Consider the following 288,358-nt stretch of genomic DNA (forward strand, 5'->3'; position numbering starts at 1 on the left):
TATAATTTCACCTGCCATCACTGAGTCCCATTAGTCAATGATGGCCAATAATTATCTAAGCCAATGGGTATTTTCTTTTTAAAGATGAATCTTAGGGAGTGAATATAATAAATATCAAATGTCAAATAACAGTAGTTATAGACTACTGAGAAAGTTTCTGATTACTTCAAAGTAAGTCATAAAAACATTTTTATTGTACTGATGTATATAGGTCCACCTTCCTTAATGACATAAGATTAGAGAATGATGGAAACAGACATTTATCAAATCCTCATTCAATTTCCCCGTTTGTGCAGGATGGACAATAGCAGTACATACTTTACAGAGTTGTGAGGAGAAGTGTGTAAAGTGCTTCACAGACAATAAGTCCTCAATGTGTTAGTTGTTTTTTATGAATACCATTCTAGATGACGATGTGCTGTGTGCTCAGTTGTGTCTGACTCTTTTGCGACCCAGGCTTTCTGCCCATAAATTTTCCAGCAAGAATACTGGAGTGAGTTGTCATTCGTCCTCCAGGGGATCTTCCTGATCCAGGGATTGAACCTGGGTCTGCTGTATTGCACAAGGGTTGTTTACCAGTAGCACCACCTGGAAAGCCCTAGATGACGTTGACCTAGATGTAAAATACATGTTCTCTTTTCTTGGGCAATTCACACAAATGTATACAGAGAATGAGTTATCAGTGAATTCATATCATAATGTATTTAATGACTACTTAATTCTAAATAAAGTTCGTTAGATTAAAAAGACTAGTCTGAGGACTTTCAACTGCCTGAACTTGGCATGTTGCCGAAAATAGTTGATAAACAGATTATAGCACTGAATTGAGGCAAAATAAAGATATGGCCTTAACAGGTTTCCCCAAAATTCCCATAGAAAAGAGAATATAGGCAGAAAAGGAGAAAAACAAAGTCTTATAAAAGAAGAAAATGGAGCAAAATGTACTTATAAATGGTCAGTTTTGAGGAGGAGGCTCGAGAATATAATGAAACTATTGAGAATGGGCTTCCCAGGTGGCTCAGTGATAAAGAATCTGATGCACGTTTGGTCCCTGGGTCGAGAAGATTCCCTGGATGAGGAAATGACAATGCTTTTCAGTATTCTTGCCAGGAGAATCCCATGAACAGAGGAGCCTGGCAGGCTACAGTTCGTGGGGTCACACAAGCGTTGGTTACAATTGAGCGACTAAACAACAGTAAAAATAGAGAATGGTACCTAGTTAAACTGAGTAATATAGCTTGGAGATATGGAAAGAACTTGGGCAATTCATGTTAAGTAATTCTGAGGGCCTAACTAGTTCAAATATTTATCTCTTCATCATACGGTATGGGCTTTTGGTCAGTTTGATAAATATGTCTATTTTGGCCTCACTCAAGTTACTGAGTGGTCAGCAATATTATCATAACTTTGCATGGGGACAGAGAGTTACTAGACATATTGACCCCATGCACTGCAGCCCAGCAGGCTCCTATGTTTATGGGATTTCCCAGGCAAGAATACTGGAGTGGGTTGCCATTTTTTTCTCCAGGGAGCCTTCCCAACCCAGGGATTGAACCTGGGTCTCCTACATTGCAGGCAGATTCTTTACCTTCTGAGCCACCAGGAAGCCCAGACTAATTGTGACGATCATTTCATAATGTATGCAAATGTCAAATCATTATGCAGTACACTGTAAACATAATCATAAAGCTAAAGTAATATTGTACATTAAAATTGATATATTTAAAAGAAAAAATAGTGTTTGAGGCTTCATTTTAACTGTTATACTAAAATTTTTAATGAAAAATAAAGGATAGATACTATCAAAAAGACATAAGTTGTCCACAGCAATCAGAGCAGAAAAAGAAATAAAAGGAATCCAAATTGGAAAAGAAGAAGTAAAACTCTCACTGTTTGCAGATGACATGATCCTCTACATAGAAAACCCTAAAGACTCCACCAGAAAATTACTAGAACTAATCAATGACTATAGTAAAGTTGCAGGATATAAAATCAACACATAGAAATCACTTGCATTCCTATACACTAATAATGAGAAAACAGAAAGAGAAATTAAGGAAACAATTCCATTCACCATTGCAATGGAAAGAATAAAATACTTAGGAATATATCTACCTAAAGAAACTATAGACCTATATATAGAAAACTATAAAACACTGGTGAAAGAAATCAAAAAGGACACTAACAGATGGAGAAATATACCATGTTCATGGATTGGAAGAATCAATATAGTGAAAATGAGTATACTACCCAAAGCAATCTATAGATTCAATGCAATCCCTATCAAGCTACCAACAGCATTCTTCACAGAGCTAGAACAAATAATTTCACAATTTGTATGGAAATACAAAAAACCTCGAATAGCCAAAGTGATCTTGAGAAAGAAGAATGGAACTGGAGGGATCAACCTGCCTGACTTCAGGCTCTACTACAAAGCCACAGTTATCAAGACAGTATGGTACTGGCACAAAGACAGAAATATAGATCAATGGAACAAAATAGAAAGCCCAGAGATAAATCCACGCACATATGGACACCTTATCTTTGACAAAGGAGGCAAGAATAGACAAAAGATTAAAGACAATCTCTTTAACAAGTGGTGCTGGGAAATCTGGTCAACCACTTGTAAAAGAATGAAACTAGAACACTTTCTAACACCATACACAAAAATAAACTCAAAATGGATTAAAGATCTAAACGTAAGACCAGAAACTATAAAACTCCTAGAGGAGAACATAGGCAAAACACTCTCTGACATACATCATAGCAGGATCCTCTATGACCCACCTCCCAGAATATTGGAAATAAAAGCAAAAATAAACAAATGGGACCTAATTAACCTTAAAAGCTTCTGCACATCAAAGGAAACTATTAGCAAGGTGAAAAGACAGCCTTCAGAATGGGAGAAGATAATAGCAAATGAAGCAACTGACAAATAACTAATCTCGAGAATATACAAGCAACTCCTACAGCTCAACTCCAGAAAAATAAATGACCCAATCAAAAAATGGGCCAAAGAACTAAATAGACATTTCTCCAAAGAAGACATCCAGATGGCTAACAAACACATGAAAAGATGCTCAACATCACTCATTATCAGAGAAATGCAATTCAAAGCCACTATGAGGTACCATTTCACCACCAGTCAGAATAGCTGCGATCCAAAAGTCTACAAGTAATAAATGCTGGAGAGGGTGTGGAGAAAAGGGAACCCTCTTACACTGTTGGTGGGAATGCAAACTAGTACAGCCACTATGGAGAACAGTGTGGAGATTCCTTAAAAACCTGGAAATAGAACTGCCTTATGATCCAACAATCCCACTGCTGGGCATACACACTGAGGAAACCAGAAGGGAAAGAGACACGTGTACCCCAATGTTCATCGCAGCACTGTTTATAAGAGCCAGGACATGGAAGCAACCTAGATGTCCATCAGCAGATGAATGGATAAGAAAGCTGTGGTACATACACACAAATGGAGTATTACTCAGCCATTAAAAAGAATACATTTGAATCAGTTCTAATGAGGTGGATGAAACTGGAGCCTATTATGCAGAGTGAAGTAAGCCAGAAAGAAAAACACCAATACAGTATACTAATGCATATATATGGAATTTAGAAAGATGGTAACAATAACCCTGTGTACGAGACAGCAAAAGAGACACTGATGTATAGAACAGTCTTATGGACTCTGTGGGAGAGGGAGAGGGTGGGAAGATTTGGGAGAATGGCATTGAAGCATGTAAAATATCATGTATGAAACGAGTTGCCAGTCCAGGTTCGATGCATGATACTGGATGCTTGGGGCTGGTGCCCTGGGATGACCCAGAGGGATGGAATGGGGAGGGAGGAGGGAGGAGGGTTCAGGATGGGGAACACATGTATACCTGTGATGGATTCATTTTGATATTTGGCAAAACTAATACAATTATGTAAAGTTTAAAAATAAAATAAAATTAAAAAAAAAGACATAAGTTGGGTAGCTATCATAGAGTATTTTAAATGAATTAGGTAAAATTTAACATTGCTTGCTTTAGCATATTCAAATTTTGATATATAAAATAATATGATGATAAGGACTTCCTTTGGGCAGTTGTTTTCCCTCAGATAATTAACCTAAAGATATTTATCTTTGAATTTCAAACTACTATATCAAGAAATGGAGGCTATTAAAAAATTGGGCATATGCCAAATAAAAATCACTCATTTATAATTAAGAGAGCAAATAAATATTAGTTCACTTTTCTCTGTTGATGAATTCATTTCTACTCTGTCCCAGATTCTGTACTAGCTAGGACCCAGAATAGAAGATTCTTAGATGCTAAAAAGTTAAGCTAAACTCTGAGGTTCTGCTAAGTAGCTTCAGTCGTGTCTGACTCTGTGCAACCCCAGAGACAGCAGCCCAGCAGGCTCCCCCGTCCCTGGGATTCTCCAGGCAAGAACACTGGAGTGGGTTGCCATTTCCTTCTCCAAAAACTCTGAGGTTCAGAGGAAGCTTAAACAACAACAACAAAAATTTCCTTTGTCCAAAACAATCCTTTGTTTAAATGCTATAAATACTGGATTCTGTATGAGTCTAAAAGTTGAGAAATAAATCTAATATTGTACTTAGAGGCCAATTCATAAACTTCCACAAAATTACTTAAAAAACATGGAAGTATCAAAAGTCAGCTTTGATAGACACTTGTGTTTTCAGTTGCTGAGGGGCTAGACTATTCATCCACATGTGAAGTGCAGATATGATTAATAGAACACCTACAGTAAATTTAGATGGTGAACAAATCATTAGACCAACTGATCATTAATTAACCAGCATTACAAAAATTTGTTTTGGGTGAACCAACTTCCTCCCAACTCAGTATATCTGAAACCAAGACAGATAGTTTTGTTTAAACTCAACTTCAGAATAAGCACAAAAAACTTTTGTAAATGGTGAGCTTTCTTCAACATTGAAATAAAGAGGACTTGGTAACAGTGACCAAAATTTCAAACCAAGTAGGTAATTTAGGTTGTTTTTTTACAGATTCATCCAAATGATGCATTTCTCTGTGAAATGAAATGTTCCACATGGGATATTTCTTCCATGGTGGCTCAAACAGTAAAGAATCTGCCTGCAATGTAGGAGACCTGGATTCAATCCCTGGATAGGGAAGATCCCCTGGAGAAGAGAATGGCAATCCACTCCAGTATTCTTGCCTGAAGAACTCCATGGACAGAGGAGCCTGGCAAGCTACAGTCTGTGGAGTCAGGAAGAGCTGGACATGACTGAGTGACTAACACACACACAAACATACCAAACATAAATATGTTTTTAGCATATTAGTGTCTTTTTTCCATCTAAATGTATCCACAGTTTAGAATCCCAGCAAAAAAAAAAAAAAAAGTGTGAAATATTTAACGGTACACACAGTGCTTAAGAAAAATGAGGTAGTTCTAATTTGTCTTGAGAATTCTCAACCATGCTAAAATAGCTTGTCTCTGTTTATGGGTATTAACACAGTTTGGTGTTAAATTAGTTGTGGCATAATCATAGCTATGTCTTATCTTCCTCTTTGGCCTGAATAAAAATGTCTAATTTTAACAAACCAAAACTAGACTATCTGTACTATAGATTTGGTAACCATTCAATAGTATTGCAATTTAGCATATATGTGTGTGTCTTATGCCTGTGTGTGTATGTGAAAGAGAGAAAGAGAAAAAGTGAGACCTGAATCTCAAAATTACCTACATCTTCCTCCGAAAATTTATGTAGATAATAAAAAAGTGACAGGCCTAGATCATGCTGTTCTCTGTAAGATGCTTTCCCAGACTTAATTCAGGCGATATATATATATATAGTAGGAGATTATATATATATATATATATATATATATATATATATATCTCCTACTTCCAGACGTTTTTACTAAAAGAAATCAAGAATTCAATAATGTGAAGGACATAGACAGTTCCAAACAAGAAAGATACACAATTCAATATAATGCAACGGAGAAGGCAATGGCACCCCACTCCAGTACTCTTGTCTGAAAAATCCCATGGACAGAGGAGCATGGTAGGCTGCAGTCCATGGGGTCGCTAAGAGTCGGACACAACTGAGCGACTGCACTTTCAGTTTTCACTTTCATGCATTGGAGAAGGAAACGGCAAGCCACTCCAGTGTTCTTGCCTGGAGAATCCCAGGGATGGGGGAGCCTGGTGGGCTGCCGTCTCTGGGGTCACACAGAGTCGGACACTACTGAAGCAACTTAGCAGAAGCTTTAAACACAGCCTGCTGCATGATTAGTTCTCATTCCAACACTCTGCCTGGAAGATAAATTGTCTACTTGATCTGTCTACCTCTGATGAGGCTAACATTTATTTTTTAACTGCAGTGTAGTTGATTTACAACACTATGTTATTTTCAGGTATATAACAAAGTGGTTCAGTTATAGAAATATTTTATATATATATATATATATATATACTTTTATATATGTACTTTTTCAATTCTCTTCCATTATAGGTTATTACAAAATACAACCTCAGATATGTAGATGGCACCACCCTAATGGCAGAAAGTGAAGAGAAACTAAAGAGCCTCTGGATGAAGGTGAAAGAGGAGAGTTGAAAAAGCTGGCTTAAAACTCAACATTCAAAAAATTAAGATCATGGCTTCTAGTCTCATCACTTCATGGCAAATATATGGGGGAAAAGATGGAAACAGTACCAGATTTTCTTTTCTTGGGCTCCAAAATCACTGCAGATAGTGACTGCAGCCATAACATTAAAAGACTCTTGCTCCTTGGAAGAAAAGCTATGACAAATCTAGACTGTGTATTAAAAAGCAGAGATATCACTTTGCTGGCAAAGGCCCCTATAGTCCAAGCTATGGTTTCTCTAGTAGTCATGTGTGTATGTAAGAGATAGACTATAAAGAAGGCTGAGCATTTAAGAACTGATGCGTTCAAACTATGGTGCTGGAGGAGACTCTTGAAAGTCCCTTAGACAGCAAGGAGATCAAACCAGTCAATCATAAAGGAAATCAACCCTGAATATTCATTGTAAGGACTGAGGCTGAAGTTGAAGCTCCAATCCTTTTGCCACCTGATGTGAAGAGCTGACTCCCTGGAAAAGACCCTGAAGTTGGAAAAGATTGAAGTCAGGAAGAGAAGAGGGCAACAGAGATGAGATGGTTTGGTGGCATCATTGGCTCAATGGACGTGAGTCTGAGCCAGCTCTAGGAGATAGTGAAGGACAAAGGATCCTGTTGTGCTACAGTCCATTGGGTCACAAAGATTCGGACATGACAGTGACTGAACAACAAGATACTGAATATAGTTCCTTGTGCTTTACAGTAGGTCCTTCTTTTTTATCTATTTTATATGTAATGGTTATGTATCAGTTAATCCCAAGTTCTTAATATATCCCTCCCACCTCCTTCCCCACTTTGGTAATCATAAAATTCTATTTCTGTTCTGTAAATAAATCCTTTTGTTGATGCTAATTTCCTAAGGTCAAAGGTCAGTTAGTGCTTGGAGGTCCATATCTATAATATTATCTAGAGTTATTTTGGAGAAGGCAATGGCAACCCACTCCAGTACTCTTGCCTGGAAAATCCCATGGGCAGAGGAACCTGGTAGGCTGCAGTCCACGGGGTCGCTAAGAGTCAGACACGACTGACCGACTTCACTTTCACTTTTCACTTTCCTGCATTGGAGAAGGAAATGGCAACCCACTCCAGTGTTCTTGCCTGGAGAATCCCAGGGACGGGGGAGCCTGGTGGGCTGCCTTCTATGGGGTCGCACAGAGTCAGACACGACTGAAGTGACTTAGCAGCAGAGTTATTTTATCGAATGATTTTCTAAGGCCAATAGAAATGATTCATTGAAAATACCACAAATTACAATGGAGTCAGAATTGTATATAGTTACCTTGATTAAAGTTATGTATTAAGGAAGCTGGACACAACAACTGCATTTCCTCACTAAGGATCATTGGAGGTCACGGATAGGAAGATAAGTACATATTGTTGTGTTTCTTTTTAGTTATTCTTATTTTAATGTGGTGACCAAGACAGACACTTGTTTGGATGATCTATTTGAGGCTGCAAAGAAAATCCCCATGTGTAAACAAAGGAAATGCTTCCCTGGGGGCTCAGTGGTAAAGAATCCACCTGTCTATATAGGAGACATGGTTCTATCCCTGGGTTGAAAAGATCCCAGGAGAAGGAAATGGCAACCCCCTCCAGTATCCTTGCCTGGAAAATCCCATGGACAGAGGAGCCTGGTGGGCTACAGTCCATGGGGTCACAAAGAGCCGAAAATGAGTTATCAACACAAAGAAACAACAACAAACATTGGAAAAGGGACCATTCATTGGCTTTTCTTTTTTGTTCAACGGCTTTGTAATGAACTATTTCTTTGTGTCAACCCTTCCTGCTTTTCTTAATAATATAAAACTAAGATATAAAACAATACAAATTTAAAGCAATAAAATGTTCACAGATATTAAAATAATGCTTAACATACGGATCAAAGAAAGCTAAAATTGCAGAGGACAATGCAGCAATTTCCAGCCATAAGGCGGCTTGAAGAGTTTAATCTACATCTCCCAAAGGAGACAAAAGGAAATAGACATGGGAAGTAATTAAAAAGGAAAGTCTGATTTTCACATTCAGCTCAATGTTTGCAAGCTGACTTTCTTGAGGAAGGAATCAAGCCATGATTTAACAAGGCCACACCTACACAGCTTCTTCTATGGAGTACCAGCCTAAGGATACTTCCCGTGAAACAACCACCAGTCTTCTTCAAGAATTTGCCACTAAGAACCAGAGATGAATTTACTTCTTTTTTTTTTTTTTTGACAGAATTTCCTTAGAAAATAAACCACATGGACAAATTTATAGAGAAAATTATGACAATTTAATGATGGAAATGTTTAAAAAAGCAGAGAATAATACCTCAGTGCCCACATGATTCAAAGGCATCCAACTCAAGCATACAGTTGTTATTATGTTTTAAACTGATTTAAAATCTCACTTGAATATTTCATTGTTTGTTAAGTAGACTGTGAACTACATGAGATTTTATGTTTATTAATTTCTTAATTAATTTACATTACCTATTACAGTTCCTCACAGAATATTCAGAGCTCAGCAATTAATGTGAAAGAAAGAATGGATTAATATTAAACAGATTCAAGATTTTAAAAAGATACCAATATTAGTAAGATCAATTCAGTTGCAAATGAGTTCAGGGGATGGTGAATTATTCACCCAGTGGTCTTACTAAATTCATCCATCTATCCATCCATGAATTCACTGAGAACAAATTTTGATCATCTTATGTCTTCTAGGTATTACAATAACCAAAAGGTAAGGATAACAGTAAAATTGATAGACAAGGCCTTTGCTCTCACAGAGCCTAAAATTTATCAAAGACAATAATCCAAGTAATTACCAAAAAAAAATGCATAATAAGATGGAGTTAATGAAATGTACTGTGAATAGAAACAGCAGGGAGACTTAAGACAGTTTCAGCTGAAACCTAAGTGATGAGTCAGAATGAGGCACTTGCAAACACAGAGAAAATGTTTACATCAAAGAGAAGAATATGCACCAAGGCTTAAAGGTGAGAAGTGGCAGATGCATCTGAGGAACTGGGAAGTCTAATATAAATGGGATGTGGGGACAGAGTTGGCAAAAGAAAAGTGAAACTGTTAGTTTCCCAGTCGTGTACAATGCTTTGGGACCCCATGGACTGTAGCCTATCAGGTTCCTCTGACTACGTGATTTCCCAGACAAGAATACTGGAGTGGGTATCTATTCCCTTCTCTAAGGGATCTTTCTGGCCCAGGGATTGAACCTGGGTCTCTCACATTACAAGCAGAGAGTTGGCAAAACAAGAGGCAAAAGAAATGGGGGTGAACAGAGAAATAATATTTTAAGATACGCTCAGTGATTTGGCTTTTATTCCAAGACAATAGGTAGGAGTGCATGTATGCTCAGTCCTATCTGACTTTTCTGCGGCCCCATTAACTGTAGCCCGCCAGGCTCCTCTGTCCATGGAATTTTCCAGGCAAGAATATTGGAGGGCATTGGCATTTCCTTCTCCAGGGAATCTTCCTGACACAAGGATAAAACCTTTTTCTCCTGCATCTCCTGCATTGGTAGGCGGATTCTTTACCACTGATCCACCTGGGAAACCCTCCCAAAGGCAACAAGAGCCTTTAGAGTTTCAAGCAGATAAGTGACAAAGCTATGCTGGTATTTTACTGATGGCAGCACAAGGATTGAGTTAGAGACGAAACACTAATTACAGAGCTCCCTTTCTGCTTACTCTCCAACCATGTCTTATGCTAAGATCACCAGGGATATTGCCAACCATGGAGACCACATTCACAGAAAGCAACAGAAGCTCTCCAGCAGGAACAGTGAGGAAACCTAAACTAAATTTTAATAAAATTATTTATTTTTATACATAAGTCAAAACGGGGAATCCCTGGTGGCTCAATCGGTAAAGAATCTGCCTGTTATGCAGAAGACTCAAGTTCAGTCCCTGGGTGGGAAAGATCCCTTGGAGAAGGAAACGGCAACCCATTATTCTTGCCTGGAAAATTCCATGGATAGAGGAACCTGGTGGACTACAGTTGATGGGGTTGCAAAAGAGTTGGATATGACTTAGTGATTGAACAACATGGTCAAAAGAAAAAGAAACTAAAGAGTCAGAAGGAAACGGGAGTTGGCGAGAAGAGACACTTGACTAAATATCATATACAAGTACTGTGGTCTCACCTACAAAAATGCATTTTAGAGGCTGAATGCTACACTAAGCACTTCTGTATGTTTTACAGGTAAAAGGTCATTCATGCTCATCTCCAGTTATGAGACTATTGCCAATGCAGGCACACGGTGATGATCCACATAAACTACATCTGTAATTGTCACCCTTCAGTCATCACAGTAATAAATACACAGACTTTCAGATGGGCAAAATATCAGCATACATATCTCATTACAATGTGGAAATTTTTTGCCCAAAAATGAGCTAAACAAACCAAATTATTTCACAAGGACACTGAACAGCTGTCAAACGAAAACCACTTTGGGTCAAAATCAACAGGGGTCTGATTCAGACTAATAATAATCAGTTAAACGTGCATAATGACTATTTAGGGTCCAGGTCGCCATACTGTGCATGTTTTTAGTCAATACAGGGCCCATGATAATTATTTCTGTATCATTATTAAAACTTTATTGCAATGGTTTGGGTTAATAGACTCTGCTCAATTCCAATGCATGCAAACTTTCTCTTTATTATATTTTACCAGAGTATAGTTTCTATTGTACAACAAAGTGAATCAGCTATATATATATATATATATATATATATATATATATATACACACACACCCACACACACACATATATACCCTCTTTTTATGATTTTCTTCCCATTTAGGTCACCACAGAACACTGAGGAGAGTTCACTGGGCTATACAGTATGTTCTCATTAGCTGTCAATTTTATCCATAGTATCAATAATGTATATGTCTCAATCCCAATCTCCCAATTCTTCCCACCCCCGCACTTTTGCTCCCTTGGTGTCCAATGTTTGCTCGCTATGTGTGTGTCTCTATTTCTGCTTTGCATATAAGATCATCTACACCATTTTTCTAGATCCCACATACATGCACTCATATATAATATTTGTTTTTCTCTATCTGGCTAACAACTCTGTATGACAGTCTCTAGGTCAATGGATGTAAACTTTCTGATGGCTGAGTGGCATAAACACGTGACACCGGCATCCTGTGATCAGCAGGTCCTCTTTGAAGATGATGCTTTTCATAAGCCATGGATAAAAGATATATACATGTGTTGACTTGACTTTAAAAAGAATAATAAATTAAATCCAAAATTCTATGATCATTTTTATCTTATTCATTTTGAAAAAGTTATGAAGTAAACTCATCGGATGTGAAGTGAAAAATAAAAGAAAATAATGGCCAATCAATGAAATACATACATCTAGAATGAGCAACACTTTGGAGGTAAAACAGAAGGAGTTGTATCACTTCCTCTGATAAATTAATACTTGATTCGATAGAAGCAGCTTAAACATGCATTTTGTCATATTGAAATTACTTTTCCATTTGTCCTTCTTCTCTTTGCCTCCTCTTTTTCTTTCTCTTTCCACTCTTTCTCCTCTTTTCCATTCTTTTTCTGCTACTATTACTAGCACAATTACCATTCACTAGATGCTAATGACAGGAGAAGGCAATGGCACCCCACTCCAGTACTCTTGCCTGGAAAATTCCATGGACGGAGGAGCCTGGAAGGCTGCAGTCCATGGGATCGCTGAGGGTCGGACACGACTGAGCGACTTCACTTTCACTTTTCACTTTCATGCATTGGGAAGGAAATGGCAACCCACTCGAGTGTTCTTGCCTGGAGAATCCCAGGGACGGGGGAGCCTGGTGGGCTGCCGTCTGTGGGGTCACACAGAGTCGGACACGACTGAAGTGACTTAGCAGTAGCAGTAGCAGCAGATACTAATGACAGCAATATGACAATGATTCACAGTACTTAGAATTTAAACAGCAGACAGCTAAAATTGGCACCATTAAATTACCTTATTTTATTCTCATAATATACTTGTGAGGTCAGAATTATTGAGTAAATTATTAATTTTTTCATTGAAGTAACAGTCTGACATCATTCAAATGGCTTTTTGAGGGTCACCGTGCTAAATTAGACAGGGTTGGTGCTGACATCCAGTTCTGTCTGATTCCAGAGTCCAGGATCTTATTGCTTTGTCAAGTTGTCTGTACCTGGAAGAAGAGTTTCACCAGGGCCAAAATGAAGCAAAGGAACAGGTGAACTCTGTAGAGGCAGTAGTATAACTAGAAAAAGAAATGAGGTTTTAACAATAATTCATGATCTGTCACTTTTCTATTTTGACTGCTGGTTCACTGGTCTTTTTCTTCTATTACGGGTAACCTGTGCAGGTTAGCCCCTCAGACAGGAGGGGATGTGTTAGAGTGACAGCCTTAACAGAAAGTCCGTGTACCAGGAAAACCCTCCTGGCAGACCAGAGAGGTAGTAGCTAAGGAAGGACGTATAGAGTTGCCATCTAGTTCCCCCCAATGAACCCAGGGCGGCTGCTCCCTTGTGTCACAGCCTAGCCTGTGGAAGGGAGAGGCAACAGAATCTCTCATAGAAAATGCACAATAATTTGCAGGATTCCTAAGAACACCAGAGCTGGTGTTTCACTTCCCCATCATAGCCTATGGGAAGCTCTTATAGTCAGTGACCCAGCCATAGTCAACACAGGGCTCCCCACACCGCCACCCCCACCCATGACAGAGTAGCCAGAACTGGCAAATCTCTAGGGGAGCTCCCTCAAATCCTGCATCCTACACAATGGTGGCTAGACAACAGGCCAGAATGCCCTCAGCTTCCCAGAAACGCTTAGTGACAGGTGGGAAGGAAAGGCCTGGGGTACAGGGGGGACTCTGGAGACCTAAGTTCAGGTGCATTCCCCAGCTCCAGAGAAGGCCAAGAATCACAGTTATCAGATCCACAGAACCCTGAACCACAGACTTACCACTGTGCACCATGGTAGGATGCTCAACAGGCAGATCAGAACAGCCAGGCACACAAGAGATTACGGTTCACACAGGCGAGACCAGAACCACCAAACTCCCACCATTGGGACTGCTTGTTTCTGAAGACAGACAGCACCATGGGAAGGCACAAAGAAGAGACCCTTCACAAAAAGTAGAAACTTTTAAGTAAATTAGCACTAACCCAAATTAATCCCAAAGTGATTATTTTCAATGGGAACCGTGGAGGTATCTTTCAAAAGCCAGCACGAATTTGGTCCCACACCTACCTCTTTCAAACACTACTTCAGTCAGGTTGAGTGTTCTCTCAAAATTTAAAATGACTCACGTCATAAAAGGGAATAAGTAGTCTGTATCTCTGGGCGATATTGCATTTATTCTGACTAATCTGAAAAGAAAATAACCATCTGTAGGGGATTAATTTTCCAAACACAAGAGTAATTCACTTCAATTTTAGCAAACAGTCAATTTAATAATCAAATTCATCAATAAAATTAGAAGAGCAGATATTTTGACTCATCCAGATAAAATGACTAAGATCAGTTTTTATTTCAACCATTAATTTTGAAGTATAAAGTTCTAAAATGGGTCCTTGCCTAGTGATAGAAAATGAAACATCAATCATCAAGAAATAAGATCTCTAATTGCTCTGGACATTTTTTTTTTTCACATCTCCAGTGTTTATTAACCCTTCCATCAGAGAAATGAAAGAAAGGTTATATGAGGCGACATTATAAAATCTATCAAGTGAGTCACTTCTGCAGATTCTATTTTTCAAAAGGTCTCAGAGAAATCAAAGTATTATGCATAATCCAGGAGATGACTCTTTTCTAGTTAGCACTTAGTTCAGTTCAGTTCAGTTCAGTTCAGTTGCTTAGTTGTGTCCTACTCTTTGCGACCCCATGAATCAATGCACACCAGGCCTCCCTGTCCATCACCAACTCCCGGAGTTCACACAGACTCACATCCATCGAGTCAGTGATGCCATCAAGCCATCTCATCCTCTGTCGTCCCCTTTTCCTCCTGCCCCCAAACCCTCCAATCATCAGAGTCTTTTCCAATGAGTTAACTCTTCGCATGAGGTGGCCAAAGTACTGGAGCTTCAGCTTTAGCATCATTCCTTCCAAAGAAATCCCAGGGCTGATCTCCTTCAGAATGGACTGATTGGATCTCCATGCAGTCCAAGGGACTCTCAAGAGTTTTCTCCAACACCACAGTTCAAAAGCATCAATTCTTCGGCGCTCAGCTTTCTTCACAGTCCAACTCTCACATCCATACATGACCACAGGAAAAACCATAGCCTTGACTAAACGGACCTTTGTTGGCAAAGTAATGTCTCTGCTTTTGAATATGCTATCTAGGTTGGTCATAACTTTTCTTCCAAGGAGTAAGCATCTTTTAATTTCATGGCTGCAGTCACCATCTGCAGTGATTTTGGAGCCCCCCAAAAATAAAGTCTGACATTGTTTCCACTGTTTCCCCATCTATTTTCCACGAAGTGATGTACCAGATGCCATGATCTTCGTTTTCTGAATGTTGAGCTTTGAGCCAAATTTTTCACTCTCCTCTTTCACTTTCATCATGAGGCTTTTTAGTTCCTCTTCACTTTCTGCCATAAGGGTGGTGTCGTCTGCATATCTGAGGTTATTGATATTTCTCCCAGCAATCTTGATTCCAGCTTGTGCTTCTTCCAACCCAGTGTTTCTCATGATGTACTCTGCATATAAGTTAAATAAGCAATGTGACAATATACAACCTTGACGGCCTCCTTTTCCTATTTGGAGCCAGTCTGTTGTTCCATGTCCAGTTCTAACTGTTGCTTCATGACCTGCATACAGGTTTCTCAAGAGGCAGGTCAGGTGGTCTGGTAATCCCATCTCTTTGAGAATTTTCCACAGTTTATTGTGATCCACACAGTCAAAGGCTTTGGCATAGTTAAAAAAGCAGAAATAGATGTGTTTCTGGAACTCTCTTGCTTTTTCGATGATCCAGCAGATGTTCGCAATTTGATCTCTGGTTCCTCTGCCTTTTCTAAAACCAGCTTGAACATCTGGAAGTTCACCATCACAGGTTTGGAAAATAGCTTTTTCTTACATTTATTTTTAATCAAAGGATGATTGCTTTACAGTATTGTGTTGATATCTGGCAAACATCAGCATGAGTCAGCCAGAGGAAAGGGACATGTATTCCTATGAAAAATAGTTTTGAATGTCTGTGAGGGGCAAGAGGTGTACAAAGACCACTTATTACTGGACTAACTGCAATAGGGAGAAAGCTTAAAAGTGAATACAAAGAAGAGTTTCCTATTATTCCACTCAAAAAAGTAGATGCAGATGAACACAGGCTCCTGGAAAAAGGAACTTTAAATAGAGTTGATTTCACAAATCAACATGATAGACAATATCTATGTTGTTCATATTTCATGAAATATGCAAATAACAATAACCATAATTCAACATACACCAAGCATAATGTTACATGTTCTTGTGTACTTTATGTCACTTAATCTTCACAATAATTCTCTAAGGTAAGTATTATGCCTCCATTTTATAGGTGAGGAGACTGAGGCTGAGAAAATTTGAATAAGTAAGTGCAGGCATCACAATCTGAAAGTGGCAGTCTTCCAAACACTGAGCTCTTAACTATATAACCCTGTCTACTTAATCAGAAAACTTATGTGCCATAAACCAAATGAATAAATAAACATCTGACCATAACAGAAGCCAAAACTATCCAATAATGAAATTAAGCCTATACTATAAATTTCAATCATGTCTGACTCTGCGACCCCATGGACTGTAGCCAGCCAAGTTTCTCTGTCCACGGGATTTTCCAGGCAAGAATGCCAGAATGAGTTGCCATTTCCTTCTCCTGGAGATCTTTCTCACCCAAGGATCAAACCCATAACTCCTGTGTTTCAAGTGGTTCTCTACCACTGAGCCCCTGGGGAAGCCCATACTATTAATAACAGTAAGCACAAATTTAAAACTTTAAATTAAAAACACAATGCACAACAAAGTGAATCAGTTATGCATATACATATATCCACTCTTTTTTAGATTCTTTTTCCATATAGATCATTACAGAGCACTGAATAGAGTTCCCTGTGCTGTACTGTGGTAGTTATCTGTTTTAAATATAGTAGTGTATATCCCCGGAGAAGGCAATGGCACCCCACTCCAGTACTGTTGCCTGGAAAATCCCATGGATGGAGGAACCTGGAAGGCAGTAGTCCATGGGGTCGCTGAGGGTCGGACATGACTGAGCGACTTCACTTTGACTTTTCACTTTCATGCATTGGAGAAGGAAATGGCAACCCACTCCCGTGTTCTTGCCTGGAGAATCCCAGGGACGGGGGAGCCTGGTGGGCTGCCGTCTATGGGGTTGCACAGAGTCATATACGACTGAGTGACTTATCAGTAGCAGCAGCACCAGCAGTTTGTATATATATATATATACATACATATATATACACATATATATAAATCCAAACCTCCCATTTATCTATCCTGTCTTTCACCCTGTTAAGTATATAATGATTCACTTTGCTGTAAAGCAGAAAGTAATACAACTTTTTAAATCAACTGTACTCCAGTAATTTTTTTAAAATGATACATAATATAATATAAATAACTGATCCTAGTTTATGATTTAAAACAAGTTATGGCACCAGAAAGAAACCAGACCCTTGACATAAAAATGCATGCTACATACTCTTGGGGAAAGCACTGAGATACAACAATTTAATAAAAAGAATAAAATTAATTTCTCTCTGACCTAACTTTACCAGCTCTACAGAAATAAGTTCTACAAATAATTTTCAATCTTCTAAGGCTGAGAAAGATTATTAATTATTTGATTATACTAAACCTACTACTATATAGCTTTTCATTTATCTTCCTTTGGATATAAAGTTTGTTTCTTAAAGAAAATTTCTACAGCCTTTATCTGCTCCTAAATTCACTTCCTTACCTGCTGGTGTTTCAGGCTCATTTCAGTGAATGGCATATTAGCATAAAATTTAACTTCTTGTACTTAATTTAGAAGATATACCATCTTTTCTTGTCTAAATCTTTATGAGTACTAGCTAAAAATAATTAGTTTTCTGTTCAAAAATGGTTTTGTAATATTCTATGCGGTCTTATCTGTTCTGCTGCTCCTAGTGCTTACCTCTAATGCCTGAGTGCTTGCTGTAAAATTATTTGCCGGTTCCCCATTTTGAAAGAAGAATGAGGGATGCTAATTCCAATTATACCATTACAAATGAAAGCTTGATGTGGAGATAAATGAATTATCTCAAAGACTGAGATCATTTCTTGACAATCACAGAAGTGAGTTATTTGACCTACAAAAGCCTTTTTTCTTTTCTGATTTTTTAACTAGCTCATTTGCATCTTTTGGAGGAGTCCATTTTATTTCCTTTTATGGTTTCTGTAACCTTTAAATTTCAGCAGACATTCATTTTTACCTGTAAAAGTTTACATGGCAGTAGGTTATTTTGAGCTCAACTCAGTGGGAGTGAATTCTACACGAGCAATGCAGTAATGGGAGTGCTTTCTGTTTAAGAGGCCAACATCTTATCTATCTAGTCCATTGGAATGTGGAGGGGAAAGAGAGGCTGGCTGTTAAAACCTAGTGTGTACATGACACTAAGCTTGCTACTCAGAGAACTTCATCATCCCTCAGAAAAGCCCTTTGAATGGCAATGATTATTATCTATTAATATTGTTTTCTATATACCAGATAACCAAGGTGTTTCACTTTAAATAAGAAAAAGACTTTCTTTAGACTCATGGATATAGAGAAGAGATTTTTGTATGTTGAGGAGGTAGGAGGTGGAGGAAGAATGGGTTGGGAGTTTGGGTTTGCTGCTGCTGCTGCTGCTGCTAAGTTGCTTCAGTCATGTCTGACTCTGTTCGACCCCATAGACGGCAGCCCACCAGGCTGCCCCATCCGTGGGATTCTCCAAGCAAGAACACTGGAGTGGGTTGCCATTTCCTTTTCCAATGCATGAAAGTGAAAAGTGAAAGTGAAGTCGCTCAGTCGTGTCCGACTCTTAGTGACCCCATGGACTGTAGCCTACCAGGCTCCTCCGTCCATGGGATTTTCCAGGCAAGAGTACTGGAGTGGGGTGCCATGGAGTTTGGGATAAGCAGATGCAAATTATTATATACAGAATGGATAGACAACAAAATCCTACTGTGTAGCACAGGGACAGTATTCAATATCCTGTGACAAACCATAATAGGAAAGAATATGAAAATTACTGTGTACACACACACACATCACTTTGCTATACAACATAAATAGACACAACATAGGAAACTAACTATACTTCACTAAAACAAAAATTTTTAAAAAAAGAAGCAGAGTTTCTTTACAAGTCTTTCTGACTCAAAAGTCTGACTCTATCCATCTGCTATTGTGCTGTTCCTTTGGGAATTTGCCTTGAACGCACAGCCTGGAAAATCAAACGCCCATTTCCACATGGCTTCATCTGGCTGTCTCTCTAGCACACAGGTGTGGGTGGGGGATTTACCTCTCAGAGAAGCAGAAGGGACACGTCTCAGGGTCTCTGTGGCTACCCCTCCTATTATCACCTGCTTCTCACAGCTGAGGTAGCCTTAGTCAAGGAAGAAAGACACACACTTGTCTCTGGCAGTGAGTGGAGCCACCATACTTTTCAATTTCCATATTGACAAACTCAGATGACCTCAGGGAGCTCTCTTCCCTCCATTGTAGACAAGGTAACACGGAGGCTCAGACATGCAATACCATGGTGGTTTTGCACTGCTGGAACTCAGCTAAGTTAAGATGACCTTTTCCATCATCCCCTGCCCTGCCCTGTGTGGTCCTCAGTGGGAAATGAGTGTGAAACATGGGAGGTGAAACTGAAGGCAGAAGCCCCGCCCTCTGGAATCCAGTGCGGGTGCGGCTCACATTCATCTATGGGCTCTGCTGGTCACTAGTGGACATGGGGCCAGACCCACAGCAGCTCAGCTCCTGGAGCAGGAAGTCCTTGTCCAGCTAGGCCAAGTCCTTATCAGCAGGAAGTCCTTGTCCAGCTAGGCCAAGTCCTTATCAGCTCCCCTGACTGTAAGGTCTAATCTCACTGATAAATTTCTTATTCACTGTCACTCTTGATGGCTTTACTTCCTGTTGTTGTTCAGTCATTCAGTTGTATCCGACTCTTTGCAACTGCATGGACTGTAGCATACCAGGCTTCCCTGTCCTTCACTATCTCCCAGAGTTTGCTCAAACTCATGTCCATTGAGCCAGTGATGCCATCCAACCATCTCATCTTCTGTCGTCCCCATCTTCTCTTTGCCCTCAATCTTTCCCAGTGTCAGGGTCTTTTCCAGTGAGTCGGCTCTTTGCTTCAAGTGGCCAAAGTATTGCAGTTTCAGCTTCAATCCTTCTAATGAATATCTGAGGTTGATTTCCCTTAGGATTGACTGATTTGACCTCCTTGCTCTCCAAGGAACTCTCAATAGTCTTCTCTAGCTTACTTCCTGACTGGACTCTAAATGACTTGCCAGTTTCCCTTCAGCTGACACATTGGAAGATCCAGACTTCAATCTAGCTGCTCTCTCCCTCCACCAGCATGAATGTTAACAGTGGGGAGAAGAAGGAAAATGAATTTCCTGTCCATTAATAATCACGTGACTCAGACTTCCCTGGTGGTCCAGTGGTAAGGAAACCACCTGCCAATGTAGGGGACACATGTTTGAATTCTGCTTTAGGAAGATTCCACATGCCTTCGGGCAACTAAGTTTATAAGCCACAGCTACTGAGTCTGTGCTCTAGAGTCCGGGAACCACAACTATTGAAGTCTCTGTGTCCTAGAGCCTGTGCTGTGCAACAAGAGAAGCCACTGCAATGTGAACCCTGTGCACTGCAGCTAGAAATTAGCCCCTATTCACTGCAAACGGAGAAAAGAAGTGCATTAACAAAGACTCAGCCCAACCAAAAATAAAAAAAATAATCTTTAAAGAATAATCACATGACTTTAGCACATCTCCTTTTGCTCTTTTCTGTGCAAATGATTAAATAAGATGCATTGTTACTGCTAAAGTCTCTACTGTACCATCATACAGTCAGTGTTCTAAATTCCTCTCCGTTAGATACTACTTAGTAACAAAGTAAAAAAAAAAAATATATATATATATATATATGTGTGTGTGTGTGTGTGTGTGTATAGTCCAGGGCATTAAGGCTTTTTATACTTTTTCATGCATCATTGTAAAGCTTTTTCATAACAAATTATATAGTCACTCAAAGTGTTAGTCTTTCCTAAATGCACCTTTTGCAGCTATAATCTGTCTGCATCTAGGTGATTTTAGTTTCTCTAACAGTTGAGAAACTTCTTTATTGGGCAGTTAATTAAATTTATGTTCTGAGTGACCAATTTGTGTATTCCATTATCTGCCATAATATCCCCATTGTACATAATATATATTTGATTTAACAGCTCTAATCCCACCAAAATGCTGTTTCTCAGTCAATTGTTTTCATGGTCTCAGTTTCCCAAAGGGAATATGTCTGCAACTTTGCAGCAAATAATTTTCTAAGAGTATCATACTAGATATAAAATTTCCTCAGCTTTGACTGATAGCATCTTCACATTATCAATATCTTTGTATTTTACTTAAAATCCTTGGTTTAGAGCATGAACAAATGAATTTGCCAGTTCCCAGGTCCCAATATCAAGCAGAGAATATTAACCCTTTAACGATAGTATTATTCATGCATGTGTGCGCACATGCTAAGTCGCATCAGTCATGTCCAACTCTTTGTGACCCCACGAACTGTAACTCACCAGGCTCCTCTGTCCATGGGATTCTCCATGCAAGAATATTGGAATGTGTTCCCATGCCCTCCTCCAGAGGATCTTCCTGACTCAGGGATCGAACCTGCTTCTCTCATGTCTCCTGCATTGATACGTGGGTTCTTTACCACTATCTCCATCTGGGCATAATTTGTCTTATAAACAGTTTCAAGAGCATTGTTATCTTTAGCCACAAAAGATTTTTGCCATAGATAAAAGAAATCATTTCCTTTCAGTACTTATAATTGATTTTATGCTGAAATATATCCATTACCTCCAATAGTTAACAAAATGATTTGATTAAGCTTCTACAGGTCCTCTAGAAAACATTTCTTATATTGAAAATCTGCGGTCCATACTTTTGCCAAGACCAGACATTGACTAATTCCTACGTGTTAAATTTGTCAGCCATCTTATTTACTTTATTTTATACCTTTATACAAATAATATGAAGCCTACAAAGTTTTCTCTCTTAGTTGCATGAGTTTATATATAATGGTTTTCTAGCCCACATACAAAATTACTCCTGTAAGTCCCACCTTACCCACACACTAGCCAACTCATTGGAAAAGACCCTGATGCTGGGAAAGATGGCAGGAAAAATGGGCAACAAAGGATGGGATGGTTAGATAGCATCAGTGACTCAATGGACATAAGTTTGAGCTAACTCCAGGAGATGGTGAAGGGCAGGGAAGCCTGGCGTGCTGCAGTCCATGGCGGTCACAAAGAACAGGACATGACTGAGTGACTGAACAACAATAATTCACACAGTAGAGTTGGCAAATAAGAAAGGGTCAACAGATTAAAAATAATTCAAGGGGTAATTCACCTTAGAATAGTTTCTGGGATTCAAGTTCCCTTGACCCAAATTAGAAATGGTATGCAAGTATCTATCTGGGCAATGTACATTTTATATGAAACTTTGAGGATGCTATTTTGAATTTAAGCTTTAAAATTCTGAAGTGCATAACATATGGTGAGTTAAGTGTCTATTCTCCACACTTTGCATTTTCTTAAGTAAAAACTATGTGAAGTTTTCTAGCAACTTCTCACTGTCACTCCATGTTTTTTTTCTCTTTTCTCTATAAGCTGGCCCCATAGCCACTCAGCATGAACTGTTCATTGCACAGGGTCTTTTGAAGATTACTACATCCACATGACTATGTCCTGGCAACAGGGTCTCATGTGGTTTCCTCCTGGAATCTTCCATTGGATGTACTGGCTCAAGCCCTTGGCCCTCTTCCTTGTTCTGCTGTCTATAATCTGGAATCTGGATTGTGGATTTCATGGAATAAAGCCAATGAACCCACTTCAGGCAGGATGCCTATCTCCACACATACTAATTTTATATTATATAATCATTTTTTATTTCAGGATTTATCTAATGTATAGCATAATCTTATTCTAACTGGTACAGAAACTATAAATTTAAGAATTATCAAAGGTGCTTTTGCTATCAATATAACTAAATTTGTGATTAGTATGTATGAGGTAGAGTATCTAATATATTGAATTTTTATTAACTATCTTTCAAACCAAGTCTCTAGGGCCTTGGGGCTTCCCAGGTGGTGCAGTGACAAAGAATCCTGAAAATACAATCCTGGTAAAGCCTGACAATGCAGGAGATGCAAGAGACTTGTGCTCAATCCCTGGGTCGGGAAGATCCCCTGGAGAAGAGAATGGCAACCCATTACAGTATTCTTTCCTGGGAAATCCCATGGACAGAGGAGCCTGGTGGGTTGAAGTCCATGGAGTCGCAAAAAGTTGGACAGAACTGAGCATGTACACACTCTAGTGCCTTAACTGAAACACAGGCAAATATCTAGCTTTTTAGCTGTATATGAAAGCAGTGTGAATTCTTCATACTTGAAAGGAAGGAGACAGTTCTCCCTTTAGCTACTTTAAACTAGATTCAATTTAGGTTTTCTAAAATATATTTTTAGGGTAGATACACAGAAGGCTGTCTGACACAAAGTAGGTAGCCAATGGTCATAACAGCTGAGGTTTAATGCACTATGAGGCAAGTATTGCTTTTAGGAGTTTTACTTGATGAATACATTTAATCCATATAAGACATTTTGAATTTCTAAGTAGCTTTCTTCCTCTGACAAGCTCCCTAGCAGATTCTCAGTGAACTCTTTAATATCCTCTCAAGGGAATGAGGGAATTTCTGGGCTCCCCTCATTCATGGGAACTGGGTCAATTCAGGAGAAAGTGACAGTGTTAGTCGCTCAGTTTTGTCCAACTTTTTGTGACCCCATGGACTTCAACCTACAGGCTTCTCTGTCCGTGGGATTCTCCAGGCAAGAATACTGTAATGGATTGCCATTCTCTTCTCCAGGGGATCTTCCCAGACCAGGGAACAAACCTGGGTCTCCTGCATTGTAGGTGGATTCCTTACCATCTGAGCCACCAGGAAAGTCCAAAGAGACATGCAATACACACAGAGAGATTGTAAGTAAGAAGATGGAAGAATATATATTGTACAAATTCAAACCCAAAGAAAAGCTATAGGAAGGAGAACATGAACTGGCTTGGGATGCCAGGACCAGAAGAACATCATTGCAGCTAGGTGTCAAATATTTCCTAGTTCTACAGAAGAAAGTGACCTGGGCCTGGCATGTCCCCACCCCCAACCTCAGAGCAGAATACAGTCCAAATCTGCTCATTCATCCTCTAGACCAAGTGGGAAACCTCCCAAAAGCACAAGGTGAATTTTGAACCATTGTCAAGAGGGCAGATGGAGAGTTCCACCAACAGAGGAACAAACAACAGAGGAAGCAAATAGAAAGAAATAATAAAATGGCAGACTTAAGTTCTATCCTAGCAATAATTGGCTTAAATGTAAACATCTAAATAAACCAATCAAAGAGGGAGGATTGCAGAGCCAAAGATATGTTATTTGCAAGAAATTCAGTTAATACCTGATGATGTATGTACATTAAATTAAAAGTTTGGAAAAAATAATTCTGTGAAAAGATTTAACTGGAAAATAGAAGTAGCTAAATAATATCTGTTGAAGCAGACTTTCTACTGATTTCTACTGACAAGCTGGAAAATTACAGATGATGAAAAGATAAATTACCAGAAAGAGATAACAATCTTAAGTGTGGACCCCAGAAAAAATAGAGCTTTAGAATACATTAATAAACAAGGGACAGAGCTGAAAGGAGAAACAGACAAATCCATAATCAAAACTGTGAACTATAATATCTTCCTTTCAGTAACTGATAGGTTGCTAAACAAAAAATAGCAAAAACAAGGAAGCGGTAAACACACCATCAACCAACAACACCTAATTGACACTTACAGGGCACTGTACTCCCAAAATACAGCATTTTCTCAAGTTCCAACTGAATATTCACCAAGGAAGACCATATCCTGGACTATAATACACCTGTCAACACATTTATAAGAATGAAAATCATACAGAGTACATTCTGAGCACAGTGTAATCAAACGAAATCAATAAAAGAAAGACAATAGGAAATTCACTAAACATGTGAGTAGATAAAGTAAATAGGTCATGGATCTAAGAGAAAGTCTCAAGGAAGTATAGATCTAAATGACAATAAAAATAAACTGTATCAAAATATACGGGATACAGCTAAAGCAGTACTGAGAGGGAAATGACAGCACTAAGTGCAAACAGTAGAACAAGGAAAGACCTTAAATCTAGTTCCTATCTCAAGAAACTGGGAGAAGGGAGGAAGGTTCAAGAGGGAGGGAACACACGTAAACGCATGGCTGATTCATGTTCATGTATGGCAGAAACATTGTAAAGTAATCATCATCTAGTTAAAACTAAATGCATTTTTTTTTAAAGAAAGAGTAAAACAAATCCAAAGAAAGAAGGTGGAAAGGGGCACTAACAATCAGAGGAGAAAAAAACGAAGTTGAAAACAGAAACTCAGCAGAGAAAAATCAGTGGAATAGAAATCTTGATCTTTGGAAAAATCGATAAAATGGATAAACATCTACCAGAACTGACAAAAACATAAAAAGAAGATACAAATAGTCAATATCAAGACTGAAATAGTTTTCTATATATAGGTCTTTAGTTTCTTTAGGTAGATATATTCCTAAGTATTTTATTCTTTCCGTTGCAATGGTGAATGGAATTGTTTCCTTAATTTCTCTTTCTGTTTTCTCATTATTAGTGTATAGGAATGCAAGGGATTTCTGGGTGTTGATTTTATGTCCTGAAACTTTACTATAGTCATTGATTAGTTCTAGTAATTTTCTGGTGGAGTCTTTAGGGTTTTCTATGTAGAGGATCATGTCATCTGCAAACAGTGAGAGTTTTACTTCTTTTCCAATTTGGATTCCTTTTATTTCTTTTTCTGCTCTGATTGCTGTGGCCAAAACTTCCAAAACTATGTTGAATAGTAATGGTGAAAGTGGACACCCTTGTCTTGTTCCTGACTTTAGAGGAAATGCTTTCAATTTTTCACCATTGAGGATAATGTTTGCTGTGGGTTTGCCATATATAGCTTTTATTATGTTGAGGTATGTTCCTTCTATTCCTGCTTTCTGGAGAATTTTGATCATAAATGGATGTTGAATTTTGTCAAAGGCTTTCTCTGCATCTATTGAGATAATCATATGGTCTTTATTTTTCAATTTGTTAATGTGGTGTATTACATTGATTGATTTGCGGATATTGAAGAATCCTTGCATCCCTGGGATAAAGCCCACTTGGTTATGGTGTATGATCTTTTTAATGTGTTGTTGGATTCTGATTGCTAGAATTTTGTTAAGGATTTTTGCATCTATGTTCATCAGTGATATTGGCCTATAGTTTTCTTTTTTGTGTGTGGGATCTTTGTCAGGTTTTGGTATTAGGGTGATGGTGGCCTCATAGAATGAGTTTGGAAGTTTACCTTCCTCTGCAATTTTCTGAAAGAGTTTGAGCAGGATAGGTGTTAGCTCTTCTCTAAATTTTGGTAGAATTCAGCTGTGAAGCCGTCTGGACCTGGGCTTTTGTTTGCTGGAAGATTTTTGAGTACAGTTTCAATTTCCGTGCTTGTGATGGGTCTGTTAAGATTTTCTATTTCTTCCTGGTCGAGTTTTGGAAAGTTGTGCTTTTCTAAGAATTTGCCCATTTCTTCCTCGTTGTCCATTTTATTGGCATATAATTGTTGATAGTAGTCTCTTATGATCCTTTGTATTTCTGTGTTGTCTGTTGTGATCTCTCCATTTTCATTTCTAATTTTATTGATTTGATTTTTCTCCCTTTGTTTCTTGATGAGTCTGGCTAATGGTTTGTCAATTTTATTTATCCTTTCAAAGAACCAGCTTTTGGTTTTGTTGATTTTTGCTATGGTCTCTTTTGTTTCTTTTGCATTTATTTCTGCTCTAATTTTTAAGATTTCTTTCCTTCTACTAACCCTGGGGTTCTTCATTTCTTCCTTTTCTAGTTGCTTTAGGTGTAGAGTTAGGTTGTTTATTTGACTTTTTTCTTGTTTCTTGAGATGTGCCTGTATTGTTATGAACTTTCCCCTTAGGGCTGCTTTTACCGTGTCCCACATGTTTTGGGTTGTTGTGTTTTCATTTTTATTCGTTTCTATGCAAATTTTGATTTCTTTTTTGATTTCTTCTGTGATTTGTTGGTTATTCAGCAGCGTGTTGTTCAGCCTCCATATGTTGGATTTTTTAATAGTTTTTCTCCTGTAATTGAGATCTAATCTTACTGCATTGTGGTCAGAAAAGATGCTTGGAGTGATTTCTATTTTTTTGAATTTACCAAGGCTAGCTTTATGGCCCAGGATGTGATCTATCCTGGAGAAGGTTCCATGTGCACTTGAGAAAAAGATGAAATTCATTGTTTTGGGATGAAATGTCCTATAGATATCAATTAGGTCTAACTGGTCTATTGTATCGTTTAAAGTTTGTGTTTCCTTGTCAATTTTCTGTTTAGTTGATCTAGCCATAGGTGTGAGTGGGGTATTAAAGTCTCCCACTATTATTGTGTTATTGTTAATTTCTCTTTCATACTTGTTAGCATTTGTCTTACATACTGCAGTGCTCCCGTGTTGGGAGCATATATATTTATAATTGTTATATCTGACACTAATAGATGGAGAAATATACCATGTTCATGGATTGGAAGAATCAATATAGTGAAAATGAATATACTACCCAAAGCAATCTATAGATTCAATGCAATCCCTATCAAGCTAACAACGGTATTCTTCACAGAGCTAGAACAAATAATTTCACAATTTGTATGGAAACACAAAAAACCTTGAATAGCCAAAGCGATCTTGAGAAAGAAGAATGGAACTGGAGGAATCAACCTACCTGACTTCAGGCTCTACTACAAAGCCACAGTTATCAAGACAGTATGGTACTGGCACAAAGACAGAAATATAGATCAATGGAACAAAATAGAAAGCCCAGAGATAAATCCACGCACATATGGACACCTTATCTTTGACAAAGGAGGCAAGAATATACAATGGAGAAAAGACAATCTCTTTAACAAGTGGTGTTGGGAAATCTGGTCAACCACTTGTAAAAGAATGAAACTAGAACACTTTCTAACACCATACACAAAAATAAACTCAAAATGGATTAAAGATCTAAACGTAAGACCAGAAACTATAAAACTCCTCGAGGAGAACATAGGCAAAACACTCTCTGACATACATCACAGCAGGATCCTCTATGACCCACCTCCCAGAATATTGGAAATAAAAGCAAAAATAAACAAATGGGACCTAATTAACCTTAAAATCTTCTGCACATCAAAGGAAACTATTAGCAAGGTGAAAAGACAGCCTTCAAAATGGGAGAAGATAATAGTAAATGAAGCAACTGACAAACAACTAATCTCGAGAATATACAAGCAACTCCTACAGCTCAACTCCAGAAAAATAAATGACCCAATCAAAAAATGGGCCAAAGAACTAAATAGACATTTCTCCAAAGAAGACATACAGATGGCTAACAAACACATGAAAAGATGCTCAACATCATTCATTATCAGAGAAATGCAGTTCAAAACCACTATGAGGTACCGTTTCAGACCAGTCAGAATGGCTGCGATCCAAAAGTCTACAAGTAATAAATGCTGGAGAGGGTGTGGAGAAAAGGGAACCCTCTTACACTGTTTGTGGGAATGCAAACTAGTACAGCCACTATGGAGAACAGTGTGGAGATTCCTTAAGAAACTGGAAATAGAACCGCCTTATGATCCAGCAATCCCACTGCTGGGCATACACACTGAGGAAACCAGAAGGGAAAGAGACACGTGTACTCCAGTGTTCATCGCAGCACTGTTTATAATAGCCAGGACATGGAAGCATCCTAGATGTCCATAAGCAGATGAATGGATAAGAAAGCCATGGTACATATACACAATGGAGTATTACTCAGCCATTAAAAAGAATACATTTGAATCAGTTCTAATGAGGTGGATGAAACTGGAGCCTATTATGCAGAGTGAAGTAAGCCAGAAAGAAAAATACCAATACAGTATACTAACGCATACATATGGAATTTAGAAAGATGGTAACAATAACCCTGAGTATGAGACATAAAAGAGACACTGATGTATAGAACAGTCTTATGGACTCTGTGGGAGAGGGAGAGGGTGGGAAGATTTGGGAGAATGACATTGAAGCATGTAAAATATCATGTATGAAACGAGTTGCCAGTCCAGGTTCGATGCACCGATACTGGATGCTTGGGGCTAGTGCACTGGGACTACCCAGAGGGATGGTATGGGGAGGGAGGAGGGAGGAGGGTTCAGGGTGGGGCACACATGTATACCTGTGGCGGATTCATTTTGATATTTGGCAAAACTAATACAATTATGTAAAGTTTAAAAATAAAATAAAATTTAAAAAGAAAAAAAAAAGACTGAAATAGGATATATTCTTTATAGATCTTGCATCCATTAAGGAAAAATACAATGAACATCTTTATGCTCAAAAATTCATACATCTTTTGGAAACTACAAACTACCAAAACTCAGTCAAGATGAAAGTGATACCCTGCATAGTCTTATATTCTTTACACAAATTGAAATGCAATTAAAATTTTCAGGCCCAAGTAGTTTCATTGAACGATTTAAAGAATTAATGCCAATTTTACATAATCTCTTCAAAAAGATCAATGCATATGTCATACTTCTGTTGATAGGACATTTGTAAATTTGTACCAAATCCAGACAATGATTACAGAAGAAAAGGAATACTAGGGAGTATCGTTCATGAACTTAGACACAAAAATCTTCAACAAAATATTTACAGATCAAACTCAAAATTCATGAAAATAATTATACACCATGATCAAGTGCAATGCATTCTAGATCAAGGGTGGTCCATATCCTAAATCAGTAACTGACATCAATTATATAAATACCTACTATATCATCCTATTTCATTCAAATTAATCTATAAATTTAATGTAATTATTTAAATGCATACCATTTTTTTTTACATAGACAAGCTTATTCTAAAGTGTTCATGGAAAAGCAGAATTTTTACAATAGATAAAATATTTTGAAAAAGGAAAATAAATTGGGAAGTATCACTGTCTGTTTTAATAAGGCTTAGTATATAAGCTACAGTAATGATGATAGTATGTTATTGAAAGAGAAACAGACACAGAAACAATGGGACAGAGTAGAGATTCCAGAAAAAGACTCAAACAATATGCCCAGACTGTTTGTGATGAAAGGGTAAAAGGCTACACAGTGGAGCAAGTGTGGTCATTACAACAGCTGGTACTGAAGCCTTTGAGCATCCATAGGCAGTAAACAAACAGGCAAGGAAACAAATAAATAGATGGTGGATAGATAGATGGACTTCCCTGGTAGCTCAGCGATGAAGACTCTGCTGCAACGTAGGAGATGTGGGTTTGATCCCTGGGTTGGGAAGATTCCCTGCAGAAGGGAATGGCAACCTGCTCTAGTATTCTTATCTGGGAAATCCCATGGACAGAGGAGCCTGTTGGGCTACAGTTCACGGAGTTGCAAAAGAGTCAAACACAACTTAGTGACTAAACAACAACAACAAGGAAGACAGATGAACATCAACCTAAACTTCATATTGTGTATGTCTGAATTCAAAATGGATCATACAGATGCCCAACAAGCATATGAAAAGATGCTCATCACTGCTAATTGTTAGAGAAATGAAAATCAAAATCACAACAATGCATCACCTCACACCAGGCAGAATGGCCGTCATCCAAAAATCTACAAATAACAAATGCTAGAGAGGGTGCTGAGAAAAGGGAATCTCCTACCCTGTTGGTAGGAATGTAAACTGGTGCAGTCACTGTGGAAAACAGAATGCAGGTTCCTCAAAAATCTAAAAATAAACTTACCATATGATCCAGTAAACCCACTTCTTTGTATATATCCAGAAAAGACAAAAAATTGAAAAATACATGCACACTGATGTTCACAGCAGCACGATTTACAATAGCAAAGACATGGAAACAATACAAGTTCCCATTAACAGAAGACTGGCTTAAGAATATGTGATAGTGATAGCTGTAAACAATAGCCCATTGTTTTATATATATATATATATATATATATATATATATATATATATATATATAATTATTCAGCCATAAAAAGAATCAAATAATGCAAATTGCAGCAACATGGTTGGAATATAATTCTGAATGAAGTTAGATGGAAAAAGACAAGTATCATATGTTATCAGTTATATGGGGAATCTAAAAAATAATACAAATTAACTTATTTAAAACAGAAACACAAATAGAAAACAAACTGTGTTACCAAAGGGGAGCAGGGTAAGGGAAGGAGGGACAAATTAGGAGTATGGGATTAACAAATACAAACTAACATACATAAAATAGATAAGCAGCAAGTATTTCCTGTACAGAGAACTACATTCAATATGTTGTAATGACTTATAATGAAACATAATCAGGACAAAATAATAAATGAATCACTGTGCTATACACTTGGAACTAACATATTTTCAATCAACTATAAATCAATGCAAAAGGTAAATCATGGATTTAAATGTACGAGTATAAAATGTTCAGGAAAAATTTCAGCAGAAAATCTTTGAAATCTATGTCAAGGTAAAGAGTTCTTAGACTTGACAGACAAATAGTGATGTAAAATTGGAAAGTTGATAAATTGAACATCATAAAAACAGAAACGTTTTTCTGTACAAAAGACTACTAAGGGGACAAAACGACAAAGTACAGACTAGGAGAAAAATGTTAGAAAATCATATATGTGACACAAAACTAATGTCTAGACCAGACAAAGGGATCCTGTCTTTTGGAATTTTTTCATCTTACTATAGGGGTGGTTACCTGAACCTGCACAGGTAATATAATTGTACTGAAGTTAGTATGTACACACACACATGCGTCAACACATGTAAAATTTGGGAACTCTGAAAAGACTGGATCAGTAGATAGCATCTAGGTCAATGTCAAGGTCCTCCTTGTGATATTACACTACACTTTTGTAAAATATTACTAGGGGGAAACTAGGCAAAGTGTATATGTGTGTATGTTAGTCGCTCACTTGTGTCTGATTCTTTGCAACCCCACAAACAGCAGCCTTCCAGGCTTCTCTGTCCATGGGATTCTCCAGGCAAGAACACTGGAGTGGCTCACCATTCCCTTCTCCAGAAGTGTATATGGGACATCTCTTATAACTACACGTGAATCTGTAATGATATCCATAGAAATTTCAATCAGAAAACAGGATGGTTGTTGACTGTGGATTACCCTACCTCTCCATTTCTCCTCCTATTCAGTTTATATGTGCTAAATTGCACTTACAAAGATTTCACCATGGCAGCAGCAAGATATTTTTTTTAAACAACAGAAATGGAAAAAGATCAGATTTGTGGTTATCAGATATAGTGGGAGAATGAATACTGGAGGAAGGTTGGTCAAAAGGTACAAACTAGGATGGGGGTCACAAATAGACATGACTTAGTGCCTGAACAGCACAACACCTATGGATGTAATACACGGCATGATATTACGGTTAGCACTGTAGTATGACATACATGAAAGTTGTGAAGAGAAGAGATCCAAAGAATTCTCATCACAAAGAAAAAGCTTTTTAAAAAATTTTTCTATCATATCTATATGAGATAATGGATACTAACTAAATTTATTGCAGTAATCACTTCACAATAAATGCATATAATATATACACTAAACTTATCCAGTGATATATAGATCAATTATATCTCAATAAAACTGGAAAATATTAATAGCATAATTAAAATAAATATATTAAAAATGGGAAGGTTAAAAAAAAACACACATGAAATAAATGGTAAACAATATGACTAGCTTAAGAAAAAGTTCAACTTCAGAAGGAAAATGTGCCAAGAATAAATGGATGGAATTCAGACTAAAATCAAATATAACATAACAAAACACAACCACATACAATCAAAGCAAGTGAAAGCAAACTATATATAACTACACACACACACACACACACACACACACACACATACACACACACACGTATGTGTGTTCAGACACCAGCTGAACAAAATCTCACATTGTATACACTCCTGTGGATAGTTGATTGAATGTGCCTTAATTTTTTTTGAAAGTATCTGTGCATATCTTCCATTATCAAAAGAAATAAATGATAAGGATAGTAGGAATTCATTTAATAGTTTTCATTCTTTCAGATTATCATAACTGCATGAAAATCAATTTTCATTGATTTCACTGATTCATGGAAGAAAAGCTATGACCAACATAGACAGCATATTAAAAAGCAGAGACATTACTTTGCAGAAAAAGGTCCATCTAGTCAAAGTTATGGTTTTTCCAGTAGTCATGTATGGATGCAAGAGTTGAATTATAAAGAAAGCTGAGTGCCACAGAATTGATGCTTTAGAACTATAATGTTGAAGAAGACTCTTGAGAGACCTTTGGACTGTAAGGAAATCCAACCAGTCAATCCTAAAGGATATCGGTCCTGAATATTCACTGGAAGGACTGATGCTGAAGCTGAAACTACAGTATTTGGGTCATCTGATGTGAAGAACTGACTCATTGGAAAAGACCCTGATGTTGGGAAAGATTGAAGGCAGGAGGAGAAGGGGACAACAGAAGGTAAAATGGTTGGATGGCATCACTGACTCAATGGACAGAGTTTTAGCAAGATTTGGGAGTTGGTGATGGACAGGGAAGCCTGGCATGCTGTAGTCCATGGGATCGCAGAATCAGACATGGCTGAGCGGCTGAACTGAATTGAACTGATGAAAATTAATTAATCACCATAACATGAGGGCAAAACTTGTATATATCATATAAAAAATTCAGAGACACTTTTTAAATGTTTGGAAATGGTTAAATAGGATTTATCTTATTAGACACAAGTTAAAAATCACTTAATGTATCAGCAGACAAACATTAGACAACTTAGTGCATCTCACTGCGTCTTCAAAGCAACCTCACTTCCAGAAGCAAACTGCTCCTCAGAAGATCTGGGCCAAAGGGGAGTGAAGTATGTATGTGACATAGTATGTAGTGTATGTGACAAATTTTTAGAGCCTCAGTCTTTAGAGACTTATTTGAAATTTGCATTTTATCTTGTCATATTTCCATGGAAACACAATGGCAGTACACATCCTGCTGTTTCATCAGGTACAGTTTTGATTCAGAGAGCTGGACAATTTGTCACAAGGCTTCTCATGCCCCATTTTGAGAAGCAGAGCTTTTTGGAGGTAAATGACTCTTTGTTGAGTAGAGTTTTTCAAGGTTGAACAAGGAATGAGTGAATGTCAGACTCCTTGTGTCTGACTGTAGCCTGCCAGGCTCATCTGTCCATGGGATTCTCCAGGCAAGAGTATTGGAGTGGGCTGGCATTTCCTGTTCAAGGGGATCTTCCCAATCCAGGGCTCAAACCTGGGTCTGCTGCATTGCAGGCAGATTCTTCACTGTCTGAGCCACCAGTGAAAACTTTATTAAACATTTGTAATAATATGATCCAAAATATGTAAAGTAGAAAAAGTTGATCAAACTACACCAGGAAATAGACCAAAACCATAATCACATTGGAAGATATTAAAACATGTCCTTCTGAATATTCTGTAGAGCTTTGATCTAAATTTTTAGCATTTAAGAAACAGTATAGTTGTAGCAATAATTTCTTCCAAACATGTACATGGCAGCCAGCAACTTAGATACTCATATAAAATATAGTCATCCTGTTAGCCAAATTATTCTGGTATGGAAAAGAGATAGATTACTTAGACATAATTATTCAGTTCATATTCCCTATTATGACATACTGGCAACAAAGCAATTTTCAGATTTTTTTTTTCCATAAACACATTATTATATAAAGAGAAAGAGCTAAAGTTAATGTGACAATTGTACTAATTATAAAATAAGAGCATTTTGTATATACAATTCTCTATAATTTGCTCATCATGACACCATCCATAAGAGTTTGATTCATTTTCTACAAACGCACATTATTTTCCCTTCCTACAATTCTGTAAATTCTGGACCTTTTAACCCTCTGTCTCTCCTAACATCACACAGGGAAGGCTCCTTCAAACTCAGTCTACTAAACTTGGAAACTCCGTGGGCTGTGAAACTTTTCCCATTCTTATTTCCTTGAAGACAATGGACATATTTTTGCTTTTAGAACTTCAGATTCTAAAGTGAGTTTTGAAGGGGATGTGAAAGTAATCTAAGAATTTTTATTAGAACAGAATCTGAAAAAAGGATGGAAGATATTTATGAGGACACACATTACACAACATGAAGAAATATAAGAGGAAAAACAGAAATATTCATCAATTTAGAAGCCAGTAAAATAAGGACAATTTGTCAGTACAAGAAAATACTGTTGATCTATTAAAAATATGGTCCATGTGTAAACAATGATGTCTGCAGAGGCTCATGATACACTGTGACATGTAGAAGCTAATTGTAAATCTGAATGTATTTCATGATTTTATCTGGCTTTATACAAAATCTCATGAACACATATACTTGTATATGCATATTTTTTCATAATATACACTCAGTTCAGTCGCTCAGTCATGTCTGACTCTTTGTGACTCCATGGACTGAGGCACACCAGGCTTCCCTGTCCATCACCAGCTCCAGGAGCCTGCTCAAACTCATGTCCATTGAGTCAGTGATGCCATCCAACCATCTCATCCTCTGTCGTCCCCTTCTCCTCCTGCCTTAAATCTTTCCTAGCATCAGAATCTTTTCTAAGGAGTCAGTTCTTCGCATCAGGTGGCCAAAGTATTGGAGTTTCAGCTTCAACATCAGTCCTTTCAATGAATATTCAGGACTGATTTTTTTTGGATCTCCTTATAGTCCAAGGGACTCTCAAGAGTGTCATCCAACACCACAGTCCTAAAGCATCAATTCTGTGGCACTCAGCTTTTTTTATGCTTCAAGTCTCACATCAATACATGACTACTGGAAAAACCATAGCTTTGACTATACAGACCTTTGTCTGCAAAGTAATGTATCTGCTTTTAAATATATTGTCTAGATTTGCCACAGCTTTTCTTCCAAGGAGCAAGAGTCTTTTAATTTCTTAGCTGCAGTCACCATCTGCAGTGTTTTGGAGCCCAAGAAAATAAACTCTGTCACTGTTTCCATTGTTTCCCCATCTAGTTGCCTTGAAGTGATGGGACTGGATAACATACACTACTTTTATCATTTAACAAAACAAAAACTGAAACAGAAGGACTAAAAAAAGATAAGGAAGATAGGGTTTTATATTCACCTCTTAAAAATTCTTTCTTCATAATGGTAAAGCTGTGAGAAAGTGAAACTGTTAGTCACTTAGCCATGTCCTATTCTTTGCGGCCCTGTGGACTATAGCCCACCAGACTCCTCTGTCCGTGGAATTCTCTGTGCAAGAATACTGGAGTGAGTTGCCCTTCCCTTCTCCAGGAGATCTTCCCAACCTAGGGATGGAACCTCAGTCTCCTGTATTGCAGGCAGATTCTTTACCATCTGAGCCACTAGAGAAACCCAGTGGTAAAGATACACTTGATTAATTTTTCCCCATTTACTACACAGAAAGCCCTGGACTGGGAATTTCATAGAAAACAGAAACAGACATTATCTTAACCACTGATATGGACTAAATGCTTTATACATGAACAGGTCTTAAAATGATCTGTGCTTTAAACAGATGGACCCAAATGCAGTTCTGAGTGGAGAAGAGTGGATGTGGATAAGTCATTTGGGAGACCATGATGATGGTTCCAGTAAGAATCACAGCTACAAGTATTCAGATAGTGGCAGGAGAGTCCGTGCAGCTTCAGGAACCGAAGTAGCATTAATGATATGGGTTTTGACCAATCAGAATGGTCATCATTAAAAAGTCTAGATGTATCAAATGGTAGAGAGGGTGTGGAGACAAGGGAACCCTCCTATATTGTTGGTGGGAATGTAAATTGGTACAGTCACTATGGAGAATAGTATGGAGTTTCCTCAAAAAACTAAAAATAGAGTCTCCCTATGATCCAGCTATCCCACTCCTGGGCAGATATCCAGAGAAAACTGTAATTCAAAAAGACGCATAGCACTATGCTTGTTGCAGCACTGCTTACAATAGCCAAGACATGGACGTGACCTAAATGCCCAACACAAAGGAGTGGATAATAAAGGAAGGACAAATAGCACATGATATTACTTATATGTAGAATCTAAAATACAACACAAATGAACCTATCTCCAAATAGGAAACAGGCACATAGAGAACAGACTCGTGGTTGCTAAGGGGGAGGGAGGGGATGTAAGGGACAGGATGGGAGGATTGGATTGAGAGTTTGGGGTTAGCAGATACAAACTATTATATACAGAATGGATAAACAACCAAGTCCTATTGTACAGCACAGGGAACTATGTTCAATATCCTGGGACAAACCATAATGAAAAATAATACATATATTTGAAAGTAAAAGTGAAGTCACTCAGTCCTGTCCAACTCTTTGCGACTCCATGGACCATAGCCTGACAGGCTCCTCTGCCCATGGGATTCTCCAGGCAAGGATCCTCGAATGGGTTGCCATGCCCTTCTCAGGGGGATCTTTCTGACACATGGATCACACCCGGGTCTCCCGCATTACAGGCAGATTAACGTCTGAGCCACTAGGGAACATCATATATATATATAATTTCATTTATATACATGATAGAATAATATCTATATAATTGAATCACTTTGTTGTACACCAGAAATTAACACAACATTGTAAATCAACTAAATTTTAATTAGAAAAAATGATAAAATAATTTATTTTATAACATATAATATTTATTTATTTATTTATTTTACCCTTAATTCATCCTCTAGGATGCTTCTTTTATTTTTTTAATTTAATTTAATTTTATTTTTTAACTTTACAATATTGTATTGGTTTTGCCATATATCAAAATGAATCCGCCACAGGTATACATGTGTTCCCCAATAACATAGTGTTAATAATAACACTATGGGAGTTGGATGGCTAGTAGGACATGATGGAACAGGACCACCCCAGCACATCTTTCAGTTTTCTGACTTCCCCAGTGGATGGATGGTAGAAATGCTCACTGATTTGGGAAACACTGGGACAAAACCTAATCTGAAGAGTGGAAAAAAAAAAAGAAAAGATTTGGGAGCTATACTGATTAGTCAGGTTCCTTGAGAAAGAGGTTATCAAGTAGGCAGTGAAATTTTTGAATCTGAAGTTTTCAGGAGAAAGTTAGGTTCCTCATAGCCATACAGATTATCATAAAAGCACACATAAGGATGAAAGTCTCAGCGCATAAGATGTTAACTGGAAAAAGTAGACTGCAAGAGCTTATTATTGGATCTTCCAGCATCTATTAGCTGAACATGGGTGGCTAAGCCTGTTAAAGTTATTAACGATGGGCAGCCAGAGGTATGAAAGAGCAACTAGATAGTATCCTGCTCTTAAGTGCAAAAAAGTTGTTATTTACTCAAACTTGGGTATTTCAATATTCACTTACATAACATTGCCAGCCATAGGCATTAATTTCTGCAAAAATCCCCTAGTCAGTAATGTAGTATGGCAGATTTGCATTGTTATACAGCAGAAATCACCCAACACTGTAAAGCAAATTTCCTCCAATTAAAAAAAATAAATTGAAGGGCTTCCTTGGTGGCTCAGTGCCAATGCAGGTTAGATCTCTGAACACAAAGGATCCCAGATGCTGCAAAACAACTAAACCCATGTTCCATAACTACTGAGCCTGTGCTCTAAAGCCCAGGAGACACAACTACTGAAGACCATGTGCCCTAGAGCCTGTGCTCCACAATACGAGAAGCCTCCACAATAAGAAGCTTGTTCACTACAATGAAGACTAATCTCCACTTGCTGCAGAGAAAAGCCCACACAGCAATGAAGACCCAGCGCTGCCAAAAATAAATAAATAATTAAAAAATAAAAAGAAAAAAATTTAAATTTAAAAAGTGGGCTGAGACAAGGAACTATAATCAATATCTTATAATAATCTTTAATGGAAAAGAATTGGAAATATATATATATATACATATAATAGATTCACTTTGCTACACACCTGAAACATAGTAAATCAAATATACTTCCATAATAAAAAGGAAAATAATGTGTTAACACTATTGTTAAACTATTGTGCAGACTTTTGTGCTGTGTAAAAAAACACACCCCTAAAATAGTGGCCTAAAATGGCATTTATTTTTGTTTCTAATGGATCTGTGGATTGACTGAGGTTGTCTGGGAGGCTCTTCCTTGGCATTTTTTATGGTCTGATTAGATGGCAGCTGGGACTGAAACACCCAGAGACTTGATTGCCCAGGGTGGCTTGCTCACTGGCCAACACAGGACACTGACTACTGACCTGGAACACAGTAGTAGGAGCTGCCCACAGGGCCTTCACACAGTCAGCATTCTACAAAAACAGGCAAAACCTGTTAGTCACCTTCAAGCCGGCACCGAAAAGTGGCACAGCTTTAATCCCATCATATTCTATAGGTCAAAATAGACATAAGCCAATACAGATTTAAGTGGGTAAAACATTAAATTATTGTTGGAGCCATAACAGAACTTGTAGCCAGCTATAATGCAACACGATTCAAATAAATGACTAGAGTGTTTCAGAGATGAGGAAGCGTTAACATTGCTAAATGGAAATCAGAAGTCAAGTTCAAGAAACTGATAAATTTCCACTCAACCTTCTTAGAATCACCTCAATTTACTTTTCATGTATTTATTTATTTGCTGAATTGTTTAGCTACATGTTCCTTGTCTCATTCAAAACAAACAAAACATAAAAGTGAAAAAAAAAATAGTACATGAGTCAACGTATTTTATTATAGCTTGTCCAATGGGAAGCTTACAGAAAGGGTAAATGTAGTGATAATGTCATGAGATTCAAATTAAACTTTATTTTTTAATATGGAGCAGAAAGAATTCTTTCTCTTTAAATAAACAAATGTAAAATTATATTAATATTTTCTTGAGGAAAAAGATCTTTAGAAGCCTATTTTAGTACTTAAATCAGATAATAAGATAAATATATATCAAAATTGCTTTCTTTTAGAAATTAAAAAAATAAAAATAAAGAAACCAGCAAGGCATTATATAGTGGAAGAAATTTAAAATCATAGCTTTTTACCTTGACCAAATATTGCATGTATGTAAGTTACATTTTAAAAATATGTTGAGATTGCCAAAAGGATTATGCACCTTGTCATTTATTCACAAGGACTTCTTTTTCAAAGAAGGTGTGTCTTTCTATTTAAACCATGAATTGTCTAATAACTAAAATATAAAATAATGTATAAATGAAATAGTCTTCCCTGGTGGCTCAGACAGTAACAAATCTACCTGCAATGGAGGAGACCCAGGTTTGATCCCTGAGTCAAGAAGATCCCCTGGAGAAGGGAATGGCAACCCACTCCAGTATTCTTGCCTGGGGAATTCCATGGACAGAGGGGCCTGGCAGGCTACAGTCCATGGGTTTGCAAAGAATCTAACATGACTGAATGATTAACATACTTTTCATAAATTAAATAAAACTAAAGCATACAGGTAAGTGAACTTTATATATTAATAATACAGTTAACCCCCCTATGTAAAATATAAGAAATATCAACATATTTAAGGAGGAAACAATCTGGTACATTTTGGCACAAATTGTGGCAAAATTAAAGTGAAAGTGAAGTCGTGTCCGACTCTTTGCGACCCCATGGACTGTAGCCCACTAGGCTCCTCCATCCATGGAATTTTCTAGGCAAGAGTACTGGAGTGGGTTGCCATTTCCTTCTCCAGGGTATCTTCCCAACCCAGGATCGAACCCGGGTCTTCTGCATTGTGGGCAGATGCTTTACTGTCTGAGCCACCAGGGAATCCCAAAATTAAACAACACTTTAAATTGTTTAAAAAAATATCTGAGGAAAGTAGTTGAAGCGAAAAGGCAGGGAGAGTAACAAAGATGAGGGAGAGAATTACAAGATATTATTCTCCTTTTCTAAGATTAAAAACTGAACAATCTTGCATCTGAATTCCTGTACAAGGGTTTCAGACCATAATAACAGATAATTCATCTGTGAACTTCTGAAACATGAGGAGGAAAATCAACAAACGAGAATTCCTTAAAATCTGGGTATGGACAATAAAGCTTTTATTCCAAAAATGACTAAGTTCTTTCTCATGGTCTAATACATTCATCTTTGTCTTATGTATATCTGTATCCCATTCATCAGCTGAAGATGTAAATGTGAAACAGGAGCCAGATGGATGCTGTGTGGTGAGTGAACTTAACTCCACATCCCACACAACAGGGACTGACAGTTTTCTAAGCCTGGGTGTGTATGTCTCTGCCTCTCCTACAGTGACTGCACCCTGGTGATGCACTGTCATATGCGGTCATCTAGACTGTGATAAGTGTTCTTGGTTAATAACTATCAGACAAGTAAATCTATGAACAAAGAAAAAAAAATGATTCAACAGCCATACAAGGTTAAACACTTCGTGGATAAAAGATAAAAATCAAACTAGTAATACAAACTATAAAAAGATACTGATGGTAATATAACACGTGACTTATGGCAATTACACAAATAGTATCTACTGACTTACATGTGAACATGCCTATGTAGAACAGAACAAGAGAGCCTAGAAATAAACTCATGGGTATATGATCAATTAGCTTGTGACAAAGAAGCCAAGAATATGCAACAGGGAAATGACAGTCTCTATAATAAATGGTACTGGAGAAACTGAATGTCTATCTGCAAAAGAATAAAGCTGGATCCCTATCTTACACCAGGCACAAAAATCAACTCCAGATTGATTCAAAACTTGGACATATATCTGAAACAATAAAACACATAGAATAAAACATAGTGGGTAAGCTTTTGTACACTAGTCTTGGTGATGATTTTTGCATTTGATACCAAAAGAAAGACAAAAGGAGAAATAAACAATAGGGACTATATCAAATTTAAAAAGTTTCTGCACAACAAAGGAAACCACCAATCAAATAAAAAGGCAAGCTACTGAACGGGAGAAAACATTTGCAAATTTTATATCTGATAAGGGGCAAATATTTAAAATAAGTGAATAATTCATAAGACTCAACAGGAAAAAAAAAAACAAAACCTGATTTTAAAAATGGGCATACGATCTGAATAGACATTTATAAAAAAAGACATAGATATAAAATGGCCAACAAAAAGGGGTGCTCAAAATCATTAATTATCAGGGGAATGCAAATTGAAACCATGATGTTAGAATGGCTATTATCAAAAAGACAGGGAATAACAAGTGTTGTTGAGGTTATTGAAAAAGGGAAACTCTTGTGCATGGTGGCTGGGAATGTAAATTTGTGCATCGACCATGAAAGATAGGATGTAGGTTCTTCAAAAAAGTGAAAAATAGATATACCATAGTTTCCAGAAATTCTACATTTGGGAGTATATTCTAAGGCATTAAAATCTCTATCTAGAATTCAATAAGATGGCAGAGGAGTAGGACAGGGAGACAACTTGGTCCCCCACTAATTCATCAAAAGATCATTTGAACGCTCAGCAAATTCCACAAAACAACTTCCGAATGCTGGTGGAGGACATCAGGCACTCAGAAACGCAGCCCATTGTCTTCAAAAGGAGGTAGGGCAAAATATAAAAGATAAAAAGAGAGACAAAAGAGATAGGGATGGAGATCCATCCCGGGGAGGGAGTTGTAAAAGAGGAGAAGTTTCCAAATACCAGGAAACCCTCTCACTGGTGGGTCTGTGGGGTTTTGGAATTTCAGAGGGCAACATAACCGGGAGGAAAAAAAATAAATAAATAAAACCCACAGATTGCATGCCTAACTGCAACTTCCAGTGGAAAAGTAGCCCAGACGCTCGCATTTGCCACCAGCAAGTAGGGGTTGAATAGGGAGGCACGGGCTGCATTGCTTAGGTCTGGGCAATGAATGCCCTGAGAACAATCTGAGGGAGCTAACATGAGATAGCAACCCAAACCATAGGATAGCCAGAGAGGGGGAAAAAAGAGAGAGAGAGAGGGAGAGAGAAAGCAAGAACTATCCCATGGAAAGCTCTAACCTAAGACACTGCCAGGCCTGCTCACAGAACAAAGGACTGAGTGATCACCAGAGGAGAGCCAGCTAGCTGCGGACCAGCCCCTCCCCCCGCTGGAGGCAGGCGGGTGACAGCCAGAGCCTGAAGGCAAGGGGGCAAACTCAGCCCCAGAGACGGCATCCTCTACCAAACTGTGAGCAGGCTCCCAGTTGCTAACCAAGTCTTCCTGGGATCCTGGACGGTTGACAACCGCCAGGAGGGTTGCAGCCAGAGATCAGCTTCCCAGATGAGACACACGTCACACCTGAGTGACGGCGCTCCCGCTGCACACCCAGGAAACCTATCGGCTGGGACCGGGGAGGTGATAAGACACATCACCCCACCTGGGGAGAGTGTACTCGCCAAACACCTAGTTGCCTGAGCTGCTGAGACCTGGTAAGGGCACAAAACACAGGCCCACCTGTCTGTGCCTTTGTGGAGTACCCAAGAACCCAAACCTGAGCGGCTTAAACCTGGGAAATGCATGCAACACAGGGCCAGCTTTAGACATTTCCCCTGCAGAGCAACCTGGAGCCTGAGCAGTGTAGACTGGGAAAGCACACATGCCGTGAGCAGGGGCAAACCCAGTGTGGCCCAGGCACTGCGAGCACTCCCCACACATGCCAATGATATTTGTTTGCCGAGTTCCTCCCACCCCACAGCACAACTGAACAAGTGAGCCTAAATAAGTGGGCCTAAATAATTTCCACCTTCGCCCCCTTCTGTCGGTGGAAATTAGACACTAAAGAGACTTGCAAACAGAAGCCAAGATAAACAGAGGGAATGGCTTTTGGAAGTGACAGGTGCAACAGATAAAAACCCTGTAATTAGCACCAAGTACATTGGAAGGGGCCTATAGACCTTGAGAAGAAGTATAAGCTGGAACAAGGAACTATCTGAAACTGAACTGACACCCCACTGCCCACAACAGCTCCAGAGAAATTCTTAGACATATTTTACTACTGTCATTTTTTTAATTAAAAAAAATTTAAATTTTCAGTCCTTTATTACTCCTTTAATTTTCATTTTTATAATCTACTGCTGCTGCTGCTGCTAAGTCGTTTCAGTCGTGTCTGACTCTCTGCGACCCCAGAGATGGCAGCCCACCAGGCTCCTCCGTCCCTGGGATTCTCCAGGCAAGAACACTGGAGTGGGTTGCCATTTCCTTCTCCAATAACCTACTATTACCTTGCAAAAAAAGACCCTATTTTTGAAGCAAATTTCATATATCTTTTTTTTATAATTAAAAAAAATATTGTATTTTTGAGAGTTTAACCTCTACTCTAGATTTTTAATCTTTACTTTTTGGTATTTGTTATCAATTTTGTACCTTTAAGAATCCAATATTCAGTACCCATTTATACTTAGGAGTATGATTACTTCATGAGAAATAGATGGGGAAAAGTGGAAACAGTGTAAGACTTTATTTTGGGGGGCTCCCAAATCACTGCAGATGGTGACTGCAGCCATGAAATTAAAAGACGCTTACTCCTTGGAATAAAAGTTATGACCAACCTAGTTAGCATATTGAAAAGCAGAGACATTACTTTGGCAACAAAGGTCCGTCTAGTCAAGGCTATGGTTTTTCCAGTGGTCATGTATGGATGTGAGAGTTGAACTGTGGAGAAAGCTGAGTGCCGAAGAATTGATGCTTTTGAACTGTGGTGTTGGAGAAGACTCTTGAGAGTCCCTTGGACTGCAAGGAGATCCAACCAGTCCATTCTGAAGGAGATCAGTCTTGGATTTCTTTGGAAGGAATGATGCTAAAGCTGAAACTCCAGTACTTTGGCCACCTGATGCGCAGAGTTGACTCATTGGAAAAGACTCTGATGCTGGGAGGGATTAGGGGCAGGAGGAGCAGGGGATGACAGAGGATGAGATGGCTGGATGGCATCACTGACTCGATGGACGTGAGTCTGTGTGAACTCCAGGAGTTGGTGATGGACAGGGAGGCCTGGTGTGCTGCAATTCATGGGGTTGCAAAGAGTCGGACACAACTGAGCGATTGAACTGAACTGAACTGATGATTACTGGCTTGATTGCCCTCCCCCCCTTTTGAGTCTCCTTTTTCTCCCCCAGGTCACCTCTATCTCCTCCCTCCCCCTTCTCTTCTCTACCCACTCTGTGAATCTCTTTGGGTGTTCCAAGCTGTGGAGAACACTTAGGGAACTGATTACTGGCTGGATCTGTCTCTGTCCTTTTGACTCCCCCTCTTCTCCTCCTGGTCACCTCTATCTCCTTCCTGCATCTTCTCTTCTCTATGTAAATCTGTTAACCTCTCTGGGTGTTCCAGACTGTGGAGAGCACATAGGGAATTTATTACTGGCTAGATTTCTCTCTCCCCTTTTGATTCCCCCTCTTCTCCTACTGGTCACCTCTATCTCCCTCCTGCCTCTTCTCTTCTCCATGTAACTCTGTGAACCTCTCTGGGTGTCCCTCACTGTGGAGAATCTTTTCTCCATTAACCTAGATGTTTTATCATTGGTGCTATATGGATAGGAGAAGGCAATGGCAACCCACCTCAGTACTCTTGCCTGGAAAATCCCATGGGAGGAGCTTCATAGGCTGCAGTCCATGGGGTCGCTAAGAGTCGGACATGACTGAGCGGCTTCACTTTCACTTTTCACTTTCATGCATTGGAGAAGGAAATGGCAACCCACTCTAGTGTTCCTGCCTGGAGAATCCCAGAGATGGGGGAGCCTGCTGGGCTGCCGACTATGGGGTCGCACAGAGTCGGACACAACTGATGTGACTTAGCAGCAGCAGCAGCTGTATGGATAGAGAAATCTTGAGTCTCCTGTAAGAACAAGCCTGAAAACCAGAGGCAGGAGGCTTAAATCTAAAAACTGAGAAGACCAGAAAACTCTTGACTCTAGGGAACATTAATCGACAAGAGCTCAACCCAAAGCCTCCATACCTACACTGAAACCAAGCTCCACCCCAGAGCCAACAAGTTCCAGAGCAAGACATACCATGCTAATTCTTCAGCAACGTAGGAACATAGCCCTGGGCATTAATATACAGGCTGCCCGAAGTCACACCAAACCCATAAACACCTCAAAACTCACTATTGGACACTTCACTGCACTCCAAAGAGAAGAGATCTAGCTCCAAACACCAGAACACCGAAGCAGGCTTCCCTAACCAGGACACCTTGACAAGCCACTTGTCCAACCCTACCCACAGGGAGGAACCTCCGCAATAAAGAGGAACCACAAACTTCCAGCATAGAGAAAGGCCACCCCAAACACAGCAATCTAAACAAGATGAAAAGGCAGAGAATTATTCAGCAGGTAAAGGAACATGATAAATGCACACGAAATCAAACAAAAGAGGCAGAGATAGAGAGTCTACCTGAAAAAGAATTCAGAATAATGATAGTAAAAATGATCAAAAGTCTTGAAAACAAAATGGAGTTACAGATAAATATCTTGGAGACAAGGATTGAAGAGATGCAAGAAATGTTTAACAAGGATTTAGAAGAAATGAAAAAGAGTTAATCAATAGTGAATAATGCAATAACTGAGATAAAAACACTCTGGAGGGAACCAACCATAGAATAACTGAGGCAGAAGATAGAATTAGTGAGGTGGAAGATAGAACGGTGGAAACAAATGAAACAGAGAGGAAAAAAGAAGAAAGAATTAAAAGAAATGAGGACAACCTCAGAGACCTCTGGGACAATGTGAAACGCCCCAACATTCGAATCATAGGAGTACCAGAAGAAGAAGACAAAAAGAGAGACCATGAGAAAATACTTGAGGAGATAATAGTTGAAAACCTCCCTAAAATGGGGAAGGAAATAGCAGAGAGTGCTAAACAGGATAAACCCAAGGTGAAACATACCAAGACACATATTAATCAAATTAATGAGGATCAAATACAAATAACAAATATTAAAAGCATCAAGGGAAAACCAACAAATAACACACAAGGGGATTCCCATAAGGATAACAGCTGATCTTTCAATAGAAACTCTTCAGGCCAGAAGGGAATGGCAGGACATACTTAAAGTGATGAAAGAGAAAAACCTAGAACCCAGATCACTGTACCCAGAAAGGATCTCATTCAAATATGAAGGAGAAATCAAAAGCTTTACAAACAAGCAAAAGCTCAGAGAATTCAGCACCACCACATCAGCTCTTCAACAAATGCTAAATGATCTTCTCTAGACAGGAAACACAGAAAAGATGTATAAACTCGAACCCAAAACAATGAAGTAAATGGCAGCAGGATCATACTTATCAATAATTGCCTTAAATGTAAATGGGTTGAATGCCCCTACCTAAAGACAAAGACTGGCTGAAGGATACAAAAACAAGACCCCTATATATGCTGTCTACAAGAGACCCACCTCAAAAGAAGGGACACATACAAACTGAAAGTGAAGGGCTGGGAAAAGATATTTCACGCAAATGGAGACCAAAAGATAGCAGAAGTAGCAATACTTATATCACGTAAAATAGACTTTGAAATAAAGGCTGTGAAAAGAGACAAAGAAGGACACTACATAATGATCAAAGGATCAATCCAAGAAGAAGATATAACCATTATAAATATATATGCACCCAACATAGGAGCACTGCAATATGTAAGGCAAATGCTAACAAGTATGAAACAGGAAATTAACAGTAACACAATAACAGTGGAAGACTTTAATACCCCACTCACACCCATGGATACATCAACTAAACAGAAAATTAGCAAGGAAACACAAACTTTAAATGATACAATGGACCAGTTAGACCCAATTGATATCTATAGGACATTTTATGCCCAAAAAATGAATTTCAAGTTTTTCTCAAGTGCACATGGAACATTCTCCAGGATAGATCACATCCTGGGCCATAAATCTAACCTTGATAAATAAGAAAAAAATGAGAATCATTACAAGCACCTTTTCTGATCACAATGCGGTAAGATTAGATGTCAACTACAGGGAAAAAAAAAAAAAAACTATATAAAATACAAATATATGGAGGCCAAACAACACGTTTCTGCATAAACAACAAATCACAGAAGAAATAAAAAAAGAAATCAAAATATGTACAGAAACGAATGAAAATGAAAACACAACAACCGAAAACCTATGGGACGCTGTAAAAGCAGTGCTAAGGGGAAGGTTCATAGCAATACAATGCTACCTCAAGAAACAGGAGAGAAATCAAATAAATAACCTAACTCTACACCTACAGTGACTAGAAAAAGAAGAAATGAAGAACCCCAGGGTTAGTAGAAGGAAAAAAAAAAAGAAACTCATAAAAATTAGGGCAGAAATGCATGAAAAAGAAACAAAGGAGACCATAGCAAAAACCAACAAAGCTAAAAGCTGGTTCTTTGAGAAGATAAATAAAATAGACAAACCATTAGCCAGACTCATCAAGAAAAAAAGGGAGAAGAATCAAATCAACAAAATTAGAAATGAAAATGGAGAAATCACAACAGACAACAGGAGTTGTATTTCTGTTGACAACAGAAATACAAAGGATCATAAGAGACTACTATCAGCACCTATATGCCAATAAAAAGGACAACTTGGAAGAAACGGATGAATTCTTAGAAAAGGAGAACTTTCCAAAACTGAACCAGGAAGAAATAGAAAATCTTAACAGACCCATTACAAGCATGGATATCGAAACTGTAATTAAAAGCCTTGCAGCAAACCAAAGCCCAGGACCACACGGCTTCATAGCTGAATTCTACAAAAAATTTAGAGAAGAGCTAACCTACTCAAACTTTTCCAGAAAAGTTCAGAGGAAGGTAAACTTCCAATCTCATTCTATGAGGCCACCATACCCTAATAGCAAAACCAGACAAAGATGCCACAAAAAAAGAAAACTACAGGCCAATATCACTGATGAACATAGATGCAAAAATCCTTAACAAAATCCTAGCAAACAGAATCCAACAACATATTAAAAAGATCATATATCATGACCAAGTGGGCTTTATTCCAGGGATGCAAGGATTCTTTAATATCCACAAATCAATCAAGGTGATACACCACATTAACAAATTGAAAGATACAAACCATATGATTATCTCAATAGATACAGAAAAAGCCTTTGACAAAATTCAACATCCATTTATGACAAAAACCCTCAGGAAAGCAGGCATAGAAGGAACATACCTCAACATAATAAAAGCCATATATGATAAACCCACAGCAAACATTATCCTCAATGGCGAAAAATTGAAAGCATTTCCCCTAAAGTCAGGAACAAGACAAGGGTGACCACTCTCACCACTACTATTCAACATAGTTTGGAAGTTTTAGTCACAGCAATCAGAGCAGAAAAAGAAATCCAGATTGGAAAAGAAGAAGTAAAACTCTCACTGTTTGCAGATGACATCTTCCTCTACATAGAAAATCCTAAAGACTCCACCAGAAAATTACTAGAGCTAATCAATGAATAGTAAAGTGGCAGGATATAAAATTAACACAGAGAAATACCTTGCATTCTTATACACTAACAATGAGAAAACAGAGAAATTAAGGAAACAATTCCATTTACCATTGCAATGAAAAGAATAAAATACTTAGGAATATATCTACCTAAAGAAACAAAAGACTTATGTATAACAAACTATAAAACACTGATGAAAGAAATCAAAGATGACACAAATAGATGGAGAAATACACCATGTTCATGGATCAGAAGAATCAATATAGTGAAAATGAATATACTACCCAAAGCAATCTATAGATTCAATATCAAGTTACCAACAGTACTTTTCAAAGAACTAGAACAAAGCATTTCACAATTTGTATGGAAATACAAAAAAACCTCGAATAGCCAAAGCAATGTTGAGAAAGAATAATGAAACTGGAGAAATCAACCTGCCTAACTTCAGACTATACTACAAAGCTACAGTCATCAAGAGAGTATGGTACTGGCACAAAGACAGATATAGAGATCAATGGAACAAAATAGAAAGCCCAGAGATAAACCCACGCACCTATGGGCAAATCTTTGACAACAGAGGCAAGAATATACAATGGAGAAAAGACAATCTCTTTAACAAGTGGTGCTGGGAAATCTGGTCAACCACTAGTAAAAGAATGAAACTAGAACACTTTCTAACACCATACACAAAAATAAACTCAAAATGGATTAAAGATCTAAAGGGAAGACCAGAAACTATTAAACTCCTAGAGGAAAACATAGGCAAAACACTCTCTGACATAAATCACAGCAGGATCCTCTATGACCCACCTCCTAGAGTAATGGAAATAAAAGCAAAAATAAACAAATGGGACCTAATTAAACTTAAAGGCTTTGGCTCAACAAAGGAAACTATAAGCAAGGTGAAAAGACAGCCTTCAAATTGGTAGAAAATAATAGCAAACAAAGCAACTGACAAAGAATTAATCTAAAAAATATACAAGCAGCTCATGCAGCTCAATTCCAGATAATTCAGAAAATTCCAGCTCAATTTCAGAGAATTTCAGCTCAATTCCAGAAAAATGACCCAATCAAAAAATGGGGCAAAGAACTAAACAGATATTTCTCTGAAGAAGACATACAGATGGCTAACAAACACATGAAAAGATGTTCAACATCATTCATTATCAGAGAAATGCAAATTAAAACCACAATGAGGTACCATCTCACGCTGGTCAAAATGGCTGCTATCAAAAAGTCTACAAACAATAAATGCTGGAAAAGGTATGGAGAATAGGGAACTCTTTTACACTGTTGGTGGGAATACAAACTAATACAGCTTCTATGGAGAACAGTGTAGAGATTCCTTAAAAAACTGGAAATGGAACTGCCATATGACCCAGAAATCCCACTGCTGGGCATACACACCGAGGAAACCAGAATTGAAAGAGACACGTGTACCCCAATGTTTATCGCAGCACTGTTTACAATAGCCAGGACATGGAAGCAACCTAGATGTCTACCAGCAGATGAATGGATAAGAAAGCCATGGTACATATACACAATGGAATATTACTCAGCTATTAAAAATAATTCATTTCAATCAGTTGTAATGAGGTGGATGAAACTGGAGCCTATTATACAGAGTGAAGTAAATCAGAAAGAAAAACAGCAGTACAGTATACTAACACATATATATGGAATTTAGAAAGATGGTAACAATGACCCTATATGCGAGACAGCCAAAGAGACACAGATGTATAGATCAGTTGTTTGGACTCTGTGGGAGAAGGCAAGGGTGGGATGATTTGAGAGAATAGCATTGAAACATGTATATTATCATATGTGAAACAGATCACCAGTCCAGGTTCCATGCATGAGACAGGGTACTTGGGGCTGGTGTACTGGGATGACCCTGAGGGATGGGATGGGGAGAGAGGTGGGAGGGGGGTTCAGGATGCGGAATACATCATCCTGTACTCCCCAGGGTACATGATTCATGTCAATGCATGGCAAAAACCACTACAATATAGTAATTAGCCTCCAATTAAAATAAATAAAAAATAAAATAAAATCTCTATCTAGTAAAGATATCAGAGAAGGCAATGGCACCCCACTCCAGTACTCTTGCCTGGAAAATCCCATGGATAGAGGAGCCTGATAGGCTCCAGTCCATGGGGTTGCGAAGAGTCAGACACAACTGAGAGACTTCACTTTCACTTTTCTCTTCATGCATTGGAGAAGGAAATGGCAACCCACTCCAGTATTCTTGTCTGGCGAACCCTAGGGACAAAGAAGCCTGGTGGGCTGCTGTCTATGGGGTTGCACAGAGTTGGATACGACTGAAGTGACTTAGCAGAAGCAACAGCAGTAAAGATATACGCACTGCGAAGTTCATTGTAACTTTACTTACAACAGCCAAGATATGGAAACAACCTAAGTGTTCATTGAGAGATGAATGGATAATGAAGATGTGACATATGAAATGGAACATTACTCAACCAAAAAAAAAGAGGAACCACTGTATATGTGACAACATAGATGGACCTTGAGGGCATTATGCTAAATAAAATAAATCAAGTATTGCATGAAAATACAAATATTATATGACCTCACTTATATGTAGGGTCCTAAAAACAGAAAATAAGGGGGAAAAAGAACAAAAATGAATTATAGATAGAACAGATTGGTGACAGAAACAGAGGGTAAGGAATGGGCAAAGGATTCAAAAGTATAAACAAATTATACAGTGAATAAGTCCTAGGAACTTAATCTACAGCAGGTGAAAAAGTTAAATAGCTAAATAGATAGACAAATAAATAAATAAATAAATAAATAAATATATATATATATATATTTGAGATATTTAATGTAAGATAAAGCAGGATGGTTACATACATTAAATCCTGGTGGTTCTTCAATAAGTGGCCCATGAAAACTATATTGTCTTGGTGATCAAAGATGAATATCACACAAAATGTTTTTTTGAAAATTGATGTAGGTCATAGATAGAGCAGAGTTCAACAATCTTAAGTGTGCAGTTTGAAAAATATTCACTTATACACATATGCTACTTAAATCAAGAAATATAGTATTTCATAACATCAAAAGATTCCCTTAGGTCCTATTGCAAATACCCAGAAGAATTATTATTGTAGCTTACCTATTGTAGCTTACCTATTCTTGAGCATCACAAAATCATATCAAATATATTTTCCTTTAAGTTTGAACGTGCTGTTTGTTGTTGTTTAACATAAAAATCTGTGAGATATATCCATGTTGTACCAAAGGTTCATTCTTTGTTATTGCATGATTTTTCATTGAATGAATATGTTGCAAATTATTTTTCACTCTCTTGTTGATAGGTTTTGGGGCTGTGTTAAGTTTTGAATATACAATTCATCCAAAAGAATATATGGCTTACAAGTAAGTGTATAACAATATGTTAAATATCTTTATTTATCAGAACAATGTAAATAAAATCCCCAATGACACTACCACCTACTTATCAGAATTGTTAAAATTTAATGACCACACCAAATATTTGCGATGTCATGAGCAAATAGAACATGGACACTTCTGGTGGGAACTGAACATGGTTCAACAAAGTTGGAAAACTATTTGAAAGTTCATTACAGTTAAATATACATCTAGTTATTCTATTCTTAGGTTGATAAATGAAAGCAGATATATGAAAGGTTGTTGTTGAATCACGCGAATACATCGGGATACTTGGCCCCTGGAGGAGAAGAATTCAATCCGGGGCCAGAGACGAGGCTTGATCGCTCAGAGCTTTTGTGTAATAAAGTTTTATTAAAGTATAAAGGAGATAGAGAAAGCTTCTGACATAGGCATCAGAAGGGGGCAGAAAGAGTACCCACTTGCTAGTGTTAACAATGAGGTTATATAATCCAAAGAATGTCTGGAGGTTGTAAAGACCTCATCAGACCTACTCCCATAATTTACATTTTAAGATAACACTGTCCTAAGGCAAGATACATCCTTATAAAGACCAGGTCTACTCCCATATTTTAAGATAACAGAAGGTTGAATCTAAAGACTGTCCTTAGGCAGGATACATTATTGTTATATAATCCTAAGGAATGTGGAGAAAGAAAAAAAGTTTGTCCTTTCTTCCTCCTTGAGAATTCCAGACCCCTCTCTCCTTGGGGACCCCTAGACTCCTTATCAATCTGCCTAGGAACTGACTCTCTCATATCCATACATAGACTTTAACATAAATATTTATAAAAGCTTGGAAACAAAGCAATGCCAATCAGCAGGTGAATGATTAAACAAACCATGGTGCATTCATTTAATGGAACAGTATGCAGCAATAAAATGGATGAGCTATGAATAAGTCTAATAATATTGATAAATCTGAAAACAATTATGCTAACAGAAATAAACAGGAGCCAAAAGCATTAGTACTCTATGATTCTATTTTCATAAAATTTTAGGATATTCAATGTAATATATGGTATTAATATATCAGTGGTTATTGCAGTTCCAGAAACAGAGATGAGAGGAAGAGAGTAATGACAAAAGAGCATGAGGAAGACGGAGAGATGGATAAGTTCACGACCTTGAACTTGGTGATGATTTCACACATGTGCAAGTGTCAAAAATACTAAACTGCATACGTTATATGTTACATTGCATACTTTATATATGTTAATTAAATACAATATCAAAAATCATTTAAGTAAAATATTATATTTTGCTTACACCGATATTGTGGGAAATTTTGTTATGATACATCCTCTCCAACATTGGTATTGTCAGGCTTTTAAATTTTAGGTATCTTCATTGCAGCTTTTTAAAATTATTATTAGAGAAACACAAATCAAAACTACAATAAAGTATGACCTCACAGTTGTCAAAATGGCAATTGTTAAAAAATCTAAAAACAATAAATGCTAGAGAGGGTATAGAGAAAAGGAAACCCTCCTACATTGTTGATGGAAATGCAAATTGGTGTAGCCACTATGGAAAACAGTATGAAGGTTCCTTAAAAAACTAAACATAGAGCTACCATACAACCCTGAAATCCACTACTAGGCATGTACACTGATAAAACTATAATTCAAAATGACACATATACCCTGATGTTCATTGCAGCACTGTTTACAATATCCAGGACATGGAAGCAACCTAAATGTCTTCACTGTACTTTTAATTTCTCTGCAAAATAATGATATTCAGCATGTGTTTCTGTGCTTATTGTAATATGCTTGCTTTTTAAATTGCCTGTGTATTACTGCCGCCCATCAGTCAAAGATCACTAGGAGTACTCTTGTTATCAAACATACTTGGGATTTTTATTCACTGCAGTAAGGAGCAGCCAGCTCTTAAGAGGCTTCTCAACAAAATACAGTTAGTAGAATTTCCTGATGGCATTCAGGCCTGAGTTCTTCTATGTTCAAGAAAAGAGTTTGTTCTGGCCTAGGTGTTATCATAAAGCAGGGGTAAGTTAGTGATTTGGTCTGCTGGACAAAATCCAGAAGGTCCACAGAAACAAATTATCAGCAGGCACTCGTGGAGACAAGGAGAGGACAGTACTGCTCTTTTGTGCTATGCATATCATTTTGCTGACAAAGGTCCATATAGTCAGTTCAGTTCAGCCATTCAGTCATGTCCAACTCTTTGCAACCCCATGAATCGCAGCATGCCAGGCCTCCCTGTCCATCACCAACTCCCGGAGTTCACTCAGACTCATCTCCATTGAGTCAGTGATGCCATCCAGCCATTTCATACTCTGTTGTCCCCTTCTCCTCCTGCCCCCAATTCCTCCCAGCATCAGGGTCTTTTCCAATGAGTCAACTCTTCGCATGAGGTGGCCAAAGTACTGGAGTTTCAGCTTTAGCATCATTCCTTCCAAAGAAATCCCAGGGCTGATCTCCTTCAGAATGGACTGGTTGGATCTCCTTGCAGTCCAAGGGACCCTCAAGAGTCTTCTCCAACACCACAGTTCAAAAGCATCAATTCTTCGGTGCTCAGCCTTCTTCACAGTCCAACTCTCACATCCATACCTGACCACTGGGAAAACCATAGCCTTGACTAGATGGATCTTTGTTGGCAAAGTAATGTCTCTGCTTTTGAATATGCTATCTAGGTTGGTCCTAACTTTTCTTCCAAGGAGTAAGCATCTTTTAATTTCATGGCTGCAGTCACCATCTGCAGTGATTTTGGAGCCCCCAAAAATAAAGTCTGACACTGTTTCCACTGTTTCCCCATCTATTTGCCATGAAGTGATGGGACCAGATGCATGATCTTCGTTTTCTGAATGTTGAGTTTTAAGTCAACTTTTTCACTCTCTTCTTTGACCTTCATCAAGAGGCATTTTAGTTCCTCTTCACTTTCTGCCGTAAGGGTGGTGCCATCTGCATATCTGAGGTTATTGATATTTCTCCCAGCAATCTTGCTTCCAGCTTGTGCTTCATCCAGCCCAGTGTTTCTCATGATGTACTCTGCATAGAAGTTAAATAAGCAAAGCTACGGTTTTTCCAGTAGTCATGTAAGGATATGAGAGTTGGCCCATAAAGAAGGCTGAGTTCCTAAGAATTGATGCTTTCAAACTGTGGTGTTGGAGAAGACTCTTGAGAGTCCCTTGGACAGCAAGGAGATCAAACCCGTCAATCCTAAAAGAAATCAACCTTGACTATTCATTGGAAGGACTAACACTGAAGCTTCAGCACCAATACTTGGGCCACCTCATAAGAGATGACTCATTGTAAAAGACCCTAATGCTGGGAAAGACTGAAGGCATATATATACATATACATATATATATATATATATATATATATATATGTACATATGTATATATATATGTGTGTGTTTATGTATATGTATCTCTTTTGGTGAATAAAAATTTTTAATTTTAACAAAATTCAATTTATAATTTATTTTTCTTTAACTTATTGTTCTTCTGGTATCCTTCAAACATGTTTTTATTCAGGTGGTGCTAGTGGTAAAGAACCTGATGACCAATACAGGAGAAGCAAGAGATGTAGGTTCGATCCCTGGATCAGGAAGATTCCCTGGAGGATGACATGACAAACCACTCCAGTATTCTTGCCTGGAGAATCCCAAGGACAGAGGGGCCTGGCAGGTTAGGGTCCATAGGGTCACAAAGAGTCAGACACAACTGAAGTGACTTAGCATGAACAAAAACATTTTTTTTTTCTACTCCAACTTCATTAAAATCCTATTACATATTTTTTTCTGTAATTTTTATTTTCTCTTTCAGAGTTATAATACACATGTAATTAATTTTGGTAATTTGCGAGACAATAAACAGTCTTTTTTTTTTTTAATTTAGCAAACATTTACTGAGTATGTACCTCATTTAATGATAATACAGATGATGATGACCAAGGCATCACTCATATTATGATTGTTTTAAAGTACCTAAAACTGAAAAACATATACATTTGAATACTTATACTCAGGATGCATATTTTAAAAGGGAAGGGTGATAAAAATGATGAAGACTCAATTCTTAGAGAAACATCTCTCTAAGAAAATTACCACAATCATTTCAAATAATAAAACAATTATGGAAACTTTAGTCATGCTACCATCAAATATACACTAAACGACTTTCAAAATCACTTATCTATGGGATGAGTGTAATTGGCTACTATCATTTCAAAATGTTATATTATACACAAAAAGATGAATTAATTATTGCTATATTTGAGTTACTTACAATAGTTTATATCAATCCACACGAGCAAAATAAACCCTTTATGCTATCATTTTGCAAACACATTTTTAAATAAGGATAGAATTTGAGACAATGATTTGAATGCAAAAAGTTTACTTGGTAATTAAAACTTCAGTGTTACATTTCATAAAAATTTATGTTACCTTGACAACATGAATCCTTCTGTATACTGGCAGTAAAATAATAAAGTGGAATCAAGAAACAGCTGCAAATTGAATGACTGAAAATAAAATCAAATAAAATAGCACGTCCAGACTTGGACCCTGTGATTTTCTTTTATAGTATAAAGATTTCTGTTTTATTATTTGGCTTTACAACAGACAGAAATGTTTAAATAACCTATGGCTTTCATTGCAAAGAAAATTCCTCCTGTCTGAAAACAAATAATTTAGAAATAATTTATTATGAATCAATGGCACAACATTCCCTCTAGCTCATTCCACTTATTATTACACTTTCCTTAAAAGTGCCAAAGAAGGGATTTAAATTTATTACTGCTCATTAAACCTGTAAAAGCCTGTGTTAATTGGATGTCAACCGTTTTTACTCACTTACATGTAGACTGACATTAAGGGCTTGGTGATTTACAGGCAACCTAAAGAGTATGAAGAATATCTGCTATATTTACTAGCTTATGGAGAAATAATATATAGTTTCTATCCCTATCAAACCACAGGCATTCAGCATGTCATAAAAGAAGCAATCACTTTTTAAAAGACAGAGTGAAGGTATATTTCTTTATGTAATTGAAAGTTAGGCGCTTAAACCATCAAGCTGTGTAAGAAAGGGAATGGGTCATCCTTAGAATGTATTAGAAAAGCATTGTTAGATAAAAGCATATGCCTCCACTCAGTCTTGGATTAAAAAGAAACCAAAAGTCTACAAGTAATAAATGCTGGAGAGGGTGTGGAGAAAAGGGAACCCTCTTACACTGTTGGTGGGAATGCAAACTAGTACAGCCACTATGGAGAACAGTGTGGAGATTCCTTAAAAAACTGGAAATAGACATGCCTTATGATCCAGCAATCCCACTGCTGGGCATACACACTGAGAAAACCAGAAGGGAAAGAGACACGAGTACCCCAATGTTCATCGCAGCACTGTTTATAATAGCCAGGACATGGAAGCAACCTAGATGTCCATCAGCAGATGAATGGATAAGAAAGCTGTGGTACATATACACAATGGAGTATTATTCAGCCATTAAAAAGAATACATTTGAATCAGTTCTAATGAGGTGGATGAAACTGGAGCCTATTATACAGAGTGAAGTAAGCCAGAAAGAAAAACACCAATACAGTATACTAACGCATATATATGGAATTTAGAAAGATGGTAACAATAACCCTGTGTACGAGACAGCAAAAGAGACACTGATGTATAGAACAGTCTTATGGACTCTGTGGGAGAGGGAGAGGGTGGGAAGATTTGGGAGAATGGCATTGAAACATGTAAATATCATGTATGAAATGAGTTGCCAGTCCAGGTTCGATGCACGATACTGGATGCTTGGGGCTGGTGCACTGGGACGACCCAGAGGGATGGAATGGGGAGGGAGGAGGGAGGAGGGTTCAGGATGGGGAACACATGTATACCTGTGGCGGATTCATTTTGATATTTGGCAAACCTAATACAGTTATGTAAAGTTTAAAAATAAAATAAAATTAAAAAAAAAAAAAAAAAAGAAACCAGTGATCATAAAATCATCATAACACACACACATGCAACATGTAAACACAGAAGTAAAGCATATTTAAGTCTTCAGTAGCTCAAAAACCTATTCTCTTCTGTAACAACTCAAATATTTTGCTTTGTAATTCTATAGTTTTACAAATGCAATTATGCTTGGGAAGCAAACCGAGTACTATATAATTGTCTTGACAATCATGGTAAAAGGAGACCAGGAAACTACTCCATCTTGTCAGCTCTTACCTTGAAAGGATCCAAAGAATTTAATTCACTGGACTTTATTTTGAGTGACAGAAGCAATTTACATACCTTCCAGATTCTAGTGTCTATGTGCTTAGTCACTCAGTTGAGTTCAACTCTTTGTGACCCCATGGACTGTGCCCGCCAGGCTCCTTTATCCATGTGATTCTCCAGGCTAATACTAGAGTGGGTTGCCATGCCCTTCTCCAGGGTACCTTCCCAACCCAGTGATCAAACTCACCTCTATGTGTGTTCTTTATCACTGAGCCACCTGGGATTGCCTGAGGAACATGTGTGTGTGTGTGTGCCTGTGTGTGTGTGTCTACAGTGTGTTGCATGAGATATCTAGGTCTAATACTATACTGTAAGTGTACATGAATGTAGTATGCATGTAATCTCTGCTGCTGCTGCTGCTGCTGCTGCTAAGTTTCTTCAGTCGTGTCCAACTCTGTGCGACCCCATAGACGGCAGCCCACCAGGCTCCCCCATCCCTGGGATTCTCCAGGCAAGAACACTGGAGTGGGTTGCCATTTCCTTCTCCAATGTATGAAAGTAAAAATTGAAAGTGAAGTTGCTCAGTAGTGTTCGACTCTTAGCAACCCCATGGACTGGAGCCTACTAGGCTCCTCCGTCCATAGGATTTTCCAGGCAAGAGTGCTGGAGTGGGGTGCCATTGCCTTCTCCATGTAATCTCTAACAGAGCCATACTGGTGAGATACTGTTTGTTTCTAGGTCACCACAATCAACAAATACTGCAATAAAGTAAGTCACAATTTTTTTTGTCTTTGGTTTCCAAAAAACAAGTTATATTTACTTGTATAGAAAATGTGTACCCTTTGACTACAAAAGATATATTAATGGGAAAAATGCCGATTTGTTTTATTGTTGAAGTATAGTTGATTTGCAATGTTGTACCAGTCTCTGCTGTATACCAAAGTGACTCAGTTTTACACATGTATGCATTATTTTTAAATATTTTTTTCCATTATGGTTTATCCCAGGAGACTGGATATAGTGCTATATACTTTTATGATTCTAATGCTTTTTAACTTCTCTACAGGCCTGAATCAGCTTTAATATGTTTGCATGTTAATGGTCAGCAAAAACCAACTAAAATCACTGAGAAAGTCTTGGGATTTTGTTGTTGTTTTGTATTATTGCTCTTCCTTCAAATGAAGGCTGTAAAAAGTTCAGACATCACTGAGAATAAACTGGAAGACTTGGAAGCCAAGGATTCTAAATTGTTTCATTGGAAGATGTATTATGTAAGGCAGAACTCTTATTTGAGGTAAATTTATGCCCTGGGTTGGGATGATTCCCTGGAAAAGGAAATGGCTACCCACTCCAGTAATCTTGCCTGGAGAATTCCATGAAGAGGAGCCTGTGGGGCTACAGTCCCCAGGGTCACAAAAAGTTGGAAATGATTGAACAACTAAAATTTTCTCTTTTGTGCTTTCATGGCAAAATTTGGGGACCACTGTGTGTGAAATATTCATCTAACAAAGATTCTTTATCTCTCTTTAGGATTTTAATGGGTTTAGGATTGGAAACAGAAGGGAATACCAGCATATGTAATCTAAATTCACAATAAAAGCTACAATGTGTGGTCAAAGAAAGCTTATTTTTCACTACAGAAGTCAAAATAGCAGTACACAGCAGGTTATATTTTTTAGGATACTTCCAAACATAGCTATCTAGAAAAGTTTTATTTGAAACAACTCACCAGAAATTAAACTTGCGACTCTTTTACTGGTTTAAAGAGAGAATTTTTGATCAAAACAAAATTGATCTTTATTTGATTGGTGAGCCAAAAGTATCTTTACAAAATATAATAGAAAACTTTTATATTTAAAAGTTATTGAAAATAAATTTAAACTAGAAGGCAGTGTTGGTTTCCAATTCTATCTGAAACAGATATTTTAAGAACCCAGATTCCCTAAATGGAGAATGTGCATGCATGTTCAATCATGTCTAACTCTTTGCAACTCCATGGACTATAGCCCGCCAGGCTCCCCTGTCCATGGGATTGCCCAAGCAAGAATACTGGAATGGGTTGTCATTTCCTTCTCCAGGAAATCTTCCCAACCCAGGGGTGGAACCTGAGTTTCTTGTCTCCTACATTGATAGGCAGATTCTTTACCACTGTGCCACCTGGGAAGTTATGAATGGATAGTACATATGTAGATTTCAAATAATTAACATTGGAAGCATTGAGATTATCGGAATTTACAGTAGTATGTGGCAAGGGGTATGAGCAACATATCCCAGTTTCCCATCAAACAAAAAGGATGAAACCCATTCCTAGACTACACAGAGGTTCTAGAGAGAATTAAGTACACAAAACCAGAGTTAGATGAGTCCTGAATCCTTCAACTTGAGAGGTGTCTCAGATATGGGAGCAGGTAACAGGACCCAGACACAATGAAGGGGATCTGAAAATAGAGAGGTGCTTTCCAACTTTGCCTCTGGAACTCCAGAGGGAGGCTTCCAGGGAGATTCCCAGCCTGAATGTGGACAGCAGTCCCAGGTTGGACTCACAGGCAGGGCATCTTCAAGCTGTGAGAGAACCAAAAAGGAGCTCATTCCCACTCAAGTCTAAACTGGGCAAGACCAAGTCTTTCCCACATGTGTCCTTGAGTTAAACAGACGATTCACAGAGTCTGAAACTTGAAGAGAGCTGGGTATGAAGTAAAAGGGCTTTATTACCAAAGGCTGCGGAGGGAACAACAGAAGCAATGGAACCAACATATGTCAGAAAGTTCTGCGCCATCAGCTCCACTTTCAGCAAAAGGCCATGAAATTTGAGGGGAGAGGATGTGTCTGGGGATGCTCTTTGACCATCATGTTATAGCCTGGTTTCCTCTATATCTAGGTACCACTCAGAGCCGAGGAAAGATGAGGAAGGAGGGAAAGGCAAGCCTAAGTAATCCTAAAGACGCCAAATTGTAAACTGAAAGATGCAGTTATCAGGCAGTGGTAACAACAAGTTTCTTTGAGTATTGATTGAACGGAAGCCAGAGAAAATTTGAACAATTTTATTACAGGAAGGAGGGAAGGAGAGAAAGAGGTAAGGAAAGGAGGAAGAGAGAGAGAAACAAGGGGAAAAAGAAGATCTGTACAGGGGGTTAAATTTTAAACTGTTATTCATAATGTTAGTTTTAAATTTTTCTTTCAGATATGTCAACCTAACAATCTCACAGAACTAATTACCATTCAGCTGTATGCTAAATGCCACTCTTCCATGTAATTCTGGAAAATATACAGAAATGTCTATGCTATATATATAGAACTGGCTATCACTCTGATATACACATTGTGTTGGTCTATTAAGAATTCTATGAATCATCATATATTATAATGGTTTTTAAGTTTTATCAGATTTTTTAATCTAGGAAATGAAATTGAGAGCATTTAAGAGCTGACACTGAATATAGCTTGCTATAATAATATTAATTGTAAATATGAAAATACAATTATTTTATTGACTTGGATGTCCTTTGTCTATGGGATTCTCCAGGCAAGAATATTGGAGTGAGTTTCCATTCCCTTCCCCAGGGGATCTTTCTGACCCAGGGATCAAACCTGTGTCTCCTGCACTACAGGCAGATTCTTTTACTGTCTGAGCTATCAGGGAAGCCCATAATAATATTATATGAATATAACAATACAATTATTTTATTGACTCAGATGTAGTAGACATAATGATATAATTGATACTATACTTTCCATAATATTTGTATTAAAAAACATTTATTAAAATTACTTTGGGGTTCATATACATCACAACAAATTTCTTTTGAAACATTAACAATTAGACCTAACCATATAAAACCTTACTTTGCAAATTAAAGGTTAGAATATCTGTATAATTTCTGTTTCTTAGCTTTATCTAGTCTTCCTGAAATATACATGAAATTATGTGAGATTAATTCTGTAGCAGGTATTCATAAATTATAGGACATTTAAAATTCAAAACTATTATTATTAGAGGCTTTATTTCCTTATAGTTTGAGGATTGTATCATAATGCTGTGTTGATATTTTATAGACATTTTTTCTCCTTTTCAATGAGGCACATATCAATTTTTGTGCTCTATGAACAATTGGTTAGGAAAATATATCAAGACAATCATTACATGGCTGAATGGTAATATAGCTTTAATCTTCCCTTAGAACAAAAGGACAGTGGAAGTGAGCCAAGGGTATGTCACATGGTCAAGACATTCAGTATCTGAAAACTTGCAGGGTCTGACTGATCTATTATATTATAATAATGTGTGCTCAGTCATGTCTGACTCCTTGTGACCCCATGGACTATAGCCCACCAGGATCCTCTGTCCATGGGATTCTTCAGGCAAGAATACTGGAGTGGTTTGCCATTTCCTTCTCCAAGGGATCTCCTTGACCCAGAGATCAAACCCCACATCTCCTGTGTCTCCTGCATTGGCAGATGGATTGTTTACCGGCTGAGCCATGAGGGAAGCCCCTGTTATAATAATATTATTAGAATTGATGAGCTGAGTCCCTGACCTTTTAGTTTTTATGAAAAAAAAAAAAAGAGGTTTTATGAGTTTATGACTGAAAGTGAAAAGGCTATGTTAAATACACACGCACACACACACACATACATGAAAAAAATATATATGAATAGAGAGAGAGAGGTGCACACATTAGTATTTCCCCTCCAGAAAACATGGAATAAATGACAACATTACACAGATTTCAGAAAGCTAATCCATCAGGAAAAAAATCCCAGATGGCCAACTGTCAAGAATTTCACTTAATGGGTGGCTTTCCCACCAGGAGCTCTTGACAGACACAGTGCCTCGACTATAGTTACAACCAAAAATAAAACCCTGGGGTGGAAAATTCCGCAACTTCTAACTGAAGTTAAAATAGTTGTTATACATAGTTTTATGCTTCTAGTGTAATTTGGGAACATCAAAAGATAACAGTATTTCTAGTTTATGGTTCTTATTCAAAATCTCAGCCCCCAAAAGTGAGATGTTTTATGTCTTTCAGTAAATTCCTTAAGAGCCTTGAATTGCTTGTGCAGTCAAAAATGCAGGTCCTAAGTGATGGACTTCTTGGCAAGTTTTTTATGTTGTCGCCAATGATGGATAGAGATGTTGATTGAAATTTTTGAGTTTTAAATAGATATATGGGAAAGAAATCCATGTTCCTTACAAATCATAGCATTCACTCCCATTTTATGACTGTAGATTAGATACCTGTTCCTGTCATTTGTACTGGCTCCCCGTTTTTGGCTTTAGTTCTGAGAAATCACCATTTTCACTGTATTAGAGTGTGAACTCGAGGAAAACCTCCAGAACTGTTCATGACAGATATGAAACAAACACTCTCCAAGTTATTAAACTTGAAATTAAAATGCACTTATGTGAAGAAATATCATATTATATATTTAAGTCAGTTAAATACAAATCCTGAAAATTTCACCTGAGCCTAAATGTAGTACAGAGCTGGAAGAAGAATTAATGGTCATGTTTTCTCCAGCAAGCAGAGCAACAGGACCAGAAAATCACCTGAGACTTTGCCATCTAAATTATGGCTGTGATTAAGCCATAACCTGTCTGGAAACAGTAGTTTTTCTTTGGGGGAATCAAGTGGTTCTGGTAGAGCCAGTGAGCAAATCTTTCTTTCCTATTATCTAGAGAGAACATGTAGATTCTACACAGCAGCAGAATGTAACTTGAAAAAGACACAGCAAGTCCCCTACACAAGAACAAGTTCTATTCCAAGAGTGTATTCATAAGAGAGCATGTTCATAAGTTCGATTTATTTGTAAGTCCAAAAAAGTGAGCCTAGGTACCCAGCACAACTGGCTCTATACTGCTGCTATTACGCTTGATTTCAGTCAGACACCCTGGGCTTGAAATAAAGACACTGAACTACTGTCCTCTATACAGGACTGTAGAGTACACAAAAGCACAACCACCTGCAGAGGATGTATGCAGACAATGCAGCAGAGACGTGAGCTAACTTACATGATTGGACCAGGAAACACAGGCACGTTTGCATCTTTGAAAGTTCACCACTTGAAGGTTTGCGTGTACCGGACTGGGCTTCCTGTATGTCCTCACCTCACTGTGGAGGTCTGCTCATTCGTATCTCTGACTCTCTGTGGACCCAGTGCTAACAAATGATCACATTATCTCATCTGTTTGCTCCATACTCTGTTTTGTTTGTTAATTTCACATAGATTTCATCTACTCAAAACCTCTTCCTCTGTTCTTAAACCCAAAAACCTCACTTTCAAAGTTATCAAGAAAACTGAAACAATCAGGGGATATAATTTTCCAGTTTATATGGCCCCATCTGTTTACCTCTCTACTCCCACCCTACGTTCTGGTAGACTAGACTGCCCATATTCCCAGGAAAGGCAGGTGTTGTCACTCTGGAACCAGGTTCTGTGTCTTCCTACTTATCCAACACACTTCCTCCTGCAATCCCCCTTAGTCCCTCCTGCATCACCAATTTTTCTAATGTTAGAAGAAATAAAGTAATATTTTTCTCCTAAAACAAAAAGCAACATGGACATTTCTCTCAACCTCACTTTTCTTTCCAGTTCCGATACCCGGCTCTTCACTGAACCCTTTACACATGTTTCCATCTTTATATTCTCAGTCCTTCCCAAGAATACCCAGATGCCACCTGGTTCCCTACCAGTGACACTGGAGTAATTTGCTCACCTACTTAGTGAGGACTTCTCCAAATGTTCTATTTCAAATGGCAATTATAATATAGCCTGTTACTCTTTCATTTTATTACCTTTTAATTTAAAAAATTTTTCTCCATGGAATTTGTCACCATTTAAAATGACACAGAAAACCCAGAGAAAACCATAATTCAAAAAGATGTATGTACCCAAGTGTTCAGTGCAGCACCGTTTACAATATTCAGGACATGCGAGCAACCTAAATGTCCAACAGAGGACTGGATAAGAAAGAAGTGGTACATATATATAATGGAATATTAGCTATAAAATGGAATGAACTTGTGCCATTTGCAGAGACATGGGTGGACAGAGACTGTCATATGGACTTAAGTAAGTCAGAAAGACAAACAAATACTGTATATTAACACATATATGTGGAAAATAGAAAAATGGTATAGATGAACTTATTTGCAAAGCAAAAATAGACACACAGACATAGAGAACAACTGTATGGATATACCAAGAGGAAAAGGAGGGGAGGGATGAACTGAGAGATTGGGATTGACATACATACACTATTAACACTATATGTAAAATAGACAACTACTGAGAACCTAGTGTGGAGCACGGGGAACTCTACTCAGTGCTCTGTGGTGACCTGCATGGGAAGGAGTCCTAAAGGAGGGGGTGCATGTTTACATACAGCCGAGTCACTTCATGGTAAGTAGGAACTAACACAACATTGTAAAGCAAGTATAGTCCAATAAAACAATAAAAAAATAAAAGTAATAAAATGACATAGGTAGATAGAGAGAGGTGCTTATTTAATTATTATCTATCTCTGTCCTACAGAATGTTACTTTCATGAGGGCCTGGACAGATTTTTATCTGTTTAATATTTTTCTTCCTATATCAACTGTACTTAAAACAGCCCTTGGGACATAGTTGGAGCTTAATAAAACTTGGTTAAATAATTAAATGACAAAATTGTGGAACTAAAACCATTATCAGATATTGGTACTGAATATTTTAGAAAGATACAGACAAACGGCATCTTGAGACTTCCAAAGTCAAATTCATTTTATTTTATTTTTTAAATTTTATTTTATTTTTAAACTTTACATAATTGTATTAGTTTTGCCAAATATCAAAATGAATCCACCACAGGTATACATGTGTTCCCCATCCTGAACCCTCCTCCCTCCTCCCTCCCCATGCCATCCCTCTGTGTTCCACAGGTATGTCTTATGCTATGTGTTAATCAAGCATGAAGAGAATACAAGTAGTAGAAACATGTACAATGAAAGTCTAAAAACATTGACTTTGGAATTAGGAAAAAGTGGATTCAGAGCCAGGCATAATTTTGTTTTTACTTTATGTTGGGGAAATTGTTTAGTCTATCCAAACTTCCATTTCCTTTTCTCAGAATAGAGGATTAAAATGGAAATCTCCTTTGAAATGAGGATAAAATAAGCTGATGTATGTAAAGCCTTTAATATTTACTAAGCTCCCAATAAGAAAACCATATTAAATAATTCTGAATTTAGGCTTATGTTAAACAATTATATTCACTTATTACTTTTTGTGAATTTCCTTATTTAAAACACTTAGGTGAATACTAGTTGAAGTGTTCTGGGGGGCAATCAGAATAGCACTCTGTGTACTTTATGGTTGAATTACACATTTGCACATGTTTATGAGGGTATACATAATTTTATATACTAGATATTTTGACCCATATTGGGTATTTTTTACAACTTTATTCCTATTTATTGCTTTATATACATAGACTATTAATGTGCTTGTTCAGATATAAATATATAGAAATCCCAATGCCCTTTTTAATTTCACTTTATAGAGTGATGATAAAAAACATGTACATTATGATAACATAGAAGGGGAAGTCTGATATCTCTGATCTTTGAAATAAAGTTCTATAAACCACAGCTATAATATAGGATGGTAAAAATGAATTCATAATCCATTCTGCTCATGTATTTGCAGGGTGTGCAACTTTTTTCTTCCTTTTTTTCCCCACTGCTTTAAGCCTGTATGAATAAGTGAACAGCTTCTTGTGAAAAATATATTCTCTTCATTTAAAATTTTATTTTAAGTAGAAATCTTTTACATCTGAAATTAATAAACATGTTACAGAAACATCTTTCAGGTTTAAATAGAAATATTCAGTACTGGTAACCTGCAGAGTGAGCTACTCCAGTCATTTTTCTTAGTGTACATATTTTTGGCATAGGAAATTGCCCCTTTTCATTACAAAAGTCCCTGGTGTATAATATATTCTAGCTCTTATAAACTTGTATCAGCATATATGAACTCCAAAATAATAAGTTAGTGAAATTTTGCACCATGCAAAGCAAGTTTGCAGAAAAATACCATCTATGGCTTTTCCAGTAGTCATGTATGGGTGTGAGAGTTGGACTATAAAGAAAGCTGAGTGCTCAAGAGTTGATGCTTTTGAACTGTGGTGTTGGAGAAGACTCTTGCGAGTTCCTTGGACTGCAAGGAGATCCAACCAGTCCATCCTAAAGGAAATCAACCCTGAATATTCATTGGAAGGACTGATGTTGAAGTTGAAACTCCAAAACTTTGGCCGCCTGATGTGAAAAACTGACTCATTTGAAAAGACCCTGATGCTGGGAAAGATTGAAGGCAGGAGGAGAAGGGGACGACAAAGGATGAGATGACTGGATGGCACCACCGACTCAATGGACATGAGTTTGAGTGAACTCCTGGAGTTGGTGACGGACAGGGAGGCCTGGCGTGCTGCAGTTCATGGGGTCACAAAGAATCGGACACGACTGAGCTGAACTGAACCATCAGAGATGCCAGTCCCACTTAATCCATTTCATAGGCTTCTGTCCATGGACATCCTTGAAGGTCTTCTCAAAACAGCATTCCATGTGGTGGGTCATTATTTGAGGTGACCTGACATTGAGAGTAGTGTTTTCCTGGGAGATCCTAGGAGGGTGGCATAAGGTCTTTGCAGCTCCCTTGCATCAGGAAATGGCAACCCACTCCAGTACTCCTGCCTGGAAAATCCCATGGACTGAGGAGCCTGCTAGGCTACAGTCTATGGGATCGCAAAGAGTCGGACACGACTGAGCAACACCACATCACAACTTCACTGCATCATTCCTCCACCTACTGCTGCTGGATGTTATCTTTAGGGCTTTGTTACCTTACCTCCCCATCACAGCCTCTCATCTTTATCCCCTTCACATTTCTGTCCCTGAAAAATGAGATGATGGGAAAAATACCCATTAGTGATGCTTCACGACTTTTGTCTCAGAAGCAGACAAAAATGGGAAGACATAATAAAATGATACCACTTAAGGAAGACCAACAGATGTCTATTTAAGTGCTTTTGCCAGCTACGACCAGGTGTAGTGGGATGTTAGTTCATTATTGATCATTATAGTCAATGTTGAGTGACATACAATGAATTTTCTAGTTTTTCCTTGAGATTTATCATGATAATTGGGAAGAAAAGATACCTGTGAGAAGAGGATAAAAAATAGAAAAACATGAAATGTTTGAACTCTAGCATTAGTGTGATATTATGCCTATTCCTAAAGGTCCTCTGGTGGCTCAAATGGTAAAGAATCTGCCTGCAATGCAGGAGACATGAGTTTGAACCCTGGAAGCTTCCCTGGAGAAGGAAATGGCCACTCACTCCAGTATTCTTCCCTGGAGAATTCCATGGACAGAGGAGCCAGGCTGGCTACAGTCCATGGGGTCGTATTGAAATTAGTCATTTTAAATGAGTTCAAGCTCTCATAAAACTATCTTCAACTATAAGAATAGGAATTCTGCCATGGCATAATTCTCAATGCAACATATAAAAGCTGGTAGTTATTATGTACAATATGGATGCACTTTTTCTCTGATTATTCAGATAAAAGCCTTCCTTCTAGCTTGCTCTTACCAAGTGATCTTGTTTTGGTTTGCCAGCCCATCCCTGATTTCAGAAGTGGACCTCTGATCAAATTGAGAACAATTCTAATACTCCACTCACATCACAGCAATTAGTCCAGAGATGATGACATGAGACATTAAAATCTTTCCTGGACATTTTTTTCATCAGATATGTAGACAAGACTCCTCTCTGGTTTAAAAGCTGTCAAGAGACAAGCCCACCTTTAGGAGAGCCAGACTTCATAAATGAAGGCAACATGAAGAAAGAGGTACAGGTGAAAGAAGAAGGAAGGAATATATACAATGTCTAGGTGTATGGGTTTCAACCATCCCTAAGGTTAAATTCCTCCATGATTTCTCATAATATATTCAGGTGAGCAAATGGATTCATTTTTTTTTTAAAAATAAGGTTAGGATTAATTTGGATTTTTGTGTGGGAAACCAAGAGTTCTGACTAATACAAAGTTCTTCTATATTCCTTTTTCTTGGTACAATAGTTTCAATCCAAAAGAATGTTATAAATTCATAACATATAACTTTGGGTCAGTTCTCTGTAGGATGTAATACACTCATGTGAAAAGTTAAATTCCAATCTGAGGAAATTTTTTATAGAACTTTGTATGGAATAAAGCTATTTTGCATAAAATAACTTTTTAAAAATTAAATGGAAATTTTAGCCCTTCTCTATTCAACTTTAAACAGCAGCAAAAAATATTTAAGTAATTTGATCTGAAAAAGCAAATTACCAAGCAAATACACATGTTTCTAGTTCCCTGGAACATTAAATTATTTCATACAAGCCATAACTGAAATATCTCTAAGCATGATTAAAGAACAAGATTCATACATAACTGAATATAACTCAATTTTTGACACAAACACAATAATCAAGTTAATTTCTAGTTTTGCTTAAAGTGATTTTATAGGACAAGTTTATTTTAACAATGTGATTGCATAGGTCTTGACTGAAAAATAAATTCTAGCTTTCATAGTCTAAAGTTTGAAATATCAAAAACAGCTATTTTTTCTTAGTTGTAATTTCTGGCTTATTTGAGAATATAGTTTCCTCTATTAGACACTTACTTTTTTTTTTTTTTATTTTTGTAAGTATGTCAATATGACCAGGCATAGGATTCTATATCCAGAAAAAAATTTTCTCCTAAAAACAAAGGCAAAATATATTGCCTACTTGACTTCCACTTCTGTAAGTAAAAGAAAACCAAGATAACTTGTCTGCAAAACTTTGTATTAAAGTCTGTGCTGACTGATAGATGGGGGTCCCTCTGGAAGAATGGTCTCAGTACTAGCTCAGAAAGTGATAGGGTGTGTAAAGACATGTCTGCAGAACAAGCCTGGGTACAACTCAAGGACTCACTGAAAAGAAATGGATTCAGTTCAGTTCAGTTGCTCAGTTGTGCCTGACTCTTTGTGACCCCATAGACAGCAGCACGCCAGGCCTCCCTGTTCATCACCAACTCCTGGAGCCTGCTCAAACTCATGTCCATAGAGTTTGTGATGCCATCCAACCATCTCATCCTCTGTCATACCCTTCTCCTCCTGCCTTCAACCTTTCCTAGCATCAGGGTCTTTTCTAAGGAGTCAGTTCTTCATATCAGGTGGCCAAAGTATTGGAGTTTCAGCTTCAGCCTCAGTCTTTCCAATGAATATTCAGGACTGATTCAAAATTGGAAAAGGATTATGACAAGGCTGTGTATTGTCACACTGCTTACTTAATTTACATGCAGAGTATATCATGCAAAATGCCATGCTGGATGAATCACAAACTGGAATCAAGATGACTGGAAGAAATAACAATCACCTCAGATATGCAGATAACACACCCTAATGGCACAATGCAAAAATGAACTAAAGAGCCTTTTGATGAAGGTGAAAGAGGGAAGTAAAAAGAGCTGGCTTAAAACTCATCATTCAAAAAACTAAGATCATGACATCCAGTCCCATCACTTCATGGCAGATAGATGGGGTAAAACTGAAAACAGTGACATATTTTATTTTCTTGGAATCCCAAATCACTGGGTATGGTGACTGCAGCCATGAACTTAAAACACTCTTGTTCCTTGGAAGGAAAGCTAAGACAAACCCAGACAACGTATTAAAAAGCAGAGGCATTACTTTGCCAACAAAGGTGTGTGTAGTCAATGATTTTTCCAGTAGTCAGGTATGGATATGAGAGTTGGTCCATAAAGAAGGTTGAGAGCTGAAGAATTGATGCTTTTGAATTGTGATGCTGGAGAAAACTCTTTAGGGTCCCTGGACTTCAAGGAGAGCAAAGTAGTCAATCCTAAAGGAAATCAACCCTAAAAATTCATTGTAAGGACTGATGCTGAAGCTGAAGCTCCAATACTTTGGCTACCTGATGAGAAGCACCAACTCATTAGAAAAGACCCTGATGCTGAGAAAGATTGAAGGCAAAAGGAGAAGCAGGCAGCAGAGGATGAGATGTTTGGATAGCTCATAGTTATCCCTTGGATAACTCAAGGGACACAAATTGAAGCAAACTCCAGGAGACAGTGAAGGACGGGGAGCCTGGCATGCTGCAGTCCATGGGGTTACAGTCGGACATGAATGAGTGACTGAATAACAACAGCAAAACATCTGCATCTATACTAAGTTCATGCATGTTCACCCTGATGTGGCCTACTCCAAACCACTACCACCTGGGACATGCCATGCCTCCTCCTTTTGCTTATCTATAACCTCCGCTCCAACACCGTGAAACCTGGCCCTGACCATCCACTGAACACAGATTACATTGTTACACTGTGTTGCCATATTTCACATTCCAAACTGCCATCCTTGATTTCCTAATTAATTTTAATTACAGGTATTATGGTTCACTGGAGAACCAGTATTCTTTATTCTCCAGTATTCTTGCCTGCAGAATCCCATGGATGGAGGAGCCTGGGTGGGCTACAGTTCATGCACACAAAGAGTTTTTACGCTATAAAATTCTATTAGTTCAGACAAATTCATGTTCTCCATCTACGATTATGGTGTCATACAGAATAGTTCCAACTCCCCCTGAAAAAATATCCATGTGCCTTACCCATTAAAACAGAATTCCCCTCTCCATGGGCTTCCCTCATAGCTGAGTTGGTAAATAATCTGCCTGTAATGCAGGAGACCCGGGTTTGATTCCTGAGTCAGGAAGATCCCCTGAAGAAGGAAATGGCAACCCACTCCAGTATTCTTGCCTGGAAAATCCCATGGACAGAGGAGCCTGGCAGGCTACAGTCCATGGGGTCGCAAGAGTCAGAAATGACTTGCGACTAAACCACCTCCACCACCACCACCACTCCTCTCCTTACCCTTTGGCCGTTGCTGAGTTTTTAAGACAGATTTACCTTTTCCAGAATATCATACAATTGGAATTATACAGTGTAGTGACTTACCTGGTGGCTTAGACAGTAAAGAATCTGCCTACAGTGCAGGCAATCTGGGTTCGATCCCTGTGTTGTGAAGATCTCCTGGAGGAGGGCATGGCAACCCGCTCCAGAATTCTTCCCTGGAGAATCCCCATGGACAGAGGAGCCTAGAGGGCTACAGTCCATTGGGTTGCAAAGAGTCAGACATGACTGGGCGACTAAGCACAGACACATATCATTTTCAGACTGCTTACTTTTACTTTCAATATATATTTAAAGTTGATTCATGTCCTTTGGTGACTTAATAGTACATTTCTTTTTCAGTTCAGTTCAGTTGCTCAGTCGTGTCTGACTCTTTGCAACCCCATTAATCACAGCACGACAGGCCTCCCTGTCCATCACCAACTCCCGGAGTTCCTCAAACTCATGTCCATCGAGTCCGTGATGCCATCAAGCCATCTCATCTTCTGTAGTCCCTTTCTCCTCCTGCTCCCAATCCCTCCTAGAATCAGAGTCTTTTCCAATGAGTGGCCAAAGTATTGGAGTTTCAGCTTCAGCATCAGTTCTTCCAATGAACATCCAGGTCTAATCTCTTTAGAATGGACTGGTTGGATCTCCTTGCAGTCCAAGGGACTCTCAAGAGTCTTCTCCAACACCACAGTTCAAAAGCAGCAATTCTTCGGTGCTCAGCCTTCTTCACAGTCCAACTCTCACATCCATACATGACCATTGGAAAAACCACAGCCTTGATTAGACGGACCTTTATTGGTAAAGTAATGTCTCTGCTTTTCAATATGCTATCTAGGTTGGTCATAACTTTCCTTCCAAGGAGTAAGCGTCTTTTAATTTCATGGCTGCAGTCATCATCTGCAGTGATTTTGGAGCCCAGAAAAATAAAGTCTGATGCTGTTTCCACTGTTTCCTCATCTATTTCCCATGAAGTTATGGGACCAGATGCCATGATCTTCATTTTCTGAATGTTGAGCTTTAAGCCAACTTTTTCACTCTCCTCTTTCACTTTCATCAAGAGGCCTTTTAGTTCCTCTTCACTTTCTGCCATAAGGGTGGTGTCACCTGCATATCTGAGGTTATTGAAATTTCTCCTGGCAATCTTGATTCCAGCTTGTGCTTCTTCCAGCCCTGTGTTTCTCATGATGTACTCTGCATATAGGTTAAATAAGCAGGATGACAATATACAGCCTTGATATACTCCTTTTCTTATTTGGAACCAGTCTGTTGTTCCAGGTCCAGTTCTAACTGTTGCTTCCTGACCTGAATATAGGTTTCTCAAGAGGCAGGTCAGGTGGTCTGGTATTCTCAACTCTTTCAGAATTTTCCACAGTTTATTGTGATCCACACAGTCAAAGGCTTTGGCACCATCAATAAAGCAGAAATAGATGTTTTTCTAGAACTCTCTTGCTTTTTCCATGATCCAGTGGATGTTGGCAATTTGATCTCTGGTTCCTCTGCCTTTTCTAAAACCAGCTTGAACATCTGGTTGTTCATGGTTCATGTATTGCTGAAGCCTGGCTTGGAGAGTTTTGAGCATTACTTTACTAGCGTGTGGGATGAGTGCAATTGTGTGGTAGTTTGAGCATTCTTTGGCTTTGCCTTTCTTTGGGATTGGAATGAAAACTGACCTTTTCCAGTCCTGTGGCCACTGCTGAGTTTTCTGGCAAATTTGCTGGCATATTGATGCACTTTCACAGCATCATCTTTCAGGATTTAGAATAGTTCAACGGAGTTCCATCACCTCCACTAGCTTTGTTCATAGTGATGCTTTCTAAGGCCCACTTGACTTCACATTCCAGGATGTCTGGCTCCAGGTAAGTGATCACACCATCGTGATTATCTTGGTCGTGATCTTTTTTGTACAGGTCTTCTGTGTATTCTTGCCACCTCTTCTTAATATCTTCTCCTTCTGTTAGGTCCATACCATTTCTGTCCTTTATCGAGCCCATCTTTGCATGAAATGTTCCCTTGGTATCTCTAATTTTCTTGAAGAGATCTCTAGTCTTTCCCATTCTGTTGTTTTTCTCTATTTCTTTGCATTGATTACTGAGGAAGGCTTTCTTGTCTCTCCTTGCTATTCTTTGGAACTCTGCATTCTGATGCTTATAGCTTTCCTTTTCTCCTTTGCTTTTTGCTTCTCTTCCTTTCACAGCTATTTGTAAGGCCTTCTCAGAGAGCTCGGATCAGTTAGGTAAATTTAAGAGGCATTGTTACTGAATTGTAGAGTAAGATTATGTTTAGATTTGTAGAAACTGCCATATTATCTTCCACAGTGCCTGTACCATTTTGTGTTTTCCCCAGCAGTCAAAGAGAGCTTCTTCTAGCTATTTTATAATTTCTGGTCTCTCACTAATGAGACTCAGCCTAATTTCTAAAATCAGACATTTTATAATCGAGCAAAGCCACATTAGTGTGAAAATGAGTGAAAAGTTTGAACTGAATACCTGTTATTTAAAGTCAAGTTACAGGATACCAAGAGAAGCATCAATACAGAAAAACAAAATGTCATCTCTCAGAGAACTTTGTGCAATTAGCTTTTTTTTTTTTTAAGAAAAACTTTTTATTGACAAATATTTGCTTTACAGCATTGTGTTAGTTTCTGCTGTACAGCAAAGTGATCAGCTGTATGTACACATTTATTCTCACTTTTAGGGATTTCCTTCCCATTTAGGTCACTACTAAAACAGTTCCTTATCAGCATATCATCCCTTTGAATAAAACAGACATTGGTAAAATGCTTACAAACTTATTTGCTATTAGCATGGAACCATATACACTACCATATGTAAAATAGATAGCCAGTGGGAATTTGCTGTATGACTTAGGGAGCTCAAATCTGGTGCTCTTTGCAGTCTAGAGGGGTGGAATGAGATAGGATGTAGGAGAGAGGTTCCTGAGGGAGAGGACATATGTATACCTGTGCTGATTCATGTTGACATATGGCAGAAACTAACACAATATTGTAAAGCAATTATCCTTCAATTAGAATTACATGAATTGTAAAAAGTATAGCAACTTCATATTTCCACTGATATTTTAAAATTTAACCTGTATTTTTTATCAAACTTCAGTATATTCTGCCAAAGTTCTATGTATTATAAACAGGCCCAGTAAAAGTAAAAATCAAATAACTGCTTCACATCTTCCATTTTCCAGTAACTGTTCTTTGTTGGATTTGTTCTCTTGTGGAGTTTTTGCTCAAATATAACTAATCAAATAAATAGTGTACTTTCCCCTGAATCTGATATATTAGCATTCTGTCTTGTATGAAGTTTTTTCTAAGGGTAAAAGTTTAATGATGAAATATATGATAACCAAAGTCCTAGGCAAGCAAAATCCTTTGTACTCAAGCTTTACAGTGTCAGTTAAATTTTCTGCTACAACCATCAGAAAAGATCATTTACAGATTTTTATTAAAAAAAAAAAAAAACACCTGTGCTGCAAATTTTAACCAGTTCTGCTTTTCCCGAGTTACTTTTTGAAACTTTATTATGGCCTAATAATTCTCAAAACACTGCTGAACAGTGTGTAACTGAGGTCATATTATAATGGTCTACAGTGCTCATTCCCTACATCCACAAATGGACCTTTGCTTCTGTCTCTGATCATTCTCTGGTGCTGACTTAAGGGAAACCAGAAGCCTTGTCAAAGAGGGGACCTATATGTGATAGCCTTTCAAGAACATAGTGAAATGTAACTTTTTTCAAAATGGTACAGTTGGATGCACATAAATTGCTGTCCAGGAGTGAGGATTTGCCATTCTATGATAAAAGAAAAAATCACAGAATAGTCCCATCGCATGGACTGTAGCCTACCAGGCTCCTCTGTCCATGGGATTTCCCAGGCAAGAATACTGGAGTGGTAAGCCATTTCCCTCTCCAGGGGATCTTCTTGACCCAGGGATCGAATCCAGGTCTTCTGCATTGGCAGGCAGATTCTTTACCACTGAGCCATCTGGGAGGCCCACAAATAGTCCCAGACTAATGTACAATTTTTTTTAATATGATATTTTTAGCTAATATTATGTTCAAGTCCTTAAAGAAATAAAATGTTGTCTTTAGTTTTCAGTGACATATGCTGTAATGATGAATGTTACACTCTTTTGTAAAATGAAAACATTACACATAACACAGTGAGACACGACCATGATGATGGCAAATATATATTTATAACTCAAGCTTCTCTCAGCTGTTGGTACCCATTATAGTAACTTACTGCTCAAAGGTGATTGCCCACCTGCCTTATGATAACTGCTATTTGTTTGCTGCCCCTGTAGTTTTGCTTTCCCATAAAGGCTGTAGCATCACTGACTCAATGGATATGAATTTGAGCAAATTCCAGGAGACAGTGGAGGACATTGGGAAGCCTGGTATGTTGTAATCCACAGGGTGGTAAACAGTCAGACATGACTTAGTGACTGAACAACAACAACAACAAAGGCTTTTAAATGGAATAGTTGTTATACTGCCTTCTGAGTCTTGTTCAACTAAAGTAGCATAAAGTACTCTGCAATTTTCTGTTATTAACTGTAGCAGCATTTTTTATTCCTTTGTGTTGCCAAGTAGCAGACCATCCTATAACATACAATTTAGTTTATCCATCGGACCATTGAAGGACATTGGAATTTTCCAGTTTTGGGTGAATGTGAATAAAAGTGATCTAGGCATATGCAAAAAGTATTTCTATGCCTATAAATTTAAATTTTATTGGAATCAATACATCAGATCACTCTGATCATACATTTCTGGATCAAATGTTTATGTTTATTCATATTTAAGATGCTATGGCTTTTATTGCCCTGTATAAAGTTCTGTGCTCTTCTGTGCTTAGTTGCTCAGTTGTGTCCATCTCTTTGTGACCTCATGGATTATAGCTTGCCAGGCAACTCTGTCCATGGGACTTCCCAGGCAAATTCTTGGAGTGGGTTGCCTTTTTTTTTCTCTAGGGAATCTTCCTGATCCAGGGATTGAACCTGCATCTTCTGTGTCTCCTGCATTGCAGGTGGATTCTTTATCCACTGAGCCATCAGGGAAGCCTGATCATATATAACATGAACATTCTTTTTGTTGTTGTTGTTTTGTTTTAGTTTTTAAATGAGTTTTAATGCACATACAGTAAAGAGAACTCATCATGGACAATGAATTTTGAAAAAAAATCAAATTTTATGAAGGCTATGATATCACTGTGTGATGGACATCTGGGTAGTTTATACTTTGGAGCTATAACACACAGAGATTTTCTGAATGTTCTTTTGCACTTGTATGAGTATCTCACTCTTCCACTGGTTACAGGCCGGGGAGTGAAGTTTCTGGGCTCTCGGATCTATATATGTTCTCTGAGAGAAGATACTACCAGGAACTTCTCAAAGTGGTTTTGCTCTTATGTTCTCCCAGCAGGAATAGTTGAGTTTCAGTTGCTTCAAGTCTAACTAAATTGGTGTTTTCATTTTGCTCCTTGTGTCCTGATATCTCTTTCTGCCTTCAGCTGCATGTCTCTGAGTGTGTTTCCTTTTAGGAGACCACAAATTATTTGCTGAAATGACTGTTCCATTTTAAATCTGCACCAGCAATGGGTTCCTGCTGTCTGCAGCCTCGCCTGGCCTTGATGTCTGTCATTTTCTTTACATCCCATGTGAGGTTGTGTAATGGCATCTTCCTGTTGTTTTTATTTGTTTCCCAGATTACCAATAACGGTGAATACCTTTCATGTGCTTCTCTGATGATATCTCAAAAACCTTATGCCTAATTTTAGTGTGATTTTACAAAAACTGAGGTTTATAATTTCTATATTCTTGTTAGAAATTTGTTATCAGCTATATACTTTGTGAAAAAGCTGCAATAAAGTTTTACCTATCACTTTTTTCTTTTATAGATAATACTTTTTCTATAAAGTATAAGAAATTTTGATTTTATCATTCCTTTTATTTATTTTTTAACTTTACTATATTGTATTGAAATGATAAAATAAAAAAAAAAAAAAAAGAAATTTTGTCCAGCTGGAGGTCCCAAAGATTTCTCTCTCTCTCTTTTTTTTTTCTTCTGGAAGTTTTATAGTATTAGGTTTTCACTTAGGGGTATAATCCATAATTTTTCTATATGATTCAAGGGATGAGGCATTATTCCTTTCTTTTTGCATAGATGTTCCAGGATCAATAACAAGTTAAGAAAAGCCCCTTTCTCTAAGAAGCTTACATTATAGAGAAATAGTCAATAAATAGTAACAAAATAAATAACTGTTTTATGTAATATGTAAGATAATAATTCTTATTATTATAAGAAAACTATATATAGAATAGCATAAAAAAATAGAGAGTAGAAAAAAGGATTTCAGATTTAGATGAATTTAAGATGAGTTTAGAAATGATGGAACAGATATCTGCCTAGTTCATGAGAGATTTTTAACCTTCTGTATTTCTTCTAAGTATCATAAAATGTAAGAGCAACTCTATATTACTTCTGAAAAAAAACCTTGACACTCAGTAGTAATGAAAAAATTAAACAATGAAGTGTGACTAATTATCTCACTATTAACACTGGGTTGAACCCAAGTAACAATTGTAGTTACAGATTTACAATCATAACGATGACATAATTCATTAACATGCTATAATACTCACAAGCCACATTCCTAAGATAATATTTAGATTATGAAATTCTTTAAAATTAATTTCTACTTTTTAAATTATAAATATATTAAAGTTTTGATAAGCAAAACAGTGATAATATCAATAGTAGATATTCAAAAACCCACATACTAAATATTTAATCTTTGGTTTTGGTAGTGGTAGTGATAGTGGCCTCATAGAATAAGTTTGAGAATGTTCATTTTTATGCAATTATTAAACAGTTTCAGAAGAATAGTTGTTAACTCTTCTCTAAATGTTTGAAAGAATTCGTCTGTGAAACCATCGGGTCATGGAATTTTGTTTGCTGAAATATTTTTAATGATAGTTTCAATCTCAGCATTTGTGACTGTTCATATTTTCTAATTCTTCCTGGTTCAGTCTTGGGAGATTGCAGCCTTCTAAGAATTTTTTCACTTATTAAAGATTGACCATTTTATTAGCACATAATTGTTTGTAGTAGTCTCTTATGATCCTTTGTATTTCTATGGGGTCAGTTGTAACTTCTTTTTCATTTCTTTTTAATTAATTAATTTATTTTAAGGATAATTACTTTACAGTATTGTGATGGTTTTTGCTATACATCGACATGAATTGACCACAGGTAAACATGTGTCCCCCACATCCTGAACCACCCTCTGGCCTCCCTCCCCACCCTAACCCTCTGGGTAGCCCCAGGGAACTGCTTTGGGTGTCCTCTGTGCATCTAACTGTACTGGCCACCTATTTTCCATATGGTAATATATGTTTCAGGGCCTCCCTGGTGTCACAGACAGTAAAGAATCTGCCTGCAATAGGGGAGACCTGGGTTCAATTCCTGGATCAGGTAGATCCCCTGGAGAAGGGAATGGCAACCCATTCTAGTGGTCTTGCCTGGAGAATTCCAGGGACAGAGGAGCCTCATGGGCTACAGTCCATGGAGTGGCAAAGAGTTGGACATGCCTGAGCAATTAATCAGAGAAGGCAATGGCAACCCACTCCAGTGTTCTTGCCTGGAGAATCCCAGGGACGGGGGAGCCTGGTGGGCTGCAGTCTCTGGGGTCGCACAGAGTAGGACACGACTGAAGCGACTTAGCAGTAGAAGCAAAGCAATTAATACTTGTTCCGTGTTTTAGTGCTATTCTCTCAAATCATCCCACCCTCACCTTCTTCCAGTGAGTCCAAAGGTATGTTCTTTATATCTGTCTCCTTTGCTACCCTTCATGTAGGATCATCAGTACTGTCTTTAAAATAACACATATATGCATTCAGTTCAGTTCAGTTGCTCAGTCATGTCTGACTCTTTGCAACCCCATGAATCACAGCATACCAGGGCTCCCTGTCCATCACCAACTCCCAGAGTTCCTCAAACTCATGTCCATTGAGTCGGTGATGCCATCCAGCCATCTCATCCTCTGTCGTCCCCTTTTCCTCCTGCCCCCAATCCCTCCCAGCATCAGAGTCTTTTCCAATGAGTCAACTCTTCACATGAGGTGGGCAAAGTATTGGAGTTTCAGTTTCAACATCAGTCCTTCCAATGAACACCCAGGTCTAATCTCCTTTAGAATGACTGGTTGGATCTCCTTGCAGTCCAAGGGACTCTCAAGAGTCTTCTCCAACACCACAGTTCAAAAGCATCAATTCTTCAGTGCTCAGCCTTCTTCACAGTCCAACTCTCACATCCATACATGACCACAGGAAAAACCACAGCCTTGATTAGACAGACCTTTATTGGTAAAGTAATGTCTCTGCTTTTCAATATGCTATCTAGGATGGTCATAACTTTCCTTCCAAGGAGTAAGCATCTTTTAATTTCATGGCTGCAGTCATCATCTGCAGTGATTTTGGAGCCCAGAAAAATAAAGTCTGATGCTGTTTCCACTGTTTCCTCATCTATTTCCCATGAAGTTATGGGACCAGATGCCATGATCTTCATTTTCTGAATGTTGAGCTTTAAGCCAACTTTTTTACTCTTCTGTTTCACTTTCATCAAGAGGCTTTTTAGTTCCTCTTCACTTTCTGCCATAAGGGTGGTGTCACCTGCATATCTGAGGTTATTGAAATTTCTCCTGGCAATCTTGATTCCAGCTTGTGCTTCTTCCAGCCCTGTGTTTCTCATGATGTACTCTGCATATAAGTTAAATAAGCAGGGTGACAATATACAGCCTTGATATACTCCTTTTCTTATTTGGAACCAGTCTGTTGTTCCAGGTCCAGTTCTAACTGTTGCTTCCTGACCTGAATATAGGTTTCTCAAGAGGCAGGTCAGGTGGTCTGGTATTCTCATCTCTTTCAGAATTTTCCACAGTTTATTGTGATCCACACAATCAAAGGCTTTGGCATAGTCAGTAAAGCAGAAATAGATGTTTTTCTGGAACTCTCTTGCTTTTTCCATGATCCAGTGGATGTTGGCAATTTGATCTCTGGTTCCTCTGCCTTTGCTAAAACCAGCTTGAACATCTAGAAGTTCACGGTTCACATATTGCTGAAACCTGGCTTGGAGAATTTTGAGCATTACATTACTAGTGTGTCAGATGAGTGAAATTGTGCAGTGGTTTGAGCATTCTTTGGCATTGCCTTTCTTTGGGATTGGAATGAAAACTGACCTTTTCCAGTCCTGTGGCCATTGCTGAGTTTTCCAAATTTGCTGGCATACTGAATGCGGCACTTTCACAGCATCATCTTTCAGGATTTGGAATACCTCAACTGGAATTCCATCACCTCCACTAGCTTTGTTCATAGTGATGCTTTCTAAGGCCTTGACTTCACATTCCATGATGCCTGGCTCTAGATAAATGATCACTCCCTCATGATTATCTGGGTTGTGAAGATCTTTTTTGTACAGTTCTTCTGTGTATTCTTGCCACCTCTTCTTAATATCTTCTCCTTCTGTTAGGTCCGTACCATTTCTGTCCTTTATCGAGCCCATCTTTGCATGAAATATTCCCTTGGTATCTGTAATTTTCTTGAAGAGATCTCTAGTCTTTCCCATTCTGTTGTTTTCCTCTCTTTCTTTGCATTGATCACTGAGGAAGGCTTTCTTATCTCTCCTTACTAGTCTTTGGAACTCTGCTTTCAGATACTTATATCTTTCCTTTTCTCCTTTGCTTTTCACTTCTCTTCTTTTCACAGCTATTTTTAAGGCCTCCCCAGACAGCTATTTTGCTTTTTTGCATTTCTTTTCCATGGGGATGGGCTTGATCCCTTTCTCCTCTACAATGTCATGAACCTCCATTCATAGTTCATCAGGTACTCTGTCTATCAGATCTAGTCCCTTAAATCTATTTCTCACTTCCACTGTGTAGTCATAGGGGATTTGATTTAGGTCATCCTGAATGGTCTAGTGGTTTTCTCTACTTTCTTCAGTTTAAGTCTATATAGTATTTGTCTCTCTGACTTACTTCACTCTTTACAATAGGCTCCAGGTTCATCCACCTTGCTAGAACTGACTCAAATGCATTCTTTTTTATAGTTGAGTACTATTCCATTGTGTATATGTACCACAACTTTCTTATATATTTATCTGCTGATACTATACATTTGAGGCCTCTCCCCTTTTTTTCTTGATGAGTCTGGCTAAAGATTTATCAATTTTGTTTATCTTTACAAGGAACCAGCTTTTAGTTTCATTGATATTTTCTATATTTTGTTTTTGTTTCTATCTTATTTATTTCTATTCTCATTTTTATGATTTCTTTCCTTCTGGTAACTTTGGGTTTTGTTTGTTTTACTTTCACTAGTTTCTTTGTATGTAAGGTTAGTTTACTTATTTGGGATTTTCTTGTCTTCTGAGATAAGATTGTATTGCTATAATATTCCCTCTTAGAACTGCTTTTGCTGTGTACCATAAGTTTTGGATCATGATGTTTACATTTTTATTTGTCTCTGGATATTTTTTGATTAATGCATTTAATCCAGTTCTTATTGCCATTTGTTAATTGTTTTGGATTTGTTTTTAATGTTTTTTTATTCCTCTTTCATTCTCTTTTCTTGTCATTTGATCACTACACTTATGTTGTGTTTGGATTCCTTTGTGTGTGTGTGTGTGTTGCAGATTTTTGGTTTGTGGTTGCCATGAGGTTTTAATACAGATGCCTACATATATATACATATGTGTGTGCTTGCTCATGCGTGTGTGTGTGTGTGTGTGTGATTGTTCTAAGTTGCTGGTCTCTTAATTTCAAATTCATTTCAAATAGCCTGCATTTACACTCTCTTCTTCTCATGAATGTTAATTACATAGTCATATTTGTGTGTGGATGATTTCCTACCTTTAGTATATGTTTGTCTTTACCAGCAGTAGACAAAAGGAGAATATTACAGACCAATATCACTGATGAACATAGATATAAAAATTCTCAACAAAATACTAGCAAACAAAATCCAACAACACATTAAAAGAACCATTCCCTATTATCAAGTGGGATTTATCCCAGGGACATGAGAATATTTCAATATTCACAAATCAGTGTGAGATACCACCAAAACAAATTGAACAATAAAAAGCATATGATTGTTGCAGAAAAGGTTTCTGACAAGACTGTACACTGATTTATCATAAAAACACTCCAGAAATAGGGCAGAAAAGGAACATACCTAAATATAATAAAGGCTACATATGACAGACACACAATTAAAAATGTTTCTTCTATAATCAGGAATAAGTCATGGGTATTCACTTTTACAACCTTTATTTAACATAGTTTTGAAAGTCTTAGCCATGACAATCAGAGAAGAAAAAAGAAGTAAAAGGAAACCAAACTGGAAAAGAAGTAAAATTGTCACTGTTTGCAGATGAGATGATATTATTGAAATATGCAAAAAAAAATCCTAAAGATTCTACTAGAGCTCATCAATGAATTTGGTAAAGTTGAAGCATATAAAATTATCACAAAAATATGTCACATTTCTATACACTAACAATGAAAGATTAGAAAGAGAAATTAAGGAAACAGTTCCATTTACCACCACAACAAAAAGAATAAAATACCAGGGAATAAATCTACTTGAGGGGGCAAAAGACTTGTATTTCAAAAACTATAAGAAGTTGATGAAATAATTCAAAGATGACACAGATGGAAAGATATACCATGTTCTTGGACTGAATGAATCAACAGTGTCAAAATGACTATACTAACCAGGGTAATCTAAAGATTCAATGCAACCCCTATCAAATTACCAATGGAATTTTTTTTAAAAAAAGTGAAATGTGAAAATGAAAGTCACTCGGTCTTGTCAACTCTTTGTGACCCCATGAACTATACACTCCATGGAATTGTCAAGGCCATAATACTGGAGTCGGTGGCCTTTCACTTCTCCAGGGGATCTTTCCAATCCAGGGATCAAACCCAGGTCTCCCACATTGCAGGTGGATTCTTTACCAGCTGAGCCACAAGGGAAGAACAGGAATACCGGAGTGGGTAGACTATCCCTTCTCTAGTGGATTTGCCCAACCCAGGGATCAAACTAGGGTCTCCTGCATTACATATGAATTCTTTATCAACTGAGGTAAGACTTAAATCTAAAAAGAAAACTTTAAAATTTTTATGGAAACAAAGAAAGACCCAAATAGCCAAAACAACCTTGAGAAAGGAAAACAGAGCTAGCAAAAGCAGCTTCCCTAACTTTGCACTATGCTATAAAGCTACAGTAATCAAAACAGTATAGTACTAGCAAAATAAAGACTTATAGATCAATGGAACAGAATAGAAAGCCCAGAAATAAACTCACACTCCTATTGTCAATCTATGACAAAGCAGGCAAAAATATACAATGAAGAAAAGGGAGTCACTCCAATAAGTGGTGCTGGGAAAACTGGGCAGCCATACGTAAAAGAACGAAATTGGAATATTCTCTAACACCATTAAAAAAAAACCAAAACTCAAAATTGTTTAAGACCTAGATGTAAGACCAGATACTATAAAATTCCTGGAGGAAAACATAGGAAGAACATTCTCTGACATGAATTACAGCAATAACTTTTTGGATTCACCTCCTAGAGTAATGAAAAATAAACAAATGTGACCTAAATAAGTTGTAAAGGTTTTTGTACAACAAAGGAAACCATAAACTAAACCAAAAGAAAACTCACAGAATGGGAGAAAATATTGGCAAACAATGTGAGTGACAAGGACTTACTTTCCAAAATATAGAAACAGCACCTGCAGCTCAATATAAAAAAAAAAGAAAGAAAGAAAGAAAGAAAGAAAGAAAAGAAAGCAACCTGAGAAAAAATGGGCAGAAAATCTAAAGAGAAATTTCTCCAACAAGGACATACAGATGGTCACAAAGCACATGAAAAATTATTACTAATTATCAGAGAAATGCAAATAAAAACTACAAAGAGGTATCACCTCACAATGGTATCAACTTGGAATGGCTATCATAAAAAAATGCCTACAAATAATAAATGCTACATAGGATGTGGAGAAAAGGGAACGGTCATACATTTTCAGTGGGAATGTAAATTGGTACAGCCGTTAAGGTGAACAGTATAAATGTTCCTTAGAAAACTAAAAATAGTTACTGTATGATCCAACAACTTTACTCCTGGGCATATACCTGGACAAAACTATAATTTGAAAAGATACTTACACACCAATGTTCATTGCAGCACTACTTACAGTAGCCAGGATGTGGAAACAACCTAAATGTTCATCAGCAGATTAATGGATAAAGAAGATGTGGTACATATATACAATGGAACATTATTCAGCCATAACAAATTATGAAATAATGCCATTTGAGGCAATATGGATGGATTTAGAGACTATCATACTACTGAGGTATATTTGGACAAAGACAAATATCATATATCATTTATATGTGATACATTAGAAAAATCATACAAATGAACTTATATATAAGACAGACTTGGAGACACAGAAAAGAAAGTGGTGCTTGCCAAGCAGTGCAGGGATAAATTAAGAGCTTGGGACTAACACATATACACTACTATGTATAAAATAATCACCAAGGACCCAATGTATAGCACAGAGAACTCTACTCAGTACTTCATAATAACCAATATGGGAAAAAAATCTGAAAAAGTATAGATACATGTTTCTGTATAACTAAATCACTTTGAAGTACAACTGATTAAAATATATGTTTTAAATCAATTATACTCCAATATAAAATAAAAATTTTCATCTTCTCTAATGAACAGTCTCCAAGGAAAGAAGCTATTCAAAGAGACCATCAAATTATGCTTCATACTAGAATGAAAATGAAGTATGGCAAGTATCTATTTTCAATTATTTATGTGTATTATTAAGAAAAGATAAAGAGTATTGTCTATATTTGTTCATATACCATCTAGGGAAAGTAACTCTTTAATTTATTGCATATATTTAAAAATTATTTTATTTATTTTATGTGGAGGCTAATTACTTTATAATATTGTACTAGTTTTTGCATACATTGACATGAATCAGCCATGGGTGCACATGCGTTCCCCGTCCTGAATCCCCCTCCCAACTCCTTCCCCATTCCATCCCTCAGGTCACCCCAGTGCACCAGCCCTGAGCACCTTGTCTCATGCATCAGACCTGGACTGGCAATCTAATTCACAGATGGTAATATATATGTTTCAATGCTATTCTTTCAAATCATGCAATTCTCACCTTCTCCCACAGAATCCAAAAGTCTGTTCTTTACATCTGTGTCTCTTTTGCTGTCTCTCATATAGGTTCATCATTACCAGGTATCTAAGTTGCATATATATATATGTTTATATACTATATTGGTGTATTTCTTTCTGACTTACTTCACTCTGTGTAATAGGCTCCAGTTTCATCCACATCATTAGAACTGATTCAAATGCATTCTTTTTAATAGCTGAGTAATGTTCAGGAAAATTCTGAAAGAGATGGGAATACCAGACCACCTGATCTGCCTCTTGAGAAATTTGTATGCAGGTCAGGAAGCAACAGTTAGAACTGGACATGGAACAATAGACTGGTTCCAAATAGGAAAAGGAGTACGTCAAGGCTGTATATGGTCACCCTGCTTATTTAACTTATATGCAGAGGATATCATGAGAAATGCTGGTCTGGAGGAAGCACAAGCTGGAATCAAGATTGATGGGAGAAATATCAATAATCCCAGATACGCAGATGACACCACCTTTATGGCGGAAAGTGAAGAAGAACTAACGAGCCTCTTGATGAAAGTCAAAGAGGAGAATGAAAAAGTTGGCTTAAAGCTCAACATTCAGAAAACGAAGATCAAGGCATCTGGGCCCATTAATTCATGGGAAATAGATGGAGAAACAATGGAAACAGTATCAGACTTTATTTGGGGGGGGGGGCTCAAAAATCACTGCAGATGGTGATTGCAGCCATGAAAATTAAAAGACACTTACTCCTTGGTAGGAAAGCTATGACCAACCTAGACAGCATATTAAAAAGCAGAGAAATTACTTTGCCAACAAAGGTCCATTTAGTCAATGCCATGGTTTTTCCAGTAGTCATGTATGAAAGCTGAGTGCTGAAAAATTGATGATTTGGAACTGTGGTGCTGGAGAAGACTCTTGAGAGTTCCTTGGACTACAAGGAGATCCAACAAGTCCATCCTAGAGGAGATCAGTCCTGAGTGTTCATTGGAAGGACTGATGTTGAAACTGAAACTCCAATACTTTGGCCACCTGATGCGAAGAGCTGACTCATTTGAAAAGGCCCCAAAGTTGGGAAAGATTGAGGGCATGAGGAGAAGGGGACAAAGGAGGATGAGATGGTTGGATGGCATCACCAACTCAATGGACATGGACTTGGGTAAACCCCAGGAGTTGGTGATAGACAGGGAGGCCTGTCGTGCTGCTGTTCATGGGATTGCAAAGAGTCAGACATGACTTCGCAACCTAATTGAAGTGAACTGACTATTCCATTTTGTATTATGTATCACAGCTTTCTTATCCATTCATCTGCTGATGGACATCTAGGTTGTCTTCATGTCCTAGCTATTATAAACAGTGTTGCGATGAACATTGGGGTACATGTGTCTCTTTCAATTCTGGTTTCCTAGCTGTGTATTTCCAAGCAGTGGGATTGCTGGGTCATATGGCAGTTCTATTTCCAATTTTTAAGGAATCTCCACCCTGTTCTCCATGTGACTGTACTAGTTTGCATTCCTACCAACAGTGTAAGAGGGTTGCCTTTTCTCCATACCCTCGCCAGCATTTATTGTTTGCAGACTTTTTGATAGCAGCCATTCTGATTAGCATGAGATGGTACCTCATTTGTGGTTTTGATTTGCATTTATCTGATAGTGAATGATGTTAATCATTTTTTCATGTGTTTGTTAGCTATCTGTATGCATTCTTTGGAGAAATGTCTGTTTAGTTCTTAGGCCCATTTTTGTTCAGGTCATTTATTTTTCTGGAATTGAGCTCCATGGAGCTGCTTGTATATTTTGAGATTAATTCTTTGTTAGTTGCTTCATTTGCTATTATTTTCTCCCATCTGAAGGCTGCCTTTACACCTTGCTTATAGTTTCCTTTGTTTTGCAAAAGCTTTTAAGTTTAATTAGGTCCCATTTATTTATTTTTGCTTTATTTCCATTACTCTGGGAGGTGGGTCATAGAAGATCCTGGTGTGATTTATGTCAAAGAGTGTTTTGCCTCTGTTTTCCTCTAGGAGTTTTATAGTTTCTGGTCTTACATTTATATCTTTAATCCACTTGGAGTTTATTCTTGTGTATGATGTTAGAAAGTGTTCTGGTGCTAAGTCGCTTCAATCGTGTCTGACTCTGTGCAACCCCATAGATGGCAGCCTACAAGGCTCCCCCATCCCTGGGTTTCTCCAGGCAAGAACACTGGAGTGGGTTGCCATTTCCTTCTTCAATGCATGAAAGTGAAAAGTGAAAGTGAAGTCACTCAGTTTTGTCCAACTCTTTGCAGTTGCATGGACTGCAGCCTACCAGGCTCCTCCGTCCATGGGATTTTCCAGGCAAGAGTACTGGAGTGGCATGCCATCGCCTTCTCTGAGAAAGTGCTCTAGTTTCATTCTTTTACAAGTGATTGACCAGTTTTCCCAGTACCACTTGTTAAAGAGATTGTCTTTTCTCCATTTTATTTTCTTGCCTCCTTTGTCAAAGATAAGGTGTCCATAGGTGCATGGATTTATCTCTGGGCTTTCTATTTTGTTCTATTGATCTGTATTTCTATTTTTGTGCCAGTACCACACTGTCTTGATGACTGTAGCTTTGTAGTATAGTCTGAAGTCAGATAGGTTGATTCCTCCAGTTCCATTCTTCTTTCTCAAGATTGCTTTGCCTATTTGTGTGTGTGTGTGTGTGTGTGTGTGTGTTTTGTATTTTCATACAGATTGTGAAATGATTTGTTCTAGTTATTTGAAATGTACCATTGGTAGCTTGATAGGGATTGCATTGAATCTATAGATTGCTTTGGGTAGTATACTCATTTTCACTATATTGATTCTTCTGATCCATGAACATGGTATATTTCTCCATTTTTATGTGTCATCTTTGATTTCTTTCATCAGTGTTTTATAGTTTGCTATACATAGGTTTTTTGTTTCTTTAGGTAGATTTATTCCTAAGTATTTTATTCTTTTTGTTGCAATGGTGAATGAGATTGTTTCCTTAATTTCTCTTTCTGTTTTCTCATTTTTAAAGTATAGGAACGCAATGGATTTCTGTGTGTTAATTTTATATCCTGCAACTTTACTATATTCATTGATTAGCTCTAATAGTTTTCTGGTGGTGTCTTTAGGGTTTTCTATGTAGAGGATTATGCCATCTGCAAACAGTGAGAGTTTTACTTTTTCTTTTCCAGTCTGGATTCCTTTTATTTCTTTTTCTTCTCTGTGCATAGTTTTTGAAAAAAGTTTTAAAATATCTTTGGAAAATTATAGGCAATTACAGTAGAGTGAGTTAAAATTTCACAATAAAATATGTTGGTTTTAATAATGAAGATAGACAATTTTCTTGCTTCTAATTTGGAAAGTAATGTATTTTGTTATTTCTTTAAATCAATAATAATTTTGTTTATTAAGTCATTTAAATAGTAGACTGAAAATAGTATTATACAAAACAACACCATGCTCTTTTGAAAGCAAATACTTATCTTTAATTGAAGATCACTGAATCAACTTATGCATTAATACTCTACTCAACAGATGAAAATATTTCTATCATTTTCATCAAAAAAAATGCATTACATATTAAAAATGATTAGGGTTATAATGTTTACTGACAATGCTTTAAGAATAATTAACAGATTTTTAATATTCAATGCCCAAATTAGCAAGACCACACATACTAATTGAAGCCATGGTAAAGGTGCCTACTGCTAATGTTGAAACTATAAAAACTTTAGTCTTCTTAATTTTGTGTGATAGATAATTTGTCCCCCTTTCTGTTTTCTTTCAATCAAAAAAATTTTGTATATTTATTTTAATGTCACTACCCAAAGTTGATGACATATCTGCTGAAAAACAAGCAAAATACAACTATCAAGCCAATCATCAGAAGCAAATGAATGTAAATATTGTCACTTAAAATTAATGTGAACATCACAAATTTATACTAAATAAATCAACACCTTGGAAATGTACTTCAGTAGCCCAGTTGATATTTTTATTTTTATAATTAATTCTAATTACTTTACAATAGTAGTATTTAAAATATAATTTTTTTAAATTTAGGTATATTTTAATATAGATTCCCTCCAAGAGACTGGTAAGAATAAAGATATAAAATATACTAGGAAAGGAATGAAAACATTTATCAAAATAATTTAGCATTGATATATTCATTGAGTAAAATGCATTCATTAAAATATAATTACCAATGTCACTAAAATGTCTTATCTAGTTCTAAGTTTACCTATGTATGTATACATATCATGTATAAAAATTTCAATTTAGAAAAGATGAAATTGGACTCTATACCTGAGGAAACTTTTGGAACGGAAACCAGAAGTTGGTTAAAAAGACCATGACCCAATCAAAAGATAGAGAGTGGATGAAGAATTAAAAATCATGAGTTCACTTCAACAAGAGACTCACTTCAATAAGGGTTGGACCTGCAAAATACTCTGAGAGTCCAAAGCACTCGAGGGTAAAACAAAAAAAGCTGATGTATATTCCTCTAGACTTCACAGTATATTATGGAGCTACAGTAATCAAAATAGCATGATAGTGGAACAAAAACAGACACATAGATCAATGGAACTGGAAAGAGAGCCCAGAAATAAACCCACACACTTAAGATCAATTCATTTATGACAAAAGTGGATAGAATATACAATGGAGAAATGACCATCTCTTCAATAAGTGGTGCTGGGAAAACTGGACAGCTATATGTAATAGAAAGGGATTAGAACATTTTCTCAATCAAAGTAGAAAAATAAACTCAAAATGAATTATAGGTCTAAATATAAGACCCAAAATCATAAAATTCGTAGAGAACAAAGGCAGAACATTCTTTGACATAAATTATAGCAATATTATTTTGATCTCTCTCCTAACAAAGGAAATAAAAGCAAAATTTTTAATGGTACAGAATTTTTTTTTTAATGGTACAGAATTAAATGTAAAAGATTTTGCACAGCAAAGGAAGCTATGGATAAAAGGAAGAGATCATCTACTGCACAAGAGAAAATATTTGTAAATGATGTGACTAGTAAGGGATTGATATTCAAAATATATAAGCAGCTCATATAATTCAATATCTAAAAACAACAAAAAAATTAAAAGATCTAATAGACATTTTCCAAACAACATTACAGATGGCCAACAGTCACATGAAGAAAAGCTCAATATCACTAATCATCACAGAAATGCAGATCAAAATCATAATGAAGTATCACCTTATACCTGTCAGAAAGGCTATAATCAAAAAGATAACAAATCACAAACATTGGTGAGGATGTGAATAAAAGGCAACCCTCCACACAGTTGGTGGGAATGTAAATAGTTGCTGTCACAATGGAAAACAATATGGAGATTCCTGAAAAAAACTAACTACTAAATGATCTAGCCATTCCACTCCTGAGTATATATACCAAAAAAAAAAAAAAAAAAAACCCACACAAATTTGAAAAGATATATGCATCCCAATGTTCACACCAATGCTGTTGACAATAGCCAAGATATGGAAGCAATCCTAAGTGTCCATCAACATATGAATGGATAAAGAAGATATACACACAAACAGACATATATACACATGATGGAATATAACTCAGCCATAAAAAAAGAAATTCTGCCATTAGCCAGAGTGTAGATGGACCTAGAGGTTATTATGCTCAGTGAAATAAGTCAGACTGAGAAAGACAAATACTTTATGTTATCACTTAAGTGTGGAATCTAAATGATAACCAGATATATATAACAGACCAGAAACAGACTCACAGTTAAAGAAAATGAACTAGTGGTTACCAGTGGAGAGAGAGGAGGGAGAAGAGGCAAGATATTTGTATGGAATTAAGAGATACAAACCACTTTGCATAAAATAAATAAGATACAAGGACATGTTGCACAGCACAAGGAAAGACAGCCCTTATTTTGTAATAACTTTAAATGGAGTATAATCTATAAGAATATTGAATCATTGTTATATACCTAAAATTCATAAACTAAAAAATAATTCATAATTTTATTAGAGAAACATGAGAAAATATGAAACCATTGGAAGGAAAATAAAACAGTATGTAAAAAATTAACTACGCTACAGAAGAAATGCTGTATATGATTTAAAGTATTATTATGATATGAAATGGTTCTGTAAGTTCTGCTTCTTATACTGAATAGAAGGCAATCCAAGAGTCTATGATTTTGTGAATGTTTTCATTTTGTTATTCATCTGGCAAGTATTTTGGGATTGCCATTTATGTAAGAAAGGACAGGCTGACTTGAATTGAAAGCTCTAAAATGTTCTCCTTGAATTCCAAAGAACTTTGAAAACAATGATTGAGGGTATATGACAACAGTTAACAAAACAAGAACAAATTCATAAAATCTTTCCAAATCAGTGAATATTTTGAGATTACTTTAGTGTCAAATATATCTAAATCAGGTATAAATGTACATGTCAGAGAGAAGATGCAGTGAAAAATAATACATTTTCTATAAGTGTAGATAATACCAGGAAAGTCATACCCTGATAGTTAATTCACACTTACCTTGAATGTGTAAATTAGTTAAATTCTCAATTTAAGAATTTGTTATCCTTACATGCATAGCAGTGTAAACTGATATTTAAAAAAAAAAAAAAAAAGAGCCAGAGTGTAAAACTGATGTCAGTTGTCAGGTTCCTAAAGTATAATGGAAATGTTTATTTAAAAATTTTTTCTAGTTTTTTTTTAATCTTAAAAGTGTTACATCAATAAAAATATTTCACAACCGCCTGAGGAATACCTCACATCCTACAGAAGAATTCAGCACTCAGAAAATTAAATTTGAGCCAATAAGGGAGAAGATGATTTATATGCCATTTATAAATAAATTAGGTTCTTTATAAATCATGAGTACTTTAATCTAAATAGCTCCCATGTATCAACAACAAAACTAAATAAACCAATTTTTCATATGGGGCCCATAGCTCTGTAATATACACAAAATTAAATCAGAAAATGTGCTATTGATAAAAAATAATGTGACTGTCAAATATTTCAAATCTCTTATATTTACACATTCTCCCATCATTTCAACAGTTTTCAGTTTTATAGGGCTAATTTTATCATGTTTGTTAACATAACTGGGCCATGAGTGCCTAAGGCATTGCCAAGTAATTAGAAGTGGTCCAAGAACACACTCAGACACAGTTCTCTATAGAGATACAATTTTAGTTTTCAAAAATACTGGCTATATAAAATGCAGAGGAAGTAGAAAGACATATTGAAGTCATTATTGCTTTTGGTAGATGCATATTTTCTTTTGATTTTGGAGAAGAACTGATACTTTCAAATTGTGGTGCTAGAGAAGACTCTTGAGGGTCCCTTGGACTGCAAGGAGATCAAACCTGTCAATCGTAAAGGAAATCAACCTTGAATATTCACTGGAAGGAATGATGCTGAAGCTAAAACTCCAATACTTTGGCCACCTGATACGTAGAGCTGATTCACTGGAAAGACCCTGATGCTGGGAAAGATTGAAGGCAAAAGTCAAAGGGTGTGACAGAGAATGAGATGTTTGGGTGGTATCACCGACTCAATGGCCATGAGTTTGAGCAAACTCTGGGAGATAGTGAAGGACAGGGAAGCCTGGTGTGCTGCAATCCATGCGGTTGCAAAGAGTCAGACACGACTTAGCAACTGAACAATGAACAATATTTTCTTCAATAGATACTGAATGTATAATTGCCATTAATTCCATTTTCAAAACTTTTAACAATAATTTAAAAGAGATTCTTATACCCACAGTGGCTGAAGACCAATATTTTAGAATTTTAAAAACCCATTAAATATATAGATATTTAAAGTTAAAATAGCAATGACTTAATTCCAGTTTGGTACTGCTTCTCAAAATATTGAATCCTGGCATATAAATAAAAATTAGAAATATTTAAACTATTTCAAAATAAATTGTTTTCCATTAAGAGGTTAGACTGATCCCTACATATCTATTTTGATTGAGAAAGTTATTGATGCAGGAAGTTTCAATGATTGGAGTGCTTTCTTCCGAGTTATGCAGTATATAAGCTTTGTGATAAGAAAGGTGTTTTTTTTTTTTTTTTTGATTCCTTGTATAATCATTTTATTATTAAACTTAGTTTTCTTGGTTTTTGTAAATCATAGGAATACTCTTCCCCATTCCTACTAAACATGGATATCATTTTTTTTTCTATAACTGTTGCTTCTGGTGTGGTAATATGAAATCTAGTGACCTGAGAGGATTCACATGACTCCCCAAAATGAACACAGCTCAGGTACACTGTGAAGTCATTCACTGGTGTATAGAACCTGAGACACTGCTTCCAATTCACTGTATACATTATTCTCTGCCCTTTGCACACCAATTCCAGTGATGAGAAAACACAGCAAAAGCATTACATCCTACTCAGCAGAGTAGGAGTCCATCCTGCTCAGCAGAGACCTGCTCTGAGGTATAGATGTTGGGGCTGAAAGCACAGTCTCTGTTCATGGTGCCTTACCTGTCCTTGCCAGAGCTTTAGTAAAGAGGGCTTTGGGGCATTCCTGCTTGATGTGTGTGTTCTGGAGGATGGGAAAGAATATGATGTTTGAAATGTATTTGAAGGCATTAAGTATTGAAGCTTGATTTTATTATCTTTATTTTTGTGTGAGCTGGTATGAGAAATAATTTGTGTTGGAAGTTTGCTCAGCACTGAGCAACGGGAAAAACTTCCCTTTAGCTAGGTTTTACTTAGAGATGGGGAAGTAGAAGTCCCAGATTTTCCTGATATTGCTTGTTTTGGTAGAGTTAAGGACTGTGGTATCATAGGGCCTTTGCATTCAAGTACTTCTGCTCCCAACCTGCAGCCTGCCTCAAATTCATCTGCCTCCATAAAAACCCATTGCTTATTTTTATGAAAAGAAATAATAGGCTAAATACAGTAACAGATTAAAAAGTAAGCAAAGGCAAGATACAGTCAGATTAAGGAGATTCTTTACCATCCGAGCCACCAGGGAAGCCCATTGATAACACATGGACATGTAAAGAAGCTTTATGAAACTAAACATCTAGATGTTAAAAATTTACCATCAAAATGGACAAAGTAAAAGAGAAACAATTTAATGATATTGAGGAAGAGGGACTTTCTTTAAAGCCCATTTGATGCAACTCTCTTTAGCATCACACTTTCTCATTATGCTTTTTTTTTTTAAGTTTCATTCTTTTTTTTTTTTTTTTAAACTTTACATAACTGTATTAGTTTTGCCAAATATCAAAATGAATCTGCCACAGGTATACATGTGTTCCCCATCCTGAACCCTCTTCCCTCCTCCCTCCCCATTCCATCCCTCTGGGTCGTCCCAACGTGTACCCCAATGTTCATCGCAGCACTGTTTATAATAGCCAGGACATGGAAGCAACCTAGATGTCCATCAGCAGATGAATGGATAAGAAAGCTGTGGTACATATACACAATGGAGTATTACTCAGCCATTAAAAAGAATACATTTGGATCAGTTCTAATGAGGTGGATGAAACTGGAGCCTATTATACAGAGTGAAGTAAGCCAGAAAGAAAAACACCAATACAGTATACTAACGCATATATATGGAATTTAGAAAGATGGTAACAAAGCCCTGTGTACGAGACAGCAAAAAAGACTCTGATGTATAGAACAGTCTTATGGACTCTCATTATGCTTTAACCTAGGCATCATTTTGATGTTCATGAAACCTCACATCCATATTTAATCATATTTAACAGTTATATTTCATAAATATTGTAAACATTTAAAAAATATAAAATAGTGATACTTTTTTCAAAATTATAATTATATGTGCCCCTATTTAACATAGTCATATTTCGTTCACACAAAAAAGAGCAAAACTCAAATATATCAAAAGGAAAGGGAGGGGAATGAGATAATCCCAATGGAAGAACTATTACTATCTTTTTCATTTCTAATAAAATGCAGTGTGTCCTTGTGAATTACAGAAATTAGAGTTCTCCAGATTCCATCTCCACAAGAATATGACCCATTTGAGCAGTTGACAAGAAAACTCATAAAACTGGAAATAATTATTACAGATATGAAGGTTAACCTTGAGGACCTGGGGAGATTATCAGAAATGAGGAAACCTGATAACTGCAATTATTAAAGCTTAAAAAAAAAAAGGAAGAAAGAAAGATAAACTCGAAGTAGCTAAAAACAGCCTGATAAGAGCAGCTGACATTTACAGTGTAGAAACTGTCGACTTATACACACAATGTGAGAGTTGTGAGTCAAGTTTTACTTGTGGCAAATGAGGACTATAGTGGGAGATAGCATCTCAGACAACTCTGAGAAACTGCTCCAAAGAGGCAGGAAGGAAGGTCAGCATATATGTTATTTTGGTGAAGGAGGAGTGGATGTGATCAAGCACATATTTTTTGCAGAAGGGCACTGCCAGTCACAAGGAGCAGATTCACTGTGAAGGATTTCAGTGCTTTTCTAGATATGAAGATACAAGAGTTGGGCTTATAAAATCAGCTCCTGAAAATATCAAACTATCTGAAGACCTGTCCTGCCAGTTTTGCCCTGAGCACAGAGTACCTCATTTCTGCTCTTCACCCTGAACTCTTTTCGGGAGGTGTTGAAAATCAGAAGCTGCAGCAACACATTTAATCCTTGTAGAGGTAGATGGCAGGCTTCCCTGGTGGTTCAGACGGTAAAGAACCCAGCTGCAATGCAGGAGACTAATGTTTGATCCCTGGGACGGGAAGATCTCCTGGAAAAGGGAATGGTGACCCACTCCAGTTTTCTTGCCTGGAGAATTCCATGGATAGACACAGACACGACTGAATGACTAACACACACACACACACACACAGGTAGATGGCAAGTGCCCACAGTCAGTGCTGATTTGTAGTTGACAGTACTTTGAAACTCTCCTGGTATAAGTATTACTCAATCTTTAAAAGAATGTATTAAGTGAGGAATCACTCTTATTTACATTTTGCTGATTGGGAAAGAGTATTGAATGCGGCACAAAACCTTCCCAAAGTCCCATAACCAGGAACTGATAGCTTCAGAACTCACAGCAATGTCTTCAAGCTCCATGCAGCTTTCTGGAGCTACAGTGATTTGGGAAATTTCTTAACAAGACACAACTTCATTGAATGAACTGTGGCTTGTCTCCTGCATGACACTTTATTACCACTTGATTCTTCCATAAGGTCGACTCTAAGTGTCACTGGGGCATTGATACACTCACAGACAACATCCTGCTGTCCCCTCCTGCTATGTACATCCTGAATTAATGAAAACTTTCATTTCTCCTTGGCGTGAATAGGCCATGACATGCTGGCAAATGTTTAAAAACCAGTTATCTTAAATTTTTTAAAAAAGCCTTCATTTATGGTATTTGCTGATTTCCATGGTGCAAAAACCCCCACAATGGTTGATTTCAAGCTATCAAATTTACATAATTAAACACAGATTTGGAAAGCCAGTGTGAGCCAGGTTAATGACTATAACATGAGGTTTATCTCTTGTCCCTCTGATGATTGTCAGTTCAAAGCAACTTGACTTGTCAGTAGTGATATTGGTACTGGTGAAAAGAAAGCCAGGCTTTGGGCAATAGGACATTAGTATTAACCCAGAATATCTCATCTAAAAAACTGATATGCTGAGCACATCTACAAAGCATTCTAATAAGATGCTATGATAAAATGATAGTGCGGATATTTCTATTGTTATCCTAAAATATTTGAGCAGGCATTGTCTTATTTTGAAATTAATGGAAATTCTTAATTAAATGCAGAATTTTGTCCTGGATATTGTATTTTGGATTAGGCCAGTTAAACTTGCAAACTACAAGATAAAATATCCATCAATACATTACTGGGGAGCTTCCCTGGTGACTCATTGGTAAAGAATCCACCTGTTAGTGCAGGAGACAGTTCAATCATTGATTTGGGAAGATCCCACCTGTCTTGAAGAAATTAATCCTGTGTGTTACAACTATAGAGCTTGTGTGCCTAGAGTCCATGATCCACAACAATGAGAAGCCCAGACACCACAAGTGGAGAGTAGCCCCCACTCAACACAACTAGAGAAAAGCCCTTGCAGCAATGAACACCCAGCATGGCCAAAAATAAATAAATAAAAATAATTTAAAAAACACACACATTGCTGGGTCCTGCTGGAAAGTGATCTTTCCAAAGCTATTATTCCTTCTACAAAATCTCCTGGTCTAATGGTATTCTAGATTGTACACTGTAACACATATATAGAAATATTTCACAGTGATTAGTATACTGCAAATCACAAAAATGAAAATGATAGAGATATTTTCAAATTGAGACATATTCATACAAGTCCAGCAATGTTATACCAAATGTATAAAATCTTTCACATGATGTTATTCATTCTTTATAAAGTAAAGTCAAACTGCTTCACAAAACTAGTTTGGGTACTAGCAATGGAGTTTATTAACTACAGAGTAAGGACTATAAAAATAAGGTTTTAGGACTATTGGAAAAATTCATGCAGGAAAAAAAAATCACTGAAAAGCTTTATAAGTAAAACTCTGTTTCCATCCATTTTAATTAAAATCATAAATCTCACATTTTCCTGCTTCTTAGGTGCCTAAAAATATGACTACTAAGCCAAGCTGTATTTCTAGGTTCTTTACAATTTAACTAAAGCTATTGTGATAATGTAATCAAAACGTTTGTAAGACTGTCTAAATTTTAGTCAAAACTAAATTTCTTTTTTTTCAAATGATGCTACTAAGATATGTAAGAGTATATATTAAAGCTTATAATAATTACATATGAGGACATGTGCTGATTTTGTGATTTTGATACTATTCAGCTTTGCAAAGAAAAAAGTAATTACTGCTGGAAAACTTTCTGATGATCATGTCCAGATATACATGCTTCTTTTATTGTTTTAAAATATAGAGATTGTTCCCAAAACCAAATTTAAACCTGGATGAAACTACTTAGAAACCTTATAATGCTATTTGTTTTGTTCATTTCAGATCAATACTGTTTCTTTGAAATAATTTATAATAAAATAGGAGTTTTACTAACTTAGTACTTCAAATGCTTTGATATTCCCAAATGTCTACTTAACTCGTTGCAACTAATTACACAGTCACTTTTTAGCTCATTCTATCACACAGATTTTGAGCAATAAAAAGCAAATATATAAACTTATTTTTTTTTTAAACAAGAATTTTGTTTCATTCCTTTTTAATGGAATACTATTCTACTGTAAAAAGGAATGAAACAAAATTCTTCTTTCAAAAAAATTATATATTTGCTTTTCGATGATAAAAATCTGTGTGAAAGAATGAGCTGAAGAGTGACTGTGTAACTAGGTGGACTGAGTTTTATGGTAGAGTAGTATTCCATTGGGCTTCCCTGGTAGCTCAGACAGTAAAGAATTTGCCTGCAATGCTGGAGACCTGGGTTTGATCCCTAGGTTAGAAATATCCCCTGGAGAAGGCAATGGCTACCCACTCCAGTATTCTTGCCTGGAGAATCCCATGGACAGAGGAAACTGACAGGCTATACAGTCCATGGAGTTGCAAACAACTGGACACCACTGAGCAATATCAGTTTGTCTGACAGTATTCTGTTATCTATATATACCATACTTTCTTTAGCCATTCATTGATTAATGGACACCTGGGTTGCTTCTGTATCTTGGTTATTATAAATGATACTGTAGTGAACACCAAGGTATGTGGATCATTTTGAATCACTGGTTTTGTTTTGTTTTTTTTTTTTTTTCACATACATACCCAGGAGTAGAATTGCTAGGTTATGTGACAGTTCTATTTTTAGTTTTTTGAGGAGCCTCCATACTGTTCTCCAAAGTGGCCACCCCAATTTACATTCCCACCAACAGTGTAGGAAGGTTCCCTTTTCTCCACACCATCTCCAATATTTGTTATTTGTGTTTTTTGATGATAACCATTCTGACAGTTTTGAGCTGATACCTCATGTGGTTTTCACTTGCATTTCCCTGCTGACCAGTGATGCTGAGCATCCTCTCATGTGCCTGCTGACCTTCTGTATTTTATCTTTGGAAAAATGTCTGTTCAGTTCTATTTTTTAATAAGGTCATAAAAAGGAATGAAATTTTTCCATTTGCAGCAACATGGATGGGCTTGGAAGGCATCATGTTATATTGTATGGCGTCATTTATAAGTGGAATCTAAAAAATAAAAAAAAAAATAGTGAATATAATGAAAAAAAAAAAAAAAGCAGACTCACTAGCATAGAGAACAAGCTAGTGTTTACCAAAGGGGAAAGAGAAGCAGGGAAGGGCAATACAGAGGGGATTAAGAGCTACAAACCATTAGGTATAAAATAAGCTACAAGTGTATACTGTACAATACAGGGAGCATAGCAATATTTTATAAGTGGAGTATAACCTTTAAAAATTGTGAATCATTATGTTGTATGCCCATAACCCATAATATTGTACTTTAATAAAAAAGAAAAAGTTGAGATATATCTTTTCAAAATTTGCAAGTTATTACATTTTTTTTTTCAAGCACTAGATCTGATAGGCAAAGGAAGGCATTTTTGCTCACTACTCTATTTCCAACTTCACTGAGAAAGAATATTGAGAAATATTACTGCTTTATTCAAACTTAAAAGAAAGGAACACAACTACAACTCAGATACTATAAAGGTCAAATTCACTGGTATGCAGATTGAACAAAAAATATCACAAGCTTCCGCAGGAAACAATTTGTATATGGTCTTAGAACAAATCCTCATAAGACTTGCAGAGCACCCTAGCAGCCTCTCTCTCCATGGAAACATCACACACACACACACACCCCACAAAGGACATTGCTCTACTCCATAACCACACAGAAATCCATACCTATCCTAGCCTGACCTCAGCTCACAAACTTGCAAAGAAAAAAAAAAATACAAGACAGACGCATAAGCTAAAATTAGATGAGTAAGACATAACAAATGTAGATAACCAATAAAATACATGACTATTACAGAGAAAAATATAACAGAAAAATATATGTAACCAAACACTTTAACTTTTCTATTAACACAAAAAATTTAAAAATGTAAAAATGAAGTACAATGGTTCAGAGAAGAGATTATGATATAGCAAATAGAGATTAAAATGGAGTTGGTGTTACTGAGGGTAGATGAAATAAAAACAAAAGGTGTGCAGAAACAAAATTGTCTTAGAAAAATGAAATGTTAATAAACACAACTGAAAAGAAGCATTGTAACCAAACTTGAAAATCTCCAGGAAACAAAATAGAAAAAAGCTCACATATAAAAATGATTTGACAGATAATTGACAAGGAAGGCAGCAAAATGAAGTCCAAAATACACAGATGCTAGTCTTCTTAAAGAAGAGATATAAGTGAATGAAACACCAGGCAAATACATTATGCTAAGACAAATACAGTCATGCTTTCCAGAAATAAAGGAAAAATCAAACTCCTGAATAAAAACTGTATAATATTCCCTTGGAAAAAAATTAATAAAAAAAAATCAACTTCAAAGCTGATAATGATGACGTTACTGAACCTTATAGCTAAACCATATTCTCTGAATATCCAAACATAAAAATGACAAATAATCTTTGAAGTTCGGATCTAAGTGCCTTCACAACAACGAAATACAACAAAATGTATGGAACAATGTCTACAGGTACAAGTGCAGTACCATGACTGTCCAAAGGGTCTTTGGTATGAAGCTAACAGACTAATGTTCTCAAACACATGAGAAGTCAGAATAAAATGATCTGACAGTGCAATGCAGACTATGAAATGAAGGAAATTAAACACTCTGGAAACAGAAAAGTTAAACTACTGATGGGCATTAAATTCCTATAAATATAGAACTGGAACTCATGGAGAGAGGGAATTTATAGGAACAGGCTTCCCTGGTGGCTCAGATGGTAAAGAATCTGCCTGCAATGCAGGAAATTCTGGTTTGATCCTCTGGTTGGGAAGATCCTCTGGAGAAGGGAATGGCTACCCACTCCAGCACTACCTGGAGAAACCCATGGACTGAGGACCCAGGCGGGCTACATCCATGGGGCTGCAAAGAGTCAGACACGACTGAGTTACTCACACTACAACATTTATAAAAGTAAAAATAAAGTGAAGTCGCTCAGTCATGTCCAACTCTTTGTGACCCCATGGACTGTAGTTTACCAGGCTCCTCCATCCATGGGATTTTCCAGGCAAGAGTACTAGAGTGAGTTGCCATTTCCTTCTCCAGAAGGAACAACATTTAAAACTAAATGTGAATAAAATTAAGTGGTAAAATGTATAATTTAACTAAATAAAGACAAGAGATATGGAAAAATGAGGTGAGAACATATATTTGTTTTTGCTGATTTCCTTATCTAATGAAGCAATAGAGTCTGAATACATCCAAAATGGAAACATGTAGTAAAAAGAAATGTATCCTACACACACTTAATACTTTCAACTCTACCATGTGAGCACATGTGTGTGTCCACTCCTGTGTAGGCACACACACACACACACACACACACACACACACTTGCATTCATGTACTGGTTTTTTGTAGTTATATTTTTGTGGTAGAAAAATGTTTATATCAGATATGCCAATTCCTTCATCCTAGATTCATTTTTAAGTTAAAGTAAAATTAATCAGTCCTGGATACTCATTGGAAGGACTGATGCTGAAGCTGAAGCTCCAATACTTTTGCCACCTGATATGAAGGACTGACTCACTGGAAAAGACCCTGAGGCTGGGAACAATTGAAGGCAGGAGTAGAAAGGGATGTCAGAGGATGAGACGGTTGGATGGCATCACCAATTTGATGGATATGAATTTGAGCAGGCTTGAGGAGTTGGTGATGAACGGGGAAGTCTGGTGTGCATGTACATGGGATTGCAAAGAGTTGGACAGGACTGAGTGACTCAACTAAACTGAACTGAATCATTTTCTTATTGTGGTTAAATTTTGCATTTCCCTAAAATAGTGATCTTGATCATATTTTCATGTACTTATTGGCAACTTATATATCCTCTTTGGATAAACATCTATACAAATCCTTTGTCTACATTTTTATATTGAGCTGTTTAAGTTTTTATTGCTTTTTGAGGCTTTTTTCCCCCTAAATTTATAAGATTTCCCCAAGATCTGTTTTATAAGATCTATTTGCCTTGAAAGCTTTAAAAAAAAATCTTGTTTTGTTGTTAATTATATGCCAATACACAAAGCAAAATGGGGTAAGAAATTTAAAAGCAGAAATTCTCAAAATCCTCTAAACAAAAGCATATATTTCATGACTTTATATATATATATATATATATATATATATATATATATATATATTTTAATAATGTGCTTAGTTGCTCAGTCATGTCTGACTGACTGTACAACCCCATGGACTGTAGCCGGCAAGGCTTCTCTGTTTACGGGGATTCTCCACGTAAGAAAACTGGAGTGGGTTGCGATATCCTCCACCAGGAGATCTTCCCAACCCAGGGATCAAACACAGATCTCCTGCATTTCAGGCAGATTCTTTACCGACCAGGGAAGAAATTTTTACCCAATTTTTAGAAGTAAGATTTTTGGAAAAATAAATTGAGTATAGAATAAAATAAAAATCACTATTATTAGGATAATTTAAAGCAGTAGAAATATGTAAATTTTGACATAAAAAATTTTTTTGGCTGTGTTAGTAAACAATGAAGTTGAAATTCTTACTACCAGTTTGCCTGTTCCTAAAGCTCTAAATTTTTAAATTACAAGAGTGTTAATATATTTTGGCAAAATTCTGGAAATCATAGAAATGTTATGAAGTTATCTCTTTCTATTTGGTTTTAATAAACTAGCAATAATTTAGCCTCTTAACTTCAAATAACCTAAATTTACATTGCAACATTTTGAATGAATAGATAAAGATGTAGGTAATATATAAGCCATGCTGAGCAAGGCAAATTTAATATTATTATAAAAGAACTTTAACCAGAAATGTTATTTTTGCATTGGTTGCTGTTAAGTGATGTAAGTGCTTTATATTATTTTTAAGACATTAATTTATACTTCTGAAATGGTAGTTCATAATATAAGGTATCAGAGAAGGCAATGGCACCCCACTCCACTACTCTTGCCTGGAAAATCCCATGGACGGAGGAGCCTGGTAGGCTCAGTCCATGGGTTCGCTAAGAGTCGGACACGACTGAGCAACTTCACTTTCACTTTTCACTTTCATGCATTGGAGAAGGAAATGGCAACCCACTCCAGTGTTCTTGCCTGGAGAATCCCAGGGATGGGGGAGCCTGATGGGCTGCCGTCTATGGGGTCGCACAGAGTCGGACAAGACTGAAGAGACTTAGCAGCAGCAGCAGCAGCAATATAAGGTATATGTACACATGTGTACATACCACATGTATCAGCTCAGTTCAGTTCAGTTCAGTCACTCAGTTGTGTCCGACTCTTTGCAACCCCATGAATCACAGCACACCAGGCCTCCCTGTCCATCACCAACTCAGACTCACGTCCATCGAGTCCGTGATGCCATCCAGCCGTCTCATCCTCTGTCGTCCCCTTCTCCTCCTGCCCCCAATCCCTCCCAGCATCAGAGTCTTTTCCAATGAGTCAACTCTTTGCATAAGGTGGCCAAAGTACTGGAGTTTCAGCTTTAGCATAATTCCTTCCAAAGAAATCCCAGGGCTGATCCCCTTAAGAATGGACTGGTTGGATCTCCTTGCAGTCCAAGGGACTCTCAAGAGTCTTCTACAACACCACAGTTAAAAAGCATCAGTTCTTCAGCACTCAGCTTTCTTCACAGTCCAATCTTACACCCATACATGACCACTGGAAAAACCATAGCGTTTACTAGACGGACCTTTGTTGGCGAAGTAATGTCTCTGCTTTTCAATATGCTATCTAGGTTGGTCATAACTTTTCTTCCAAGTTTATGTATTTACAATTGTGCATATACTCAAATATGAAGGGAAGAGCTACTCACTCCAGTGTTCTTGCCTAGAGAATCCCATGGACAGAGGAGCCTGGCAGGCTACAGTCCATGGGGCCACAAAATGTCAGACACAACTGAATGACTAACACTTTCACACACTCAAATATATTTTTGTTATGTAACAGACATGACACATAAATGTGTGTATGTATGCACATGGCATCTCCCATTAGGTAATTCAATCTTTAAATCATTTTTACCTTCAATCATTTCCTGTTGAAATTTGTAATTATTTTCATAGTTTTGATGTACTAGAGACTTGAGATATTTGAGTGAAATTAAATTAAAGGAAGAGTCTGGATAAGTGATCTGAACTCAATGGCTAGGCACAGGTCACTCAAGATACATGTTGAGTCTGTAAACGATGGCTGTGAAGGGCATCGACCCTGGCACCCAAACCCAAAGATACTTATACCTTGACCGTAAGTTGGGATGAATATCTTTCTTTATGGATGAAACAAGCTTCCTGTATCTAGGGGCTAGCGATGGAAGAAGCTCCAGTGTCAGCAGAGAGCCCTCCATTCCTGTGCATTCTCCAGCATTGACTGGCTCCAGCCAACAGCTCCAGCAGGGCCTTTGCCCAGGCTGTTGGGTAGCACATTGACCAACACCCAGAAGCCAGAGTAAGTTTACACATTCAAGAGGACCAACAGTTGGACAACTAGCTTTCCTGGCATGTCCTCCAGCTACATGGATCAGCTGAAGGGCATGTTCCTGCTAGTCAGGGCCTGACAAAATGTGGTCTACTGGAGAAGAGAATGGCAAACCAAATCAGTGTTCATGGTTGGAGAACCTCTTGAACAGTGTGAAAAGGCAAACATGTATGACACTGAAAGATGAGCCTCCCAGGTTGGTAGGTGTCCAATAGACTACTGGAGAAGAGCAGAGAAATACCTCCAGAAAGAATGAAGATCAGAGCCAAGGAAAAATGACACCACCAGACACATGGAAATGGGCAAGTTTAATTCAGGTGATCATTATATCCGTTACTGTTTGCTATTAGAAGAAATAGTAGCCTATTTCTTTCTAGCAGAAATCTACTACCCTTAGAAGAAATGGAGTGGCCCTCATACTCAAAAAGAGATTCTGAAATGCAGTACTTGGGTGCAGTCTCAAAAATGACAGAATGATCTTTGTTCATTTTCAAGGCAAACCATTCAACAACACAGTGATCCAAGCCTATGCCCCAACAACTAATGCCAAAGAAGCTGAAGTTGAACAATTCTATGAAGAGATATAAGACTTTCTAGAACTATCACCAAAAGGAAAAAAAAAATGTCCTTTTCATCACAGGGGACTGGAATTCAAAAGTAGGCAGTCAAGAAAGTCAAGAGATACCTGGAATAATAGGCAAGTTTGGCCTTGGAGTACAAAATAAAGCAGGACCTAGACTAACAGTTTTGCCAAGAGAATGTACTTGTCATAGCAAACACTGTCTTCCAAGAACACAAGAGACAACTCTACACATGGACATCACCAGATGGTCAATACTGAAATCAGATTGATTATATTCTTTGCAGCTAAAGATGGTATATTTTTGCTCTGTACAGTCAGCAAAAACAAGACCAGGAGCTGACTATAGCTTGGATCATCAGCTCATTATTGTAAAATTCAGACTTAATTGGAAGAAAGTAGGGAAAACCACAAGAACAACATTCAGGTATGACCTAAATCAAATCCTTTATGGTTATACAGTGGAGGTGACAAATAGATTCAATGGATTAGATCTGATAGAGTGCCTGAAGAACTATGGATGGAGATTTGTAACATTGTACAAGATGTGAACAAAACCATCCCCAAGATAAAGAAATGCAAGAAGGCAAAATGGTTGTCTGAAGAGGCCTTACAAATATCTGAGAAAAGAAGAGAAGTGAAAAGCAAAGGAGAAAGGGAAAGATATACCCAACTGAATGCAGAGTTCAGAGAATAGCAAGGAGATATAAGAAAGCCTACTTAAGTGAACAATGCAAAGAAACAGTAGGATGGGAAAGATTGGAGATCTCTTCAAGAAAATTAGAGATTCCAAGGGAAAATTTCATGCAAATACAGGCACAGTAAAGAACAGAAAAGGTATGGATCCAATAGGAGCATAACATATTTAAAAAAAGGTGGCAAGAATACACAGAAGAACTGTCCAAAAAGTTCTTAATGACTCAGATAGCCACAATGGTGTGATCACTCACGTAGAGCCAGACATCCTAGAGTGTAAAATCAGATGGGCCTTAGGAAGCATCACTACAAGCAAAGCTATGAAGGTTTGTTTGGAATTTATGGAATTCCAGCTAAGCTATTTCAAATCCTAAAAGATTTGATGTTAAAGTACTAAATTCAATATGCTAGCAAATTTGGAAAACACAGCAGTGGCCACATGACTGGAAAAAGTAAGTTTGCTTTTAAATCCCAAAGACAGGCAACACCAAAAAATGTTCAGACTACTGTACAATTGCATTCATTTCACATGCTAGCAAGACCATGCCCAAATCCTTCAAGCTAGGCTTCAGTATGTGAATTGATAAATTCCAGATGCACAAGCTGGATTTAGAAAAGGCAGAGGAATCAGAGATCAAATTGCCAATGTCCACTGGACCATAGAAAAAGAAAGGGGATTCAAAAAAGAATCTACTTCTGCTTCACTGACTATGCTAAAGCCTTCAACTGTGTGCATCACAATAAACAGTGGAAAATTCTTAAAGAGATGGGAATACCAGATCATCTTACCCACCTCCTGAGAAATCTGTATGCAGGACAAGAAGCAACAGTTAGTACTGAACATGGAACAATGGACTGTTTCCAAACTGGCAAAGGAGTATGTCAACCTGTTTATTGTTACCCTGCTTATTAAACTTCTATACAGTGTACATCATGTGAAATGCCAGGCTGGACGTTCACAAGCTGGAATCAAGACTGCCTGGAGAAGTATCAACAACCTGAGATATGGAGATGATACCACTTTAATGACAGTAAGCAAAGAGGAACTGAAGAGCCTCTTGATGAATATGAAAGAGGAGTGAAAAACCTGACCTAAAACTCAATATTCAAAAAATGAACAGCATGGCATCTGGTCCCATCACTTCATGGCAAATAGATGGGGAAAAGCGGAAACGGTGACATATTTTATTTTCTTAGAATCCAAAATCACTGCAGACATTGTCTGCAACCATAAAATTAAAAGATGCTTGCTCCTTGGATGAAAAACTATTACAAACATATTAAAAAGCAGAGACATCACTTTACTGACAAAGTCTGTATACTCAAAGCCATGGTTTTTCCAATAGTCATGTATGGCTGTGAAAGTTGGACCATAAAGAAGGCTGAGTGGTGAAGAATTGATGTTTTTGAACTGTGGTACTGGAAAAGACTCTTGAGAGTCCCTTGGACTACAAGGAAATTAAACCAGTCATTTCTAAAGGAAATTAATCCTGAATATTCATTGGAAGGACTAATGCTGAAGCTGAAGCTCTAATACCGGCCACCTGATGTGAAGATCCAATTCACTGGAAAAGACCCTGATTCTGGGAAAGATTGAGAGCAAGAAGGGGGTGACAAAGGATAAGATGGTTGGATGGCATCACCAAGTCAATGGACATGAGGTTTTGCTAACTAGGGAGATAGTGAAGGACAGGGAAGCCTGGCACAATGCAGTTCATGGGATCACAGAGAGTCGGACATGACTTGGCAACTGATATAACAATACAGTAAAGTTCATTGCTTTAATATCCACTTGTGCTTGCTGACTCACAGACAGCCCTAGTGTGATGGCTAAATCTAAAGGCTCTGCTCTTGCTCGGGTGTGAACTCCAGTTCCACCACTCAGTGCCTGGGCCATTTAACCAGTGCATCTGAACTCTCTGTGCTTTGGTTTCCTCACTTGTAACAAGGCTGGAAAGAGTACTTGAAGGGAAACTACAGTGATATTTATACAGTCTCAGGATGGCGTCTGGCACATAGTATGTGCTATATCTTAATTTAATAAAAGTCAACATGGATATGATAGAAAGTGTTATCTTTTAAAACCAACCCCGCAAAATTTTCATTTTTCTCACGTCTCACACAACAGCACAAAAATAACTAGATAAACTCCTGCTTCCTGGTGACACCCTATCCAAGATCCATCTGGTAATCTTGTCAGTGTTGTTGTTTGTCTCACTTTTATCATTTGTTGGCATGTAATGAAAAGTTAAGTTAGAAAAAGACCAAAATAGAAATGATCTTTTTGACTGAAACTCCTGATAGATTGAAAATGATGATAACAAAAAATATATACACGCAAAAGCTCAAATGTATTTGTAATTTGCAAAGAAATCACAGATGAATATTATAGTGTGGTAGGTCTGCAGGTATAAAAGATCTCCCTGTTTTAATCCTCAGAATCTTTAAATATGTTACTCTAAGTGGTAACAGGGACTTCACAGGTGTGATCCAGTTAAAGATGTTGAAATGAGGGAATCATTCTAGAGTATACAGTGTGTCCAGTATAATCACAAGGATAGTCACCACCTGTGGAAATATAATATTTTTGACCAGCTCTTTATGTTTATTTAAGGTATACAGTCATGGAAGAGACTATAAGTTAATAATTATAAGAAATGACAAAGAGAGAAATTAAAATTTTTTAAAGTTTTTTTTTTTTTTTTTTCATTGACCATTGGAGTCACTTCACCTAGACAAAGGAGCAACAATAAACAATTAATTTTGTTTGATTACTCTGCTGTTTTTAGGAAAAGTATTTTCATATGCAAATTATAGTTGTAGGGCTTATATACTGAATGAATTTATAATGTTACCTACCGTTAGTCATGGATTTAATCTCAAAGTAAAAAATTAAGCAAATGTAAATGTTTTTCAAGTCATCTATAATGCAACAAATTTGAATATAGTTAAATATGTTTTTCATGTATTACACCACATCACACAAATAATGAGCTAAACTCTTAAACATATTAACACAACTGCCATAATATTATCAAGCACACAGGCATTATTTAAATTCATTATCACATTTTTAAGCTGGTTGGCTCAAATCAGGATTCACAATCCATTTATTGAATTTGCTTGCTAGATTTTTTTAAAATCTAGAGTCCCCTCTTATATTTTCTTCTTGCCATTTGTTATGAAGAAAACCATTACATTTTCCTTGTAGAGTGATCATCTAGGTTTGGCTGACTGGATCCCACTGTTTGTATAATATATTCTATCCATGCTCTGATAAACTGGTGTTCAGATGAAGAGGCTTGCTCAGATTTAGGTTTGATTTTTGTCAAGAATATATCATATTTGGTTCTACATATTTCTGCTTGCATTGTATCAGAAGACACTTCAGTTATAGCTGTGTTTTTTGTTTTGATGGTAAAATTGATCAGTGGAATAAAGTGTTTCCATTTGTATATTATAAAATTCCCATTGGTTTTTAAATTTAATGATTTTAGAAGTCATGGATGATATATTCTATTATCACATTTGGGGTTCTACAAATGTTATATTGTAATTATATCATTTATTAACAGAATTCTCATAGAAAGAAGAAACCTTCTCATCAACTTTTTGTTGCCCAAGACAGAGTTTACATATCAAAGTCAGCACAATGTGGGCTTATTTTCATTTCTTGCATTGTCTCATCTTTGGTAAATGGGAGCCTTTTCAAGTTGACATTGAAAAGTTGACATTGGCGCTTTTTTATGGTGAATTCAAAAATTTTTCAAAGATCCTTTGATTTCTGGATGATAATACCACTTTTTTCATTTGTATATGTCTTGCTCCAGATCTAAAATCAGCCACCTATCTAAGGAACACTAGTTCCCCTGAATGAGAAATGGCATTAGAAACCACAATGTAGATATTTGGAATAATTAAAGCTATTGAATTATCATTTATTCTGGATCTTTGGAGGTGAGAGTAGAGGGGAAAACTGTACATATATGTATGCATATGTTTATAATGAATATCATATATAATTTATATATGTTTATTTTGTCATTTTAAATGAAAATACAACATGAATTCGTGATTAGTATCTCCCATTCAAATTTAGAATTACAATATTTTACCTATTTCAGAGTTTTGATATAATTTGATTTTTGTGTTTTTCTCTTATTACAAGACTCTTATTTGCATATGATATTAATATACTTATTTTTATCAAATTTATGCATATGTATATACATATGCATATATACATACATATATATGATTCAGAGGTATACACTAAAGGAAAGATATAAACATCTGAATGCAGAGTTCCAAAGAATAGCAAGAAGAGATAAAGCCTTCTTCAACAATCAATGCAAAGAAATAGAGGAAAATGACAGAATGGGAAAGACTAGAGATCTCTTCAAGAAAATCAGAGATACCAAAGGAACATTTCATGCAAAGATGGGCTCGATAAAGGACAGAAATGGTATGGACCTAACAGAAGCAGAAGATATTAAGAAGAGATGGCAAGAATACACAGAAGAACTGTACAAAAAAGATTTTCACGACCCAGATAATCACGATGGTGGGATCACTGACCTAGAGCCAGACATCCTGGAATGTGAAGTCAAGTGGGCCTTAGAAAGCATCACTACGAACAAAGCTAGTGGAGGTGATACAATTCCAGTTGCTGCTGCTGCTGCTAAGTCGTTTCAGTCATGTCCGACTCTGTGTGACCCCATAGATGGCAGCCCACCAGGTTTCCCGTCCCTGAGATTCTCCAGGCAAGAACACTGGAGTGGGTTGCCATTTCCTTCTCCAATGCATGAAAGTGAAAAGTGAAAGTGAAGTCGCTCAGTCGTGTCCGACTCTTAGCGACCCCATGGACTGCAGCCTACCAGGCTCCTCCATCCGTGGGATTTTCTAGACAAAAGTACTGCAGTGGGGTGCCATTGCCTTCTCCAGAATTCCGTGAGCTATTCCAAATCCTGAAAGATGATGCTGTGAAAGTGCCACACTCAATATGCCAGCAAACCTGGAAAACTCAGCAGTGGCCACAGGACTGGAAAAGGTCAGTTTTCATTCCAATCCCAAAGAAAGGCAATGCCAAAGAATGCTCAAACTACTGCACAATTGCACTCATCTCACACGCTAGTAAAGTAATGCTCAAAATTCTCCAAGCCAAGATTCAACAATATGTGAACCGTGAACTTCCTGATGTTCAAGCTGGTTTTAGAAAAGGCAGAGGAACCAGAGATCAAACATCCACTGAATCATGGAAAAAGCAAGAGAGTTCCATAAAAACATCTATTTCTGCTTTATTGACTATGCCAAAGCCTTTGACTATGTGGATCAAATAAACTGTGGAAAATTCTGAAAGAGATGGGAATACCAGACCACTTGACCTGCCTCTTGAGAAATTTGTATGCAGGTAAGGAAGCAACAGTTAGAACTGGACATGGAACAACAGACTGGTTCCAAATAGGAAAAGGAGTTTGTCAAGGCTGTATATTGTCACCCTGTTTATTTAATTTCTATGCAGAGTACATCATGAGAAACGCTGGACTGGAAGAAACACAAGCTGGAATCAAGATTGCTGGGAGAAATATCAATAGCCTCAGATATGCAGATGACACCACCCTTATGGCAGAAAGTGAAGAGGAACTAAAAAGCCTCTTGATGAAAGTGAAAGTGGAGAATGAAAAAGTTGGCTTAAAGCTCAACATTTAGAAAACGAAGATCATGGCATCCGGCCCCATCCCTTCATGGGAAATAGATGGGGAAACAGTGGAAACAGTGTCAGACTTTATTTTTCTGGGCTCCAAAATCACTGCAGATGGTGACTGCAGCCATGAAATTAAAAGACGCTTACTCCTTGGAAGGAAAGTTATGACCAACCTAGATAGCATATTCAAAAGCAGAGACATTATTTTGCCAATGAAGTTTCATCTAGTCAAGGCTATGGTTTTTCCAATGGTCATGTATAGATGTGAGGGTTGGACTGTGAAGAAAGCTGAGTGCCAAAGAATTGATGCTTTTGAACCGTGGTGTTGGAGAAGACTCTTGAGAGTCCCTTGGACTGCAAGGAGATCCAACCAGTCCATTCTGAAGGAGATCAGCCCTGGGATTTCCTTGGAAGGAATGATGCTAAAGCTGAAACTCCAGTACTTTGGCCATCTCATGCGAAGAGTTGACTCATTGGAAAAGACTCTGATGCTGGGAGGGATTGGGGGCAGGAGGAGAAGGGGACGACAGAGGATGAGACGGCTGAATGACATCACTGACTCGATGGACGTGAGTCTGAGTGAACTCCGGGAGTTGGTGATGGACAGGGAGGCCTGGCTTACTGCGATTCATGGGGTCGCAAAGAGTCGGACACATGAGCGACTGATCTGATCTGATCTGATACCTAATAGGTTCAAAGTAACAAATATTATCAATTAAATATGGTTATGAAAAAGTGTTTAAGTCTTTCTTACAGTTCATTTTGTTCTTGGCTTATAACGCAGTAGGGATCTTTAAAATACCTTGGAACATTTACTCTGTTTGACTAAGCCATAGACACCCAGGGAAATGGACTTGGGTCTCTTTCCTTTGGATTTTAGGTATCACTTTTTTAAATGTTGGTTTCATTTTATAATTGAACAAATATTCATTCAGTTTCAGTATCAAGCAAAAACATGTAGATTTAAAGATACTGAGTTACCATCTCTATTTTTTCTCTATAGATAACATATTTTTAAGCATTCATTTTATCCACTACATTTCTTTTTCTTTGAATGCCATACTTCTATTACTTGTCATTTTTCCAAATAATTGTTGTTCTTTGTATTTTCTTTTGATAATGTTTTTACATATCAGGAATAATGATTTTCTATGATATGAATTGCAATTATATTCAGCTTTTTCCATTTATCTTGTTAAAGTACTGCTTATGGAGCAATTTTGCCTTTGCTATGTGTGGCTATTTTTAATGAAATTATCTATGAAACAGAAACAGATTCATAGACCTAGAGAACAAACTTGCAGTTGCCAAGTGGGGTGTAGGAGAGGGATGGATTGGAAGTATGGAATTTATAAATGCAGACTATTATATATAGAATAGATAAGCAACAAGGTTGTACCACATAGCACAGGGAACTATGACAGACCATACTGAAAAATTCTCTCTCTCTCTCTCTCTCTCTCTCTCTCTCTCTCTCTCTATATATATATATATATATATATATATATATATATATATATATATATATATCAGTTCAGTTCATTTGCTCAGTCATGTCTGACTCTTTGCAGTCTGACTTTTTTTTGCAACCCTATGGACTATAGAGTCCATGGAATTCTCCAGGCCAGAACACTGCAGTGGGTACCCTTTTCCTTCTCCAGGGGATCTTACCAACCCAGGGATTGAACCCAGGTCTCCTATATTATAGGCAGATTCTTTACCAGCTGAGTCACCAGGGAAGCCTAAGAATAGTACAGCAGTATGTGTGTGTGTGTGTGTATATATATATATATATATATACACACACACATATACATATGAGAGAGAGAGAGAGACATTACTTTACCAACAAAGGTCCATCTAGCTAAAGCTATGGTTTTTCCAGTAGTCATGTATGGATGTGAGAGTTGGACTATAAAGAAAGCTGAGTGCAAAGAATTGATGCTTTTGAACTCTGGTGTTGGAGAAGACTCGTGAGAGTCCCTTGGACTGCAAGGAGATCCAACCAGTCCATCCTAAAGGAATTCAGTCCTGAATATTCATTGGAAGGACTGATGCTGAAGCTGAAACTCCAATACTTTGACCTGATCTGAAGAGCCGACTCATTGGAAAAGACCCTCATGCTGGGAAAGGTTGAAGGCAGGAGGAGAAGGGGACGACAGAGGATGAGATGGTTGGATGACATCACCATCTCAATGGACATGAGTTTGAGCAAGGTCCGGGAGTTGGTGATGGACAGGGAAGCCTGACATGCTTTGGTACATGAGGTTGCAAAGACTCCGACACGACTGAGTGACTGAACTGAACTGAACTGATGTGTGTGTGTGTGTGTGTGTGTGTATCTGAATCACTTTGTGTACAGAAATTAATACAATACTGTAAAACTTACTTCAAGAAAGTAAGTTTTAAAAATTGCAACTGTCCTGAGAATTGTTTCTTTTCTTTTTCTTCTATTTCCTTTCTTTCTCTCTCTCTCATTATCTCTCTCCCTTCATTTCTCTATATGTCAGTCCTATAGAACTCATCCTTCTTCCATTATCTTTTCAGGATTTTGAGTCTTTGGAAGCTTTCTTATACTGCTAATGTATGGAAGAATTCACCAGTGTTTTCTTCTGGTATAAAGTCATTTTATCCTGTCTAATATACTTGGATCTTATGCCTGGAAGACATCTGATATAGTTATTTTGACAAGTGACTATTTATTTCCCTTAATGATCTGAACCATAACCCAGGTTACACAGCTTTGTCTACACAGCTGACAGGTCTGAAATTTAGTACTAACTATGGCTAAAAATATTTGAAGGGAGGTAGTATATGCTGGTACTGTGGTTTTCTTATTAATGGGTTTATCAAGCAGTAGGGGGGCTACTGAAGACAGAGGTTGGCTCCCCACCTTAAGGTGAATGCTTCCTCTCTGAGGAGCTCTCTGGTGGAAATCAGTGTAAAGTACAATATCTGAGCACCTCATGTCCTCATACCTCTTCCCCAAAACTGCCTCTCTCTAACCTCCTAATCTGTGCCAGTGTGCAACCATTTACTACTAACCAAGAATCTACATACATTCTTAGCTCAGACCACACATTCCTCTATATATAACACAGATGTCCAAGCGCATTAAAAGTCTACCCACTTAGTAGTCTACCTACTCCCTACTCATCATTTTCCTTCACAGTTACACCAGAATGGAACTTCAATGTAGCCCCACTCATTTTTGACCTCACTGTCATATCAAGGTAAATCACCTATGACCCTACAATCCAGGTTCAAGTTTTTCCTTCTGTAGGCTGGACATAAACAAAAGTCATGAGACTGAGCTTCTTTAATGATTCAGTGGGTAAAGAATCCACCTGCAATGCAGGAGATACAGGAGGTATGAGTTTGATCCCTGGGTCAGGAGGATCCCCTGGAGAAGAAAATGGCAACCGATTCCAGTGTTCTTGCCTGGGAAATCCATGGACAGAGGAGCCTGGTGGGCTGCAGTCCTTGGGTCACAAAGGGTCAGGCACAACTGAGCAACAAAACATAGGCAGTACCATAATGTGCACAGTTTCTCTCTTACTCACGGCACATTTGCTACCAAATTATTTGTGATCCTCTGCTCATCAAATCCAGTTCACAGGAGAGGATGAAAATAAAGAACCACAGTGACATTCTAACAGGTGACAAGGTAAGGAAAGTCTGCTCATCTACAGAGAATGGAGTTAACCTCAGAGAGTGGATTTTCTATAAATCTTCCCAGGTGGATTTGAACTACTTTTGTGCTCTTTCTTCTGGAGACTAGAAAAGAACACATTTTCCAAATCAATAAAAGCTTACCAAAAAGTACAGTATTTATTGATCTCTTCTGGTAATGATATTGCATCCAGCACAGAACAGCACTGGGGTTTCATATACTTAATTTTTTGGTAGTTCTCAGCCACCCACCAGGATCCATCTGTTTACTTATCAAAAATCCTATAACTGAATTAGATGGAGGCCATGATAGAGTCCAACATGACTGAATGCTTTGTGTCTTTGAGGGAGCATTCACCTTTGGTGTCCCACTCAGAAGGTCATTTTGCTTCTGATTACTTTTTTTCCATTTGAATGAGTTATGGAGTTTTAGGGTTCCTCACATCTCCCTTTCTTCAGTTACACTTTTATACCCCCAAAATTAGGGAATTGATATGATATTTTGTATATTTATCTGTATTATGTACTTAAGTCCTGGGTGGTGGTAGGGAAGTTGGATAGTTCTCCAGACCTGCTGAATCCCCTTTGAGAGGAACTTGGACCAAGAGTCTATGGATCTCCTGGCCACCATTTAGCTGCAGTCCAACAGTTAAAGTATAATAGCACTGCGGGCCTGCTGCACTCATCCCAATAAAAGCAATTCCAACCTCCCCAGCCAAAAATGTATAATAGCACTTTGGTTCTCCTAGAATCACTGTCAGCTCATGTTCTGCACCTACTAACCCTGAAAAGATCTGGGTGGTCCCCTTCCTAATTTAAAGTCTTACAGGTCACTGGCTTTAGGTCCATTGGAGAAAGATTGGGGAGATAATTTTGTACAGATCTAGTGGTACTTTCGGATAAGGCAATGGCACCCCACTCCAGTACTCTTGCCTGGAAAATCCCATGGACGGAGAAGCCTGGTGGGCTGCAGTCCATGGTGTTGCTAAGAGTCGGACACGAATGAGCAACTTCACTTTCACTTTTCACTTTTATGCATTGGAGAAGGAAATGGCAACCTACTCCAGTGTCTTTGCCTGGAGAATCCCAGGGATGGGGGAGCCTGGTGGGCTGCCATCTATGGGGTCGCACAGAGTCAGACACGACTGAAGCAACTTAGCAGCAGCAGTGGTACTTTAGTTTCCTTCCACAGGAGAACTCAATTATCTTTTAATAAGTGATATCTGGGCATGAGAAATGCTCACTCTGGACACTAGAAACCAAATTATGGTTTTCCACTGTGGAGCTGCTGACTTTCTATCCAGTAGATTTTTATGATATTTTAAAATGTAACCTCATTGTCTCCCCATCAGTCTGACTCATAGAACAGTATTGGTAATTATCACCACGGATTCCTGTGCATCATGATCTACTGGTTGCCATGTGGGGCAGTGGCTACCACAGTAAGGAATTCTATTTACCTTAATCCAGATGGTTTGTTGATGTTTAGTCACTCAGTTGAGTCCAACTCTTTTTCCACCCATGGACTGTAGCCCACCAGGCTCCTCTGTCCATGGGATTTCCCAGGCAAGAATACTGGAGTGGGTTGTCATTTCCTTCTCCAGGAGCTTTCCTAAACCAGGCATCAAACACATATCTCCTGTACCAGCAGGAGGATTCTTTATGTCTGATCCATCAGGGAAGCACCTCTTGATGGTTGGCTAGCACATAATCTTTCCAATTTGACAATATCTGAAATGTTAATTCTATGTGTTAACTTAGAAGCCATGGTATCCAGACATTTGGTCAAACATTATTGTAGATATTTCTGTGAAGGTATTTTTTAGATGAAATTGACACTTACATTAGTAGACTTTGAATTAAGCTAATCACTCTCCATTATATGATTGGATTTCATCTGATTAGGTAAAGAACTTACTAGAAAAGCAATCTTTCCCATGTTTTTCTAAAAACAGAACTGTCCATTTATCTAACAAACTGTCCAGATATCCCATTTCTCTGTTTCTGTGGAGAACTCTAACAATATCTATCATAATATCTTAAACTCACAATGCTCATTAGCAAAGCCTCCAGTGTTAAGGTTAAAAAAAAAAAAAAAAAAGACAGGAAACAATTAGCTTACTGGGTATACATCCAATGAAAACCATAGTTTGAAAGGACACAGGTATCCTAATGTTCACAGCAGCACCATTTATAACAGCTAGGACCTGGAAGCAAACTAATGTCTGCTGAGAGATGAATGGATAAAGAAAACGTGATAAATATATACAATGGAATATTAGTAATAAAAGATTGAGATAATGACATTTGCAGCAACATGGACTAAGGGGTTATCACACTAAGTAAATCAGACAAAGAAAAATATTACGATATTGCTTCTATGTGGAATCTAATAAAAATGTATACAAATGAACTTATTTACAAAACAGAAACAGACTCACATATCTTTAAATCACACTTATGACTGCTAATGGAGAAATGTGGGAGGAAGTGATAAATTAGGAGCCTGAGATTAACATACATATACTACCATATATAAAACAGATAATCAACAAGGACCTACTGTATAGCACAAGGAACTCAATATTCTTTAATAAACTATAGAGGAAAAGAATCTGAAAAAGAAGGAATATATGTATAACTGAATCCCTTTGCTGTACACTTGAAGCTAACACAACCTTGTAAGTCAACTATACCCCAATGGAATTAAAAAAAAAAAAAATAACAACTAACTTGCCTTTTTGGAGAGGGGCCTCACAAATATGGAAGAAAAATGGCAGAATCTCTTCCACCTGAGAGAGAGAGAGTGTGTGTGTGTGTGTGAGTGTGTAGTGAGTTCAATAGATAAAGATGTCAGGGAATGTGGTTGTTCTAAGTTCTGTACACTAGATATTTCCACTTCTCTCCTCTTCCATAACACAGGAACTATGCACATTCTAAGCCTTTTGATTGATGAAGCCATGACTAGTTTGGGCCCATGAGCTTGGAGCAAAGGTGACATTTCTCACTTCCAGGCTGGACAGTTAATTGTCAATACATATCCTTTGTTCTCCTTCTCCTCCTGCTGTTAGTATATTCACCCTGGTTCTCCCTCTTGGAAACCTAGGGACAACAACAGCCACTATTATAGGTGATGGATGCAATCTTCAAAGAAGAAACTGGTGTTTGTGGATTTAAACCATCAGGTGTGGGGACTGTTTGGTACCACAACACAAAATAGAGGACACTGACCCACACAGTCCGTGCATACCACTGCATATCTAGAGTGGATTAGTCAGAGGAAGTTCATGAGGTCAGGTCTAGGACCTCATTTCTACCTCAGGAGAGAGACAGCCAAGCCCCAACACTGGGAAATCTTACATGAATGCAGTCCAGACCTAACTCCGTCCATGAATGTCATGGGTGTGCTGACGGTGCAACATGAAATGAAGACATAGTTAAACAAGACTGTGGACAGCATACAGTGATCTACATAAAAATCAATTCACTAAGTTACAGGCATCAAACATTTTAATAATTTTAAAGTACTTTAACTAAAAAGGCAAAATATGCAATTTACTTTGAACATGTAAACCATTTTTCTCTCTTTTTGTTCACTGAATAAATAAGGCTGCTTTGATTTGCCTTTATTCACTATAGAGTTCAGCCTCCACTGAATGTAGAATTGTGATTTCTGGGACACATGAGTAATGTATTTCTAAAACTCTTACTTTGTAAAGAGAAGCAGTTGACAAATGATAGAAGTTGACAGGCACATGAAAGGTCTATGTGATTTGTATACTGAATGGTTGTGCTAACATAAATGGAAAACAAGTGCTTAGTTAAAATTCATTATTAGAGTCAAAGAAGAAAATTAATACCTTTTACTACTGCTCATTGTATTTATCTACTCTGATTTACCACTTCAGAGTAATTGCAAAAAAATATATTGTTTCTTTCTTTTTAAAGTACTGTTCCTTTTTTTTTCTTTCATGTATCCAGCAAGATTACTTTGAACTCAAAAGATAGGCAATCCCAAGCTTGATTTTAGCATCAGTCATAATATATCAATCCATCTATCTAAAATAAGCTTCATGGAAGATAAATACAAGTGGTTTCCATGAAATTGTTGGTGAAATCCATCTCTCTAATATATATTAGTCTTGAAATTTTGATGACTTAGTAAGCAATCACTTTATGAAATTAAATTGTCACAAGAATACTTTCATTCTCTAGAAAGCATAATAACAGGATGATAATTAAATTTGGAGTCTTTTACTTGATGGAGTGTCCTGTTGGAAAGATATAGATAAAATCCTCTGTGAATGAGTTTAATGATTCTGAACACTTCTCATCTTGAACTCATCAAATTTTCAATATTCTTTTTTCCTCTTTTAAGTTCTCTGACCATCGGTTTTCTATCACTAGTAGATGAATAACAATTCTAGAAATCAGCAAGGCCATTTTAACTGATGAAAGCAAAAATGGATCGCTTGCCTTGCTACTTCAAAGTTAAGCGATTGTCTCATTGAGATAAAATACTCATCTTTTCTTATTTTTATATCCCATTTATGCCATATATTGAAAAAATTTTATAGACGTCAGGCAATGGCTTATTGTGTTGTAAGCCTTTAAAAATATAGAGAAGCCATATGATAGCTATTATAGGTCAGTATTTGGTCTGCATAAGGGTGCTACATAATTTAGTTAATCATAACCAGGGTCCTACTTATATAGAATTATTACAATTACTTGTAAATGTAGATAATATATGAATACTGCTAGTTTTAGATGACCTAAGGCAAGTTTGTATCATTTGGGAATAGCTATGGGCTGAATTGATGCTGAAGCTCTAATAATTTGGCTACCTGCTGCGAAGGGCTGACTCACTGGAAAAGACCTTGATGCTGGAAAGACTGATGGCAAAAGGAGAAGGAGGCAGCAATATTTGAGATGGTTAGATAGCATCACTGACTCAATGGTCATGAATCTGAGCAAACTTCGAGAGACAGTAAAGGGCAGGGGAGCCTGACTTGCTGCAGTCCATAGGGTCGCAAAGAGTCAAACATGACTTAGCAACTACACAACAACAACAGGGGCTGAATTCTCAAGAATTCTGACAATTCTGAAGTCCCTCTCAAGATTAAGTTATTTGCAGAGTACATCATGAGAAATGCTGGGCTGGATGACTCAAGCTGGCATCAAGACTGGCAGGAGAAATAACACACTCAGATATGAGAGGGTAACAGGCAGGAAGGCCAGGGGTCTCCACACGGAGGAAATAGGCTGCAAGCGTCAGACATTTTTATCTCTCTTAAGCAGGAGGAGGAAACAAACTAGGGATTTTTTTTTTTTTCCTTCTGTATACAAATTTAAAAGGAGGTTTCTCTTAAAATACTGTGTTGCCATAATGACACCTGGTTTCATCTGAAGTTAACTATTCTCAAACCTTGAGTTAACCAATGCCTTTTCCTTATGGACATGTTTGTCTTAAGCTATGCTAATGTACTATGCATTTACCCCAGACTCTGTCTTCAAGTCGGTTCCGCCTAATGGCTCAGAACCTACTTGACAAACCAGTATGTTATACTCAGATATTGTTCCCATAATCTATGTAAACAAAACTATTTGTATGATAATCTGCCCTTCTACAAGATTCAAGTCAGTCGTTTTATGGACCGGGATGAATCACCTGGTGCAAAGATTATCCCAAAATGCATCTTATGGGTGAGGGGCCTGGTGCCATTCTGAGTTTTAAGACATTCCTTTCTTTCATTAACAGACTGCTAGTGACTATATAACATCCAGCTGAAGACTACCAGGGGGTACTATTTCAGCCCCTTTCTGATGCCTATATCAGAAGCTTTCTCTATCTCCTTTATTCTTTAATAAAACTTTATTATACAAAAGCTCTGAGCAATCAAGCCTCGTCTCTGGCCCTGGATTGAATTCTTCTCCTCCAGAGGCCAAGAATCCCGGCATCTTTTTGTTCAGCAACAACCTTTCAGATAACATGAACCTAATAGCCAAACATGAAGAGGAACTAAAGAGCCTCTTGAATGAGGATGAAAGAGGAGAGTAAAAAAAACTGGCTTAAAACTTAACATTCAGAAAACAAAGATCATGGCATCCAGTGCCATCACTTCATGGCAAATAGATGGGGGAAAAGTGGAAACAGTGACAGATTTTATTTTCTTGGGCTCCAAAATCACTGTGGATGGTGACTGCAGCCATGAAATTAAAAGAATGCTTGCTCCTTGGAAGAAAAGCTATGACAAACCTAGACAGCATATTAAAAAGCAGAGACATCCCTTTGTTGACAAAGCTCTATATAGTCAAAGCTATGTCTGAGACAGTGACTGTCCGAGAATCCCACTGCTATGGTATTCTAACAGAAAAATACTTTCCACATTCAGTGCTAGCTCCAGATGGTTTCTACCAAAGGTAAAATCCATTCATCTGCATGACATCTTCAGAGCTGAACATAAAAGTTATGGAAGACATTGTCCAGCTTCAAAATTGTATTCCAGGGGGAAAAGTGTTAATCGCTCAGTCGGGTCCAACTCTTTGCAATCCCATGGACTGCAACCTCCCAGACTCCTCTCTCCATGGAATTTTTCAGACAAGAATACTGAAGTGGGTTGCCATTTCCTCCTTCAGGGGATCTTCCTAGGGATCAAACCCAGGTCTCCCCCATTATAGGCAGATTCTTTACTGTCTGAGCCAGGGGAACACCAGGGGAAGTTCCTGAGGTGCTTCCCCTAATAGCCCTCATGATAAACAGTCCTGCCATCTCCCAGGGAGTTCCACTTTGTACCCTTAGATAAGAACCCCACAGAGCATATCAAACCCCACTCTTCTTGGCTTGAATTGTCCAGGAAGCCCAAAGCACTCCACAAACAGACACTAATAAAGGTATGTTCCCCAGGCCCTGTCTCTCTCTGTCTTCACCCATCTTGGCCTTGACCTTCCTACATGACCCCAGGAGGTGTGTACCTCTATTCCTACCAGTGAGTAATAAATCTCTTTAATTTTTTTTTCCCCCTGTATTCTGTTATTGAACCACTGCTCACCTTCCAGCACCCTTGGCCTCTACTTAATAAATGTTAATTCAACAAAACTTTATTACTTCCTGAGAAAAAAGACAAAAATTGGGTATCTTCCTCACACTGCACTGAGTTATGCTGACTTTGTGGAAGGGTCATACTAAGTGAAGACAATAACTTTTATTACCCATTTCAACGCATTTATTCTGATTTGGCACTTACTTTGCATACTGTGACTTCTTATCTGGTCACATGTTAAGAAGGGACCCAAAAGGGTTTTGAGTCATGTACTGTTGTTAAGTTAGTGTGTTTGTGAGGGAATAAGGCTTGGGTCTTATTCTGCTACTGCTCACTTGAATTACTAATTTTTAAGGAAAAAAATGTAACAGTAGCCAGAGAGAAACAACATATTACCTTATAGGGGAAAGATAGTTTGAGTGATAGTAGACTTATTTCAGACATCATGGAAGCCAGAAGGTAGGGCACTTCATTTTAAAAATGCTATTTAAAAAAAATAAACAAAAAAACTCAAAATTTTGTATCAGTGAAAATATTCTTCAGGAATGAAAGGAAAATTAAGACATTGTCAGTGGAAGGAAAACTAAAAGAAGTATTCACAATAAGACCTATCCTAAAAAAAGTGGCTAAAGGAAATCTGAGAAACAGAGGGAAAATTAAAAAAGAATAAATTTGGAAATCCAAGAAATGAGCAATAACAATGCAAATAATTAAATATAGGTATATGGAATAGATTTTCCACTTTTCTCTTGAGTTTTAAAAATTATGTTTGATGGTTAGAGCAAAAGATAATCTTATATGATTCTTACTGAATATGATTTTTACTGAATGTAACTTAAATATGTAAGGCAATTATATTTTTTACTAGAAACTGCTGTGAGAAATTTCTATTGATTTTTTTAAGTGCAAGGCTGTAAAAGTCTATATTTAAAGCACATTTGTAGTTAAAAGAAACCAGGGGTCTACAACCTGTCTGAGGTTGATTTATTCTACCACTCTAGATGAAGTGGCTATAATTGTTCAATATTATGTACTTGATTTGGAATTGCTCTGATTGAATATTTATTGATCAAACACTTAATAAACATGTTTTAGAATAAATTGATGATGATTTTTAGAGAATTTTAGAGTCATCTTTAGTACATTCTAATTTATCTAATTCTTTGTTTCAATTAATTCAGAAGGCTCATTTTGTAAGGGTCATGGCAAAATGTTATGGGAAAAAATATAATTAGCAATATTTTTCAGTGCATTAACCTAGAAAAACTGCAATGAATCCACAGCAGTTGAGAAAAGATGAGAAATAGGAAGGCAGACACAATTTTTATAGAAAGGAAGATTATAAGAGGCCCACAAAGTGGGTGAAATGTAAATCTAGTCCATGAACATTATCTGGTAGCTTCCAACTTACTATCCAATTATAAACCTGTCGTTCACCACCTGTCAGACTCCGTGTATGGATATTTGTCTCTGTGATGCATCACAGCAGGGAGCCATCAGTATCATCATGCCTTGATTTAATGAGAATCCTCTCCAGCACCCTCTTGACAGCTTGTGTCCATGTCATTTCTTTGTGCCAGCCTTCAACCCAATGACAAGAAACTGCATCTTATGCAGCCATTTCTTTAGCATATATTACAAATGTCACTTTTGATAATTTATATAAAGAGAGTCCATTCTTCATCCAGGCTTTCACCAATGGATACGTCTCAAAGATTCGATAAAACCACTGAAAATTTACCCTTTTATAAAACATGATAGCACAAACTGTACTTAAACTACTAGGATGCTGCTTATATATAAAAGACTGACTAATTCTACAACATGCTGCTGCTGCTGCTAAGTCGCTTCAGTCATGTCCGACTCTGTGCGACCCCATAGACGGCAGCCAACCAGGCTCCCCCGGCCCTGGGATTCTCCAGGCAAGAACACTGGAGTGGGTTGCCATTTCCTTCTCCAGTGCATGACAGTGAAAAGTGAAAGTGAAGTTGCTCAGTCGTGTCCGACTCTTAGCGACCCCATGGACTGCAGCCTTCCAGGCTCCTCCATCCATGGGATTTTCCAGGCAAGAGTGCTGGAGTGGGGTCTTGCTCAAATGATCAAGACGGTTCTTTTACATTGAATGCCCTACCCTTTTTGTACCCACAGATGCAAAACCTCCCATACTTCAAGCCCATCACAGATTTTAGGCTCATCTTTAGTATGCATGTATAATACATGCTCAGTGAATAAATAAAGAACAACCATTTCTTTTTAATCCATGTTATTTGGCTAAAGCCTTGTGGTTTTTGATATACTGGATTCTCATTGACAGAACATCCTTTGGGAACTATTGATAAATTGTAGAGCTAAATAATTTAAGGGAAAGGGGAAGATTAGAGTAAATCTCTCTCTTAGTGGTGCACCAAGCTCCAAAAGTTAAGGAATCCCATTAAAGGAATATATACACCCCAATAATTCATGGGCTGTAACAGGATATTCAATAAAAGTAATGCAAAAAATTGATGTCTTACAGACTGAACAATATCTTTTCTACATCAGTCTCTCAAGTGTCTTAGTTTCCATTAAGCCTCAGGACACAACAATGCTTTGTCCTTTTGCTCTAAGAGCAGAAAGCTGAGGAATTCACAGATAAAACTTCAGTAGGCACAGGCACACACTGCCATAGTAAAGATTAAATTTTGAGGAATGAGTCTTTGGTTAGCTGAGGGTCTTTGTGAGTTTACATATAAAAGGAGTGTATGAAACAAAATAAGGACAGCACTGGTAAAACCTGAAAGTGTCTTAAGGGAATTTTCAGAAGAAAACACCAAAAAGGAAAACAAACTACTGATACACACTTAATGACTGTGCTACATCTATTCATCTTTAGGACAGAAAAAAGGTGAGCATGCAGTAGTGTTAAAGAAAAGAGATACCTGTGTCTCTGTTCAGATTTTCTGCTTCAATCCAGTCTATAGAGAAACAAACAAACACATATAATCACTTTCATCTCTCAATTAAAAAAATAAATGTGGAATATTCCTCTCTATGTGTACACTCTATGTGTTTGAGAATATGAAAGCTTTAGACACAGCAATATTCAAAGTTTTCTCTCCAAGTCTAGGGTTTCCCTTTGTTTATTTGTTTTATCAAGTTTCAAGCATTTAGTGAAACATTATTCATCAAGGTATTTCTTCAATGTATCTAGTCTGAAAATATCATTATGTCTTTATTGGTCTCACCATTCTGTGCCTAGAGGAAAGAAAAAAGGAATTCAAAGAAGAGTACCTAAGATATGATTTTATAGTATATCCTTGCCAAGGACTAGTACAGTATCAGGATTCCAACTCTGTCTTTCAGTAGTAACATAAAATGTTTGCACATTTTTAGAGTCTGGGGGAAAAGATCAGTTTTTTTGTTTTGTTTTGTTTTTTACTGCGCCAGTAAATGAGGAACAGGAACATTAAAATTAACAGTAAAATTCTGTTTAACACAGACTGAATCCAACCAGTGGAACTTTAGGAGCCCTTAGAACGCACAACTGTGCCAAGTCTGTACTATGCAAGTGGTGTCATCTTGAGGAAGATGAGATCTAGTTGGCGAGACAAGTGAAATACATAATGGGAAAATCTTTGACATGAGCACAGAAATAAGAACACTAATTCTGCTTGTGTGAACTGGCAAGGATTTCTTGGAGGATATTTATTTGCTCTGAAACTGAAAGCATGGAAAAGTTTACTGGTTATAAAAAATCATTAGACAACTTTTTTCTTAAATTGTAAATAACATTTCTGCCCAGTGGTCTATTACTTAAGAATCCCAGAGATCTATTTCTGTGTTCTGCAGATACAGTTTTCTAATAATTAAAAAATAAACATATTTATAAAAATAGAAAAGAGTGTTGTTATTTTACTTAACATTTCTTTATATTGCATATTTAATGCCCATGAATTAGTCATTGAATTAATATTAAATAAACATTAAATATTTAAAAATACTAAATTTCAAGGGAAAATTCAGTTGAAAGGCTTCTTCAATTTTAGGATACCTAAAATTAATTAACTTGAGTGGGCTTTGATTTGAAAGAATGTAGGTCAAGTTGTACTGTAAACTGAATAAAGGGAAAAACTGATTTTTGAAAGAGTGCAAAATTCAGTCTCACCATCTAAACTACTATATTCCACATTGATTCTTTGCTTTTATTTGTATATACTACTCAGAAATCAGAGAAGTTTGATAATATATCAAAGAGGAATCAGCTCTTCTACTATATGTCTTGGCAAAAAAAAAGAGCTAGTAGGTAGATTTAGAACAGTATCCATCTAAAGCTATTGAACTTGGAAGATAAAACTACTGAAGAACAAAAGTAACTATTTTATAAGACAATGATTAAGTTAAACTCTGACTAATATCGAGAAAAATAGAGTGTAAATGAAAAAAAAAACAGTAAAAAGAGAAAAACAATTATCATAAATTAACACATATATCTAGAAAAACAGTATAGATGAATCTACTTGCAAGACAGGAATAGAGATGCAGATACTGAGACTCGATCTGTGGACATGGGAGGGGAAGGAGAGGGTGAGAATAACTGGGAGATTAGAACTGACATATATGCACTACCATGTGTAAAAGAGATGGCTCACGGGAAGCTGCTGTACAGCACAGGGAGCTCAGCTTGGCGTTCTGTGATGACCTAGAGGGCTGGGATGGGTTCATGGGCAGGAGGGAGGTCCAAGAGGGAGACCACATATGTATACATACAGCTGATTCATTTCACTGTACAGCAGAGGCTGGCACAATGTTATAAAGCAACTGCGCACTAAGCACAGGCGGCTGCGAACCGGCATGCTAAGCATTGCCAAGAGGAGCTACCCCACATCGAGGTCAGAAGCAGGGAGGACCCCATGCCCAAAGGGCGGCAGCCAAGAGGAGCTACCCCACGTCCGAGGTCAGAGGCAGCAGCTGAGAGTGCCAGACTGCGACAGCTCGGGAACTACCGAGAGGAGCTACCCCGCATCCGAGGTCAGGGGGGACAGCGGAGAGGAGATACCCAGAGTCTGAGGTCAGGGTCGGCGGCCAGGAGGAGATACCCCACGCCCCCACACCTGAGGCCAGGGGCTGCGGCCAGGAGAAGCTACCCCACGCCCCCACACCTGAGGCCAGGGGCAGTGGTCAGGAGGACAAACCACATGCCTGAGGCCAGGGGCAGTGACCAGGAGGACAAACCCCACGTCCAAGGAGCTGTGGCTGCGTGGGCGCAGGAGGGCCTAGAGGAGCTTTCCCACGTTGAAGGTCAGGAAGGGTGGCAGTGAGGAGATAGCCCTCGTCCAAGGTAAGGAGCAATGGCTGCGTTTTGCTGGAGCAGCCATGAAGAGATACCCCACACCCAAGGTAAGAGAAGCTCAAGTAAGACGGTAGGTGTTGCAAGAGGGCATCAGTGGGCAGACACACGGAAACTATACTCACCGAAAACTAGTCAATCTAATCACACTAGGACCACAGCCTTGTCTAGCTCAATGAAACTAAGCCATGCCCGTGGGGCAACCCAAGATGGGTGGGTCATGGTGGAGAGATCTGACAGAATGTGGTCCACTGGAGAAGGGAATGGCAAACCACTTTACTATTCTTGCCTTGAGAACCCCATGAACAGTATGAAAAGGCAAAATGATAGGATACTGAAAGAGAAACTCCCCAGGTCAGTAGGTACCCAATATGCTACTGGAGATCAGTGGAGAAATAATTACGGAAAGAATGAAGGAATGGAGCCCAGGCAAAAAAAAAATACCCAGCTGTGGATGTGACTGGTGATAGAAGCAAGGTCTGATGCTGTAAAGAGCAATACTGCATAGGAACCTGGAATGTCAGGTTCATGAATCAAGGCAAATTGGAAGTGGTCAAACAAGAGATGGCAAGAGTGAATGTCGACATTCTAGGAATCAGCGAACTGAAATGGACTGGAATGGGTGAATTTAACTCAGATGACCATTATATCTACTACTGTGGGCAGGAATCCCTCAGAAGACATGGAGTAGCTATCATGGTCAACAAAAGACTCCGAAATGCAGTACTTGGATGCAATCTCAAAAATGATAGAATGATCTCTGTTCGTTTCCAAGGCAAACCATTCAAAATCACAGTAAGCCAAGTCTATGCCCCAACCAGTAACGCTGAAGAAGCTGAAGTTGAACGGTTCTATAAAGACCTACAAGACCTTTTAGAACTAACACCCCAAAACGATGTCCTTCTCATTATAGGGGACTGGAATGCAAAAGTAGGAAGTCAAGAAACATCTGGAGTAACAGGCATATTTGGCCTCGGAATACGGAATGAAGCAGGGCAAAGACTAATAGAGTTTTGCCAAGAAAATGCACTGGTCATAACACCCTCTTCCAACAACACAAGAGAAGACTCTACACATGGACATCACCAGATGATCAACACCGAAATCTCATGGATTATATTCTTTGCAACCAAAGATGGAGAAGATCTATACAGTCAACAAAAACAAGACCAGGAGCTGACTGTGGCTCAGACCATGAATTCCTTATTGCCAAATTCAAACTGAAATTGAAGAAAGTAGGGAAAACCACTAGACCATTCAGGTATGACCTAAATCAAGTTTATTATGATTATACAGTGGAAGTGAGAAATAGATTTAAGGCACTAGATCTGATAGAGTGCTTGTTGAACTATGGAATGAGGTTCATGACATTGTACAGGAGACAGGGATCAAGACCATCCCATGGAAAAGAAATGTGAAAAAGCAAAATGGCTGTCTGGGGAGGCCTTACAAATAGCTGTGAAAAGAAGAGAAGTGAAAAGCAAAGGAGAAAAGGAAAGATATAAACATCTGAATGCAGAGTTCCAAAGGATAGCAAGAAGAGATAAAAAAAAGCCTTCTTCAGCGATCAATGCAAAGAAATAGAAGAAAACAACAGAATGGGAAAGACTAGAGATATCTTCAAGAAAATCAGAGATACTAAAGGAACATTTCATGCAAAGATGGGCTCGATAAAGGACAGAAATGGTATGGACCTAACAGACGCAGAAGACATTAAGAAGAGATGGCAAGAATACACAGAAGAAGTGTACAAAAAAGATCTTCATGACCCAGATAATCACGATGGTGTGATCACTGACCTAGAGCCCGACATCTGAAATGTGAAGTCAAGTGGGCCTTAGAAAGTATCACTACAAACAAAGCTAGTGGAGGTGATAGAATCCCAGTTGAGCTATTCCAAATCCTGAAAGATGATGCTGTGAAAGTGCTGCTCTCGATATGCCAGCAAATCTGGAAAACTCAGCAGTGGCCACAGGACTAAAAAAGGTCGGTTTTCATTCCAATCCCAAACAAAGGCACTGCCAAAGAATGCTCAAACTACTGCACAATTGCACTCATCTCACATGCTAGTAAAGTAATGCTCAAAATTCTCCAAGCCAGGTTTCAGCAATACGTGAACTGTGAACTTCCTGATGTTCAAGCTGGTTTTAGAAAAGGCAGAGGAACCAGAGATCAAATTGCCAACATTGGCTGGATCATGGAAAAAGCAAGAGAGTTCCAGAAAAACATCTATTTCTGATTTATTGACTATGCCAAAGCCTTTGACTGTGTGGATCACAATAAACTGTGGAAAATTCTGGAAGAGATAGGAATACCAGACCACCTGATCTGCCTCTTGAGAAATCTGTATGCAGGTCAGGAAGCAACAGTTAGAACTGGACATGGAACAACAGACTGGTTCCAAATAGGAAAAGGAGTTTGTCAAGGCTGTATATTGTCACCCTGTTTATTTAACTTATATGCAGAGTACATCATGAGAAATGCTGGAGTGGAAGATACACAAGTTCGAATCAAGATTGCCAGGAGAAATATCAATAACCTCAGATATGCAGATGACACCACCCTTATGGCAGAAAGTGAAGAGGAACTCAAAAGCCTCTTGATGAAAGTGAAAGTGGAGAGTGAAAAAGTTGGCTTAAAGCTCAACATTCAGAAAACGAAGATCATGGTATCTGGTCCCATCACTTCATGGGAAATAGATGGGGAAACAGTGGAAACAGTGTCAGACTTTATTTTTCCGGGCTCCAAAATCATTGCAGATGGTGACTGCAGCCATGAAATTAAAAGACGCTTACTCCTTGGAAGGAAAGTTATGACCAACCTAGATAGCATATTCAAAAGCAGAGACATTACTTTGCCAACAAAGGTTCGTCTAGTCAAGGCCATGGTTTTTCCAGTGGTCATGTATGGATGTGAGAGTTGGACTGTGAAGAAGGCTGAGTGCCGAAGAATTGATGCTTTTGAACTGTGGTGTTGGAGAAGACTCTTGCGAGTTCCTTGGACTGCAAGGAGATCCAACCAGTCCATTCTGAAGGAGATCAGCCCTGGGATTTCTTTGGAAGGAATGATGCTAAAGCTGAAACTCCAGTACTTTGGCCACCTCATGCGAAGAGTTGACTCATTGGAAAAGACTCTGATGCTAGGAGGGATTGGGGGCAGGAGTAGAAGGGGATGACAGGGGCTGAGATGGCTGGATGGCATCACTGACTCGATGGACGTGAGTCTGAGTGAACTCTGGGAGTTGGTGATAGACAGGGAGGCCTGGCGTGCTGCGATTCATGGGGTCACAAAGAGTCAGACACCACTGAGTGACTGATCTGATCTGATCTTACCCTCCAATTAAAAGCAGAAAGATGTGTACCAAGATGCGCATTAGTAAGAGGTTCGCTACTTATGCCTGTAAACTCATATTGAATCAGTAACTTTTTTTTTTATAGATGACTATTGTATTATGATACCAAAACTTGGCAATTTAATACAAAACAAATGTTTTATACTGTTCACAGGTCTGTGGGTTGAGTGGGTGCTGGGCAGTTCTGCTGATACAGGCCAGGCTCGGTTGGTCTTAGTTTGGTTGTCTAAAGCATTTTTAGTCAGAGGGCAATCTGGCAGAGAACAGACTTCTGAAGAAGAGCCCCACGTGTCCAAGGGTTGGCCAGCTGTCTGCTGGGGCAAGGAAGGTCTCTCAGCATCAAACAAGTAAGCCTGAGCTATTCTCCACAGTGCTTGGACAGTATTTTTGGAGAATGAAGCCGACCATGCAAGTACTCTTGAGACACATGTCTCGTCTACTACATGCTATTTGTTAAAAGAAGCCAAGAAATCATCCCAGACTCAAGGAGTGGCAGAGGCACACAGATTCCATTTCTTGATAGGAAAACCTGAAAAGTCCCATCACATGTATGAGTGATTATGGCAAAAGAAATTTTTTCAGCCATTTTTTCAACCAATCTACCATTTTTAGCTATTAAATATTTATGTTGCTTTCTACATTTTGCAAAATACATTGAAGTAAGCAGGCTTTGAAGTAAGTAAGCTAAGATTATTGTCAACTCTGAAAATTTTAAATTACTAATCTGATTTATAAAATATAGGAGTTATATGAGTTACAAACCTAATATATAATGGCATTATGTGACTTTATTTTTCAAATCACAGATTCACTCTCAAATTATGAAAAAAAAAAAAAAAAAAAAAAAAACATAAATTTGACCAGGGTTTGAGAGTGAGTGCAAAAACTACCTTTATAGAAAAGTGTACCAGAAGTTCAATTATTAGAAAGTAAGATAAATATTTATAAAAGTATCAGTTCAGTTCAGTTCAGTTCAGTAGCTCAGTCATGTCCAAATCTTTGAGACCCCATGAATCACAGCACGCCAGGCCCCCCTGTCCATCACCAACTCCCGGAGTTCATTCAAACTCATGTCCATCGAATCGGTGATGCCATCCAGGCATCTGATCCTCTGTCGTCCCCTTCTCCTCTTGCCTCCCCCTTCTCCTCCTGCCTCCAATTCCTTCCAGCATCAGGGTCTTTTTCCAATGAGTCAACTCTTCGCATGAGGTGGCCAAAGTATTGGAGTTTCAGCTTCAGCATCAGTCCTTCCAATGAACAACCAAGACTGATCTTTAGGATGGACTGGTTTGATCTCCTAGCAAACCAAGGGGCTCTCAAGAGTCTTCTCCAACACCACAGTTCAAAAGCATAAATTCTTTGGTGCTCAGCTTTCTTCACAGTCCAACTCTCACATCCATACATGGCCACTGGAAAAACCATCGCCTTGACTAGACAGACTTTTGTTGGCAAAGTAATATCTCTACTTTTCAATAGACTATCTAGGTTGGTCATAATTTTCCTTCCAAGGGGTAAGAGTCCTTTAATTTTATGGCTGCAATCACCACGTGTACCGATTTTGGAGACCCCCAAAATAAAGTCACTCACTGTTTCCACTGTTCCCCATCTATCTGCCATGAAGTGATGGGACCAGATGCCATGATCTTAGTTTTCTGAATGTTGAGCTTTAAGCCAACTTTTTCACTCTCCTCATTCACATTCATCAAGATGCTTTTTAGTTCCTCTTCACTTTCTGCCTTAAGGGTGGTGTTATCTGCATATATGAGGTGATTGATATTTCTCCCGGCAATCTTGATTCCAGCTTGTGGTTCTTCCAGCTAGCGTTTCTTATGAGGTACACTGCATATAAGTTAAATAAGCAGGGTGACAACAATATACAGCCTTGACGTACTCCTTTTGCTATTTGGAACCAGTCTGTTGTTCCATGTCCAATTCTAACTGTTGCTCCCTGACCTGTGTGTAAGTTTCTCAAGAGGCAGGTCAGGTGGTCTGGTATTCCCATCTCTTTCAGAATTTTCCACAGTTTATTGTGATCCACACAGTCAAAGGTTTTGGCATAGTCAGTAAAGCAGAAACAGATGTTTTTCTGGAACTCTCTTGTTTTTACGATGATCCAGTGGATGTTGGCAATTTGATCTCTGGTTCCTCTGCCTTTTCTAAAACCAGCTTGAACATCAGGAAGTTCACCGTTTATGTATTGCTAAAGCCTGACTTGGAGAATTTTGAGCATTACTTTACTAGCATGTGAGATGAGTGCAATTGTGCAGTAGTTTGAGCATTCTTTGGCATTGCCCTCTTTGGGATTGGAATTAAAACTGACCTTTTCCAGTCCTGTGGCCACTGCCAGAGTTTTCCAAGTTTGCTGGCATATTGAGTGCAGCACTTTCACAGCATCATCTTTCAGGGTTTGACATAGCTCAAATAGGAATTCCATCACATCCACTAGCGTTGGTCATAGTGATGCTTCCTAAGGCCCACTTGACTTCACATTCCAAGATGTCTGGCACTAGGTGAGTGATCACACCATCATGATTATCTGGGTCGTGAAGCTCTCTTTTGTACAGTTATTCTGTGTATTTTTGCTACCTCTTCTTAATATCTTCTGCTTCTGTTAGGTCCATACCATTTCTGTCCTTTATTGAGCTCATCTTTGCATGAAATGTTCCCTCGGTGTCTCTAATTTTCTTGAAGAGATCTCTAGTCTTTCTCACTCTGTGGTTTTCCTCTATTTCTTTTCATTGATCGCTGTGGAAGGCTTTCTAATCTCTCCTTGCTATTCTTTGGAACTCTGCATTCAGATATTTGTATCTTTCCTTTTCTCCTTTGCTTTTCACTTCTCTTCTTTGCACAGCTACTTGTAAGGCCTCCCCAGACAGCCATTTTGCTTTTTCACATTTCTTTTCCATGGGGATGGTCTTGATCCCTGTCTCCGGTACAATGTCACAAACCTCCATCCATAGTTCATCAGGCACTCTATCAGATCTAGTGCCTTAAATCTATTTCTCACTTCCACTGTATAATCATAAGAAACTTGATTTAGGTCATACCTGAATGATCTAGTGGTTTTCCCTAATTTCTTCAATTTAAGTCTGTGAATTTGGCAATAAGGAGCTCATGATCTGAGCCAGAGTCAGGTCCTGGTCTTGTTTTTGCTGACTGTTTAGAGGTTCTCCATCTTTGGTTGCAAAGAATATAATCCATCAGATTTCGGTGTTGATCATCTGGTGATGTCCATGTGTAGAGTCTTCTCTTGTGTTGTTGGAAGAGGGTGTTTTCTAGGACCAGTGCGTTCTCTTGGCAAAACTCTATTAGCCTTTGCCCTGCTTCATTCCGTATTCCAAGGCCAAATTTGCCTGTTATTCCAGGTGTTTCTTGACTTCCTACTTTTGCATTCCAATCCCCTATAATGAAAAGGACATCTTTTTGGGGTATTAGTTCTAAAAGGTCTTATAGGCCTTTATAGAACCGTTCAACTTCAGCTTCTTCCATGTTACTGGTTGGGGCATAGGCTTGGACTACCATGATATTGAATGGTTTGCCTTGGAAATGAACAGATAGAAATTTCATACAGAACTAGGTTATATTATACATATATAAACTAGCAATTTATAAACTTTAAAAAGGGTTTTAGTGACACAGAAATGTATACCTTCAAAATAATAATATTTTGCAACCCAATACAGATGGTATTAAGTTTTGCCCATATGAGAAAATATATCCAGTCTACAAGTTATAATCATGACCAGGAATGAATACTAAACAGCAAATGGGTTTGAAAGTAAGGAAGAAACTGTTAACCTTTTCTTGGGGATTTTTTTTCCTCATTGAGTAGCACAAAGCAAGTGAACTGTAGACAATTAATTTGTATTTGTACTACTTATTTTATGTATTCAGTATTATTAAAATTTCACAGGTGACTTTTTATTAAAGTTGTTGTGATATAGTTGCTTCACAATTTATCCCAAACCACCTTCCCTCCTTGGTGTCCATACATTTATTCTCTAGGTCTGTGACTCTATTTCTGTTTTGCAAGTAGGTTCACCTGTACCATTTTTCCATGTTCCACACATATGAATCCCTGGGCATATACGCTGAGAAAAGCATAATTCTAAAAGACACATGCATCCTATGCTTGTTACAGCACTATTTACAGTAATCAGGACATGAAAGTAACCTAAATGTCCATTGACAGATGAATGGAAAGGTGTGATACATATGCACAAATGGAATACTGCTGCTGCTGCTGCTAAGTGACTTCAGTCGCATCCAACTCTGTGTGAGCCGATAGATGGCAGCCCACTAGGCTCCCCTGTCCCTGGGATTCTCCAGGCAAGAACACTGGAGTGGGTAAATGGAATACTACTTAGCCATTAAAAGGAACAATATTGGGTCATTTGTAAATCTGATGGACCTAAAGACTGTCATATAGTGTGAAGTAATTCAGAAAGAGAAAAACAGGTGACTTTAAAATAATTCTACTAAAAATAGAAATTACTGTGTGCCATTTTTGTGGGTCTTCATAATACCACCTTAAGGGTGAAGAATATTTTTATCCTCATTTTCTATGAGTAAATCAAGACTCAGGGAAGTGTACTTTTCCTTTTCTGCAAAGATCACATGGTTAGCAGCTGGCAATGCCAGGATGCAAACTTTGGCAATCTGACCCCTGAAACTGCATAATTATAGAATAATTTTGAATACTATAGAATAATACTGAGGTACACTAATTTCTGGAGCTTTGGTTTAAGTGTGCTTGTATTCAAATTTGGCTAAAATAAGCAGTTTACATAATTGACAAAACCTCCTGTGTACACAATGGTGCCTGCATTGCTGGTGGCCATGGTCCTGCGATGCAAGAGACCTGAGTTCGGTCCCTGGGTTCGGAAAATCCCCTGGAGAAGGGAATGGCAACCCATTCCAGTATTGTTGCCTGGAGAATTCTATGGATACAGGAGCCTGGCAGACTATAGTCCATGGGGTCGCAAAAGAGTCTGACACGCCTGAGAGACTAAGCACATGGCCCTACAAACATCCTGAAGGCAAAGGGCATCATCTCTGAGTGCTTTTACTCCCCCACCCTCTCCCTCTTCCTGGACCACATCTTGTGCTTGTATGCTGCATCTGACAGCTTTTTTCTCTGACCCGCCTTCCCGTTTATTGTCTTATCACTTGTGTGTAGAGTGTATGAAATTATACACAACACCATTTTTTTTAATTTATAATATCTATATTTCCTTTTTCAATTCTGCATCTCTAGATACGCCTTTCATTTTATCCTTTCTGTTTTTTAATCACAGCCTGGCTATTTCATTTCTTCTTCTTTTTTTTTAATTTTATTTTATTTTTAAAATTTACAAAATTGTATTAGTTTTGCCAAGTATCAAAATGAATCCGCCACAGGTATACATGTGTTCAATGGCCTCTAAAAGCACACATGATTTTCTGCTGTGTTGTTTCTGCTGGTTATTTATCATGGAGTACAGTTTCATGGTGAATCTGAATATCTTTATGTGTTGGATGCCATGTCTCAAAATCATTTTCAAAATACTCTGATACATAAAATAATGATACATTTTCCCAGAAAGATTTGCATTTATTTCTATGAAGTTCCTGGAGACCCTATGAGCCAGTGACTTGCTATATCAAGTTTTAACTTAATATCAGAAATTCATCCCAGAGCTATAATATTGAGTGGACTTTTCATCATTCTCTATTGCATTGACATGGTCAGTATAGGCAAAACCATGATTTTTCCAGTAGTCATGTATGGATGTGAGAGTCCGAATATAAAGAAGGCTGAGTGCTGAAGATCTGATGCGTTCGAACTGTGGTGCTGGAGAAGATGCTTCAGAGTCCCTTAGACTGCAAGGAGATCAAATCAGCCAATCCTAAAGGAAATCAACCCTGGATATTCACTGGAAATACTGATGCTGAAGCTGAAGCTCCAATACTTTGGCCACTTGATGCAAAGAGCTGACTCACTGGAAAATACTCTACTGCTGAGAAAGATTGAAGGCAGGAGGAGAAGGGAACAACAGAGGAGATGGTTGGATGACATAATCTACTCAATAGGCATGAGTTTGAGCAAACTCCAGGAGATAGTGAAGAACAGGGAAGCCTTACATGCTGCAGTCCATGGGGTTGCAAAGAGTCAGACTCGAGTTAGTGACTGAACAACAACTTACATTGAAGGTTTAGCCCTCAGCTGTCCAAGCTTATTGTGAAGAGGGAGTCCTGCTGGACTCCTCAATTGCACAAGCCCTCAGATATTATTTCAACTCTATTTGTCCTCTGAGGCTATCAGAGTAAAGGTGCAAGGACACAACTGAGTGACACTTTCACTTTAACCTGGAAACACTTTTGGAATAACAAGTGGTATTTCGGCTTATTCTAGTATTCCCTTAACTTTTCACTTTCCACTTGATCAATTCTACCACTTTTTCATTACTTTTCATTACTTTCATGCATTTAATGTTTTAAAAATTAATTTATACAATATTTTGATGGTTGATTTGTTTTCCAGTTCTTTGTTAGGAAATTATTTAAATGATGTGACCTGCCATTCTTGTACACTGGAAATTTCTGAATTGTTATGTGGAAAAGGAGACATGTTGAAAGCAAGAGAAGGTGAAAAGTCTCATACATGTGGATGTGGGGACCCGGACTAAATTCAGAGAGAGGAAAATGGACATTGTCAAGGAGATACTGGAGGGTTTGGTGATAGCTGCAGACAACTTGATAACTTTAGTAATTCACTTCACCTGTTTTTGGAATAAATTCTTCTCAGATTTAAGTTTTCATAGGACTATTGTCTTAAAAATATGAATGTTAAATATTACTCTACATTTACACTGTGAATTATACTCATTTATATTATACTTAATCATATATTAATTATATATATTAATTGAGTAAGTGAGTGAAGTCGCTTAGTTGTGTCCAACTCTTTGCGACCCCATGAACTGTAGCCTACCAGGCTCCTCCATCCACGGGATTTTCCAGGCAAGAATACTGGAGTGGGTTGCCATTTCCTTTTCCAGGAGATCTTCCCGACCCAGGGATTGAACCCAGGTCTCCCGCATTGTAGGCAGACCCTTTACTGTCTGAGCCACCAGGGAATTAATTGCACTTAAATTAACTGCATGTCTTAGAATTCTATTCATGGCCAGCTGAGACAGTAAGTTTTTTTATTTGCTTATTAAGAACATTTTTTATCTGTAATATCCATAGGCTTGAAAAAAAGTGAAAGCAGAAGTCCCTCAAATCTGTCTGACTCTTTGTAACCACATGGACTACAGCACACCAGGCTCTTCTGTCCATGGAATTCCCCAGGCAAGAATACTGGAGTGTATAGCCATTTCCTCCCCCAGGATCTCTTTCTGACCCAGGGATCAACCCATGTCTCCTGCACTGCAGGGAGATTCTTTACTGTCTGAGCCACTAGACAGTAAGTTTTTTATTTGCACGTTAGCAACAACATTTTTTTTATTTGTAATATCCATAGGTTTAAGCTTGGCATTTTTAGGTCTTATTTTCTATTTAATTATAAGGGCAATAAGTAGTACTTGTGTTTAGGAATGGAGAGCAGGATGACCAAAATTTTGTAAGCTAATCCTGTCGCCTATTTTAAAACAACAACAACAACAACAACAAACAACTCTTTAATGCTTGTAATTTTCAATATTCTTATAAGCTATGAGAATAAATATTATAAAGCTGAGCTAATATTAAATAAAATATACATTATATTTAAAAGAGCACTCTTCTTTATGACTTGATTGTTGAGATTAAAAAGATTAAGAAACTGTGATGTGTTTTCTGCTTTAAATGGGACATTAAAAGTTCTGATTTAGCAAATACTCATTTAACAACACAGCTTGAGTGGGACACACAACACAGCTTAATTCTGTGCAGCAAGATAAGGAACCATCACCCCAGAATTGGCACATTACCTCCTGAAACCACACATGAGGCACTGAAACGTGGACAAGAGAGCCCTGATACTCACAAAAGCTCCAGAAACCAGGCAAGCATGTGACCAGTGTTATGATGGTGTGTGTCATCGCCTCATTTCTGTCTCAGAAATATTTTACTACTGTTGAAATGCTTGGTTGCTAATGGGTGCAAGTTGCACCCATTGATTTAATGTATGTATTTAATTTCTGTTATCAGATGTTCAAAACAGAGTAAACATGCAAGGGTATGTTTAAGCACATAATGCTGCTGCTACTGCTGCTAAGTCGCTTCAGTCATGTCTGACTCTGTGCGACCCCAGAGACGTCAGCCCACCAGGCACCCCTGTCCCTGGGATTCTCCAGGCAAGGACACTGGAGTGGGTTGCCATTTCCTTCTCCAATACATGAAAGTGAAAAGTGAAAGTAAAGTCGCTCAGTCGTATCCGACTCTTGGCGATCCCATGGACTGCAGCCTACCAGGCTCCTCCATCTGTGGGATTTTCCAGGCAAGAGTACTGGAGTGGGGTGCCATTGCCTTTTCCACATAATAAACCCTGTGAATTGATGCTTTTGAACTGTGGTGCTAGAAGAAACTCTTGAGATTCCCTTGGACAGCAAGGAAATCAAACCAGTCAATCCTAAAGGAAATCAACCCTGAATATTCACTGTAAAGATTGATACTGAAGCTCTAATACTTTGGCCACCTGATAGTAAGAGCCGACTTATTGACAAAGACCCTGATGCTGGGAGAGATTGAAGGCAGGAGGAGAAGAGGGCAGCAGAGGTTGAGATGGTTGGATGATATCACCAACTCAATGAACATTAGTTTGAGCAAGCTCTGGAAGATAATGGAGGACAGGGGTGCGTAGAGTGCTGCAGTCCATGGGGTCACAAAGAGTAGGACATATCTTAGCCACTGGCTAACAACAACAATGATGCAAGCAGAGGCTTTAAAAGGGCTTTTTCACTGGGGCTTGTGTCCTTGGGACTCTGATGTCTCTACAAAGCCTCATTTGTCTGGGGAGGACTGGAGAAGTGGGGCAGAGCTCAGACTTCACAGATTTCTGAGGGAATTCTGTAGGCAGCCCAGGTCAGTGGAAAACCTGCCCACCCACACCCTTCAGAGTGGCAGCTTCCCACTGACCTGGCAAGCCCTAGACATGTAGGTGTCTGGTATGTCCCTGAAATTATGTGATACTTAACTTTGCAACATTTCTGTACCAACAGCTGACTCATCATGACCAAGTACCCACCCAATTGACTATTTCCCTTCAGCAGGTATGGCAATCTGACATCATTTTATAACATGAATTTTTCAATTTAATCCATGCAGTAGGAGTAGGCACATAAGCTTACTGAGACACAGAGAACATAATACACACTCTGCAAAGACTTGTGTTACTAAAGAGGATTCTTCATTGACTGACTTCTGAGTACTGCAAAGTAAAGTATTTAAGGCCCAAGCAGCAGAGTTTAGATACAACACAAAATCCTTTTTAATCTGTATCTTATTATAATATTCAGTTCAGTCGCTCAGTCATGTCCGATTCTGCAATTCCATGGACCACAGCACACCAGGCTTCCCTGTTCATTATCAACTCCCAGAGTTTACTCAAACCCATGTCCATTGAGCCAGTGATGCCATCCAAGCATCTCATCCTCTGTTATCGCCTTCTCCTCCTGAATCAGGGTCTTTTCAAATGAGTCAGTTCTTCATATCAGGTGGCCAAAATATTGGAGTTTCAGCCTCAGCATCAGTCCTTCGAATGAACACTCAGGAATGATCTCCTTTAGGATGGACTGGTTGGATTTCCTTGCAGTCCAAGGGACTCTCAAGAGTCTTCTACAACACCACAGTTCAAAAGCATCCATGCTTCAGTGCTCAGCTTTCTTTATGGTCCAACTCTCACATCCATACATGACCACTGGAAAAACCATAGCCATAATGTAGCTGATATTATTTCTGTATTTTTAAATCAGACACAAAATTGTCCTTGTATTCAAATTCACTCATAAAATATGAGGTCAGTTCAGTTCAGTTGCTTAGTCGTGTCCAAAATTCTTTGTGACCCCATGAATTGCAGCACGCCAGGCCTCCCTGTCTATCACCAACTCCCCGAGTTCACTCAAACTCACGTGCATCAAGTTGGTGAAGCCATCCAGCCATCTCATCCTCTGCCATCCCCTTTTCCTCCTGTCCCCAATCCCTCCTAGCATCAGGGTCTTTTCCAATCAGTCAACTCTTCACATGAGTTGGCCAAAGTACTGGAGTTTCAGCTTTAGCATCATTCCTTCCAAAGAACACCCAGGACTTATTTCCTTTAGAATGGACTAGTTGGATCTCCTTGCAGTCCAAGGGACTCTCAAGAGTCTTCTCCAACACCACAGTACAAAAGCATCAATTCTTTGGCACTCAGCTTTCTTCACAGTCCAACTCTCACATCCATACATGACCACTGGAAAAACCATAGCCTTGACTAGATGGACCTTTGTTGGCAAAGTAATGTCTCTGCTTTTGAATATGCTATCTAGGTTGGTCATAACTTTCCTTCCAAGAAGTAAGTGTCTTTTAATTTCATGGCTGCAATCACCATCTGCAGTGATTTTGGAGCTCCATAAAATAAAGTCACTCACTGTTTCCACTATTTCCCATCTATCTGCCATGAAGCAATGAGACCAGATGCCATGATTTTAATTTTCTGAATGTTGAGCTTTAGGCCAACTTTTTCACTCTCCTCTTTCACTTTCATCAAGAGGCTTTTTAGTTCCTCTTCACTTTCTGCCATAAGGGTGGTGTCATCTGCATATCTGAGGTGATTGATATTTCTCCCTGCAATCTTGCTTCCAGCCCGTGCTTCTTCCAGCCCAGCATTTCTCATGATGTACTCTGCATATAAGTTAAATAAGCAGGGTGACAACAATATACAGCCTTGACATACTCCTTTTCCTATTTGGAACCAGTCTGTTGTTCTATGTCCAGTTCTAACTGTTGCTTCCTGACCTGCATATAGGTTTCTCAAGAGGCAGGTCAGGTGGTGTGGTATTCCCATCTCTTTCAGAACTTTCTACAGTTTATTGTGATCCACAGAGTCAAAGGCTTTGGCATAGTCAATATAGCAGAAATGGATGTTTTTCTGGAACTCTCTTGCTTTTTTGATGATCCAACGGATGTTGGCAATTTGATCTCTGGTTCCTCTGCCTTTTCTAAAACCAGTTTGAACATTTGGAAGTTCACGGTTCACGTAGACGTAAAGATATTATGACTAGAGTTAATAAGGCATAGTCTTAAACAACTACAGTTTTACTCCTTACATCTGGACCACAATTTTAAATTTCCAAACATGCCTTCACCTGGAGCTTTATCAAGGACACACAAACATTTTTCCATACTACATTAAACTTAAAACACAGCCTTTTGTTTTTATTTATGTAGAACACATCATTCATGTAGACTAGAAGGCTAGCTATCAAGTGTGATTTAGAGACTTGATGGCAGAGACATTGTCTTATTGTAAAGATTGAAATTACACCTATTGGACTCACTGATTTGGGTGAAAGCACCATTCTTTGAAAATCCCTTAACAGTATATCTACAAGAGGAAAGCCATGAACTTGTCAGCCTCTGTTTTCATGTTAACAAGCATCTAGTCACCACTTGGTGCAGCAAAGACACTCCTTGCCTCCCCAAAGAGGTCCAGATCCTTGATGGAACCTGGGAATATTACATTACATGCAAAGCAGGGGTTCAGGAAGCAGCCAATTTCAAGAGAGGGAGAATATCCTGGTCTAACCTGGCTGAGCCCAGTTGTGTATATATTCATGTGCGTTCGTGAGTGCATGCTAGGTTGATTCAGTTATGTCTGACTCTTTGCAACATTATGGACTGTATCCCATGATGCTCCTGTCCGTGGGATTTCCCAGACAAAAATATTGGAGTGGGTTGCCATGCCCTCCTCCAGTGGATCTTCCTAACGCAGGGATCAAACCCATGTCTCTCATGTCTCCTACATTGGCAAGTGGGTTCTTTAACCAGCGCCACCTGGGAAGTCCATGTATATCCACAAGGGTCCTTAAACATGGCGGATGGAGACAGAAGAGTGAGGCTCAGAGCAGTGCAAAGTGGAAAAGACCAAGGCAGTGACTGTCATCTTTGAAAACGGATGAAGCATGAGCCCAGGAATCAAGGAGGATCTAGGAGGTAGAGAAGGCAGGGATACAGATCCTTCCCAACAGCCTGCAAAAGCATCGCAGCTCTGCTAACCCATCAGACCCTCTGTCCATGAAATGCTCCAGGCAAGAATACTGGTGTGGACAGCCATTCCCTTCTGAGCCTGAGAACTGCATGACACTAAATGTGAGTTGTTTGAAACTAATATCCATGGGGGAGGGCTGGGAGCCTAGGGGGCAGTTCAAAGTTCATGTTCAATTGAGGGAGGGGTGACAGAGGCAGGAATCTAAGACAAAGTTTGTATCGCTGCTGCTGCCAAGGCCAAACCCAGACAGGATGTTAGCACAGCTCTGCGTGGCTACTCCTGCAGCAGTTCTAGGAAGATAAACAATGAGAAGAGACAGCTAATCTGAAGCAGAAACAAGTATACCAAACAAGTTAAAAAGGTAAAATGAAATTATTCTTAATATGCAGTATTCTTGAAGATTTAACTTACATACGGCTATCCTGATAGCTCAGTTGGTAAAGAATCTGCCTGAATGCAGGGAATCCTGGTTGAATTCCTAGGTTAGGAAGATCCACTGGAGAAGGGATAGGCTACCCACTCCAGTATTCTTGGGTTTCCCTTGTGGCTTAACTGGTAAAGAATCCGCCTGCAATGTGGGAGACCTGGGTTCAATCCCTGGGTTGGGAAGATCCCCTGGAGAAAGGAAAGGCTACCCACTCCAGTATTCTTGCCTGGAGAATTCCGTGAACTGTATAGTCCTTGGGGTCGCAAAGAGTCGGACACAACTGAGCAACTTTCACTTTCTAACTTCAATATACTTTTATACCTGGCTTCTCTGGTGGCTCAGATGGTAAAGAATCTGCCTGCAATGTGGGAGACCTGGGTTCAATCACTGTGTCAGGAAGTTCTCCTGGAGAAGGGAATGGCAACCGTGTCCAGTATTCTTGCCTGAAGAATTCTGTGGATGGAGGAGCCTGGCAGGCTACAGTCCATAGGATCACATAAGAGTAGGACACAACTGAGTAATACACACACACTTGTATACTCACATGCAGATATCCACCAAGATTCAAAACATATTGGTTAAACTAGCTATGCATTTAAAAATAAAAAATATATTAATATACTTTTATAATCTAAGAAGTCTCACAGTATTTACAGAGCATATATTATATACATTATTATGAGACAGCACAGCTACAGTATAACTGAAAAATAGATATTAAGGTATCTACTTTTTAGATTATAAAATTAGGTTCAGGATGGTAGAAGGACTCTTCAAAGGTTTCATGATTATTAACTGAGAAAGCCAGGATTTCCAGCTGGGATAGTTCAGAGTTTGCCAACAGCCTTGATTCATCCCAGGGAATCTAATTATGAAAATTATGGGTCCTCAAATGTTCATAGACAGGAATAGTGGGCCCAGGAATGTGGATGAGAAACTCTGCCTTTATTTTCACTAGTATCTAATTGGAAATTTTTATTTCTCTCTTACTGAATCCAGGTAACACATCACAGTAGTATTATGAGCATTTGTAACTTTGCCACCACTAGAAATCACAGATACTTTCATAAAGCTTTTGAATTACTGAAAAAATCTCAAGTATTTTTTATCTTTACCACTAGCTTAGAATGATCCAAACCATGGCTATCCCTCACTGTGCTGCGGGATAGCCAGCTAAGTCACTTCAGTCGTGTCCGACTTTTGGCGACCTCATGAACTGTAGCCTGCCAGGCTCCTCTGTCCTTGGGATTCTCTGGGCAAGTATATAGAGTGGGTTGCTATGCTCTCCTCCAGGGGATCTTTCCAACCCAGGGAAGGAACTCCTGTCTCTTATGTCTCCTGCATTGGCAGGCAGGTTCTTTACCACTAGTGCCACCTGGGAAGCCCTCACTGAGCAATGCATTCTTAAAATTTACATATGCTACCATACCGCACATTTATGCTTTGACACTTGTTTCAATAAACACAGCTGCGTTCATAATTTTTCATTTTAGTTTATGCAAGTATAGATACATATATTGTTTTTATTATTAATCACTATCTTGATTATTGTGAGACTGGTCACTTGGTGTCAGTAGGCTATCAAATGCATCCACATCAAAAACATCAAATGATCAGGGGCCCTACTCTGCAAGTTGTCTTTCTAGACTGTTACTTGACTATTATGAAGGCATTACATTATACTAAGTATTTTTTGATAAGTTGGTTCATTACTTTACAACATGAAAATATTTCCACTTAAATCAATCTTGAATGCAGTCTTAGTTTTATTTGGACAAATTTTGTTTTGCCTTTGACTGCTCAATTACATGCATATAAATTACCCTTACATCATTATCGTGCACATAGGAAGACTGATAATCAAATGTGCATCTGATAAAATGTATATTAAATAAAGCCCTCCAGACTTATTTGTCCAATCTTAATAAATACATTTTATCACTGTCCACTGGGAGTTGTAACCATATGAAAGAAGACACATAGTAATAAGTTATGTCCTTATGGGAGATAAAATAACTAACACATTCCACATGAGAATGACAATGTTGTGGCAACTCAGGGAAGGGAAATTGTTTCAGATAACTATTAAATGAAATTGTAATCTCTTATTTTCCCCAGATATGGTAAAATAAGAAAATCATTGCTTTGATTTCTTTGACATCATCCACTATTCTGAAAGCAAAGATCTATATTTTGCCTACATTTGAAAAGGGACCTAAAGCCATTTCACCACTGATCAGCCTCACATCACAGAGGTTCTTCATTCCTTCCACTGCTTTGTCTTCAAGCCCATTCACTGAATAACCTCATGATTAAAAGGCTCCCCTGAAATTCATCTCTGGTCAATCTTGGTCACAGGTAAATAAACAGATGATTTAATTCAGAGAGATCCCGAAAACTGTTTCCTCCTCCACACAGAAGGAAAACAGGCAGTGCAACTCTGTCTTCCCTTGGCAAACTTGGGCTGCTGTGAAATTGGTCAGAAATTTTATTTTGACTCTTCTTTTGTTCCTCTGTTTTTTTCTGATGTTCACATTTTAAGATGAATATTTAAGGAAATGGAAGGTGTTCAATGAAAAGACAGATTAAGGGAAGAATGATTTATGAACAAAGATGAAAAAATTGAAGTTAGTCCAGCACAAGACAGGTTGAGAGAAAGTGAATAATTGTTTTCAAGTATCCCATGAATAATTAGATAGCATTACTGACTCAATGGACATGAATTTGCACAAACTCCAGGAACTAGTGGAGGACAGGGAAGCCTGGCGTGTTGCAGTCCATGTGGTTGCAAAGAGTTGGATATGACTCAGCAACTGGATAACATTCAGGGAACAATTATTATGTGAACACTGATCATCTGATATCAACAGACAGAGATTCCTGTTTTCATATAAAGGTTGGGCTTCCTCGATGACTCAGAGGGTAAAACATCTGCCTGCCAATGCAGGAGACACAGGGGACCCAGGTTTGACCTCTAGGTGAGGAAGATCACCTAGAAAAGGAAATGGCAACCCATTAGCATTCTGCAAATAAAGAGAAATTTACCCTCCATTGCTCTTGCCCCAGTTTTAGCATGCTTCCTAAACAGACACCTAACCGATGGACCCTTAAAGGTACCAAAGGGGATGGATGAACAGGGTGTTCAGGCAAAGGAAAGAACTGAGGGTGCTGACTGCACCAGGTAACACAGCTTTGGCTGCCCCTCAGGTTAACTTGTCATGCAGCATAGGCGTACCATATTTTCTTTTTTTTTTTTTTTGCATACCGTATTTTCTCACCAAAAAGGACAGAGCATGGCTGCACAGCTGCTGGATTCAGTAGCACTGAGATGTCACCAGGCCCCTGGTCCCCTCCATCTCTGCTCTGCTGTGCTCTGCAGGCAGCTAGCCTCTTTAAAGATTCCCAAGCAGCTTGGTCAGGTGCTTCCTACAGCAGCAGAACTGGGGCAGCTCCTCTTGGTGTCCTTCATTCCCAAGAAGGTCTTCATAAACTTTCACTTACTTATTGGTCAGAACTGCACACCACGCCCACGTATAAGTTAATCAATGGCAAAAAAAATGCAGATCCTCTGACTGCTCCAAGTCACCCTCCAGGCAAACTGCGCTAGAGGACAGATTCATTAGACTTTTTACTTTCCTTTTAGAGTGCAGAAAGAGAGTTCTGACCCTGGAAAACATCAGCACTGGGTAAGAAGTTGTTCACAGGGAGCTCCCTGGTGGTGCGGTGGATAAGAATCCACCTGCCAATCCTGAGGCCTGCACTCCCTGGAGCCCGTGCTCCACAGCAGAAGCCCCCGAGTGAGAAGCCTGCACACCACAACTAGAGGAGGCCCTGCTCAGCATGACTAGAGAGAGCCCACGTGCAGCGACAAGACCCAGGACAGCCAAAAATAAATAAATACTAAAAATGTGAACAAGTGGTTTATAAACAGGAAACTTGGGCAAATTGGTGGCTGTAAAACCTAACTTTCTTCTCACTAGAAATGTTGTCTAATAAACCTTAGAGATATTTTTATTTAAATTCTTACTAGTTGCCTGCTATGCTTGCATTATTACACCCACGTTAACTCATTCCAATCTCACCATTACCCTATGGAAGAAGTATCACTATGATCTGTATTTTACAAAGGAGATACTTAAAGCAGAGACAAGTTAGGTGAATTTCTCAAGGTCACACATTAACACCAGAATCAGAAATTTGAACCAAAGTAGTTTGGCTCCATAGTCAAAGCTCTCAAAGACTCACTTTGATATATTATATATCAAATAACACATAAGTATATTTATTTACCAGTCTTATATTAAATGTAGGATTCAAAATTAAACAGTTGGGAACATAGAGACCCTTTTGCTTTCAAAGTTTAAAGTAAGGCTTATATTTAGGAATGATATTTTGCTTCCAAAAGCTAAAAATACTGTATAAATTATAAGAAAGGTCTGCTGGCAGGCATTAGAGGCTTAATAAGGTAGTTAAAAATTATTGATCTGGACAGAAGGGATAAAGACAGGTCTCCAGGGCCTGCCTGTGAATGTGTGGTTTGAAGCACCCCCCAAATGTATATAAAATAAGAAATTACACAAATGTTCACAGGTACTATGTTTTAGGTACAAATATGCTCAGTTCCTGAAACTGGATGAAGAGAATCCTAGGAGCAAGTGTTACAAACAAAAGAAAATCTCTAGAAGATGACAAAATCATTTTATCTAAATGTAAAATCAAATTATTCCTAGAATAATTTTGCAAATACAGCATTTTATAACATAAATAAAAGTGCAAATAAGGAGTAAAACAACATTAAACAGAAGGAGCAGAAATGACAGATACAGAAATTTACACACAGGGAAGCAGATGGTCATTGATACTAGGAACACTGCATCTGGAGAAGGCAATGGCACCCCACTCCAGTACTCTTGCCTGGAAAATCCCATGGACGGAGGAGCCTGGTAGGCTACAGTCTATGGGGTCGCAAAGAGTCAGACACGACTGAGCGACTTCACTTCACTTCACTTCATACATATGTATCAGGGTTCCTAGTGTTTTAATGGTAAAGAATCCTCCTGCCAATGAAGGTGACCAGAATGGGTTTCCCTTCCCGGTCTGGGAAGATCCCTTGGAGAAGGAAATGGCAATCCACTCCAATATTCTTGCCTGGAGAATTCCATGAAGAGAGGAGCCTGGTGGGCTACAGTCTGTGGGCGGGCAAAGAATCAGACACGAGTTAGGCACTAAATAAAAAGTACATATGTATCCATTCTTTATGGCTGAATAACAAATCACCAACAATTCTGTGGCTTTAAGATAGCACCCACTTATAATCTTGGAGCCAGCCATGTAGATAAAAGGTCTGGATATACATATACACACATATGTGTGTCTCAGTCATGTCCAACTCTTGGCAGCCCCAAGGACTGTAGCCCTCTAGGCTCCTCTGTCCATGAAAATTTTCAGGCAAGAATACTGGGGTGGATTGCCATTTTCCACTCCAAGGTCTGGATGTGGCAAGACCCAAAGCGGTATTCTGCTTAGTCTCCAAGACCAAAGTCAAGCTGTGGCTGGGCTGTGTTCTCTTATGAAAGCTCTGGGGATGTTGACCTCACCTCCAAACTCCTTCAGGTTGTTGGTCAGGTTCCAAGCGTTGGGGTTGCAGGACTGAGCACCCCAGCCTTCGCTTATATCAGAGGGCTGTTTCACTGAGCTACCCAGGGCTTCTGTCTGGTTCATGTCAGATCCCACTTTTCACAGCCAGCAACAGCAGGTCAAATCCTTTACATATTTAAAATTCCTCAACTTCCTCTACAGCAGCTTCTCTCTCTGTCTAATCCCACCCCTGTGAGCCAGAGAAAATTTTCTGCTTTGAAGAGCTTGAATATGAGATGGCCCATCAGATAATCCAGGATAAACTCCTTACGTTAAGATCTGTGGCTTTATTTCCATCTGCAAAACCCACTTGTCACATCATGCAAAGTACTCACAGATTCCAAGGATCAAGGCATGGACCTTTGGCTGCAGGCGGGGCTCACTCCACCACAATGACTGAAAGGTTTATTATTTTAAGTAGAAAACATCCACATGAAATTACAGAGAAAACAGGAGGGGAGTGGGAACCAGGACACATGGCACAGGGTAGAGGACTACACACATTGAGTCATATGCTACAGAAGAGGAAAGAGAAGCTGTGTTTGAAGACATGGTGTCTCAGAGTTTTTCAGACTAGGAAAGGCATCAGCGTGCTTCTTGGAGCTCCAAAAAAGGAAGAGAGAAGGAGGCCAATGATGGGGACAGTGTAGCAAGACTGAAACATAGAGAAATTCCTGGGAGGGGCAGAGGAATGAGAGAAGTGCATTCAGAGGGGCAACAGCAATAATGAGTGTTGATTTCTTGGCATAAGAAAAAGGAAACTATTCCTTTTTAGATTCCTTTTATTTCTTTTTCTGCTCTGATTGCTGTGGCCAAAACTATGTTGAATAGTAATGGTGAAAGTGGGCACCCTTGTCTTATTCCTGACTTTAGAGGAAATGCTTTCAATTTTTGACCATTGAGGATAATGTTTGCTGTGGGTTTGTCATATATAGCTTTTATTATGTTGAGGTATGTTCCTTCTATTCCTGCTTTCTGGAGAATTTTGATCATAAATGGATGTTGAATTTTGTCAAAGGCTTTCTCTGCATCTATTGAGATAATCATATGGTTTTTATTTTTCAATTTGTTAATGTGGTGTATTACATTGATTGATTTGCGGATATTGAAGAATCATTTGCATCCTTGGGATAAAGCCCACTTGGTCATGGTGTATGATCTTTTTAATGTGTTGTTGGATTCTGATTGCTAGAATTTTGTTAAGGACTTTTGCATCTATGTTCATTGGTGATATTGGCCTGTAGTTTTCTTTTTTTGTAGGATCTTTGTCAGGTTTTGGTATTAGGGTGATGGTGGCCTCATAGAATGAGTTTGGAAGTTTACCTTCCTCTGCAATTTTCTGAAAGAGTTTGAGCAGGATAGGTGTTAGCTCTTCTCTAAATTTTTGGTAGAATTCAGCTGTGAAGCCGTCTGGACCTGGGCTTTTGTTTGCTGGAAGATTTTTGATTACAGTTTCAATTTCCGTGCTTGTGATGGGTCTGTTAAGATTTTCTATTTCTTCCTGGTCGAGTTTTGGAAAGTTGTACTTTTCTAAGAATTTGTCCATTTCTTCCACGTTGTCCATTTTATTGGCATATAATTGTTGATAGTAGTCTCTTATGATCCTTTGTATTTCTGTGTTGTCTGTTGTGATCTCTCCATTTTCATTTCTAATTTTATTGATTTGATTTTTCTCCCTTTGTTTCTTGATGAGTCTGGCTAATGGTTTGTCAATTTTATTTATCCTTTCAAAGAACCAGCTTTTGGCTTTGTTGATTTTTGCTATGGTCTCTTTTGTTTCTTTTGCATTTATTTCTGCCCTAATTTTTAAGATTTCTTTCCTTCTACTAGCCCTGGGGTTCTTCATTTCTTCCTTTTCTAGTTGCTTTAGGTGTAGGGTTAGGTTATTTATTTGACTTTTTTCTTGTTTCTTGAGGTGTGCCTGCATTGCTATGAACTTTCCCCTTAGGACTGCTTTTACCGTGTCCCACAGGTTTTGGGTTGTTGTGTTTTCATTTTCATTAGTTTCTATGTAAATTTTGATTTCTTTTTTGATTTCTTCTGTGATTTGTTGGTTATTCAGCAGCGTGTTGTTCAGCCTCCATATGTGGGAATTTTTTAACAGTTTTTCTCCTGTAATTGAGATCTAATCTTACTGCATTGTGGTCAGAAAAGATGCTTGGAATGATTTCTATTTTTTTGAATTTACCAAGGCTAGATTTATGGCCCAGGATGTGATCTATCCTGGAGAAAGTTCCATGTGCGCTTGAGAAAAAGGTGAAATACATTGTTTTGGGATGAAATGTCCTATAGATATCAATTACGTCTAACTGGTCTGTTGTATCGTTTAAAGTTTGTGTTTCCTTGTTAATTTTCTGTTTAGTTGATCTATCCATAGGTGTGAGTGGGGTATTAAAGTCTCCCACTATTATTGTGTTGTTGTTAATTTCTCCTTTCATACTTGTTAGTATTTGTCTTACATATTGCGGCGCTCCCGTGTTGGGCGCATATATATTTATAATTGTTATATCTTCTTGGATCGATCCTTTGATCATTATGTAGTGACCTTCTTTGTCTCTTTTCACAGCCTTTGTTTTAAAGTCTATTTTATCTGATATAAGTATTGCTACTCCTGCTTTCTTTTGGTCCCTATTTGCATGGAAAATCTTTTTCCAGCCCTTCACTTTCAGTCTGTATGTGTCCCCTGTTTTGAGGTGGGTCTCTTGTAGACAACATATGTAGGGGTCTTGTTTTTGTATCCATACAGCCAGTCTTTGTCTTTTGGTTGGGGCATTCAACCCATTTACGTTTAAGGTAATTACTGATAAGTATGATCCCGTTGCCATTTACTTTATTGTTTTGGGTTCGATTTTATACGCCGTTTTTGTGTGTTCTGTCTAGAGAATATCCTTTAGTATTTGTTGGAGAGCTGGTTTGATGGTGGTGAATTCTCTCAGCTTTTGCTTGTCTGAAAAGCTTTTGATTTCTCCTTCATATTTGAATGAGATCCTTGCTGGGTACAATAATCTGGGCTGTAGGTTATTTTCTTTCATCAATTTAAGTATGTCTTGCCATTCCCTCCTGGCTTGAAGAGTTTCTATTGAAAGATCAGCTGTTATCCTTATGGGAATTCCCTTGTGTGTTATTTGTTGTTTTTTGGAAAAGAAGAAGTAAAACTCTCACTGTTTGCAGATGACATGATCCTCTACATAGAAAACCCTAAAGACTCCACCAGAAAATTACTAGAACTAATCAATGATTATAGTAAAGTTGCAGGATATAAAATCAACACACAGAAATCCCTTGCATTCCTATACACTAATAATGAGAAAACAGAAAGAGAAATTAAGGAAACAATTCCATTCACCATTGCAACGGAAAGAATAAAATACTTAGGAATATATCTACCTAAAGAAACTAAAGACCTATATATAGAAAACTATAAAACACTGGTGAAAGAAATCAAAGAGGACACTAATAGATGGAGAAATATACCATGTACATGGATAGGAAGAATCAATATAGTGAAAATGAGTATACTACCCAAAGCAATCTATAGATTCAATGCAATTCCTATCAAGCTACCAACGATATTCTTCACAGAGCTAGAACAAATAATTTCACAATTTGCATGGAAATACAAAAAACCTCGAAGAGCCAAAGCGATCTTGAGAAAGAATAATGGAACTGGAGGAATCAACCTACCTGACTTCAGGCTCTATTATAAAGCCACAGTTATCAAGACAGTATGGTACTGGCACAAAGACAGAAATATTGATCAGTGGAACAAAATAGAAAGCCCAGAGATAAATCCATGCACCTATGGACACCTTATCTTTGACAAAGGAGGCAAGAATATACAATGGAGAAAAGACAATCTCTTTAACAAGTGGTGCTGGGAAAACTGGTCAACCACTTGTAAAAGAATGAAACTAGAACACTTTCTAACACCATACACAAAAATAAACTCAAAATGGATTAAAGCTCTCAACATAAGACCAGAAACTATAAAACTCCTAGAGGAGAACATAGACAAAACAGTCTCCGACATACATCACAGCAGGATCCTCTATGACCCACCTCCCAGAATATTGGAAATAAAAGCACAAATAAACAAATGGGACCTAATTAACCTTAAAAGCTTCTACACAACAAAGGAAACTATTAGCAAGGTGAAAAGACAGCCTTCAGAATGGGAGAAAATAATAGCAAATGAAGCAACTGACAAACAACTAATCTCAAAAATATACGAGCAACTCCTACAGCTCAACTCCAGAAAAATAAATGACCCAATCAAAAAATGGGCCAAAGAACTAAATAGACATTTCTCCAAAGAAGACATACAGATGGCTAACACATGAAAAGATGCTCAACATCACTCATTATCAGAGAAATGCAAATCAAAACCACTATGAGGTACCATGTAACACTAGTCAGAATGGCTGTGATCCAAAAGTCTACAAGTAATAAATGCTGGAGAGGGTGTGGAGAAAAGGGAACCCCTTACACTGTTGGTGGGAATGCAAACTAGTACAGCCACTATGGAGAACAGTGTGGAGATTCCTTAAAAAACTGGAAATAGAACTGCCTTATGATCCAGCAATGCCAGTGCTGGGCATACCCACTGAGGAAACCAGAAGGGAAAGAGACACGTGTACCCCAATGTTCATCGCAGCACTGTTTCTAATAGCCAGGACATGGAAGCAACCTAGATGCCCATCAGCAGGTGAATGGATAAGAAAGCTGTGGTACATACACACAATGGAGTATTACTCAGCCATTAAAAAGAATGCATTTGAATCAGTTCTAATGAGGTGGATGAAACTGGAGCCTATTATACAGAGTGAAGTAAGTCAGAAAGAAAAACACCAATACAGTACATTAACACACATATATGGAATTTAGAAAGATGGTAACGATGACTCTACTTGCAAGACAGCAAAAGAGGCACAGATGTAAAGAACAGACTTTTGGACTCTGTGGGAGAAGGCGAGGGTGGGATGATTTGAGAGAATAGCCTTGAAATATGTATATTACCATATGTGAAAGAGATCACTAGTCCAGGTTCAGTGCATGAGACAGGGAGCTCAGGGCCAGTGCACTGGGACGACCTTGAGGGATGGGATGGGGAGGGAGGTGGGAGGGGTTTCAGGATGGGGGACACATGTACACCCATGGCTGATTCATGTAATGTATGGCAAAAACCACTACAATATTGTAAAGTAATTAGCCTCCAATTAAAATAAATTAATTAATTAAAAATAAAATAAAATTTAAAAATTACAAAAAAAAACTCTCATAATCTTGTATAATATAATTTAAAGCTTGTATAATATAGGCAGTAGGCCCTGGCTTTGGGACTGATAGGAGACAAGAAATGAAACAGAATCCCGACTACACAGATATTTATAGAAACCCAGGCAGTACTGCCCAGCAGTGAGGCAGGACACCTGTTCAAAGTTGTCTTGATAATTTGACACTCCTTACCCTTTATATTCAAATAAATAAGAGAAAAACAAATAAGTAACCTTGACTCACATCAACGTTCACAGAAACTTAAATCCAGATGAATATAGATCTAATTATTATGCTTGCTTTTGGAAGAAAAGCTATGACAAACCTGGACAGTATATTTAAAAACAGATACATTATTTCACCAACATGGGTAAGTATAGTCAAAACTATGGTTTTTCTAGTAGTCATGCACAGATGTCAGAAATGGATCATAAATAAGGCTGAGCACTGAAGAATTGATGCTTTTGAACTGTGGTGTTGGCAGACTCTTGACAGTCCCTTGGACAGCAAGGAGATCAAACCAGTCAATCTTAAAAGAAATCAACCCTGAGTATTCATTAGAAGAACTGATACTAAAGCTGAACCTCCAATAATTTGACTATCTGATGTGAAGAGCTGCCTCATTGGAAAAGATTCTGATGCTGGGAAAGATTGAGAGGAAGAGAAGAAGGGGCTGACTTAAGAGGCAATGGTTGGATGGCATCACCAACTCAATGGACATGAGTTTGAGCAAATTACAGGAGGTACTGAAAGACAGGGAAGCCTGGTGTGCTGTAGTCCATGGGGTGGCAAAGAGTCAGACATGACTGAGTGAGTGAACAGCAACAACAAAATGGATCTAATATTTTTTTTTAAAAAAAGCTTTTAAAATAAAATATCAGAGAAATATTTCACTATTTGAGTTGAAAATATATTTTAAGCCAGATACAAATTTGCCAACCATAAACTCAATATTCAGAAAACTAAGATCATGGCATCCAGTCCCATCACTTCATGGCAAATAGACGGGGAAACAGTAGAAACAGTGTCAGACTTTATTTTGGGGGGCTCCAAAATCACTGCAGGTGGTGACTTCAGCCATGAAATTAAAAGATACTTGCTCCTTGGAAGAAAAGCTATGAACAACCTAGACAGCATATTAAAAAGCAGAGACATTACTTTGCCAACAAAGGTTCATCTAGTCAAGCCTATGGTTTTTTTTTTTGTTTTTTTTTTCAGTAGTCACGTATTGATGTGAGAATTGGGTTATAAAAAAAGCTGAGCACTGTAGAATTGATGCTTTTGAACTGTGGTGTTGGAGAAGACTCTTGCGAGTCCCTTGGACTGCAAGGAGATCCAACCAGTCCATCCTAAAGGTGATCAGTCCTGAATATTCATTGGAAGGACTGATGCTGAAGCTGAAACTCCAATACTTTGGCCACCTGATGTGAAGAACTGACTCACTAGGAAAGACCCTGATGCTGGGAAAGATTGAGGGCAGGAGGAGAAGGGGACGACAGAGGATGAGGTGGTTGGATGGCATCACTGACTCAATGGACATGAGTTTGAGTGAACTCCTAGAGTTGGTGATGGACAGGGAGGCCTTGTTGTTGCAGTCCATGGGGTTGCAAAGAATCATACATGGCTGGGTGACTGAATTGAACTGAAAGGAAAATATGATTAGTTACACTGTATTAAAAATAAGAATTTATATTTATCAAAAGATACCAATGAAGAAAAGTCAAGCCAAGAGTAAGAAGTATTTCTGACACATGAAAATGTCATCTAAGGAAATAATTTATGAATAACTCCTCCAAACCAACTACCCAAAGGAAAAACACTTAAGAGATTTGTGCAGGCTCTTAACAACAGATAATATCCAAGTGGAAATATTTATGACCTAATTAGTGAAACTAAGTCCCTAAAACCGAGTTCCTCTGCCGAGTTTAAGTTTATGATTCATAAACCTCTATTCAAAACTTTATTCTCTTTCTGGTTCCCTCTAACCTCAATTCTGTGCTCATTGCACACTCAACCACCTGTCAGATGCTAAAATTGTTGTCAAAAAGATCATTAAAGTACTAAAAATCAGTATTATAGACATCACCATTATCGTACAAACTCAGGTTGTTTCTCCAGGACAAGATAAGCTCACAGACCTCCCAACCATGGACCACCTAGCCAGAGAACCATAAACCAAAGATATTGTCACTCCAGATGCCAGGATTAAGAAATGTCACAAAATAATTATTAGCTCATCCTCTTTGTTCTTCCCCTTAAAAAACACAAAACAACATAAAATAACAACAAAATCTCAACTACCAAGGGTTATGGACCTGAGGTTGATTTTCTACCTCCTTGCTTGGACCCTACAATAAACCCTTACTTTGTTGCACACTCCTACTGCTAAGTTTGGCTTTTCAGTGCCTTGGCTTGGGGAGGGAGAGGGAGAGGGTAGGGAGATTTGGGAGAATGGCATTGAAACATGTATAATATCATGTATGAAAGGAGTCGCCAGTCCAGGTTCGATGCACGATACTGGATGCTTGGGGCTGGTGCACTGGGACGACCCAGAGGGAGGGTATGGAGAGGGAGGAGGGAGGAGGGTTCAGGATGGGAGCACGGGTATACCTGTGGCGGATTCATTTCGATGTTTGGCAAAACTAATACAATATTGTAAAATAAAAAAAAAAAACACATTAGTAAACAAAGAGACGTTCAGTTTCAATATTAAGGAAGTGAAAACTAAGTCCAGGAAGCAACACTTCTACCTGCTAATCACCATTGGTGAAAGAAAGGAGGAGTGGTACAACAGAGATCACCTACAGTTCTACTGTGTAAGTAACTTAGTCTGACCATTGTGGTCAACGGTTTGGCAGTTTATATTTTCTGTATGCAGCAATACTCTTATTTTATGATCCAGAAAATTCACTCAGACCCATCAGAAGATACTTGCACACGTACATAAAACAAAGTGCATGATTCTCTAAAATGTAATACTGAAGTGAAAAAACAACCACAAAATCATCCATATCATATAATTCCATTCATTTTGGCTTTTAGGGACACACCTTTAAGAAAACCGATTGTAAAAATCAGCAAAAAAGTGATTAGCATGGGAACTAGAATGGAGTTTACTTTTAGGGTAAAAAAGTAACAAACTGTGATCAGAGGGAAGTAAGGGGACACTTCCAGTGTAACACTGTAATATGTTTTAAAGCTGCTGGATGATTATGCTAATATTTTCTCTGAAGTAAGTTGGTGAGTGTATACTTCCCTACAAGATTTTTTGGGGTATACATCTCTGTATATGCCATCTATGACAATATAGATGTGATACAGACATCAGGAAACTAGCTGGGAGGACAGCTATGTCATACATAAGTGAAAATTAAATTCCAGTGGGGGTTTGGTTTATAGCTGTGTGAAGTTCTGTCTCAGTGGAATCCTAGATCTCATAAAATCAACCTCTCTTAGCAAGTAGAAATGTGTGTGCTTTCCAATGAGCACTGTTCTCCATTGCTGAAGCATTTATGTACAGCAGAACTGCTCCTTTAGTTATCTGATTTATTTCAGGATTAGTTAAATCATTCTGATGGAACCTTTGCATTTGTTCTAGATTAAAGGATTATTTGTCTGTGACAGAATGCCGAAAACCATGCCCTCCCCTTAGACTTTCCCTGGTCATCCTTTTCTGATTCCCTTTTCTACAGTAACTAAACAGCTAAATTACAGTATTTTTATTCCACTGGAGAAAACAGGTCCTTCTAGCTGTGAGTTTTCCACTATCACTATGTGAGTTTCACGGTTCCAGTTGTAGAGCTTTTGGTCCCTCGGTTTGAAAATGTTTGACTCTGTGAATGAGCAGGAGTTGGCACTGATTTGTCTGTTGTCCTGAAAAGGTTTCTCCCTTTTATTTGCAACACTTGTTTCTACCCATGTAGAATGACAGCATCTTTGGCACAAACAAGAGCTTATCTGACACACGATGCCTCCTACCATTTGGAAACGTGCTCTTAGCTCAGGGACCTCCACCCTGAGTCACATCTAGTGCAAAGCCTGGCTGAAGGGAGCATGCCCACACCCAGAAAATAACACGCTCTGAGTCCTCACACTTCACCCTTTGAATAAGGCTCTCCAAAAATTGTGGTTTGAGGGTTGTCAACACCTATGTTTGGTGGTGTTTGAAGATAAAGTAAAGTCTGATAACACATGCTTGAGTGGTACTTGACATTAGTGGAATTCCGCCTTCAATTATACTAGAGCGATAAGAGCAAAAGAGAGTATTATTGACCCTAATGTACCTTCCATAGTATTACGGTTAGGGCTGTTATACCAGAATACTACAGGCTGAGTTACTTCAAAAAACAGAAAGATATTTTCTTACAGTTCTGGAGGCTGAAGTCTGAGATCCAGGTGCCCACAGGGTTGGTTTCTGATGAGCTGTCTCCTTGGCAAGAAGACGGCTGCTTTTTCTGCATGTCCTCACATGGCCTCTTCTTAGTGTGAAGAAAGAGATCTGTGATGTATTTTCTGCTTTCTATCAGGATGGCAAGCGTATCAGGTCAGGGCCTTACACTATCTCTAAATATAGGCACACTACCTGTGAGCATGTGGTCGTGTCCAACTCTTTGCCACCCCATGGACTGTAGGCCTCCAGGCTCCTCTGTCCATGGGGTTTCTCAGGCAAGAATATTGGAAATCTCAGGCATTTCCTCTTGCAGGGGATCTTTCTGACCCAGGGATGGAACCTGAATTTCTTGCTTTGGCATCTCCTGCTTTGGCAGGTGGATTCTTTAACACTGTGCCATGTGGGAAGCCCTCTAGGTACTAGAATGAACAAAACAGTAAGGAGAAAACATTCCGTGAGTTCATGAAGCTAACTTCTATCTTTTGATTAGTAACTAAATATATAATGACTGGTAACATAGGCAGAAACAATTAAATGAAAGGACTTGTTTCTACTTTAAACAAACTAATGCAAATGAGAACTTCCAGATGCACAAGCTGAGTTTAGAAAAGGCAGAGGAACCAGAAATCAAATTGGCAGCATTTGTTAGATCATGGAGAAAGCAAAGGAATTGCAGAAAACATCTACTTCTGCTCCACTGACTATGCTAAAGCCTGTGTAGTCCACAGCAAACCACATTGATTGTGTGGATCAAAACAAATTATGGAAAATTCTTAAAGAGACGGGAATACCAGACCACCTTACCTGCCTCCTGAGAAACCTGCATACAGGTCAAGAAGAAATATTTAGAAATGGACATAGAACAATATGTGTGCATGCTAAGTCACTTTAGTCATGTCTGACTCTGTGTGACCCTATAGACTGTAGCCCTCAGGGCTCCTCCATCCTTGAGATTCTCCATGCAAGAATACTGGAGTGGGTTGTCCCTCCCTTCTCCAGGGGATCCTCCCAATCCAGGGATCAAGACTGCATCTCTTATATCTCCCCTGCATTGGCAGGTGGGTTTCTTACCATTAACACCACCTGGACATGGCAAAACAGACTGGTTCAAAACTTGGGAAGGAGTACCTCAAGGCTGTATATCATCACCCTGCTTATTTAACTTCTATGCAGAGTACATCACGTGAAATGCCAGTGGACGAAGCACAAGCTGGAATCAAGATTGCAGAACTATTGACAACCTCAGATACACAGATGAAATCACTCCAGTGATAGAAATTGAAGAACTGAAGAGCCTCTTGATGAGGTTGAAAAAAGACAGTGAAACAGTTGGCTTGAAAGTCACCATTCAAAAAAATAAGATCAGTTCATCTGGCCCCAATACTTCTTGGCAGTTAGAAAGGGAAAAAAAGCAGGAGCAGGCACAGATTTTACTTTATTGGGCTCCAAAATCACTACACACAGTGACTTCAGTCATGACACTAAAAGACACTTGCTCCTTGGAAGAAAATGTTTGACAAACCTAGACAGTGTATTCAAAAACAGAGACATCGCTTTGCCAACAAAGGTCCACATAGTCAAAGCTATGGTTTTTCCAGTAGTCATGTATGGATGTGAGAGTTGGACCATAAAGAAAGCTGAGCACCGAAGAATTGATGCTTTTGAACTGTGGTGTTGGAGAAGACTCTTGAGAGTCCCTTGGACTGCAAAGAAATCAAAGCAGTCAATCCTAAAGGAAATAAACCTGAATGTTAATTGGAAGGACTGATGCTGAAGCCGAAGTTCCAATACTCTGGCCACCTGATGGAGAAGAGCTAACTCATTGGAAAAGACCTTGATACTGGAAAAGACTGAAGGCAAAAGGAGAAGGGGGCAGCAGAAGATGAGATGGTTAGAAAGTGTCACCAACTCGATGGCCATGAATTGGAGCAGACTTCAGGAGACACTGAAGGCAGCGAAGCCTGGTGTGTGGCAGTCCATGGGGTAGCAAAGAGTCAGACATGACTTAGTGATTGAACAGCAACATGGATACAAATGAATTTTAGGGCATGGAGTCAGAGGAAGGTAAATGACTTTATCACTAATTTAAGCACTAGCTAAACATATTCAAAAGCAGAGACATTATTTTGTCAACAAAGGTCCATCTAGTCAAGGCTATGGTTTTTCCAGTGGTCATGTATGGATGTGAGAGTTGGACTGTGAAGAAAGCTGAGTGCCGAAGAATTGACACTTTTGAACCATGGTGTTGGAGAAGACTCTTGAGAGTCCTTTGGACTGCAAGGAGATCCAACCAGTCCATTCTAAGGGAGATCAGCCCTGGGTGTTCTTTGGAAGGAATGATGTTAACGCTGAAACTCCAGTACTTTGGCCACCTCATGTGAAGAGTTGACTCATTGGAAAAGACTCTGATGCTGGGAGGGATTGGGGGCAGGAGGAAAAGGAGACAACAGAGGATGAGATGGCTGGATGGCATCACCGACTCGATGGACATGAGTTTGAGTGAATTCCGGGAGTTGGTGATAGACAGGGAGGCCTGGTGTGCTGCAATTCATGGGGTCACAAACAGTTGGACATGACTGAGCAACTGAACTGAACTGAATCAAGTTCTGGTTATACTAAATTTATGAATATGATTTTGTTTTTCTATAGGTGTTGTACGAGTGCAAAGTTTGTCACATCAAATGTGTTCGCTTGGCATGATAATTGTTTTAGGTTGATTATTTTTAAGAAGGTCTTCCCTGATAGCTCAGTTGGTAAAGAATCCACTTGCAATACAGGAGACCCCGTTTTAATTATTGGATTGGGAAGATCCACTGGAAAATGGATAGGCTACCCACTCCAGTATTCTTAGGTTTCCCTTATAGCTCAACTGATAAAGAATCTGCCTGGAATGTGGGAGACCTGGGTTCGATCCCTGGGTTGGGAAGATCCCCTGGAGAAGGGAAAGGATACCAACTTCAGAATCCTGGCATGGAGAATTTCGTGGACTGTCTAGTCCATGGGGGTCCCAAAGAGTTGGATACAACTGAGCAACTTAATTAGAAACCTCATAAGTTTTGTTTTTAACCTCCCCATAATACTTTTAAAGTAATTTAGATAGGGAGCCTACATCAGGAAAACAGCTGTCATCTAAGGTAACTGTGTTTCTCCACAGTGAACATGTTGACCAAACTTTTGCTCTTCCCTTCCCTTGGGAAGCGTCTTTCTTGTGGACACAGTGGGTAAGAAGAGTGTGGGTGGAATTGTGAGAAGAGCATGGAAATGTATACATTACCCTATGTAAAACAGATAGAAAGTGAGAATTTGCTGTGTTAAACAGGGAGCTCAACCCAGTATTCTGTGAAAACCTAGAGGGGTAGAATGGGGTGGGAGGTAGGAGAGGGGTTCAGGAGGGAGGGGATATATGTATACCTGTGTCTGCTTCATGTTGATGTGTGAAGGTGATGATGAGGTGAAGTCGCTCAGTCGTGTCCGACTCTGCGACCCCACGGACTGTAGCATACCAGGCTCTTCCATCCATGGGATTTTCCAGGCAAGAGTACTGGAGTGGTTGCCATTTCCTTCTCCAAAGGATCTTCCCGACCCAGGGATCGAAGCCAGGTCTCTCACATTGTAGGCAGACAGTTTACCATCTGAGCCACCAGGCAAGTCTCTAATCCTTTTGCAGTAGAAATCAATTTTTTCTGGCATGACTCCATTGCCAGCAATGGGACTTATCAAAACTACAAACGCCAGCACATTGAATATTTCAATACTGTACTCAATTGTTCATATTTTAGCTGTTAAACAAACCAAATGTAAATGCTTAATATATAATACAAATCCACAGATTCTTCACAGAAGAAAACAATGGAAGACTGATTTTCTACATGTCACCTGTTCATTAGTTATTCAATAATATGTCTTGAGTTATTTCAAATATAATGTATACACCACTACCTATGTTTTTCAACATTTTCTATTTAGATCCTAAAGGGTATAAACAAGGTTGCATACAGTCAGGTTGTTTTTATAAACTTTTGATGTTTCTTCTGTTATGCATCTTACAATAATGAATAAAAGGAGAAAAAGACAAATGTACCTTTAAGTTCATGGTTACATGAATTTTTCTTATATGGCTAGCTGTTTATATGGGCCTTGCAAATGACAAAATAAAAAAAACAAAGTTTGATAAGCCCATCCATGCCCGTGAACTTTAGTTCATGGGGCATGTTGATGTGTGGCAGAGGCCAAAACAATATTGTTGAGCAGTTGTCCTCCAATAATTCTATTTTGTTCTATACACCTCAATATTGTACAATTATAATCTTTGATGATTAAATATCTAAATATATAACTATGGCATGCAAAGTCAGGATTAATCCATTTGAAGCTTTAAAATGAAGTTAAGTGGACCAAAACTATTTGCCACAATAGAAATAACAAGTTGATAGTTGCTTATCACAAATGTAGTTTAGCAAGCTATATAGCTTTGAAAAGGTCCTTTATTGTTTACTGCTAAGGTACTATGAAAAACTGATTTTTCCTATAACAATCAACATTTAGGAAGCATATAATGAAATTATATATGCCAAATTTATAGGGAAAATTAGGTGAAGATTTTAGAAATTGTAATAAATAGATCTTGGTTTAATGGATTTTAAAGTTCCAAAGAATAGCAAGGAGAGATAAGAAAGGCTTCCTCAGTGATCAATGCAAAGAAATAGAGGAAAACAATAGACTGGGAAAGACTAGAGAACTCTTCAAGAAAATTAGAGATACCAAGGGAATATTTCATGCAAAGATGGGCTTGATAAAGGACAGAAATGGTATGGACCTAACAGAAGCAGAAGATATTAAGAAGAGATGGCAAGAATACACAGAAGAACTGTACAAAAAAGATCTTCACAACCCAGATAATCACGATGGTGTGATCACTCACCTAGAGCCAGACATCTGGAATGTGAAGTCAAGTGGGCCTTAGAAAGCATCACTACGAACAAAGCTAGTGGAGGTGATGGATTCCAGTTGAGCTATTTCAAATCCTGAAAGATGATGCTGTGAAAGTGCTGCACTTAATATGCCAGGAAATTTGGAAAACTCAGCAGTGGCCACAGGACTGGAAAAGGTCAGCTCTCATTCCAATCCCAAAGAAAGTCAATGTCAAAGAATGCTCAAACTACCACATAATTGCACTCATCTTACACACTAGTAAAGTAATGCTCAAAATTCTCCAAGCCAGGTTTCAGCAATATGTGAACTGTGAACTGCCAGATATTTAAACTGGTTTTAGAAAAGGCAGAGGAACCAGAGATCAAATTGCCAACATCCACTGGATCATTGAAAAAGCAAGAGAGTTCCAGAAAAACATCTATTTCTGCTTTATTGACTATGCCAAAGCCTTTGACTGTGTGTATCACAGTAAACTGTGGAAAATTCTGAAAGAGATGGGAATACCAGAGCACCTGACCCGCCTCATGAGAAACCTGTATGCAGGTCAGGAAGAAACAGTTACAACTGGACATGGAACAACAGACTGTTTCCAAATAGGAAAAGGAATACATCAAGGCTGCATATTGTCACCCTGCTTATTTAACTTCTATGCAGAGTACATCATGAGAAACACTGGGCTGGAGGAAGCACAAGATGGAATCAAGATTGCCGGGAGAAATATCAATAACTTCAGATATGCAGATGACACCACCCTTATGGCAGAAAGTGAAGAAGAACTAAAGAGCCTCTTGATGAAAGTGAAAGAAGAGAATGAAAATGTTGGCTTAAAGCTCAACATTCAGAAAACTAAGATCATGGCATCCGGTCTCATCATTCCATTGCAAATAAATGGGCAAACTGTGGAAACAGTGGCTGACTTTATTTTTGTGGGCTCCAAAATCACTGCAGATGGTGATTGCAGCCATGAAATTAAAAGACACTTACTCCTTGGAAGGAAAGTTATGACCAACCTATTCAGCCTATTGAAAAGCAGAGACATTACTTTGTCAACAAAGGTTTGTCTAGTCAAGGCTATGGTTTTTCCAGTGGTCATGTATGGATGGGACATCTGGACTATAAAGAAAGCTGAGCCCCGAAGAATTGTGAACTTCTGAACACAGCTTTTGAGCTGTGGTGTTGGAGAAGACTCTTGAGTGCCTTGGACTACAAGGAGATCCAACCAGTCCATCCTAAAGGAAATGAGTCCTGAATATTCATTGAAAGGACTGATGCTGAAGCTGAAACTCTAATACATTGGCCACCTGGCATTTGAAAAGGCCCTGATGCTGGGAAAGATTGAAGGCAGGAGAAGAAGAGGATGACAGGGGGTGAGATGGTTGGATTGCATCACCAACTCAATGGACATGGGTTTGGGTGGACTTCAGGTGTTGGTAATGGACAGAGAGGCCTGGTGTGCTGCGGTTATTGGGGTCGCAAAGAGTCAAACATGACTGAGCAACTGAACTGAGCTGAAAAATATTTTTAAAGTGGTTAACATTTAAATATCAAACACTATCAAAAAAGAAAATTTTACATTGATTTTCGAGTTTTCAAGATTTAAGAATCTGTTTTTGTCCCTTAATAATAGCTATCACTTTAATTAAGTTTTTAAAATAGCTGTGTGAGGAAAGTATTATTATGCCCAAATTTAAGCTGAGGAAACCGAGGCTAGGAAAACTTACATAAAACCAGTTTTTAGTCACCCAGTTAGTAGTTAGTTGAGCTAGAATTTGAACCCAAATTTGTCTGTCTCCTTAGTCTATACTTTTTCCATTATAACTAACATTTTTCTAAAATTAGTTTTAAGGTTTTATATTTGTTGAAATGTCATTTATGCTACCACTACATAAGGAAGATTAATACTTATAATTTGGGTTTTTTAAAATGTTCTTAATAGTCAATGAAAAGAAAGGGGTTGGTTTTTTCAATTATTAAAATGTCTCCATTTTTTATCTATACTTTTCTACTGGCTAATTGCTCATCTTGTTTACCACAGACAACTGTAAAACAATTTTTTAAAAAACCAAAAACTTAATGTTATATAGAGAGTTTAGTTTAGTTTAGTTCAGTTGCTCAGTTGTGTGAGACTCTTCGCGACCCCATGAATCGCAGCACGCCAGGCCTCCCTGTCCATCACCAACTCCCGGAGTTCACTCAGACTCACGTCCATCGAGTCAGTGATGCCATCCAGCCATCTCATCCTCTGTCGTCCCCTTCTCCTTTTGCCCCCAATCCCTCCCAGCATCAGAGTCTTTTCCAATGAGTCAACTTTTCGCATGAGGTGGCCAAAGTACTGGAGTTTCAGCTTCAGCATCATTACCTCCAAAGAAATCCCAGGGCTGATCTCCTTCAGAATGGACTGATTGGATCTCGTGGCAGTCCAGGGGATTCTCAAGAGTCTTCTCCAACACCACAGTTCAAAAGCATCAATTCTTCGAAGCTCAGCCTTCTTCACCGTCCAACTCTCACATCCATACATGACCACAGGAAAAACCATAGCCTTGACTAGACGGACCTTTCTTGGCAAAGTAAGGTCTCTGCTTTTGAATATGCTATCTAGGTTGGTTATAACTTTCTTTCCAAGGAGTAAGCATCTTTTAATTTCATGGCTGCAGTCACCATCTTCAGTGATTTTGGAGCCCAGGAAAATAAAGTCTGACACTGTTTCCAGTGTTTCCCCATCTATTTCCCATGAAGTGATGGGAACAGATGCCATGATCTTCATTTTCTGAATGTTGAGCTTTAAGCCAACTTTTTCACTCTTCTCTTTCACTTTCATCAAGAGGCTTTTGAGTTCCTCTTCACTTTCTGCCATAAGGGTGGTGTCATCTGCATATCTGAGGTTATTGATATTTCTCCCGGCAATCTTGACTCTAGCTTGTGTTTCTTCCAGTCCAGCATTTCTCATGATGCACTCGGCATGTAAGTTAAATAAGCAGGGTGATAATATACAGCCTTGACGTACTCCTTTTCCTATTTGGAACCAGTCTGTTGTTCCATGTCCAGTTCTAACTGTTACTTCCTGACCTGCATACAAATTTCTCAAGAGGCAGGTCAGGTGGTCTGGTATTCCTATCTCTTTCAGAATTTTCCACAGTTTATTGTGATCCACACAGTCAAAGGCTTTGGCATAATCAATAAAGAAGAAATAGATGTTTTTCTGGAACTCTCTTGCTTTTTCCATGACCAAGCAGATGTTGGCGATTTGATCTCTGGTTCCTCTGCCTTTTGTAAAACCAGCTTGAACATCAGTAAGTTCACGGTTCACGTATTGCTGAAGCCTGGCTAGGAGAATTTTGAGCATTACTTTACTAGCGTGTGAGATGAGTGCAATTGTGCAGTAGTTTGAGCATTCTTTGGCACTGCCTTTCTTTGGGATTGGAATGAAAACTGACCTTTTCCAGTCCTGTGGCCTCTGCTGAGTTTTCCAAATTTGCTGGCATATTAAGTGCAGCACTTTCACAGCATCATCTTTCAGGATTTGAAATAGCTCAACTGGAATTCCATCACCTCCACTAGCTTTGATCGTAGTGATGCTTTCTAAGGCCCACTTGACTTCACATTCCAGATGTCTGGCTCTAGGTGAGTGATCACACCATCTTGATTATCTAGGTCATGAAGATCTTTTTTGTACAGTTCTTCTGTGTATTCTTGCCATCTCTTCTTAGTATCTTCTGCTTCTGTTAGGCCCATACCATTTCTGTCCTTTATCAAGCCCATCTTTGCATGAAGTGTCCTGTTTGTATCTCTGATTTTCTTGAAGAGATCTTTAGTCTTTCCCATTCTGTTGTTTTCCTCTATTTCTTTGCATTGATCACTGAGGAAGGCTTTCTTACCTCTCCTTGCTATTTTTTGGAACTCTACATTCCAATGGGAATATCTTTCCTTTGTCCTTTAGTTTTCACTTCTCTTCTTTTCACAGCTATTTGTAAGGCCTCCTCAGACAGCCATTTTGCTTTTTGCTTTTCTTGTCCACGGGGATGGTCTTGATCCCTGTCTCCTGTACAATGTCACGAACCTCCGTCCATAGTTCATCAGGCACTCTATCTGTCAGATCTAGTCCCTTAAATCTATTTCTCACATCCACTGTATTGTCATAAGGGATTTGATTTCGGTCATACCTGAATGGTCTAGTGGTTTCTCCTACTTTCTTCAATTTAAGTCTGAATTTGGCAATAAGGAGTTGTGATCTGAGCCACCATCAGCTCCCGGTCTTGTTTTTGCTGACTGTATAGAGCTTCTCCATCTTTGGCTGCAAAGAATATAATTATTTCCCTCAACACCAAAATCAGTTTGATTTTAGATTGATTGATTATATTCTTTGCAGCACTCATCTTACATGCTAGTAAAGTAATGCTCAAAATTTGCTAAGCCAGGCTTCAACAGTACCTGAACTGTTCCTCACCAGGAATTGAACTCGGACCCCCCTGCACTAGGAGCATGGAGTCTTACCAACTCGACCACCTGGGTTCACCTTCTTATGGAGCCCCCTTTCATGTGAATTTAAATTTTATTTCCTCCTGTTAATGTTTCATATCAATTCAATTATTAGACCAACTGGAAGAACTGGGAAGGGTAGAGGAAAATTTTTCTTCAGACACCATACAAGAAATGTAAAGACAATGTGCACTGGATATAAACCTAAATTAACTGAAAGAGTGCATAGTGGTAATCTACTTCAACTTTTATGAAATAGATACTATTTATCATTCCTAGGAAGAGATCATTCACGACTTCTTGAAAAGATTATTTGACATATAATTAACTTGTAACTTCCTGAGAAAATTATTTCAAAGTTGTTTCTAAAATATTACAAATAGATTATTCAAACTATTAAATGAACTAATGCTCAAATTTCAAAAGATTATAAGAAAAAATATGTGAGGTAATTAATTTTATAGGAAAAAAAGTGTCACCCAAAATTCCTTCAGAAAAAAAGTTTTTTTCATAAATCACAATGGGTCTTATATGTATATTTACACACATAAATTTTATTTTTTAAAAAGTTAATCATTATATTCATATAGTGTCCTTTTCCTCATATAAAATATTAAGAAATTCCTAACATATCAAAAATACAACTATATAAATATTTTCAGTGGTTTATCAGCCACTCCTGCTGGCAGATTATGTTAACTCTACATCTGGACTCTAATACTGAAGTTCTGAGTTGTGAATCAACCAGATGTCACCTATATGGTAAAAACATTGCACCTCCTATGTCCTGACCCATAACTGGTGGCAAATGGCAGAAGAGTTTAGACACCTTTGGTGGGAACCACAGACATCTCTTGGAGGCCATGTCACATGTGTGTGATTAGTCTTGGTTGCCAACGGTACAGAAAAATAGAGCATTGGCAATGTCCAAGACAGTGACCATATAATAGTAATGTGTGTGTGTGTGTATATATATATATATATATATATATATGTAATATGGGCTTCCTTGGTGGCTCAGACAGTAAAGAATCTGCCTGCAATGTAAGAGATCTGGGTTCAATTCCTGGGTCCAGAAGATCTCCTGGAGGAGGAAATGGCAACTCACTCCAGTATTCTTGCCTAGATAATCCCATCAACAAAGAAGCCTGGAGGGCTACAGTCTATGGAGTTGCAAAGAGTCAGACAAGACTGAGCAACTAATATGACAACAACAAAAATAAATGTTACCCACTGTAAACCTTTTTTAAAAAATATTTTTTGATGCAGACCATATTTTTAAAGTCTTTATTGAATTTATTACATTATTGCTTCTGTTTTGTATTTTGGTTTTTTGGCCACAAGACATGTGGGATCTCAGCACCCAGACCAGGGATTGAACCCAAGTCCCCTGCATTGGAAGGCGGAATCTTAACCATTGGATCACCAGGGAAGTTCCACCATCTCCACAAAACTTTGAAGGAAGTGTGATCTCAATGTTAGTTCTAAATCTATTCCTTGTGTTCTTTCTATCTGGTAAGTATGGTAAAAGTGGGTTTTCTGCCTTACTAGCAACATGAAGCATCCCATTTCCATTACATTTAGATTTTACTGTTGTAACTTCTCTGAAATACATTATGGAATATTACAAATCAAAAAGAACATATGTAGAAAATAATTATTGACTGTGTAAGTTCTAGACTATAGTTGAGCTTTTTCAATACTCAGAAAATCTATTAGATTACATTTGTTCTTAGATCAGAATCATATGAGATAAAAAAAAACATTAAACTTGCTTTTCCTTATTTGTTTTTTAAATATTCAGGTGATTTAGTGTGATTTAAAATTTTAAGAGACAGTATCATGACTTGGAAAACGGAATGAAGCAGGGCAAAGACTAATAGAGTTTTGCCAAGACAATGCACTGGTCATAACAAACACCCTCTTCCAACAACACAAGAGAAGACTCTATACATGGACATCACCAGATGGTCAACACCGAAATCAGAATTATTATATTCTTTGCAGCCAAAGATGGAGAAGCTCTATATAGTCAACAAAAACAAGACCAGAAGCTGACTGTGGATTGAACCATGAAATCCTTATTGCCAAATTCAGACTGAAATTGAAGAAAGTAGGGAAAACCACTAGACCATTCAGGTATGACCTAAATCAAATCCCTTATGATTATACAGTGGAAGTGAGAAATAGATTTAAGGGCCTAGATCTGATACATAGAGTGCCTGATGAGCTATGGAATGAGGTTCGTGACATTGTACAGGAGACAGGGATCAAGACAATTCCCATGGAAAAGAAATGCAAAAAAGCAAAATGGCTGTCTGGGGAGGCCTTACAAATAGCTGTGAAAAGAAGAGAAGCAAAAAGCAAAGGAGAAAAGGAAAGATATAAACATCTGAATGCAGAGTTCCAAAGAATAGCAAGAAGAAAAGCCTTCTTTAGCGATCAATGCAAAGAAAGAGAGGAAAACAACAGAATGAGAAAGACTAGAGATATCTTCAAGAAAATCAGAGTTACCAAAGGAACATTTCATGCAAAGATGGGCTCGATAAAGGATAGAAATGGTATGGACCTAACAGAAGCAGAAGATATTAAGAAGAGATGGCAAGAATACATGGAAGAACTATACAAAAAAGATCTTCATGACCCAGATAATCACTATGGTGTGATCACTGACCTAGAGCCAGACATTCTGGAATGTGAAGTCAAGTGGGCCTTAGAAAACATCACTACTAACAAAGCTAGTGGAGGTGATGGAATTCCAGTTGAGCTATTCCAAATCCTGAAAGATGATGCTGTGAAAGTGCTGCACTCAATATGCCAGCAAACCTGGAAAACTCAGCAGTGGCCACAGGACTGGAAAAGGTCAGTTTTCATTCCAATCCCAAAGAAAGGCAATGCCAAAGAATGCTCAAACTACCACACAATTGCACTCATCTCACACGCTAGTAAAGTAATGCTCAAAATTCTCCAAGCCAGGTTTCAGCAATATGTGAACCGTGAACTTCCTGATGTTCAAGCTGGTTTTAGAAAAGGCAGAGGAACCAGAGATCAAATTGCCAACATCTGCTGGATCATGGAAAAAGCAAGAGAATTCCAGAAAAGCATCTATTTCTGCTTTATTGACTATTTCTGCTTTATTGACTATGCCAAAGCCCTTGACTGTGTGGATCACAATAAACTGTGGAAAATTCAGAAAGAGATGGGAGTACCAGACCACCTGATCTGCCTCTTAAGAAATTTGTATGCAGGTCAGGAAGCAACACTTAGAACTGGACATGGAACAACAGGCTGGTTCCAAATCGGGAAAGGAGTTCGTCAAGGCTGTATATTGTCACCCGTTTATTTAACTTATATGCAGAGTACATCATGAGAAACGCTAGGCTGGAAGAAACGCAAGCTGGAATCAAGATTGCCGGGAGAAATATCAATAACCTCAGATATGCAGATGACACCACCCTTATGGCAGAAAGTGAAGAGGAACTCAAAAGCCTCTTGATGAAAGTGAAAGTGGAGAGTGAAAAAGTTGGCTTAAATCTCAACATTCAGAAAATGAAGATCATGGCATCTGTTCCCATCACTTCATGGGAAATAGATGGGGAAACAGTGGAAACAGTGTCAGACTTTATTTTGGGGGGCTCAAAAATCACTATAGATGGTAACTGCAGTCATGAAATTAAAAGACGCTTACTCCTTGGAAGGAAAGTTATGACAAACCTCGATAGCATATTCAAAAGCAGAGACATTACTTTGCCAACAAAGGTTCATCTAGTCAAGGCTATGGTTTTTCCTGTGGTCATGTATGGATATGAGAGTTGAACTGTGAAGAAGGCTGAGCTTCGAAGACTTGATGCTTTTGAACTGTGGTGTTGGAGAAGACTCTTGAGAGTCCCTTGGACTGCAAGGACATCCAACCAGTCCATTCTGAAGGAGATCAGCCCTGGGATTTCTTTGGAAGGAATGATGCTAAAGCTGAAACTCCAGTATTTTGGCCACCTCATGCGAAGACTTGACTCATTGGAAAAGACTCTGATGCTGGGAGGGATTGGGGGCAAAAGGAGAAGGGGATGACAGAGGATGAGATGGCTGGATGGCATCACCGACTCGATAGTCGTGAGTCTGAGTGAACTCTGGGAGTTGGTGATGGACAGGGAGGCTTGGCGTGCTGCGATTCATGAGGTCGCAGAGTCAGACACGACTGAGCGACTGATCTGATCTGATCTGATCATGACAGTACTAATGGAATGCAAATGCTAAATGATTTAGCTTTAAATTAAATCACTTTAATGGGTATAGCTGATCATATTGTTGTTGTAAGCTTGTTTAATATCATGGTTATATCTAAGCACTTCTATTTCAGGTATATACACTTTCCCTAATACAGGCTTCCCAGGTGGTTCTTGCAGTAAAGAACCCACCTGCCAATGGCAGATATATAAGAGATGAGTGTTCAATCACTTGGGCCAGAAAATCCTCTGACGGAAGGAATGGCAACCACTCTAGTATTCTTTCCTGGAGAATCTCATGGACAGAGGCGCCTGTTGGGCTACAGTCCACAGAGTCACACAGACTTGGACATAACCGAAGCAATTTAGCACTTCAAGCATGCATGCTTTCCCCAAGGGATAGTGCTTATATAGCTATAAAGTTTCTGGTTATTGTAGTTGTTTTGAATTCTGACACAGAATATTGACCTCTGAAACCCCTTCTTTATTAAAGATGGCTTGAAATTTCTTTTTTCCTACAATATTAAATTAGGATTTTACATCTTCAAATATTACACTAGTCTGTATGCCTGGCAGTTAAATTTCTATTCTATGGCTCAAAGGATTCATAGCTTCCAAAATAGAAAATCTCCCAAAGCAAAACCAAAACTGTCAAGGGGACAGTATGTGAAATTACCGAGAGGGAAAATTCATTTCCAACCTTTAAAGCCTCTCTCCAGCCGACCAAGTAAGTGCTGAGGAATCTCAGCAGATATGATCATTTTATTTGCTCTTCCAGGAATTTAATTCATCTTCCTGAACTAGTATAAAGTGAGGTGAGGGGCTAAACAACAGGGATTTTTCTAGATATCAGTCATAAATAAAAATAAAATTTGATTATGTCACCTCTGTCTTTAAAATGTAGCAATAGCTCCAGAGGCTTCTAGGGAAAAGATAAAATAAAATCCTTCCCAAAGCTGAAAATCTCCTTGACTCTGCACTTCCCCTCCCTGGTGTTCCTTCAACTGCTGGGCTGTGCAGTTAGTCTTGCTGATTCAAGATCTTTGCATATTCTGTTTCTCCATCAGAAATGCTCTCCACCTACTCTCCATTTAATCTTCTAATTTCAATGCAAGCTTTTCTTCCAAACAGTAGTTTAGATCACAGCCCTGTGTTCTAAGATTTTGTGAGACCATGATTCACAACCTCAAAATACATATTTCAGTTTGTATATGTTACTGGTATAATGTAAATTTCATATTTTCAGAATATATCTCAGTTTATATACATCATTGCTTTAATGTCAATTTCCTATTTTCAGAATATTTCAGTTTATTTATAATATTGGTTTCATGTCAATTTCATATTTTCAGAATATATGTCTTAGTTTATATATATTACTGTTTTAATATCAGTTCCCCTGTCTAGTACGTTAGCTCCTTTGGAAGAGCTACCTATTAGCCCTTCATCTCCAGAAACAATACCCTGGTCCTTAGAATGCCCTAAATATATGTTGATACTGCACAGTTTAAGTTAAAGCAGGGCTATTTCTGGCATATCATTTTTCTCTTCAAAATCAGGTCTAAAATGTGCAGCTTGCCCTGATTCATGACACTGTTAATCAGTTACCAAAAAAAGGGGTAGAGGGAGAAAAGAGAAGCTGCTCAGCAAATAAATTAAAATCTTTGCCCATATTGCCCCCTTATTCTGGGATATCAAGATGAATTTTATGAAACTATTTTATAATTATAATGCCAACATGTTCTGGGATGATTCAGTGAATGAACACTTAAAGGGTAAGTAATCAGGCCTTCTGTTGCGGGTCACATCTATAGAGTTCATGAATGAATTCTGGGTCTAATGGGAAAAATCATCTCAATGATAAATCTTACTTGAATTATTTTCTGTGTGCCAAATATTCAGACACTTGTTGCATAAAAGCATTTCAGAAAGACATGTTATGTCATATTATGTTACAGCAGAAACAGGTAAATACAGATGCAGAAGTGAGTTCACTTCCTAAGAAAAGGTAGAGAGTGAGGAAAGGCTTAATGGGTAAAGTGGTAGAGTGATACCTGTAGATGTGAAGGATATAGACTGAGGGGTGGGTTGGAAGGGCTGGTGAGGGGTCTTCCAGGCACAGCAACTAGTATATGCTGAATTTTAATATGATAAAAGAAGAAAAGCAAAAGACAAAGGAGAAAAGGAAAGATACACCCATCTGAATGCAGAGTTCCAAAGAATGGCAAGGAGAGATAAGAAAGCCTTCATAAGTGTACAATGAAAAGAAATAGAGGAAAACAATAGAATGGAAAAGAAAATTAGACATACTTAGGGAACATTTCATGCAAAGACTGGCACAATAAAGGACAGAAATGGTATGGACCTAACAGAAGCAGAAGATATTAAGAAGAGGTGGCCAGACATCACAGAATACAAAGTCAAGAGGGTTCTAGGAATCATCACTATGAACAAAGCTAGTGAAGTTGATGGAATTCCAGGTGAGCTATTTCAAATCCTAAAAGATGATGCTATGAAAGTGTTGCACTCAATATGCCAGCAAATTTGGAAAACTCAGCAGTGGCCACAGGACTGGAAGAGATCAGTTTTCATTCCAATCCTGAAGAAAGGTAATGCCAAGGAATGTTCAAACTACCACACAATTGCTTTCATTTCATATGCTAGTGAAGTAATGCTCAAAATTCTCCAAGCTAGGCTTCAGAAGTATGTGAACTGTGAACTTTCAGATGATCAGAGGAAGGCAGAAGAACCAGAGATCAAATTGTCAAGATCCACTGGATCATAGAAAAAGCAAGAGAATTCTGAGAAAACATCTACTTCCACTTCACTGACTACACTAAAGCCTTTGACTGTGTGGATTAAAACATTTTGGAAAGTTCTTAAAGAGATGGGAATACCAGAACATCTTACCTGCCTCCTAGGAAACCTGTATGCAGGTCAAGAAGCAACAGTTAGAACCAGACATAGAACAATGAATTGGTTCCAAATTGGGAAAGGTGTTCATCAAGGCTGTATTTTGTCACCCTCCTTATTTAACACCTATATACAGTACATCATGTGAAACGATGGGCTGGATGAAGCACAAGCTGGAATTAAGATTGGTGGGAGAAACATCAATAACCTCAGATACACAGATGATCATACATATGCACCCTTATGGCAGAAAGTGAAGATGAACTAAAGAGACTCTTGATAAAAGTAAAAGAGGACATTGAAAAAACTGGCTTAAACATAAACATTCAAAAAATGAAGATCATGGCATCTGATCCCATAACTTCTTGGCAAGTAGATGGGGAAACAATGGAAACAGTGATAGACTTAACATTTTTGGGCTCCAAAATCACTGCAGATGGTGACTGCAGCCATGAAATTAAAAGACACTTGCTTCTTGGAAGAAAAGCTGTGACCAATATAGACACAATATTAAAAAGCAGAGACATTACTTTGCCAACAAGGGTCCATCTAGTCAAGGCTATGGTTTTTCCAGTTTTCATGCGTGGATGTGAGAGTTGGTCCATACAGAAAGCTCAGCATTGAAAAATTGATGCTTTTGAACTGTGGTGTTGGAGAAGACTCTTTAGAGTCCTTTGGACTGCAAGGAGATCAAATCATTCATTCCTGAAGGAAATCAATCCTGAATATTCATGGAGGGACTGATGCTGAGGCTAAAACTCCAATACTTTGGCCTCCTAATGTGAAGAGCTGACTTATTAGAAAAGAGCCTGATGCAGGGAAATATTGAGGACAGGAGGAGAAGGGATGACAGAGCATGAGATGGTTGGATGGCATCACCATCTCCTGGAGTTTGAGCAAACTCCAGGAGATGGTGATAGACAGGGAAGACTGGTGTGCTGCAGTTCATGAGGTCACAAATAGCTGGACATGACTGAGTGGCTGAACAACAATATCCTAGAGCCAAACATACATTCTTTCTGAGATGCCCTAAGAACTGAAAAGCTGAGCAAAACAATCAGAAATTTCATAGGACTAGGAAGCAAGTGGAAGGTCAAGGCTCATCTACAAAAAGCACATGTTCATCACTCCTGTCTACTATCTTTGGTTCATGACCCCTGAAGGTCATAAAATAGGAGTAAAATTGAACTGGAGATAAATTCATTCCTGATTTGATTAATATAATCCTGAATTATTAGTGTTTCTAGTTTCTTACCTACAGCAAAGAGACATCTTTTAAATGATAAATAATACTATAGATCTCCAATGATGTCTATATTATTTTCACATATAACATTAAGCTGGCACTTTTTAAAAAAACATAGGCATTTGAAATATAAATATACATTCACAACATAATGACAAAAAATAAAATATACACAAACTGAACTGTATTAAGAAAAGTGAGGTTTTAATACAGATCTTAAAATACCTGTGGCTATATAAGGTAAGTCAGATAATACTGGCAAATAAATAGAATATATAAAAAGTAAAACACACAGGAATTCTAGAGCTAAAATATTGAGAAGCCTAAACAGCTTAGAAATTATTAATTCAGTGGGTAAAGATAGATAGGACCCAGCCTAGCCACAAACAAGATAACGTGAGCTTGAGGACATATCAGAAAAATATAAATTTAGAAGTCCAGGAACACAGAAAAATACAAAACACAGAACATAACCTAAGGGACAATAGTGTTAAAGTCAATGGAATATGTAAGGAAAATCAAATGGAACACAGGAGAGATAACTGGATTCAAGGAACTGAAAGTGCAGAAGATAATAAAGCACATATTTAAGGAGTTTTGCAAGCACCAAGCAGGAAAAAGATAAAAGAAATCTAGGTGCATCATAATTAAACATATATATATACACACAAGAATATCTTTAAGAGAAAAAAGAGTATTTTTACAGAATCAATAATGGGGGACAGTACAAAATAATATAAATCAGACGATCATGAACTATTATTTTCAGTGTGTGCAAAAAAATTAACTTCTAACATGAATATATAACCAGCTAAAACAACCAAGAAGTATTAAGGTGAGAGGGTAAAAAACGATGTTCAAGAAACAAAAATGGAGGGAAGTTGTTACCAGCAAAATTTATGCTAAAGAAAAGATGACAATATTCAGAAGAAAAATGATCCTAGAAAGAAGTGTGGAAATGCAAGAATAAAGAATAACAAAAGTTAAATGTGCATGAAATGGAAAATGTGTTGTGTAGCTAAAGAAATAAAACAATAATAAAATATTTCATAGAGTGAGTTAATGCCAATGTATGACCATTTTTCTTCTAGCACACTGAGTAATCTTTTACCAAAGCAATCTCCATGGAGATAATAACTATTCTGAACAAAATACACAAACTTACTTATGCCTAAGGGAGGATAAAAATCCCAAACTAATCAACATTTCAAGAACTAAAGAAGGTAATCCATTCTTAACAGAAAATAAAATCAACATCCCAAGATGTTGAAATGAGCAGTTAGTAGGCAAAGATTTTAAGCCACTATTATAATTATTCTTGATGAGGTAAAGGAAGACATCTTCTTGGTTAATTAAAGAGTAGGGAGTCTCAGGAGAAAAACAGTATCTATGAAAAAGAATCCAGTGGAAATTCTAGAGATAAAAAACACAATTTCTGAGATCAAAAAAAAAAAAGTCACTGGAAGTACATAATAACTGAAAGGAGATATCAAGAGAATAGACTTAATGAGTCTGAAGAAAGACCAATAGAAATCATCTTATTTAAAGAAAAGAGAAAAATAAATGATGACTCAGGGAATTATAGAACAATATCAAAATGGTGAACATGCATGTGCTTAGTATTCCAGAAATAGAACAGAGAAAAAATTTGAAAGAAGACCATTTGATTTTTGCTAATTTGGTGGAAAAAAAAAAGTTTCCTTATTTACAAAGTTTAGAAGACTCCAAGAACATCAGATATGAAGGAATCCATGCTTAGTTTAAGCACACTCAGAGTGATGAAAACCAAAGTTAAAGGGAAATTTTAAATAGCAGAAACAGAACATGACACAAAAATGATAATTTAAAATATTTGCTCATTTCTCATCAAAAACTTTGGGAGCCAGAAATTGGCAAAACTACTTCTTTGAGGTGCTAAAGGAAAAATCTGCCTGCATACGATTTTATCAAGCATATATTCTAATGTGAAAATTATGATCCTAAGTGAGAATTATACCCCTAGACAAACAGATGGCCAGCAGGCACATAGAAAGATGTTCAATATCACTAATTATTAGAGAAATGCAAACCAAAACTACAATGAGATATCACCTCTTACCAGTCAGAATGGCTTTCATTAAAAAATACTCAAAAGATAAATGCTGGAGAAGGTGTGGAGAGAAGGGAACCCTCCTTCTGGTGGGACTGTAAATGGCTACAGTCACTATGGAGATTAGTATGGAGGTTCCATAAAAAACTAAAAATAGAGTATGATCCTGCAATCCCACTCCTGGGCACATACCCTGAGAAAAACATGATCTGAAAGGATACCTGTACCCCAGGGCTCATTATGACACTATTTACAATATCCAAGACATGGAAGCAACTTAAATGTCCACTGACAGAGGAATGGATAAAGAGGTGGTACAGATAAACAATGGAATATACTCAGGCATTAAAAATAATGAAACAATGCCATTTGCAGCAACATAGATAGATCTAGGGATTGGAATACTGAGTGAAGTAAGTCAGAAAAGGAGAGATGTTGTATGACATTCCTTACATGTGGATCTAAAAGAAATGATACAAATGAACTTACTTACAAAACAGAAAGAGACTCACAAACTTAGAGAATTGACTTATGTTTGCTGGGTGGTGGGGGTGCAGAGGAGAAAGGGTAGTGAGGGAGTTTGGGATGGACATGTAAACACTGCTATATTTAAAATGGATAACCAACAAAGACTTACTGTATAGTAGATGGAGCTCTGCTCAATATTATATGGCAGCCCAGATGGGAGAGGAGTTTGTGTGAGAATGGATACATGTATATCTAATGGTTCGATCCCTTTGTCGTCCACCTGAAATGATCACAACATTGTTTGTTAATCAGCTATACCACAATACAAAATAAAAAGTTTCTTTAAAAAAAAAAAAAGAATAAATGCAAAGTAAAGTCATATTCAGTTACAACTGTGACTAAAGTGGATATCTTCTATTCCTTTTTTGAGCCTACTGTACTGACTACAATCACAACATAAGGTTGAATAGGAGCATGAGAATGGATATTCTTGTCTTATTCCTGACCTTAGGGAGAAACGTATACAGAATATTTTTAAAGTATCAGCTCTGGATTTTTTAAGGGGCCTTTGTCAGGTTGAAAAATTTCCATTTTGTTTCTAGTTTGAAAAAAGCTTCAAGCAGGAATAGTTGTACTTCATGAAATGATTTTTCCATCATCTTTCAGGTAATTCACAATTTTACTCTTTCAGTCTGCTAAAATGTTGAAATATATTTATTTTTTAAGTGTAAATCATTTTGAACATTGACAAAATGAACCCCATTTGGTCATGATATAATATCCTTTATACATATGGATGAATTACATTTACATATGTATTCTCAATCATGTAAGAAACTAAAAGGAATGTCTTTACTTGTGTTCATGAGGGATACTGGTTCATAGTTTTCTTTCCTTGTAATATTTTTGTCTGCTTTTGGTGTCAAGGTAATGCTTGATTCATAGATGAGTTGGAAGCATTCATTTTACTTTAGTTTTCCTAAAGAGTTTGATAATATTTTATCCAAGTATTTTTTGTTGTTGTATAATACATCTGGCCACCTCATGTGAAGAGTTGACTCATTGGAAAAGACTCTGGTGCTGGGAGGGATTGGGGACAGGAGGAGAAGGGAAAGACAGAGGATGAGATGGCTGGATGGCATCACTGACTCGATGGACATGAGTCTGAGTGAACTCCGGGAGTTGGTGATGGACAGGGAGGCCTGGCGTGCTGCGATTCATGGGGTCGCAAAGAATCAGACACGACTGAGTGACTGAACTGAACTGAACTGAAAGCCACTTTGGTCTAAAGGATTCTTTGTGGAGGGTTTTTAAAATATTAGCTATCATTTGTTGAGTGAGATTTGGTTACATGTATCTTTTTAAATGGTCATCTGAGTTAAATTCACCCATTCCAGTCCATTTCAGTTCGCTGATTCCTAGACTGTCGACATTCACTCTTGCCATCTCTTGTTTGATCACTTCCAATTTGCCTTGATTCATGGACCTGACATTCCAGGTTTCTATGCAATATTGCTCTTTACAGCATCGGACCTTGCTTCTATCACCAGTCACATCCACAGCTGGGTATTGCTTTTGGTATAGCTCCATCCCTTCATTCTTTCTGGAGTTCTTTCTCCACTGATCTCCAGTACCATATTGGGCACCAACTGACCTGGGGAGTTTCTCTTTCAGTATCCTATCATTTTGCCTTTTCATACATCACCAGATGGTCAAAACCGAAATCAGATTGATTACATTCTTTGCAGCCAAAGATGGAGAAGCACTATACAGTCAGCAAAAACAAGACCAAGAGCTGAATGTGGCTGAGATCATGAACCCCTTATTGCCAAATTCAGACTTAAATTGAAGAAAGTAGGGAAAACCACTAGACCATTCAGGTATGACCTAAATCAAATCCCTTATGATTATACAGTGGAAGTGAGAAATAGATTTAAGGGCCTAGATCTGATACATAGAGTGTCTGATGAGCTATGGAATGAGGTTCGTGACATTGTACAGAAGACAGGGAACAAGACCCTCCCCATGGAAAGAAATGCAAAAAAGCAAAATGGCTGTCTGGGGAGACCTTACAAATAGCTGTGAAAAGAAGAGAAGCAAAAAGCAAAGGAGAAAAGAAAAGATATAAACATCTGAATACAGAGTTCCAAAGAATAGCAAGAAGAGATAAGAAAGCCTTCTTCAACGATCAATGCAAAGAAAGAGAGGAAAACAACAGAATGAGAAAGACTAGAGATCTCTTCAAGAAAATCAGAGATACCAAAGGAACATTTCATGCAAAGATGAGCTCGATAAAGGACAGAAATGGTATGGGCCTAACAGAAGCAGAAGATATTAAGAAGAGATGGCAAGAATACACAGAAGAACTGTACAAAAACGATCTTCATGACCCAGATAATCACGATGGTGTGATCACTGACCTAGAGCCAGGCATCCTGGAATGTGAAGTCAAGTGGGCCTTAGAAAGCATCACTACGAACAAAGCTAGTGGAGGTGATGGAATTCCAGTTGAGCTATTCCAAATCCTGAAAGATGATGCTGTGAAAGTGCTGCACTCAATATGCCAGCAAATTTGGAAAACTCAGCAGTGGCCACAGGACTGGAAAAGGTCAGTTTTCTTTCCAATCCCAAAGAAAGGCAATGCCAAAGAATGCTCAAACTACCGCACAATTGCACTCATCTCACACGCTAGTAAAGTAATGCTTAAAATTCTCCAAGCCAGGCTTCAGCAATATGTGAACTGTGAACTTCCTGATGTTCAAGCTGGTTTTAGAAAAGGCAGAGGAACCAGAGATCAAATTGCCAACATCCGTTGGATCATGGAAAAAGCAAGAGAGTTCCAGAAACACATCTATTTCTGCTTTATTGACTATGCCAAAGCCTTTGACTGTGTGGATCACAATAAACTGTGGAAAATTCTTCAAGAGATGGGAATACCAGACCACCTGACTTGCCTCTTGAAAAACCTATATGCAGGTCAGGAAGCAACAGTTAGAACTGGACATGGAACAACAGACTGGTTCCAAATAGGAAAAGGAGTACATCAAGGCTGTATATTGTCACCCTGTTTATTTAACTTATATGTAGAGTACATCATGAGAAATGCTGGGCTGGAAGAAACACAAGCTAGAATCAAGATTCCTGGGAGAAATATCAATAACCTCAGATATGCAGATGACACCACCCTTATGGCAGAAAGTGAAGAGGATGAAGGAGATGAAGTGATGAAGGTGAAAGTGGAGAGTGAAAAACTTGGCTTAAAGCTCAACATTCAGAAAACAAAGATCATGGCATCTGGTGCCATCACTTCATGGAAAATAGATGGGGAAACAGTGGAAACAATGTCAGACTTAATTTTTGTGGGCTCCAAAATCACTACAGATGGTGACTACAGCCATGAAATTAAAAGACGCTTACTCCTTGGAAGGAAAGTTATGACCAACCTAGATAGCATATTCAAAAGCAGAGACATTACTTTGCCAACAAAGGTCCATCTAGTCAAGGATATGGTTTTTCCTGTGCTCATGTATGGATGTGAGAGTTGGACTGTAAAGAAGGCTGAGCACCGAAGAATTGATGCTTTTGAACTGTTGTGTTGGAGAAGACTCTTGGGAGTCCCTTGGACTGCAAGAAGATCCAACCAGTCCATCTGATGGAGATCAGCCCTGGGATTTCTTTGGAAGGAATGATGCTAAAGCTGAAACTCCAGTACTTTGGGCACCTCATGTGAAGAGTTGACTCATTGGGAAAGACTCCGATGCTGGGAGGGATTGGAGGCAGGAGGAAAAGTGGACGACAGAGGATGAGATGGCTGGATGGCATCACCGACTCGATAGACGTGAGTCTGAGTGAACTCTGGGAGTTGGTGATGGACAGGGAGGCCTGGCGTGCTGTGATTCATGGGGTTGCAAAGAGTCGAACACGACTAAGTGACTGATCTGATCCGATCTGATCTGATCTTTTAAAAATTTATTTATTTTTAATTGGAAAATAACTGATTTATAATATTGTGTTGGTTTCTGCCATTAATTCAGTTCAGTTCAGTCTCTCGGTCGTGTCCGACTCTTTGTGACCCCATGAATCGCAGCACGCTAGGCCTCCCTGTCCATCACCAACTCCCGGAGTTCTCTCAGACTCACGACTATGGAGTCGGTGATGCCATCCAGCCATCTCATCCTCTGTCGTCCCCTTTTCCTCCTGCCTCCAATCCCTCCCAGCATCAGAGTCTTTCCCAATGAGTCAACTCTTCACATGAGGTGCCCAAAGTACTGGAGTTTCAGCTTTAGCATCATTCCTTCCAAAGAAATCCCAGGACTGATCTCCTTTAGAATGGACTGGTTGGATCTCCTTGCAGTCCAAGGAACTCTCAAGGGTCTTCTCCAACACCACAGTTCAAAAGCATCAATTCTTCGGCACCAGCTTTCTTCACAGTCCAACTCTCACATTCGTACATGACTACTGGAAAAACCATAGCCTTGACTAGATGGACCTTTGTTGGCAAAGTAATGCCTCTGCTTTTGAATATGCTGTCTAGGTTGGTTATAACTTTCCTTCCAAGGAGTAAGCCTCTTTTAATTTCATGGCTGCAATCACCATCTGTCATATGGACCCAACAGAAGCAGAAGATATTAAGAAGGGGTGGCAAGAATACACAGAAGAACTGTACAAAAAAGATCTTCATGACCAAGATAATCATGATGGTGTGATCACTCAGCTAGAGCCAGACATCCTGGAATGTGAAATCAAGTGGGCCTTAGAAAGCATCACTACGAACAAATCTAGTGGAGGTGATGGAATTCCAATTGCTGCCATACACTGCCACAAATCAGCCACAGTTTTACATATGTTCCCTCTCTCTTGAATCTCCCTCCAACCTCCCACCCCATCCCACCCCTCTAGGTTGTCACAGAGCACCATCTTTGAGCTCCCTGCATCATACAGCAAATTTCTATTGGCTATCTATTTTACATATGGCAATAAATATGCTTCCATGCTACTCTCTCTATTCACCCTACCCTCTCCTTTCCTCACTGTGTCCATGTGTCTTTAGAGGGACATTTTTGTTTCTTCCAAATTACTGAATTTATTTTATTAAATGCATTTATAATATTTTCTTATTTTCCCTCTCCTATCTATAAAATCTACAGTGATATTAACTCTCATTACTAATATCGGCAAGTTCTGATCTTTTTCTTGATCAGCCTGGCTTGCAATTTACCGTATTATTGATCTTTAACATCCAGTTTTTGACTTTCATTGATTTTTTGTTACTATGTTTTCTATTTCATTTTTCCTCTTATCGTTATGCAGTGCTTTTCATTCGCCCTAAAGAAATTAGGTTGAGAATTGAGGTCATTATATTCTTCTTTCTGTGCATGAAACATACATGTTATAATTTTCCATCTAAGTACTTGTGTGCCTTCCCCCCACCATTGGAAGAAGTCCAGTGACTTCATTTTAATGATAATCATTAGGACTCAAACTGAGAAGAAATCTGTAGCCCACAGCTCTGTTTACACAGGCAACAGGGTAATGGCCCAATTCCTCTTGCTTTTCCAAATGTCACTCTTATAATTACCCTGCTGATCTTTCTTGCCTTAAATATGATTTTCTATTTTTCTGATCCTGGAGATTTTCAGTAGTTTCTTGAGAAATATACACACACACAACTCATAACAGCCTCAGTTAGCATTCATAGCTTTGGGATGAGATTTGGAATTTGCAGAGACTCCATCCCCAAAAGACAGAAACAGGCTTTCTTATCCACCCTCTCACATAAGTCTATGGCTAGAGCATGTATGCCTGTGTGGGAGGCCCTGGGAAGAGCAGAGGTCTCTGTGGCCTCATGGTCAGCTGACTTAGATGAGATACAAGTCATGTTCTGGTTGTCCTTCCCAAATTTATCACTCAATTATTCCGACCCATTAAATGAGTAAAAGAGCAAAAAAGAGTACAGGAGTTTCACATTATTGAGCTTCACCATTGCAAAAAGAAGCAACAGGGATGGAGAAAAAAAAAAATTTGTCCAGCATTCCCTGGTTGTTCTCTCTATGTACCTGTTGGGATTAAACCATAAGTGTTGTAACTCTTTCTGGAAGCAGATGGGGTCCCTCCTGCCCTCACCTTCCTAAATCAACACTGTCAATACCAGTAACTACCCTTTTTATATGTCAATGAAATTCTCACATAGATTAGATTTTGCCTAAAAAAAAAAAATCTCTGAGTTAAATATTAATGTTATTAACCTGAAGATTGCTCCATTTCCAAACCTGTACCTTCATATTCTGCTGTATTTCTCAACTCATAAGATGCTTTGCCCATGATAGAATAAACCCAGAGATTTTACAATAGTATCAAATGATATCATAAAGGCACCCTAATAAAAGTGCACAATAATGCTATAGGTCTATTACAGCAGCTTTGAGATGCACTCCCCCCAATTTTAGAGCTAAATCAAGGCCTGAGAAGCAAACTGCTCTGCAAGTACAATGCCAAAGAAAGTAAATTCTGAGATAAAAAAATTTCCTTGAGTTCCAGTGATATGGATGAAGCTAGACCCTGCTTTACAGAGTGAAGCAAGTCAGAAAGAGAAAAGCAAAGATAGTATATTAACACCTATGTATGGAATTGGGAACAATGGTACTGATGAACCTATTTTCCAGGAAGGATTGGAGACACAGATGCAGAGAATGGAGGAGGGAGGCAGTGGGACAAATGGAGACAGTAGCATCAACATATGCACACTACCATGTGTGGGATGATTGGCTGGTGTGAAGCTGCTGTACAGCACAGGCAGCCCAGGCTGATGCTCTCTGATGCCTAGAGGGATAAGATGGGGGAGAGGAGGGAGTGAAAGGATATATGTAAAATTATGGCTGATTTTCATTGTTGCAGGCAGAAATCAACACAGCATTGTAAAAAAAATTTTTTTTTTAAAAACAAATTTTCCTTTTTAAGTTTCCAAGACTTTGGTCTCTTTTGTTCCCATCTCCTTATTTTGCTTAGCATCAGCAGGAGAAATTCTGAGTACCCAGTTAGAATTGGGATTCCTGTAGTCAGTACTACATGGAATTGACTGTACTTTTCTGACAGCTACCTTCTCAATAACTCAATGTTCAGTTTCAAGTAGACCTTTGTAAAGACTCCAAATAATTATTAGGGTATATACAGTAGTCATGAATGGATGTGAGAGCTAGACTATAAGGAAGTCTGAGCACTGAAGAACTGATGCTTTCAAACTGTGGTCCTGGAGAAGACTCTTCAGAGTCCCTTGGACTGCAAGGAGATCCAACCAATCAATCCTAAAGGAAATCAGTCCTGAATATCCATTGGAAGGACTGATGCTGAAGCTGAAACACCAATACTTTGGCCACCTGATGCAAAGAACTGAGTCATTGGAAAAGACCCTGATGATGGGAAAGATTGAGGGCAGGAGGAGAAGGGGACAACAGTGGATGAGATGGTTGGATGGCACCTCTGACTCAAAGGACATGACCTTGAGCCAACCATGGGAGATATTAAAGGACAGGGAAGCCTGGTGTGCTGCAGTTCATGGGGTCACAAAGAGTCAGAAATAACTTAGTAACTGAACAAGAATATACAGTATCAAAGTCCTGAAAACACTCAACCAAGAACCTGGGGAAATAGGCAAGTTTTGATCATTGCAGTTTGTATTCAGTACAGTTACATTTTATGAACTTACCGGAATATATCTCAGCAAAAATTGTTATAAAAACTCAAAGGTAAATCAGGGTGGATAAAATATATTTTGTTTACATTCACTAGCCAACTAACCACATAATGCCAGTTGTATAGCATTAAAGTAAATAAATATAAAGTCAAATGGGGGGAAATCCTAGAAAATGATTATCTTAGTATATTCAGTTTGGTTCAGTTCATTCACTCAGTCGTGTCTGACTCTGTGAAACCCAATAGACTGCAACACAACAGGCTTCTGTGTCCATCACAAACACCAGGAGCTTGCTCAAACTCATGTTCATCCAGTTGGTGATGCCATCCAATCATCTCATTCTCTGTCATCCCCTTCTCCTCCTGCCCTCAATCTTTCCCAGCAACAATGTCTTTTACTATGAGTCAGTTATTTGCATCAGGTGGCCAAAGTATTGGAGTTTCACATTCAGCATTAGTCCTTCCAATGGATATTCAGGACTGATATCCTTTAGGATTGACTGGCTTCATCTCCTTGCAGTCCAAGGGACTCTCAAGAGTCTTCTCCAACACTACATTTCAAAGCATCAATTCTTCAGTGCTCAGCTTTCCTTATGGTCCATTTCTCACATCCATACATGACTATTGGAAAAACCATAGCTTGACTAGATGGACCTTTGTCATCAAGGTAATGTCTATGCTTTTTAACATGCTGTCTAGGTTGGTCATAGCTTTTCTTTCAAGGAGCAAGCATCTTTTAATTTCATGGCTGCAGTCACCATCAGCAATGATTTTAGAGTTTAAGAAAACAAAGTCTATCACTGTTTCCATTGTTTCTCCATCTATTTGCCATGAAGTTATGGAACTGTATCTTAGCTTTTTGAATGTTGAGTTTTAATCCAGCTTTTTCACTCTCATCTTTCACTTTCCTCAAGAAGCTATTTAGTTCCTCTCCACTTTCTGCCATAATGGTGGTATCATCTGCATATCTGAGGTTATTGATATTTCTCCAGGCAATCTTGATTCTAGCTTGTGCTTCATTCAACCTGGCATTTTGCATGATGTACTCTGCATATAAACTAAATAAGCAGGGTGACAATATACAGCCTTGACGTACTCTTTTCCCAATTTGGAACCAGTCTGTTGCTTCTTGTACAGTTCTAGCTGTGGCTTCTTGACCTGCATATAGATTTCTCAGGAGCCAGGTCAGGTGCTCTGGTATTCCAATATCTTTAAGAATGTTCCACAGTTTGTTGTGATCCACACAGTCAAAGGCTTTGGCATAGTCAATAAAGCAAAAGATGTTTTCTTCTGGAACTCTCTTGCTTTTTTGATGATCCACCAGATATTGGCAAATTAATCTCTGGTTCCTCTGATTTTCCTAAATCTAGACTGAACATCTGGAAGTTCACAGTTCATGTAGTGTTGAAGCCTGGCTTGAAGAATTTTGAGCATTACTTCACTAGCGTGTGAGATGAGTACAATTGTGTGATTGTTTGAGCATTCTTTGGCATTGCCTTTCTTTGGGATTGGAATAAAAACTGACCTTTTCCAGTCCTGTTGCTTTTCCTTTTCCAAGCCTGTGAACACAGGCTTATGTGTCCATCATAAACACCAGGAGCTTGCTCAAACTCATGTTCATCCAGTTGGTGATGCCATCCAATCATCTCATCCTCTGTCGTCTCCTTCTCCTCCTGCCCTCAATCTTTCCCAGCATCAGTGTCTTTTACAATGAGTCAGTTCTTTGCATCAGGCGGCCAAAGTATAGGAGTTTCAGATTCAGCACTGCTGAGTTTTCCAAATTTGCTGACATATTGAGTGCAGCACTTTCACAGCATCATCTTTCAGGATTTGAAATAGTTCAACTGGAATTCCATCAACTCCACTAGCTTTGTCCATGGTGATGCTACCTAATACCCACTTGACTTCAGTTTCCAGGATGTCTGGCTCTAGGTGAGTGATCATACCACCATGGTTATCTGGGTCATTAAGATCTTTTTTGTATAGTTCTTTGTATTCTTGCTGCCTCTTCTTAATATCTTCTGCTTCTGTTAGGTCCATATCTTTTCTGTCCTTTTTTGTGCCCATCTTTGCATGAAATATTCCCTTGATATTTCTAATTTTCCTGAAGAAATCTCTAGTCCTTCCCATTCTATTGTTTTCCTCTATTTCTTTGCATTGATCACTGAGGAAGGCTTTCTTATCTCTCCTTGCTATTCTTAGGAACTCTGCATTCATATGCTTATATCTTTCCTTTTCTCCTTTGCTTTTGGCTTCTCTTCTTTTCTCAGCTATTTTTAAGGCCTCCTCAGACAACAATTTTGCCTTTTTGCATTTCTTTTTCTTGGGAATGGTCTTGATCCCTGCCTCCTGTACAGTGTCACAAACCTCCATCCATAGTTCTTCAGGCACTCTGTCTATCAGATCTAATCCCTCGAATCTATTTGTCACTTCCACTCTATAATCATAAGGGATTTGATTTATTCATATGTATATTTTGGTATATACAAACCTTGTATTCTCCCTTTTACCTTTAAAAATCTGAAAATTTTGGTTTTTGCTTTTGTTTTTCCACTAAACACCAAATTCAGTATGAAATTTGCTATAATATTTCTACCTTACATATAAATATCCAGTAGATACCTCATGTGTTTTACATGGAGGGGGCAATGGTAATCCTTGAGCCATGTGGGAAAACCACAAGAATTCACTACGCCACTAGTGTTCTGACAGCTTCTAAAAACAACCTTAAAATATAATTAGTTAGCCTAATAATACCACTTCGGAGAAGGCAACGGCACCCCACTCCAGTACTCTTGCCCGGAAAATCTCATGGATAGAGGAGCCTGGTAGGCTGCAGCCCATGGGGTCGCTAAGAGTTGGGCACGACTGAGTGACTTCACATTCACTTTTCACTTTCATTCATTGGAGAAGAAAATGGCAGCCCACTCCATTGTTCTTGCCTGGAGAATCCCAGGGACAGGGGAGCCTGGTGGGCTGCTGTCTATGGGGTCACACAGAGTCGGACATGACTGAAGCGACTTAGCAGCAGTAGCAGCAATAATACCACATGTATTTACTACCACAGGGTGGCTCAGTCAGTGAAGGATCTGCCTCCAAAGCAGGAGACCCAGGTTCAATCCTTGAGCTGGGAAGATCCCCTGGAGAATTCAAAGTCTACCCACTCTAGTATTCTTGCCTCAAAATTTCCAGCCAGAGGAGCACAGCAGGCTATAGTTCATGGGGTTGCACAGTCAGATGTGACTTGATGACTAAATCATCACATTCATTGGCCCCTAAAGTGTCTATTCAGAACTTTGCATCTTACATACCTGTGCTACATAATGTGTATATATGGTCCTTAATGAAAGTGAAAGTGAAAGAGTCGCTCAGTCGTGTCCGACTGTTTGCAACCCCGTGGACTATAGCCTACCAGGCTCCTCACTCTATGGGATTTTCCAGGCAAGAGTACTGGAGTGGGTTGCCATTTCTTTCTCCAGGGGATCTTCCTGAACCAGGGATCAAACCCGAGTCTCTTGCATTGCAGCAGACACTTTACCCTCTGAGCCATCTTACTTATCATAAGTATGGTCCTTAATATGACTTATCTATTAAAGAAATATGGAAAACCTAGATGATAAATGAATATTTGTAGCAAACGATGTTTAACACTATAAAGTCTAAATTCATAGATACAGAAAGTCTTTCTTTTTCCTGTATTTGAAATTTGTCTTTATTGTGCCTCCCCACTGTGGACTTGATGACCTCAGTATTCTTGAAAGTTAAAAATTAAGTTATATTAAATATGTATGACCTAGTATGTCACAAAGGGTCACAAAAATTTAGTTTCCCATCCTGACCATGCACGTTTTTTCACCCTACTTATATTTGGGTTCCCAATTTTTACTCTAGCTACTTATTTATTTATTATAGATTAAAGGCTGATTCATTAGATACTGGGGCCATTGATGTTAGTCTCAGAAAAATGAAGCTCACCTGCCTTAATCCAAGGATCAGAGCATGCTGCTGATGCAAAATTACCACTAGAGGAGAGTAACAGGGACTCTATGCTTTCTCCTCATCAGCCTGTTTCCAAAAGAGGAAGAGGATTTGGCCATTAAGAGACTCTGGCCTGGCACTGGCTACTCCACAGTAGGGACAGCCTGCCTCTGAGACAAGGCAGTTTTATGAAGACAGGAGAGGATATGCCAAGCAACTTTTTTTTCTCCCTCCAAGTTCCCATACTAGAGAAGTCTACTTCTGGTGGAGAAGTGCAGGGGCCATGAAATGCTAGACACATTGCACTCACTGAACTTCCACAGCATGGAAGGACCAACATGCAGAGAGAAGATGTGTTTCATCCAACAGTGCAATCATCCTTCAACTGAAAGTTTGGAAGCCAAGCACTAGATCAAATATGGTAAGGCACAGATAACTGTATCATTTCCTGGAATATTAAGGATTGCAGAAATTAACATAGCATCTAGCAGTGGGGGTAGAGGGCACTGACATTGACATACAGCTTCTGTTTTTGTTGTTGTTCAGTTGCTAACTGTTGTTCAGTCTGACACTTTGCAACCCCATGGACTGCAGCATGCCAGGTTTCCCTGTCCTTCACTGTCTCCTAGAGTTTGCTCAAACTCATGTCCACTGAGTCAGTGATGCCATCCAACCATTTCATCCTCTGTCATCCCCTTCTCCTTCTGCCCTCAATCCTTCCCAGTATCAGGACTTTTCCAATGAATTGGCACACTTTCTCTAGTGCAAGGTATTGTATATCTTGGACTGTAACTCAATAATCAATCCTTCTTGTTCAGGATTCTCCCCACTGCACCACTTTGACTCATAAAATTCCATCATTAGCTAAATACACCACAAGGTAATGAAATTACAAAATGCCTAATTTCGTGGAGTGTTTCATGAAAGTGAAGAGCATACCAAAAATTATTAAATTCATTGAAAACTTGAATTTATCTGATTCATATGATAAGAACTATCCTAAATAGTTTGGAAAGTGAAATAACTTATATATTATCCAATTAATATAAGATGGGAATAAATAAGCTAGAAGTAATATCAAATATAACTTAAATAACCTTGAAGAACTGAGAGAGAACTAGAAAAATTGACAGCCTATATCATGTTTTAATCTCCTATTTTAGTTAATAGATATTTTATTGGAACAGAAAGATGTAGAAAGTAAATACACTAAATTAGATATTGGAAGGAGATACAAGTTCTTAAATGTATATTTATATATATATATTTTTTATATAATGATGGATTATATTTTCTTATATAGAAAATATGATATTTTATGAATATGAGAATATGTATTTCTGGAAACTTTATCATTTTATAAAGATTTAAATAAGAAGTTCAAAAAAATAATAGGAGGAAGCAGAACAGTACAAGTTAAAAGAAATCTATCAGCAATGTTTTAGTGAGTAATTAAATGACCAAAGATGTGAGACAACTGGTTTAATATTGGGAATCTGACAAATACACCTTTCCCTATGAGTCTTTATTGAACTACATAGTGAACAATTGTGTATTATGTTTAAGAATTTTTCAGCTTGAAAGTCAAAAAGTTTCTGTGCACTGCTAGCTTTCTTCCTCAAATTTCAATATTTCCTAGGAAAATAACTTATGGTTTTAAGCTACCTTAGGAAAAGAATTCATGGCTTTAAATTGGGTATAGGACAACCCAGAATAAATACTAAAATTTCCAGATCCATTAAAGTAGCTTTGGCAATATGACTCAGACCCAAAGGAATGAAAGCATGCCTGTTCTATGCGGCTTTGAAGAAGTGTCTTTAAAGGGAAAAACTTAAAGGGGATCCTGGAAAGATAATATTGAGGATATAGCTTTTTGGATCTGCCCATATGCAGCAATAAAAACAGCAAAGGGAGATTAAATAATAAAAACAAATATCCATACCCAACATCTACAAGTTTTGCGGAGCAACACTTTCCCTCAAGTGCCCAAATATGAGATCATGATAATGAGCCACTGTGCTTAGTTGCTCAACTGTGTCCAACTCTAGGCAGCCCTATGGACTGTAGCTTGCCAGGTTCCTTTGTCCATGGGATTCTCCAGGTAAGAATACTGGAGTATGTTGTCATGCCCTCCTCCAGGAGATCTTGCCAGCCCAGAGATCAAACCCAGGTCTCCCACATTGCAGTCAAATTCTTTACCGTCTGAGACACCAGGAAAATCAGATGAGCCACTAGTAGACATGATATTTTCATGATATTGGTTACAAGAGTCCATGGCATAGAAATTGTGCAGGAAGACCCAGAGACACACAAAAATGAATCTGTCAGGCCTGAGAACTTTAAAAACAAACAGGCAGGTAGGAGTACCCTAAGACTGGAGCTTGCAGGAGTTCACTGTCGTGCTAGTTCCCAGTTAGACTTCATCAAGTCATCAAAATTATTAATAATATTTAAGTGTTCCCACCATTTTATGGCTCTGCTGGCTCCAGAGCTAGGTGAGAAGATACCTATGCAACTGTCTCTTCAGGTTTCTCAGGTGCAGTTTACCCTGCGATCTTGGTTCTTTTATGAGTTTAAGAAAAGTCATTGATTTTTAGTTTGTCTAGCTTTTGTTGCAGTGAAACAGGAGTTTTGGGTGTGATGATATCTAAGGACCTTAGAGGATGGAGCTGATTGTAGAAGTTACTGGCATGTTGCTGAACTTTACAAAAGCACAAGAAAAGGAATTCTGCAGACTTTCAAAAAAAAAAAAAAAAAAAGCCTCTATCCCATAACATGCCTCAGTCAATAAACTTAATTTAAAAACAAAGAAAAAAGCAAAAAACAAATATTAAGTTTAGTCCCCAAAGTTCTGATAAGAAATAAGCAAATATCATAATAACATTTCTATATAAAATTAAGTCATTCCAGAAAGATATATCTAAAAATAATAATGTAATATTTCCAAATGAGATTCAAAATGTTATAAAAATATTTTTAAAAGTGAAGGAAACACCGAAAGTATGGAAGTGGAACTATATGTAACATTGCTCTGTATTTTCCAAGTCTTCTGTAAATGTGTTATCCTGCTTTCATATTTCATTAAAAATAAAAATGAAGGAATACCAAAAATGCTTTATTGAATTTTAGGAATCAATCAGAAATGCAGGAAAAATATCATTTTCAGAACTGAAGGTTAAACTCAAAGCAACCATGTGAGCAAAGCAAAATGCTATGGAAAATTATCAAGGATTACCAGAAGATGAAAATTGTTAATATCAAATAGCACAATCAAGAGTGACAAAAAATGATAGACAAAGTAGTTTCTTGTATTTCCATACAAATTGTGAAACTATTTGTTCTAGCTCTGTAAAAAATACCGTTGGTAGCTTGATAGGGATTGCATTGAATCTATAGATTGCTTTGGGTAGTATACTCATTTTCACTATATTGATTCTTCTGATTCATGAACATGGTATATTTCTCCATCTATTAATATCTTCTTTCAGGCAATGGCACCGCACTCCAGTACTCTTGCCTGGAAAATCCCATGGATGGAGAAGCCTGGTAGTCTGCAGTCCATGGTATCACGAAGCGACTTCGCGATCTGAGTGACTTCCCTTTCACTTTTCACTTTCATGCATTGGGAAGGAAATGGCAACCCACTCCAGTGTTCTTGCCTGGAGAATCCCAGGGACGGGGGAGCCTGGTGGGCTGCCGTCTAAGGGGTCACACAGAGTTGGACATGACTGAAGCGACTTAGCAGTAGCAGTAGCAGCAGCAGTTGATTTCTTTCACCAGTGTTTTATAGTTTTCTATATATAGGTTTTTAGTTTCTTTAGGTAGATATATTCCTAAGTATTTTATTCTTTTCGTTGCAATGGTGAATGGAATTGTTTCCTTAATTTCTCTTTCTATTTTCTCATTATTAGTGTATAGGAATGCAAGGGATTTCTGTGTGTTGATTTTATATCCTGCAACTTTACTATATTCATTGATTAGCTCTAGTAATTTTCTGGTGGAGACTTTAGGGTTTTCTATGTAGAGGATCATGTCATCTGCAAACAGTGCGAGTTTTACTTCTTTTCCAATTTGGATTCCTTTTATTTATTTATTTATTTTTCTGCTCTGATTACTGTGGCTAAATCTTCCAAAACTATGTTGAATAGTAGTGGTGAGAGTGGGCAGCCTTGTCTTGTTCCTGACTTTAGGGGAAATGCTTTCAATTTTTCACCACTGAGGATAATGTTTGCTGTGGGTTTGTCATATATAGCTTTTATTATGTTGAGGTATGTTCCATATATTCCTGCTTTCTGGAGAGTTTTTATCATAAATGGATGTTGAATTTTATCAAAGGCTTTTTCTGCATCTATTGAGATAATCATATGGCTTTTATTTTTCAATTTGTTAATGTGGTGTATTACATTGATTGATTTTTGGACATTGAAGAATCCTTGAATCCCTGGGATAAAGCCCACTTGAATGGCCAAAGCAATCTTGAGAAAGAAGAATGGAACTGGAGGAATCAACCTACCTGACTTCAGGCTCTACTATAAAGCCAGAGTCATCAAGACAGTATGGTACTGGCACAAAGACAGAAATATAGATCAATGGAACAAAATGGAAAGCCCAGAGATAAATCCACGCACCTATGGACACCTTATCTTTTACAAAGGAGGCAAGGATATACAATGGAGAAAAGACAATCTCTTTAACAAGTGGTGCTGGGAAAACTGGTCAACCACTTGTAAAAGAATGAAACTCGAACACTTTCTAACACCATACACAAAAATAAACTCAAAATGGATTAAAGATCTAAACATAAGACCAGAAACTATAAAACTCTTAGAGGAGAACATAGGCAAAACACTCTCCGACATACATCACAGCAGGATCCTCTATGACCCACCACCCAGAATATTGGAAATAAAAGCAAAAATAAACAAATGGGATCTAATTAAAATTAAAAGCTTCTGCACAACAAAAGAAACTATAAGCAAGGTGAAAAAACAGCCTTCAGAATGGGAGAAAATAATAGCAAATGAAGCATCTGGCAAAACTAATCTCAAAAATATACCAGCAACTCCTGCAGCTCAATTCCAGAAAAATAAACGACCCAATCAAAAAATGGCCCAAAGAACTAAATAGACATTTCTCCAAAGAAGACATACAGATGGCTAACAAACACATGAAAGGTTCTCAACATCACTCATTATCAGAGAAATGCAATTCAAAACCACAATGAGGTACCATTTCACACCAGTCAGAATGGCTGCGATCCAAAAGTCTACAAGCAATAAATGCTGGAGAGGATGTGGAGAAAAGGGAACCCTCTTACTCTGTTGGTGGGAATGCAAACTAGTCCAGCCACTATAAAGAACAGTGTGGAGATTCCTTAAAAAAAACTGGAAATTGAACTGCCATACGACCCAGCAATCCCACTGCTGGGCATACACAATGATGAAACCAGAAATGAAAGAGACACGTGTACCCCAGTGTTCATCGCAGCACTGTTTATAATAGCCAGGACATGGAAGCAACCTAGTTGTCCATCAGCAGGTGAATGGATAATAAAGCTGTGGTACATATACACAATGGAGTATTACTCAGCCATTAAAAAGAATACATTTGAATCAGTTCTAATGAGGTGGATGAAACTGGAGCCGATTATACAGAGTGAAGTAAGCCAGAAAGAAAAACACCAACACAGTATCAGTATCAGTTCAGTCATTCAGTTGTGTCCGACTCTTTGAGACCCCATGAATCGCAGCATGCCAGGCCTCCCTGTCCATCACCAACTCCTGGAGTTCACTCAGACTCACATCCATCGAGTCAGTGATGCCATCCAGCCATCTCATCCTCTGTCGTCCCCTTCTCCTCCTGCCCCCAATCCCTCCCAGCAGAGTCTTTTCCAATGAATCAACTCTTCACATGAGGTGGCCGAAGTACTGGAGTTTCAGATTCAGCATCATTCCCTCCAAAGCAATCACAGGGCTGATCTCCTTCAGAATGGACTGGTTGGATCTCCTTGCAGTCCAAGGGACTCTCAAGAGTCTTCTCCAACACTACAGTTCAAAAGCATCAATTCTTCAGCATTCAGCCTTCTTCACAGTCCAACTCTCAAATCCATACATGACCACAGGAAAAACCATAGCCTGGACCAAACAGACCTTTGTTGGCAAAGCAATGTGTCTGTTTTTGAATATGCTATCTAGGTTGCTTATAACTTTCCTTCCAAGGAGTAGTTCAGTTCAGTTCAGTCGTTCAGTCTTGTCCGACTCTTTGCGACCCCATGAATTGCAGCACGCCAGGCCTCCCTGTCCATCACCAATTCCCGGAGTTCACCCAGACTCAGGTCCAGCGAGTCAGAGATGCCATCCGGCCATCTCATCCTCTGTCGTCCCCTTTTCCTCCTGCCTCCAATCCCTCCCAGGTTCAGAGTCTTTTCCAATGAGTCAACTCTACGCATGAACTGGCCAAAATACTGGAGTTTCAGCTTTAGCATCATTCCTTCCAAAGAAATCCCAGGGCTGATCGCCTTCAGAGTGGACTGATTGGATCTCCTTGCAGTCCAAGGGACTCTCAAGAGTCTTCTCCAACACCACAGTTCAAAAGCATCAATTCTTTAGCGCTCAGCTTTCTTTACAGTCCAACTCTCACATACATACATGACCACTGGAAAAACCATAGCCTTGACTAGATGGACCTTTGTTGGCAAAGTAATGTCTCTGCTTTTGAATATGCTATCTAGGTTGGTCATAACTTTCCTTCCAAGGAGTAAGCGTCTTTTAATTTCATGGCTGCAATCACCATCTGCAGTGATTTTCAAGCCCAAAGAAATAAAGTCTGACACTGTTTCTACTGTTTCCCAATCTATTTCCCATGAAGTGATCGGACTGGATGCCATGATCTTCATTTTCTTAATGTTGAGCTTTAAGCCAACTTTTTCACTCTCAACTTTCACTTTCATGAAGAGGCTTTTTAGTTCCTCTTCACTTTCTGCCATAAGGGTGGTGTCATCTGCATATCTGAGGTTGTTGATATTTCTCCCAGCAATCTTGACTCCAGCTTCTGTTTCTTCCAGTCCAGTGTTTCTCATGGTGTACTCTGCATATAAGTTAAATAAGCAGGGTGATAATATACAGCCTTGATGTACTCCTTTTTCTATTTGGAACCAGTCTGTTGTTCCATGTCCAGTTCTAAATGTTGCTTCCTGACCTGCATACAGATTTCTCAAGAGGCAGGTCAGGTGGTCTGGTATTCCCATCTCTTGAAGAATTTTCCACAGTTTATTGTGATCCACATAGTCAAAGGCTTTGGCATAGTCAATAAAGCAGAAATATATGTTTTTCTGGAACTCTCTTATACTAACGCATATATACAGAATTTTAGAAAATGGTAACGACAACCCTGTATGCAAGACAGCAAAAGAGACACAGATGTATAGAACAGTCTTTTGGACTCTGTGGGAGAGGGAGAGGGGGATGATTTGGGAGAATGGCATTAAAACATGTATAATATAATATAAGAAATGAATTGCCAGTCTCGGTTCAATACAAGATACAGGAAGCTTGGGGATGGTGCACTGGGATGACCCAGAGGGATGGTATGGGGAGAGAGGTGGGAGGGTGGTTCAGGATGGGGAACACGTGTACACCCATGGCGGATGCATATTGATGTATGTCAAAACCAATACAATTTTGCAAACTAAAAAAATAAATAAATAAAAAAGAAGTTTCAATATGTACAATTGGATTATCTTAAAAAAAAAAAAAAAAAAAAAAACTAAGCCAATGAAGAGAAGGAACACTACAAACAGTTGAAGGAGAGCCTCCTGATAGGTTGATATATGGTTAGTTACCTACATACATACACAGCTTCCATGCTGTATATACACATACTTTGAAAGGGCTAAATCTTCATACACTAATCAATATGGAAATAAATTCTAACAAAATGATTTAATATTGAAGACTGTAAGAATAAATCCTATAGCCTTTCATCACACAGAAAAACTGAGTCATTTATAAGGGATATAAAATCAGTTTGCCTTCAATCCCTTTGTCAACAAAGCTTTTTGTTAGAAGAATACAGAATATGTTTAAGACAATCAAGAAAAAAATTTTAAATGAATGATTTACAATAGTCAAACTGACTTTGTATTCTAAAGTATAAAGATAAAACTTCATCACTATGCAGGAACTCAGGTAATGTTGTGTCCACAAACTGAACTTGCCTTTATTACCTATATGTTTTCATGCTGGACATCAGACATTCAAAATAACTTTACGTGCATTAACATAATACTGATGATGAACCTGAGAGATACAGCTTTACACACAGAACTGAAGTTGCAAAAGATATATGTATGGAAGATTGCATAGTTTGCAATATTTATTTGCTTTGATCATGTAGGTAAGTACAGCTGTGAAAAATGAAGTGAAAATAGCAAGAATGTATGTCAGTCAAATTACTGATGGTTATGAAAGTGTCATTATCTGAAAAAAGTTTTACCTGTAATATGAAACAGAACTTATCAGTTATCAATGGTAATTAATTCTCTCCTTCACAATGTTCTTAAAAATACATACATACATACACACACACACACATACACACACACACACTGTTTGGAATTTTTAAATATATAGATTCAAGATTGAAGAAATTAATTAAATCTAAAAGGACATAAAATTTTGTATTCAGATTCCACTATAAAGACCTAGAAATTATAACCAATCCAGTAAACATTAGCCCACAGATGCCTGGTAGTGATCTTTAATTTTTACTTCCCACTAAAGAAAATCCGGGTTTCTTGGGAAAATGACTGATTATCGGAATAGAGCAAGGAATATACAAGACACAATGTGTCATTTTAGGACACCAGAGAGAGAGCAAACATATCATGGAACATCAGAGAGATAAAAAACTATCATGGAATATTGGCTGAAGAACTTAAGGATTTTGGAATCAATTACAAAAGTTTCCATTGGCCAAAGAGTGGTAAACATAAACTTTGAAAGCTATTACCTGGGTTAAAACAATTCAAATATGTTTTAATTCATTACTCATTAACCTTCCAAAATAATACTGGACTGGTCACCTCTATATTACACTAGGCAACCTTGTTTTTTTAAACTAGTAAATAAAGTTAGCATCCATCTTGCCTATTTACCTCGAATAGAAGGTGAGACACAATTCCCCTTTATAGAAGTATTACAAAAGATAAATGGAAGCAGAATGATGGAATTGTAATATCATTATTTTGCAACTCCTAATACATTAATTAGTTGTGTGCATAAAGCATTGATGGGCATTGTGTGTTTCCTAAGATAAACCTCAGCACTGGCCAGTCATGGAAAACCATCATTAGTGAACCAAACACAGCCTCTGGATCCACCTCACAATTCACATGAGCTTAGAGGATGGAGGAACATGCTAACTGTACAAGAGAAATGCAATCAGCAAAGTCTTGACTCTAAGAAACTAGATAAGACATCATCAGGGTTCCTCACCAAATAAATTGCAAGCCAAAAAGTAAAAATGAGAAATATAGAGGTAATTACACTGATTTAAAGAAACTAATATGACATACTGGTAAACTCTGGAGTAGGAAATGGCAACCCACTCCAGTATTCTGGCTTGGAAAATTCCAGGGACAGAGGAACTTGGTGGGTTACAGTCCATGGGGTTGCAAAGAGTCAGACACAACTGAACTACTAAGCATGCACACACACACACACACACACACACACACACACAGGTAAATTATAGAGTTTAGCCGTATTCACATAAGCAATAAATCTGTGAGGAAAAATAAGTTTTTTATACAGGTGGTGCTAGTGGTAAAAAAAAAAACCCTGCCTGCCAATGTAGAAGATATAAGAGACAAGGGTTCCATTCCTGGGTTGGGAAGATGCCCTGGAGAAGGAAATGGCAGCCCACTGCAGTATTCTTGCAGGAAAGTCCCATGGACAGAAGAGCCTGGCAGGCAACAGTCCCTAGGGTTGCAAAGAGTTGGACACAACTGAAGCAACTTAGCATGCACACATGCACACATAATCACTCTTAGAGGAGGAGAGGGTTGGGGTTTTGAGGTGGCAAGTTGAGGTCTGTGATGTATGGCAAGATTATTATCTCTTAATTGGGTGATAGTTATAAAGACTTATGGAAGTTTATTAGTGGTGTATTTGCTTTACACAACTTCCTGTGTTTTTATCTTATTAATTACAAAGTAATTTTAAAAGAAAAGAGATTTTCTAGATCAATTTTCCTTCTTGTTGGCTGCTTGGAAGTAGAGATGGCTATTATTTGAGAAGTAAAATAGAACCACAGAGTGTTACCAAGACCAGAACTACAGCAAGATCACTTAGTCCCTTGTCTTCCTATGCTCTGATGCCTTTTGGAAACAAAGAATTAAACAGATCTCTTGCTTGAGGCACTGTTACTCTACATTGTCTAATTACTGAAGGCAAACCTAATTTCAGCTAGTACAAATTCCTTGACAAAGTTAAATAATTCAAGGGGAGTTGTTTTAGTTTGTTAAACATTTCAAGTGGAAGACCTTTACTGTCTTCTTCTAAGGCACAAATATGAGCTATAAAGCAACAAATGTGACACTGTAACAGAATAGATCTATTACCAATGTTTAGTAGAAAGAGCATCAGATATATGTAACTAAAGAAAGGATACATTTTTATTGGTAAGATAAAGAAGATAGGAAGAATAGCACAGTGTATCAGAAGGAAAATCCATTATTCAGAGTGCATGTCTTTTGAGATTAGAACCTTAGCATAAAGACATTTTGCTCTGGAGACAAGAAAAGACATGTGGTAACGAAATGTTACGGACATATACCAACATTTAAGACAGCTATATGATCAGAGATTATAAGAATAAATAAATAAAGCTATTTAGTAGAGCTAGAAAGATCTCAAAATATGTTCTGGTGATGAAGTCATAATTGGTCCCATTGTGAAGAGAAAATCAATATGGTTATTCCAGAAAGCTCTTCAATGGGCTTTCTGTTTGTTTGTTTGTTAAGTACTCACAAAGAATTAAAAGGATAAACAATGGGGGATTGACCAGCCCTGTAAAAAGGAGGCCAGACAGCTAAAATAAGTACTTACTTAACTGAGGCTTACAAAATACTCTTTCACATAAATATTTTATAGTTTTTTTTTTTTTTATAGTGTTCTCAACCATAAGTCAAGTATACAATATGTAAGTATATAGTAAGAAAGGAATAAGTTATCTAACAATAGTATTTATTACATAATAAATGGTAGTGTAATAAAACACTGAATTTCTGTCTCTTCTCTGTAAAAGATACTGATTTTTAAAGCAGAAACTGTGCATCAATGTTATTATAAAGAGTCTGAATCCAAAAAGCAATGAGATAATGAGGTACATTAAATGTAGGTCTCTTCTGGAGCCAACGAAAGGTCCATTTATGGAAACTAAAGTACTTATTTATGCGACTTCCAAATCACTGTGGTTAAACAGGGTAAAGGGTACAAGATAGGAGAAATCTGAGAGCACAAACATGGGCAATGCCCCACCAAGCTCTGATCCTCAAGGACACAGACACACACATGTGATGCCCCTTTGCAATACCACATACACTCTTAGAGAAATTTCTTTTCATGTGCATTTCTCCATCTCATTTATTCTTCAAAAGAATTCTTTTAATTTCTGCATTTCCCTATTGGAACACCTATAATTTATTCAGCAATGTAGGAATCAATGTAGGAAGCACCAGGTAAGTCCTTCGAGACTAACCACTTAGTTGCACATCTCAGCCCACGTTCAAGGAACCAGGACCGCATGGGGAACCAGGGTACAAAAGGCTTCCTGTATTCCTTGTTTCTTGGCAGGAAATAGGCTTCATTCAGTCTCCATGGACTTCCTAGGTGGCGCCAGTGGTAAAGAATCTGCCTGCCATTGCAAGAGACATTAGTTTGAGTTCATTCCCTGGGTCAAGAAGATCCCCTGGAGAAGGAAATGACAACCCACTCCAGTATTCTTGCCTGGGAAATCCCAAGGACAAAGGAGCCTGGTGGGCTACAGTCCATGGTGTCAGAAAGATTCAGACATGAATGACTGAGCGCATACAGGCACACAGCCTCCATGACCTTCCCTGAGTTCCACAGAGCAGGTTCAAACAGTTGCTAATCAGGGAAAGGAGGGGATACAGAGATGAGGGAAACAAGAGTTCCACCTTGGGGCAAGGGCCTGGTTCCCCCTTAAGGCACACACAGAACAATGTCTTTGAGTTCTTTTGCAGTTACTGAAACCCCCACCTCAGAAGATACCTTATCTGGTGGTGGGGTCTTCACTGAGGTAATGAAGTTAAAATGAGGTCATTAAGGTAGGTCCTAATGCAACATGACTGTTGGCCTTATTAAAAGAAGAAATTTGGGTACAAGAGACAGACACACAGAAGGTAGATGATGGGAAGGGAGTCAGGGAGAAGATGGCCATTGACAAGCCAGGGAGAGGGACCTGGAGGTATTTCCGCTCACAGCCTCAGAAGGAGACAACCCTGCTGATATGTTAATTCCAGACTTCCATCCTCCAGACTGTGAGCCAAAAAGCTTCTGTTATTTAGGCCCCTGACTTTGTGGTACTTTGTTACTGAAGTCCTAGAAAAATACAGCATGTTGAAATGTCTATTTATCTTCCATGTGCCGAGACTGGCTTCCCAGGTGGCTCAGTAGTAAAAAATCTGTCTGCCAACATAGGAGATGCAGATTCAATCCCTGAGGCAGGAAGATGCCCTGGAGAGGGAAATGACAACCCACTTCAGTATTTCCTGCCTGGAAATTTCATGGACAGAGGAGCCTGGTCAGACTACAATCGAAAGACTCTGAGAGCACACACACATCCTCCATGTAGTAAAAAGCCATCGGATAATGCTGAGCAAGAGACTAACACAGCCCAATTTACGTGTTAGAAATAAGGACCATTTCTGTCTGCCATTTGGAGGATTAAAACAAAACCAGAAATTGGAAACCAAAAGAGAGTAATTGTGTAAGGTGAGTGCAGAGAAAAAGATAGTGAGTCAGGCAAAAGGGGAATTTATTAGAGGAAAATGAGAGGGTGACTGGCCATTAAGGAGAACCAGTGTCCTCCCTTTCTGATGGGATCTTTCTTATATCCTGCCAATGAAAAATTCTCTGAAAGGATGGCTAATTTTCAGCCTGTAGTTGAGTCCTGTGGTCACATAGCCAGAGGTCTAGAATCTGGTGGTCTTGTAGCCTTGATAAGGTAGGCATCAGTGAGAAAACAGAATGTCATTTGGGCAATTTTGTCAGTCTCAAAGGTCACTGTGATTTAGGTCAACATAATGAGCCATCTTAACAATGAGACCACATGTGGGCCCTATCATTCCAACCTTTTTGATTTAGGATAAGGGCCGAATCATGTTTAGAATCAAACCCCATACCCACCAGAGATGCTCAGAGGGCTCAAACAAACCTTGTGGACACCAGGACCCAGAGACCGCACAGAGACTGAGATAGAACTGTGCTTGAGTATCTCCTGTAGTGGTACAGGTCAGCAGTGGACTGCTGCATGGGCAGGGGCTCTGGGTGCAGCAGACCTGAGTATGGCATAAGCCCTCTTGGAGGAGGTCACCCTTAACCCCACCACAGAACAGCCAGAACTTACACAGGACTGGTGAAACAGACTCTGGGAGGGCACAAACAGAAACTTGTGTGCACCAGGACCCAGGAGAAAGAAGCAGTGACCCCACAAGAGACTGACCCAGACTTGCCCATGAGTGACCAGGAGTCTCTGGCAGAGGCATGGATCAGCAGTGGCCTGATGCAGGGTTGGGGACACTGAATGTAGCAGTGCCTGCATAGGACCTTTTGAAGGAGGTCAACATTATCTTCATTACCTTCACCATAGATTGCTGCTAAGTCGCTTCAGTCATGTCTAACTCTCTGCGACCCCATAGACAGCAGCCCACCAGGCTCCTCCATCCCTGGGATTCTCCAGGCAAGAACAGTGGAGTGGGTTGCCATTTCCTTTTCCAATGCATGAACGTGAAAAGTGAAAGTGAAGTCGCTCAGTCGTGTCTGACTCTTAGCGACCCCATGGACTGCAGCCTACCAGGCTCCTCCATCCATGGGATTTTCCAGGCAAGAGTACTGGAGTGGGGTGCCATTGCCTTCTCCATCGCTATAGATTAGCCCAAGGTAAATAACAGGGAAGGAACACAGCCCCATCCATTGACAGAAGGTTGGACTGAAGATTTACTGTACATGGCCCCGCACATCAGAACAAGACCCATTTTTCCCCCTCAGTCAGTCTCTCCCATCAGGAAGCTTCCATAAGACTCTTATCCTTCTCTATCAGAAGGCAGATAGGCAAAATCACAATCCCAGAAAACTAAGCAATCTGATCACATGGACCACAGCCTTGTCTAACTCAATGAAACTATGAGCCATGCCATGTACAGCCATCCAAGACAGACGGGTCATGGTGGAGAGTTCTGAAAACATGGTCCACTGGAGAAGGGAATGGCAAACCACTTCAGTATTCTTGCCTTGAGAACCCCATGAACAGTATGAAAAGATAGGGCACTGCAAGAGGAACTCCTCAGGCTGGTAGGTGCCCAAAATGCTACTGAAGATCAGTGGAGAAATAACTCCAGAAATAATGAAGGGAGGGAGTCAAAGCAACACCACCACCCAGTAGTGGATGTGACTTGTGATGGAAAAAAGTCCGACGCTGTAAAGAGCAGTATTGCATAGGAACCTGGAATGTTTGGTCCATAAATCAAAGCAAATTGGAAGTGGTCAAACAGTAGATGGCAGGAGTGAACATCGACATTTTAGGAATCAGTGAATTAAAATGGATGGGAATGGCTGAATTTAACTCAGATGACCATTATATCTACTATTGTGGGCAAGAATCACTTAGAAGAAATGGAGTAGCCATCATAGTCAACAAAAGAGTCCGAAATGCAGTGCTTGGATGCAACCTCAAAAACAACAGAATGATCTTTGTTTATTTCCAAGGCAAACCATTCCATATCACAGTGATCCAAGTCTATGCCCCGACCAGTAATGCTGAAGAAACTGAAGTTAAATGGTTCTATGAAGACCGACAAGACCTTCTAGAACTAACACCCAAAAAAGAAGTCCTTTTCATTATAGGGGACTGGAATGCAAAAGTAGTAAGTCAAGAAATACCTGGAGTAACAGGCAAATTAGGCCTTGGGGTACAGAATGAAGCAGGGCAAAGGCTAATAGAGTTTTGCCAAGAGAATGCACTGGTCATAGCAAACACCCTCTTCCAACAACACAAGCAAAGACTCTACACATGGACATCACCAGATGGCCAACACCGAAATCAGATTGATTATTCTCTTTACGGCCAAAGATGGAGAAGTTCTCTACAGTCAGCAAAAACAAGACTGGGAGCTGACTGTGGCTCAGATTATGAACTCCTTATTGCTGAATTCAGACTTAAATTGAAGAAAGTAGGGAAAACCACTAGACCACTTAGGTATGACCTAAAACAAGTCTCTTATGATTATACAGTGGAAGTGAGAAATAAATTCAAGGGATTAGACCTGATAAACCCAGTGCCTAATGAACTATGGACAGAGGTTCCTGACATTATACAGGAGATAGGGATCAAGACTATCCCCAAGGAATGGAAATGCAAAAAAGGCAAAATGGTTGTCTGAGGAGGGTTTACAGAGAGCTGAGAAAAGAAGAGAAGTGAAAACCAAAGGAGAAAAGAAAAGATATAAGCATCTGAATGCAGAGTTCCAAAGAATAGCAAGGAGAGATAAGAAAGCCTTCCTCAGTGATAACAGGAAATAGAGGAAAACAATAGAAGGGGAAGGACCTGAGGTCTCTTCAAGAAAATTAGAGATACCAAGGAAAAATTTTATGCAAATATGGGCACAATAAAGGACAGAAATGGTATGGATCTAACAGAAGCAGAACATGTTAAGAAGAGGGGGCAAGAATACACAAAACTATACAAAAAAGATCTTCATGACCCAGATAATCACGATGGTGTGATCACTCATCTAAAGCCAGACATCCTGCAATGCGAAGTCAAGTGAGCTTTAGGAAAATCACTATGAACAAAGCTAGTGAAGGTGATGGAATTTCCGTTGAGCTATTTCAAATCCTAAAAGATGACGCTTGAAAATGTTGCACTCAATATGCCAGCAAATTAGAAAAACTCAGCAATGGCCACAGTACTGGAAAAGGTCAGCATTCATTCCAATCCCAAAGAAAGGCAAAGCCAAAGAATGCTTAAACTACCACAAAATTGTACCCATCTCACACACTAGTAAAGTATGCTCAAAATTTGCCAAGCTTGGCTTCAACAGTATGTGAGCCATAAACTTCCAGATGTTCAAGCTCTATTTAGAAAAGGCAGAAGAACCAGAGATCATATTTTCAGTATCTGTTGGATCATCGGAAATGCAAGAGAGTTCCAGAAGAAAACATCTACTTCTACTTTATGGACTATGCCAAAGCTTTTGGCTGTGTGGATCACAACAAACTGTGGAAAATTCTGAAAGAGATGGAAATACCAGACCATATGACCTACCTCCTGAGAAATCTGTATGCAGGTCAGGAAGCAACAGTTAGAACTCGACACAGAACAACTGACTGGTTCCAAATCAGGAAAGAAATATATCAAGGCTGTATATTGTCACCATGCTTATTTAACTTATATGCACAGTACATCATGAGAAATGCTGGGCTGGAAGAAGTACAAGCTGGAATCAAGATTTCCAGGAGAAATATCACTAACCTCAGATATGCAGATGACACCGCCCTTATGGCAGAAAGCAAAGAGGAACTAAAGAGGCTTTTGATGAATGTGAAAGAGGAGAGTGAAAAGCTGGCTTAAAACTCAACATTCAGAAAACTAAGATCATGCCATCCCGTCCCATCACTTCATAGCAACTAGATGGGGAAACAATGGAAACAGTGACAGACTTTATTTTGTGGGGGTTCCAAAATCACTGCAGATGGTGACAGCAGCCATGAAATTAAAAGATGCTTACTCCTTAGATGAAACGTTATGACCAACCTAGACAGCATATTAAAAAGCAGAGACATTAATTTGCCAACAAAGGTCCATCTAGTCAAATCTATTTTTCCAGTAGTCATCTATGGATGTGAGAGTTGTACTATAAAGAAAGCTGAATGCCAAAGAACCAGTGCTTTTTACCTATGGTGTTGGAGGAGACTCTTGAGAGTCCCTTGGACAGCAAGGAGATCCAACCAGTCCATCCTAAAGGAAATCAGTCCTGAATATTCATTGGAAGGGCTGATGCTGAAACTCCAATATTTGGCCATCTGATGTGAAAAACTGACTCATTTGAAAAGACCCTGATGCTGGGAAAGTTTGAAGGCAGGAAGAGAAGGGGACAACAGAGGATGAGATGGTTGAATGGCATCACCGACTCAATGGACATGACTTTGAGTAAACTCCGGGAGTTGATGATGGGCAGGGAGGCTTGGTGTGCTGCGGTCTATGGGATCAGTCAGACACCACTGAGTGACTGAATTGAAGGGCAGGAGGTCAGTTAACTGCTTCCTGAAAGACAGTGATGTCGGGGAATGAGATAAGAAGAGGCTGGAATTTGGGTCAATGGGATTTGTGTGGGTTCAAAAAAAAAATTTTTTTTTTTGATGGGCTTCCCTGATAGCTCAGCTGGTAAAGAATCTGCCTGCAATGCAGGAGAGCTGGGTTCGATCCCTGGGTTGGGAAGATCCCCTGGAGAAGGGAAAGGCTACCCACTCCAGTATTCTGGCCTGGAGAATTTCATGGACTGTATAGTCTATGGGGTCACAAAGAGTCAGACACAACTGAGCAACTTTCACTTCACTCACTCAAAGTTTTTGATAATTTCAGCGAGTTAAAAGTAGCCCATGTGTAGTTCAGTTTGTGAAGGCTTGTAAGTGGTCCTGAAGATATTTTGAAAAAAGACACATTAAACATGAGCCAAAAGTTAGAGTAAGGGCAAGTAGAAGGTGAGGGCCTAGAAAAGGTATGACCCAGGGCATCAAATTCCAATTGCTTATCCAGTTTTCCCATGAATTACTGAGGTGACATATTCTTGAGGCCCTGTTTGTCAAATTTCTTGCTGCTTCCTTTACAATACCCAATTTATAGGCATAGAAGCAGCAGGCTTCCTCCAAAAATCGGAATCAGTTGTTTCAGTTCAGTTGCTAAGTCGTGTTCAACTCTGCGACCCCATGAATTGCAGCACACCAGGCCTCCCTGTCCATCACCAACTCCTGGAGTTCATTCAAACTCACATCCATCCAGTCGGTGATGCCATCCAGCCATCTCATCCTCTGTCGTCCCCTTCTCCTCCTGCCCCCAATCCCTCCCAGCATCAGAGTCTTTCCCAATGAGTCAACTCTTCGCATGAGGTGCCCAAAGTACTGGAGTTTCAGCTTTAGTATCATTCCTTCAAAAGAACACCCAGGACTGATCTCCTTTAGAATTGACTGGTTGGATCTCCTTGCAGTCCAAGGGACTCTCAAGAGTCTTCTCCAACACCACACTTCAAAAGCATCAATTCTTCGGTGCTCAGCCTTCTTCACAGTTGAACTCTCACATCCATACATGACTACTGGAAAAACCATAGCCTTGACTAGATGGACCTTTGTTGGCAAAGTAATGTCTCTGCTTTTGAATATGCTGTCTAGGTTGGTCATAACTTTCCTTCCAAGGAGTAAGCTTCTTTTAATTTCATGGCTGCAGTCACCATCTGCAGTGATTTTGGAGTCCCAAAAAATAAAGTCTGGCACTCTTTCCACTGTTTCCCTATCTATTTCCCATGAAGTGATGGGACCAGATGCCATGATCTTAGTTTCTGCTACAAGGAAGTCTAATCCTCTTCTATTTTGGAGGAACACAGCTGCCAGGGAATCTAGGTAGTTTTAGATAGTGATAAGGCTGTACCTATTTCTTCTACACTCTCAGTGAGTTCTTTAGAAAGGCTTTGATAGTATTTTAAAGATGTTGTGAGTCCTGAGGTCCCTGTCCCAATCCCAGCTGCTGTTCCTAAACTGATTAATAGAGGAATGAATTGAATTGCCCATCTGGGTGGACTATAAGTTAGTGGGATAGGAAGGGTCCAATTGTTAGGAGCAGAAGAAATATCTGGGGCCAGATATAACAGCGTGCATATTCCTGTCCAGTTAGTGAGAAGACATCAGTAGGTGGTGGTTCCACATAAGAAAAATATTCCAGGAATAAGAAGACAAAAACTGAAGTTGATAGCACATAGGACCCTTCCTGGAACTTGCTTGTCGTCTCTGAAACTGACAGTGAACTCACCAGTGTAGCCACTGCTGCTGCTGCTGCTGCTAAGTCGCTTCAGTCGTGTCTGACTCTGTGCGACCCCATAGACGGCAGCCTACCAGGCTCCCCCATCCCTGGGATTCTCCAGGCAAGAACAGTGGAGTGGGTTGCCATTTCCTTCTCCAATGCATGAAAGTGAAAAGTGAAAGTGAATTCATTCAGTCGTGTCCGACTCTTAGCGACTCCATGGACTACAGCCTACCAGGCTCCTCCATCCATGGGATTTTCCAGGCAAGAGTACTGGAATGGGGTGCCATTGCCTTCTCCAGTGTAGCCACTACAAGAGGAGTATTTATACCGTATGCAGAAGGGAGTTTGCCTGAGGAAGTAAGAGAACATCCCACAGTTCCAGAGACATGGTAGATGAAATTGCCCTGAAGGGAAGGAGAGATGTGAAGTGTGGTTACAGAGGTGTGGCAATATGGTTCCTAGTTGGGGGTAAGAATTGTTTATAGAGTTTTTTCTGGAAAAACAGAAAGGAGCCTGTTGTAGACAAACATCAGAGTTGGTGGGTCCTCCCATAGCTGGTACTTTATGAGTAGAAGTGAGATCTGTAAGGAGGGAGGTCAGTATCTTGTCAGGATTGTGAATTTGATCAACTGAATATAAATAACTTATGTATGATAAAAAGAGATTCTCCTTTGTATGTGTGATAAAGAGAAGTGTTTACATGAGTCCATTTAACTGTGGAAATGGGTAATGCCAATCCTCCAAGGGAGGAGATGGATAAGGAAATCCAACATTCACTGGCCAGGGTTGGGTTTTAGAGTTCTGAATAAGTAGGCAAGGTTTGGGGCAGGGTGAGTTATAGGCAGGGTATTAATGTGAAGTTTGAACTGTAAAAGAAGAGAGATTAAGAGTAAAATCATGATGTAACATCTCATGTCTAAGGGAAGAAAATGATAAAAATAAGAATCCAGGTGTAGAAATAATTTGGGGTTGGTGTGAACTCTATGAAATCTCATTGGAGCCAATGATCAGTTATAAAGTCAAGGAGTAAGGGGAGATCAGTAACAATGGTGTTTCCAGGAAAGGTAAGAGCTTGTGTTACTATGTGAAGGAAAGTGGAATGAATTCATCTAGGCTGATCACAGTAAAAGGGGGACCACACCCCCCCCAAAAAAAAAAAAAACAACAAGAACTATAGAGCAGTAGGTAAAACAGAGGGAAAACTTTTGAATAATAGTCCACCCAGGGGTAGACACAGAGTAAAGTCCTATTGTGAATAGGATAAGTAGGGAAAATCCCAATCCAATTATTAACCAATACATCTGTTTCTGTTTTACTTATCGATATTTGTTTTTGGCTGCTCTGTTTCTTCAGGAATCCAATCCAGTCGAAGCTTGGTGAGTCCCAAAACAGTGCTGGTGTAGCAAGGAGTGTCTGAGCAAGGAATGCTTCTTGGCAGAGATGGAGAGTCCTGGGACCTGTTTTAATCTAGAGATATGAAACAAAGAGGAATGGCCTGCTAGTTTAGCAGCTGTTGGTGTGGTCAGAATGACCTGAAATGGACCAGTCCATCAAGGCTGGAGATCCTTATGGTGTAAGGTTTTAATCAGGACGTAATCCCTGGGTATGAGTGTTAAAGTCAGCTGAATTCATTTGATGGGGCTTTGGGAGAGAGCAATCTGCATGTTCTCTCATGAGGTGTCTAATAAGGTTAAGGGTGGGAAGATAATCTCCCAGCAAGGGGCTTGCAGTAGGGAATTGACCTAAGATAAAAAGGCATCCATACATGAACTCAAAAGGACTGAGGAAACATGGTGCCCGTGGAGTAGCCCTAATGCAAGCCAAAACCACAGGAAGGAGTTTGGTCCATGGCCTTTGTAGTTCTGGAGAGATTTTGGTTAGGTGCGTTTTGAGAATAGAATTTGTGTTTTCTACTTTTCCCAAGGATTGGAGTCTGCAAGGAATATGGATCTGCTGAGGAGCAGATAATGCAAGAGTGGGTGATTTGTTTTAGGAATGAAAGAAGGTTAGGATAGGTGATAAGATGTCTTAAGACATGATAAAGAGGTTTAGTACCTAAGTGTAGGGCCTGATGAATGTCTAAGAATCTGTGTGGCCTGAGATTGGGGAAGGACATAGTGACCTGTTTTTGTAATCAATCTCCTTGTGGTTGTATTCCCTCTTGTAATAATCTTGTTTTTCCTTCAGGGAGGTAAAGCAGCTTTATGTTGGGGATTACCATCAGTTGTTGAGGTGGTGATCAGAGTGAGGCTTGTTTTGCTTCTCTGTCTGCCGTGTTGTTGCCCCGTGAAATGCAGTCTGAGGCCACATGGTGACCTCAGTAATGTATGATGCCTACTTCAATTGGCATGTTAGTCCTTTTAAAAGTTGGAGTACAAGTGGGGCATTAGTTATAGGGGAACCTTTAGTAGATAGGAGCCCTCATTCCTTCCAGATGGCAGCATGTGACTGTGTGATGTGGAAAGTATATTTGGAATCAGAGTATATATTTGCTCTCTTGTTAGTTATGAGGGTAAGGGCTCTAGTTAGTGCAATAAGTTCTGCCTTTTGGGAAGAGGTTCCGGAGGGGAGCCTGGAGAAGGAAATGACAATCCACTCCAGTATTCTTTTTTTTTTTTTTCCACTCCAGTATTCTTACCTGGAGAATCCCGTGGATAGAGGAGCCTGCTGGGATACAGTCCATGGGGTCGCAAAGAGTTAGACACGATTAAGTAACTATCACTTTCACTTTCCCAAGGGGAGAAGTTGGAATTCAATAATTTTGCTGTCAAAGATAATTGCATATCCAGCTACCTTTTTTCCTTCTGATGGTGTAGAGGAGCTACCATCAATATACCAAGTAAAGTCAGGGTGATTTAAAGGGGTTGAGGGAATGTGGGAGAAATGGGGCATCAGGTCTTCTAATGCCTGTCTGCAAGTATGGATAGGGGACTCAGAAGAATTAGGGATAAGGGTGGCGGGGTTGAGAGTAGGACAGCATTCAAAGGAGAACTCAGGAGATTTGAGAAGGGTGACATGAATTAGCTGGATGTGTGAAGGAGATAGAAGGCCCATGGATTTGTGAGAAAATAAGTCCTTAAAGTCATGTGGTGAACAAATGACAGTGGGTGCTCCACAAGGCAGTTTTTACTTTCCTGAGTGAGGAGTGCAGCTGCTGCCAGAGCACGTCGGCAGGCTGGCCATCCTCGAAGTGTGGGATCTCATTGCTTTGGTAGATAAATGACGGGGGTGAAGGAGGGGCCCTGGTTTTGTCTCAAAGCTCCTAGGGCAATTTTGTGTCTCTCAGTAGTGTAGAGTATAAAGGCGCGAGAAAGGTCAGGCAGTGTCAGAGCTGGGGCTGAGAGAATGGCTTGCTTAAGGGTGTTAAAGCCTGAATGGATATTTGATTTTAGCTATAGTGGTTCTGAAAGACCTCCTTGGGTGGCTTGATAAAGGGGTTGTGCCAAGAAGCAAAATTAGGAATCCAGAGGCACAGATATCCAGCTAACCCCAAGAAGGACAGAATCTCTCTTTTTACTGTAGGGAGTGGTAGGGTGGATATAAGGGACTCTCTATATAGCAATTTAGATATAGTAATATATCTTTTCGTTGGTGTTAAAAGGACTCTGAAATAGGCGACTCTAGGAAAAGAGAGCTGAACCTTGGTGGGAGATACTTGATAGCCTTTATCAGCTAGAAAATTGAGGAGTTAAATAGTGTGTTGTCTACAGATGGTGACTGCAGCCATGAAATTAAAAGATGCTTACTCCTTGGAAGGAAAGTTATGACTGACCTAGATAGCATATTCAAAAGCAGAGACATTACTTTGCCAACAAAGGTTCGTCTAGTCAAGGCTATGGTTTTTCCTGTGGTCACGTACGGATGTGAGAGTTGGACTGTGAAGAAGGCTGAGCGCCGAAGAATTGATGCTTTTGAACTGTGGTGTTGGAGAAGACTCTTGAGAGTCTCTTGGACTGCAAGGAGATCCAACCAGTCCATTCTGAAGGAGATCAGCCCTGGGATTTCTTTGGAAGGAATGATGCTAAAGCTGAAACTCCAGTACTTTGGCCACCTCATGCGAAGGGTTGATTCATTGGAAAAGACCCTGATGCTGGGAGGGATTGGGGGCAGGAGGAGAAGGGGATGACAGAGGATGAGATGGCTGGATGGCATCACTGACTTGATGGATGTGAGTCTGAGTGAACTCCGGGAGTTGGTGATGGACAGGGAGGCCTGGCATGCTGCGATTCATGGGGTCGCAAAGAGTCGGACACAACTGAGTGACTGATCTGATCTGATAGTGTGTTGTTGTGTAAGCAAAGGACTACAAAGGAGAAGATCATCCACATATTGGAGGACACTTACTCTAGTAAGGTCAAGAGAGGTTAGGTCTGATGCTAGAGCTTGGCCAAAGAAATGAGGGCTATCGCGAAAGCCCTTATGGGAGGACTGTCTCTGTCAGCTGTTGGGAGCAATGATTGTCTGGATTAGTACAGGTAAAGGCAAAGACATCTTTAGAGTCTGGGTGCAAAGGGATATTAAAGAAGGCATCCTTGAGGTCTACAACAGTGAAGTGGGTAGTGGAAGAGGGAATGAGAAAGAGAAGAGTATAGGGATTTGGAACTACTGGGTGTATGGGGACAACAGCTGCATTGATAAGTCTCAGGTCCTGGACCAGGCAATAAGAGACATTTGACTTTTTGACAGGTAAGATAGGGGTGTTACAGGAAGAGTGAGTTGGGCACAAGAGGCCCTGACATAACAGTTTAGTATGATAGGCTTTAACCCCTGTTGATGTTTTGGGGAGATGGGGTATTGTGGTTGACTGGGGAATTCAGAGGGGTTTTTGAGACAGATAAGCATTGGGGCATGATGAGAGGCAACAGATGGATTGTCTCTATCCCAAACTATGGGGTTTACAGACAAGGAGGGCAATGGGGCAGGAGAAGAGGAGGTGGGGTTGAGGAGCAGGAGCTTCCCTGGTGCTCAGACTGTAAAGCGTCTGCCTACAATGTGGGAGACCCAGGTTCAATTCCTAGGTCGGAAAGATCTTCTGGAGAAGCAAATGGAAACCCACTCCAGTATTCTTGCCTGGAAAATCCCATGGATGGAGGAACCTGGTAAGCCACAGTTCATGGGGTCGCAAAGAGTCAGATACGACTGAGTGACTTCACACACAGCCAGACTAGATCAGAGCATGGGCTTGGGTTAGTAATAGAGGCTTTGAATTTGAGAGAGGGTCTCTCCCAAGAATAGTAGTGGGGCATTTGGGGAATATGAGAAAAGAGTGGGAAAATGGAGTATATTGAAATGTGCAAGGTAGAGGCTGGGTTATTCATGATGTAGATATTAAAACATCAACTCCCATAACAGAGACCTGGGAGACTTTGGTTTTTCTGGAGTAGACAGGCATAGCAGAGTAAGTGGCCCCCGTGTCAATGAGAAAGGAAGTCGGCTTACCTGTGACTGTGAGAGTTACCTATGCTCTGTAGAGGTGACGAGAGTCGGGGCCTGGGGCCCTGAGCACCTTCAGTCTTCAGCAGTGAGTCTGAAGAGGCTGGGCACAGCTGGGTTGGAGGACTCCTGCTCGGGACCAGGAGGGGATGTCTGGGTCCCTGGAAAGGGGTTTGGGCAGTCGACCTTCCAATGTCCCTTTATGCCAAAGCTGGGACAAGGGCCTGGAGGGGGGGCCTTGGCTTTAGGCATGAGTGGGCCCAGGGGCCTTCTTTGCCGCATCTGAAGCAGGGCCCAGGTGGTTTCCTTTGTTAGTTGTTGGAGGCTTGGAGCCATGTAGGGCACTGGCTAAAAGGTGATACTTGGCTTGATCTCGTTGGGCCTTCTCTAGCTTTGCCTGTTCTTCCTGGTTATTGAAAATCTTAAAGGCTAAATTTAAAAAGTCTCTTTGAGGGGTTTGAGGGCCTTCTGTCATTTTTAGTTTCTTTTGGATATCTGGGGATGATTGGGAGATAAAATAGGTGTTAAGGAAAATGATACCCTCTGCTGAAGTGGAGTCAAATTTTGTATATTTTTGTAGTGCTTCCACTAACCTGGCTAGAAATTGTGCTGGGTTTTCATCTAGTCTTTGAGTTATTTCCTGGAGCTTATCAAAGTTGACAGCTTTATGCCCTGCCTTTTGAAGGCCCACAATGAGGCAAGCAACTATATAATTATGGGCTGCTCGTCCAGGTCTCCCTGCCTGATAACCCCAGTTGGGATCATCTCGGGGGACAGCCATTGCCCCTATGGGCTTCGTGTCATAAGTCCTGTGTATCTCATCAGCTTACTGCTGAGAGGCTTGCCATACTCGTTCCTTCTCTTCTGGGAGAAGAGTGGAGGAAAGGATGATGTAAATGTCATGCCAGATTAAGTCATAAGACTGGGTAAGATACTCAAATTCTTTTAGATAATTATCAGGGTCTGAGGAGAAGGAGCCAAGACACTTTTCAATCTGAGACAGATCTGTGAGGGAGAATGGGACATGAACTGAACAATGCCTTCTTCCCCAGCTACTTCCCATAAAGGGAGGAGTGGGGCAAGGGAAGGAGTGTGAAGTGTCCTGTTTTAAAGTTGTTCAGGACCTGTGGCGAGAGTATCTAGGGAGGTTGGGGTAAAGCCTTGGGACCCTCAGGGTAGAGGATGGGGGTGAGGTCCCAGAGCTTGTCTCTGGCACAGGCAGGGGAAGGGGGTTGGCTGCCTGAGAAGGAGGGAAGCAGGAGGGGGCACTAAGTGGAGGTTGTGGAACTAGATCAGGATTGGGACTGGGAGCAATAGGGGGTGGGCTGTGGTCAGAAGGGTGAAAGGAAGAAGAAGAAAAGTCTGAACAGGGATCGAGAGACATTGTATAAGGAGTTTGTGGCCCAGAGTGGGCTAAGAGTATTTGAGAAGTAGAGCAGGATTCACAGAGGGAGGGTCGAGAGTGAAGAAAGGCCTGAACATGAGGGATTTCTAACCACTTGCCATTGTGGCAGCAGAAGTTATCAAGGTCTCGTAGAGTCCTATAAGCGAGAGCTCCATTTTCTGGTCATTGGGACCTATTATCAAGTCTGTATTATGGCCAGACCGTATTAGAGTAGTAAATAAATCTTTTTGGTCTTATCTACCCTTGGAAGCCCAGGGCTTTTAGTTTTGGAGAAGGCATCCTAGAGGAGTAGATTTTGAGGGCTGGGATTGAGAATTTCTCATTGTGGCTGAATAGGGAGGTTAGACAAGGGCGAGAGAGAGTGAGGAGAAAGGTCTGAGACAAAAGGTGTCCCCATGCTCAGGACTTTCTCAGAGAGTAATGCTGTCACTCCAGTCATGTCCAACTCTGTGCTACCCCATAGATGGCAGCCCACCAGGCTGCACTGTCCCTAGGATTCTCCAGGCAAGAACACTGGAGTGGGTTGCCATTTCCTTCTCCAATGCATGAAAGTGAAAAGTGAAAGTGAAGTCGCTCAGTCGTGTCGGACTCCTCACGACTCCATGGACTGCAGCCTACCAGGCTTCCCCATACATGGGATTTTCCAGGCAAGAGTACTGGAGTAGGTTGCCATTGCCTTCTCTGTCAGAGAGTAATCAGATCAGATCAGATCAGTAGCTCAGTCGTGTCCGACTCTTTGCGACACCATGAATCGCAGCACGCCAGGCCTCCCTGTCCATCACCAATTCCTGGAGTTCACTCAGACTCATGTCCATCGAGTCAGTGATGCCATCCAGCCATCTCATCCCCTGTCGTCCCCTTCTACTCCTGCCCCCAATCCCTCCTAGCATCAGAGTCTTTTCCAATGAGTCAACTCTTTGCATGAGGTGGCCAAAGTACTGGAGTTTCAGCTTTAGCATCATTCCTTCCAAAGAAATCCCAGGGCTGATCTCCTTCAGAATGGACTGGTTGGATCTCCTTGCAGTCCAAGAGACTCTCAAGAGTCTTCTCCAACACCACAGTTCAAAAGCATCAATTCTTCGGCGCTCAGCCTTCTTCACAGTCCAACTCTCACATCCATACATGACCACTCGAAAAACCATAGCCTTGACTAGACGAACCTTTGTTGGCAAGGTAATGTCTCTGCTTTTGAATATGCTATCGAGGTTGGTCATAACTTTCCTTCCAAGGAGTAAGCGTCTTTTAATTTCATGGCTGCAGTCACCATCTGCAGTGATTGTGGAGCCCAGAAAAATAAAGTCTGACACTGTTTCCACTGTTTCCCCATCTATTTCTCATGAAGTGATGGGACCAGATGCCATGATCTTCATTTTCTGAATGTTGAGCTTTAAACCAACTTTTTCACTTTCACTTTTATCAAGAGGCTTTTTAGTTCCTGTTCACTTTCTGCCATAAGGGTGGTGTCATCTGCATATCTGAGGTTATTGATAATTCTCCCAGCAATCTTGATTCCAGCTTGTGTTTCTTCCAGCCCAGCGTTTCGCATGATGTACTCTGCATATAAGTTAAATAAACAGGGTGACAATATACAGCCTTGACGAACTCCTTTTCCTATTTGGAACTGGTCTGTTGTTCCATGTCCAGTTCTAACTTTTGCTTCCTGACCTGCATACAAATTTCTTAAGTGGCAGATCAGGTGGTCTGGTATTCCCATGTCTTTCAGAATTTTCCACAGTTTATTGTGATCCAGACAGTCAAAGGCTTTGGTATAGTCAATAAAGCAGAAATAGATGTTTTTCTGGAACTCTCTTGCTTTTTTGATGATCCAGCGGATGTTGGCAATTTGATCTCTGGTTCCTCTGCCTTTTCTAAAACCAGCTTGAACATCGGGAAGTTCACGGTTCACATATTGCCAAAGCCTGGCTTGGAGAATTTGAGCATTACTTTATTAGCATGTGAGATGAGTGCAATTGTGCAGTAGTTTGAGCATTTTTTGGTATTGCCTTTCTTTGGGATTGGAATGAAAATTGACCTTTTCCAGTCCTGTGGCCACTGCTGAGTTTTCCAGGTTTGCTGGCATATTGAGTGCAGCACTTTCACAGCATCATCTTTCAGGATTTGGAATAGCTCAACTGGAATTCTATCACCTCCACTAGCTTTGTTCATAGTGATGCTTTGTTCATAGTCAGAGAGTAATAGGCATCCTCTATTTCAAATTAGATGGGGCACAAGGCTGAGGATCCAGAGCTGTGGAGATCCTCCCACCTAGCGCTCAGACTTGGAAACAAGGTGAGAGAGAGAGAATGGGATTTCACTCAGCCTTAACCGGATTAAATATGGGCCAGTGTGTGGATGTCAGTCCAGAACTGCAAGTGGAGAGTCCTGTTCCAGAGCTCATCTCAGTTTCTTGGCAAGGTCTGAGGGAGGGGACCACAGGAGGACCACCACCTGGAGGATCTTCCCTCCCGGGTTTCAGCACCAGAATGCAAGGTGAATGTGGAGAAAAAGAGCAAGCACTCAGGCTAAAGGAAAATTTATTAGAGGGAAATGAGAGGGTGACTGGCCCTTAAGGAGAACCAGTGTCCTCCTTTTCTGACGGAGTCTTTCTTAAACCACACCAATGAAAATTTCTCTGAACAAATGGTTAATTTTTAGCCTGTATTTGAGTCCTGTGGTCTCATAGCCAGAGGTCTGGAATCTGGTGGTCTCGTAGCTTTCAGAAGATAGGTGCCCGTGAGAAAACAGAATGTTGTTTGAGCAATTTGGTCCATCTCAAGGGTCACTGTGAACTTATTCTTTGTTTGCGAGGTCAACATAATGAGCAATCTTAAGAATAAGCCCCCATGTGGGCCCTATCAAATTGTTAGGCAGGAATTGTGAAAATTTTGGTGAAAGTCATGATGTCTTTGAAAATAGTGGCAAAGTTGGGAATTTGAGAAGAGGACAGATTTGAAATTTATTTTTAAAGCTTGTTGATTAATAGAGTATGAGCTGTGAAATAAAGTCAAGATTCAAAATTTAATAGCTATGTTCTTTTTCTCAAAATCTACTGGGTTGGGAAAATGTGGGCAATTACAGATGGATAGGATCAAAGTTACTTTTGACATGCTATGTATTTAAACGCAGGGGCTCCCAACCTCTAGGATCTAATGCCTGATGAGCTGAGGTGGAGCTAATGTAATAATGAGAGAAATAAAGTGCACAATAAATGTAATGCACTTGAAACATCCCCAAACCAACCCCACCCCAACTCCTGTCCTGATCCATGAAAAAATTGTCTTCCACAAAACTGGTCCCTAGTGCCAAAAATAGCAGGGGCCACTGCTCCAGCCTATAAAAAAGAACCAGGCAAAATTGATCAAACAACAGTTTACCAGACTTAGAAAATACACAGTGCAAGACACTGAGGCCTGAAATAGAAGAAACACAGGAGAGGAACCTGGTAGTGCCTCCCTTACCTTCTGGAGTGGGTGTGCCAGGGAGGGAATGGCAGGGGAGCCTGGTGGTCTCTGAGTCAGGAACAGATCTGGTTCCCAGGGCTCCAGGGGGTTAGGAGGCGGGCTGCCCAACAGGAGAAGCTGTGGGCAGGAACTCTTGAGAGTTCTGTTTCTGGCTCTCCAGGTGTCTTCAACTGAGTAAGGAATCCATGCACTTATGCAGGAAAATCGCAAGAGACTGGGATGAGCCTCACCTGGAAGAAACCTGGAGACAAAGCTCCTCTGAGCCCAAGCGTAGCTGGGAATAGTTTGCATTTCCATCAGGTGAAGAGAAACAGGGATCATTCAAGGGGTACAGATTAAAGTGAAAGTCATTGCTAATAGGTGGGACAAAGGCAGACTTTTCTTAAAGACTGTCCTTGCTTATGCAGTAAGTCATAAGCAAGAATTTGCAGAAGAAGACAACTACACAGTTATTTTAACTGTATTCCAAGTGTTCCTGAAACTGGAGAAAAGACTAAATACAGCATCAGCAATAACACAGCCAGACTCTAAAGTGGTCATGACAGATTTTTAGTTAGAATTTCTGTTGTAAAAGTAAGAGGGTCCAGCCTGGACTGAACACAGCATGAATTTGTACAGGAGACTGGATGTTTTAAAGAGAGAGTGAGGGAACCAGGAGTGGGGACTGCTGTAGTTTGAAAATCGTCATGGTGAGGGCTCAGTGGTGAAGAATCCACCTGCCAATACAGGACACCTGGGTTTGATCTGTGGGTCAAGAAGATTGCCCTGGAACAGGAAATGACAACCCACTCCAGTATTCTTGCCTGGGAAATCCCATGGACAGAGGAGCCTGGCAGGCTACAGTCCATAGGGCTGCAAAGAGTCAGACACGACTAAAGGACTGAACACACACATACACATCTAGGCATGAAGTCCATCTGGGTTGCAATTTAAAGCTGATCCAAGTCAGGCCCCTCTCTGCCCACAGAGGCTGAGAGGTGGGCCCCCTCTTCAGGAGTTGGCGGGAACAGCCCATTAGCTTTTCCACCAGGCATTCTACAAGGGGATGTGTACCCTAGGAATGCAGCCCTGAGCTGTAAGAAGCTGCAGCAGTGTTTGCTCATGTCTTGTCTACCAGGGTGTGTATGGATGTGGTGGTTTGAAGGGATGGACAGGTCACTTGTGTGGAGAGGCTGTACATCGGGCCTTCCACCAAAGTGGAGGCCCACCAGAAGAAGGCTGCATGGGGCCTGGTTAGAGTCTGGTCAACAAGGGATTCCTTGTCAGTGGTAACTATGGAAATGGAAAAAACAATTATTTTCTCCTGCTCAGCTGGTAAAGAATCCTCCTGCAGTGCGGGAGACCTGGGTTTGATCCCTGGGTTGGGAAGATTCCCTGGAGAAGGGAAAGGCAACACACTCTAATATTCTGGCCTAGAGAATTCCATGGATTGCAAAAGAGTCAGGCACGACTGAGCAGCTTTCACTTCACTTTAGTAGCCAAATAAAACTCCTAGAAATGAAAATCATACTGTCTGAGATTTAAAATATATGTTAGATGGGATTAGTGGCAAATAATATATACACAAAGGTAGAAATGTAAAAATGTGAATGTGTCAGAATAGAAACTCTGAGAAGGCAATGGCACCCCACTCCAGTACTCTTGCCTGGAAAATCCCATGGACAGAGGAGCCTGCTAGGCTGCAGTCCATGGGGTCGCTAAGAGTCGGATACGACTGAACGACTTCACTTTCACTTTTCACTTTCATGCATCGGAGAAGGAAATGGCAACCCACTCCAGTGTTCTTTCCTGGAGAAGAACGACTGAAGCGACACAGCAGCAGCAGAATAGAAACTATATTCAATGGAACACAATGAGAACAAAATGAAATAAAAATTAAGTGTAAGTGAGCTGTGGAACCATTCCAAGTGGCCTAAAATGTGAGAATTTGTGCCCTCAAAGAAAAACAAGAGAGCTGACAGTTTAAAGTATTTTTGAAAATACTTTTGACATTTCTACCTACAATCACATCATTTTTAGCTGATTCCCTTGATATTAATGGTTATCTGCTTGTCCCAGATTAGTGAATTTTATTATCCACCATCACAATATTTTTTTTAAATATTCAGTACATAAATAAAGTATTTTTAATTGTTAAAAATAGTTATAAAAAACTAATAATGTGTTATGGCATATATAACATAATTAACAGTAATTACATGTACAAAATGAAAATAACATCCCAAATATTGAAATGGAAGAAAGAGAAATAGAATATTTTAAGGTTCTTATATGTGAGGTGGCTTAATAGTACTTGAAACATACTATACCCACCAGGCTCCTCTGTCCATGGGATTTCCCAGGCAAGAACACTGGAGTGAGCTGCCATTTCTTTCTCCAGAGGATGTTCCCAACCCAGGGATCAAACCATCATCTCCTGCCTATATCTCCTGCATTAGCAGGCAGACTCTTTATCACTGAGGCACCTGGGAAGCCCATACTATACTACAGGATACAACAAATCCTAAAACAGGCACAAGAGAAATAAAATACATTTGGAACTAGTAAGCCAGAAAAGGAGATGAACGGGAATCACAGAATTTAAATAGTCACTAAATGAATATTGGTTGTTTTAAATGTGATCAGTTAATACGAAATAAGTTGAGAAAAGAATCAGAGAAGAACATATCAGGAAAATAGAAAAAAAATAGGAAGATGGTAGACTGAGGTGAACATATCAGTAACCACACAAAATGTGAATGTAAATACAATTATTCCAGTTAAAAACAATGGACTGTTCATTTGGATAAAAAAACAAGGTTCAACCTATGCTTCCTACAAGAAAATCTTGTAAAATAAAAGAGAAAAAAAACATAAGTGGAGAATAAAACACACATCATTGACCACCAATCAAAAGAAACTTGGAGGGAACAGATTGAAAAAAGAGTGCCATTCATATCACTGGATTTTTTGAAATAATGTAATAGCTACAGTATGTTTATTAGCTAAAATGGGAGGGACTGTGAGTTTTGCTCTGTGTGAAATAGCCCCAGCATTGCCAGAGCTTAAACAATAGCTGTTTAGCTTTTATTCACACTTCAGGTCTGGTGGATTGTCAGTCCTCATTCAACCTTGTCCTCATCCTCGTTCATTCAAGCACTGTTGACACTTCGTGCGAAAGAGATAACTGCTGTGTCTCATGTGCCTGTGTGCTCAGTTGTTCAGTCGTGTGACTCTTTGCAACCCCACGGACTGCTGCCCACCAGGCTCCTCTGCCCATGGGACTCTCCAGGCGAGAATGCTGGAGTGGGTTGCCGTTTCCTTCTCCACCGGATCTTCCCAACCCAGGGATCAAACCCATGTCTCCTGTGTCTCCTGCACTGGCAGATGGGTTCTGTGCCACTGAGCCACCTGGGAAGCCCTGGAGTGTCTCACCCCCAGAGTCAATTATTGCACCTTCCACATGTAACTCTGTCCAGGCTGCTGGTAGTCAGAACAGGTTAAGAAAAGAATGATAAAACATTTAGTTAATATGCAATGATTAGTTATTACTCCATGGCCAGCATGGTGTACAGAACGCAGGTGGCAATATAGGGACAGAAGACATTACAGTGTTTGTTATGAGAATGGGAGTGATTTCTAATGTTTTCTCTTTCCACAAAATTGCATTTGTTATTCTCTTTCTTTTTATTTATTTATTTTAAATTTTATTTTATTTTTAAACTTTACATAATTGTATTAGTTTTGCCAAATATCAAAATGAATCCGCCACAGGTATACATGTGTTCCCCATCCTGAACCCTCCTCCCTCCTCCCTCCCCATTCTATCCCTCTGGGTCAAACTATTAGCAAGGTGAAAAGACAGCCTTCAGAATGGGAGAAGATAATAGCAAATGAAGCAACTGACAAACAACTAATCTCGAGAATATACAAGCAACTCCTACAGCTCAACTCCAGAAAAATAAATGACCCAATCAAAAAATGGGCCAAAGAACTAAATAGACATTTCTCCAAAGAAGACATACAGATGGCTAACAAACACATGAAAACATGCTCAACATCACTAATTATCAGAGAAATGCAAATCAAAACCACTATGACGTACCATTTCACACCAGTCAGAATGGCTGCAATCCAAAAGTCTACAAGTAATAAATGCTGGAGAGGGTGTGGAGAAAAGGGAACCCTCTTACACTGTTGGTGGGAATGCAAACTAGTACAGCCACTATGGAGAACAGTCTGGAGACTCCTTAAAAACCTGGAAATAGAACTGCCTTATGATCCAGCAATCCCACTGCTGGGCATACACACTGAGGAAACCAGAAGGGAAAGAGACACGTGTACCCCAATGTTCATTGCAGCACTGTTTATAATAGCCAGGACATGGAAGCAACCTAGATGTCCATCAGCAGATGAATGGATAAGAAAGCTGTGGTACATATACACAATGGAGTATTACTCAGCCATTAAAAAGAATACATTTGAATCAGTTCTAATGAGGTGGATGAAACTGGAGCCTATTATACAGAGTGAAGTAAGCCAGAAAGAAAAACACCAATACAGTATACTAACGCATATATATGGAATTTAGAAAGATGGTAACAATAACCCTGTGTATGAGACAGCAAAAGAGACACTGATGTATAGAAGTCTTATGGACTCTGTGAGAGAGGGAGAGGGTGGAAAGATTTGGGAGAATGGCATTGAAACATGTAAAATATCATGTATGAAATGAGTTGCCAGTCCAGGTTCGATGCATGATATTCTCTTTCTTAAAAAAATCTTAATTATTTGAAAATTAGGAGATTCGAGAACAGTAACTTTATGTCAAGCCAGCACATGTGTGAAAAATATATTTACATAATCATACTTATTTTTATTTAGTTTACCTCTGGAAAGATAAGGAACTTTTACCAGTAATCTTGGAAAAGGAAAACTGGGTCTGGCTCAAGATTCAGGGGCAGAAAGACTTCCTTATCACTGAATTTTATTGTTAATGGTTTGAATTTTTTCTTAAGTATACATTACTGTTCAGATTGAATCATATTCTTCCAAAATTCATATATTGAATACTTAACCCCCAGTGCCTCAGATTGTGACTTTATCTAGGAATAGGATTGTTGTAGAGGTAGGTGTGTCCATGTCCCAATTTCCTTTTATTATAAAGACACCCTTAATAATGGTCTAGGGGCCATCCTCACCGTGGTAAAGAATCTGCCTGCCAATGCAGAAGACTCAAGAGAAGTGGGTTTGATCCCTCGGTCCAGAAGATCCCTTGGAGAAGGAAATGGCAACCTACTCCAGTATTCTTGCCTGGGAAATCCCATGGACAGAGGAGCCTGGAGGGCTATAGAGGAGGGTTGCAAAGAGTCAGACATGACCAGGCATCTGGGCACACACATGGAAAATCCACCCTGTTCTAGTATGATCATATGTTGTGGTGCTTTGCTACAGCAATCCTAGTAAACTCACACAATCACTTGTTAAAATATAAGCATTATTTAAAAAAAAACAATGGATAATTAATATTCAATATCCAGTGGTACTTCAGACAGAATAGAACCAAGAGAACACGGTGAGTTATTCTAGGAAAGAGGATCAGGTACAAAACTTCTACTGTAATGGAAGGGAAAACGAAAAAGAAGGCTAGCAAAACTGTTGGAATTAACTGAAAGAATTATAGCTGAACCAAGACAGCACAGATTGGTTGAGAGCCGGGGTTTTGTTGTGAATGTATGTTCTGTGTTAGCGATGTTATTTCATTTTTAAGTTGACTGTAAACTTTCACAGGGACCATGTAAGTCCATAAATGTTAAGTGTTTGGCATTCACACTCTTCCAATAGACTTCACGTACATAGGTGGCTCATTGGATTCAGTGTGTGCCAGAAAGGGAAGAACTAAAACATTGGGCCAGGACTAGAACACCTGGATTTTATTCCAATTTTTATCACTCAGTTGAATTACATAAGTATTTGAAATCAGTCATTCTTTGGAAGCTATTAAAAGCTATAGTGAAGGACAGGGAAGCCTGGCATGTAGCAGTCCATGGAGTTGCAAACAGTCGGACATGATTTAGCTTAAGACTGAACAATGAAAGTTATGCAAATGTTTCTCTTTAATGCAAAGAGATCGTGTTTTTTTGTTTTATTGTCATTTCTTTATTGCTCTGAGAGGTTGTTTCTGAATCATGTCTGTGTTATCTGTATCTGTGCTTGAAAGCACAAAGACAGGAACGAAGCCACTTATGTATTTCTTAGCTACAGTAAAATGTGCTCCTAAGTCAACATGTACTGCCTCTTTGTTGTAACTTACTGTAAAACTGGGCTCCCCTGGGGTGTCAGTGGTAAAGAATCTGCCTGCCAATGCAGGAGACTTGGGTCCGATCCCTGGGTTTGGAAGATCCCTTGGAGAAGGAAATGGCAGCCCATTCCAATACTCTTGCCTGGAGAATCCCAAGGACAGAGGAGCCTGGCGTGCTACAGTCCATGCAGTCATAAAAGAGTCGAACACAACTTAGCAACTAAACGACAATGTAAAGCCATTAGTGCTCTTCTTGGAGAGTGTGTGTGTGCGGTCACTTCAGTCTTGTCTGACTCTTAGTAACCCCATGGACTGTAGCCCTCTAGGCTCCTCTGCCCATGTGATCCTCCAGGCAAGAATTCTGGAGTGGGTTGCCATGCTCTTCCAGAGAATACTGGAGTGGGTTGTCATGCCTTCCTCTTGGATATCATCCTGACCTAAGGATCGAACCCATGTCTCCTGGGTTGCTGGTGGATTCTTTATCCACTGAGCCACCCAGGAAGTCTGCTCTTCTTGGTACTAATGTATTAATATACTTTGAAACAAAGATATTTCACTTCTTGGACCAGTTGACTACAAGCTCTTTGGCACCATGATAATCTTACTGTCAACTGGATAAATGTTCCAAAGCTCATTTCATCTGTTGTTTACTTTCCTTGACTATTTTAAAATAACTTTTGAGCCACAAAATTTGCTGCATGTCTGTGTTATTGCCAAGTTATATTTGTGAAATGTTTTTAAAAAGAAGGAATAAAAGCAAAATACCTGTTACTTAATGATTACTTCTCCAACTATTTTCAATAATAAATGAGGCTATATATGGAAGACTACAACTTCATTTAACACAGTACCATAAAACACAAGGAAATTAAGCTCACTTAGAGATCATGCATTGGAGAAGGAAATGGCAACACACTCCAGTGTTCTTGCCTGGAGAATCCCAGGGATGGGGGAGCCTGGTGGGCTGCCATCTATGGGGTCACACAAAGTCGGAAATGATGAAGGGACAGCAGCAGCAGCAGAGAGAAAACCTCCGTATGAGTATTATTGCCAACACTTCCCCAACTGTAGGTTGGAAGAAGAATTTGAATAAAGAGCACATGTCAAGGGGGAAGGCAATGGCAATCCACTCCAGTTCTCTTGCCCGGAAAATCCCATGGACGGAGGAGCCTGGTAGGCTGCGGCCCGTGGAGTCCCTAAGAGTCGGACACGACTGAGCGACTTCACTTTCACTTTTCACTTTCAGGCATTGGAGAAGGAAATGGCAACACACTCCAGTGTTCTTGCCTGGAGAATCCCAGGGACGGGGGAGCCTGTGGGCTGCCATCTATGGGGTCGCAGAGTCGGACATGACTGAAGTGACTTAGCAGCAGCAGCAGCACATGTCAAATCAGAGAGACAGCTCTCCTTGGTGAATAATGGTTAGGGCAGAAAACTTAAAGAGAAAGCAACAAATGGAGACTCACAGTGCAGTTCTTATGTGCAGATCCATTAAGAACAGTTATTTGAGACCAATGTGTCAGAGGAGATTTTAATTCCAAAGATTAATTTTCTTATTCCTTCAATGTGAATACGCAAAGTCAAGAAAAATGCCTACCTCTCAGGAAATGGGCCTTATTTCTGGTTTCTCTTAATATCACTAGAGAATGACCTTTCCCAGATAATTAGGTTTTCCTGTTAGCTGAAGTATAACATTTTACTGCATCTGAATGTTATTTAATAAAATGAACTTTGAAGTCTCTCTTCTTAATAAAATACAACTGGAATCAACTAAAACTACAATCCCCAGGGTCATAATTTTGAAAGTCAGTTGGTGTTTTGCTTACTCTCAGAAAGGTGATGTTGATGCTGTGGGATCTAGGGGTGAATGTTACCTACTTCAAGGAGATGATCTGAAACATTACTTCTTTAAATAAAAGGAAACTTTTTGTGAGATATTAGGACTTTTGTAATTTTAAAAAATCTTCATTACATTAGTGTAATATTCTCTCTGAAAAACATTGTACTAATATGCCTTTGAATTAGGGGTAATAATCATTTATTGCAAATTTCTGCTAGGTGCTAATATTTAATGAGATTATCGCTGTCATTCTAGAATACAGCGGTGACTTCTCCAGCTGTTGAGGCCATGTAGAGAATTCTATGGTGGCAGGAACCTTCTGGGTTGCACACTCGTGTATCCAAAATATGTAGAATAGGGCTTAGCACATGACTAAAGTTGATCCACTATTTCTTGAACCAATGTTTTCTGTAGTTTAGCTGTCACGTTCAAATGTCCTCTGCTATTTTGTAATCTGAGTATCTACCAATCAGGCCTTTAACCTCTTTGTGGATCCTTTCCCTCATCTTTAGAGTGATGGTCATAGCAGTTTCTCTTTCTTAGGATTATGGAGGGGAATTATTCCATTACACGTGCATGCATTCATTCATTAGAATCCTGTATTGTAGATGTGCATATGTGCTCAGTTGCTCAGTCATGTCCGACTCTTTGCACCCCATGGGCTGTAGACCTCCAGGCTTCTGTGTCCATGAGATTTCCCAGGGAGAATACTGGATTGGGTTGCCATTTCATCCCCAGGCGATCTTGCTGACCCAGGGATCAAACCTGGGTCTTGCATCTCCTGCATTTGCAGGTGGGTTCTTTACTCCTGAACCATCCGGGAAGTTCCATATTGCAGATAGGAAGTGTTAAAATTATTCAACATTTTATTCATCATTATTGAATAGCTTAGGTTGCTCTCTCAAATGCCCCGGGAAAGCATAATGCATGATCCTCCTACCACTAAGGTGCTGTGGGGGGTTGTGCAGTAAAGGCTTTGGGAGGGATGGATGGTTAGAGAGATGCTGGCATCACAATAACATGGAGACATTTATCTTCCTTGTCATCACTGGACCTCTCTGTTCTACTCTCATGGTTCTTGCTGCTAACTGCCCTAGCTCTGAACCATTTTTCCATTCTTTGAGTCTCCTTCCCTCTGATCTCCTAGGGTCTGCTGTTTTTCCTTGCTTCTCATTTGTCTCTTTCTGGTGTTTTCATCACTATCACATGTCAATCCTATGCACCCCAATGCAGCATACTGCCAGAAACTCAGTATCCAGATAATTGAGGTCTTCCTGTATGTAAGTCCTTTGGGGATTCTTAGATGATGCCTCCTGGCTTTAGTTAGATGAGCTGGTAAATCTTTATAGTGCTCTCTGAGTGTGGGCTAACACCAGGCTACTAGCATATCATATAATTAAATGGTTTCTCCATATTTTAACAGCCAGATGCTGTAATGAATCTTGAAGATGGTGCATACAGACACACCAATTGATTTCTTAATGCATTTTTTATGGTAGCCATAGCAGGAGGCTGAAACTGGTCCTGACTGAGTGCATTTGATGTCATTAAAATATAATAGAATTAATGAATAAGCAGTATATAAAAGTCTAAAACTCAACATGACAAAATTGAATAATATAAACATCATAATATATTTATACATCCTTATTGTCTTACTACTAATAACAACTATTATCAGGCAGTGTATTGTCTATTCTGCAGAATTACAGGGCTAAAAGTTTGTCTGACAAAATAAAAGTTGCCTAATACTTTGAGAGATTGATTTTCAGTGTGGACACTCCTCTTAATCTATCTCTCCATCTCTTTTACCTAAAAGCAAAATTGATAGAAGTAAGTTGGGAACTGAGATTTAAAATGAGGGTTTGCGTAACAAAGAAAGTGCCCCAAAATGTCCACTAGTGAGTATACAACAAAAATATTAGTAAAAATTTTATCTTATTTGAACTTATATTTTGAAGTAATTAAAATTAAGTGCAATATTAACGTGCTAATATATCTACAAGTTTATAATCAAAAACATTTACGTGTCAGTGTATATTATTTTTCCTGATGGCATGCACTATCAAAAAGATTCTGAGATCAATAAAATGGGGATAATTGAGAATTACAATATGCTGTTGATATGCAGTAGTCATTCTGAAGTTTGTTCTGAGTTTCCATTATCATGTATATGCTCTTGCTTCTGGGCCTGACTTCTGTAGAGGTGAATAAGTAAAAATTTTACAGAGACCACAGGGAAGGAAAAAAATGTAATGGAATCATCAAAATAGATATGCAGATGACACCACTCTTAAGGCAGAAAGTGAAGAGGAACTAAAGAACCTCTTGATCAAAGTGGAACAGGAGAGTGACAAAGCTGGCTTAGAACTCAACATCCAAAATTCAAAGATCATGGCATCTGGTCCCATCATTTCATGGCAAATCGATGGAGAAACAATGGAAACCATGGCAGATTTTATTTTCTTGGGCTCTAAAATCTCTGCAGATGCTGACTGCAGCCATGAAATCAAAAGACACTTGCTCCTTGGAAGAAAAGCTGTAACCAACCTAGGTAGCATATTAAAAAGCAGAGACATTACTCGGCCAACAATCTGTCTAGTGAAAGCTATGGTTTTTCAAGTAGTTATGTATGGATGTGAGAGTTGGGCCATAAATAAAGCTGAGCACCAAAGAATCGATGCTTTAGAACTGTGGTGTTGGAGAAGGCTCTTGAGAGTCCCTTGGACTGCAAGGAGATCAAACCAGTCAATCCTAAAGGAAATCAGTCCTGAATGTTCATTGAAAGGGCTGATGCTGAAGCTGAAGCACAATACTTTGGCCTCCTGACGTAAAGAACTGACTCATTAGAAAAGACCCTGATGCTGGGAAAGATTGAAAGCAGGAGGGGAAGGGGATGACAAAGGATGAGATGTTTGGATGGCATCACTGACCTGATGAACGTGAGTTTGAGTAAGCTCTGGGAGTTGGTGATGGACAGGGAAGCCTGGCATGCTGCATTCCATGGGGTCACAAAGAGTTGGACACACCAAGTGACTGAACTGAACTGTACAATCATCTGTTTATAAATCCATCTCATTTGGATAACATGGTTATGATAGATGTATACACAGATGGTTCATAGATAGTTGACTGATAATGAGATGGATTTATAAATAGATAATTGATCAGTTCAGTTCAGTCACTCAGTCGTGTCCGACTCTTTGCAACCCCATGGATCACAGCACACCAGGCCTCCCTGTCCATCACCAAATCCTGGAGCTTGCACAAACTCATGTCCATTGAGTTGGTGATGCCATCCAACCATCCCATCCTCTGTCGTCCCCTTCTCTTCTGCCTTCAATCTTTCCTAGCATCAGGGTCTTTTCCAATGAGTCAGTTTTTTGCATTAGGTGGCCAGAATATTGCAGTTTCAGCTTCAGCATCAGTCCTTCCAATGAACATTCAGGATTGATTTCCTTTAGGATTGACTGGTTAGATCTCCTTGCAGTCAGAGAGACTGTCAAGAGGCTTCTCCAACACCATAGTTCAAAAGCATCAGTTCTTCAGTGCTCAGCTTTCTTTATAGTCCAACTCTCACATCCATGCATGACTACTGGAAAAACCACTGCTTTAGCTAGATGTACCTTTGTTGGTAAAGTAATGGCTGTGCATATTACTATGTTTCTAGGTTGGTCTTATAGAATCGTTGTTTCCAACATGTGGTTCTTAGGTGTGCCCTGCTCATCTGTAACCATCCAGCAGAGGAGGTAAGGACCAGGAGCCTGTGCATGGGTGGATTTCACTGTCCGGCCCTGGGTCTGGGACCCCATATCTCCAGGAGCAGTGCAACTAGGACCATGGCCAAGTCTAACTGAGGGGCACACAGGGAAGTGCTGTCTGCTTCTGTGTCAAAAAAATAGATGGACAGTGAGCCTGTCTCTGCCACAAATCTTTCTAAGTACAATTAAAATTGAATGCAGGTTCTCATGGTATTGATTTTGTAAGATTAAATTTATTATAGGACAGACAGATTGCCTAAATACAAAGTAATTTTCCATAACCATTTTAATGTATGTGATAGCATTTTTGTAGTCCATTAACTTGTAACCGTGGGCAAAAGAAGAGCAACGTTGGGATTATTTCTGACTGCTGGAAACTGATGCAGTGGGCTTTCCAAGTAGCTCAGTGGTAAAGAATTCATGTGTCAAGACAGGAGACATGGTTTCAATGCCTGCGTTGGGAAGGTCCCCTGGAGAAGGAAATGGCAACCCAGTCCGGTATGCTTACCTGGGAAATCCCATGAACGGGGAGCTTGGTGGTCTAGAGTCCATGGGGTCACAAAGAGTTGGACACAACTAAGTGACTGAGCACCCACAACTGATATAAGAACCTCTTTAGACATACTTTAGGGAATAAGTGTACTGTACGAAGGGCTGACATTTTTCAAAAATAATGGTATTTTGATTTTTTTTAAATATAGGAATACAAAATTAATTTGGTGATAAAAACATGGGCCTTTTATTTAGATAAGTATTTCCTTCTGTTGTTCAAACTTTCTTCTCTGAATTGCTTGGCTTCTTTTCATGTGATGAACCTTTCTCTAGTTGAGTCACAAGGTGGCGTTAAAACTCACATTGATAACAACATTAGGAAGCAAATGGAATTCAGTCAAAATTAGAAATTTCCCTGAGATCATAGGGTAAAGAATCTCCTTGAAAGACAGGAGACCTGGGTTTGATCCCTGGGTCAGGAAGATCCTCTGGAGAAGGGAATGGCAACCCACTCCAGTATTCTTGCCTGGAGAATCCCACGCACAGAGGAGCCTGGTATGCAAGCCCAGTCCATGGGCTTGCAAAGTTGGACATGATTGAGTGATTAAGCACACAGGAATTTCTCAGAAAAAATAATTAAAACAACTCTGAAAGAAAAAAAAAGCAACTGCTACTAAATTCAAATAGTGGTAAATTTCAAAATAAAATAGGAATGGATTATAGATTATGAGAAACAAAAGAGGGAAATTCCTAGGAGTGTAACTGATTATTGAAAATGAAATCGAGTATTTTAGAGATGTCTACTGAAACAAGAATAAAAGCCAGATAATATTTAAACCTCATTTAGATCAAATATAGTTTCTGAATTTATTATCATGTTTTACTTTTCAGATGAAGTTGACCTAGTGGTAGTAAAAACTGTCTAATTCTACCCCATAATTCTAAAGCATGTTACTAGAGAATACCATTGCAGTCGGACAGAAAAACAGAGAGATTACAATATGCTAACTTTCTTTAAGAAAAAGTCATGGAAGGTATCCATGATATTTCATTATTCTTTGTTTCTCTTACAGAAAAAAGTACAATATGCTTACAACTTACTCCTTTAATCATCTGTAAGTGATATAATACTTTAAATAAAAATTCACTTGCATTTCAAGGTTTCTTGATGGTGCTGATAAGGAAGAAAGTAATAAAAATTTTAAGATATCTGTATTTCTTTCTAAATATGGGAAAATGTCAAAGGAAGAACAAATATTAATACTTGACTATATAATTTTAGCTATTTACAGTAATAAGATAATCTTGGATATTATCATTTAATTCACATGATTTCTTAAACCCCACCCTCATGAAGTTTATTTTTAGAGTGTCTAGTGACTTAATTCTCTGAACCTGTAAGTTCATTAGTAATTATACAACTAACATTTTTTGATGATTTATATGTAACCATTGGATTTTTAGTTCAAAGTATTTTTTAAAAAAGAACAAAATATCTCTCATTTTCTTTAATATTCAACTTAAAATTTACTCCCTCTTAGGACCCTTATCATCTAATCCATTCATCTGAGAATTAATACTTTTTAATTTTATTCATCAATGTTTCAAGTAATTTGCCCAATAAATTCAGGAATTTTGCCTTATTCTATCTATTGTGAAAGTGTTAGTCTCTCAGTCGAGTTGGACCCTTTGTGACGCCATGGACTGTAGCCCACCAGGCTCCTCTGTCCATGGAATTCTCAAGGCAAGAATACTGGAGTGGGTTGACATTTCCTCCTCCAGGGGATCTTTCTGACATAGGGATCAAACCTGGGTCTCCTGAATTGCGGGCAGATTCTTACCATCTGAGTTATCAGGGAAGACTGGTGTCTTCCTGTAATAACACTCTACCTGTCATAATACTCTTTAATGATTTTTCCATTAATGTCTGTCACATTTATATATAAGGACTAGTAGAGTCGGACATGACTGAGCGACTTCACTTTCACTTTTCACTTCCATGCATTGGAGAAGGAAATGGCAACCCACTCCAGTGTTCTTGCCTGGAGAATCCCCAGGACGGGGGAGCCTGGTGGGCTGCCGTCTATGGGGTTGCACGGAGTCGGACACGACTGAAGTGACTTAGCAGCAGCAGCAGCAGCAGCAGGGCAACGAGGCATAAAAGATATAGTACAATAAGCAAAGATTGTTTTTATTTTGTTTTATTGTATGTTGGCTTGAACATAACATGAATTCTACTCTCCTAGATTTTTAAGCACACAGCACAATACTGATAGTTATGGGCACACTGTCACTCAGCACCACAATGAATGATAAATGACTGAAGTCAAATCAGTCAATTCCAAAGGAAATCAATCCTGAATATTCATTGGAATAACTGTTGCTGAAGCTGAAGCTCCAATACTTTGGCTACCTGACACAAAGAACTGACTCCCTAGAAAAGATCCTGATGCTGGGACTTCCCAAGTCCTAGCTGCTGGTAGAATATGAAAATGCCCAACAGAAACAAACTGGGTACTGTGTTCAACCCAAGGCTTCACAACTGCTTTCCCTCCTATAAGAAGAATGTTCTTTGGGATATTGGAAAAGAAAAATAGCTCTTCTCACTTCCCACACAGAATATGGGATATAAAATGGTTCCCCAGCTGCTTCTAATATATAACATATCTGAATGGATAGTTAGTTCAGTTGCTCAGTCCTGTCTGACTCTGTGTGACCCCATGGACTGCAGCACACCAGGCCTCCCTGTCCATCACCAACTCCCTGAGCTTGCTCAAACTAATATCCATTGAATCAGTGATGCCATCCAACCATCTTATCCTCTGCTGTCCCCTTTTCCTCCTGCCTTCAATCTTTCCCAGCATCAGGATCTTTTCTAGGGAGTCAGTTCTTTGTGTCAGGTGGCCAAAGTATTTGAGCTTCAGCTTCAGCAACAGTTCTTCCAATGAATATCCAGGATTGATTTCCTTTGGAATTGACTGATTTGATCTCTTTGCAGTCCAAGGGACTCTCAAGAATCTTCAGAAACTCCACAATTCAAAAGCATCAATTCTTTGGCGCTCAGCTTTCTTTATGGGCCAACTATTACATCCATACATGACTACTGGAAAAACCATACTTTTGACTAAACAGACATTTTTGTCGGCAAAGTAATGTCTCTGCTTTTCAGTATGCTGTCTAGGTTGGTCATAGCTTTTCTTCCAAGGAGCAAGCGCCTTTTAATTTCATGGCTGCAGTCACCATCTGCAGTGATTTTGGAGCCCAAGAAAATAAACTCTGTCACTGTTTCCATTGTTTTCCCACCTATTTGTTATGAAGTTATGGGACCGGATGCCATGGTCTTCATTTTTTGAACGTTGAGTTTTAAATCAGCTTTTTCACTTTCATCAAAAGGCTCTTAAGTTCCTCTTCACTTTCTGCTGTAAGGGTGGTATCGTCTACATATGTGAGGTTATTGATATTTCTCCCAGCAAAAAAATAAAATAAAAAGGAAAAGAAAAAACAACCATGTGACAACTTTCTGCCTCTGTCTACTCCTTCCTCCTGGCAACATTTTCCCCATAACTGCACAATTTGATGTTTTCTCTGTATCTCTCCACAGATTCCTCTTCTCCTCCTTAATTTCTCAACATTAGAGTTTCTAGGAGGTTTGTCTCTGATTATAATACTATTCTACCTTTGATGGAGGTAGGGATTCATGGTTCTTTCTTCTCAGAATGTATCTAGACTGTTACTCTTCTGACCTCCAGGGTAGCATATCAAATGCCCCACTAAACATTTCCGTTTGGGTTTCTCAGATGCATGTATAAAGAGACCTAACCAGATAGAACTCATGGTCTTTCTCAAAGCTTTTCCATAAGTCAGTAGTGGTGCCTCATCAGCCACATATGACAGTCAGAGCTCACAGCTGGCACCTCTCTCTCTATTTAAGACAACTGGCTTAATTTTACTTAGCGCCAACCCTCTAACCCCACAAACCAGATAAATCTTAAACATGCCCCCCTCTCTTCTCTCTCTTCTTTCTTGTTTGTGGAAAGTGTTAGTTTCTCAGTCATGTCCAACTCTTTGTGACCCCATGGACTGTAGCCCGCCAGGCTCCTTTGTCCATGAGATTTCCCAGGTAAGAATACTGGAGTGGGTTGCCATTTCCTTCTCCAGGGGATCCTCCCAACCCAGGGATCAAACCCATGTCTCCTGCATTGGTAGGCGGGTTCTTTACCACTGAGCCATCTGGGAATCCCTGAAAGTGGCCTTAAGATAATTGAAATTATACAGACAGGTTTATATCACCCCACTTCACAAAAGTCCGTTATAAAAAACCAAGAACAAAGTCAAATTGCAAAGAGAGAAGACAAGGACAGCCACTTTCTACCCTGATCTCCTCCCACCACCCCCTTTTTAATTTAGCCAACACTTCACATCTCTGCTGTTCAAACAATTTTAGAAGCTGAGTTAATCTAGTCTTAGGTACAACATTTGGATTTTATGGATCTGCATGTTTTATCAGTTTCTCTTTTCCTAAGGAGACATTCAAGCAACAGCCTTGCTACTTCTCTGACCTAACTCAGTACTGTCTTGAGGATGCTGACTTATCGCAGGCCCAGGTAAGAAGCCTGAGGTCTCAGGGCTTGGTTCTAACCCCCTGTACCAAATGAAGGAGGTGGTCAAAGTACATTAAAGCTGTGACAAAAGTATGTCTTTATGCAAATGCAAGCAAATATGAATATATGTTCTTACTTCTCCTCTCAGTCTTTTATACAAAAGGCAGTACATTATCTAACCTGTTCTATAACTTGCTTTTTGTCCTTAAGGATATGTTCTAGGGATCTTTCTTGTTTCTGTGTGGGACAGAGAAAGATTCTCCACTCTATTATCATAGCTTTGTAGTATTGCATCAGTGGATTGCTGTTTTCTCATTTATTGAAATCTTATCATCCTTTACAAAAGCACTTGGGTCATTTCTAGTATTTTTTAACCTATATTACAAATAAACACAAGAAATAAGACCCAAGATGATGCACAGGAAAAAATCAGTTATAATAAAGATGAAAAGAAAATCAGCACTTTTTTCTAATTCACTGTTTTTTGTTCTTTTTCTTATGGTCGATTTAAATTGTTGCAAATGGCAGTACTTCATTATTTTTAATGGCTGGATGATATTCCATTGTATATATATACACCACATTTTCTTTACTCATTTATCTGCTGATGGATTATTATGTGGCTTCCAATGTGTTGGCTGTTGTAAACAGTGCTATTATAAATATTGAGGTGCATGTATCTCATACTCTTTTGTACTCTGTGCATGGGTGCTAAGTTGCTTCAGTCCTCCTGACTATATGGGACCTCATAGACTGTAGCCCACCAGGCTTCTCTGTCCATGTTATTCTCTAGGCAAGAACACTGGAGTGGGTTGCCATTTCTTCCTCCAGGGAATCTTCCCTACCCAAGGACTGAACCCACATGTCTTATGTCTCCTGCATTGGCAGCAGGTTTTTTACCACGAGCACCACTTGGGAAGCCCCTTTTATACTCTATACTTGACCAAATTCTCTGGTTCTGCCAATTTTCCAAAATATATCTCAACTAGTTAACAATGTGCATTTCAACTGTCACCATCCTGCTCTAAACTGTCACAGGTTCTTGTTTCCATTTTATATATATATATATATATATATATATATATATAATATATAATTTAATTCATTTCAAGTGAACTTAGCATAAATTAAAAAATAAATACTCAAAGAAGCTACTCAGCTCTGCAATTTGACTCTCTGCCTGTCTGTCTTGCCTAATCATTTTTTTTTTTTTTTTTTTACTACACTCACTATGTTGCATCATACTGGTTTCAATTCAGTCATAAAGACAATTTTCTCTTTTTCTTGGTTCCAGGACATCAAAAATGTGCTTTCCATTTATACCTGGAAAACCCAATCTTCAAAGTCTTATCTGTCATTTACTCAGGGAAATCTTCCTCAACCCCCTAATTTAGGCTAATAATCCTCAATACAGACTCTCCTGTCAACCTGTCCTTGTTCTTTTCTAGCTCTCATTATAACTGTTTAATGATGCTTTCTCCACCTGGGTTTCAATATGTATCCCCAATATTTACTATAATTTCTGATATATAGTAGATGCTCAATAAACAGTTTTGGAATAAATTAATTAATGTACACCTAAATAAATGTGCCAGTCACTAAATGAACTCTCATGCTGTTAAAAAAGATTCATGTCTTCTCATACCACCCAGGTCTTTTTCCCTTTTACAGGGGCCAAGTTGACAGATTCTGTAAGTGGATGCAGTGAGATTTTGACTGAGATCTTAGTTTGTGTCAGAAGTTTCTGAATGATGCAAGGATGACTACAGAGATAGAGCTCTGATGACAATATTACTAAATTCTCAGAGGAAATTCAAAGAAAGTCTTGTTCTAAGACTGAGAGACCTGCGGCACGTCTAAGTAAAGGTTCTTAAATCTGCCTCAGGTTAGAGTCTACTGGAGAGCACTGAAAAATCCCAGTCCCCAGATTCCAGGTTAGATACTTTAAATCACAATAACTCGGGGCAGGATTTGGTGTAAGCTTTGTCATTTTTAATGCTTTCATATAATACTACTCTGCATCTTATTTTGAGAGACAACCCTAGAATATTTTCAGTTCAGTTCAGCGCTCAGTCATGTCCAACCCTGCGACCCCATGAATCTCAGCATGCCAGGGCCACCTGTACATCAACAAATCCTGGAGTTTACCCAAACTCACGTCCATTAAGTCGGTGATGCCATCCAACCATGTCATCCTCTGTCGTCCCTTCTTCTGCCGCCTTCAATCTTTCCCAGCATCAGGGTCTTTTTAAATGAGTCAGTTCTTCTCATCAGGTGGTCAAAGTACTGTGGTTTCAGCTTCAACATCAGTCCTTCCAATGAACACTCAGGACTGAGCTCCTTTAGGATGGACTATTTGGATCTCCATGCAGTCCAAGGGACTTTCAAGAGTCTTCTCCAGCACCAGAGTTCTAAAGCATCAACTGTTCTGCACTCAGCTTTCTTTATAGTCCAACTATCACATCCATACATAACAACTGGAAAAACCATAACCTTGACTATACGGACCTTTGTTGGCAAAGTGATATCTCTGCTTTTAAATTTGCTGTCTAGGTTGATCATAACTTTTCTTCTGAGCAGTAAGCATCTTTTAATTTCATGGCCACAGTCACCATCGGCAGTGATTTTGGAGCCCCCCAAAAATAAAGTCAGCCACTGTTTCCACTCTTCCCCATCTATTTGCCATGAAGTGATGGGACCAGATGCCATGATCTTAGTTTTCTGAATGTTGAGCCTTAAGCCAACTTTTTCACTCTTCTCTTTTACCTTCATCAAGAGACACTTCTTCTTCACTTTCTGCCATAAGGGCGGTGTCATCTGTATATCTGAGGTTGCTGATATTTCTCCCGGCAATCTTGATTCCAGCTTGTGCTGCTTCCAGCCCAGCATTTCTCATATAAGTTTCTCTGCATATACGTTAAATAAGCAGGGTGACAATATACAGCCTTAACATACTCCTTTCCCAATTTGGACCCAGTCTGTTGTTCCATGCCCAGTTCTAACTGTTGCTTCCTGACCTGCATACAGATTTCTCAAGAGCCAGGTCAGATGGTCTGGTATTCCCATCTCTTTCAGAGTTTTCCACAGTTTATTGTGATCCACACAGTCAAAGGCTTTGGCATGGTCAATAAAGTAGAAATAGATGTTTTTCTGGAACTCACTTGTTTTTTTGATGATCCAGCATATGTTGGCAATTTAAGGTCTGGTTCCTTTGCCTTTTCTAAAACCAGCTTGAACATCTGGAAGTTCATGGTTCACGTACTGTTAAAGCCTGGCTTGGAGAATTTTGAGCATTACTTCACTAGTGTGTGAGATGGGTATAACTGTGTGGTAGTATGAACATTCTTTGGCATTGCCTTTCTTTTGGATTCAAAAGAAAACTGACCTTTTTCAGTCCTGTGGCCACTGCTGAGTTTACCAAATTTGCTGGCATACTGAGTGCAGCACTTTCACAGCATCATCTCTCAGGATTTGAAATAGATCAACTGGAATTCCATCTCCTCCACTAGCTTTGTTCATAGTGATGCTTCCTAAGGCCCACTTGACTTCACATTCCAGGATGTCTGGCTAAAGGTGAGTGATCACACCATCGTGATTATCCGGGTCATGAAGATCTATTTTGTACAGTTCTTCTGTGTATTCTTGCCACGTCTGCTTAATATCTTCTGCTTCTGTTAGGTTCCTATCATTTCTGTCCTTTATCGAGCCCATCTTTGCATGAAATATTCCCTTGGTATCTCTAATTTTCTTGAAGAGATCTCTAGTCTTTCCCATTCTGTTGTTTTCCTCTATTTCTTTGCATTGATCACTGAGGAAAGCTTTCTTGTCTCTCCTTGCTATTCTTTGCAACTCTGCATTCAAATGGGTATATCTTTCTTTTTCTCCTTTGCTTTTTGCTTCTCTTCTTTTCACAGCTATTTGTAAAGCCTCCTCAAACAATCATTTTACTTTTTTGCATTTCTTTTTCTTCAGGATGGTCTTGATCCCTGTCTTCTCTACAATGTCACTAACCTCCATCCATAGTTCATCAGGCACTTTATCAAATCTAGTCCCTTAAAACTGTTTCTCACTTCCACTGTATAATCATAAGGGATTTGATTTAGGTCATACCTGGATAATCTAGTGGTTTTCCCTACTTTCTTCAATTTAAGCCTGAATTTGGCAATAAGGAGTTCATGATCTGAGCCATACTCAGCTCCCAGTCTTGTTTTTGCTGACTGTAGAGAGCTTCTCCATCTTTGGCTGAAAAGAATATAATCAATCTGATTTCATTGTTGGCCATCTGGTGATGTTCATGTGTAGAGTCTTCTCTTGTGTTGTTGGAAAAGGGTATTTGCTATGACCAGTGTGTTCTCTTGGCAAAACTCTATTAGCCTTTACCTTGCTTCATTTTGTACTCCAAAGCCAAATTTGCCTGTTACTCCAGGTGTTTCTTGACTTCCTACTTTTTCATTCCAGTCCTCTATAATGAAAAGGACATCTTTTTTGGGTGTTAGTTCTAAAAGGTCTTGTAGGTCTTCATAGAATCATTCAACTTCAGTTTCTTCAGCATTACTGGTCAGGGCATGACTTGGATTATCGTGATATAGAATGGTTTGCCTTGGAAACAAACAGAGATCATGCTGTCCATTTTGAGATTGCATCCAAGTACTGCATTTTGGAATCTTTTGTTGACCATGATGGCTACTCCATGTCTTCTAAGGTCTTGCCCATAGTAGTAGATATAATGGTCATCATAGTGAAATTCACCCATTCTAGTCCATTTTATTTCACTGCTTCCTAAAATGTTGACATTCACTCTTGTCATCTCCTTTTTGACCACTTTCAATTTGCCTTGATTCATGGACCTTACAGTCCAGGTTCCTATGTGATATTGCTCTTTACAATATTCGACCTTGCTTCCATCACCAGTCACATCCACAATGGATGCTGTTTTTTCCATGGCTCTGTCTCTTCATTTTTTCTGGAGTTATTTCTCCACTGATCTCCAGTAGCATCTTGGGCACCTACTGACCTGGGGAGTTCCTCTTTCAGAGTTCTATTTTTTGCCTTTTCGTACTGTTCATGGGGTTCTCAAGGCAAGAATCCTGAAGTGGTTTGCCATTCCCTTCTCCAGTGGACCACATTTTGTCATTAAACAAACAAAAAATTTTCAGACCCATCCCAGGATTTACTAATTTAGCTGGACTGGAATGAAACTAAATAATCTATATTTTAAAAATGTCCCTGCGTGTGTGAGCTCAGTTGTATCCGTCTCTTTGTGACTCCATGGACTGTAGCCTGCCAGGCTCCTCTGTCCATGGGATTCTCCAGGCAAGAATACTGGAGTGGGTTGTCATTTTCTCCTCCAGAGGATCTTCTCAACCCAGGGATTGAACCTGTATCTCCTGAGTCTCTTGCAGTGGCACGCCACTGAGCCACCTGGGAAACCCAGAATCTGCCCCAGTGATTATTTTATTCAGAAAAGATTTATAGATCATTGATCTATAACAATGGATCCAGTATGAAACTGCAACAATAAATTCCTTTGAGTACATTTTCTTGAAAAGGCAAAAGTAGAATTTATGGTATAGAGTATGAAAGCTTTTTAAAAAGAAATGTGTTCTTTCACAAAGGTATCTCTTCCACATACAATCTTTTAAGTTAAAAAATCATTTTTGTAAATTTCAAAACAAGTGAAGATTCTAATTCAGGTTGGGAAAGGTTTTAAGAATTTTCTCTCAAAAATACTTTCCTGATGGTATTAGTAAGTAGCTTTGACCAAATACCCTAGCAAGTTATTATCTACAAATATGGAAGTATGCACATCTTAACTTGTCATTTTTCTAAAATGTACATATGATTAAAACAGTTAAGTTGAACAAAGTATTTCACCCAAGAACCATTTTGTGACAGAAACAAAGTAACATAGCTAATAAAGGGTGAAAGGCAAAGAGGAGACCACTATTATAGAAATGAAACCTGAGAAGAAAAAAGGGTCAAATTTCAAAGAGATGATTAATTGAAGGCCAATGATTAAGGTTAATCTCTCGGTCTTTCTGGCATTTATTGGATTTTCTTCTCACTGATTCTCTTTGTTTTTGTTGTAAATTAATTGCTATTGGGGTTGTAGCAATACAAATTGCTATTGTAGTTGCTTTACAATTCTGTAGTTCTGTTAGTTTCTACTGCACAGCAAATCAATCAGAGTGAAGTAAGTCAGAAAAAGAAAAGCAAATATTGTATATTAATGCACATATATTGTATATATGTGTAATCTAGAAAAATGGTATAGATGAGCTTATCTGCAAAACAAAAATAGAGACACAGAAGTAGAGAACAAATGTATAGATACGGAGAGGGGGAGGTGGAAGGAACTTGGAGATTGGGATTGACACATATACATTATTGATACAATGTATAAAATAGATGAGCTTTCTGGGTAACTCAGTGGTAAAGAATCTGCCTGCCAATGCAGGAGCTGCAGGAGACATGATTTGATCCCTGGGTCAGGAAGATTTCCTGGAGGAGGAAATGGCAACATATACCAGTGTTCTTGCCTGGGAAATCCAATGGACCGAAGAGCCTGGCAGGCTACAGTCCATGGGGTTGCAAAGAGTGTTGCAAAGGGGTTGCAAAGGGGTTGAACGTGACTTAGCTAGCACTGAGTACTAGCACACACATAAAATAGATAACTAATGAGAAACTACTGAGCACAGGGAGCTCTCCTTAATGCTCTGTGGTGACCTGAATGGGAAGGAAATCCAAAAAGGAGGAGATATATGTGTATGTTTGGCTGATGCACTGCTTCTCTTGGAGTGTCTGGCTCTCTCCTCATCTCTCTCTACTTCCTTTCCACCTCACTGGGTGTACTCTTTTTTCTTCTGGTGGATAGGACATATCTCTAGTTACCAAGAAGCAGGGTGAGGAGTCAGTGCGTGGAAAGTTACTAACAAGAACTTGATTAGACATCAAGGGCTGGGAATTTCTTGCTAAAATAATAAGATCCTGTTAAATGCAGGCCAAAGTGCTGGGGATAAGGAACTTGATCAGCTGTCAAAGGTGAGGGTTTTCTTTCCTTGGATTAGTGAATTCTTTTCTAAAAATATTGTACAGTCCACAAGCAGAACAGCAGACCAAGATCTAGGCTTAGTGAAGAAGAATGCTCAGAGAAACCTGATTAAAATGTGGGTAAGGAGAGTCTTTGCTACCAGGGAACTACCCTAAGTGGAATCATTTAAACCTATTGGAAGTTAAGAAAAACTTTATTTTTCTTACATATCAGAACGATATATTAGATAAATTGATACTGGACTAATTTTTATGATACATGAGTAGTACGAGGTTTCTAGAGGAAATGAAAACAAAAACTCCCTGTCATTACATGGTATAAACTTTTAAGGAGTACCAAGAAATTGAGGTTCTACTTTTCCGAAGAACTGGGACTTGAATTAAGTAGGCTGAATGACAGTGACACTGGACCCAGTGTCGATCCAAAAACAACACCTTTAATTTTCTACAATCTAAAGGAGTAACTTAGATATTTTGTGGCTGTATTTTCATAAAATCAAAATAGCGCATTATTTCAGAAGAGTGACCAACTACATTGATTCATTTTTAAACATTAAAAAGTTTATTTGTTTTTCATTGTCCATGTCTAACCAATAAAAGGGATAAAGGTATTTTTGTTCAATCAGTTTCTTAAAAGTAAAGTTTGATGACATCACTTTAATCAATTAAGATGTTTCTGATTGCAAGTAACAGATTCCCCATCCAAAGTGGGATAAGCAACAAATTGTTTTCTTTGACTCATATAATAACAAATGACTGTAGGTAGTTTTATGATTGGTGTAACAGTTCAGCAATATCATTCAGAATCCAGTTACCATCTAGTCTCTGCTTTGACATCTTCGAGATGTTGAAGGGTTTCCATCCCCAGGTTTGTTAATGAGCAGTAGCAAAACGAGTGCCGAAGGGACCATCTCCAAACCTGTGTAACAGAATAAAATCTGTTTCTGGGGATTCCTAGAATATATCTCCTTTTGGACCACTTAGTCACACATCCAGTATCTGGCAAGAGAGAATGACATTGCAATTACTAGTTAAGGTTAGCCAGAGTTTGTCACGTTAATTTGGGCACACTGGGCTTTCTAAACTGATGGAAAATGAGGAAAGGCCTTTAGAACAGAAAGGCAAACAACAGTGCCTGCCACACCATGGTTGATGGTGCCAGTTGTTCAAGGATTAAGAAGATAAAGTGTTTGTGGTCAATTTGTGAAACATTTTTCTATGTTATGTTTCTGAATTAGAGAAAAAAAAAAAAACAACTAACAGATAATCTTATCAAAAACAAAGAAGGAGATGGAAATAGAAGATACTCTTCTTTGGCATATGGAGATTCAATGAAATAGAAAGGGAATTTAATAATTCTCCCTCATTCACAGAATAAAAGGTACAAAATATCCACTGGATATATCAAAGATAGGAAAAGACCTTGATGTTGGGAAAGATTGAAGGCAAAAGGAGAAGGGGGAGGCAAAGGATGAGATGGTTAGATAACATCACCGACTCAGTGAACATGAACTTGAGCAAACTCTGGGAGATAGTAGAGGACAGGAAAGCCTGACATGCTCCAGTCTGTGGGGTCAAAAAGAGTTGGACATGACTTAGTGACTGAACAACAACAACAACAAAGCTTAATTCTACATATTTTACTTGGTTGAGGATCCAAAGAAATTATATATTTTTTCAGGATCAGGTCCAGATTGTAGTAGAGATGTAATGTAAATATCAGAATATGGGACTGCAATATTTGAAAGATAGAATCTTTCTTTACTGTTTATACACAAGGGAATTTAATTATTCAATACCTCATTAGATAACTGGTTAAAGAAAGACATATTAAAAATACGCTCTCATGGCTGTGAAGAAAATAATGCAGATTCAAATAATAGAGGAAATATAACTTCCGTTCCTGGCATTTGTATCATATCTGTTTGAAAAACAGAAGGATAATTTTATACATATTGTATAACATATGTGATTTTAATTCTTCAAGCTAGATACACTGCCAATCTGTCTGAAAATACATTTTCTAATCCTGAAAAAAAAAATGTGTTAAGATTTTTAAGTTTCATGTAAATGGATACATAAAAATAAAAGTCATTTCTGGTATTTTGTTTTCCCTTTACTCCAAAATTTTACTTAAATAAGAGGGCATCCAATTCAACAGTTCTATACATTTTTCTGGTGCCATATCTTATCAGCAGTTCGCCTACTATATTTGCGCCAAAATGACATCATACATAGCAAAATGTAGCATTTAAATTAAATAGTACTTTCCATGTTAACTAGTAAGATTCAGTCATTGATAGGTGGAAAAATTAAACCAAGAGAAATTAAGTGATTGCCTCAAAGTGTCATAATTGGTTCAAAGTATTTCTATAACATCAATCAGGTTTCTTTCATTACTGTGTTGCTTTAATAAAAAAATTATATGCATATATCAATATTTCTTTGTGCATACACATTGTTATACTTGCCCTGCCTCTAAGTCGCTTCAGTCGTGTCCAACTCTGTGCGACCCCATAGACAGCAGCCCACCAGGCTCCGCCATGCCTGGGATTCTCCAGGCAAGAACACTGGAGTGGGTTGCCATTTCCTTCTCCAATACATGCCCTCAACATCTTCATTTCTTTTTTTTTTATTAAAGTTTGCTGAATTTTAATACGAATAGATAAATCATAAGTGTACATATACAAAGTGAATGCATCTGTTAATCAGCATCCTCATTAAGAGATTAAATATCACTAGCATCTGAGAAGACATGTTTTATTGCCCAGTCACTAAGCCCCTACAATAAATCACTGGCCTTGGTATTAATAACAGATTATTTTTTCCTGTTTCGGGACTTCATGCAAATGGAAGAATTTCCACATACTATTTGTGTCTGGTTTCTTTAAAGTAACATAATGTCTGTGAGATTCATACATATTATGGTGTGTAATTATAGATAATTCATTTTAACCACTATCCAGTTTTTATTGAAGAAAATATCACTAAGTATGAATCCACTCTACTCCTGACAGGCATTTGAGTTGATTCGAGTGTTTGATTGTTAACTTGGTGCAGAACATTCTTGAGTGTGCCTCTTGTTACATATATATTTATGCACACAGTTTTACTCAGTACATGCCAAAGACTGAGATTTCTGGATTGAGGAGACAGGTTGAGTTGTACTGGATGCTGCCAGACTTCAAAAGTGATTGTATGAATTTAGTGCTGTTTTAGAATTGTGGAGCAACTCACATTTATCATTTGATTATTGTCATTCTGCAAGTTAATTGTTCCATCATCTAATATAAGAGAAACATTAAATTTCCAATATAGGACTACCTTGGTTTATTGCACTTCATGCTATCGTCCTTTGTGGATATTGCTGTTTTTACAAATTTCAGGTTTGTGGCAACTCTGTGTCAATCAGGTGTATGGACATCCTTCTCAAATGTTTGATGCCCTCGGCTCTTGCTGCATTGACTTCGAAGTGCTGCTATTTGTTGCCATCACAGGGCTTTGATCCCTGGGTCAGGAAGATCCCCTGGGGAAGGGAATGCCAACCCACTCCAACATTCTTGCCTGGGAAATCTCATGGACAGAGGAGCCTGGTGGACTAGAATCCATGGGGTCACAAAGAGTCGAACAGGACTGAGCGACTAACACTTTCACTTTCAGAATTGTGTCCTCTTGATAAATTGACTCTTTTCTCATTACAAAATACTCTCCTATGCCCTTGGCAATAGTTCTTGCTCTCAAGTCTGCTTTCTATGATTTAACACAGGCACTCACAGTTTTTGTGCTTAGAATGTGTGTGGTGTATCTTTTTTACTTCATCTTCAGCCCATGTGTTTTTACATTTAATTGTGCTTCTTGGAGACAACATATAATTTGGCCCTGGTTTTATATCCCACCTGAAAATCTATGCCTTATAAGCAAATTGTTTAATCATTTATAGTTAATATAACTATTTATTTTTTTGTGCTTGTATCTATCATCTTGATATTTGTTTCTATTTTCTCACATTTTCTATGTCACCCTTTTCCATCTCTTTTCCTGCCTTATTTCTGATCCATGTGTACTTTTAGATTTCATTTTACCTTTACTGGGGAATCCCTGGTGGCTCAGTGTTAAAGAATCCATCTGCAATGCAGGAGATGCAGGTTCCATCCCTGGGTTGGGAAGATCCCCTGGAGATGGGAATGGCTACCCACTCCAATATTCTTGCCTGGGAAATTCCAAGCACAGAGGAGCTTGGCAGGCTACAGTCCATGGGGTTGCAAAAGAGTTGGACATGACTTTGTGACTAAACCATCAACATTACTATTAATTTTGTAGGTACATATTTTTATTGTTTTAATGTTTTTTGGTGTTTAAAATATACACTTTTTTATTATAAAGTTTCAAATGAGATTATACTTCAAGTATAATGCAAAAATCTATAATAGTATATCCTGTTTGCACAATCCAATTTTGTGCTGTATTTGTAGACATACTATGTATGACATATGTCATAAAATCTAAAATAAATGGTTATTAATTTTGCTTTGAAAAGTTGAAAGAAAGGAATAAAAGTAATGGGCCCATGGTCCATTTACTCTTTTTACCTGGTAGAAGTCCCTAGTAGGAAGCAAAGGTTAAGTGACTGGAAATATCTTTGCTAAGTGGGCCTCAGATAGATTAATGAGATTATTAAGAGTAAGGGACCCAATCTCTAAAACACCTGTAGCTGGAGATCCCATCCTAAATAGAACCTTGTGTGTGTGAGAAGCAGTCCCCAGCAATGTCTCAAACCTCTGGACTCTTCTATAATAAGAATTCTTACCACTCTGTGGGGAAGCTCCTGAACCTTACTTAAAGCCCTCCAATATTCTAGACCAAACAGTCATGTCTGACATAGGAAGAAAGGCACCTGGCTTCCATGTCACATATCTCTTCTTTATCTAAGCCTTTTCCTTTATTTAGTAAAACCTGATCTTGGGCAAGATCTCTGATTTTGTGAGTCTGACTTGACATTCTGAAACTGTGAGGTAACTCAAGGTTTAAACATGATATAATACTCCTTTATATATACCTACAGATTAACTAAACACAGTAACCTTGATCTTTTTGTGTAAATCCAAATTTCTCTCTTGTACTATAAGTCTATTATTGAGAAATACTCTGAACTTCAGTTTGTTTTTAAAAGTTTTAAATTTATGATTAATTTTGCAAGATATATTTTTCTGTGTGTAAAATTCTGGGTTGTAAGAGTTTTTCAAGTCTGTTTTTCAACACCTTTTCATTTTATTGTTTTCTGATTTGCCTAGTTTCTGATGAGGTCCATTGTCATTCCTGTACTTTTCCCTCTAAACTTATTTAATGTGTTTGCCTCTGGTTGTTTTTATAAGTTTTCTCCTTAACACTATATTTTATTAATTTGAATATACTCTGTGGGTTGGTGTCATTTTCTTGTGTTTATCCTTTTTGGAATTGCTTGGGGTTTTTTTGGACCAAATTCTCAGTTTTCATCAACTTTGGGAAATGTTTGGTCATTTTTCCTTTGCAGATTTTACCCTCTCTGCTCTTTTTCTGAGATACCTGTTAGACCACTTAGAATCAGTTCATGTATCATTGAGTCTGTTAATTTACTTGATCTATTATCTTTCTTTTTATATTTGTCTCCATCATGCTGCTTCAATTTGCATAGTTTCTACTATTTTCTATGTCTTCAGGTTCAATGATTTTTACTTCATCCATGTTTAATGTACTATTATTAATTGTTTCAGTGGATTTTTCACTTCAGTTACTATACACTCCATTCTACATTTTATTTCACTTGCCTTACTTCTGTATTTTCAATATCCTTACATATTACATTCATGTTTTCCTTTAAATAGTTAAATAGCTATTTTAGTGATTATATCCTCTACTTTCATCTTTTCTTACATTTTTAAAATTTGTTTATTTATTAATGAGACATAGGGAGATTCCTGTAGGAGAAGAACATATATGAGACTGGTTCTCCCAATTTCCAGCTGTTGCTTTTTCCACTGTGCCACCTGCTTCCCCTTCAAGAGTGAGAGATACATTCAAAATGAAAGATTCAGCTTGTAAGTGTGTAGAAAGCATCCACTTCATCATCATTTTGAACACCATACTGCAGTTGGAAGTAAGACCTTCCTGCCTGTGGTTCTCAGCTTCCCTCTGCAGCCCTTGCAAGCCTAAGTCTGACTGGAAATATGCCACTCCCATGGCATGTGGTTATTTTTACCTGCAAGGTTGGTTCCAATTTGGCCAAGACCTTCACAAGGTCATTCTCGAGTTTCTTCAGATCCTTGGTTGGTGCCATCTACTGCTGGTAAATTATTTGTTTCTAAATTTGTCAACCTGGTCTAAAGCACCTTGTGCTTTTCCACTACATTTCCCACCTCTAGTTGCTAGGCTCTGAAGGACTACTTTTAGCTAGGAATTTCTTTAGTGCCTGGGCTTCCCCAGTGATTCAGTGGTGAAGAATCTGCCTGCAATTCAGGAGATGCTGGGGATGTGGGTTCAATTCCTGGGTTGGGAAGATCCCCTGGAAGAGGGAATGGCAACCTACTCCAGTATTCTTGCCTGAGAAATCCCATGGACAGAGGAGCCAGGTGGGTTACAGTCCATGGGGTCATAAAAGGGTTGGACAAGACCAAGCACACATGCTATGCTATTTTTCAGTAAGCACTTTATAAATATAGTCAGGGATTATATGGGACCAAGAATGACTGTATATTGGCCAAAGACTCAGAATATTTACCTGTTGTAGTTTATATCCAGATAGGAAGTAGGGGGAAATATACTTATTCTCCCACCATGGGTTGCGGCCAAGAGGGACTGCATGCAAATAATAGTGATCTCTTATTCATGGATGATTTTTACCACCCTCTCCGACTCAGCAGCCCTGTTATCCCCACTCTGTTTCTGAAACTGCTAGGAAAAGATTCCTTTAATTTTGCATATGATGGTGGCAACTGATTATCCTCCTAGATAGGGATCATGTTTCCAGACTTTTCCTAGTTTCTTATATATATATACTTAAAATTATGTGTTACTGGAAGCTTACATTGATGAGGACTGTAACCAGTAGGGGCCCTCACTGGCCACCAGATCTGTCAGCACCTAATCTTAGACTCCATCCTCTAGAATTGTGGGGAAAATGTTTTGTTTAAGCCACCCTGTCTGTGCCAATTTTTAAAAACTAATTTTTATTAAAGTATAGCTGCCTTACAATGTTGTGGTTTTTTTGCTGTAAAGCAAAATGAATCAGCCATACATAAATACACTCCCAGGTGGCTCAGTGGTAAAGAATCCATTGGCAATCCCTATAGGCAGGGGACATGGTTTCGATCCCTGGGTTGGGAAGATCTCCAGAAGGACATGGCAACCCACTCCAGTATTCTTGCCTGGAAAATCCCATAGATAGAGGAGCCTGGCTGGCTATAGTCCATAGGGTTGCAAAGTCAGACACAACTTCAAAACTAAACCACAACAACACGTGTGTGTGTGTGTGTGTGTGTGTGTGTGTGTGTGTGAGAGAGAGAGAGAGAGAGAGAGAGATGTATATATATATATATATATATATATATATATATATACACATCCCCTGTTTTTTTGGATTTCCTTTCCATTTAGGTCATCACAGAGCATTAACTAGAGTTCCTTGTGCTATACTGTAGGTTCACATTAGTTATCTATTTTATGCATAGTATCAATAGTCTATACATATCAATCCCAATCTCCCAGTTCCTCCTACCACCACCTTCCCCCTTGGTATTCATAAATTTGTTTGCTATGTCTGTGTCTCTACTTCCGCTTTTCAAATAAGATCAGTCTGTGCTATTTTGTTATGATATAATGGGCTGACTAAGATAGTGTAGAATAAGTTCTGAGGGCAGAAAACAGAAAAAAAAAAATCTCTAATGTTCAAATATTTTTTAAAACTCTTGTGCATTACTTTTGCTGTTGTTCCATTAACCAACCAAAACAAGTCACAGAGCCAAGCTCAGAGTCAGAAGGGGAGGATGAAGGCTCAGGGAAGATAACAAATTAGAAGCTATTACTTCAATTATTCATCATGGGGTATTTGGGTTACTAATATATTTAAGGACCTGTGGGGCACTCTTTTTCTTAGAGGAAAGTGGAATTGAGTAACCTATAGCATGCAATGATAGGACTTAAATAGATCAGTACAAAATTAGCCTCAAATCTGTTACTTTCAGAAACAATTCATTTCGAAAGTGTTTCCTAAAATCTGTTAACTGTGTCTTCCCACAATTCTGAAATATATATATAATTGAAATAATTATAGTTAAATAAAATTACAAAAATCACCAGTGTTTAAGGGGGAGAGTATAAGAGTGCATCATCTTCATAAATAAGAAAATTATATCAGTAAACAACGCAGAGTTGGATTTAGCAAGAAACTAAAGTAGCTACTAGGCTAAAACAATTTGGCTTAAGCTCTAGTAAACAAGAATTTTTGTATGTGCAGGGGAATTGGGAGTGTAGACTGTGATTAGAATTACATAGTTTCTTATATGATAAATTCTAAGTGTATTTTATATCGCATAGACAGTTTTCATATGGATATTTTTTAATGAGGCAACAGTGAATTATCTCATGGGTACTAGAAACTCACATCAATGGAACTATTTCTGCTGATTTTATACTTCAAAAATGTAATGCCAAGTATTTTTCTTACATAGCCTTTTCAAAAAGATGAAAAGCAATTCTCATTATTTATGGGAAGTATATAAACTTTATAGCTGAAACTCAAGACCTGTAATCTTTAATTACCCCTTGACCCTGGGAAAGATTCATTCTCATACAATACGGGATATAAAAAATTCTTCATATGTCACACTCATAATCTGTCCATAATTCTCTTTTCTACTAAAATGGGAGACAAGCCTTCTCCAAACTTTGCTAGTTAGGAGTTAAGGTGCCTATGAGTAACAGGGACTTCCACAATAATTGACATAGCTTATAACAATGACAACTAACATTTGATACAACTGTTATGCTCTGGGCGTTTTTCTAAGTTATATGCGTGTGTCTGCGGTCTCAGTGCCCACAGTGACCCCATCACGTAGGTGTGTGTGTAGAGCTAACTCACTCAGTCATGTCTGACTCTTTGAGATGCTATGGACTGTATCCTGCCAGGCTCCTCTGTCCATAGGACTCTCCAGGCAAGGATACTGGAGGGGGCTGCCATTTCCTGCTCCAGGGATCTTCCCAACCCAGGGATCAAACCCTCATCTCCTGCATCTCTTGCATTACATGTAGATTCTTTATTGCTAAGGCACCAGGGAAGCCCAACACAGGTAAACATTCAGCTATTTTTTAAAAAAAAGTGAGTCAAGAGGGACAGAAGGTTACTTATTTTGCTCAAAAGTTTTAAATATAAAACTCATACACACACACACACAGACACCCCTTGATCTAATCTAATCTATTTCCAGCCCAGTATTGATCCTCCCAGCGTTGGTACTTTCTATCATAGTCTGAGGGAACATTTGACATCTTTCATTTTTAAATCACAAAAATACATTTTTTTAGGATAAAATTCTATAAATGAATGAAAATAAAAGTACAAAGGGCAAACAAAAAGATATAGCAAATTTTATATCTTCCCCCCCCCTTGGCATCTTTTTTAATTGAACAAGATGTATCTAACCATATGCCCTATACAATAAACCCTCTACGTGGGCTTATTCCAATTACAAGCTAAGTTGCTCACATACTTATGACACATCTGTCATTTAACCCTTTGTCCCAGGTAAATAGATAAATATATTATTAATGCATTTTAAGGTTAGAGAAAGTAGTTTAATGTTTTCTAGATCAACTCCTGTAAAGGATATAATTGTATAAAGAGGCACACCTTTCTTAGTACAGGGGAAATCTTCTGTAGTCTTAATGTATATGATTTTATTCAGACCTCATCTCTACAAAAATAAAATCTCCTCCCAGTTACTAAGGATCAGTTTTTTATACTTGCAAAACTCTTTTTTGATTTATTTACATGTGCCCATTATTCCTGAACTTCTTTTCCCCGAGTCATTGCAACTCCAACTACTTCTAATTCTTTAAGTCTCTTCTTGACAATTATCTACCCAGAGAATGAAGACTAGAAAACCTATCTCAGTGGAAAATAATAATTTGTTTCTTTTAAATTCTTCCCAAAGAAAATGAATATCACAGTATGATATTGCCATCAATAAGTTTCATTTATTTAATTGCCAGAAGGCTGACTGTAAGTTCAAAACTAATAGAGTATGAACTTAATGAATGGAGGAAAAAAATCAGAATTCATGGAAGTTTTATGTCAATTAAAGTTTCTAGCTTTATTGTTTAATTAAATAGAACTACTAAAAGTAAAATCAATCTGAAAGTAAGCCCAATAAGTACTGGTTAATTCAGTGCATCTTGTACATTAAAAGGATAATAATAATCCATTTGTCATTGCCCTGTTCCTCTCTTGTAGAAGAAATATGTCAGCATGAGAGTTAAATCAATAATGAGATGATAGAAACCAGATACTAGTATATTTGATGTCTTTGAAATAGGCTCCTAAGATGATCCCATTTCCCTCACAAAAATAATGTAAATATCTGACATAGATACCTCTGCTAACTCTCTTCAAAGTTTTACCTGAAGAATGGGTTATAAATAGGCTTCAGAAGGCATAAAACAGACACTAAATAAAAGGAGTAACTAACCCTTGGGTTCTGCTTCCACTTATCCTCTTTTATTCAGTGATACCGAATCTAGGAATTACTCATGTGTTTAGTTGTTGAGTCATGTCGACTCTCTGCGGCCCTTGGATTGTAGCTTGCCAGGCTCCTTTGTCCATTGGGCTTTTCAGGCAAGAGTACTGGAATAGGTTGCCTTTTCCTCCTCCAGGGGATCTTCCCAACCCAGGAGTCAAACCCGCAACTCTTGTGTCTCAACATTGGCAGGCAGATTCTTTACCACTAGCGCCACCTGGGAATTACTTATATAGGGTAATTATCATCAGACACAGAAATGATGCTGAAAAATAGTTTGGTAACTGATTGTTTTTCCTGTCTCTAAATTTCTCACTTTTTCAGAGATACCATACCCAGATATCAGGAATCAATTAATAAGAATAAACTCTGTTTTAAGAGAATTAGTAATATCTGGTAGACCCAACTCAGCATTAGGAGGGGATATACTATTGACAAACAACTCAAGAAAGTTGGATGTCACAGATGCAGTGCTCTCTGAAGGAAATCAAACACAAAACAGGTAAAACTGTATCAAACAGCCTATCTGAAGTCACATAATAGGCAAAGTGACTGATGGTGATAGAAACCAGAACAGAGGTTCCTTGAGGAAGGAGGCTGATGAGAAGTGGGACAGGCAGTTATCTGGGGTATCTGTAATGTTAATATCTTGATAGGAGTGTCTGCATTTGTCAAAATTGATTAGATTTATTATCCGTGCATGGTAATGTATGTTCATCATTTGTTGTTATAGTTGTTTAATCACTTAGTTACGTCTGACTCTTTGCAACCTCATGTACTGTACCACACCAGGCCCCTCTGTCCATGGGATTTCCCAGCAGGAATACTAGACTGGGTTGCCATTCCCTCCTCTGGGGGGACCTTCCCAACCCAGGGATGGAACCCATGTTTCCTGCAGCGCAGGCAGATTCTTTACCACTGAGCCACCTGGGAAGCCCCATGTTCACCATACCTCCACATGTAACATATAAACTTGGATACACAGCAGAATACTTGATGCTTTTGTTTTAACACCCTCTGAGTGAGGAAGTGAGCATTCTGGAATGGAGGTTTGCAGAGGAAAGACTTCATCCATGCTGGTTCCATATTAACTACAGTATTCAACTTTTATTTCTATTTAGCCAAGATTATCCCATTTAAGGGCTTCCCAGGTTGCTCAGTGGCAAATAATCCACTTACCAATGTAGCAGAGACAGGTTGGATCCCTGGGTCTTGAAGATACCCTAGAAAAAGAAATTGCAACCCACTCTAGACTGGTTACAAATAGGAAAAGGAGTACATCAAGGCTGTATATTGTCACCCTGCCTATTTAACATATATGCAGAGTACATCATGAGAAACACTGGGCTGGATGAAGCACAAGCTGGAATCAAGATTGCTGGGAGAAATATCAATAGCCTCAGATATGCAGATGATACCACCCTTATGGCAGAAAGTGAGGAAGAACTAAAGAGCCTCTTGATGAAAGTGAAAGAGGAGAGTGAAAAAGTTGACTTAAAGCTCAACATTCAGAAAACTAAGATCTTGGCAACTGGTCCCATCACTTCATGGCAAATAGATGGGGAAACAGTGGCAACTTTATATTGGAGGGCTCCAAAATCACTGCAGATGGTGACTGCAGCCATGAAATTAAAAGATGCTTGCTCCTTGTAAGGAAAGTTATGACCAACCTAGACAGCAAATTAAAAAACAGAGACATTACTTTGCCAAAAAAGGTCCATCTAGTCAGGCTTTGGTTTTTCCAGTAGTTATGTATGGATGTTAGAGTTGGACTATAAAGAAAGCTGGGTGCAGAAGAATTGATGTTTTTGAACTGTGGTGTTGGAGAAGACTCTTGAGAGACCCTTGGACTGCAAAGAGATCCAACCAGTCCATCCTACAGGAGGTCACTCCTGGATGTTCATTGGAAGGACTGATGTTGAAGCTTAAACTCCAATACTTTGACCACTTGATGCAAAGAGCTGACTCATTTGAAAAGACCCTGATGCTGAGAAAGATTAAGGGCAAGAGGAGAAAGGGAAGACAGAGGATGAGATGGTTGGATGGCATCACCAACTCAATGGACGTGAGTTTGGGTAAACTCCAGAAGTTGTTGATGGACAGGGAGGTCTGGCAGTCCATGGGGTTGCAAAGAGTCAGACACAACTGAGCAACTGCACTGAACTGAACCAGTGTTCTTGCCTGGGAAATCCCTAGGACAGAGGAGCCTGGCTGACCACAATCCTTGGGGCTGCAAAGAGTCAGATGTGACTTAGAAAGTAAACAACATACATTGACATATAGCATTATTAGTTTCAAATGTACAAGACAATGATTCGATATTTGTATATATTGCTAAATGATTAGCACAGTATATCTTTAATTAACAATAAATTTTTGATGTTGTAGCTACCTAGTCTTTGTGGCAAAAACCCCTATATTACCTGATTCCTCCCTTACGTCTTAGGAACAGTGTCTCAGAGCTATCTGAGATGCTGTGTCCCAGGCTTAAGTGCTCAGTTTTGTCTGGCAAAGAAAACATAACTCTCAACTTTTAGGTTGTATATTTTTTAAAGTTGACATGAGGATGACTTTTTTTTAAAACCAAAAGATCCAGAGGCTCTTCCAGAGCATTGTAGGGAAGGAGGCTAACTTGCCAACTCTCTTGTCCCCCAGAACTAGGAGGACTGCTTAGTTTCCTTCACTGATTCAAGCCCTCTGTAGTAGTGTTTTATCCATTCCACTCAGGATGCTTCACAACAACAAGAATTTGAACCCCTGAATACAGCACTTCAGGCAACAACCAAGGGCAAACACAGAGCTGGTCTGTATGGGGAGACTAGTTGTAAATGCAGGAGGAGGACATACTCCATGGGAGAAATGATGATGATCCAGGATTCTTTCATCTTCCTGTGGATGGAGTGTGCTCAGTTAAGGACGCAGAGAGGAGACGGCATACCCCAGGTACTCTGAGACCAATGTCACCAGGATAAATGGAATCTTTTTTTTTTTTTAATTTTACAAGATGTCTGGTTTACGTGTTCAAAACACGTAAACAATGGAGCGGTGGTTTGAGAGGAGCTGTAGAGGAACAGTGAAGGGCCGGGATTCTGCAAGCAGTCTGTCTGGTTCTCTGGCTCCTCCATTTTTGGACACAGCTTTAAGCTTTTGACCTGGGCTCTCTGTGCTCAGGCTCTCCTTATGTACACTGGGTGTGAGATTAATTGTCTCAAAAGGAGAGGGTGGTCCACAGTGTCCCTTCCCTGGACATTTTCACCTCCTCTTGCTGTTTCCCTATCACCAAATGAAGTCCTAGACACAGAGCATAGACTCAATAGATATGTATTATGTGATGAAATAAACAGTGCACAGTAAAGGAAAAGAAAGTGTCGTTAGATACACCATCAGCCCTCAAATCTGCAGGTCTTGCATCTGCAGATTTAATGAACCGCAGATTGAAAATAGTACAAATAAAATTACAGCAAGTTCCCCAGATTAAAACCTGGCTTTGCTTTGGGTTGGCCACCATTTACGTAGCATATATATTATCTTTACAACACTTTACATAGTATTTGCATTGAGTTAGGTATTGTAAGTAATATAGAGATGATTTAAAGTGTATGGGAGTTTGTACAAAAGTTATTTGCAAATAGGAGGAGAATGGTTATTAAGAAGTCAAAGGGAAATTGATTAAGCAGATCAGCTTTAGGAATAAGTACATTTGGAAGGTGAGTTCCTTAAGATCATCTCTGTCTCAGTCTCCAGCAGAATGTACCCTCTTAGGAGAGTCCAGCCAGACTCCAGTGTCAAGACTGCAGCAAAATATCCTCCTGCTTGGCAAGACTCACATGCCTCTCTGTCTTTAGTCTTTGTCTGCTCTATTGATTTTTCAATAAATTCAGCCTTCTGTACCTCAGGGTCTGTCTTATATGGATACAAGCACTTTTTTCAAAAGTGTTTGAAAAAAAAAAAATTTCCAAGAAGCTCTGAAAAGCAAAAGGTGGGTTTGCTGCGTGCTGGCGACTATTTACATAGTATATACATTGTATTTACAATCATTTACATAGCATTTACATTGTATTAACTATCATAAGTTATCTACAGATGACTTAAAATCTGTGGAAGGATGAGAGTAGGTTATTTGCAAATATGCACCATATTATACAAGGGACTTGAGCATCTGTATAACTGCATTCATAAGGAGGTCATTAGTGATGCTAACAAGCATAATGTCAGTGTCCTAGAGAAACCAGGAACTACAAAACAGTGAAGTGGATGTATGTCAATAAAACCAAATTGGATTATTTTTTAATTTGTTAAGAATTAAAATGACTAGAGTGAGAAATAGGGGTCAGGAGGATGTTTCATGCATTATAAAGGAGAAATTAAAGGATTTTAGATACAGTGGTCCCTCCAGGAATTCATTCTAAGACCCCCATGGATACAAAAATCCACAGATGCTCAAGTCCCTTGTATAAAATGGTGCATATTTGCATATAACCTACACACATCCTCCCACAGACTTTAAATCATCTCTAGACAACTTATGATAGTTAATACAATGTAAATGTTATGCAAATGATTGTAAATACAATGTATACACTATGCAAATAATTACCAGCATGTAGCATATTCACATTTTGATCTTTGGAGCTTCCTGGAATATTTTTTCAAATATTTTTCATCAAGTTGCTTGAATCCAAAGAAGCCAGACCCTCGGGTACAGAAGGGTGACTTTACTGAAAAATCAGTAGAGCAGACAAAGACTAAAGACAGAGAAGAGTGTGAGTCTTGCCAAGCAGGGAGGGGATATTTGCTACAGTCTTGACATTGGAGTCTGGACCCTCCTAGGAGGGTACATTCTGCTGGAGACTGAGACAGAGATGGTCTTAAGGGACTCACCTTCTATATGTACTTGATCCCATGACTGATCTGATGGATCAATTTTCCCCTGACTTCTTCATTGCCATTCTCCTCCTATTTACATCCTGGCATGCTTCTCCAAGCAACATGCATATCCAAATGAAACGATGGTTCTCCACACTTGTGGCAGTGCTGAAAATAATGAGTGATTCGAATGTCTGGGTACTAAACTAGTCTGCAATCAGAAGGTTTTCAATTCCTCATGTTCAAAAAATTTTTGTACTACCTAATAGAACTGTCAGCTGATATAACATTAAAAAATAAATGGAATAATTGATCCCACAGGGCTTCTTAGTGTATCACTTGGAAAGAGGTTCTCAGAATTTTTATTTGTAGCAGGACATAAATACAGTAATGGAACTGAAGATGTAATGACTTGTTCTAGCATGCAAATCATTGAGCTTATTTTAAAGCCCTGTTTTTCTAATTAAAATGCTCAACAAATATTTTCTATGTATTTAATTTTAAATTTGTCAGCTTGATTCATTTGTGGTAAGAATAACAGTGATGATAATTCAAACTATAAAAAATGTTGACACCTAGAGACATATGGTAATAGAAAACTTAGAAAAAATAGTAACTAATTGTGTCTTGTGTATGAGTATGCATTTATTACCAATTAATAAAATAATTTAAGAATAAATACATTACTATAAGGTAAACTTATTTTAATGGAAATTCAAGTTCATGATGATAAAAGGGAAATGTCAACTTTATGATTATAAGCTCAAGCTTGCTGATTGGATTCATCTGTATTTTGTCAAATTAAAAGACTAATGTAGCATAATTTAAAATGTCCATATTTGCACAAATCCTAAACTCAATATATTTTAACCATGTAAAACACATGATAAAATATTTTGGTTTACAGTTTAACTTTTTTTTAGAAAGCTTCCAGTTTAAAAGTAATTTTTAAATGATTTTTTCAGGCACATGAAGGAATCTTCTGAAAACTGCTAGCATTAAGTGTTAGCAAAGTGGTTGGACAACCACAGAGATACATTCCTTGTACAGGAATAAATTATTAAGTCAGGTAGGGCACAGCACTGTGTGAAATTCAGACAGACCTGAGTCACGTGGACGTCCTCTTCATTGCTGCTCTGTAATCTAGGCTGAGGAGCAGGCATTTGCTAAAGTATTCAGAGCTCAGTTGATGATGGCATCTTTTTTTTTTTCTCTCTCAAGTGTTCAGAATTTAAAATTGCTTCTGCAGAGTTATAGACAAAAAGGGATTATGAGAAATACATTGCATTATTTTAGTTCCTGTTAATTAAATATAAATGAAGCCATGGTTTTTTAATCTACAAAATAACAATCTTAATTGGAATACTGGCTTACTTATTGTATTCTCATCCTTGACATACTTTAATTGATACATAACAAAATTAAAATATATCTGTGGGACACAAAGAAGTGAGCTGTTAGTTAATTGTAAAAATGAAATATCTTTCTCATCCAGACTCTTGTAATAAACTTGATGGCAAGTAGAGTACTTTATTAACTTCACGATATGTACAGAGTAAAACCAATAATTAAAATGCTCATTCACAGAAACAACTTATTTATATGCAGTTCTGGTTGTCAAGCTTAACAATCATTAAACTGAGAATACATATGAGTATTACAGCAGGATTCACAACATGATTCAAAAACTACTATGGGATTATATAGTCATATTTAGTGTGTTTCAGATAAAACTGAGAGAAGGAGATGGTTTTGGCAATATATTTTATATTTTAATTATGCTGAAGAGAAACTGTCACATAACAATCCTTCAATAGCAGATATATTTGGGAGCTTGCAAAGAGTAAGTGCAATGTATTTTCAAAAGTAATTATATTTAAACATCTTTTCATATTATTATATACTTATATTAATGTCTTAGACCCAAAGTAGAGACTCAATAATTATTTTCCTATGGGAAATATGTTATTTCATGTTTATATAGAGACAAGATGAAAACCTTCACAAATTAAAGAAAATGAAGATGTGTGTTCAATAAATCTAATATTTGATAATTTACCCTACCTTTGGTACACCATGTTCATCTCTCATTGGTATTTTCTATTTAGCCCAATTGATCCTGAAGAAATTACACTCCAACTCATTATTCTAAGCTTACTGAAAGAAGCATTTGTTAATTTCTCCATGATGAGATGTATGTGCTTTGCTCTTCTACCTCCTGTTACATAAATTAATTAATAGAATAACAAGAAATATTTAGAATATAACACAGGCAAGTCCCTCTTTGCTTTAGAACAGCTACATGTGACTTGATATTCCATTGGAATTTTAGACTTGAACAGTGAGTTGTATAACTTGACTGAGAATACTCAGAGTTGTCATTTAGGAAAGTTTTATTCCTACCATTCATGTTCAAGATTCACGTAGCCAGAAGACTCCCAGTATATACTTACTGGTTGATGATGTAATATTAAATTAGCTAAGTGAGATGAAGCCTCAATTCTCCAATCACATCTATAAATGAAAAGATTTTTCCCAATGAACCTTAGTATATGCATAAGAAAACAACAGCAACAAAACCCCACACTACTGGTAGAGAATACTGCTTGTAATTTTACTCATAAAAATTATTTATTAAATTTAATAATATGAAAAAAACCTTGCTGATCAATACACCTGTAAGATATAATTCCAGTTGAAAGGAGGTTTTTCCCAGAAGGTCTGAGAAACTGTTTTTATAATAATCATTTTGAAAATATCCCTGGTGAGATTAGACAATTATTTCCCTCATCTCTATGCACTTTTTTTATTTTAAAATCTTTTTTGTGCTTTAAAAATATTTCAAAAAGAGAGTAAGCATTTCTTCAAGTATTAGGAAGCACAATTTTTTAGAATGAATGAGGTTTTTCAATCACTGTTGAATTAGTATAGCAAATTCATTTATTTTGTAGTATTTTTAGCAATTGGAAAAATAAATCTTTTTCATTGATGCCTAAATAGCACATAAAATTAGAAGTTGAAGATAAACTGGGTGGAATCTTAAAAAATACACAATAGAATTTGGAAAACAAATGAGAAAACAAGGCATATAAAAAAAGTGAGAAAATTATTCTTTAACCTTTCAAATCCCATTGCTTGAGAAGGAATTATTAACATAAAAACAGAGGTTCTCAAACTTTGAAGCCTAAGAAATGCTTTAAACGAGTCAATTTCATTAAAGTCTCCCTAGAGCTTCTGTTTATGTGGATTATATCTATTGATATTTATCATTTTAGTAATTTAAAATAGTAATTTTTAAAAATATTAGTATATTTAAAATAACACACTTATTAAAATTTAACATAAATATAATATTTTCATGGAATAGAAGAATATTTCTTAAAACCATGCGCAAATTTAACTAGAAAGGGGACTGTTTCACATTTTGTGAATCTCATTAATGTCTGATTCAACAAAATATAGCTCGATTCTCATGGATATTGGGTTGGCCAAAAGGTTCCTTTGGTTTTTAAATAAAAATAACAGACATCTTTCATTTTCACCAAGACCTTTATTGAACAACAAATTCACCATTTTGTTCTACTATCTTCTTCTGTTTTTCAAACAACTGCACAATTCTGTCTTCCCAAAACTTTTTATCTTTTTGAGCAAAGTACTGGTCCAGGTGACCTTTAGGGTCTTCCAGGGAATTGGAATTTTTTCCTTTAGGATAATTTTTAAATGACAGATAAATGGATATCTGATGGTGCGATGTATGATGAATTCAGCAGATGCATTGGAACTTCCCAGCCAAGCTCTATCAGTTTTTGCCTGGTCACCAAAGGAACATGTGGTTTTGTGTTATCCTGGTGGAAGAGGATGAATTTTCTGTTGACTAATTTTGGATGCTTTTTGTGGTATGCTGCTCCCAGTTAGTCTAACTGGGATCAGTACTTGGAATTAATCCTTTGGTTTTCTGGAAGGAGCTCATAATAGAGGACTCCTTTCCAGTGCCACCACATACACAGTATCATCTCCTTTGGATGAATACCGGCCTTTGGTGTAGTTGGTGGTGGTTCATTTCCCATGCCCCATGATTACATACATTTAGCAAGTTTCTAAGAGATTACTCTAGACAGAATTCAATGTGGTGTTTTTCTAACATTATTTTTTCATGTAATTTTCTAAGGACTATGTTTGATTACTTTATTTTTTTTTTTTTACAACATTCAGCTGAGGAATATGTACATGGCTATGTAGAGACTTGTTTATTCCTTTTAGAAATCCTATTTGTGTTCAGTGACTTTAGTACTGTTTTATTTAAAATTAAATGAACATGTTTTGAACAATGAAATGCCATTTACTAAATTACAATTGCATTAAATTAAGCCAGCAAGTGATCCTCCTGAAACATCAGCTGTCAGTATATACACACTAAATCCAGACTCTCTGTTTCCTAAATTAAGGTGGAAAACTTCATTACTCTGCCTAAATATCTGCATATGTGTGGACTGCAGGCAATTTAGAGAGCAAATAAAAAAGGAAGGCAAGGCTTCTTTGTCATTTTCATCTTTTCATCCAGGGGTAAAAATGTGACTTGAGAGCAATTTACAATAACATTGTCACTTCATTTGTTTCTGAAATATCCTTGCCATATTTACATGAAGCTATATGGGTAGTTTTTTTTAATAAAACATGAAGATTTTCTGTATGAGCTATTCAGCCTTATACAAATATTTTTAACTGACATTTCTGATTTCACCTAAAAACAGGTATCAATATATGCTGCTAAGTCACTTCAGTTGTGTCCAACTCTGTGCGACCCCATAGATGGCAGCCCACCAGGCTCCCCCGTCCCTGGGATTCTCCAGGCAAGAACACTGGAGTGGGTTGGCATTTCCTTCTCCAATGCATGAACGTGAAAGTGAAATGGAAGTCCCTCAGTCGTGTCCGACTCTTAGCGACCCCATGGACTGCAGCCTTCCAGGCTCCTCCGTCCATGGGATTTTCCAGGCAAGAGTACTGGAGTGGGGTGCCATTGCCTTCTCCGATCAATATATAGCTGAGTCCATTAGCTGTGTACCTAGGCTAACCTTTTAGGACTTTTGGGAATAAAAAAAAAAATGGACTTACGAAAGTGCTCTCAGAATGGAAATCATACACATGTAGGGGACTTACTGTATTCTTAAATGAATATTAATTTTTAAGAATTTTTATCTTTAGGTTAGAATTGCAGAACAACATGTAACTCAAAATATGATACATACGATAGATAGTACTGTGTTTTATAACATGCCGAAAGATTAAGCAATAGTTACTGACTATCACAGGCTTCCCAGGTGGTGCTAGTGGTAAAGAACCTGCCTGCTAATGCAGGAGACACGAGAGACGCAGGTTCGATCCCTGGGTCAGGAAGATCCTCTGGAGGAGGGCATGGCAACCCACTCCAGTATTCTTGCCTGGAGCATCCCATGGACAGAGAAGCCTGTCAGACACAACTGAAATGACTGAGTGTGCACACATGTGCACTGACTTACATAGACGTTTCTGAAGATGATCTTTCCTGAATTCATCTTCACATTCATTTGGCTCTTCTTTTCCACAGAGAGAGAATATTTTTTATTTATAAATTAAATATATGAAATTATATTTCATTATTTTAAGCTTTTCAGCAAACTTTTATGAGAGAAAAACAGTCACTCAAAACAATATCCTATAACCTTACCTCACCTAAGCAATACAGTGTGTATCTGTGACTGTGTGGGTATGTATTGGGCTTCCCAGGTGGCTCAGTGGTAAAGAGTCTACCTACCAATGCGGGAGATGTGGGTTCAATCCCTGGGTTGGGAAGATCCCCTGGAATAGGAATTGGCATTTCCTACAGTATTTTTGCCTGGAAAATCCCATTGAGAGTGGAGTCTGGTGGGCTAGAGTCCCCGAGGTCACAGAGTCAGACACAATTTAGCAACTGAGCACACAACACATGAAAACAACAATGGTATGTATTATTTATATCATAACATGTTACATCATATATTAAAAGACTGATAAATCACTTTATCTCCTTAAATTGATTTCTTCAATGGGTACCCCAAAAATATAATCAGTTGTATGTGTTAAAAAATTAATATAAAAGCATACTGCTTCCATTTTATGAACTAAACTTCAAAGCAAATTAATAAGCTCTGTGACAAAATTTCCCATACTATCTTAATCTCCAGATTTTGACTTAATAGTCCAAAACTCAATTTAATTAACCAAAACTATATTCATCAGGCATGATTTAATTTTTTTTGTTGATTTGAAAACTAAAGTGAAACCTCAAATTCAAGTTTGACAACAGTGATATTTTTTAAAATAAGGTTTTCCAAAAAGTAAGGGTTAAAAGTATAAAAATATGTTGTGAATTGATGCTATCATTCTATGAAACACTGATTTTTAATAAAACCTACTTTTAAAAGGATAGATGGACTTGGCTATCAGATTTTGCATAAAATATTAACATGATAATCAACTACAAAAAAGGAAAAACTATCTTAAAAACTAATCAGCATTCTAGGAATTAGCAAAGACTTTCATTTTTCTAGCTCTAAGAAACACTGTAATAAAATAAATTACTGCTACCACAGGAAAAATAAGCATTAGAAAATTTGCATGCCTATACTCCTCAAATATTTGCTTTGCTTTCTCCGGCTGAAGGATAAGGAAATGGGGGAGAGCTCTACAAGGGAGAAAGGTAGGTGACCTGATTTACCCTTCATGTAAAAGCACACTAGTGGCTGGCTTCTCTGGGGACAGACCATAGTTGACTCTTGAACAACACATTGGGGGTGGGGAGCATGGACCCTGCCTGTGTCTTCTGTACATGGGGGGAGGTCCAAGGCCCCCCATGGGGCTCCAAACCTCCCCCCACTCAGGGATGGCTGTACTCCTGATTCAATCTGCCTTAACTACTGTGACCCTAATTCAATCTTTTTTATGGGTGTCAGGAGACTTCAGAAGACATGTTCATTTAATGGGGGTCGGGAAACTTAAGGGAGTTGATAAGTATTTATTGATTGAATCAGAGTCAGGAAATCTAAGGCCTTTGGTTGGTTTGATGAACATCAATAGGTTTATGAAGGAAGATTGATTTAATGGGGGTCACAATATTTAAAGGTCCTGATTTAAATTACAATTGGTCCTGTGTATCCATGGTTGCTCCACAGATTCAGCAAACCTTGGATCTTGTGGGACTGTAATATTTATTTTTGAAAAATATCTATAGGTAACTTGACCCACCCATTTCAAACTCCTGTTGTTCAAGGGTCAGTAGTAAATGCTTTCTGTTAGTAGCAGAATCATTATCTCCGAAGCTTATAGCAAAATGAGTCTGCCTTATTGATACATAAGGACTTCCTTCGTAGCTCAGACTGTAAAGAATTTGCCTGTAATGCAGGAGACCTGGTTCAATCCCCAGGTTGGGAAGATCCCCTGGAGAAGGATATGGCAACCCACTCCAGTATTCTTGCCTGGAGAAGCCCATGGACAGAGGAGCCTGGCGGGCTACAATCCATGGGGTTGCAAAGAGTTGGATACGACTGAGCAAATAACACTTTCTCAACACCAAGGGCATATACATAGATATATGCATGTATTAGTTGCTCAGTTATGTCCAACTCTTTGTGATTCCATGGACTGTAGCCTACCAGGCTTCTCTGTCCATGGGATTTCCCAGGAAGGAATACTGGAGTGGGCTGCCATTCCTTTCTTCAGATCTTCCTGACCCAAGGATTGAATTTGCATCGTTTATGTCTCCTGCATTGGCAGGTGGGTTTTACCACTAATGCCATCTGGGAGGATATATACATCCATATATATAAATATATGGACGTGGGGGGATTTCCTGGTGAGTCAGCAGTAAAAAGCCCTCCTGGCAATGCAGAAGATGTAGGTTTGATCCCTGGGTCAGGAAGACACAGTTGAAAAGGAAATGGCAACTCATTCCAGTATTCTTGCCTGAAAAATCCCACGGACGGAGGAGTCTGGTAGGCTACAGTCTATGGGGTCTCAAAGAGTTGGACATGACCAAGCAACTAAACAAAAACAACAGTGTGTGTGTGTGTGTGTGTGTGTGTGTGTAATTGCCATGTGACATACGTTATTGTCTCCAAAAATATTGGGTCGCTTTATGACTGATACAGCATCTTCTGTGTATTTGCTTAAAAGATATATGATGTGAAAAAGAAAAAGAAAATTCTTGGAAGTTAAGCTGCTTCATACCTGCATCAAGGTTACTAGTGCCCTCAAAATTCTTACGGTAACTTGATATTGGGAAAGATCTTATAATTTGTGCAACGCATTTGATGTTCTGATACTTTGTGTTATATCAGGATTCTAGAAGCCAGATTGCCCTTTCAGACTTTTTAGACATAATGGTTGAAACACCAAGGTGTTTCCCCTGAATTCTCCACCATAACTGTGTAGATAAAGGCAACTTAAGAAGAGCACAAGTTGAAAGACATCTTGTATCACATTACAGACCTGGGTCCCACTTCTTTCTTATTCCTGGCTTGAATGTCAGTCAGGCAAAATTTGTATTCTTATAGAATGGAAGGCTCAATAAACATTTACTTTGTGAAAAAGTATAGCTAAATTTCATGGTATGTTGGTATAGCCTTTGAGTTAGAACTGAAAACCTATGAGGGCAAGTCAGTATATGACCTTAAGTATGTCGTAGTGACTGCTTCTTGGAGGAAGTATTTTGGGGGGAAGTAAGGACCATTGCTATGGCACCTTAGTGACAAATGGTGTCCAGTGCATAAACCCTGACAAAATTCAAAGAACAAGTGATTCTGTGACATTCCTAGAAATTAGAGGGCTGGAGAACCCAAACAAGCAATCTAGTTATGAGAAATTCATTATTATTTCACAAGGTGCTGCTAATAAAGAACTTCAGAGGCTAACAAGACATTTTGCTTTTGGTAAAACTGTCATTCTCATCTAGGAAACTTATTGTTCCCTGTTCTCAAAATCAAGATGAAGAGGTCTGAGTTTGCATGTGGTCTGGGCAGAAACATTCAAACATCTTCCAGAGTAAATAGTTAAGGTCCTCCAGGTAGGTACTTCAGACCTGTGTGCTCAGATAATAGACCATGTTGGCAGACAGGAACCTTTGTCCTAAATTGAAAAATGCTATCAAGTGGTGACTTTTTGGATTTGAGACTCTAAGTTCCATGAGAAAGTCACTCACTACATCTAAAATGAAAGGTAATTATTGGCATATCACTTGGCAGTAGTCATGACTGCTCTCATTACAAAAGGGCATTAGAAAATTCTGAGGTCAGAAAATCCCATCGTGCCCTAGAGGATGTCAGGGAGTTATTAGAATATGGAAGGTGCAGGGTTGCAGATTTCATTCTGAATGGATGTGTTAGGGAATACACCGTAAGGGGCACATTGTGTGAGTGGGAGCAGCCATTTTGTCATATAGAGAAGGTGGTCTTCCCTGCACCTCTTGTGTTCCTGTGGGGTCAGAACCCCACCAGTCTCTCCCAGCTGTGCCCGAGTAGGCTGCTTGGCTCAAACACAAGTCTTGCAAATGCTAACAACTTACCATGGGAGGAAGGGCAAGTCTCAAGGGTGGGTGGAGTCTAGACTCTATATTTAAGCTAATGATGAGTTAGTGCTGGATTAGCATTTAGGCATTCAATGGCTTCACTGTATGGTCAGGCCTCTGGGCCTCTGATAAACTGGATAATAAATAAACTGAAGACATGGACACAACCTAAATGTCTACCAACAGAGTAAAGGATAAAGAAGAGATGGTAGATACACACACACATGAGTATTACTTAGTCATTAAAAAGAATGAAATGATGCCATTTGCAGCAACAGGGAGGGACCTAGAGATGGTCATACTGATTAAGTCAGAAATATTGTATGACATCCCTTAAATGTGGAATCTAAAAAGAAATGAACTTACTTATAAAACAGAAAGAGACAGAGAATAAACTTAATGGTTTCCAGGGGGAAGGATGGGGGGAAACGATAGGTAGGAAGTTTGGAATGGTGATGCACACACTGCTATATTTAAAATGGATAACCAGCAAGGACCTTCCCTATAGCACAAGGAACTCTGCTCAAAGTTATGTGGCAGCCTGGATGGGAGAGAAGTTTGGGGGAGAATATATACATGTATATGTATGACTGAGCCCCTTTGCTGTTCACCTGAAACTATCACAACATTGTTTGTTAATTTGCTATACAAAATAAAAAGTAAAAAAATAAGAAGAAGGCTGGAAAGGATACAATTACATGATTCATATCTTTCCCACTGGAGGTACCTCTTGAGAGTAGATTTCACGTAAAAAATCAAAGGTAACCACGGGAAATGCATATGCTTATTAGGTTGGCTGTAATAATCATTTCACTATGCATATGGGGATCAAAATATCATCTTGTATGTTTGCTGCTAAGTCACTTCAGTCATGTCCGACTCTGTGTGACCCCAGAGATGGCAGCCCACCAGGCTCCCCTGTCCCTGGGATTCTCCAGGCAAGAACACTGGAGTGGCTTGCCATTTCCTTATATGCAATTTTGTTTAAAATTTTAATATATATATATATATATATATATATATATATATATCTAGAGAAACCAGATCAGATTTTCAAATCAGATTCACAGAAGCCATCAATATATCCAATGTCAAATGTTACAACAGCTCCTAATTATTTCAAGGAATATACTATCAACAGCTGAGAAAATAGAGTGATCCAGACCAGCTCCAGTTCTGCCCTAGGTCCTGCCTCTCACAGCTGACCTGTGCTGTTCCTCCCAAGACAACACTTGAGGTCTGAATGTAAGGTTTTAGGAGTTCCTTAGAAATATTTCAGTTATGAGCAACCTCATTGTTTTCTCCTAGGATTGTTTACTTGTGTTGTCTTCTATAGAAACATGATTCTTGGATTCTCTGCTAATTTCCTGTAAGTGAGCTTTAGCAAGCTTTCCTGGAGATTTCCACAGATAGAGGAGCCTGGTGGGCTACAGTCCATGGGATCACAATGAGTTGGACACATCTGAGCATTCATGGATACATCTTTAGCAAGGGGCACCCTGCTAAAGTTATTTTGAAGCTAATATCTCTTCACCTGAGAAATACCACCCCCGAGTCAATTTACCTGTAGCTCAAGCAACAAGGTATGTCATTTTTCTTCTTTTCTTTTTGTCAGGGGCACATGCTCTGGTAAACTGAGTGAAGGGATCAGAAGCCAGCTGTTTTGCTCCTTCCTTTCATCACCTCATAAAAACTGTCTTTCATTTTCCTTGGTACATTGTTCTAGACCTGGATGCAAATTTACATGTAAACAAGTGATGCAAATGGCATTCAAACCATTGTTTTTGAAAAAGTATATTAGTAAGTCTTCTCTAAACTGTGCCAGTCACTTAGTTTTGCCAAGTTCTTTGTGACCCCATGGACTATAGCCCACCAGGCTCCTCTGTCCTGGGGATTTTCTAGGCAAGAATACTGGAGCGAATCATCATTTCCTTCTTCAGGGGATCTTCCCAACCCAGGGATCAAACCCGACTCTCCTGCACTGTATGAAGAGTCTTTACTACCTGAGCCAAGTATTCTTTAAGGGTAATTCTAACTACTTTCTCTGTTGCTAAATTTAACAAGCTCTGAATGCAGCTCCATTACTCAGTGGGAAGGAAGATCTTGATTCCTTTCCTGTCTAATTGTATAATATCTGCCTTGAAAAGGGACAGGGGAGAAATGTGAGCTAGTCTGCTGTTATGATCATGTTAGAGGGTGAAAGGTTGTTGCTGAACCATGCAAAGACGCTGGGATTCTTGGCCTCTGGAGGAGAATTCAATCCCGGGCCAGAGATGAGGCTTGATCGCTCAGAGTTTTGTGTAATAAAGTTTTATTAAAGTATAAAGGAGATAGAGAAAGCTTCTGACATAGGCATCAGAAGGGGCAGAAAGAGTACCCCTTTGCTAGTGTTAACCATGGAGTTATAAACTCTTTAATTAGCTATTGCTAAGTCACTTCAGTGATGTCCGACTCTGTGCGACCCCATAGACGGCAGCCCACAAGGCTCCCCGGTCCCTGGGATTCTCCAAGCAAGAACACTGGAGTGGGTTATCATTTCCTTCTCCAATGCATGAAAGTGAAAAGTGAAAGTGAAGTTGCTCAGTCGTGTCTGACCCTCAGTGACCCCATGGACTGCAGCATTCCAGGCTCCTCAGTCCATGGGATTTTCCAGGCAAGAGTACTGGAGTGGGGTGCCATTGCCTTCTCCTTAATTAGCTATTACAGTGAATCAAAAGAATGTCTGGAGGTTGTAAAGACCTCACTAGATCTACTCCCATAATTTACATTTTAAGATAATAGGATTAGCCAGAAGGTTTTTTTTCCAGAGACTGTCTTCAAGCAGGATACATTATTGTTATATAATCCTAAGGCATTTAGAGGGACAAAAAGTGTTTTTCTTTTCTTCCTCCTTGAGAACTCCAGACCCCTCTCTCCTTGGGGACCCCTGGACTTCTTACCAATCTGCCTAGGAGTTGACTCTCTCAAGGGTAAGTAGTATTTCTGCTGATCTGGAAAACCCAACCATGGAGAAGACAGATGGGTTAAAAGATGTGTGTGTGCTCAGTCATGTCCAACTCTTTGCGACCCCATGGACTGTACCCCATCAGGCTCCTCTGTCTATGGAATTCTGTGGGCAAGAATAATGGAGTGGGCTGTCATTTCTTACTCCAGGGGATCTTCCTGATCCAGGGATGGAACTCATGTCTCTTGTGTCTGCCTTCATTGGCAGGTGGGTTCTTTACCACTAGTGGTACCTGGGAAGCCCAGGAAAAAGGGGTAGTAAATGGAAAAAGTAGGAGATCATAGAATAGGGAAGAGGCTCTTGGAATTCTATCACAATCAGGGACGGGCTACCATTCTGTTTCCCCCAAGTACATGAAACGCTAGAACAAAACTCCCACCTGTCTCAGATCTGATACTAATGACCAATGTTGGGGATAACTTCTGGAGCTGTCCTCTCTGGATAAGGAAAAATAGACAATCACTGAATTGCAAGTTCATCTACAGGGTCATGTCAATAATTTTGAGTAAAGGAGTGGGAAGGCATACTCATGTGATGCTTATCAGAGTCAAAAACAGCTGGTCCACAGTATATCAGTCACATGAATTCATCTGGTTAATGAAAAGATTAGCCAGAGGAAATGATACCAACAAACTAGACAGAGCAGAAGGCTGAACAACAGAGATTCGGCATTCTGGGTGACCATAAATAAAGCTGGAATGTGGAACTGCCAAGACAGCAGCCTTAACGTGATGAAAAGCAGGGTGAAGCTGCCTGGCCAGTGTTATCACCACTCATCTGTGAATGAAACACAGACTTAAAGATAGTGGAAGGAGACTCTAGACAGTCACAAAAGAGATGGATTTGGGTATGATTTGGTGGCCAAAATTACAGGTGTTGAAAAGTGAAAGTGTCAGTCGCTCAGTCGTGTTTGACTCTTTTCCACCCTATGGACTGTAGCCCACCAGACTACTCTGTCCATGGGATTTCCCAGGAAATAATACTGGAGTGGGTTGCATTTCCTCCTCAAGGGGATCCTCCAGACCCAGGGATGGAACCCAGGTCTCTTGCATTGTAGGAGGATCCTTTACCATCTGAACCAGCAGGGAAACCCCAAATTACCATTATGTTACCTCCATTTCACTGGAATTGGAAGACTGATGGCCTTCCCAGGTAGAGATGTTATAGGAATTAGATGGCCCCAGTGACAGTCTCATGAGACACACAGTATTTTTTGGCACAGGACAATTTTTAAAACGGTATGAGATTCATTGGTGTGTAAAGCAGTGCTGTATGTGATGGGTTGGTCAGCATTGGTCCACTGTGATCCAGTTTGTTAGGAGCTGCTCTTAGGGTGATGATCAGTTTCAGTATTTTAGGTTATTCATCATTATATAAAGAACTTGCAAACTATCATAATGACCCAAGAGGGAGGTCTCTTCCAGGAGACCAAAAACAGTTATAAAACCAGTCTGGAGGGACAACATATACCTAATTGAATGAATTAACAGGATAAAAACTGTGCTGGAACTTCACTTCTGTGGATAATGCTGAGACCAGGATGGAATGCATGCAAAGCAGCTAGACTTCTAGAGAGCCAGGTTAAGGAAGACCAATGATGGGATGCCGGGGTCCAGCCCCAGCTGATCCAGGGTATTCGAAGGAGAGAGGGCATAGGCAACCTATTTATTTAGATATTTATCAAAGATATAAAGAGTAATAGAATGAGGATTGCTCAGTGAGGAAATTCAGTGGAGAAAAGAGGCTGAGTAGCTTGGTTTATGCGGGAGACCAATAAAACTTCAAGACAAGAAGTTTGCACCACTTACGTAGGCTGCAGGCATCCTTCCGTTCTCCCAAAGGAGAGGAGACACTGAGGCCTCCCCGGTCGGATCTTAGAAGCCCAGGCATAATTAGTAAGCATGGTGGGTTCCACACTCCAGATGGAGACTCAGCCATAGTAAGAGAGACAGCGACATGGGGAGACCAAGTTTCGGTGAACAAGGCCCGCACTTTATTTTCCAAAGTAGTTTTTATACCTTAAGTTATGCATAGAGGATAATGGGGGAAGGGGTGGAGTCATGCAAGGACAGCAGTTCCTGGTCCTAATAGAAGCCAGGCTTTCAAACTTATCATATGCAAAAGTTCAGGTGATTTACATCATCTTCTGGCCAGGGGGCCTGTTAACATTTTAAGAAACTTATTTTTCTCTAAAGGTGATTATTCCAAAGTCAGGCACTAGCCTCCAAAAGAGCATTGGACAAAGCTGCATTCCTATAGGGCAAAGGTGAGGTGGGCTCAATCAAGAAAAGAATTAACTCAAGGGCCCAAGGTTACAAACATTGAGGCTAACACTTATATTTCTATACACCCATTATATCAATCAATACACTGGCAAGGACACAGTAGGTAAGGGGTATGGAGACTTAGCAGCAAGCATTGACCCAATAAGTGAAAAACCCTTCACCAATACAATATCTAATCAATCTTTTAACTACTCAAAGGAATCTGTGTTTAGACAGTTTAGAATATCTCCTGCCTCTCACAGTTGGGAGGCTCTGAACAATCACATGTGGCCGGAAAAACCTATTCAGGCAGGCTAGAGGATTTCCAAAGGAATTTGTAGGTTGAAACACTGTCACACCCAGGAATTATTAACTGGAGCTGTAAGCTAACTCTTTTTTCAGAGAGAGGTAGTGGGGGACAGCCCCCCCACTTACCTACACTTACCTACAACCCCCCCCCCACCTACACAGAGGTGTAGGTGAAAGCACAAAGCAGAAAGTAGGCAGACTCTGGTTTTTGGGGGTAGATGCTCGAGAATTTCCAGGGGGACTCCTGAGGCTTGATCCCGCCTTTGTGCATGCCAAGCCTCCTTCCTCATGACCTTTGCCACGGGCAGAGTGCCTCATGCTGGCTCCCAGCAGTGATAGAATTCCAGTTGAGCTATTCCAGATCCTGAAAGATGATGCTGTGGAAAGTGCTGCACTCAATATGCAATATGGCAGCTCCCGGCTATGGGAAATCTATGCTAAACCAAACATGGCAGTTTATCACTGGACAGTCAGGTTTTCATTGTCTTCTGGATGAAAACGAAATTTATCTTATCGATGGTACAACTGGCTTTGAATGGACAAATAAAGGAAAGAAAAACTTGTCTTAGAAATGGAGAAGGGGCAACAGAAGATGAAAAGGTTGGATAGCATCACTGAATCAATGGACATGAGTTTGAGCAAACTCTGGGAGATAGTGAAGGACAGGGAAGTCTGGTGTGAGGCAGTACATGGGGTGGCAAAGAGTCGGAAATGACTTAGCGACTGAACAACAACAAAAGAGACATTAAGGGAGGTAGATAGTGTTAATACAATATAACAATTGAAAGTTGTCAATTGTAAACACTTGTTTTACAGTGTAGTTATATTCACAAACCAGATGGAATTCAGAATTGGCAAAATAATATTATTCTAGTCACCACTGTTATCACTAAGAGCAGTGTGGTATATTGGAAAGAAATGGGAAAAGACTCTTTAAATATAAGCTGTTTAGTTCAGTTCAGTCACTCAGTCATGTCTGACTCTGACCTCATAAACTACAGCACAACAGGTTTCCTTGTCCACCACCAACACCCAGAGCCTGCTCACTCATGTCTATCGAGATGGTAACGCTATCCAAACATTTCATCCTTTGCTGTCCCCTTCTCCTCCTGCTGTCAATCTTCCCCAGCATCAGGGTTTTTTTCTGATGAGTCAGTTCTTCCCATCAGGTGGTGAAAGTATTGGAGCTTCAGCTTCAGAATCAGTCCTTGCAATGAATATTCAGGACTGAATGTCTTTTGGGATTGACAGGCTTGATCACTTTGCAGTCCAAGGGACTCTCAGGAGTCTTTACCAACACCACAGATTAGTTCAGTTCAATTCAGTTCAGTGGCTCAGTCGTGTTTGACTTTTTGCAACCCCATGAACTACAGCACACCAGGCCTCCCTGTCCATCACTAACTTCTGGAGTTTACCCAAACTCATGTCAATTGAGTCAGTGATGCCATCCAGCCATCTCATCCTCTGTCGTCCCCTTCTCCTCCTGACTGCAATCCCTCCCAGCATCAGGGTCTTTTCCAATGAGTCAACTCTTCCAATGAGGTGGACAAAGTATAGGAGTTTCAGCTTCGATATCAGTCCTTCCAATGAACACCCAGGACTGATCTCCTTTAGGATGGACTGGTTGCATCTCCTTGCAGACCAAGGGACTCTCAAGAGTCTTCTCCAACATCACAGTTCAAAAGCATCAATTCTTTGGCGCTCAGCTTTCTTTATAATCCAACTCTCACATCCATACATGACTACTGGAAAAACCATAGCCTTGACTAGATGGAGCTTTGTCATCAAAGTAATGTCTCTGCTTTTTAATATGCTGTCTAGCTTGGTCATAACTTTCCTTCCAAGAAGTAAGCGTCTTTTAATTTCATGGCTGCAATCACCATCTGCAGTGATTTTGGAGCAAAAAAAAAACAAAAACAAAAAACAAAGGCTGCCACTGTTTCTAATGTTTCCCCATTTATTTGCCATGAAGTGATGGGACTGTACACCGTGGCCTTAGTTTTCTGAATGTTGAGCTTTAACCCAAACTTTTCACTCTCCTCTTTCACTTTCATCACTTTTTGTTTCGTTTTTCTTCACTTTCTGCCATAAGGGTGGTGTCATCTGCATGTCTGAGGTTATTGATATTTCTCCCAGTAATCTTGATTCCAGCTTGTGCTTCTTCCAGCCCAGCATTTCTCATGAGGTACTCTGCATATAAGTTAAATAAGCAGGGTGACAGTTTACAGGCTTGACATACTGCTTTTCCTATTTGGAACCAGTCTGTTGTTCCCTGTCCAGTTCTAACTGTTGCTTCCTGACCTACATACAGGCTTCTCAAGAGGCAGGTCAGGTGGTCTGGTATTCTCATCTCTTTCAGAATTTTCCACAATTTGTTGTGATCCACATAGTCAAAGGCTTTAGCCTGTCAATGATACAGATGTTTTTCTGGAACTCTCTTGCTGTTTTGATGATCCATCAAATGTTGGCAATTTGATCTCTGGTTCCTCTGCCTTTTCTTAATCCAGCTTGAACATCTGGAAGTTGATGTGAACATCTCAGTTCATGTACTTTTGAAGCCTGACTCAGAGAATCTTGAGCATTACTTTGCTAGCCTGTGAGAAGGGTACAATTTGCGGTAGTTTGATTACATGCTGTATTGTGTGGCAAACATTAGGTTAATATCTCCAGTATGGTTATAGGGTATAGCAAAGTATTTGTATATTCATAAACAGAATTAAATAAACACCAGACTTAAAGTAGACCAGCGACTGATTAACTGCCTTTAGGCCAGATTTGACTGGTCATTTGTTGTTAATGTATTTTTATAGGGCCCATGAGCTAATTATGCTTTTAAGATTCTTTAAGGGTTATTAACAAATGGGGCCTCCTTGGTGACTCAGTAGAAAAGAATTTGCCTGCCAAAGCAGGAGACATGGGTTCTATTCCTGCGTTAGGAAGATCTCCTAGAGAAGGAAATGGCAAGTTACTCCAGTATTCTTGCCAGGGAAGTCCCATGGACAGAGGAGCTGGAGGGCTACAGTCCAGGGGGTTGAAAAGTGTTGGACACGACTTGGCAAATAAACACACAGCCAAACAAATAGAACAAAGAAGAATATATGATAAAGACTGTGTCCTGCAAATCCTTGAGCATTCACTGTCTGTCTAGGCTAATCCATGCCTCCCATCCCCCAGAATGTCCATATCTTTATCCCCACAACCTGAGAACGTTAACTTCGTGGTGGTGGGGTGGGGGTGGGGGGACACTGCAGATGTGATTAATGTTGTTAAGACAGAGAGAGTATCTGGGGTTATCCAGGTGGATCCCAGGTCACCTCAAGGGCCCTTATGAGGAGGAAGCAGGAGAGATGTGAAGATGAAGGCAAGAGGCCACAGTGACCATGTGGCTTCTAGGGGCTTAAAAAGGCGAGGGGATGAACTCTCTCCTCAGGGTCTCTGAGGACCAGACCTGAGGACACCCTGACCTTAGCTCTGTTAGACTCAATTTATACTTTTGTCCCCCAGGACTCTAGCTGGAAAAAAAAAAAAAGTGTGTTTTTTAAACTGTTGTATGAACAGTAATTTGTTACAGCAGGAGAAAGAAAGCTGACATACAAGCCCTTTCCAGAAACAGCTTGCTGGCTCCAGTGGCAGATGATGCCGAGGAGGAGAAAATATTTGGGGCAATCTGGCACTAGTGGTAAAGAACCTGCCTGCCAGTGCACGAGGCATAAGAGACGTGGGTTTGATCCCTGGGTCGGGAAGATTCCCTGCAGGAGAGCATGGCCACCCACTCCAACATTCTTGCCTGGAGAATCCCAGGGACAGCGGGGCTTGGAGAGCTACGGTTCATAGGCTCACCAAAAGTAGAACATGGGTGAAGCAATTTAGCAAGCATAGATGTACTAATTTAAACCCTCAAAGAATAGAATGCCTATGAAAACAAATCCCCCAGTTAAACATTTAAATTTGACCTCAGGAAAAATGCACAGTTAAATGCCTCCATCATCATATGTATAAATTTTCAAATCACATATGGATAATAGGGAGGAAAATCATTTTTGCTGGTAAAAGAACAAAAGACCTGTGAGGGGAAATGGTCAAGGTGAAGAAACTTCTTAGAAAGGAATTCTACTCATGCCTAGATTGTTTAAATTATGGTGATCACTGGGATGTTAGCAGGCTTTATAAAATAGTACTAAATATAGTACTTTATTTTAAAAGAAAGTACTAGAGAAAATGCTGAAAACTAATCAAGAGAAATACCTCGCAAGGAGATATCGAACAATGTGAGAAAAGAACTGTCAAAGAAGTTCTTAAGCACTGTGCCTGCAAACTGTTTTCCCCTTTTATGGTGGAATTGTCCTCACAAACCAACCAACGTGAATTATTTCAAGTGGATCCTGTTATCTTCTAAAGGCTGCTTTCTTGCTCAGTCGTGTCCAATTCTTTGTGACCTGATGGTCTGTAGCCCACCAGGCTCCTCTGTCAGTGGGATTTCCCAGGCAAGAATACTGGATTGTGCTGCCATTGCCTACTCAGGGGATCTTTCTGACCCAGAAACTGAACCTGTATCTCTGTGTCTCCTGCATTGCAGGTGGATTCTTTACCACTGCACCATCTGGGAAGTCTTCATTTTTTAAAATACTGGAGCCCAAAAATGGATGAATAGAGGAAAGGAAAGCGTGTTGAGAGGCTAACAGGAAGGAAGGCCAGGTATCTCCAAACGGAGGAAATAGGCTGCAAGTGTCAGACTTTTTTTTTTTTTTTTTGGAGAAGGCAATGGCAACCCACTCCAGTACTCTTTTCTGGAAAATCCCATGGACGGAGGAGCCTGGTAGGCTGCAGTCCATGGGGTCGCAAAGAGTCGAGCACGACTGAGTGACTTCACTTTCACGTTTCACTTTCATGCATTGGAGAAGGAAATGGCAACCCACTCCAGTGATCTTGCCTGGAGAATCCCAGGGATGGCGGAGCCTAGTGGGCTGCCATTTATGAGGTTGCGCAGAGTCGGACACGACTAAAGCAACTTAGCAGCAGCAGCAGCAGCAGTCAGACTTTTTGTTGTTGTTGTTTTTTCTTCTCTCTTAAGTGGCAGGAGGAAGCAAACTAGAGATGTATTTTTTCCCTTTTCTACACAAATTTAAAAAGAGGTTTCTCTTAAAATACTTTGTTGTCATAATGACACCTGGTTCCATCTGAATTTAACTTTTCTCAAATCTTGAGTTAACCAATGCATTTTTCTTATGGAAATGTTTGTCTTAAGCTATGTTATTGTACTTACTATGCATTTACCCCAAACTCTGTCTTCAAGTCAGTTCAGCCTAATGGCTCAGAAGAGACTTGACAAACTAGTATGTTATATTCAGACATTGTTCTCCTAATCTATGTAAATGAAACTATTTGTATGGTAATCTGCCTTTCTACAAGATTCAAGTCAACCATTTTATGGCCTGGGATGACTCACCTGGTGCCAAGATTATCCAAAATACATCTTGTGGGTGAAGGGCCTGGTGCCATTCTCTGAGTTTTAAGACATTCCTTTCTTTCATTAACAGACTGCTAGTAACTATATAACATCCAGCTAAAGACGAGCAGGTGGGTATTCTGCCCGCTTCTGATGTCTATGTCAGAAGTTTCCCTATCTCCTTTATACTTTAATAAAACTTTATTACACAAAAGCTCTGAGCGATCGAGCCTCATCTCTGGCCCCAGATTGAATTCTCTGGAGGCCAAGAATCTTGGCGTCTTTCGTGATTCAGCAACAACCTTTCAATGTGACAGATGTTTCACTGGACCCTGATTGAAAATACATACATCTACAAAATGTTGAAAATAACACACACACACACACACACACACACACCCCTTCAATGGACAGTCTCTACGCCCCATGCCTTTAGTTCCATAAAGGTTCAGAAAAACTGTTTTCCTATCTTACTGCATGCATATCCATAATTATAATAGCAAACTCTCAGAGACAATTCAGTTCAAAGCAGGAATAAGACCAATTATGACAAAACCAGTTTTATTTCCTTCAGTAGCACCCACCCTAATGGTAATACAAGGGTTAACAAATTAATTTACCCTTTCTAAATTAATCTGTTATATTATCTTCTATTGATCTTTTCTAATGCAAATGTCTTGCTGGCAAAATACAGTGGAGATTTGTTTGACCTCTTTATTGTTGGAGGATATGGCAATTAATTTTTAAATTGAGATTCCAATTAGCTTTCTGCTCTTGCAATATTTTACCTAAATCTTCCTTTAAAGTTCTGCTAAGGTCACCAGAAAAAGATTGTCTAAACAAGCCTGTAATAAAAGGTAGAAGTAAAGAAAACATTTCTTATGTTATGTACCAAATTGAGGTTACTCTAGGTTAACTGAATCTGATTCTTTGAAGAGATAAAGATGCTCTAAATCACGAAGAATTAATCAAAAAATTCTAATTGAAAAACAGGACCTCAGAAGTCTATTATAAGAGAAAGTGCCAACTTAGCAAAACAAAGCAGCTAAATCTGAAAGACATTTTACAGATGACTGCAGTCATGTGTATGTGTTAGCTGCTTAGTCGTATCCGACTCTTTGAAACCCCATGGACTGTAGCTTACCAGGCTCCTCCATCCATGGAATTTTCCAGGCAAGGGTACTGGAGTGGGTTGCCATTGCCTTCCCCTTGTGAAAATGTTGTTACAGGGAAGAAGAAGAAGAAAGCCCCAGAGAGTAAGATTTCAAAATTAGGACCACTTTTGGAGAGCATCACCGACTCGATGGACATGAGTTTGAGTGAACTCTGGGAGTTGGTGATGGACAGGGAGGCCTGGTGTGCAGTGATTCATGGGGTCGCAAAGAGTTGGACATGACTGAGCAACTGAACTGAACTGAGGAGAGCCTCTGAGGAGAGCATGGCAACCCACTCTAGTATTCTTGCTTGGAGAGTCCCTATGGACAAACCTGGTGAGCTATAGTCCATGGGGTCTCAAAGAGTTGGACACTACTGAGCGACTAAGCCTCTAACAGGAAGCCTCTAACAGGAAGAAATTGAGCTTCGTAAATGGAGGTGATCTGCATGTGAAATTTTCAGATGTCTGTGAAGATACTAAGACAAGGGGTGATGTCTCAGTAGTTACTGAAGGGCAAATGAGAGCAAGGTTACAGACACAAGAGTGGACAGAGAAGAGCTTCCCAGGACAGGTCTAGAACAACCCCGTCTAGCCTAACCATTCAGGTTAGACATTTAAAAGCACATCAAAAAGCTTTCCTCTTTCACTGATGATCTCTCTGGCTTTTACTGACCTTGAATAAGATGAAGATGAGAGAGTGGCCAGAAAATAAGAAGAAAAAATGACAATCTGGAAATGCCCTGCTGGGCACAAATACAACCATATAATGGTCACAGGAGATGGAACTCTGATACAGCAGACTTGGTTTTTCAAATATTCAAATCCCTCAACTCAGAGGGTTTGGTATAGAGAAGGGAAGGAAGAAGGGTCGGAGTGCAAGTTCAAGGGTACACCACTTTCACACCTCAGTCTCTCTGGGGCCACCTGTATTTACAAAATGAAGGATGGGAATTGGATTTGAGGGTAACTTCAAGTTTTCATTAATTTGGTATCTCTAAACATAAATTCTAGGCAAGTTTGATTGAAATGAAAGGTGTTAAGAGTTTATTGTTTAAATATTTATTTTATTTATTTTTTCTTTATTATTTTTTTAATTTTATTATTTTTTAAATTTAATTTTATTTTTAAACTTTACATAATTGTATTAGTTTTGCCAAATATCAAAATGAATCTGCCACAGGTATACATGTTTGCCCCACCCTGAACCCTCCTTCCTCCTCCCTCCCCATACCATCCCTCTGGGTCATCCCAGTGCAAGTAAAAAATCTGATATAATTTAGTTTTTAGATTGCTAACATGTTTTTGATTATTCCTTTATAGATGTTCCTATTATATCAGGCATATTTATATGTTGGCTTATAAAGAATCATGTGCTTTGGACCAGACTACATATTAATCTCAAATACAATTCAAACATCAACATTTATTGTACAGAGGGTTAAAATTTCACAGCCAACTGGTATTTGCTGTTGTCACTGAGGCATTAAGGTAATGCTGAATTACTGTATTTCATCACTACACTGATCTTCATTTTGGTATATTCCTAATTCATGCCAGTTTTCATTTCATTTAAATCTAATAGGCTATATCCTTGAGAAAAATCTGAAGTGCACAGGTTCTTCCATTTCTAAATATAAATTAGCAAAGGCTAATTTAGCATGTTTCAAGGCTGCCATATAATTCATGGTAATAGGTTTATCTCTCAGAAATTGTCAATCCAATCTTAATAGTAAAAGATATTTACTTTGTCAGGAAAAAGGATTTGAAAGCAATATGACTAGTTCATATTTCCTGGGGAAGATAGAAGTTCTAATTTACATATATTTTGAGACAATATTTATACAGGGATTTAAATGGAAAATGCCATGACCTAGCAAAAGACCCTGATCTTCTGTCTTTTCTTCATTTATTCCCATAATATTGTACTTATCTCACTTTGGACAGATAGAACACACTCTATTACAGGGAACTGTTTATATATATATATATATAAGTTAGTTGTGGCTTTACAACTAAATCATAAGTTCCTTTTATTAGGATTTGTAGCAAGATATCTTTGTAAATTCCAGCATGTTATAAAGAGTTTATTTTAAATTTAAGCTCATTAATTTATTTCTAGAATATACTGTATAATAGTTACCTGAGACGTGAAGGTATCTTCATGTGTTCTCACAGGAACCTTTAGGTGAGCAAGGAAACTCATCAAGCAGTTGAATAAGCAAACATTCTTCCAGGAATTTCTACAGACTGAGCTGACTCATCTCTCTACTTAGGACTTTGTCATCTAGAAGGAAGCCTACATGCAAGCACAAAAGGCAGACTTGTGAACACAAATACAAACCACAGGATTAACATGTAGATTTAAGTGTGATGCAATTTAGGAAACAAAAAGAACAGCTGGCCAGAAATAGTTCTATATCCATCAAAGAAAATATTTTTTGTTGGAACTTACATGAAATATTTGACACATGGGAGCTGACACTTTAGACTTAAAAAATAGTCACAACCTAAAAGTTGAGAGTTGTTTTATTCAGCAGAAATTTCTAGGACTTAAGCCTGGGAGATAGCAACTCACATCTCTAGTTGCTCCATCTCAGATAAGGAGACAGGTAATATAGAAGTTTGCAACAAAAGACAGGTAATCTGAATATATAAATATATATATATATATATTTTGTGTGTGTGAATTAAAGAAAATCAGGTATCCCAAGTTAAGAAATTTAGCACTTTTCTATGTATGGGAAGATGCAATAGTCTAGGCTTATTGAAATCATTCCTTTCATATGCATCTCAGCTATCTGGGGCCAGTATCCTGTTTCTCACATCCTAGACTCCCTTTGGGCTTACCATAGGGAGTGGCTGCAGCCTCATGGTGGCTGATGTCATGTCTTCTTCTCCTTGCTAAGTGCCCTTAGGACTCAGGAATTCACATATAGAGAGTTGAAAACCATGATGACTGTAACATCCTTGTTTACGAATATGAAAGCAAATACTGCATTTCTCAACACATAGACTTTTCAAAGAGGGACAGGAAGATTATTTGAAATGCATGTGTCTGTCCACTTAGGAAAAATAATACTGATCATGTATAGATTGTAGTAACTGATGCAGAATTTGTCTGCTTGAAACTCAAGGCTGAAGTATGCTGAGTGCTTAGGGCAACTAAGGTAAAAGGAAGGTGATGCAGAAGGAATAGTGAAGTCATGAATACACGGTTCTGAGATGACTGTGAGTCATTCTAGGTTCCAAAAAGGAGGATAACTAGGTGATATAAACACACTTATGCCTGATAATTCTTATTACTATGTACTATATACTATATGTGTGTTAGTTTTTGTGTGTATAGATGGCATCCATAAAAGGCATTTTTGTCACTTTTTAAAAAATTTTGCCTAACATATACATATAATTACAAGTTTTAAGCCTACAAAAGACATACTGTATTTGACTGTGTGGAAAGAATAAATGTAAAGTTGCCTAACTGGTGATTCCAACATTCAAATGGATAGATATATACTAGATATATAATGCATGTATGTATCAACATGTATATTTGCAAGATAGATGCATATATTCTAAATGAAGTGCATAATAAAATAAAACTACCCCAAAAGGTAATAATTTTATCATTTTAACTGAAAATTAAAGAATAATTATAATGTAAAGAAAACACATAAACCTGAAAACAGTACTGAAAATATTCTCATATGTTTATTACAAAAGATGACTGTGAATGTTGATGTCTCAGTATACTTTTTTGTGAGGATGTGGGACAACCAAAGAAGTGGAATGAGTGCTATGGAACAGATGTTATGAGAATTCTCAGGGGCATTAAATAGTTTTACTCTACTTTGGTTCTAGTTGCAAATATTCATCTTAACGTACAAAGATCTCTAATTAGATTACAATAGACAAAGAACTATAATCCAAGAGAAAATCTTTTTAGCAGATGATTGTTGAGAAATTTCACTGTAACAAGTATAATAAGCCTGTAAAGGAGAGTGGGGCAAAAAGTAATCAAAATCTGCATTTCTAACTTTGAAAGTTTTCAATCTTTTTGCAGTAATCCTTAAACACATCTA

At 38.7% G+C, this 288,358-nt stretch overlaps 1 protein-coding gene across 11 annotated transcripts; it reads right to left on the reverse strand.

The window, feature by feature from the left end:
- Nucleotides 1-12,620: 12,620 nt before the first annotated feature.
- LOC129649800 (uncharacterized) lies at nucleotides 12,621-223,394 on the reverse strand. 11 transcript variants are annotated; one of them, XR_008713285.1, is made up of 6 exons: nucleotides 222,862-223,394; nucleotides 218,005-218,159; nucleotides 213,882-214,032; nucleotides 181,754-181,864; nucleotides 127,542-127,577; nucleotides 100,900-101,476 (listed from the first exon to the last, which is right to left on the reverse strand). XR_008713285.1 is itself a non-coding variant. In XM_055577660.1 (4 exons), exons 1-4 carry the CDS (start codon nucleotides 223,183-223,185, stop codon nucleotides 94,652-94,654), a joined length of 594 nt encoding a protein of 197 aa, XP_055433635.1. In that variant the 5' UTR covers nucleotides 223,186-223,394; the 3' UTR covers nucleotides 94,066-94,651. The 11 variants fall into 11 exon arrangements, 5 of the variants coding, with proteins under 5 accessions (XP_055433635.1, XP_055433632.1, XP_055433634.1 ...); XR_008713284.1 differs by lacking the exons at nucleotides 100,900-101,476; nucleotides 127,542-127,577 and adding an exon at nucleotides 150,203-151,125; XR_008713283.1 differs by lacking the exons at nucleotides 100,900-101,476; nucleotides 127,542-127,577; nucleotides 213,882-214,032; nucleotides 218,005-218,159 and adding exons at nucleotides 12,621-12,810; nucleotides 13,587-13,748.
- Between the last annotated feature and the right edge of the window lie 64,964 nt (nucleotides 223,395-288,358).

The sequence above is a fragment of the Bubalus kerabau genome, chromosome 4 (genome assembly GCF_029407905.1).
Source record: "Bubalus kerabau isolate K-KA32 ecotype Philippines breed swamp buffalo chromosome 4, PCC_UOA_SB_1v2, whole genome shotgun sequence".
Taxonomy (NCBI): Eukaryota; Metazoa; Chordata; class Mammalia; order Artiodactyla; family Bovidae; genus Bubalus; species Bubalus kerabau.

What these genes read in the sequence shown, in the direction of transcription:
- LOC129649800 (XM_055577656.1), bottom strand. Translation starts at nt 223,185, where the DNA reads ATGATCCCTGTTTCTCTTCACCTGATGGAAATGCAAACTATTCCCAGC. An exon ending in TGGCACACCCACTCCAGAAG is followed by an intron (nt 181,865 to 222,861) that starts GTAAGGGAGGCA and finishes TGATCATTTCAG; the next exon opens with GTGGACGACAAAGGGATCGA. An exon ending in AGACTTCAGCCTCCAGAACT is followed by an intron (nt 151,126 to 161,213) that starts GTAAGAAAATAT and finishes GCCCGCCCACAG; the next exon opens with ACTGTAGCCCACCAGGCTCC.